Source organism: Heloderma suspectum, chromosome 4, assembly GCF_057233095.1.
Source record: "Heloderma suspectum isolate Gila_16-S chromosome 4, 16-S_ref, whole genome shotgun sequence".
In the NCBI taxonomy this organism is placed as follows: Eukaryota; Metazoa; Chordata; class Lepidosauria; order Squamata; family Helodermatidae; genus Heloderma; species Heloderma suspectum.
In genome coordinates, this window is record NC_139461.1 from 166259556 (window position 1) to 166514550 (window position 254995).

Consider the following 254995-nt stretch of genomic DNA (forward strand, 5'->3'; position numbering starts at 1 on the left):
CAGCAGTGTGCGGAGGCAAGCTGTTATCAGAAACAGATGGCACTGGATGCCGTTAAGGGCAGTAGAGTGGGATATAGAAAGATCTCACCCATGAGGTACAATCCATGGGAAGTTCTCCCGCACAAGCCACACTGAAATCAACAGGAATTGCACAAAAGCAATAGCAACTCCGTAGTAGTGATATTTGCATTACCCCCCTTCATTTCAATGGATTTTGCTCAGATGAACTTCTATGTGACTTGTGCCCCATGTTGCTAATTAGGAGGAGGAAGGTTGGCCATAGGGATGCTCTGCCCCAGGCCTTGGGTTAGCCCTGCTGGCAGGTAATATCTTCCTACTGCCAGCCTCTCCAAGCAAATCACAGCTTGGAAAGCTTGATATCATAGGCAACCATGTTGAAGTTGTCCCAAGCCAAGAGTTTTCTCTCTGTGGGGTTGTAGTCTACCATGCTGCTGTATCTGTAGCGATTCTCAAAGCGGATGTTCAGTGGCACACTGGTTCCTGTACTAGTGTGGTAGGTGAAATTCACAGTGGCCTCAGGGGACGAATAGCTGCTGATGGTGTACAAAGAGCCGCAGATCATGAAGGAGTTGGCCACCGACTGCTTGCGGATGTCGGTTTCCCATGTCTGCTCAACTTCTAGGGTTTCTGGATCCAGTTTGGAAATCACAATGGCCCCCTTGGCATTATCAGTGCTATAGGTCACCCACAGCCCCATCTCATCCACTGCGAAGTCAATGTCTGTATATCCACCCCATGAGTAGGGGAACTGCCCGTGGTAGCCAGCATTGGAGAGCTCCTTTTGGACGGTAATGACTTCAGCGTTCAGATCATATTTCAGCAGGATTCTGGACTTGTGCCTCTGAAAATAGAGTGAGCCCTGGTAAACGACAGCTCCAGTGCTCTCCATGGATCTGGGCAACACATGCACTTTGGAAGGGTAGCCTTTCATGAACTGCTCTGTATCATCATACTCAAAGATTTGGCGGATGTCTGTGCCGACGGTGTCCACTCTCCAAGTTGTCTCATGGGTGTATGGAGACACAGGCTGTGGGTCCCTCATCCACACACCATACTTGCCAGCGATGGTCTCTGCCCTGCGGAAGGTCACCGGTTCACCAACCCACACTAGCGATCCACAGCCTGTGTCAGGAAATAAGCAAGCCAGTTACTCTGTCCAGTTGCAGAATATGAACTTGGGAAAGGTGGTGGTTTTGGGGAGTGCCTGTCTTACAGCATTGCCAAAACTGGGCACAACCCTTTGAAATTTCTTTCTGATGAGAAATAGGTACAGGTTAATGATCCGGCTCAGATTTTCTATGTACTCCAATATTCTAAGTATACTCAAAATAACATATGTGACATGTTGCTTTCATACTGTTGGTTTAGTGGAATATCAGGGTTATTACTGAATTGGGACTCTACTAAATGAGAGAGAAGGAGACATGCAAACAGCCTATTCTAACTGGAGAGGGAGAGAATGGAAGGACCAGGCAGGGTCTGCTTGTAAGTAAAGCAAACCCTGAAGCAAGTCGACCAAAGGGAAAACCTTGGGTCCCTCCCTCACTGCCATTTCCCCACCATTTGCAAGGGCTAATCCGGCTTCTCTTTCCTTGACGTCTGATCTCAGCAGGTGACAAGGCATGGAAGCCTTCCATAGGCGGCTGGGCCTGCTTTGGAGGGGGCTCTGGGAATCCTCACAATGCCATCTCCCCTCTGGCTTTGGAGAGGCTGTGGGGCAGGCTGTGTTGCTGGTCTGATTTTAACAGAATTTCTGAAGGGAGACAATGTAATTTTTCAAATGAGTGGTCATTTCATTTAAGAGCTGAAATGCGCCCCTGCAGAGTCTGAGGTGGTGCAAAGGGTCCCTGTAGCGCCAACTGTTGCGTTTGGGCTCGTCTTCAGTACTGCGGCCTTAATCATGTGACAAGATGGCCCGCTAAGCTGACGAAAGAGACGGAAATATTCTGTCCCGCCGCTGTTCAATTAATCTAGCAGCGGGCCCTGTGTCACTCCCTTTTGAGGAGTTTGTTCGTTTATAGCCAGAATGCTGTGGGTTTGACTCCCCAGCGATCCTGCAGGAGGTGGGTTTCTGTTCTGACATACTGCCCCCTGCTTGGCAACTGGGGTGCTGGTGGTAATTCATCAGGACTGGCTGGCCCTTCTGAAAGGGCGGGCTCACAAATGCAAAGCAAAGGAGACTGTGCTTCCATCTTTGGACTGAAATGAAAACCAGGCTGAGATGGGAGGGAGATTATTCCAGACCCTGTTAACTAAGCAGGGTAAGTCAAGCGAAAGAATTCTGTCACTGGTGGGCTAGAAGGAAGCAGGAGCCCAGTCTCCCTTTGTACCTGACTTTTCTGCCTCTGCACGAGGGTGGCTGGGTGAGGGGCTTCCCAGGAAAAGAGGGGATGCAGGAACCTCCATCAGTTCTGATTTGAGCTCTTGGTAGCCCACATGCTCGATGTCCCACGTAGACACTGCAGATGGAAGAAGGAAGGGAAAGAAAGCATGTTGAAGGCCAGAAATAGGGTGCCCGAAAGGTCAGAAATGGTGGTGAGCATTTATGGAACACTTTAGAATGTTCAAAGTGCTTCACAAGTAGACCTGGTTCACATGATCAAAATAAGCCATGGTGGCTTATTTAAATCACGGCACGTGCCTGGCACGATTTGAATAACCACTGCCCAGGCGCAGCTTGTTGTATTGTCTGAACCCAGGCAACATGACTTGTTGGAGAGGGAGACAACCCTCCAATAACCCATGGGCTGTTGCAGGGTTGTTTCCCCCTCCAACAAGCCATGCTGCCCAGGTTCTGATGACAAGCCATGCCCAGGCAGTGATTATTCAAATTGTGTCCTGCCTGCGCTGCACTTTAAGCCACGGTGGCTTATTTTGACCATGCAAACTAGCCCAGTTCACATACCACCAGGATCCCTGCTTGTTGCTCTCTTAACAAACCAGAATCATAAGCCAGGCTTATGATTCTGGTTTGTTAAGAGAGAGGGACAAGCCAGAGATCTCAGTTGAGTCATAATGCTAAACAAACCATGGAAGAGGCTTCCTGGCTTGTTTAGCTGCTTCCATGGCCTGGAGGAGCTAAGTGGAAGCAAGTGAGCAGCGAGCATCCGCACACCCACCCGTCCTTGATAAGCTAGAATTCTCAGCAGCTTTGGCTTACTGTGATGTGAAGGCTGGCCGATTATCTCTGGAATCCTTACAAGAGTTCCTTAAAGGTCAGCCAGTATTATGATCTGCACATCACAGATGGGGAGAACTGAAACTCCCCCATGTAAAAAAACCCCACCACCACCCCCGATCCTCCCTGAAAAGAGAAAGCTGACACACCAGGGAGAATGTGATAGCTATGTTCTCTGCCTGTGTGCTGGTTTTCAAATTGCAGGGAGATTTTAAGATAGAAGGGTCTCAAAAAAGGAGACCGCCCCACCCTGTAATTTATTCTAACACTTCACACTGCTGCATGTGTAAAGATCCTTCCCTAGAAGGCTTTTATTGTGCAATTGCCCTGCCTCATTCACGGAATTTTACAGGGGGTCCAGATGTTGTCAGCTTCCATTTATCACCCTCCTGTGGTTTCCTGCTACTTCTTCCATCTTTTTTCTTACAGCGAAAAGCTGTTATGGAAAGATGTAATAGCTGCACAATCCCTTCTGACTGAGAGTGCCAGGAGACCTCCATCTGGAAGCACTCGGGTGACTTTAGAGGACTTTGGAAAGGCGGAGGAACATATTCTGAATACTGTTCAGCCTCATGGTTTGAATTTGAATTTGGATTTAACGTCTTTCCTGGTTGAATGAGCAGTATCTATATGTTATATTATTAAGTCAACAGTTAATTTCTGAGGGTAATACCCATGGCTAAATGAGCATTATGTATCCAGGTTCTGTTATCAAGTTTTGATAACATAATTTACACACTTTGTACTAAGAATATGGGTTTGTACTTTGTTTACTTGTACTCTGGGTTATTTAGGACAAATATGTATAATTTCAGTGATAATATTTGCATTTTTCATTTTCATTTTCATTTTTTCATCACTGTATTTTATGTGCTGGCATTGTGTTGTTGTTGAACAATTGAGTAGTTATGTCCTTAAGAGAATATAGCATCTCTCTAGTATATATGCCTTTAAGACAGCTGTATATATTGTAAGGGCTGGGCTACCACACCAGCCTAAACTCACTGCCATAGAAGCCTCTTTATCTTGGTTGCGTTAGGCAAGTGAGGTTTGAATACTCATTTATATTTCTCTAATTGTTATTTTTTTTGTCCAAATTCATATAGTGTTATTTTTGTTTTTTTAGTCAGCATTCTTTGGAAGAACTGAGTGATAATTGGATGTGAAGTCTTCTATTGGATAAACGTTTCAGTGGGGTACAGAGATTATTTTCACTCCCATGTCTTTGTCTCGGCCATGGCAGTGAGTCTATAATGACTATTAGGTCTATCCAGACTGCAACACCATTATGTATTGATGTGCAACCTTAAATGGGGATAATATTATTTACAGTGCACGTGGGTACTGGTATGTTTTTATCTGTATGATTTTAACTTCTGAGGAAGCCTGTTGCGAAACAGGAGTATCTCCGGATTCCTGTAAAAAGTGGAGGCCACAATTTCCATGGCACAGTTCTTCAAGCTGCAGTTAATCACTGTCCATCCTTGTAGCATTTAGTCAATTTCTTCTACATTTTGTAATTCTGTTCTTCCTATCCTGCTGTTTTTTTTGTGGTCCTTTCCCGATACAGTTTTTTGTCCCCTTATATTACAATATTATATAATTTATACTTGTGTGTTCCAGTTGCATGCAGTTTAATATTCTTGGGTTTGGTTTTGTTACAAGGGGTGCCCTTTGCACTAGTCTCTATGCCTTTAACAGCAGCCTGAAATATTTAAAAAATTGAGCAGATTAGGTTTTTCATGATAGGAACATCTGGGTGGAAAGCTTTATCTAGTCACTTTCTGCATGTCAAGAGATATAGGGGGGAAACCAGGGATCTATCCTGTGCCTTGACTAGTTGGGTAACAGAGGGACTTTTCCCAGGGGCACCTTGCAAGATTACCTCTTTAAAGCATCCACTCATGCTCCAGGAACTCCATCCTCATTTGCATCCGCTTACCCTCAGTCTGTCTCATTTTTAGCATTGTCAGCTCTTGAAATAAAAATGGTGGTATATGAGTGAGGCTTGGGAGTGGAACTCACTAGGTTTGGGGGCATAGCACAGAGCAGGTCTGGTGATGGCGTAAAAAAAAGCCATGGAAGAAAATAACTTGCCTTGTTTCCGGCTGCTTTTCTGGTAGCTGGACACAGCTCGAGCTGAGGGCCTCCCTTCCTTCAGTTACCAACTGCCACTGCATCGGAGGGGGAAGCAGATGCATCCCTCCCATTGTGCTTAGACCAGCTCCATGACCTGCTGAATTACTAGGTTCTGAACTTTGGTACAAAGAATCAAATGCCTGAATTTGCTTTGTTCCTCCTCTGTTCCAATCCCCTTTCCTTTTGTGTCATGTCTTTTAGACAGTAAACCTGCAGGAAATAAGGAACTGTCTTCTTTCTGATCAATGCAAGCCACTCTGGTAAGAATATACAAACACACAAACTGCCCTGAAAACAACAAACAGCTTAGCTAGGCCCTTCTCCCTTTTAGTCAGATGGGCTTGTTCTTCGACCAAAAAACTGATCAGGATACAGAAGCTGTTTGACCCGGCAACCCTGCATTGATTGTTACTCATTTTCCAGCTTGGCAACTGATGTGGCCCCAAAGACTAATGATGCTCTTGCACTGCTTTTTAGGCATCCCACTCCAAGAATATCCCCCAACGGACACCAGCTCCCAGCTCCAGTATTCCATCACCCCCTATTTTTGCCATCTGGTGAGAGGGTGATGATGCAGTGGCTTAGAAAGGGCCAACCCGGAGCCAGTGGGTCTGTGTTCAGCAAACATAGGAAGAGGCCTGTGAGGAACATTTAGCTTTGTTCAGATCGCTTCTTACATTCAGCCGTTGTTGCTGACCCTAATGCTGGGGAAACATGGCTTAATGGGACACAGGCTTTTCTAAAATTGCCACGGGCCAGGTTAGCAGCACAAGCTCTGCTTGCTGGCAGGTTTTTAAGGCCTTTGGCTGGGGCCGCTTCTGCTCTATTCATGAGATTCATTGACATCTGGCCTGCAGAATGAAATGCTGAGTGACAAGGGGTCAGGATCAATGCCAGAGTAGCACAGAAGTATCCCTTTCTCTTCTCCAACCACCCTCATTGTGTGCAACTGATATGGCCAGATGCCCATCATTGCCACAGCACAGCCTCCCACAGCCTGATGCCTCCCAGATGCGTTGGACCCTGTCATGCCCAGTGAGCCACTAGTGAAGCTGGAAAGGGGCAATTCACAGGGTCAAGAGCTTGAAGCAGCTTCCCCAGCAAGAAAGGAAGGCTAATGGATGTACTGCTTTTCAGTGTAGAAAAAAGGTCGAATAAAGGAGGGACATAATAGAGGATTATTAGATGATGTGGAGAGAAGGGATAGAGATAAAAATTCTTCTTCTCTCAAAATACATGAACTGAGTGGAATAACTGGAGGTATTGGTTTCACAGCAGAGAAACATAAGCACTTTTTCACATCTTACAGTAGTGAATTCCTTATTATGTGAAGATGTGCCATCAGAGCCCAAACAGGGACAAGGCATACATAAGTAAAAGGAAAGAAATTAGCTAAATTCTTGGAGGATAAATATCTAAGCAAGAATTTGCCATGGTGGCTAAACAACAAAACACCCTGAATACCAGATGCTGGCATTGCTTGCATAGTTTCAAGCCTGTCTTTATAGCTATAAGGGCTAGAAACATGCTTTCTCTTTCCTCTCTCTGTTGAACTTGAATCAGACTCAGGATGTGCACTTTACCCAACTACATGCTTGTCTGCCACTGCCATCACCTTGGGAGCCTCTTCTGCCCCCAAACAGAGGGCAGAACTGCATCCTGATTGTGGACACAGGGTATGCAAAAAAGGATGGCAAGGGAGTCCCTAAGGAAAGAGCTTCAGGTCCAGACAGCCCATCCACTAGCACATTTCCTATCTGGAGGCCTCCAGCATTACCTTCTGGAGAGCCTTGGTGGGCGTCCTTGCGGCGTGCCTCCCTGGCCTGGGGGAACTGGCTTGCCGTCAGCCGGGCCACCTCCTGAATGCTCTCCTCCAGCTGCCTCGACAGCTCATTCTTCTCCTCCTCCAGCCACTTCTTGTCCTCTTCCAAAGCAGACTTGTCTCGGAGCAGGTTGCTGATGGTGGATTCCAGACGGCTGACCTGAGTGTCCCTCTGGGCTTGTTCCCTCTTGAGGCTCTCCACTTCTCGCTGGAGCAGCCCCACCACAGAAAGAGAGGGGCTCCTTGCCGCTGGCCCTCTATGTGGCTGGCTGACCAGGTTCTCCAGGAGACTCAGCCTTGCTCTGGTGGTCTCCAGTTCCCGGCGCTGGGCATCGCTGTCCTGCTGGAGAGCCCGGATTGCGGTCATGGCCTCTCCTGGGTCAGCACAGCTGGCCTCACTCCCACTGGGGACTGTGAAGGAATAAATGCATCTGCCGTCCTGGTCGTTTGTCTGGTGGAGATGGACGGTGCTGCCTGAGGTTCCCCACACCACCCAGGCCGAGAGCAGCCAAGCCCCCAGCACTGGCATGACTTTGCTGCTGCCCCCTGGCCCCCGTCAGCCCACACAGGCTTCCAGAGGCGCGTGGTGCGTGCGTGGCAGCCACAGCTCTCTCTGAATCCCAGAGCTCAGAGACCTCTGCTTTATGCAGCTGGGAGTCAGTCAGGGAGGTGCAGAAGAGGGTTGCTTTGCCAGGAGCAGCAGCAGCAGCACAGAGCAACAGGAATCTTCCTGAGCTTTTTGGCCTCTCTTAAAGGGAGAGCATTCAATTGGTCTGGGTGGGAATATGAACTCCGGCTCCATTCTTGGGACCTGTACCCACAACACACAGAGGCAGCTCGTGGGTGCCTGTGGAGCACACAGCTTCCTTCACGGGGGTGGGGGGCGAGTCTGGCTGTGTGACAACATGGGCAGGCAGGGAGAGGAATGTGGGAGACCAGCGACTTGTGTGCAGTCTTTTGAAGAACTACCTATTTTAAAAGCTTGCTTTGTATAATATGTTTGTGTAATTTTCATCAGAAATAAGTAGCCGTTAAAACATTTCAGAAAACTATTTTATTATGAGGGTTGACAAATACAACAAAAGGCGATGGGTTGGATCCAGAGCATCGCTCGTGCTGGAGGAGAAATCATCAAAATCATAGGGGTGGAAGGGGCCTACAAGACCATTGAGTCCAACCCCCTGCTCAGTGCAGGAAGCCCATTTCCCAGGCGGTCTCCCATCCAAGTACGAACCAGAGCTGAAGAAAGGGAGGCAATCTTCATGCGACCTCTTTCCACCTGCAATGCCCTGAAAAGCTGCTCTGGGCGGCTTAGGGCCCTACTCAGTGGCTTGAGAGGTGATGCAGGGAGGTGCTGGGGGAATAGGGGCTCTGCAAAGATTGCCTCCCCACCCCACTTTCTCCAGTGCAGAGCCTCCACTGGATCCTGGGGCCTTCTGTGAATGGAAAACCAGATCCAACGCAGGCATAGGGTTGTTGCATCCACTAGAAAAAGACATGATTTGTCCACTCAGTTTTTTCAGGGAGTAGACATTTAATTGTTCCATTCCCATGTTTTCCAAGTTCTCCTCCCATCTTTTTCCATACCTAGTTTGTGGTGATGTTTTGTGGGGGGCAGGGGAGGAAGGGGCCTTAGAATGCAGTTGCAGTACTGGCCTGTCCAGTGTGAGCTGGCCAAGCTCTACTGAGGCTTTTCAGGGCTACGGGGCTCCTTGATTACTAGTTTCCTTCTTGCCCCTTTCTTTTAAAGCAGTTAATAAGTTGACCTGGACCTGGATGATGTTAACCACTATAGGCCAGTAGCCAACTTCCCCTTCCTGGGCAAGGTGCTTGAGCAGGTGGTTGCATGACAACTCCAGGCACTTTTGCATGAAATGGATTATCTAGACCCATTTCAATCAGGCTTCAGGGCTGGTTTTGGAACAGAAACTGCCTTGGTCACCATGTGGGAAGACCTCTGCCAGGAGAAGGACAAGGGGAGTGTGACCCTGTTGAGTCTCCTGGACCTCTCAGCAGCTTTCGATACCATCTAGACCATGGTTGTCTGGGCTGGAGGCACAGCACTGCACTGGCTCCAATCCTGCTTGGATGGCCAATTCCAGAAGGTGATGCTGGGAGTTTATTGGTCTATGCCTTAGCAACTATGCCATGGGGCTCCACAGGGCTCCATTTTATCCCCCATGCTGTTCAAGATCTACATGAAACTGCTGGGGGGGGGGGTATCTGGAGGTGTGGGCTGAGGTGCCATCAATATGTGGATGACACCCAGCTCTACCTCTCTTTCTCATCAAACGCAGGTGAGGCAGTGGCTGCTCTGAATCAGTGCCTGGGCACGGTAGTGGACTGGATGAGGCTCAATAAACTGAGACTCAATCCAGACAAGATGGTGGTACTGTTAGTGGGTGGTTCATTTGCCTGGCTAGGTGATATTCAACCTGTTCTGGACAGGGTTGCACTCCCCCTAAAGGATCAGGTTTATAGTTTGGGGTGCTCTTGGACCCGGAACTGTCACTTGAGGCACAGGTGAACTCAGTGGCATGGAGCACTTTTTATCAGCTAAGGCTGGTATACCAACTACACCCTTATCTGGACAGAGACAGCCTAGCTACAGTTATCCATGCTCTGAAAACCTCTTGTCTGGATTACTGCAATGCGTTATACATGGGGCTACCTTTGAAAAAAGTCTGGAAACTTTAGCTGGTCCAAAATAGGGCAGCAAGATTGTTAACGGGGACTGGCCAATGGGATCACATTATGCCAGTACTTTTCCAGCTGCACTGGCTGCCAGTCTATGTCCGGGCCAAATTCAAAGTGCTGGTATTAACATTCAAAGCCTTAAACAGCTTAGGGCCAGGTTACCTGAAGGAGTGTCTCTTCCCATATACACCTGGCCAGACCCTAAGATTGTCTTCATCAATCCTTCTTTGGGAGCCCCCACCAAAGGAAGTGAGGTGGGTGGGTACTAAGAAAAGGGCCTTTTCTGTTGTGGCACCCTGGTTGTGGTATGAGCTTCCTAGAAAGGCTCACCTGGCTGCATTGTGCTCTTTTCAGTGCCAGGTGAAGACCTTATTTTCCCAGACATTTTAGTCTTCCAGTTTCTGTTTTAAATTACTTACTGTATTTTCAGTCTTTGGACTGATGCTAGATTTTGTTTTTATTTTTTATTTTATACTGTACTTTTAAACGTTTAAATTGTATTTTATCATGTTGTATTTTATGGTTTTAATTGCTGTGAACCATCCAGAGAGCTTCAGCTATTAAGCAGTGTAGAAATGTAATAAATAAAAATAAGTTATTCCCTGGCTGCAGCATTCCAGAGTTGCCCTCAACTAACCAGTTCCTCATTGGGGGGCGGGGGGGGGGAGCTTTCATTTCAATAGCTTATTTGTAGCCAGAGCAATTGCTTATTTAATTAATCATTTTAAATATGGTGAAATCTTGCCCACAGGGATAGGCGTTATTACATTTTAGCGGAGGAAATAGTGCTATATTAAGGATGCAATCCTATCAAGATAGGTGGCCGCCTATCCTAAGCAAGGCAGAAGCACAGGGGGATCGTTCCCTCCGCGTCTCTCCTGCCCTATTTTTCACTAGACAGCCGTTTTCAGCTGTCTAGTGGCAGGGGGGCCAACCGGGAGAGGAAGCTGCTGTATGACAGATTGGATGTGTTGTACGCGCAGCTCCACTCCCCCCGCCCCGGAACACCGCCCCCCCCAGAACTCCCCTTTTCAGTCACTCTGCGCTTGTCTTCTGAGTGTGGAGGACGGGGCTTCTCCGCGCTGTCTCCAAAGGCGGTGCGGATGAGAGGGGAGGTTGGATTTCCAGGACCAACCTTGGAGCACAGGCGCTGAGGTTGGTTCCCGGAAAAGAGTATAACCTGTGGCCCTCTAGATAGTGTCTAGTGGCCACAGGATTGCTCCCTAAGCGCTATGTGGAACCAGTGCTGATTGTGGCCAAACAATGCGTGAGCAGTGCTAAAGGGCCCTGGTGTGTGGGAACAACCAAGGTGTCCAGTTGCACCTCAAACAGATGAGCAAACATAAAAGAAATCCAGAAAGGGATCTCATATTATCAGACTATCTACACAAATGTTCAGAGCAAATATGTTAAAGCCACTCCATTTTTTAATGTCTAAACCAACATAACAGAAATATAAAATGTCCTATAACCTAAGCAGAAAAGAAATGTAAATGAGGCCAGAAATCTGAGATATATCTTAAGAACCTGCCAAGGGCCTTGATGCATCAGTTCATCTCGGCAAGCAGCCTGTTTCCAGCTGTGGCCAGCCAACTGCTTCTGGGGAGACCATGAACAAGGCATACTCTTCCCCTCTTGTCTCTTCCCAGCACTTGGGTATAGGCTGAAGGTAAGAACATAAGAAGCGGCCTGCTGCATCAGGCCAAGGGTCCATCTAGTCCAGCATCCTGTTCACACTGTGGCCAACCAGCTGTCACCAGGAAACCACAAGCAGGGCATGAGCGCAACAGCACCCTCCCACCCATGTTCCCCAGCAACTGGTGTATATAGCCTCACTGCCTCTGGTACTGGAAGTAGCATAGCCATCAGGACTAGTAGCCATTGATAGCCTTCTCCTCCAGGAATTTGTCTAACCCCCTTTTAAAGCCACCCAAATTGGTGGCCATCACTACTTCCTGTGGTAGCGAGTTCCATAGTTTCACTCTGCGCTGTGTGAAGAAGTCCTTCCTTTTATCTGTCCTGGATCTCCCACCAATCAGCTCCCACCAAGCATTTCTACCATTCACAGATCTAACCTCCATGAATGTGTCTAATCCTTTTTCTGCTGGGCTTGAGGGAAGAAATCTTGCAATGAGGGCAATGCTCTTCTGCATATTTCAGTCCCTTTAACATTTTTATTATTACATTTCTACCCCACCATTTTTCCTCTCGCAAGGAACCCAGGGTGGCTTACATGGTCCTCCTCCTCCTCCTCCTCCTCCTCCTCCTCCTCCTATTTTATCCTCACAACAACCCTATGGCAGGTTAGGCTGAGGCTCAGTGACTGTCCTAAAGTCACCCACCCAGTGAGCTTCATGGCCAAGCAGGGACTAGAACCCAGAAATCCGGAGTCGCAGCCCAACACTCCAACCACTGCATCACACTGGCTCCTCCCTTGTGCATCCCTCCTCCCAGAAACAGGGGGTTGGGCCCAGGATTCGCCATCTGTGCTTGTCTGGGAATCCACCCCTCAGGGTCTCCTGTCTGTGTAGCATTTTCACGGGGCTGGAGGGGCTACTGTGGGAAGGAGGCAGGAAAGTCCACTTCTGCCACTGCAGTTTATCCAACGTAAATCTGGATCCTCTCCAAGAGATACTTGCCATTTGATTCGGCCCTGTTGAGCGTACAAGCTTGTGAGTTGCCTGTTGCGAAGGCAGAACGGACAGGTAGCTTAGTCTCAGCTATCAAGAACTGGGTCACCTAGCAACCGAAATGTCTTTAGCAGTTCAAACACATGGGATACAATGCAGAACAACGCAATCCGACAGGCACTGTTGGGTTCTTGCTGTGAGGCTCCAATCGCCAGCCTCACGTCACTGTGGGAGTTGCTCTACTTCCCTCCAAAAAGGGCTGCTGTCTCGCTCCAGCCACACACCGATCAGGTACCACCTACAATAGGGAGATGATGATACCGGCCTACTTTGTGGAGTAGGGAATACACTGAAGTGCTCATCATTGCAGTTGTTACTACTTTTATCTGCTGCTCCTGTTGCTTTTTTATTTGTTAGCAACTGTGAAGCATCTTTTTTACGTTTAAAGCTTATCCTTCCTCCAAGGAGTTCAGGGTGGCATACCTGGTTTCCCAATGCATTTTCTCTTCATAACAACCCTGTGAGGTAGGCTAGGCTGAGATACAGTGACAGTCCGAGGCCACCAATGATCTGCATGACTGAGTGGGGATTTAAACCTGGTTCTCCCTAGTCCTGGTCTGGCATTCATCTAATCACACCACCACACTGGCAGTTGCAAGGAGGGATATATACTACAAAGGTTAAGTATTATTATTTTCCTGCAAATGAGGGGAAAGGTGGGCACAGGATGTTGCTCGATCCCCACTTCAAAGCTCAGTTCCTGTGATCGTAAGGGACCCAATACTGCATATGGGTCAAACTGCTGAGGTGAAAATCAGCCCACAGCGTCACTACTATATGTGCCTAGTTTTGGGGCCTCATTGGCATCCTCTACTCAGTGGAAGCTATTCAAGACATTAAATGCACATTCTGACCCTCTTTCTCCAAAGCCACTTGAAATGCCAGGCATTTCCCTGGAAATCACATCCATCCAGAAGGCAGAGTCTGACCCACTAACCTATGGTGATGGTCTTGCCCTTGTCGAGAACCTCCACGCGATGCTTGCGGATGGCTCCCGAGCCAGTTATCGCTTATTACAAGATGCCATGTATAAAATTACATAAGACTCTCCCTATCTAACACACTGATGGTCTCAGAAGCTTATCCACAAGAATCCCAAGGCTTTGTCTTGCTCACACTACATCAGCAAATTGGGGCTTGCTGGTATGTTATTGTTCTAGCCGTACCACGAACCTCCCTTGTGCCTCCATCAGTGGCATGAGCAAAGTACTTCTGGGACTGACATCTCATGGATGCAAAGAATATACACATACACACACAGCTCCACATGCATTATGGCATGTTTATCATCAAGTCAATGTTATCTATCTTTTTGCTACCCATTCTTCTGATCATGAGAATCTCAAGTTCTACAAACCCCAGTGCACTGAAGAATCCTCGTTCAGTTGCACTCATTTCCATTGCAAAAATGGACAGCATTATGGCTGCATTCACACCAGTATTTTACTCAAGGGTATAAGGCAAGTGAGGATGAGGTGAGGCTATGAGCTGGTGGTAAAGCAGCTCCATATTGCACAGAGAAGGCCCCAGGTTCAATTCCCAACCCCTCCAGCTGAAAAAAGCCTCAGGTAGCTGTGCTGGGAAAGACCGTGACCTGGAAACCATGGAGAGCTTCTGCCAAATTGGATTGCAGCACTCACACTGCTCTTTCACTATGTAGGAAAGGGGAAGAATTGCGGGCTTGGGGGCAGACAACTAAAATGGTGCATGCAATTATGAATGGTGTGGGGAGAAAGTTGAATGACTCACATGTGTAGCCGCCTGGTTATACCAACCCTGAGTATAACTCTGTCGTATAGCTCTAGAACAGATGACTAATGCAGATGGAAACCCAGAATTAACCTAAAACAACATTTTAGACAATAACCATTTGAAATATCTGAGCAATTGTTTAGGGATACTTTATCCTAATTTCTCTAAATGTATAGACCTGTTAAAATACAGGAACAAGATTTTTTCTGAGATTATGTGTACAGAAAAAGATATCAACTCTGGAAACCCACAAAGGAGATCCTAGGGCTACTGCCTAATTCCAATACTTTTCATAACTTCTGGTTTGTCTGTGCTAGTAGAAACAGGCCCTCTTAAACCACACAGACCGATTGCGGTTTCCTCTGGATTCTCCACCATAAAAAAATTCAGAACTTTCCAATAATGTTTATTACTTCCTCTTAAGACTTAAGAGGCCCCTAGGGAAAAAGCACTTGCTTGCCTTCAGAATTTGCTTTGTTTTAAAAAGGAGGGAAGTGACCTGAAATAGCCATGCTCCAGTCGTATTTGGGAGTAAATCCCACTGAAACCAAAATTTTGTTCTGAGCAAACATAGTTAGGAATTGGTCACACTGCACTATTAGAGTCTGTACTAGTAGATGCCTAACAAATTGGTGGCTTCATTATTTCTCCTCCTCCTCTTAAACCTGCAATTAATTTCTAATTATCTCTCACCAACATGAAGCACTGCGGAACCCAGTGGAAAGAATGTCAGGGTGCAACCTTTTGTACTGTCCCTGCTACGGTTGCCAGGTTTCCTGAAGCTCTACCCCAAGGGGCAGGAGACAGAGCCTGGGAGCTGTGATGCAATGCCTGGCTGGCGGATCAGGGATGGAGTCAAATTGAATGGGGGCAACGCCTAATGATGCCTAAAGAGGACAGGGGGTGGCCTGGAAGTGCCTCGTGCCTTGGGGAGGAGTCCGATGATGGATGTGGTACAGCAAAAGCTCCCAAGCCAAGCAGAAAATAGTCTGCCTCCCACTACACCAGATTTTTCCATCTTCCCCTGTTCCCTGCCTCTTGGCTTTAACAGCAATTTAGCACAATTTATCTCTGTGTCAGATTACAATCCTGAAAGAGAAGCTTTTAACTGCTTTAAAAGGAAGCAGTTTGGAAAATGCTAGGGTGCAAGCCATGCTGCAAGCTGGGTGAACTGCTGTCAAATTAATCCCAGACAAACTAAATTGGTTTCACCGTTATGACTTCTTCCTCCCCTACCAAGGAAGTCTGGAAATGGGAGTTCTGCAAAAGAAGAAAAGGTTTGCTCCAGAGAATTCTCAGTCCCAAACAGCAGCTCCTAAGGGACTGTAGGAGGAGGGCCTTGTGATGATGGTTAAACCATTATTAAAGGTAAAAAAGGTAAAGGTGTCCCCAACCAGTCGTGTCCGACTCTAGGGTGCGGTGCTCATCCCCGTTTCTAAGCCGAAGAGCCAGCGCTGTCCGAAGATGCTTCCGTGGTCATGTGGCCGGCATGACTGAACACCGAGGTGCATGGAATGCTGTTACCTTTCCCGCCAAAGCGGTACCTATTTATCTACTTGCAATTTCTTGCTTTCGAACTGCTAGTTTGGCAGGAGCTGGGACTGAAGACGGGAGCTCACTCCATCACGCAGCACTCGGGTCTCGAACTGCTGACCTGCCGACCTTCCAGTCTGCAGTTCAGCATCTTAACCACTAAGCCACTGCGGTCCCCTAAAAAAAACCATTATTATACAGCAGCCCAAAAGATACAAACACCTTGATCGCTGGGCTAATTTAGATTGGTGAAGAACTATGAAAATAGAGCTGAAATGAATATTCACAAATATTCAACCTTCGTCAGAAGATCCACTTTCTGCAATTACATGTTGAATGTAAAATTCTGAATTAAAAATGTGAAATTGTAGTTGTAATACAGAACCTGAAATTTATTTATGGAAATACGTTTATCCCCATCTTTCAGTGCCCAAAGTTGGACTCCCAAGCTGGCTATTGTGTAAGATCTACAAAATAAATTCTTAAAAATATAAGCAGAGACTACAGAGTAACAGAACCAAGCCAATTCAAAGGAAAGGAGAGGAGTTTCAATTACTGAAGGAAGGGGGGCATTAAGCTATCAATCTCCCTGGAGGAGATGTGCCTAGTGACTTTGCCACTGACTATTAAAGAACATCTGCAGTCATTCTGGCCCCATTAACCCTCCCCTGACCAAACCCTAATCTTACAACAGTACCATTGAACATCTACCTGAATCAAATACTAAATGCCAGCTATCAAAATTGTCAAGTAACTGTTAAGTATCAACAATTAAAACAAAATATCATGCGATGCCATGCACTGATATGAAATCGTTGACAAATATGGTATTGAGCACAGAATTAAGCTTACTGAGCAGCCTATCTGCTGATTTAAAAACCAGCAAGTGCCATCTGAGTCGCTTTTGCTGCACCGAGAGAAAAAAAAGGATAGTGGGGCTGGGCTTGATGACATCATGAAAAGGGAGGGGCTTCAGGGAGGGGGTCTGACCTTTGCTCTGGCCTACTGGCTTGGGGCACAGTGGGGGCAGGGACTTCAGCCTTGGGACCGAAATCAGTTGCCTGATGCTGAGATGCAGAGCTGAAAAGGGTGCAGAAAAGGTCAACCAAAATGAGTTGGATCACTTTCCCTATGAGGAAAGACTAAAGTATTTGGGAGATTTTTGGTTTTAAAAAGGACAACAGGGGAGATATAATGGTTTATAAAATGATGTGTGGTTCGGAGAAAGTGGAGACACTAGAACTCAGGATTATCCAATGAAATTGATTGTCAGTAGATTCAGGACAGACAGAGGAAAGTACCTCTTCACATAGGTAGCCTCTGGAATTTCTGCAAGATATGGTGATGATCACTGACTTAGATGCCTTTAAAAGGGGATTGGACAAATTTAAAGCGAACAGGTCCAAACATCTATTGGTCATAAGCTGAACTTTCCATTTCAGAGGCAGTGTACTTCTCAAGACCAGGTACTGTGGCAGCCAAAGAGGAAGGATGAGCTGTCGCTTTCATTCCCTGCCTACTGGCATGTGGCTGGTCCTGTTGAAAACAGGTTGTACTAGGTGAACAAACACTCACATGATCTTTTTATTTTACTGATCTTAAAGAAATTCCACCCCATCTTCTAGGCACTTGCAGCTTTTCCTTAAAGAAGGTGCTGAACATTTAAGCTTTAAGGAATCTTAGGGAAAAGGGGGAGAAAGGTACCACCCGAGCAGATCGCCGCTTCAGCTCCACCTTAGCAGGGCCCACAGAGCTCTGTGGAGCTGGGGAGTATAGTGCACAGGCCCATGTAATATATGGACTACTGGAAACCAGAAAGAACTTGGGTCCACTCCCTGCTCAGCCTTTGCATCAGGCAGCCTTTTGTAAAGGATTAAAAAAGGAGGATAATCGTGGGAGCAAAAGAACCAAAGCCAAGCTATAGTAGCAGTAGCCCCCACTTCAGATTGCAGGTAAAGCACTGAACATCAGACTGTCGGCTAGCCTTCCTGACGTGTTAATTTTGTCTCCACAATGGATTGCACAGAAGTACTCTGGACTGAATGAAGCAGAGAAATGCCATGGAAGAAAAGCTATGAAGTGGGAGGTTATTTTGGGGGGGGGGGGTAAATGAGAGATGACCATCATACAGATCAAACTTTTAGTAGTAGACAAAGAGAAGGGCAGACCTTAGAGATGTTGAAGAAATGTCAGGATGTGGCACATATACGTAGTGAAGAAAAAGAGTTTATGTAACTTTAAGTTTGCAAGCCTTTAACGTTCTCTCCAATAGTGACCAAAATCTTTCCAAATGTGGAAAAATGAGAAATGGTTTCTTTGCTATGTACAACCTCAGCAGGAATACCAAGAATGAAAAATAGGACTATATGGAAGGCAAGAGGGCACTGACAGAAAAGAGAAAGATTTAGCAAGTTATCAAAATATAAGTAGCAGAAGTCAGTCAAGACAAGAGAGATCATCCACAGAGTATGGGTGTTTCCAGACGAGGCTTTTATTGTGTAATTGCACTGCCTCATTCACAGAACTGTATGGGGGATCAAAATGACAATCTTCACTTTGCAGCCCTCCTCTTTTTCCCCCACTGCCTTTTAACCAGAAAAATCAAAAATGCCTTTTGATTGTTAGTGCCCAGATGCCCCATCTAGAAGCACCCTAAGTTAAGAGAATAACCAGGATTGGAGAGACAAGTCACTAAAGGGTCACAGAAATGGAAGAACCGGGATAGGACAGCATTGTGGAAACAAATTTAGAAAGTTGGCAATGATAGTATGTAAGGCAGCAGAAGGGCCAAAGGAGGCCTGTCTGGCGAGAAGCCTGTTCAACTGGCTGGATGAACACCACTGGGAAGTCTGATGACAGCAATTTCAGTAGAATGGAATGAACGCGAACCAAGATTAGGAAGGGTCAAGAAGGGACTTTAAAAATAAAAAGAGGAAAACATGGAGAATGCCATTGACCTAAGGAATCAGAAGAAGAGTAGATGGAATGGCAGCTTGAATGAAAGGACAGGGTCAAGGGAAGATTATAATTTGTTGTTTTTGAAAGGATGGAAGAGACTGGGGCATGCCTGGGACCTGAAGAAAGATGGGTGAAAAAGATGACAGTGAACAAAATGGGATCATGGGAAACCAGTCAGTTCCCTAAGTAGTTCAGCCCAACATCTTGCTTTCTAAACAAATATCAAGGCAAAGGCCTGAGCTTTCTTCACTTAAAGCCATCCAGAGTTGGGGTGACTCTGAGTTGGGAATTTGCAGACTGAGAAGGATTATTCCAAACACTAGTAGGTAAACAATCCTTGCTGCATTGCCATGAGAATAATAGTACTCCACAGACAGAAGACAGGTTGTCTTCTGCAACCTGAAATACCATTTAGTGCCCTTAGACCCATACTAGTCCCACAGATTAAGAAATACAAGGCAATTTACAAACAGCTGTCTAGCTGCTGTATAAAATGCTACAATACCTTTGCTGGTGGTGGTGGACACAAGATTTCAAATTCCAGAACTGTTCAGGGCTGCGTCTCTGCCATATTTGCACATTAAGATGGACTAAACCTTTATCTTGCGAAGATGTTTTTATTCTTGCCCCTTGGTGTTATTTTGCTGCCTTGCACTGTGTGATTGATATATTGTATTTTACTGCACTTTCATTGTATCTTATTCTTATTGTACTTTGAATACACCGTTCACTGCTTTGGGGGGGCCTTTAAATGCATGATGCATGTTTCTATGGTGGGGTGGTGTTCATTAGTTTGTAACCTGTCTTTATTTGATTACTTTGGTATGGAAAGCTCATGGCTAACTCAAAGAGAAAAACCTAACGTCAATTCTCCTGTACACTGGCAATATATACAGGTTTGGGAAGGTCCCAGTAGATGGTGCAACAAGCAACTAGAAGCAGAGACTTGGATGTGGGGAAGCTCAGTTCTTGGTAATCTCAAGGTTGTTGCTGAGGGTTTTGGTGAGAACTCAGACCAGATGGAGGTTTTGCAACAAAGAAAGGAAGGCTATATGTAACCTCCACGTGTATTATTCTGAATATGCACTTATTACTATTTAAGATTTTAAACTAACGTTTATTACTAACATTTATATAGCTTAGTAGACCGAGCCTTTTAACAGAAGGGCTTTGAATTTCCTGTTTTCATGGTTGAAATGTGGACAGTCTGAACACTTGGCTTATTAACTTGTTTGTTCTTAATTATTTGGCAGCTGAAACCTATACTGCTTTGGTTACAGTTGCACAGGTCACAGGCCATCTTCTCTTCTTCCATATGGCCAAAGCTGGCAAATCTTGAATTATCTTCATTCAGAAAAGCATTTCCTTTACCTCAATAATTTACTAAGAACTATGTAGTTGCAGTCAAAAATAGGTTTTTACTGGAATGCTTTTATGTCAGATTCATAAGCAATAATACCGAGAATATGAAGCTTCTGGATCCCTTAACAAGTACAGAAAACCTGCCTGCAAAACCAGGTTTTTTTAAACATGAGAAAGTGACATTCTCACAGTTATTCAACTGAATAGTTAAGAGTTCTTAAAACAATGATATTGACTATACACTTCATCCCTCCCCTATTTTTCCTCCATTGACCTGTCAACAGTAGTAGGAGATTGTTTAAATTATAAATAACATTACCCATTTTTTTTATTTATATATATATATGTGTGTGTGTGTGTGTGTGTGTGTATGTATGTATATACACACACACCTTTTTTTTAAAAAAGGAAAGAAATACTGGCAAGTATCTGGCTCCGAAGTGTTATTCTTTCCTGACAGCAACAATGAAGTTTTGGATTCAATATTGACAACAGAATTGATTCTTGGCAGAAAGTGATTTGCCAGGTCCTCTGAATGTTTTGTCAGAACTGAGCACTTGCCTCCCAAGGAGTAAAAAACCCCACACATTTCAGAGCTATACACTCATTGTGTTCCACTGAAATTGATTTGCTGCCATCTTGAAGCCATGTCCACAGTGATCTCCATCAGCAAGTCAAGTGTGGTATTTGAGGATAATGGGAACTGAAAAAGAGGAAAAAAGGCATCTTTAAAATACACAAATCAATCAGCTAGTCTGGGCCCTACGTACATAAGAATCATCTCTCCTCCAGTCATCCAGCACCAAGATCAGCACCCCTTTAAGCACATCATTTGTGCATCACCATTAAGCAACATAAAGAACAGATCTACGTAATGTGGAGCACCATTGAAAAAATGTTTCGTGGACAAGGTAAGGGTATATTGTGGTGGTGGTAGTGTAATCTTTAAAGCAAAGCTGTGGAACTTGAAGCCCCCCAGATTCTGTTGAACTCTAACTCCCACCAGCCCCAGCCAACAGTCAACAGTCAGAAATTATGGGAGTAGTAGTCCAACAAGATCTGGAGGACAATAGGTTCCCCATTCCTGTTTTAAAGCGTTTACTATAGGGTGGATCTTCATTTTTTAAAAAGAATATCATCCATTCCCTTGAAGGGAAAAACACTAACCACCTCAGCCAATAATCTAGATCCTATGGGAATGAGTTTATTTCCCATCAAAACTACTTTAATGAACATCCTGTTGGCTTTCTTCTCCTTCCATTTCTCAACTCAAAGCAGATGGTATTTTCCACCAATATCATCTCTCCAATCATCCCAGTTTCAAGAATAGCTGGCTTGTCTTCCAGCTCACACCCTTAACATACATGTGAGCAGGAAACACAGACCTCTCTTGATGGGGAAGGGGAACAAGATAAATTGAGATCTTTTGGAAGAGTTATGCTTACAGCACACACCACTAATGGATCTGGCTACTGGAGTGTCATGAATAGGAAAGAGGCTTTCCTCCAAGAGCACACCTCAACCAGGATCTTTATTGTCTCCTGGCTAAGGGTGCAGGTATAAGCATGCCCAGTGAGTTTATAGAAGTAATCTAGCGGAATAAGATCAAGTGGGCTCAACCCTACCAAGAAAACAAACCCAGTTACTAATCCTCAAAATAATTTGTAATCTGGAATGGATATAATGCAATTATAAAAGGAAGCCTAGAGGATAAATAATCACAGCCCAAAATGAAGAACGGATATCTATGTTCTGCAATATTATTTTCCCCTCCCTCGCAGCATTCGCTGACATTACTTTCACACATGCGTACACTGACCCCAACTCTTACTTAACTATCCCTTTCAATCCTGTTGCCATAGTGAGAGGTAAACAGTGGCATATGGTGCAAAGTAGGAAGAGACCCAGGTAAAAGCCTCAGACAAAGCTAAGTACATAAGCATATCTCCAACACCGTTTTTTAAAAAGCAGAGTACACACAAACAATAGAAATTTGCACCAAGAAACACTGAATTGTATGGCTTGCTTATATTACATACATTAAGGCTTGCAATCTAATGCTGTCCAAGAATAAGCTTCCCTGCTTTCCTTGGGACTTGTTTACACAAACATATGTAGGATTATACTGAAAAATAGCTTTGCATATTTGGCCAGTTTTGCATAATTTAGGCTACAATCCTATATATACTTATCTGGGACTAACCACTGTTGAACACAGTGGGGCTTGCTTCTGAGTAAATGCCCTGCGGATTCTACTGTTGTTCATCATCTGTGCACCAAGGGGAGGGGCAAAGAGCTATGAAAGCCACTGAAGTCCTGTCTTCCTGACCCCTAGAAATATGTGTCCTATTGTATGTCTCCCCTGCTCTCTGACATGGGGCTCCCAATGGTCTCCCATCCCAATTGCTAATCAGGTCTACACCAACATAGCTTCAGTAATGCTAGAGCACCTGGCGCTCCCAGACTGTTCACTGGACCCGACCACTGGAAAGGACAGTCATCCCTCTGGCTTCTAACATTTTGCCACACATTGTCCACATTCTTTCAGGTCTACCTTTGCAGCCATAATGGACAGAAGCTTTTTTTAAAGCAGAGGTTCTCAAGAAACTCAGTTCTTCTACCAACAGCATGTTTGTTCCCTGCTGCTGCAGAACCCACATGGCCCTGCTTATCTGTATAGAGTCTAGCCTGGACTTCCATCCACTAAGCCAGCACACCATAGTTGAGATGACTTCCATCTGAAGATTATAAAACCACTTGAGCCTCAAACTGAGAGGACAGAGGGCCCCATGACGAGTGATATACCAAGTTCTCACAGGTTTTGGTTCACAAAGTACAGACATCCCACTCCTGTCCATCCAACCTATCCTCCTCCCATGGATAAGTATTTAGCTCTTAATGACCAGGTTTGCACAATCACGGAGGGTAAATTAGCATAATTACCTGGCAAGGGTGGGTGGCTGCAGTGGCTTATAAACCACCCTGAATAAACCACCTCAGCCACCACCTTCGCAGGGTTCAGATGCCACGTCCATGATTGTGCAAGCCCATCCAATGTCACACCAACTCCATTCTAAGATGTCCTACGGGTTGCATATAGCTGTTGCCCTCTAATGTGACAGAAGAATGGCCACCATGCTCTGAGCTGTAAAGAATTCTTGAGTTAAGTACATGCTCATTGAAATCAATGCATCTTAAAAGTATTTACCTTTGAACCCATTTGTCTTTAAAAGGGATCACAATTCATATCTAAAAGCTATTGCATATTGAGAGTCCTCCAGTATTTAGGGTTTATCATCAGCTAAAGGGGATTTGGGGCGGGGGGGAAATCCTAAGTTAAAAACGCAACAATCCAATCAGCCGTTAGCCAAAGCAGAAAGACCTGAAGGAGTGCATGGGTTCTCTTTTAAGACTGCAAATCAAGGTTGTTAACTAGGGCAGGCTGTGATTGTTCTACAACATGCCACTGCATAGGAGGATTTCCAACTCCAAACTTCAGGAAGTAGCACCCTTTGCAGGAGGTACTCACCGATAATCACTAGCAGGACAGCAACAGCAACCAGAGCTACAATTGCCTTCATCTGCAAGGGAATCACAAGGCAAAGCGGCTATTATGTCCCAGATGCACAGACTTTAATCCAAGTTCAACAGCGTGACTCCTAGTAATGGTGCATGCTTCCAGAATCAGTCAAATAATTCAAAATGGCTCCACTGTCTCATCAATCCACTTAAAAAACAAAAAACAAAACCAGGCGTAACACTGGATTCAATAGAGTGGGCAAGAAATTGAGAGTCCAGGGGTAGGATCCAACGGTGCCATACTGCTGGTAGCCAGCTCTGCTGGTCCCTGTGCATGTGCAGCCGACCCTGGTGGCAGCGATGTAGTGCTTCCAGAGAAAAGCCCCCAAACGGCCAGAAACACACGTTTCTGGAAGGCATGACCTATCCCTTCCAGAAACACGTGTTTCTGGTCATGTGGGGGCTTGCCCCCAGAAGCGCTACATTGCTGGTGCTAGGGGCTGTGCATGCGCTGGGAACCAGTGGTGCTGGCCGCCAGTGGTAGGGCACTGTTGGATCCTACCCCGGTCCCATGGATTCCCATTCAAATCCTCACTCAGCTCCTCCTGAAGCTCACTGGAAACCTCCTATACATAATACAACATGATGTTGCAGTGCTTAGCCACAGGCCCGGTCTTCAGGATGTGTATGCACATGCTCGTACATGCACACACAAGAACCTGCATGGATTTAATTACATTGCAAGAAGCAGAAACTGGCCTCCTGTGGCAAATTACAGACATATGAAGCCTACTCTTTCATCTGGTCGTCTGCCCAACTGCATTTTCCAAGGCTGCTATACTAGTTTCCCATTTGGGTCTGAAATGCTTGCTCGTTAATGCCACGTCAATGAAAGGAAATCTGCTGGAACAGCGTGTTGACCTGGCGGATATCAGTGAGACCTGGGCAGACGAGGGTGGTGGGGCTTATCCAACACACACATGTCTGCCAGGTCACTCAATGATACAACAGCACAGATCTGATGGGGCGGAAGGGGGACTGCCACTGCCTATCAAGATACCACTGCCTTTTCCAGTGCTGGCATCTGAGGTTGTGAAAACCAGAACAGGACAGAGCTTCTATTGCTGTGTCACCTTGGCCAAGCTGACAAAAGTGGCCTCTAGGGCAATACTGGCAGATTATTGTCCTTGCTGACTTCAGTGTCCATGCAGAGGCCGACTTGCCAGGTGGGGTTCAGGATTTCATGGCTGCCGTGACAACCATGGGCCTGACCCAATTGGCGACTGGACCCACTCATGTTGCAGGGCATATGCTTGACGTGGTGTTTTGTTCTGGACAAAGAAAGTGCTCTAAGGGTGGAGAGCGTAGAAGTATTTTTTTTGTCATGGACAGATCACGTCCTGGCTAGGGTCAGACTTCTTGACCATCTCTACACCGAGGACCTATTAAGGTGGCCTGCCCTCAAGAGGCTGATGGAGCCATACAGATTCCTCAGGGCTCTGGGGGACTTTCCAGCCAGGATGGCTGGTGACTCTTGCCAGTGCCCCAGTGAAGCTGTGGAATACCGAGGTGACCGACTGATGTGACTGCTCTTAAGCACCCTCTTCTCCCTGGCAAAGCTCCTAAGGCTTCCTGGTTCACTAGGATGCTGCACCTGATGAAGCAAATGGGAAGATGACTAGAGTGACAGTGGAAGAAGACTTGTAGCGCGTACAACTGAACACAGCTTCGGGCCTCTCTCAGCACAGAGAAAGGGACTCTGACAGCACGGGGAAGAGCAGCCACTCTTTCCTGTGCTGGCAGAATTCCAGGCTTTGTATGGCACCCAGCATCCCCTGTGGGTGCTCCACCAAGCAGCTCTGCTGGAGCGGGGAGGAGCACCAGGAGAGTTGCGGCTGCTGCACAAAGCAACTCTGTGGCCGCATCCCTGCTGTTACCTGCCATCTCAGATCAGAGATATCAGTGGGGATTCCCACCAGGGAATCCAGCCCTGCCCCTGGAGGAACCCAGAGGCTCCACAGGCTGGACTGGGGAGCCTGGCAGCCAGGATTAGGCCTGGTCTAGAGTCTTCTCTATGGTTGCACCCACCTTGCAGAAGGCTCAACCAGAGAAGCATCAGACACTGACACTGTACTGGTTTAGGCGGTATGTAAAAAACCTTGGCTATTTAAGAAAGCATTTGGTTAGAGGGCTTTAATAGCCCGTTGGTGGGTGGTTTTGTTTGTCTTTGCAGCCTCACCTTGCAGCCTCGCCACCACATTTGTCGTCTGAGCTGTTTCGATCGGCTGCTAAAAGCTGTTGCATTGTCCGATAAGCTTTCTGTACCAGATAAAAAGAGAGAGAACACAAACTGAACATGCTGCAATACAGGTGAGGGGATGAAGAAACTTTCTTCTCTATTCTGATGTATTTTTTTTTTAAAGAAAGAGCTAATCACCAAGTGTTAGTGAATTCCATGTATAGTGGAATTCCATGTGATTTGTTTTCTTAAGGAGGAACATAGCCAAATTGTATGGTTAACAAACTGAATAAAGACCACCCAATGAATTAGTTTTGTAACTATGTTTGGAAACTCTGAGGCAACGTATCATTTGTTCCACCCAGGCAATAAAGGGAGCAGTAAATATTAAGGTGGCAGAAACACTAAACATGGGTTCTCTAGGATACAGTACTCAACTACAAAGGGACAATCCACAAGCTACAGTTTGCAAACGGGATTTTCAGGCTGCGGCAGAGGGAGTGCAGGGGAGCTACTCCACCAGCTCTGCTAAGAGACTAGCCACTTTGGGCTCTCTCAGTTGTCACCTAGCAGTAGTCATTCCATCAGTCTACCTGAACTGTCTCCATCCCAGCTGATTGTTATAAAGAACTGGTGACTCAGTTTGCTCTTTTCTTCTGTCCTTTGCATCTTTTTCTATATTTGTTGTGTCTTTTAGACTGTAAGCCTGAGAGCAGGGACTATTTTTATTGATTTGATATGCTATTTGCGTTGCCCTTATTTTCGCCGTAGTCTACGTAAATCTTTACGTAGACTACAGGGACCAAATAAGGAACACAAATGGCGGCTCCCTATGGGGGCCGCCATTTGCGTACGTGTTTTTTTTTTCCCCCCAAAGTCACCCGTGATAGGCTACGTGACGATTAATGTAGCCTATCACGGCTGACTTTGGAGATCTAGCCGTGATAGGCTACGTTAATCGTTACGTAGCCTATCACGGGGGTGGTTTTTTTTTTTTTCACGGCCGGGTAGACGGGGCGCTTCTACCCGGCCTGAATTTCGCCGGCGAGGGATGGGGCGCCTCCCGCCCAGCCTGAATTTCGGCCGGGCGAGGCGGGACGCCTCCCCCCCTCGCATGAACTTCGGGGGGAGAAGCGAAGCGCCTCCCCCCCACCGCAAAGCAAGCTTCGAGGACAGGTAAGGGACTTTCGTCCATCCCTAGTTTAAACGCAGAAGCAAGTGTCTGATTTCCTTCTCATGGCTGTGGGGAGAGCATGAACCTTGGGGTTCATTCACATATGCTAAGCCATAGTTTAGCATCATGTCCAACAAGGCCCACTGCATTTATAGTCAAGAGGTATTATTGGAGCTATACGTAACCCGAATTTAATGGCAGGAATATAATTGTGCAGAGTAAGGAAAAGGGATATAATTGCCTATTTTGTACAATGTATTCTTCTTCTAGTATCTAAGGATCTAGAAATATTTTGGGAAGGACCGATTGTACATGCAAAGCTGGAAAAACATTTTAAATTCATAGGTGCCAGAACCAAATTTTAGGAGTCAGGTTTAAACTCCAGTCCAGTGAATATGGGGGGGAAAGGCCACCATTCATATGTGATCATATGACCAGGGTTTTCCCAGCTCTGCACATAGAACTCACAATATGCTGGATGTAGTTCTCCCTGGGACTCTGTTTCAAGGCTGCAAGAGAGAAAAGGGAAAGAAAAGCACCACTAGCCATTCCTACCTGACTTATCCTGCAAGTCATCCAGCCGCTCTCCCCTTTCTATCACCTTGGTGATGTTTTCTTGCATGACATCAATAACTTCATCAACCTGGTTTTGGACACTGCATGAAACAAACACAATCCTGAATCATATGACCTAAGAATGTATAATCAATGGTAGCAAATGCTATTGGCTATGGGCTCCAAATTTAAGGGAGTATATTTACATTAAACATTTTCAGTGTGCACTGGCTTCTAAATTCTCTGCAATATTGTTAAGAATGTCATATGAAGTAGGCAACTTCATTTAGTTTTTAAAATATGGAATTGGGTTACTTGCTCAAGGCCACTCAGTGAGTCATGGCTAAAGCAGGACTGAAATCGAAGGCTGTAGGTAGGCTACACTAACCAGAACTGTCACCCATTCCACCTGGTCATGATATAACTTAACTTTGTATCCATAAGAAAGAACATGGTAACTGAATATTCTTATTTTTCTCCCTGTTTCTTTTTCCTTTATGATATAATGGCCCAAATAGTAAATCATCATTATTATAAAGTGTAACACTCCTTGAGAGTTTTGGCAGAAAGGCTGTATATAAATGTAGCAAACCTACACTTAGCATTGACAGTTGTGTTCTTAGATGTTCAAGTAAACAGTGGCCTAGTTCTCTTGTCACTGATGGATCAAACTCGAAAAGGAAAACTTTTTTAAAAAACTGATGTGATATAGCTGAGTTCAACAACCAAGTGAGAACTAGGTCACTGTTATTTACGCCCACTTCAATACTAGCATCCCCAGTGACTTTATTTCAGTGGAAGCCTCCAGATAGAGCCACCACACTTCCTGCATACCAGTTTATTCCCTCAACCACAACAGTGCTTAGAAGAGACAAAGGAAGTGACTGCACGCCCTATTAATTAGCTGCATAATCAGGACTGTTAATTCATTCCTCGTGCCCCTAATTACATGAAGCTGCTGTGGCAGTCAGGGTGTCACATCTGCTCTTGGCAGTCTTGGGGACAGACTCAGGGATGGGGTGAGAATGGAAGCTGAACCAGAGGATAGGGCCTAGGCACGGCTGCCACATTTCAGTCCGGACAGAGCTCTGACAGGTGTGTATGTGGAAGTAAGCCTCTTCCTTAGCCTGCTGCCAGCACCACTGTGGGCAAGGGCATTCCCCTGGATGCAAGAGTTACTGTGCATTCTGGAATATATTGAGTATTACAGACAATCCTGATCCTGCCCGTCTTGTTACACTTGCATCCTCTGAAGCACTGACTTATGTGTGGTTCCTAGGTGATCTCCCATCCAGGCAGCTTCCAGGGTCAGATCATTTCAGCTTCAGCAGTAGAACTGCATCATGTGGTTTCAGACTGTTCTCTGAGCCTTCACCTCAGATGGCAGTAGTAGTAGTATGGGAACAATTCCTGAGGATAAGGGATAACCACCCTCCAGAGTTTGGGGAGCTGTTAGGCCTCCAGGAGTTGGGAAGAGCACTGGCCCTAGGGATCAACCTCTAGCTGGACATCCAGGTCTATGGAAAGTAGCAGCAGTAATAGGCAGAGGAGTACAAGAAAAGGGGGGAGATGGACAACCCCTTCCCCCAACCCCTCCTCCTCATACACCCCATCAGCACCTCATTTTGGAAGTTGCAACTGTATCTCAATTGGCACCTTTGCCTTGTAATAGCTGTGAAGAAAGGAGACTTTTGACAGGTTCCATTTCAGCCATTAGTGATGGGTGAAACGGCCCCTGTTAGAGTGCTCCCAGAGTACCCAGCTATTAAAGAACAAATACCACCATCCTGGCTGAAGTCTAGAAACTGTTATCACACTTTATCCAGCCTCTGCTTTAGCTTCCATCTTCCTCACTCTTCCTCTGTTCATTTCCAAACGCTGCAAATAGATTCTAGTCACTGCATGTATATTTACACACTTTTTCAGTGCTTTTTACCTCAGCTTGAGAACACATCACTTCAAAATAGCATTAAAATTACTTTTGCTTTCCAAAAAGAAGCATATTTACAGGGAGTCAGTAACTGGCTTTTGTTCCATTTTACTCCTGGCTCTGTCTGCTGCCAGTTTTCCAAGTAATTTCAAACAGGAATGGAATTGAAAACAAAAATAAAGGCCCAGATAATCTTGTGACTGTTCACCCTACCCCAACCTCTCTCCCCCTTTCAGATCCTTGTCTCCAACCTGCATGCTCTACTAAGGAGAATCATCTCAGACAAGCAAACACTAGCAGGGAGGTCACTGGCCACTTAAATTTAATAGCTGTTTTTGTGTACGCTAGCATGTTGTCCTAATAATACACCAGTTTCCGCCCACCTTACATTCCAACAGCTTTCAAGCATGGAACACTGCTTGCCTAGGCATATGTCACAAAGCTTGCCTCTGTGTGACAGAGGAGTACAACAAATATGATAATCAGGAGCTGCAAGACCCCAGATTATGGTTCAAAGAGACTACCCCCATCCCTAAAACCAGAGCCTCAGGAAGCTTGCAATTTCCTCACCCACTGCCCTGGCTTAGTAGACAATTCCAAGAACTAATGTACCTTTAAGGCATACCAAAAACACTAAAAGAAAACCCTGTACCTGCCTTCCTATTCTCCAAATATTGCAATGTCAGGTGTACAATGCAGTTATAGAATTTGCATTTTATTTTCAAATTCTGCTCTGTTGCTACTTTCTTTCCCACTTTCTATCACCTGACTTTCTACTGCGGTCTTTCATCCAGGGCAGATCATCCAATCTGCTATAACTGCAAGGAAGAAACACTCATACGCTGTTTCCCCCAGCCAATAACCAGCCTCTGCTAATTGGTTCTAGAGACTGCCAAAATAAGCACTATCCCTTCGCACAAACCACTACTAATTTTGAACTCTTTTAAAGATGATTTACAGTGCAAGAAATGTGCAACTATTACATGTTCATGGTATAGGATCCAGGGGTCTTCCCTCAAATAAATGCTTCAATTTGTGGGATATCACATTGTCCCAGTGCTCAAATTGCAACCATTGCTGGGAAAATGAGCTTCTTCCCAAAGTTTGTGGGGCCACTACCATTTGGTGGGCTGCCTAGAAAAGTGTTGTGAATTTTGCCTCTGGTCAGATTCTGTTCTACCCAAGTCCCCGCTTTGCATGCAGAACAAGCGCCTCCCCTGTTGCGCACAGCACTGAGCCAGGGAGAACAAAGAAGGACAGCTACTCCTCTATTTCTCCTGCAGCAAGGGTGCCTCCCCACACTCCTAATAGGGTCCTATTAGGTGCAGCCCACACCTAATAGGGACTTAATATGGCTTTGAACGGAAGACTATTTCACAAATGCTGGTGTGGGGTGGAGTTGTTCTTTGAACAGATTCTCCAAGAGGGACAGCTTGTAAACAGTAGAAGTTGTTGATATTTAATGCTCCAGAACAGATTCATATCAAGACATGCACATGGTTTTTATTTCAGTGAAAGAGCAAAAAAAGACATGCACATGGTACTTGACTATGGCAGCTAACAATAAGATTTCCGTGGGACTAACAGAGAACCAGCTTGGAAGTGAGTAGGCTTCCTCATCCCAATAAAATCACAGGACAAATGTTTCGACTCCACAAAGTCAATAGCTGTGACGATGGACCTCCAAAGTTCTACTTCCAAAAGATAACACAGATGGTTGATCTATTTCTTCAGGACCAATGATCCTGTAGGGTATATACATGGTGACCATTGGTTTTAAGTAAATAAACGGGTGCCTGAGTACAGAAGGAGGCTGACTTCCCCAGTCTTGGCTGAGAATCTCAGCAAAGCTCTTAGTACAAACTACTCCTGCAGAAAGCATCCAAGTTGTTTTGACTTCCTCCCTATTGTTTTGGTACAGTTGATGATTACTAGCCAAGCCTTAATTACTTCCAATTTGTTCCAGTGCTTTGAGCCTATTAAATTTTGCTCCCCAGAAGGTCCCATGAATCTGTAGGGTGCCAAGATCTTATGCGCAGCAATGGCAAAGGGAACATTTAGCCTACAGAAAAATGTTTAAATAGCACACATTTTTTACTAGTTTACAGTAAAGATCATCTTGTTGAGAATAGGAACAGCTCTTTCATGCCTTGGAAACCATGTACTTCTAGATTCAACACAGATGCTGCAAAAACCTTAATTGAAATTGTAGCGGTTTTATACATGCAGGAAATTAAGGCAAGAAAAACCCCAATTTCAAATGTAACAATGTACTTACTGCCTGATTTTGTCATTCTTGGGGCCAAACCTTGGGCCTGATGGCCCTCTCCTGGGAAATGAGAACAGAAACTATGAGAGAGATAATCAGATCAAACTTGGGGCAGTTGCTACTCATCTACTCGAGGGGATGAATGGCAAACCACATGGCTGATTAAAAGACAGACTTCTGGAGCCTGAAAGTATTACACAACACACATTGATGGCTCATGTGAGCCAGAAGGAACAATGCACTCTGAGACTGCAGAAAGGGGCCAACAGGGTGAGTCCTGAAACATACACTGAAATGTTCATAGCAGCTGCTGCTGGCAATGACCCTGGTGAATTGTGCAGCACTCCACCTAGTTTTAGAGATGAAGCCCTGATACAGAATCATGTGAAATGGGCAAGATGAATGCTAAACAACCCAAAAGAGATCTAGGACTCAACACCAGGGATTGAAAGATCAAGCATTAGTGAACCCCCCCCCCCCAGTTGTTCAGTCAGCTCTGCTCCAGTCTTGAAGAGACTTACAAAAAAAAGTCCTCCTCTTCATCTGAATCTTCCTCTAGGAGGTTTCTCTGCAAACACAGAAGATTGATACATCTCAACAACATATGAATGCCTCCCTTGCACATTTTTAAAGCCAGAAGGAGGAAGCTACAACTCTTTGAAATGCATATTGCAAATTGCAGCCAACACACTAGTACTGGTTTAAGTTCTCTGGAGTGGGGAATTTTCCTTAGACTTTGGAGAAGATAAGCACATCCCCACTACCGGGTACAACCTATACCCTATATCTAACCATTTTTCCCTTCTGTTTCTGCATACCATATACCATAAACCATTTTAGAAGCTCACCTTGAATGCTGCAACCCAGAAACCAAATTGAGATTCTGAACTCTAATCCTTGGAAAGACCAAACAGTGGTTCCTACTTTCCCAACCACTACCACGTAATACTCTGTGCGCTTTTTCTGTAAAGCATCATTACATCATTGGGGGACTACTGAAACAGTCATATTTTTTCCAGTTACTGGGTGCACAGAAATAAACAGTTATAATAACAGATTATGTAAAATGTAGGAAGCCCATTTCCCACTGCCTGTTTTGCTACAGACAGATATATATTACCAGGCTGATTTCTATTATCTGTTTCTGGCCTTAATCAAATCAATCCAACATAATCTGGATTTCAAAGTGTTTACCTAGGGAAATTGCTCCCAAACTTTCTTCCAGCTAGCTTCTGTAAATTGGGATGGAGAAGGCTGAACCTCCACAGGAGTAATTGAAGATTTGTTTAGACAAACAATTTTTACCATGCAATGCTGTCAAGACACAACATTTCGCTGTATTTGTTGTGGCTGGTATATAAAGTAAGCCTTACATACGCCCCCAAAGTAATAAGCTACACACTTACGCTACAAGAAATTAATTCACTAAAAATTAACTGGTACGAACATAAGAGTACCTTGGCCGGATCAGGCCAAAGTCCTATCTGGTCTAGCATTCTGTTTGCACAGTAGCCAACCAAGTGCTTTTGGGGAGCCCACAGCTCTTTAAGAAATTACACTGAAAAGTCAAGGAAATTAAGAGTGCCAATCCCAAGCACTCTTATACTACGGATTAAGGAGGTGTCTGACTAGTATTCCTACAACAACCCTTCCTTTGTTAAATGGAATTTAAAAGGGACACAAGATCCTGGCTTTGTCCTCTACTTTATTATCCTTTCTACTGTGCAAGATTCAGTATAAAATCTAAAAATGGTTTCATTGTTTATGCTCAGTTTTGATGATGTTTCAACTCAATTGCAGTTTTTAAAAAAGCAAAACTGTTCTGAAATTGTTATTTTCTTTATACCCACTGTCAACAGCCCCCTCAAGATATTCAATGAAGTATTCAAAATGTATCCAAGTAGAGACATCTATGGTTTGTGGTTTGATTTTTAGAACACATCACTTTGCCATTTCAGCGTCAATGGACAGTCATTGCTATGTAAAATGATGGCTAGACAAAATCTGGCTATATCTAGGATTGGCCTGCTGGTCAAATGATCAGTAAAGGATTGTCAGTTGACTGTCTTCCCTTTGATTGGCTGGTCAAATATTCCATGAAGCTGATGCTCAAAGAATTGGCCTGCTGCCTTTGTCACACAACTTCTAATTGTGCTACTGAAACTATGTGTACTACCTGTCCAGCTCCTCGTCCTCCAGCACCACCCCTGCCTACATATTTCCCTTCACTTCCAGCTTGCCCCGGGACTGAAGGAAACCGCACACTGACCCAATACCTCTGCAGGAGGACTAAGGGCTCCTGTCAGGCTGCACCCCCTGTCTTCCAAAAAGAACACCACAGCAAGGGGAAGGGGAGCCTGGCCCCAAGCACTGGCCAGAGAAGCAGCAGCTGCAGGGAGCTTCCTCTCCTTCCATCCCTGCCAGAAAGAACACTCTGCTCCAACTGCAGTTGCCTGTGATTGCAGAACTGGAGAGCAGCATACTCTGGCCCCATGTACCAGCCTGATGGGTGTTTTGTTTCCTCTACTATTGCAATCTATTGTAAACCACCCTATGGATTATTTAATCAAAACTCAGGATATACACCTTCAAAATAAATATTGTCAAGAAGCAAGAGGCCAAGCATGTATTCTCCTTGCTCGTTAACAGAGTTCACGTCCATTCTGTAATATGGAAATAAGACTAGCTTACCCTCACAGGGCTGTTATAAGAATACTGAGATATCATTTACATTAATTACTTTGAGAACTAAAGGAAACATTTTCGACTATTAATGATTGGTATATTCTGGAATATGTTTATGTTCTAAAGCTTCATAGTTGTGAGATGAAGCCTGCTTGGAAGCTTTTAAGAAAAAAAGGTGCAGGAAATTACCCGGCATACTTTAGACCAAAGTTAGACAAACCTGGATGTTTTGGATTTCAACTCTCATAATCTCTGACCACTGGCCGTGCTGGCAGGAACTTATGGGAGCTGTAGTCAAAACCATATGTGGGGGAACAAGGTTGCCTTTCCCTGCTTTAGATAGACTAGCCTGTCTATTTCACTAGATCCTGCTCTTCCCTTGAAAGCTGACAGCAATTTAAATCACAACTCCATGGAGCCTCTTGAGGTTCCAGGTATTAGCTAGGTCAAGACCTCATTTATTTAAACATCATATGATCTCATAGCATTCCCTGCAGCTTAAAGCAATTATTCTCTGAATGGGACTCATGGAGGTCCTTCTACTTCCATAGCTCTACAGCCAGGTCCATTTGCAAGATAGCAAATTTAAAACATGCAATGAAAGCTGTCACCCTTATGCACTCACCCTCTCACTTTTCACTGACCCAGTAACGTCGTCATCATTGAGGTGGCGTTTGAATTTTGGAGGCATGTTTTCATTCAAGTGTTGTTTTTACTTGTCCAATATGAGGAAGGGAGGAGAAACCCACTTCCTAGAAGGAGAGATATGGGGAAAATAAGTTCCTGACAATTTAGTTGGGGTTCAGTTCTCAGTCTAACTGTAACGACTTACAGATTGGCCACACAGAATTCCTCATGCAAACTGGTACATGGAAAAAATATGAACCCCAGGAATTTCCAGTATCTTATAAAATAGCATTTTATCATCCCTGCGTGCATTTTATACTAGCAAATATACCCAGCTTCGCACAGGTTGTGATCGTGTGATGCAGTGAAGGCTTCAAGCAAAATTATGCAGCTGTCAGAGTTGAACACATCTTGCCCGCCCCATCTGAGTGAAGCCATGGCTGCTGGCACCCCTAGGCACAGCCCCTGCCATGGGGTACCCCTATAACCCCCTGAGGGATCTGTATGCTCCATTCCCCTGCTGGGGGCTGTCTCACAATAGGGAGAGGGGGCAGTCATATAACTCTGCCCCTCAGACTCCTCCCCCTTGGCATCAAACCCTATCAACTCCCAAGCTATGCATTGGTTCGGGAAGTCTGTCACTTCGAAGATGGTAGTGCCGGCTTCAGACACAGAGACACATTAAAATTAAACAATGTGTTTTATAAACAAAACAAGCCAGAGGTGCACACCTACAGGGTCCCCTTAGTATGCATACCAAGTTTCACTGTCTAGGTTTCACAATCTGACAGACAAGCATCCTCTTATTATAGATGAGATTTAATTCCACTGCAGCAACAATGTTCAAGACAGGTAATTTATTTTAAGACTGAGCTTTTAAGTCCTCTTCTGGACAGATTATGAGTATCAATGAGCTTGGTGTTGCTGCTGTTTTAAATTCTCCCCACTCTTTAAAGCCTTCCATGTTTGCGCATGAAGCTTTAACAAAAGGCAAAGACTTTACTCGTTGTTATCCAGTATGGATAACAATATGGAAGAGGAAGGGTAAAAGGGCTTTTAAATAATCTTTCCTATCCCACAAGATAGATAATGGGCAGTAATTCTTTTTTTAATCAGTGAGGCTTTTGAAAGGGTAGCAAGAAAAAAAAGCCAAGACCCCACCCACTCTTTCAAAAACCATTTTGGTACAACTCTAGCTTCTTTTGTACTTCTGTACACCCCAAAATTCAAAACTCTAATGAATGCAATTACAGCAGTGGTGTTGGATCAGACCAAGGGGCCAACTAGCTCAGAATTCTGTTTCCAGCAACGGCAACTAAGATGCTTCCAGGAACCCCACATTAAAGCAACAGCCTTACTCACTGTCTTCCCCCCTCACTACTCCCAATAACTGATATTCAGAAGCACACTGTCTTTGAATGCAGGAATAACACTCTCTTAAGGGTCTTCCAACACATTGACCATGTAAATAAACTTTTTTAAAAAAGACTCCTAACAACAAAAGCTTCATAGACCATGACAATATTACTCTGTGCTGACACCCAAGTACTTTAAAGAATAGGATCAGTGAACTGGTTGTACTGGAATGTTTTTTTAAGCAACATTTTTAAAAGATCTCAGTATTCTGAAAATAAAAAGATACTGGGAAGATTTATAATTTGCAAATCTGTCTATGTTGAATTACAGATATCTGATTTTACTGAAAATGTATTACTACATGCACTGCTGACCTACATCAGCCAGGCACAGTGACTTGAGGCCAAATCCAATGGCCAAGCTTATGTCATAAATCTTCCACCCTCCTCTGCCTTCCATTCCCAACAGAAGGAATGCAGCCTACCTGGATTAATATGCATTTTAGAATCCTTGCACAAAGCCCCAGCATCCATCCAGGCAAAAGGGCATATATGACAGTCCAAAGACACCAGAATATTTCAGAAAAAGATTAATCTTGACAAAGGCAACTAAAGCCACACAGCAACATGTACAAGTCAGCGAAATCCAAAATCTGTGGGTGCTTCCAGACAGAGGGCTCCTAATGCTACCAATCAAAAGTAGGGATGGCAGAGAATTCTACCACGGATCTCGGGGAGGCCGAATGCCAGTGCATTCGGCCCCCCGAAATCTGTGGCGGAACGGCCTGCCACCCCCCCCCCCACGCATCCCTCTGGGACGAGACTTACCTGGGGCGGATCTTCCGGGCAGTGGCGGCTCCGGTGGCGGCTGGTCTTCCGACCGGTCTTCCAACCGGCTGCCACCACCGCCATTTGCAGGTTTTGTTTTGTTTTTTACACAGACGTGATAGGCTACGTACGTTTTTACGTAGCCTAAAACGTCTGGGTTAAAAAAAAAAGGCGTACGCAAATAGCAGCGGCTACGGCTGGCTGCTACCATTTGCGTACACCTTTTCTTTTCTTTTTTTACCCAGACATTTTAGGCTACGTAAAAACTTACGTAGCCTAAAACGACTGGGTAAAAAAAAAAAAAAGCGTACGCAAATGGCAGCGGCTATGGCCGCCGCCATTTGCGTTCCTTATTTTGGGCCGTCTTACTCTATGTAAATAATTACGTAGACTAAGACGGCGAAAATATGGGGAACGCAAATAGCATCTGCTACGCTATTTGCGTTCCCCTTATTTTCACTGTCATAGTCTACGTAAATATTTACGTAGATTAAGATGGCCAAAAAGAAGGAACACAAATGGCGGCGGCTGTAGCCGCCGCCATTTGCGTACGCGGGTTTTTTGTTTTGTTTTTTTACCCAGAGCCCTCCGCAGCCGGAAATCCGGCTGCAGACGGCTCTGGCCTGGCTGGCTGCTCCGCAGAGCTGCCGCGGAGCACAGACGGCCGCGGAGGATTCTGGGGGGGAGGAACGGAGCGCCTCCCCCCCCGGCCAGGATTCCGGGGGGAGGGACGGAACGCCTCCCCCCCCACCATCAGCATAATCCGCGAAAGGTAAGTGATTTTCGTACATCCCTAATCAAAAGACGTTGTACAGCTATTCTCTGTTTCCTGCCTTGATGGATTTTTTGTTGAAAGAATAAAGATGGAAGAAGCACTGTGAAAATTTGGGAGGGTTAGAATTCCATGTATAAGGCAGGGCAACTGCATCATAAAAGCATCGCCTGGAAACACCAAATATCAAAACTATTTAAACATGAAGATGTTTATTTTGCAAAACATGCTCATTTTTCATACTCCTTGCCTTGAAATTCTTCACTCCTCTACACCCCTACTTCATCCCATCTCACCCCTACCCCATAGTGCCTGCTAGAATCCACCTTCCCTACCCCACCCCCACTTTCCCAAATGGTTCCCACAAGAATCACTGCTCCTTCTCACGCCACCCACTTGGTTCCTCTGTAGTCCCTTCCATCCCCCCCTCACCACAACCCATTTTCTCCCAAGTTCCCAAAAAGTGCTCCTCCCGCAGGGGGACCTCCCCACATCCTTCCTCACAAGCCAGTCTCCCGTCCCCAGGGCGTCTATCTTCCCTGATCAGGCCTTCCTTACCTAAATGACTTCCAATCGGAGGGCGGTTTTTTGCTTTGCTTTTTTACACCTTAAAATTGGCTAAAACAATTGACCGAAAGAGCAGCCAGGGTTGGTAGGCGACAACCTACTCCATCAGCTGCCAGAGGGGAACCGCTCCTAAGCCAGTGTGGTGTAGTGGCTAGAGTGCTGGACTGAGAGCCGGGAGATCCGGGTTCTAGTCCCCACTCAGCCGTGGAAGCTCACTGGGTGACTTTGGGCCAGTCACAGACTCTCAGCCCAACCCACCTCACAGGGTTGTTGTTGTGAGGATAAAATGGATGAGGAGGATTATGTACGCCGCCTTGAGTTCCTTGGAGAAAAAAAGGCGGGATATAAATGTAATAAATAAATAAATAAATAAAACGACCCCGCCGGGCGCAGCCATCTCTTCCGGAGCGCCCCCCCCGCCTCCTTCTCCACAGGCCGCTGCCCCTTCCCCTCCATAAGGCGCCCGCCTCCTTTCGCCGCCCAGGAGGCTCCGTCCTCTTCCCTCAACGCTCCCGCTCCGACGAGCGTCTCGGCAGCGCCCACCCCGCCTGCGTCCTCCCCCACGAACGACCAGCCCCTGCCCCCAGCGCAGGCCTTCCGCACGCGCCCTCCCCTCACCTGCTTCCCCTTCAGGGCCGGCACGGAAATGGCCGGTGCGCGGAGGCGGAGCTGTTGCGCCATCGATCACTCGGCGCTCCTGGCAGGGGCGGAGCCAAGCGCCCAGCATATCGATGGAAGCGACCGCAACAGCCGCAGCAACCCGGGGCCCTCCCAGCTGCTGTACTTGCCGATCCAGCCCGTCTCCGCCAGGGGAAGGGGCGTGGCCTCCCAGGCCAAGGGGCGTGGCCTGGCGCGCCACTCAAACGCCCGCGTTGTTCGCGAGACGCCCGTGGTGCGGCGGGACACGGAGAGAGCTGCTGGCCTCAGCCGCCTGGGGCTCTGGCTCTGCCCGTCAACAGCTGCAGCCCCGGTCTGACGTCCTGTGGGCCCACCACCCTGCTTAGGAAAACGTTAATAAATGCTCTGCTCCCAATACTAAGAGCCGGACACATGCAGCATAATCCTACATATGTCTACTCTGAAGTAAGCCTCATGGAGCTCGTCCTAAATAGTTGTCGCTCAATCAAGGTTTCAGTACAGAGCAAGGAGGACTGGGTAGAAATGAGTTGGAAGTATGATCCACAGGAACATCGCACAAACCCTGCTGAAATAATTAGCACCCTAGTGAAATCAGAGGATCTCAAAGGGGCTTGTAACAGGGTAGGTCCCACTAACCATTTTCAGAATCAAGATGGTAGCTCTACACTGTAAAGAAAAACTGGGAAGTGTGGTTTTGTGAAAATTCTGAGAGTTCAGTGGTTTCCTTAACAAACTACACTTCCCACAGTTCCTTGAAATAGCAAACCAAAAGTTAAACAAGTTGACATTTGTACTGTATGCCTGCCAAAAGGGATTAACCGTCACATTTTAGATCATAGAATCATAGAATAGTAGGGTTGGAAGGAGCCTACAAGGCCATCGAGTCCAACCCCCTGCTCACTGAAGGAATCCAAGTCAGAGCATCCCTGACAGATGGCTGTCCAGCCTCGTCTTGAACGCCTCCAGTGGGAATTGGTTCCATTGTCGTATTGCTCTAACAGTCAGGAAGTTTTTCTTGATGTTCAGCCAGAATCTGGCTTCCTGTAACTTGAGCCCATTATTCCGTGTCCTGCACTCTGGGATGATCAAGAAGAGATCCTGGCCTTCTTTTCTGTGACAACCTTCCAAGTACTTGAAGAGCGATATCATATCTCCCCTCAGTCTTCTCTTCTCAAGGCTAAACATGCCCAGTTCTTTCAGTCTCTCTTCATAGGGCTTTGTTTCCAGTCCCCTGATCATCTTTGTTGCCCTTCTCTGAACCCTCTCCAGCTTGTCTGCACCCTTCTTAAAGTGTGGTGCCCAGAACTGGACACAGTACTCCAGATGAGGCCCAACCAGTGCTGAGTAGAGGGGAACTAGTACTTCCTGGGATTTGGAAGCTATGCTTCTATGAATGCAGCCCAAAAGAGCATTTGCCTTTTTTGCAGCCACATCACATTGTTGGCTCATATTCAGCTTGTGATCGACAACAATTCCAAGATCCTTCTCACTTGTAGTGTGGTTGAGCCACGTATCCCCCATCTTGTAACTGTGCATTTGGTTTCTTTTTCCTAGGTGCAGAACTTGGCATTTATACCTATTAAATGTCATTCTGTTGTTTTCTGCCCAGCGCTCCAGTCTATCCAGATCACTTTGAATTTTGTTTCTGTCTTCCAAAGTATTAGCTATCCCGCCCAATTTTGTGTCATCTGCAAATCTGATCAGCAGTCCCTGCACCTCCTCCTCCAAGTCATTAATAAAAATGTTGAAGAGCACTGGGCCCAGGACTGAGCCCTGCGGTACCCCACTCGTTACCTCTCCCCAGTTTGAGAAGGTCCCATTGATAAGCACTCTTTCAGTCCGATTCTGTAGCCAACTGTGGAGCCACCAGATCGTTGCTTCATCTAGCCCACTTTGAGCTAGTTTGCTCATCAGGATATCATGGAGCACTTTGTCGAAAGCTTTGCTGAAGTCGAGGTATATGATGTCTACAGCATTCCCATGGTCTACAAGGGAGGTTACTTGATCAAAAAATGAGATCAGATTTGTCTGGCAGGACTTGTTTTTGACAAATCCATGTTGGCTTCGAGTAATCACGGCATTGTTTTCAAGGTGCTTACAGATGGATTCCTTTATCATCTGCTCCAGAATTTTCCCAGGGATTGATGTCAGACTGACTGGTCTGTAGTTCCCAGGTTCCTCCTTTTTACCCTTTTTGAAGATAGGGACAACAGCCCTCCTCCAGTCATCTGGCACTTCCCCCATCCTCCATGATTTCTCAAAGAGAATAGACAGCGGTTCTGAGAGTTCTTCTGCCAGTTCCTTTATTACTCTAGGATGCAGTTCATCTGGCCCTGGAGATTTGAACTCATTCAAAGTAATTAGGTGTTCCTTGACCATATGCCTATCGATCTCAAGCTACAATCCTGCCCCTTCAGCCTGTACTTCACCTTTGCCAGGGGGCTCATAGACCCTGTTTTGGGAGAAGACTGAGACAAAGTAGGAATTGAGCACCGCTGCCTTTTCTTTGTCATCTGTTATCGTTTTGCCATCCTTATTTAATAGCTGAACCACCATTTCTTTCCTCTGCCTTTTACTATGCACGTAGCTGAAGAAAGCCTTTTTATTGTTTTTAACATCCCTTGCTAACCTCAGCTCATTCTCAGCTTTAGCCTTCCTGATGCCATCCCTGCAATTCTGTGCTATCTGCCTGTACTCTTCCTTTGTTACTTGGCCTTCTTTCCACTTCCTGTATGTGTCCTTTTTTGTTTTCAGGTCATCCCTAAGCTTTTTGTGAAGCCACATTGGCTTCTTTTGTTGTCTTCCACCTTTTCTTCTTGTTGGAATTGTTTGTGATTGTGCCTTGAGAATTTCCTTTTTTAAAAGCTCCCACCCATCTTAGACTCCTTTTCTCGTTAGCGTCACTTGCCATGGGACCTTAGTGATCATTGTTCTGAGTTTATTAAAATCAGCTTTCCTAAAATCCAGGGTACGCATTTGACTACACTCAGCTTTTGCTTCCCTTAGAACCAAGAACTCAAGTACAACATGGTCGCTTTCCCCCAGAGTTCCTGTAACTGCTACTTTACGAATTGATCACGAATTGCAAATGCCCTATTAGAGGATAACCATTTAATTTGCCAGTTTATATATTTAGACAGGAACAAGTCAAAGATACTCACAGGAATGAGTATAAAGCAAAGATACTCAGCGCTCAAAATGGAAATTGGAGGTGGGGGTAGGGGTAGGGGCAGAGAAAGAAGTTTGGATCCCCTGCAAAGACTGCACATCCCTGCACAATACAAATTCTTGATGTTTTTACTGTGTTTTAAAGTTTTGACAAACCAACTTGAGCACTCAGAAAGTGGGGGGTATAGCTGTTTTAAAATAAACAAATTAGCAGTGCAATCCTGCAACCTTTATTCAGAAGGGAGGAAGCAATCCTATGGGGAGAGTCAGCCACCTCTGAACTCAGAGGCGACTGGCTATCCAATGCATGGCAGGAGAGCAGAGGGGATTGTCTCCTCCGTGCTCCAGCCGCCCTACATTCGCAGCTAGATAGCTGATTTCAGCTGTCTAGCCGTGGGACATCGGAGTGTGGGGTGGAGAAACCGGACAACCCATACAAAGTGTCATACTGGCATTTACGAACTCCCCACCCCTGGGAACGCCCCCTTCTCCCCTGCTCTGCTCTTACGAGTGCAGAGCACAGGGACGATCCACACTGCCTATGAGGGAGCGGGGTGGGGAGGTGGTTCTCCGGGAACCAACCAATCCTATGGCCATCTAGCCGCTGTCTAGCAGCCATAAGATTGCACCCTAAGTCCCACTATGTCCAGTGGAATTTATCCCCAGGTCAGCATGCTTATGATAAATAAGTGAAATATATGAACAGGCTTGCAGAGTGATTAGGAGCATGGCCAATATATCTGAAGTAATACTTGTTCGAAGAATTTCTACTGACTTTTCTTACGAGCTCTTATTTTTACAAAGGTAGCACCCACAAACATCTTTGAAGTAAGCACACGAATGAACAGCATCAATCCAGTGTTTATTTTCCTGGAATTTGAACAGCTAGATATCTGTCCTCATGTCCTCATTCCTGTATACTAGTACATCTTGAATTCCTCTAGCGTATCTCTTCCAGTGAATTTCTCTAGTGTCAGTCTTGATCCTACACACATCTGACATGCTGCCTCTTTTAGGATCGGAAAAAAAGTCACATATGTCTTTAAAGAAATTAGCTTTATTGGACATGATCTGTGCAGACAGGCAAACATTGATCTGTTTCAATTATAGTTTTCTGTTCAAAAGCCATAATTTCCCATAGATCCAGGAATGCTAACTGGGACCAGATGTGACCTCTGTTGAGTTATTCTGTTGAATAAAATAGGTAGACAGCTCTTTCAAGGCTTTGTAACGATGAGAGATTGAGTTCTTCACAGATTTGGGCAATTCAGCATACCTAGGAAAGACAGGAAGATGTAACACCACCAAGAGAAGCTGGGACAGCCCACTACTTCTGTAAGAGCCATTATGCTATTATTAAACTTGCGCCCCATCTCTCAGCCTAAACAGTGAGCTAGGAAGAATTATTCTGGTCACCCTGTACTTCCCTTAGGTGGTGTTGGAATGGGGTACGTCTGCACTACAACTTCACTGCTATCAAAGTGTTGTAATTACCACTGGAGCTCCATGAAGAAACAAACATTTCCACAAACATTTAAGGGCAGAATTAGCATTTCCCTGGAACAGAAATTGCACCTTCTTTAGAACAGCAGTGTACAAACTGGCCTGGGTATCCTTACTATTGTGACCATTCAAAATAATGAGAAGGTGAGCAGCCACTTACGTCTGATCATGACCCTCTGGCTGGAAGCATGGATCCCATCCAAAGTCTCTAGGCCCTCTCGGATCAACTATGTGTCCCTATAAGTCAATACATAGGGCAAGAGAGATTTTGCTATGCTGGATCAAAATTAGCTATGTGGAAGCCAGGCTCTGACTGTTGAGAATGTGTTAACTATTCCAGAGAGAGGCAGAGAACGCTAGAGGAGACTGTAGGGAAGCAAGAGCTGCTGGCTGCCTTTTCTCATCGATCCACTGCTTGCTTACCTCCTTTAGTAGCACACTGTGCCTGCTCCTCCCCCTGAAAATTGCTGTTAAAAGATGACACGAGAAAGGCAACCAGTGGCTCTTGCCTCTCTCTACGTCTACCTCATATCCTCTCCAGCATCAGGATTCTCAACATTCAGAGCTCAACATTTGGTGTGATGAATGAAACATGTAGCCAGGCTGTCAGCAGAATACAAGGTTGGAAGGGACCAGAGGGCATTGCAGTCCAACTCCTGACCCAAGGCAAGGTCTTTTACTCATCACCTTTCAACAGATTAACCTACATAATTCAAAAGAGAGTATGCCAAAAAGAAGAGAGTAGACATGGAGAAGCAAGTAAGGTACCAGCAGAGCAGGTAGTGGTAAATAATTCAAGCAAATGAGCATAGTGACATGTAGCAGAAATGTGAGAGCCAGCGTGGTGTAGTGGTGAGAGTGCTGAGCTGGGAGATCCGGGTTCTAGTCCCCACTCGGCCACGGAAGCTCACTGGGTGACTTTGGGCCAGTCACAGACTCTCAGTCCAACCTACCTCACAGGGTTGTTGTTGTGAGGATAAAATGGAGAGGAGGAGGAGGATAATGTAAGCCACTTTGGGTCCTTGCAAGAGGAAAAAAGGCGGGATATAAATGAAATAAATAAATAATAAATAAATAATAGCAGAAAGGCATGGAACAGCCCTTAGAACGGTATTCCCCAACTGTGCGCCCTCCAGATGTGCCGGACTACAACTCCCATAATCACCCAGTGTGCATGCTAGCTAGGGATGAAGGGAATTGTAGCCTAGCACATCTGGAGGGTGCCAGGTTGGGGAAGGCTCCTCTAAGAAGAGTAGATTCCTCTAGAGTCTACTAAAAGCATTGCATGGCTTAGCAATATGTAGGAAGCACAAAGCTTCCTTTGAAAGGAAGTCACAGCCATGTCACTCTGTAGATCTGATGTGATTGATTTCAGTGGGACATATTTCCAAGCAAGTTCACTTAGGATTAATATATCTTCTTGGTCTGCTATGCCAGCAGCCTTGGGTGCATTGGACTAGGCTCCAATTCTGCCTCCCCCATTAGCTTTTTCCCTCCTCCCCCTCCCTTTCCCTTATTATTTGGACTTCTGCTGGTGCTACCACTCCAAGGGTGCAGCTGCTCTTTTCACTCCCAGCCCAACAGAGAGAGAGAGAAAAGCAAGCTTTGGTTACCGCGCAACTATGATAAACGCCACTCTCCCATCCTGACAGAGAGGTTCATCCAGAATGAAGAGGGCAAGCTACTAAGCCTCCGTTACCTCCATCTGCACCAGAGGTTAATAATACTGGCCCACCTTACAGCACTGCTGAAAGCATTACTGAGAGAACATCTGTGACGCACTTTGAACACTCTTAACATGCTACATCAGTGCTAAATATTACAGCTGTTATGCTGAAGACAAGGAGCAGCAGGAGCAGTGCAACTCACTGAACTGGCTGCTCAAGGCCTCCTGCAGGGCAAGAGAGGCCAGAGTCTGATTTGTCCAGCATGGCCCATCAACTGCTCCATCTTTTGCCCAATGCAGACACGCCAGAAGCTCTTATACCTACACAGGTCCGGCCTTTGAAGAGCTTCACTGGGTCCTCGGGATTTCCGGTGCTGAAGGCAAAGGTGCAGAGAGCATACGCAGACTTATCTTCAAATCCAGCTAATAGTTTGTACAGACCTAAGCCACAGGAAAAGGAATGTCATACGATTCTTCTGGGGAAAGTTTACTCAACAAGCCAATATTTATGTAGAAACCAAGAAGGAAATACAGACGATTTGAAACCTAAGCAAGTTTCCCACACATCCAAGCCACACTAATCAAACAACAACGCGTGACTATAGGGATCACTTCTGTGGGAACCCTGCACTTGGTGCTCTTTGATGTTCAATCCATTCCATCTCCATCCCAGCATGCACTGCTGCTTTGGGGACAGAGGAGCTGTTTTGGACTTCTAAAAAAATGGACTTAGTCTTAACAGAATGTATGTATGGCTTGAAAGTAATGGCTAAATCAGGACTAAGATACATGTCCAAACAGAAAACTAGGGCCATTTTTGCCAAACTGGTGCCTTAGCACTGAATCAGAAACACAGCTAAAGTCACAAACCTTTCTAGCACTCTACCGAAAACTACAATTCAAAGCAGAAATAGAGGGACAGATAAACAGCTCAGGCAATTCCCGCTAAGACAAACTGATACAGATTGATAGCCAATGGAGGGGAGGGGAAGCTAGTAGCATACAAGGTACTAGAACTCTACACCAGGGTAAAGTTGTCAGGGGGTGGGGGGAAGCCTGACAGCTTAAAAATGGGAATAAGGAGAAATGCAGAGTTGATAGCCAGGTATGGAATTCATGGCAGAACCAGAACTGCAGGGAAAGCGTGCTTGGTTGCTAGCAGGAACTGTAGGCAAAACAGAGCATCATTAACCTCTACAGAAGCAGGAGAGCACACCAAGAGGAGAGAGGCCTAATCACAACAGCAAGTAGTATGGAAAACCAATGACTGAATTACCTTCTGGTTTTAGTTTCTCCAGGAACCATTTTCTGAAACCAAAAGTCAAGTACAAATAATCTTCATTATCACAAACATAATAAAAACATTCAAATAGTATTCAATAAGCAGGAAAACCTAAATAATTTGTTAAATAAAGAAATAGTATTTGTCAATTATTTATTTAATCTGTGTATAAGTTACCTTTCAGTATAACACTTCTAGGGCATTGTATAGTTTAAAATAAGATGACACCTTAAACATCCACAGAAAGCAAAAGTACAGATACAGCAGCCCTAAAAATCAGTAAATCCATCAGAGGCGTTATAAAACATACTGGAAGGTCTGCGCAAACAAAAATAGTCTTCACCAGGCACCAAAAAGACACCAGAGTTGGTGCCCAGGGAGCTTCACTTGAAAGGGCATTCCAGATAAGAGGGGTTGTAACTGAGAAAGTCGCCTCCCTCTTCCACCTAGCCTCAGATGGCAGGGGGACCCTGGGGAGGGGCTCCAATGATTAATAAATGGTTCATGCAGGGAAGGGTGGTCTTCCCAGTAGTCAGGCTCCAAGCCATTCAGGGCTTTGTAGGTACTGACCAGCAAAATGAATTGTGCCCGGAAACAGTCTGTCTGCCAGTGCAACTCTTTAAGTCCTAGCATGTTTAAGCACCACATCCCTGTAGCCATCCCAGTTAGTAGCCTAGTAGCTGAATTTTGTACTAACTGATGTTTCTAGGAAAACTGAAAAGGCAGCCCCCCCATATACAATACAATTGAGAGGTGACTGGGCTTAAATAAGCTTAATTTGCCAAGGTCTCCTGCAACACTGAAATGAATGGTGGTTGGACAAGTACACCCTTGTCCTCTTCATTAATCTTGTTCACTTCTGAGAAGAGGCACAGAAAACCAACCCTGTGGATTATGCTAAACAGACCAGTGGCCTGCAGTATGAATAAGCACCAGCAAGTCAGAGGTCAGAAGCATACCTCTGCTATTCTCAGCTTGTTTTGATTTAATGTACCTTTCCCCTCCCCTTCATAGATCACTGCCTTGTTGTGGCGAAGGGGCTTGCGTAACTCAGTGAAGCCATAAGCTATGCCGTGCAGGGCCACCCAAGATGGACAGGTCATGGCGGAGAGTTCTGACAAAATGTGGTACGCTGGAGAAGGAAATGGCAACCCACTCCAGTATTCTTGCCAAGAAAACCCCATGGAACGTATCATAAGGCTAAAAGAGATGACGCCCAAGATGAGCCCCTCAGGTCCGAAGGTGTCCAATATACTACTGGGGAAGAGCAGAGGGAATTTCCTAGTAGCGCCAGAAAGAGTGAAGCGGCTGGGCCAAAGCCGAAAGGACACTCAGCTGTGGATGTGTCTGGTGGTGAAAAGAAAATCCGATGCTGTAAAGAACAATATTGTTTAGGAACCTGGAATGTAAGATCAAAGAATCAAGGTAAGCTGGAGGTGGTCAAACATGAGATGGCAAGATTGAACATCGACATCTTGGGAATCAGCGAACTAAAATGGACAGGCATGGGCGAATTTAATTCAGGTGACCATCATATCTACTATTGTGGGCAAGAATCCCTTAGAAGAAATGGAGTAGCACTCATAGTCAACAAAAGGGTGGGAAAAGCAGTACTGGGGTACAATCTCAAAAACAATAGAATGATTTCAGTACGAATCCAAGGCAAACCATTCAACATCACAGTAATTCAAGTCTATGACCCAACCACTGAGGCCAAAGAAGCTGAGGTTGATCGGTTCTATGAAGACCTACAACACCTTCTAGAACTAACACCGAAAAAAGATGTCCTCTTCATCATAGGGGATTGGAATGCTAAAGTAGGAAGTCAAGAAATAACCGAGATAACAGGCAAGCATGGCCTTGGTGTACAAAATGAAGCAGGACAAAGGCTAATAGAGTTTTGCCAAGAGAACATGCTGATCATAGCAAACACTCTTTTCCAACAGCACAAGAGGCGACTCTACACATGGACATCACCAGATGGTCAATATCAAAATGAGATTGATTATGTCCTTTGCAGCCAAAGATGGAGAAACTCTATACAGTCAGTCAAAACAAGACCTGGAGCTGACTGTGGCTCAGATCATGAGCTTCTTGTCGCAAAATTTCGGCTTAAATTGAAGAACATAGGGAAAACCACTAAACCATTCAGGTATGACCTAAATCATATCCTTGATGAATATACAGTGGAGGTGAGGAACAGATTTCAGGGATTAGACCTGATAGACAGAGTGCCTGAGGAACTATGGACGGAGGTCCGTAACATTGTTCAGGAGGCAGCAACGAAATCCATCCCAAAGAAAAAGAAATGCAAGAAAGCAAAGTGGCTGTCTGATGAGGGTTTACAAGTAGCTGAGGAAAGAAGGGAAGCGAAAAGCAAGGGAGAAAGGGGACGATATATCCAACTGAATGCAGAGTTCCAGAGAATAGAAGGAGAGACAAGAAGGCCTTCTTAAATGAACAATGCAAAGAAATCAAGGAAAACGACAGAAAGGGAAAGCCAAGAGATCTCTTCAAGAAAATCGGAGATCTCAAGGGAACGTTTTGTGCAAAGATGGGCATGATAAAGGACAAAGAAGGCAGGGACCTAACAGACGCAGATGAGATTAAGAAGAGGTGGCAAGAATACACAGAAGAACTATACAGGAAAGATCTGAATGTCCCTGATAGCCATGATAGTGCGGTCACTGAACTTGAGCCGGACATCCTAGAGAGTGAAGTCAAGTGGGCCTTAGGAAGCATTACTAACAACAAAGCTAGCGGAGATGACAGTATTCCAGCTGAGCTATTTAAAATCCTAAAAGATGATGCTGTTAAAGTGCTGCACTCAATATGCCAACAAATTTGGAACACTCTACAGTGGCCACAAGACTGGAAAAGGTCAGTTTACATTCCAATTCCAGAGAAGGGCAACGCCAAAGAGTGTTCAAACATTTCACATGCCAGCAAGGTTATGCTCAAAATCCTACAAGCTAGGCTTCAGCAGTATGCAAACCGAGAACTACCGGAAGTACATCCTGGGTTTCGAAGAGGCAGAGGAACTAGAGATCAAATCGCCAACATTCACTGCATCATGGAGAAAGCAAGAGAATTCCAGAAAAACGTCTATTTCTGCTTCATTGACTACGCTAAAGCCTTTGATTGTGTGGATCACAACAAACTCTGGCAAATTCTTAAAGAGATGGGAGTACCAGACCACCTTACCTGTCTCCTGAGAAACCTGTACGAGGGTCAAGAAGCAACAGTAAGAACCAGACATGGAACAACCGATTGGTTCAAAATTGGGAAAGGAGTACGACAAGGCTGCGTATTGTCACCCTGCTTATTTAACTTATATGCAGAGTACATCATGAGAAACACCGGGTTGGTTGAATCACAGGTCGGAATTAAGATTGCCGGGAGAATTATCAACAACCTCAGATACGCAGACGATACCACCCTAATGGCAGAAAGCGAAGAGGAGCTAAAGAGCCTCTTGTTGAGGGTGAAAGAGGAGAGTGCAAAAGCTGGTTTGAAACTCAACAGTAAAAAAACGAAGATCGTGGCATCTGGCCCCATCTCTTCCTGGCATATAGACAGGGAAGACATGGAAGCAGTGACAGATTTTACTTTCTTGGGCTCCAAGATCACCGCAGATGGTGACTGTAGCCATGAAATTAAAAGACACTTGCTCCTTGGGAGGAAAGCTATGGCAAACCTAGACAGCATAGTAAGAAGCAGAGACATCACCTTGCCGACAAAGGTCTGTCTAATCAAAACTATGATTTTCCCAGTAGTAATGTATGGCTGTGAGAGCTGGACTATAAGGAAGGCTGAGCGCCGAAGAATTGATGCTTTCGAACTGTGGTGCTGGAGAAGTCTCTTACGAGTCCCCTGGACTGCAAGGAGATCAAATCAGTCCATCCTAAAGGAAATCAACCCTGAGTGCTCATTGGAAGGACAGATCCTGAAGCTGAAATATTTTGGCCACCTAATGCGAAGAGAAAACTCTCTGGAAAAGACCCTGATACTGGGAAAGATTGAAGGCAAAAGGAGAAAGGGACAGCAGAGGATGAGATGGCTAGATAGCATATCCGATGCAATGAATATGGACTTGAGCACGCTCCGGGAGAGAGAGCAGGACAGGAAGGCCTGGCATGCTATGGTCCATGGGGTCATGAAGAGTGGGACACGACTGACCAACTGAACAACCTTTCCCCTCACTAAGTAGGAGGAAAAAAGAGCCAGCTGGGCGACTAATTTATCATCCAAGTTCTGTCTAAACCTGAAAGATGGCCCTTCTCACATCGCATGAACTGAACTGAATTTAAACTTAAGTAGTGAACTTTGCAAATTCTTCCCCAGCAAAACTAATAGCAATTGCACGTTTGGTTTTGCTTAAGCTGTTCTCTGCCTTACTAAACTTCCAGGCAACCCAAACAAATGCTGAGCCAGAGCTCTGTCTAACAGAAAAAGAGTTTATTTTGGATTCTTTCACTCTAACAGGATTAAAAATAAGCAGCATCTAAAGCTACTTCTGGACAGAGTGTTTATTGTCCCCTCAGAGCACTCAGGAAAAAATCAGCCATGCCTGGCAATCTTAGGTGCAAGTCCACTGACCTGGCAGCAGCCATTCTACCAGGCTGCAGCGAGGGAGAGAAGGAAAGCAGGGCCACTCCCATCGGATGAGAGACTAGGACATTTTGGCTCCTCCTCTCCTTGAACTGTTTCTGTTCCAGCTGGTGGTTACAAGAACTTTGTAACTAAGAACTAGTGCCTGCATTAGCTTTTTTCCTCCTCCCCCTGAATCCCTTCTGTGTGGTGCTGAGGGCAGGGACTGTCTTATTGTTGATGTTTGTAAGCCACTTTGGGAGCCTTTCCCAGCTGAATTGCAGGATAAACATTATTCAAGCTAATAAAATAAATCTAAGGACATTCTAGAGCTTCTCTACATTATGGAAAAATCCCGCAAACTTACCGGGCCTTTGTCTTCCAGAGTGTTTGCGGGTTTACAATGGGCATAGCAACACGCGCTTCCCCTCTCCCCTTGTTTTTCAGGTGCCTTTGTGGGCACATTCAATATGTTTCATTTATTCAGCCAGCAGATGGCGCTGCAAGATTTCTAAAATATTGCACAATTCTTGAATTACACCACCTCTTTGATATGTTTTTTGGCAGGTTTTTTTTGTTACTGCATTTTCAGCGGTTTTTAAAATGGTGGAACAAACCTAAAAAACAATGAGGGAAGCACTGGAGGTTGACAACGTCATGAAAAGGACCTGCGCACAATATAAAGCCTTATGTGAAAACACCCCTAAGAGTCAAGAAAAAGTTAACTAGAGGACACAAGAATTTAAACTCATGGTCTCCTAAGACAGCTTAATTTTTGGCACTGTAAATTCTCTGTGAGGTGATTCTCCAAGATAATCCTGTGTTAATAAGTTGTTTGAATGTGTCCTTGCCTAATAGAAGTTGATACTTGTCATGCCAGATCAAGTGACTTAAGACCGCTGGTTCTGGTGTAAACACTCTTTATACAGAGAAATCAACTTGTAACTATACCATGCCTAAAAGATGCAAAGGGGAGCAATCTAGGTCATGGCTAATGAGGACCCTGGTGAAGTTTGCCCTTCAGTGTACCATCAGTTTCTAAAGACATCTGGATTGTTTTGTTAAACTATTTTTAGAATCACGCAGGCACTTCTGATAAAGAAAGTATATGTTGCTGAGTTGTCTTAATATATTTACAAGTATTCCAATAAAATATCCCAATGCAAGATTTGAATATGACATTTAAGCCACATTACCAGTGCAATTCTGCACATCTTTACTCAAATGGAAGCTCTATTGGGGCTGTTTGCATGACACGACAGCCCATCTTTCGTTATTTAATGATGAGGCTGTGGTGCATGCGAGACTTGTGCAGCTGCCATTTTGAATATGCAATCCCACTCAGGGATTCTCATGTCATGTGAACCCAGTGAGTGTGTGTTATCCAAGGGTTAAACAACCCTCGCATAACCCATGCTCACTGGGTTTGCACAACACAACCCCCAAGCAGGTGTTGGATATTCAACTTGGTGCCCATGGGCACTGTGGCTCATCATGGGTTAAATAACCCAGGACAAACATGTCATCCAAACCAGGTTAATTAGTTCAATGGGACTTTCTCCCAAGTATAGGATTGCAGTCTAAATGTGCTGGGGGCTGGGAGGGGTTCCCAATCAAATATTCCATTTCAACTCCTTTTCACCGTTGGAAAAATTCCTGAGATATTTATACAGCACATAAAATTAGCATAGTGTATTTTTTTAGTTTTATTCACTAATCAAACATTCTAAATCATATCCCAATCAATTTAGGTCAGTGGAAAGCATTCCAATTCAATTTCCCCCAGAAAAATGAACATCTTTGCTAAGCATCAGGTGGTCAGAGGGCAGGGATGGATAAAAGACAGAAAAATGGGTGACTGGGGCTAAACTAAACTATTTAAAAACAAACAATCGCAGATCTCCCCATTTTTAACAAAATAATAACAGAGGCCTGGATCAAGAGCACAATGTCAGAGGTGGGTGAAGTTAGCCCTTTTCCTCCCATGTACTTTTCTCAACTAAAAAGTGTTCCTTATCCTCACACCTGCTATTTGCCCCATGGAAGGAACATTGCCCATTATAATAAATAAATATCATGCAGGTATCTGTACATTTTCTCCTGGGAACGGGTTTTTAAAAAGCCTCCCCCACAGATCCTATCCCAACCCCTTTGGCTGCTATTAATTTGGGGTGGGGGTATTGCAGCAGCTCCAGGTCTCTCATGTCACGCTGCCAAGCCACCAGTCTAGGAAGGAATTCCAACCCTGGCTGCGATGCTTAAATCTGTAGTTAGCCTAGAAGAGAGATGCCCATGCAGTAACTGGGCTCCTGTTCAAACCCTCTGCTGCATAGCTGCCAAGAAGGAGGTGAGGGTTTTACACTAGAGAAGATCTCTTGGGTAAGGGTGCTTAAGTATTTTTAGAATTTCAGCTATGCAGCCCCAATCCCAAGGATGGTCACCCTCCTGAGCTCAATGAGTCTTGCAGCACAATCATGTACATGCTTACTCAGAAGTAAGTGCCACTGTTTTCAATGGGACTTACTAAGACTGCAGCCTTATTTATGGGCAAGTGGCCTTATGCTGTAATCCTTAATACAGTAATCATGCGGGTAGCCTGATTGAACTCAGCAGGATTTACTTCTCAGTAAACATGCTTAGGATGCTGTTAATCTAATATAAAGCCTTACAGGTTTCAAAATGCAGACTCAAACTGGACAATCCAATAAAAGCGGCATTTTACCTACTCTCACTGAGGTGGCAAACCTGTATCTAGGCTATACTAGTTCAGACTTCAAGAGGTGGGTGGGGGTGGTTCACATGCAGTGGTACATTTTGAAGTACAGCCACTCATCATGACAGTCCCCATAGCCACACCCACAAGGAGAGTTCAAAAAATGCAGGCAACTGTGCTGATCCATATCAACAAACCAGTTCTCGCAGTTTTCATCTTCATCCAGAGCAGGTCTTTGTAAAGCTAATGGGTCTTCATTGCCCATTCAACATCAAGTCAACCCCAATGAGGGAACAAGAGAGAACAATAAATTGTTGCTGGGAAAACTCATTTCCCCCCAGCTACTGTGAGAATTGCAGCTAAGCTCAGAGGGAAGTCTGAGGGGGGTGGCAGATGACATCAATGATCCTGCTAATAAAAACTGCCGACATTGTGTCCCCGCGAGTCCTCACTCTGCTAAACCACTTTGCACATGACTGAATGTTCCTTCATACATCATCGATCCCTGCACACAGAAAACTAGCATGGCGGAGGGAGGGCTAGAATAGAACCCTTTCCCCCACTATCTAGTTTCTTATGCTGTGGAAACTTTTGTATGGAGGGACACTCAATTATGTGAACCTGCATTATGAAATGGAACAGTGCAAGAGCGGCCCCTGTCTCCCCATCTGCCTTTGTATAAAGACAAATTACACACGATGCAAAATAGCAACATACAATTCAGCCTGGACAATGTTCCATACTTAAGATCAGCACACACTTTCTTTGTACACTGCCTGTGAGCAGCAATCACATTTTTCTTTCCTTTTCCCCTCCTCATCCCCAGATCTTGAAGTAAGCATTAGAAGAATGTACTCACGGAGTTCAAAGAACTCTGTTAAATACATCTGATTATTTTCAGTTATCAGCTATACTCAGGACAAAGGCCTTGACTCGTACTTACATATATGGTCCTGGGAGTCCTCCAAGAGCCGTGAAACACAAACAGGTGTCTTCTACTATAACCGGTCCCTGGATCTGTTAAAGAGAATACAGTGAAGAAAACATCAGAGGCAAAACAGAGATGAAAATCTACTAAATTGGTTTAGGGTGCAATCCTATCGCCGCTAGTCAGTGGCTAGACGGCCATAGGATAGGCCAGTTCCTGGAGAACCGATCCTCTCCCCCTCCCGCCCGCCCCACCCCATAGGCAGTGTGGATTGGCCCTGCACTCGGCACACATAACAGCAGCGCAGAGCAGCAAAAACAAGGCATTCCTGGGGGCAGGCCGGGGCAGGCAGGTCAGAAATGCCAGAACAACACATCCTGTGTGTCATCTGGCCACTGTTTCCCGCGCTCTGAGGTCACACGGCTAGACAGCTGAAATCGGCCGTCTAGCTGCGAAAGCAGGGTGGGGAGCAAGGAGGAGATCTGCTCCTCACTACTCCTCCGCCCTGCACTGGATAGGCGGTCGCCCCCAGGGTCAGAGGCGACTGTCGATCCACATAGGATTGCTCCCTTACAGAATTTTTCCTAAGTACTGTAAAGAGGCTTTGCATCCAGCAAATTTAGAGTTTGTAAGAGCTACCACCTCATCCCGAAATAATAATGTCACATGTTTATTGCACAGGACAGTTGGGAATCTGTACAGCTGCTAAATGGAATTAAATAGAATATGCCCATGTACCACACAAAGCTCTTTGGAGGAAGGTTCCAATACAAAAATGATCAATAGTTTGACTTAAGACGCAATCCTATGCCTGTTCAGATAGCAAAAAAGTCCTACAACTCCCAGCATGGCTGGCTGGGGAATGCTGGAGTTGTAGGAGTTTCTTTCTGTCTAAACAGGCATAGGATTGTGTGCTTAAAGTCATCTTGAGCTGAAGAGAGGTCAACCATCCTGAGCATAGCAAAATGTACACAGATGGAAATTTCACATTAACCCTGGGATTTGGCCATAGTACTTTTTGTATGTGAATGGAATCTTTGTATTTTCTTTGGCAATTTTTCTGTCACCCTCATTCACTGTGAAGAACACATAAAGATCTCTCCAAAATGGGCTATTCAGTCTTGTCTGTTGCCCAGTGTTATGAGGTACATTTCTAATAACCCATTCTGCAAAATTCTAACTACGTGTGCACGCTGTTAGAAAATGAAGGACATCTTGGGGCTGTAACAAAAAAGCTAGCTGATGATTTCAACTCAGTGGCCCCAGTGCAGCAAGTCCAGTCTTCAAGGCATGCAGTGGAGATTTTGATTGACTTTACTAACCTGCCGTGGAGGAGTTTAAAAAGTCTCTTCCAATTTGGTGTGGGAAACCACAGTAAGGAAATTCAGTCAAAATCACTTTTCTGTGTACAGATATGTGATCCCAAAGCTAAGGATTATTAGAAAAGGAACAGAAAGTAAAACCTGAAGCATTGTGATTAAGGGCTCAATCCTATGCATTTTTAGACAGAAAAAAAGGCCTACAACTCCCAGAATGCCCCAGGCAGCCATGCTGGCTAGGGCATACTGGAAGTTGTAGGCCTTTTCTGTCTAAACATGTGTAGGATCGCCCCTTAAAACTTTTTTTTTTTTAAACACAAAGGAAGATTTAATTGTAGAATTCTTTGCCACAGGATGCTGTGAGGTCCACTAGCTTATTTTATCAACAAATGAAGAACAGGTCTGTTGGTTGATACTAACCATATCAGCCCAAAAGGAAACCTCCATGTTCCAAAATAATAACTTATTACTAAATGCTGAAGACAAACACCAAGGGATTGAAGATAGCTGGATCCTAGCCAGCTTGTATGCTTCCCATTCAGGTGGCCATGTTCAGTAGGCAGAACCTGAATTATGAAGACCACTAATCCTGGCGTGCTATGGTCCATGGGGTCACGAAGAGTCGGACACGACTGAACAAATCTGATAGGAAAACATTGGCGAACACAGATTTGCCGCTGCAAAATGTGTAAAATGGCTCCGCAAAAGCATGAAGTTTTAACTGATTTCTAAGTTTCTTCTGACCTTAAGTTCCCTAATATTCCCCAAGACTGTTTTAGAAGCCAAGAATAGAAAAGAGAACCTGCTTAGCGGCTTCTTGGCACTTCTGGATAGAAATGTCATCGGGTTCCCCTTGGTACTCAGGCACTGCAAAATGCAAAGGCCGAGGGTTAGCATGAAATGGTGGGATCCAAAAAGCACACATCATCAATGCACAGAAACAGGAACTCACAGTCTATTTTCTTTGCAACCAGTCTGTATGGAAAGGAGTCACCTAGGATCTGAATCACCTGCAAGGCAGAGAAAGAAGCAATTAGGCTCCAGCATGGACCAGGGTTCCACTGCCAAGCGGAGCAGATGTGAGGTTCACCCAGTGGCATCCCCCCTGAACGGAGCAGCAGCCAGCACGAATTACCCAGGCCTGGGCTGCGCAAGAACTGACGGTCCTTTATTTCTTGTCATTGGCAAACCAATGCTTTTCTGCATGCATTCTGTGGGGGGATCCAGGGAGTAAGAAGAAAGCCCAACCTTGCCCGCAGGAGGCCCCTACTACCTGCCAGGGGGCCACCAAGTTCGCCATTCGAAGTAATGAACCCATTGTTAGAAATCACGAACTAACTTGCTGGTGTGTTTAATTTATGTATTTATTTATTGCATTTATATCCCACCTTTTTTCCTCTTTAAGGAACCCAAGGCCGCTTACATTATCCTCCTCCTCTCCATTTTACCCTCATGACAACAACCCTATGAGGTGGGTTGGGCTGAGAGTCTGTGACTGGTCCAAAGTCACCCAGTGAGCTTCCATGGCCGAGTGGAGACTACAACCCGAATCTCCCAGCTCCCAGTCCAACGCTCTAGCCACTACACCACGCTGCCTCTCCTGTTCTGAACCGGAGGGCAACGGAGCCGCCCCGCCCCAGAGAACGGCCAGGGGCCACCACCGCCCCGCCTGTTCACCTCCTCCAGTTTCTTCGCATTGCCGGTGACAAACACCACACTCCTTCCAGCTGCGGAGGCCATCGCGGCCCTGGCGCCTGCCCAGTTCCTGAGCCAAGCGCACCTCCCGGAAGCGCTCTCCGTTACCCGGAGCAACTAGCCTCTACCTACTCCCAGTAAGCCAATGAGAGAGACCGCGGCCGACAGCGGGCGGGCAGGCGTCCCGTGACCTGCCACTCACGGCCAAGCTGTGCAGCCATTGGAGCTATGAGGTAGAGGCGGTAGGTATAAGCAGCCAATGCGAAGGGCGAGAAGTGTGGGCGTTGCTGGCGGCCGTCCCCGTTGCGCGCGCCTGGGCGTCTGGCCCTCGCGGCCGTCGCCATGGAGGGGCCCCGGCTGCTGCCGAGGCGCGCGCGGGACTTCGCCTCGGCCGACTACTGGGAGCGCTTCTTCCGGGAGCGAGGCGAGCGCGCCTTTGAGTGGTACGGGGAGTGGGAAGCGCTCCGGACGCCCCTGGAGCGGTATCTGCGCCCGCGGGACTCGGTGAGGCAGCGCAAGCTGGGCGGGAGCGGGCCGGGGGCTGTTGGCTGAAGGGGGCGACGCGCGTGTGGCCGGGGGCGGAGGGAGAAGCCGCCGCTCGTAATTGGCCGTACTTGCTAAGGAAGTTGTACTCTGGTCCTATTATGCCAGGCGAGAGGCGCGCCGTGCTCCCATTCGTTGTGCGAGGGGAAATGGAAGGGGGAAAGTCCGTAGGAAGAAGGCGGACGCCGTGGCTGAGGAATTTGCGGGGATGGTTCAGCTGTGCGGCCGTTCGGCGCTGCGGCGTCAGAACCAGAAATGGCTGTAACGGTAGCTCATCTCTGACGAGAGGTGGCACCTTAAGAAGAAGCCAACGCCCGTTAGCCCGGGAGCCTGCGCAATACTGGGCTGCTGTGGTGCTCTTTATGTGGAGCCGGCCTTGAGCTTGGTGGGGAAGCCGCAGCTTGGGCAGAATGCGGCTGCCGGATCGCTCTGCGGAGCTTCCCATTGCGTTCGTAGGACTCCGCTGCCGAAAGCTTTGCGCTGGCTGCCAGTGAGCCACCCAGCCATGTCCAAGGGGTCACTGCTGGCTTATAAAACCCTGAACAGCCCCGTTCCGGGTTATCGGAGACAGTGCCTTCTCCTGTACGGGCTGTTCCGGCCGTTACGTTGGGGGGTGGGGGGCGCCAACCGTAACGAAGACCATTTGGCCGTGGTGCGCAGAAGGGCCTTCTCAGTTGCGGAGAGCCACCACGCGAAATGATCTCTGCATTGAGATCAGGCAGGCTTCTAGTGTGGGGTGTTTCCACTGTCAACGGCAGACACGCTTGTTTGGCCAGGCATTCCCTGAATTGCTAGTACTGTCAGCTACCCGTAGTTATTTTAGTTGAGGTTTTGTTTTATTGATTGGTGTTCTTGTGTTTTATCATGATTTTGTATTGTAAAATGCTTTGGGATTCATTTACTTTTAATAAAAAGCAGTACAGAAATGTTTTTTGAAAGAAAATAAATTTAAAAGTAGGTATATAATATATACTCAGAAGTAACCTTCATTGAGGTCAATAGGACTTACAGCTAAGCATTGCCTAGGGCAGTTGTCTGTTTGTAGCTAGGCTTTTTACACCAGGAAGCTTTACAACTGTGATCCCTTGCCTGCAATCTGAAGTGGTACAATCTATTTTACCGTTTTATTCCCACTTCACCATACTGCATAGCTAGACCAGAGATGAGATGCCAGAGCCCTTGTCTCCACCCCACTTAGGGTGCAATCCTATGGGATGCGTTCTGGGTTCTTGTAAGCCTCTGAACTCGGACCATTTAAGCTAGATGGGTGTTTTCGTCTGTCTAGCAGAGGCAATGGGGAGGGAAGGAGGCTGGGGATGCCATAGGATATCTTGCATGGCTGCTGCCCTGGTCTCCTTCCCTCCCTGAGAACGCCCCCTTCTCACTATTTCTGTGCTCCATTTTCCGAGTACAGAGAGGTAGCCAGAGCAGAGGGAGTGGGGAGCACAATCTCCTGCCTCCAAGCTTGGAGCCCTGCCTCTTGAGCTCGCAGCCAGGAAACTGAAAAAAACTATGTCCTCCAGACACTGTCTAGAGGACATAGGATTGCTCCCTGAATAGCTTGTAGTTTAAAAACGTGGCTTTTGTTTGGGCCAGGTAAAGGGTTGACATGAAACATTTTGATACCTGAGGTGTAAATCCAAATCTCCCCCACCGTTCCCGCAAATTAAAATGAGGCATTCCCCTCCATGACTTTTATGCTCCTGGGTCACTCTTGTTTATTTCAATGGCCTTTGTGTAGAACAACTTCCTGGTGGGTTGTGTACAAGCTGCTTGAGATCTACCTAACAGCCACTTTGAGGGGCTTTTGATTAGGAGGGGAGATGATACATAGCAAGGGTAGTTCTGGTTGATACCCCTTCTCATGCTCTGTCCTCTGAGCAGATGCTGGAATATTATGCATGAGTCTTGTGGGAATGTCTGTATTAAGCAACCACTCTGGTTTGCTCAAAATGTATGTGACATTCTTTATGTGCTTTTCTGCTAGATCCTGGTTGTTGGCTGTGGCAACTCAGAACTGAGTGAGCAAATTTATGATGAGGGGTATCGAGATATCGTCAATGTGGACATTAGTGAGGTGGTTGTCAAGCAGATGCAAGAACGCAGTGCTCACCTGAGACCCAAGATGACTTACATGGTCATGGATGTGCTGCAGATGGATTTCCCTGATGGCCGCTTCCATGTGGTGCTGGACAAAGGCACTCTCGATGCCCTCCTGACTGATGGGGAAGAGACCACTTTGAACAGGGCAGAAAGAATGTTTGCTGAAATTGGCCGTGTCCTGCAATTCGGGGGCCGTTACCTGTGTGTCTCCTTGGCCCAAGCTCATGTATTGAAGGCAGCCGTGGAATATTTCTCCCGGGAAGGCTGGATGGTTCGAATACACCAAGTCTCTGGCAATGAAGCAGGCACTGCAGAGGGAGAATTTGCCCTGCCTGTCTTCATCTATGTTATGACAAAGATCAGGCAAGTCTCAGGCTCAGCTTTATGCATCCTGGAGTTGTGTGCTGAAGCACAGGACAAGCCTGTCCGGTTCAAGAGCATGGAGCATCTGATTGAGGCAGTGAAAGAGAGGCAACAGTACTCTCTGTTACGGAGCCAGCTTGATAAGAACCCCGGTTCAGGGAGCATCTCTCTGGATCTCTGCAGTAAGGACACTGGCCAAGCCCGCTACACTTTGCACGTAGTGCACAACCTGGCTGTGAAAGTGTCTCGTGACAACCAGTTCGCCATCTTCATCAGTGAGTTTACGTCCTCCTTGGCTGGCACAGGTTGCAAAGCTCAAGTTACATCCAAATAGCATGAAAGAATCTCTCAAACTCTCCCTCTCTTAGACATGGCTAATGTCTCAGAAGTTGAGACCTCTTGAAATATACTGAAAAGCAATGTCTTATAGTGCAGCGATAGCAAAGTTGTGATTACTGTTCAGACCATTGTTTTTGGTGAATTGACAAGTCCGGGTTAGTGAATTGTGCCTCTTTTCTTTCCTGTCCGTGGTATGCGTATACCTTCTTTCTTCCAAAAGAAAGCAGCAGCAACCCTGAATAGTTACTCATAAGCAGATTGAAAAAAGAGGGCATTGAAAATAATACACGAGAACATGCTTTTGCTTCTAAATATTCCAAATATCAGTTCCCCTTGCTCTCCTCAGCCACTGGGTGGAGGGGAGCTGTCAAAGAATTAATTATTGTCATTTGCTTTTACAAATTATGTTTCTAAATATTTTCATTTCTCTTGTTAAGATGAAGGGAAAATCTTCTGCCTAGTCATTTAAGTTGAGACATAACCCCCAAGGGGTAGTCTGAGGTAACGTGGTCTATTCTTTTAACATCCCAGATAGGAAATGGGTTGCTAGTCTATGGGTTGCTCCAGCATAGCCCAGATAAGGTGTTGGGGCTGGCTTATCTTGTTCAGATACAGGGGCCCTAGTTTCTACACTATCCATATTTGCGATGTTGCTTCTCCCCAGTCCCACAGGGCAGAGAAACTGAGTGGTTGTTTGGGACAGAGGAGGGGCGGAAGCAATTGGCTACAAGTGCTGGATTCTGGCGCTTGGTAACGGTGGCCTTGCACAGAGATCAACACTATGAAGGAATGGGAGCCATCCAGGCAGAACTATCAGAAAAGGTGATGGAACTGGCCCCACCTGGCCTCCCAGCTCAGCAGCAGGTAAATCGATCTTGCTATGTATCCTTGCTTTGCCCTACAGTATAGCTCTTCTATACAGTATAGCTCTTCAGTCCAAAATCTTATGTGGCATCTTCTAATTCATATTTTTCAGAACAGGGTAAGAGTTCAGATGTAGAGCTTGTGCTGTAAAAAGGATATATTTGCTTGTTGGGATAATTCTGTTTCCATGTCCTGACTGAGCTACTTAAAGAATTGGGATTTCCCCCCCCCCCCAAGGGCTGCAGAAAATAAAACAGCGTAACACGTAGTGCCTTGGGAAAGGCTTTCACTGAGTGTGCTTACAGGGAAAGAAATGGGGGCATGGGGGCTTCCTTGGCCACTGCTTCTGGATGGGAGAGGGGCAGCAACCATGTGATGACAGTTTTGGGCATGGCTGCCACAGCCAGCCAAAAATGGTAGAACCCTGCCAAAAGTCCTCTGAGTTTCAGCTCATGTTTGGCCACTAAATGCCATTTATGGGCCTTTTCAAGCAAAATGTAATAAATGTGCATTAGTAAGGTCAGCTGGGTCCAGAATGCATGGAGTAAAATTGGCATTGCCTCCTGTTTACAGAGGGCCCTTAGTTCAGTGGTAGTGATTTTTGCACGCAAAAGGCATCCGGTTCAGTCCCTGCCATCTAGCAGGGCTGGGAGAGTCATCCTAACCTAAAACCCTAGAGACTAGATTCTAGTTCAAGTAGTCAGAGTAGATGCTAGGAGAGATAGACCAGTGGCCCAACTCACTATAGGGTAACTTCATGCGTTGATGTGTCTGTTTCCATGCTTTCTGCTGGTGCTGTCTGTGGGGTGGTGGCAAGTTCAGATTGCCTTCTCCTGCAGGTGCCCTTTCTGTCAGTGGGTGGAGACATTGGGATCCGCACCATCCAGCATCGTGATACAAGCCCCCTTAGTGGGGAGTATGTTATTGAGGATGTGAAAGGAGATGATGCCCGCTATTTCCGCCGCCTCATCTTCCTCAGCAACAGGAACGTGGTGCAGTCGGAAGCAAGGCTTTCATCCAGGGCATCCCACAAAGGTGAAATGAGAGGCATGGCAAAGATGAAATGAGGGGATGGGTTAACGACAAGGAAAATTGAGGCTTCATCAAGCAACTACAGGCTACTGTCATGTAGAATGAGGGCTGCCGGCAGGAGCAAGGAACTGAAGTACAGGAAATGAGTGAGTGTGGAAACCTGCCCAGCTTGAAGTCATGGCAAAACAGGCACAATCATGTCTTTCCAGAATCTGGAGGGTCTTCCCAGAAACAGACAGGCTTCTACATGCACTGAGCCTCTGTTTGTCCCTCCAGTCTCCCGTACTTGATAGAGGGCTCAAAGTGGATAGGGTTGTTGTAACCAAAGCCATCAGAACTTGCTCTAGTGGGAAGAAGGGAAATAATTTGTTGAGAGAACTTGGAGTAGGACATTGATGCTGGTGCTGACCTTGACCCGGGGTGGGGGGGGGAGGCAAACTGTCTATTTAGAATAGTGGTCTCATTTCCCAAGTTATTTAATTTGTCATACTCCATCCCCCACTTCTTCTACATGGTAATATGTTTGCCCATCTAAGTAGTTCTTTACTTAACATTGGACAGGGAATAAGAAGCACAAGAAGAAGAAGAAAGCAGCCTCCAGTGACCATGTTGAACCCACTCCTATATTGGGCAGTCAGTCGATTGACAAAAGCTACTTATGTTGTGCTCACCACAGAGCCATGGTTGCGGGACTCTGCCTGCTGAAAAATCCTGAATGCCTCCCAGGTAGGTCGCAACATCAAATTCATTTCCATTCTAGCCCAGCATGTAGGTGAGGTGGTATTTGTAGAGGGCTCTCTTAGCCTATCCTGTTCCACAGCTAAAAAGCAGGGCGTGATTAAGAAGCCTGAGAGAATCCTAATGCTGCTCCACAGCTAGGCATATGCAGTGGCTAGTAACTCTAGTGATTTCCATTTTCCATCTTCAGTGTACGTTTGTGGGTACTAAAGCTCAAGTCCTGTGGAACCTTTAAAAGATTCCTAAAGTGTGGCATATATTTTCATTGGCTAGAGTCCACTTGGGCAGATCAGCAGATATACATGAGTGTGCTTTTTTAAATGATGGGGCAAAAGGCCATTAAATGCAATGGGCAGCAGTAAGTATTGCATTTCTGTGTAAAGTCCATGGTTGGTACACAAGAGGTGGCCTTGTTTGCTGGTACAAGTAGATGCTGCCCTTGGGGAGGCTGTTCAGAATCAAGGAGCTATGTGGGTTCAGTGGCAGGTCCATGCAGACACTACAGTTGTGCTTGCATTTCCCAGGAGACTGCCATATTCCTAGCATCCTCGAGGCCATGCTGCTAATCTTTTAAAATCCAATGCCATTTAAAATGTGCTGATACAACATCAATCTGTAGAGTGGCTTGGGTGGTGGGTCTGTGCCACAGCTGCCCTTGCAGTGAGAAGTAGGTTGCCTCTAAGGGTATTTTTCTCTGGGATTACGCAGGACAAAGGACTAGTGTATGTGCTGGCCATGGCAACTAAGAGGCAGGGGTTAGTCCTCTGCACCTTTCCCTGTCCAGCTGTGGCCTCCCTGTAGGGCAGGGATGGGAGACAGATGGGCTGCATGTGCCTTCTGCCACACTACCGAATTTAGCTCCAAGCTAAACTTGGCCATTTTAGCCTTAGAGGTCTGCTGCTTGGGTTTTTTTGCTGCTGCAAAATTCAGTGGTGCAGCAGCAGATGTGCAGCCCAGGGGGGGCTCTGGTGGGAAAATGGCCCCAAGAGCCTCCAGAGTTGCCCATCCCTGCTGTAGGGTGCCTTTTGTATGGGGCCAGAATGGACGAGTTACCACATTGGGTGGCATCTTGACCTGCATGCCTAGGATTCAGTTGGATTCCTTCCCACAGTTGCATTGGGTGGGTGAGGGGCGTGTTCTGGCATCCATACTTGGCAGTTGGTGTTCTCAAAATCTCTATACTGGGGTGTCTTTGCCAGGAGCACAGTCAGCTGATTGCATCCAACACTTCCTGGCCCTTGAGTGCTCCTGGCAATGGGCTTAACTGCAACTCCAGAATACCAGATTATAGAGCAGTGAACACTTAAGGATTTCTTTACAGGCTCAAAAGGTCTGTTGAAATGGGGCTCCAGTTGTCATAGAATCATAGAATAATAGGGTTGGAAGGGGCCTATAAAACCGTCGAGTCCAATCACCTGCTCAGTGCAGGAATCCAAGTCAGAGCATCCCTGACAGATGGCTGTCCAGCCTCGTCTTGAAGGCCTCCAGTGTGGGAGAGCCCACCATTTCCCTAGGTCATTGGTTCCACTGTCGTATTGCTCTAGTCAGGAAGTTTTTCCTGATGTTCAGCTGGAATCTGTCTTCCTGCAACTTGTCATTTAAACTGGAGGCAGCTGGGATTCATATCCTTCCCCTCACACCTCTGGAACACAACTCTCATTCAGCTGGCAGTTGTAATAGAGCCATAAAAGGTTTGGGGTGTGCATGTGTACTGAGGCTTGGGATGCATTGAGAAGGGTGACAGGAAAGCCTCATACGCCGTGCTTCCTGTTGGCAGGTATATCCTTCCACTTATGCCTGTTGATTCACAACTGCTCTGTGTGCTGATTGCAGAGGCCCTGATCCGTGTGCTGGTGATTGGCCTTGGTGGCGGCAGCCTGCCCCTCTTCATCCATGACTACTTCTTGCAGTGCTGCATTGATGTGGTGGAGGTTGACCCAGCCATGCTGGAAGTGGCTACAGGCTGGTTTGGCTTTTTGCCAGAAGACAGGCTCAAAGTTCACATCGCAGATGGCTTAGTTTATGTTGCTGACCTTGCAGCAGCAGAAGGTAATGACTTCTCAGGCTCATCCATGGTGACGCCAGGCCTTGGTGAACGGTGCACCCTTGGGTATCGCAAAAAGTGCTTTGGGGTGCCATACAAACACGTGTCCTCGGATTTTCTGGAGGCCAAGCACCTCAGAATTCTAGCGTGAATCTCTGCTGCTTTTTTTTTAATTGCTTAGAACAGTGGGAAGGAACAAGTGGGCTAGAAATTGATTCAAGTATGAAAATGGTGCAAGAGGAAAGGATTAAGAAGCTCCTCTTTCATGCAGCCTCAGCTGCAATAACTCTGTCAAAACAATTGCAGAATTACATGTTGTTCTGCCCTATGATGCCATGAAACCTATGGCAATGCAGAAACTGTTTGTTTGTTTGTTTGTTTTGCAACACCAAACACCAACATCCAGCTCTTGCTTTTTTCATATTGTAGATGTCAAAGGGCCCTATTTAAATGTGGGGCCTTGAGAACCACTCTTAGCACTAAGGAGATGGTAGTGATCCAAAGCATACTTTAATGGGAACAGTTTTTCCCCCACTAGCATGGCAATTATAAAAGGAAGCCCTGATGTTGGTTATATTATTCAAACTTAACAGTTCAACAACAACAAAAAACAGGTGGGTGTCTATCAGTGACCATGGTTTCTAAAAGATTGTCCTTGTCAGAGGGAGCTTACCTCTGAATACCGGGTGTTGAGAACAAGCAATGTGGGTGCGATGCTGCCTGCTTTGTGGGTGGAATGCTGGCCGTTGGGAGCAAGATGCTGGACTAGCTGGACCTTTGCTTTGATCCAGCAAGTTAATTCCGATATCCTTAAGATGTGGCCAGGCATGATGGCTGCAGGTAAGTTTTGGAATACACCGAACAGAGTGGGGTTGGGGAGTAAATTCATGTGGAGAAGAGGCAAGGTTGGGGTGCTGAATGCTTCCCCTGTCTATGATTTTCTCCAGCTCCCAGCCAGACTCCAAGGCCAGACAGAAAAATGGCTTGCAAAAGGGGCGGGGGTGGGGAGATGGAGAAAGCTTCATCAAAAGGGATGTATGGTAAGCACAAGAGAACCCTATCCCACCTTACCTCTCCTGGTTCATCACCCCAGATACTCTTCTTCCATCCTGGAACACCTCTGGCATTGGAAGTAGGTGGCAGGGAGATCTTGGGAACAGGCCATGGGGAGGTGAGAAGGAGGGTTGAATTCCTTTCTCCATCTTTTGATGTTAAGATCCCCCTGCTTTGCAAGTTAATGGGCCAGACATGTGAACAGCAAATTTGTCTCCCCCTGTCATATCTTCTTTGGCCCTTAGTCTCCCTATTAAGAACTTAATTACAGCTGCTTGCCACTGGAGGGTGTCTTCAGTCAGAAGAGCTATTTCCAGTGAGATGTGAATTGGAGACAGTAACCTCCCTTTAAAAAAATCTCACAGCCTGTGAAAACAGACCTAATTCCGTGTAGATTATTGTACTCTGTTTGATAGGGCAGCCTTTCTTGATGCAAATGTTAAGCAGCATGGTATGCCAATAATTGCAGCTGGCTATCAACAGGTCTGGTCTACTCATTGGAAAATTGGGACATTTGTTTTTGATAGTGAAGCTATATGCTAGACACATATACCAATCTAGACACAAGAAGGAAAGAGTAATAGCTATGCTTCTACAAGATCTGTTTCTCAGTTTCCTCAAGCTTCACCTAGTTTTGTCTGGAGGTGTATGCTGCAGAGGGTAGCTGGTGTAGTGGGGGATCAAATGGTAGTAATAGGGGAAGATCTTGAGGAGGATGAGTTTCTCTTGAGGATGTCCCAATATCTAGGGCCAGCCCTACTTGGCAGGAAGTGTATTATACTGGAAAGCAAAATGATTTTGTAGGCCCTTTTCAGAGGGGATGGTTCCTTCCAAATATCTGACTGTGATTTTCTACCTCTGTGTGAGACAGCATAATGTAGATATGCTGCTTGCAGAAACTTTTACTGGTAACACACAGGATGGTGTGGCCACACTGAGCTATCTTGGGTTGATATCAGAATATATATTTGTACTGCTTCATCCCATTTCTGTTGATCTCACAGGAACACGCTCCTGTTTTTTCCCTTTCCCACCCTCCCCCCTCCAGCTTCTTCCTCTTATGATGCCATTATGTTTGATGTGGACAGCAAGGACTCTGCCTTGGGAATGAGCTGCCCACCCCCAGCCTTTGTGGAGAAGTCCTTTCTTCAGAAAGTGAGGTCCCTTCTGAAAACTGAAGGTGAGGGCCTATCGGTCTTATGTGCCTGTACATTTTAGGACAAGGAGCTACCATCACTGAGGCTTCAGTTCTTTGCTTACTGGTGCTTTTGGTTAGGGTATATCTGATGTGAATGGTTCCAAGTATATAAAAACATTTGGAACTGCAAAGCAGCTTGGTTTTTTTTTTTTTTAGCCCTCAGGATTGCAGAAACAAGCAGAGAAAGGTGAGGGTAGTTCTTGTAAAAGGTTCTTGAGACTGCAGAGGGTCAGAGGGGGGCTTTCAGTGGAGTGGAATTGCCTGTTAACTAATCCCACTCACTTTGTGATTATTAGTAAACCAAGCTTCTTATCTTTCCTGTCTGCAGGCATTTTTATTCTCAATTTGGTGTGCCGAGACTCGCAGCTTCGAGATGCTGTCTTGGCTACCCTTAGAGAGGCTTTCCCTTTGCTTTATATCCGGAGGATTGAAGGTGAGGTGAACGAGATCCTTTTCTGCCAGCAGCAGACTAGATGCAAGCTACCTCCTATAGAGCTTCAGCAGACAGCTCAGATTCTGGAGAAGGCGCTGCGCCAACCTGGTCAAGCATGGGACAGCACTTACGTCCTGGCGGACGTGCTGGAAGCAGTGAGACTGGTATGAAGAAGTCCTGTTCCATGTAATATCTGGCCTTGTGGAGAGAAGCAGTCTTCTGTGGTCTGAGAATAATGCTCCCCATCAGTTGCACATTCACACCTCCTGCACTGTGGAGTGATTGGCCTTCTATTCAAAGTGTTGGATGGATAGGAAATTCCTAGACTCTCCTAAAACTGTACAAGAAGCCTTTCTCTAGGGAGCCTGAGATGCTGAGAGGAGGCTACCAGTAAAGGATGCTCAGAAGCAACTCCTAGCTCTGGGCTTGCCTGGAAATTGCAGTGATAATTCAGTCTCTGTCATTCAATGTAATCATTGACTCTCTAACACTAACGCAAGCAAAGAATGCCCCTCTGTTTAAAATAAAATAGTTTCCTCTGCTTTGTATCGTGTGATACCTGGCGATGTAGTGTGAAACAGTCATTAAGGATTTCTCATAACATTTAAAAATATGCGAGGTGGACCATGGTACTTATTTATAAAACAGAAGCAATGACCTATGAGCTAGGCCATTATGCTTTCCTATGAAATAGAAACAGTGATTGAGAGAGTCACTTCAGGATTGTATAAGGGGTTGGGTGCATACAAAGAGATTTGATTTTTTGTTCAAATAGCAGCCTCTTCCACCACACTGCGAATCCACTTTTAACACTCCTGGGTTAATGGCCCTTCAAGAAAGAGGAGAAAACTTAAGGCTGTACATTTTAGTTCTGCCTTAGCCTGAGTCATCACTATCTAGACAGACACTGTGTCTTGGCTGCTGCCAGGTCTCCTGTGACATGACCTGTTGTGTAATTCCCACAGCAAGGGTTGATGAGTTGTGAAACACACAGAAGGGGTGGGGGGAAGAACTCCTGAAAGTTGCCAAAGATGTAACAAAGATCAGTGTTGGTTAGCCTACCAGTTTTCTCATTTTTGTACTTTATTATGAAGACACAGATTTTATCAAGGCTTTTTATGTGCCATCTGAACTATGAAGCTACCTTCGAGTTAAACAATTCATCCTATGTGCCAGGTGAGGGAGTTGCCGCACCTGGATAGCACATCCTCTTAGTTACAGGCAGGGTCAAAGTGATAGGATAGCAATGGGAGGGGACTGTCCAGCTTCCAAGAACAGCTCTGGCTGGATATCAGGGAAGAGCTTTAAAGCTCGTAGTTGAGCTTGCTGGGAAAAATGAAAATGACCTGATTTTAGTTCTCTTGTCCTTCCCTTAGTTCTGAGGGTTTGAATAAGAAAGCATCTTCCCGTAAAAAAGCAGAACTTCCACGTGGCAGTACAGCTCTTTCCTCATGGGTAGGGAAAGGTGAGTTCTTGAAGCACAAGCGGATCAGCAAGATAGTGTCCTTTCTCTTCCTTCCCTCCTCCTAACCTGTGGCAGGGAATAAGCCAGTCTCTATTCAAATTGGCCTGGGAAGGAGCTGACTGGGAAGGCAAGTAGCTGGCCTTGCTTCCATGTTTCTTCTGCAGCCATCCAATAGCATCCAGCAGTCCTCTCATTAGGTACAGGGTTAGCGTATAGCAAAAGCCAGATGGTAGCACTGAAGCGTAACAGTTTACCATCCCTGAGAAGGATGAGCTCCAGTTCTCCCTCCTCTCCTGTGCAAGCCGTATACCCTCTGCCTTCGATGTGATGAGCACTAGCACTGCTGCCCAAAAGTGAAATGTCCAGCAGCTATAGGTTATGACTTGGAGAGCTGAAGTAAATTTCTACTGTGCAGATTGCTTGAAAAGGTAAGTTAAATGTACCGCCAACTTGACTATGACCTTGCTGGCTTACTGTTGGAGAAAAGCAGAAGCTGAACTTTAAAAAAAAAAAATGTGGGTATAAATCCCCCCCTTTTTTTTGTACATTCACTCTAGTTCTATTTTTTTTGTATATTTGATATTGGTGAAGATATATTTGCTAGGTAGCGGAATAGTCTAGAGAAATAGTAGAAATACAAATAATTACACGCAGGAACTAGATCTTCCTTTGTTGAAAATGCCTTTGAACAGCATTCTGCCTATTTCATATCTGATAGAAGTCACTTGGCTTGTCCCTTCCTCCAAGGAATGGGTGTTGTGCTGCCCCACCCAAGGCTGTGAGATCACTGCTTTAGGCCACGGAAGACCTTGCTCACCCACACGCTGTAAAGCAATGTGCTGTGTGTGTTTTCTTTCAGTGTGGTAATATTAGTAATGGGTGCAAGCTTAAAAGTTCACATGCATGCTGCAGTTTTGGAACTGCTACTTTGGGTAAGGAGAATCATAGCCAGCACTCTTGGTTTTCCATTCTTGCAGAATCTGGTATTGGCTAAAGACTTTATGTTCCTGAAATTTCCAGTTTTGCATTTAGATAGCTATGTTTTTAGACCTCCTTGGTGGTAGTTCAAAATCGTTCAAGTGGTGACTACAAAATGTTCCAAGCTTAAGGCTTGGGCCTTCCATGCCCTGGATATATACTTGTCATGGTTCTGTGGTCTTGTAACCTCCAAGTTAAAACCAATGTAACACAGGGGCCTGGTAAAAGCAACTTCTTTCTGGAGAGGTGGTCCATTAGGAGCGTTTCCATAAAGGGCTTTAAAGGAAAGTTATCAGCTCTTTGGATTATGCTTAGAAAGGGACTGGGACCAGTGGAGCTGTTCTCACTGCTGGCAAGATGTGACCCCAGTACTCGATCTAAGCAGTCTAGCAGCTTTATTTTGAACTAACTCTGATTTCCCAATAGTTCAAAGGCAGACCCATACAGTGACCCCATTCACGTGATCAAAACGGCGCACTGTAGCTTAAATAAGCCATGGTGAGCTGCAGCATGTGCCCAGAGCCATTTTGAATATTCAAGGCCCAGCTGCAGCTAGCTGTGTTGTGTGAACCTGGGCGGTGGGGATCGTGTGACCATGTTGTTCACTAAGATTCTTCAGGCTCACCCTGAAATCTCTTGAGATGCAAGTTGCTTCATTTGCACCAGCTGATAGTCAGCTTGGAGCCAGTCAGGACCCCTGGAAAAAGACATAGTGGTGGGATTTGAAGTGAAGGATCTTTCCGCTAGGGCTGTGTACTGCTTCGGCCCAAGGCCTGAAGCCCAAGTCAAAGGAGGCTGCTACGGGCCCCTTCCAAGGAGAAGTGGAGGGGGCACGAAGTGATCTGGAGCAACTTGCGGGCTCTCGGAAGTGCTTCAGTGCGCTTCGGCACCCTTGGCCCAGTTGTCCCGGCACCTCCAGGTCCTTACCTGAGCCGCCTATCATTGTTGCCACTGCTGCCTCCGTCGCTGCTGTAATCGCAGTCGCCAGCTCCTGACCCCTGGACATGCGCCAGCTCTTATTGCAGGGAGTTGCCATTTTTAACTTCCTGGAAGTTGCCATTTTAAAAATGGTAACTCCCTGCATTAAGAGCTGGTGGCGGCGGCAGCCCAGGTAAGGAGCTGGGGGTTTGCATGGGGGTTTCAGGAGAACCCGCTTTGGGGCCGAGTTGGGTTGCCCCCCCCCGAATTGGACCAAGCCGAATTGGACCTGCCTTGGAAGCCACAAAGCAGCTTCCGAGTCGGATCAGAGGGTCCCTGTACAGCCCTATTTTCCACCATCAGACCATAACTCACCACCTAGTATTGCAGTCCAGAAAGCTGCAGGGCTGGTGCTCCCATGAGTGTGTGAAGGACCCCAGAATACCCCCGACAGGCCCAGGAACGTGGTGGCGTGCTTCACAAAATACAGACTGAAGGAAGCCATCTTGAAGCAATTCAGGGAACAGCAGGCAATTTATTATGAGGCAAAGATCACAATTTTTCAAGACTATGCTGGTGGCAGTCATTTAAAGTATGCACAACCAAGCTACAAGAGGGCAAAATCAAATAGAGATGGGGCTTTCCGTTCTGCTTAATAGTACAGCATATAGGAGAAACTGACGGCTGCGTCACACAACAAAGCAAGAGACCTCATGGCACTACTAAACCTGATTGTGAATAATCCCAATGACAGAGAGCAAGGAGGACCTAGAGATGAGGACCTAGCTTGGAGTCAGGCAGAGAAGTTTGGATGGAGTATACCCATTGCCCCAATGTATGAAAAGAATTCCTTGAAAAAAGAAAGGGACCTCTGGCCTACCTAACAGCTCCACAGCAGCACTTACACCACATCCACCTTCATGAAACAACAACTTTAGTCAGGTTTGTAGCCCAACGCTTTGTTACAGGGACAATATGAAACTGACAAATCACACTCTTGACTGTATGCTACTGTTATACACCTGTCAACTCAGAAAGCATTACAAATGGCAGGAGGGAAGTGGGGAAGGGCTAGTTGTTTACTGCTACATCCCTTTAGTTTAGCCAGCGAACACCACAGGGATTTCTCTCTGGAGGAACTCCAAGGAAGCTGAATGTTTTCACCTCATTAATGTTTATTTCATTTCTATACTGCCCAATAGCTGAAGCTCTGGGCAGTTCACAAAAATTAAAACCAAAGGGCACACAATAAAACAATATAAAATATATAAAACATTAAAACCACAGTTTTAGTGGTTTGTACAGCCCTCCCGGCCTAGGGAACTTGTTAAAAGTGAACAAATTAAGGTCAAAGGCACTGAGCTTCACATGCTAACTGCAGAACCTCTAAAGCATAATGGGTGGCCTCATATGTGGCAGCTGGGCAATCTTGTCTCTCATGCCTTCAAAAAAGTCTGACTTGATATTGTTTTCCCACAAGAAACTCACCACAAGAGGCAGGAAAGATCGTTTGCTTAAAGACTGATGGTTTGGTTCACATTTCACCCTGCAGGATCAACTAGAAACATGGCCATTATATTAACAACCTCTTTGGATTCCATAAAGCAATATACTTTCAGAGATGCCAGTGAGAGGCTTATTGTTGTCAAAGGAACTCTGAATGGGAAAGCTGTAACACTAGCATCATTATATGCTCCTAACTCAGAGCAGCTACAATTTCTAAGGGAAATCTTAAATAGACAGAATCTATTTAAAAGTGGTAAAATATTGTTAGGTAATGGATCATCCTCCCTTCAGGATACCTTTAAAGAACCTGCCCCGGTGGATGCCTGGAGGCAAGCTAACCCAGGAACAAAGGATTTCACACACTCTTTACCTAGATACAGGGCAGATGTCTGTATTGATTATATTTTAATAACAGAACAGTAGGCACATAGAATCATAGAATAGTAGGGGTGGAAGGGGTCTACAAGGCCATCGAGTCCAACCCCCTGCTCAATGCAGGAATTCAAGTCAGAGCATCCCTGAAAGATGGCTGTCCAGCCTCGTCTTGAACGCCTCCAGTGTGGGAGAGCCCACCACCTCCCGAGGTCATTGGTTCCAGTGTCGCATTGCTCTAACAGGAAGTTTTTCCTGATGTTCAGCTGGAATCTGGCTTCCTGTAACTTGAGCCCATTATTCCGTGTCCTGCACTCTGGGATGATCAAGAAGAGATCCTGGACTTCCTCTCTGTGACAACCTTTCAAGTACTTGAAGAGCGCTATCATATCTCCCCTCAGTCTTCTCTTCCCAAGGCTAAATATGCCCAGTTCTTTCAGTCTCTCTTCATAGGGCTTTGTTTCCAGTCCTCTGATCATCTTTGTTGCCCTTCTCTGAACCCTCTCCAGTTTGTCTGCACCCTTCTTAAAGTGTGGTGCCCAGAACTGGACACAGTACTCCAGATGAGGCCCAACCAGTGCTGAGTAGAGGGGAACTAGTACTTCCTGGGATTTGGAAGCTATGCTTCTATGAATGCAGCCCAAAAGAGCATTTGCCTTTTTTGCAGCCACATCACACTGTTGGCTCATATTCAGCTTGTGATGGACAACAATTCCAAGATCCTTCTCGCTTGTAGTGTTGTTGAGCCACGTATCCCCCATCTTGTAACTGTGCATTTGTTTTCTTTTTCCTAGGTGCAGAACTTGGCATTTATCCCTATTAAATGTCATTCTGTTTTCTGCCCAGCGCTCGTCTATCCAGATCACTTTGAATTTTGTTTCTGTCTTCCAAAGCATTAGCTATCCTGCCCAATTTTGTGTCATCTGCAAATTTGATCAGCATTCCCTGCACCACCTCCTCCAAGTCATTAATAAAAATGTTGAAGAGCATTGGGCCCAGGACTGAGCCCTGCGGTACCCCACTCATTACCTGCTATACTGAGAGTAGACATAAAGATGACAGAGGTCTCAGGCCATGCAGCAGTACTAGCTTGCATACAAGCCTCAAATAATGAGCCCTGCGCTTCCACCTGAAGACTAAATCCCATGTCACTACTAAGAAAGTGCTCAGTAAACAAAATTGCAAAAGAGATACCCCAATACTGGGGTGAAGGGTTGGTACTGACGGCTCCCTTCATATCCATCTCTCACAAGAAGCCAAATCCAATACCCAGACCTAACAACTCTCCATGTGACAGCATGGAAGATCAGGTGACAGATGCTATGGCTCCAGCAGCGATTCAGAGGATCCTTGATGCCACCTGAAAGCTATCTATGCAGCGTTCCTACTCAAGGAAATTGACTGCTTTTCTGTTTTTGCTCATGAGCGGTGTTTTCACCCACATCGCTGCTCTTTGCACCAAATTCTCTGGTTTCTCTTATCCTTTTTTGAGAAAGGACTCAAACTATAGTCTCGTAGAGTTTACCTCTCTGCTGTTTCTGTGTTTCACCCTCCTGTTGAGGGATTTTCTATGTTCTCATATCCAATAGCGAAAAGATTCCTGAAAGGGATCAGGAATCTAGCACCGCCAGTCCATTCTATGGTACCAAGCTGGAGCCTTTCTATGGTGCTTCAGGCACTTTCATCAACGCCTTTTGAGCTCCTAGCAGCTACAGACTTATGCCTCCTCTCATGGAAGGTAGTGTTCCTGGTGGCCAATACATCTGCATGCCATGCCAGTGAGCTCTGCACTCGTGAGTACACCAACTTTATCTCACTTTTCACCAAGACAAAGTGGTGCTCAGACCTGATCCTACCTTTTTACCTGAAATTGTGTCCGAGTTTCATTTAAATCGGTATTGTTTTGCCTGCTTTCTTCACCTCTCTGTCTACACCTCTAGAGTCAATCTTACACACACACACTTGATGTTCATCATGCCCTGGCTTTTTATAAGTCAAGGACTGAACAATTTTGGTTGTCACCCTGCCTTTTTGTCTGCTACAGCAGCAAATGGAAAGCCAGCCTCTCTTGACTCAGCCTCAGCATTTTGCATCGTAGGTTGTTAAGACTGTTGAGCTGTCATATGAGCTTGCTGAGCTCGAACTGTCTGCCCCAGTCCAAGCTCACTCTACTCATGCGGTAGTGACTGGTCACATTCAACAGGGGCGTTGCCATCCCTGAACTGTGCCGCACTGCAACCTGGTAGACACCATCCACCTTTGTAAAACATTACGGACTGGACATTCGGGCTAGAGCTCACTGTACTTTTGGTCGTGCCATCCTCTCCTTTGTATTGTAGTAGGGCACTGACCCACTTCCGTTGTAAGTTGGCTTGTTACTCACCCATATGTGTGATGCATGGAGACCATGAAGAAGAAAGACAGGTTGCTTACCTGTGTAGTTTTTTGAGTGGTCATCTATGCATTCACACAACCCACTCACCATCCCCTCTTCAGTGTCATACCTGAGTTCGATCTTGGGTACCAAAGGTATTCTTTTGTAAATTTGTCTCAGTTGCAATGTTGGTCTCAAGGAATTGAGGGAATAAGCGGGAACCTGCTAGGGACATACACACTGGAACACTGGGAAGGGGTTCCCACCAAAACTTCCTCAGCTATAGAAGCTTCCCAAATCGAGGCATCACACAGGCGCAGAGCCCATATGTGTGAATGCACTAGAAGAACTATAGTTACAGGTAGCAACCTGTCTTTTTTGCAGATTTGGTCAGTCTAAATGGTCCAAATAACTGAGATGCTTGGGCGCAGGCCTGCCTGGACACCCCATATTGCTTACACAGGGTCTCTTCCCAGATGCTTTTGAGGCTTCAGATGGTTACTAAGTGGGTAGAAAGAGGTATTGTGCACATGTTCAGACTGAGCCTTTTTTATTAGCATAGCTTCACATATTCCAGGGCTGAGCCTTGGAATTCATAATGTTCTGGAAAATCAAGTATCTGTACCCACGTCCTTCCTTCAGAAAAGTCAGAATCTGATGCTGCAATCCCTTCTCTGAGTAAGTGGAGAAAGCCTCAATCTAAGCAATAAAGGACATGAATGCTTTTGTTTAGCAGCAAAGTTGACACAGACTATTCTGTGGTATCCATAACAAAAAGAACTCATGGCTTAAGAAATCATGGTGAAATCTTGAGACTAAGGTTTCTTTTCAACCATAAAAATGAATCACTGACCACAACCTTATGCTGCAGATCCTTGTTAACAAACATAAGGCAGTGGCTCTCCAGCTGGTTGGGGGTGGGGTGAGTGGGTCAGTGGAGAGGGCTCACAAATGTTTCTTTTTTCTAAAGCCCATGTTGATTTAGCTCTTTGTCTCATCCTATCATAGAAGCTAATAAAATAGTTACACAAAGCAATTGCAACAAATTAATACAAATATGCAATAAATACAAGAATCCTATACAAAATTATTCTGCATGGAAAATGAGAACACTGAATTTGGCCCTCCCTCTGCAGTCAGTTGATCCTTTATTGCAGGGAGCAGAAGTGATGGATGCTAAATGAAAATACTGGCAGAATACAACCTCCTACTTCAAATAAAGGGGACCTATAAATGGCGATATATCACTTTCAAGGTAAGGCACATAAAACCAGGGATCAACTCTGAAACATAAAGGAAAGAGTGCCTTTGCACATGCACTGAACACCTTTCCGCCACCAGTAAGTAGTTATCTGGATTTAAGGTTTCTGGTTTTAGGTTCGCTGTGTCTCAAAGATACCTGGGGTTGGTTTTGTTTTCTGTTTAAGCACTGGATACGCTGTTACTGAATGTGCTTCTCTAGACACATGAACAAACTTGCACAAATAGGATGTCTGGCAGGAGGAACCCAATGGCTCTCACACATACACTGGATGCTTCAAGAACAGAGAAATGTATTAAACACAAGCAAGAATTTAAAATGTACTCTCAGTAATCAGGGAAATTAACTTGGTATGTTCATGAATCAAAAAAGCAAAACATACACAAACATACAAGAAAACCTCAGCAGATGCAGTGAGAACCAGATTATGGGGAAATTAGCTTTTTCCTCCTGGCAGCTGAATCTAAGGGCTCTGGTGCTTAAATTTAGGCAGTAGACATGCATGAACAGTCCAGGCTGATCAGGGACGGGTTGTATGAAGAGGTCAGATGTGGGGATTAAGTAAATTGGAGTCCCTAAAACTGTTGGAAAGCTTTGGAATGAGCTTGTAGAAGTGGGGAGGAAAAAAAGAGTTGAGGTTTGTCCTAACCAGGAGCAGCGGGCTCAGGCTAATCCTGATCCATGATCACAGTAACAGAAGGGTCTGGGGGAAGAAGGCTACCTAGAGCTCACAACACATTCACTCCAATTTATAGTGCTTTGTGTACTTCCTCGTTTCCTCTTTCAGGAATGTACTGTGTAGCTGGGGCTCAAAATGCATTGTGTATCAGCACATCTTCTCCAGGAGAATTTGTCTTGATAGCAGTGGAGTGAAGTGGAAACAATAGGTGAGGTGCTCAAAGGAAGCAGGAGTCCTTTCCTCTAGTTGATCAGGGAAGGCTGCACTAAAGTAGCTGGGACTCTAACCAATTACAGTCCAAAATTCTTACATGCACACACACCATAGAAAAGGGGGTGCAGAGTAGGAGGCTACAATTAGTTCCTCCTGAAATTAGGCTAGAATTGCAAGGTTACCTCTTCCTGGGTCTGTGTGACCCATTCCTGTAGCTGAAGTTTGGGACATGCTGAAACTCCTGAGTCTCCAGTGTCATCTCTCTCTGGGTTTGCCCACAGGCTTCCAGGGTTTGTCCTATTCTGAAAAAGCAAGTGGTACTCCTTACAACAGTGGGGTGCCAAGGAGACCAGGGTGATTTTCAGTAGCATGGACCCAGCTGGTACCGATCTAATGAGCTGGCGCACTGAGCGCTCGGAGAATACCTAGATACTGATTAAGCATTAAGGAATCACTTCAGGTTGGTAAATGTATACACAAGTAGGTTTAGCAGCTACTGAATATTTTTTGCAGTTCTGATTAAATTGGTACCACTAGATTTGACCTTGGGAACATGACTGGCAGAGCCATTAGGCAAGACTATCTCACTGTCACTTTTCCTGCCCTGGCTTCGGCAAGGATTTCTAAAAGTGACCATCTATCTTTGTTTGCCAACTCTTTGGGAAGCCTACAGTGCTTGCCCTCCACTGAGCAGCCTGCGAACAAGGCTGCACCTTATTATCTTTGCAAGTGATTCTTGCTGTGTCTCTCTGTTTTTTCCGATTCGTCACCAAATGATTGCTAGAGACCACTATGGTGGCTGACAGATGCTGAGCAAATGGATGTGAGTTGGGGAAAGCAGCTGGGCAAATGGCGGGAGGAGGCAGTGCAGGGAGTTGTTGTTCAGTCATGTCTGATTCTTCGTGACCCCATGGACCATAGCACGCCAGGCCTTCCTGTCCTGTGCTCTATCCCGGAGCGTGCTCTAGTCCATATTCATTGCATCGGTGATGCTATCTAGCCATCTCATCCTCTGCCGTCCCCTTCTCCTTTTGCCTTCAGTCTTTCCCAGCATCAGGGTCTGTGCAGGGAGTAGTAGTAGTTTAAAATAACTGCTCCAGTGCCTTGGTACTGGTAAGAGGCAAAGGTCAGAACTGGGCCCTCCTTTATGTAACTATAAAGATGTACATCAATAAAGGATATAACATAGGGTTGCATCCAACGTAAGTCCTATTTATAGTGGACCCACTGAAATTAATGGGAGTTAGTCATGACTAACTTAAATTGCATTCATTCAAATGGGTCTACTTTAACTAGGATTAATATTACATACAACCCATAATACGCATCTCATAACTATATCTGGTTGACTGCCTGGTATCCTATGTAATTTTTCATTTGAATTTAAAAAAAAACAGGTAATACAACATCTTCATACAGCTACATCACTGGACATGGCACTTGACAAGTCAGGTTACTTAAGTAAAAAAAGAAAGATCCCTGAACAGGAGCTTGCAATAGAAATGTTTACAGTGGAAAAACATAACCAAACATTTTCTTATGACCATGTTTGCTATAAGATGAATGCCCAGAACTAGGCAAAAGCTTTATTAAGCTAGCCAAAACATGACAAAATAGTGTAAACTTTTGCATTCACCAGAACTTTTCATGGCTAGATGGTAAACAAACCAAGAATACGGAGGTAAAAAGATGTTTGATGATGAAGCCATGAAGTCTGCATTTAGTAACAGTCTTAAGCTAGCCTAACGTAGAGCTCTGGAGAACTAGAAAGCTTGCACGCTATGTTGTGACAGTTTGGCTGGCCTAATAAAGGTATCGGCTTACCCCAGATTTTAAAAATCAGGGGAAGGACAGATACTGAAGCTGAAGCTCAAATATTTTGGCCACCCAATGCGAAGAGAAAACTCCCTGGAAAAGACCCTGATGCTGGGAAGGATTGAAGGCAAAAGGAGAAGGGGACGGCAGAGGATGAGATGGCTAGATAGCATCACTGATGCAATGAATATGGACTTGAGCACGCTCCGGGAGAGAGCGCAGGACAGGAAGGCCTGGCGTGCTATGGTCCATGGGGTCACGAGGAGTCGGACACGACTGAACGACTGAACAACAACAGTGCAATTCTATATATGTCTACTTAGAATTAGATCCCACTGAGTTCAATGGGGTTTACTCCTACGGAAGCAAGTGTAAGATTGTAGCTTTAGGGCGCAATCCTATGCCTGTTTAGACAGAAAAAGTCCTACAACTCCCAGCATAGCTGGCTGGGGAATGGTGGGAGTTGTAGGACTGTTGTCTAAGCATGCATAAGATTGAGCCCTTAGTTGCATGGTTTTACAAAATGCAGCCAGCAGGGACGACACTGGAAGGGGAACCGACTTTCTTCATCCCCCCCCCCTTTTTTCCTTCGTGGTGGTAAAACCAATTGAAGGGGCTCGACTTTCTGCGGGGAAATGGGACTAGAGGAAAGGGCGAAGACGTCCCTGTTCCGCTGCTCCGGCTGTCCGCTTCAAATTACAGCCCCAGCTCCGTTGGGCAAGGGGGGCGGGGGACAGTCCGGAATAAGAATCACAGAACAGCACGTTCTGTGTCTGGAGAAAAAACGAGGCCCACCGGAAAGCGACTGGAAAAGAGCTGCCAGCCCCACCTGGGGTGACGCAGAAGCGGCGAGGCCCACCCTGCGGGCCTCTCCCTCCGGGGACCAGGCCGTGAGCAGTCCCGTTGCCGCGGCAACCGCGCCCATCCCCGTCTGCGGCGCGTCAGTTCCGTTCCCCCAAACGCCCCCTCCCGCCTGTGACCTTCCTCCTCCCTCCTTCCCGGGCGTCGAGCCGGCGGCGCTGCGTGGCGGCGCGCTCGGGCGTGACGTGGCAGCGCTCCCCGTGCCGCCCGCCCGCTCGGGAGGAAGCGGCTCCGGGCTCCGCCTCCCGCGTGGCTTATTGGATAGCGTGGGCGGAGGAGGGCAGGCCTGCGAAGGGGCTCCGGGTGGGCTGGCGGCCGGAGGGGGCGAGAGGCGAGAGCGGTCGGCCCGGACGAGCTGGCATCGCCGCCTGAGGTGAGCGAGTGGCCCGCGCAGCGAGCGGGGCTGGTGCCTTCGTTCAGCCAGCCCAGGGGCGAGGGGATGGGCGAAGGGGCGTGTGTCCGGGGGGGGGGGGGGGTTGAAGGATTGTACATTGGTGGAGGGAGAGACCGAAATCGCGTGCCGCAAGTGTTTGTGAAAGCTGCGCCGAGAGTATTAAATTCCAAGTAGTTATAACAATTGTGTTAAACTGAACAGCAGTACTGGCTGTGCTCTTTACAGTGTTTTTTTATTTCGTATTGGCTCCATTTGTGGTTAATAATATGGTGCTGCTTAATTTTTAAGTTAAGGTATTTCATGGCACTTTTCAGAGTAGGCAAGTTTCTGCCCTAAGCACATAATAATCCTGTCTTTTTTGTTACATCTGGGGTGCTCAGTTTAGGAGGACGTGTGGTACGGGTAGGTGACTAAGCTGCAGTCCTGTGTGCACTTACCTGTTAGCAAGTCTTATTTGCTAACAGGTAAATAGGGTGGGCTTTGCTTTGGAGTGAACATTCATGGTATCAGGCTGGGAGGTTGTCCCAGCACACGTGTACAAGTCTTGCCAGCCAGTCTGTTTGTAACCAGGGTGGCTCCTAAGGGTACACAAACAGGTAATATTGTCATTGTTCCACAGATTAGTGTAGAACAGTTGAGAATAATCGCAACGTCCTTCCCCGCCCTGGTTCTGTATTTGCTATTGCCCCTTGTAAATGTGTGCTGGAAGACCGAAAGGAAATGCTATGATTTGCCTGGCAAGTACTTCTATAACTAGCCTTGCAAAACTGTGCATAACTTAAGAGGGGGGAAACAGTCAAAGAGGGAGGGGAAGAACTAAATTGTGGGCACCCATGGAATTTTGCCATAAATGGATACACATGCCTTAAACCAGCTTTGCCTAGGGCAGAATGAACATGCACATGCTGGTGAGAGGTAAGTCCACCAGCCTGGGCTAGTGGCTGCTGTTGGTGGGTGTGGCTCTTACAGATGTTTCATTTGTGACTTTCCCTTGCTGAATTGGGATTAAATAGGTTTCTGCACACATCTAACCTTTTTGGGCGCAAATGATTGCCCAGGGTGAGGAGCAAAAAATCTTATCCTGCAGGCCCACTGAAAAGATGATCAGTGCTACCTGTTTGGACACTGCTTGTTTTTCAGCAGTGAAAAACGCTTATGAAACGTCTCTTCCCTCCACAGACTATGGATAGAGAGAAGGATGTCCGTGTGCTCCAGCACTGCTTGGCTGAGGCAGGGCAGAGCCACCTGCTTCAGTTCTGGGAGGAACTGAGTGTGCCGGAGCAACAGGAGCTGTATATGGAGTTGAAGGCCATGGACCTGGAGGAGTTGGGCCAGGCTTTCCAGAAGGCCATGATGGGCAGCAGCCATTCACCAGGGCAGGACAACATGGATGCCAAGATGGAACCTGTGCCACGTGAGGTCTTGGGGAGTGCAACCCGGGACCGAGCTCGGCTGCCAACTTGGGAGGAGGAAGGTACTAAGAGAGATCCCACTTTACGCATAGGGCAGTTCTCTGGAAATAAACCTGTTCCCTGAAGTGATACAGTCTATGCAAACGGAGAGACAGATCATTGGCTTACTTTTCTCCTTAGAAGCATGAAAAAGCTCTCCTTTGGGAGGTGTGAGCTGATGCTAGGGAGAATCTCAACTGCTATCCCTTCTAGCCTGGTTCTTGCATTTGTTTTGATGGACATGGGGTTTAGTAGTTTAAGGCGCAATCCTGTGCAGGTTTAGACAGAAAAAAAGTCCTGCAAGTCCTACAAAGCATAGCTGGCTGGGGAATGCTGGGAGTTGTAGGACTTTTTTCTGTGTAAACCTGTATAGGATTGTGCCCTTAAAATATCTTTACTAATTAGTATGATATAGAGATTCATGATACCCACTCCTAATTCACTTTCTCCAATTGAATCTGTTTTTCACTTTATGTAATGGCATGTTTATTTAATAGCTCTAGATACAGTAACTATTTTTATTTGTGGTACTGAATTCTCACCTATTGTTGGGACATCCCTATCATCTGTAAATAGCTGGCTGGCACAGCACTGTCGATGCTGAGAAATGGATCTCATGACTTTGTAAGGTTTTCATATATGCCACTGGTGTTAGTATTTGGCTCCTGAGACAATGTGTAACCACAAGAACACAACATGACCTACAGTATGAAAATATTTGATATGGGTGATAGGCAAATCTATGTGTCTGAGATTAATACTTCCAAAATAAAATTGCTTGCTAAAATAAAATGCCTCCCAGTTCTTATGGAAGTGGCCTGTTGAATGCAATATTGTGCATTATTTTAAGTGGCTTTTTAAGGGGGTGGGCATGCAGGGAGAGAGAGAAGCACACAAATGCCATAGTTTTCCTTCTGTTAGGAACAAAATTGAATGCCACACCCAAGTAAACTTTCTTTGCTTGGGGGCGTTGCTATGCTTCTTGCCTTGAGTTTAGAAAAGTTTGCTAGGAAACAGTTTGGGGGCCTATCCTACATGTGAGCCTGCCCTTAACTAAGGAGCATAGGAACTTAAATGCGTCACTTCATAATGTACCAGTTTCCCACAGAAATGACATGGTGTAACTGCGGGTGGAGTAGGAGCAGCAGCCCCTTCTGCTATAAGCTGCTTGAGTCCGATCAGTAAACCATCTCGGTACATGTGTCTCGTGGGGATCCAGCTCTTTGCAGTCACAACCAATGAGCCTTGCCAGACATTTCTCCTGAAGTTCCTTAGCTGTAGGTTTGTGTATGGTAAAGCTGCACTTCGAATATTCTAGTACCTCTCTCATTTGATTTTTTTTCCAGATTAGTGCCTTGCACACTGGTTGATTTGAATACTGCTTTTGAAACCCTATATTCCCTCCAAGGGAAGCCGGAGTCTGACCTCCACATACTGTCATCTGGGTACTAGTTATTGTGATATCCATGCTGGTATGATGAGCTCAGTGTGTTTTGTAATGAAAGCTAGATTGAAACAGTGACATTAAAGAAAGATTAAACCTAAAACAAAGCTAATATCAAGACCCAAGTGGGATTGATCTAGACTAACAGAAGCACTCAAATTTCCAAAAAACGGATGGGAGCCTTAGGGCGCAATCCTGTGGCAGCTAGTCAGCGGCTAGACGGCCATAGGATAGGTCGGTTCCCGGGAACCAACCTTGGAGCCCCCACTCCAAGGTTGGTTCCCAGAGAACTGACCTCCACCCCCTCCTGCTCTGCCTCATAGGCAGTGTGGGTTGGCTCTGTGCTCATAAGAGCAGCACAGAACAGCAAAAACAGGGCATTCCATGGGCTGGGGAGGGTGGAAGTGCCTTTCCGATGCTTCCTATGCATCGTCTGGCGCCCGCCAGGCCCCCCCACACGACTACCCGCAGCTAGACAGCCGATTTCGAGCGAATGCAAAGAGCGAATGCAGGGTGGCTGAAACGTGGAGAGGAAGATCCCCTCCACACTGCTCCCGCCCTGCATTGGATAGGCAGCCACCTTTCCCGATAGGAATGAGCCCTTAGTAGCTGTGTTGCTTGCAGGGAAAGAGCAGAACAACCAAGTTGCTGATTTGTATCAAGAAAAGTTTAAAATGCCAGAAAGCAAGCTTTTGAGTAATACAGTACTCTTCTTCAGGCCAATAAAACTTGGTATTACATCCAGGTCCTACCAAATAAATAATTTCTAAAAGTTAACCTTGTGCGTTCTTGAGGCTTTAAGTTGTTCTTTTGCCTGTATTCCTCATTCACCTGTAGGTCCACTTGAAACTAAATGCTTAAATAGTTTCAGGCATGTTTCCAAGCAGGAAGTCATCCAGGAAGTGTTTTACCCTGGAGAGGCCACAAAACACTCAGTTGCATGCTTATATAAATGTTATTTGGGGAAATGCCCATATTGAAACCCCTGTGATAAGAATGTTATAAGTTTTGGCTTTGGGATATGGATCTTCTGTCCAGTGTTGTCTTGGGGTTTTGCATGCTTGTCCAAAATGTAATCCTAAAGTTTGTGAAGAATACATGAGATTGCTTATTTGAATGTGAGGCTCATAAATATCTTTTCTTGGGCAAGGATACTAAAACTGGGCGTAGGCCTTATAAGTCATTTGACAAGTAAGAGTAAATCTCAAAAACAACTTTTTTGGAGGTTTCTTAAAATTTCTTGGAAGCTATTAAAACTGCTGCATTTGTTGTCAGTATTAAAACTGGGCAGACATTGTGCAATGCATCTTAGTTCAGTTTTGGTAAAGGGAAAACTTGGGGGAAAGTGGTTGGGGGCTGATTGCTGGTGGCAGGCAGGGCCAAAGCAAACTCTGGACAGGACAACCCTTCTCTCTTTCTCTCTCTCTCTCTCTCTCACTCACAAACACACACACACACACCCCCTAGTTCATCCATCATCTTGAGGAGGAAGCCTCAAATAATGACAAAAAAGGATACATCTCCTTCCCCCACCCCACCACATTCACACACTTTCCTTCCATCCAGATCCCCTTGGCTCGTCACCAATTTCCCTCATTCATAAATGTACCTTCTAAACAGCTTTCCTTCTGTGCTGGGTGGGGAAGAAGCAAACTGCTAGGGGAGGCTCAGAAGCAATCCATTTCTACACTGGCAGCTCATTGTTCCATGCTGGGTAGGGGGAAAGAGGCCTCTCTTTCTCCCAGCATAGCAGGGCAGGAAAGTGAACCATTAGGGCAGGAAAGAGCAACGATACAGAGATTCTGGCTTCACCATGTGTGGTGCACATTTGTGGGAGAGAGGCTTCTTTCTAGTAATACCTTGCATGCCTGAAAGAGTAGTGGGAAACTCAAAAGCTTGCTACCTTACCATTGAAATAAATGGGATCATCAGAACTGTTTGGAGACAGATAATTCACTTTTACTTTTCTTACTCGTTTTAGGTCTCCGAGAGATTTCTCAGAGCAAAGTAGCTGTTCTTCTCCTAGCTGGTGGACAGGGGACAAGGCTAGGTGTCTCATACCCCAAGGGAATGTATGATGTAGGCCTACCATCCCACAAAACCCTCTTCCAGATTCAAGCGGAGCGTATCTTGAAACTGCAGCAGCTAGCTGAAAAACAGCATGCTCTCAAGTGTGTTATTCCATGGTAAGCATCTTGGATAATTTTGTGATTGTCATTTAGTGTTCAAAGGTCAGTTTTGCTAGCTTTCTGCTCTGTGTGGCTACTGAGATCCCATAGGATTTCAGAAAATGTTACTGGCCCCTTCAGCTTCTTCAGAATCTCGGTGGTGTTTTGTTGTTGTTTAGAAATGTTTTTTAAAAAAACACTTACGTTTGCACAGATGTGCTCGAAAGCACATGGGAACTGCCTGCTGTAATCTTAGAAGTTGACAAGATGGATGAAGAAGATTCCCAGTTGTCAGAAGGGGTAGTGTTTCATTGCCCTGTCTTGCTCCCCGCTCCTCCCTAAGACCAGCAAAACCCAAATAACCGTGTAAAGTGATAATAAATTGCAGAACAAATACAAGAAATCATGTCAATTTGGTCAGCTTGCATGATTCGTACAGCTCACAGAATCTGGCTCAGAATTTGGATTGCCTGGAATTTCCTAGAATTGTTTCTAGCATGGAATATGCACAGCCCTGCTTATAAACCATTCAGCTTGCCTGACCAGAGGATTTAGTTATGAGCGGTGGAGACAAAGAGGGGACTTAATATTAGGTTCTTTGCTCATGAAGATGTAAACATAAAGAGGAACCTGTGGATATGATGGAAGTTAATTAAATGTCACCCTTGATCTATGGTGTAGGTCAGGGGTGGGAAACGTATGGCCCTCCAGATGTTGTTGGACTCCAACTCCTATTATCCCCAACCAGCATGGCCAGTGGTATTGCACTTAATGCTAGTGTTTCTGGTAGCAGAGGCAGTCTTTTTTTTCTAAATCAAAGTTGGAGACACTTAATTCTTACACCTAAAAACATAAGAGTAAGAAATGCAGGCCCTCAGAGGAGTCTTGTATTTATGCTTCTGCAAGATGCGCTGTTTTATGCCTAAGTTATTCAGAGACACAACAGGCATCCTCCTGGGGTTGAGGAGGTAAATTCTGCTGTGTCTCCATCTGGGGAGCAATTGGAGCATTCAGAATTACCCATCCTCTCCTCTGTGCATGGGTATCTTGGGCTCGTAGGTGCCTTTATTTTTTAAGTACTCCAGTAATTCTTTTGTGATGCATACTTTGGGAATGACCCCTTAGTGCCAATGCATGTCTTGGTGTTAAGTATCTGCTGCTGGCATGATTTTGAGGGTAAAGGCAGAGTAATTCTCTGACCCCTTTGTACCATGAACATATCAGAAGGGATCTCTTTCTCTTCTACAAAACACACATGCACCTACATCTGTAGCCTAAGAATCCCAGCTTGAAGGTATTGACTTGCATGATCAAATCTGACCACAGATACTATTTGCATTTGTTTGCTGGCTTGCTGTTTTCATTTTTCTAAACGGCTCCCTTTCTTGCTGCTAATGGGAGATGACATTCTGGCTCCTTTATTGCCTGGAGAGTCTGATTTGCCTTGGAAATATTTTGGAGTTTAAGACCTCCAGTTATTTGGTACCTACAGTTTCAGAGCATGGAATTCAGTGCAAAAAACTGTGAAATAAGGAGCCATGCATTCATAGAGGTTATGGCCCTTTGGGGAGCAGGGCTTTTGTCTAGGAGTGAGGGGTGGGGCCATGGGCTGCATGTCCCATGACATGTTTGCTTCCTGTCTTAGTGAACTATCATTCTTTTGTTGTGTTGTGCTGGGCAGGTACATTATGACAAGTGGCAGGACGATGGAGGTGACTAAGGAATTTTTCCTGAAGCACAAATACTTTGGCTTAAAGAAGGAGAATGTGATCTTCTTCCAGCAGGGGATGTTGCCTGCTATGGACTTCGATGGGAAAATTCTCCTGGAAGAAAAGGGCAAAGTTTGTATGGCACCAGGTACAATAATCCACAAAAGCACTTGCCAATGATACCACCGCAATTTCCCCTCTCCTCTGGCAACTGTCTCTTCCCTTCTCGCTGACTTGAGTGAATGAGCCAATAGTACAAGGCTCCAGCAGCCTTAAATCATTTGTTTGTGCTAATTATCAATTCCAAAGGTGTGGACATACAGGGAACTGAAGAAGTCACTCTGAAAGAATTTGTCGGACGTGGGGATCTTATCTTTGCAAATTGGAGTTAAGGACGCCAGACTAAAAACACAAGGAGGCAGGAGGAGGAGGGCATGCAAGCTAAGCTTGATATCCTCCTTTTTGATCTCTGTCCATACAACAGAAAAAATGGCTTTGTTTCCATTGCAGAGCAATTCATCCATTTTTATCATACCAAAGATAATACAAAAACTGAAGCCCTACAAAAGTATTAAAAAATATAAATATTATTCAGAAACTAGCAGGACATAACACAGACCTCCAAACTTTATACAGGCTTTTACCAATTAATAGCTAAACCTGGTTAACATTAGTCATTAATATAAATGAGGTCACTGTGAGAGTTTGTCTTTTGATTTTATATTTTTTATGATACATTTCATATCTAGTCTCTGTCTCTGATAAATTGTAGTTACAATTGGTATTAAAAAAAAGATTAATTTCACAACTGTTATTGTTTCCCAAATTTTGAGGAGCCATTGTTTTTTTGTAGATGGTTCCAAAAGGGCCTTCCAGTATTTCCCAAAGACAAGGCAAGCAGAAACAAATACAGATAGCAGTAACACATGGTATTCAACTGGGTAACACCTGTAACATACCTCAGTAAAAAACACTGTTGGGTCATAAGGTAGAGTGACATCCAACATTTATTGAGATGCTTTTATAACCATGCCTCCCAACAACCACTGAGCCCTTACGGAGCATTTGCTGCCATCTTGACAAAAACAGTATCTTCAATTTGCAGTGTTGTGGATTTTCCAAGGATGTAAATACCATTGTGCGTGCATCTTGAAGACACTTTATTTCAAATTTAAGGCTTACTTTTAATGTGACCCCTTATTAAAAAGGAAGCTCCATATCTTCCCGAAGAATTGATGAAGCATCTTTTCTCCATATCTCCATATACCCAGTGACTTGGTTCTCACATAATGACAAATCATGGTTTAATTAGTCATGGTTTGTTGAATCGTGGGTTGTTACATGCAAGCTTGGAACTATGGGTTAACTGTGGGGAGTTAACCACAAACAACCCATGAAGAGAACCCCTGGTTTGTTGTTGGCTTGTGAATTCTTGGTTGTTTAAACATGGGTTGTCGTTATGTGCGAACCCAGAATTGTGGGTTGTTCATGGGTTGTTTTGCCAGCCTATGGTGGCAGCGGGCAAGAGTGATTAAAAAAATCAGCCTCTTTTCATACCAGTACTGCAGTGCCATGAAGATAGCTGGGTTCATACCAGCACTGCAGTGCCATGAAGATAGCTGGGAAACAGGGAGGGGACAGGCAAAAGAGGAGGGAAACAACCCACAGACTGAGCAAACCAACCAAAGTTTATTTGGTCGTCTGTCATGGGTAAGGCAACAAACCATGGTTTTAATAAACCATGGGTTAATGTTATGTGTGGACCTTGTGACCTCCATTTAGATTTTACAGTAAACAAATGGGACCTGCAACAAAACGTCACTGTATGGAGTGCTCTTGTTGCAGTCAGCCATGCCCTCTACTATATTCCATTGAATTCCCCCTCTCAGCCAGTTTTCCATACCCAGTCAGTCAGCATTCTGTAGCCAGTGAACAAGCTTAGTCTTCATTGGAATATTTGGTGGTAGGGTGGGGAGTGTTACCCCCTTAGGGTTTTTTTTAATGTTGTACTTAGGCAGACTTCAGGGTTCCCCCAGACCTGCGTATACCTCCCTCTTGTGCATAAGTGCTACTGTTTTGTCTTCGTAAGGACCAGCATGGGGAATTGAGGTCACTATTAGTATATACAAGTGAACTTCTGCAACAAAATATTGCTTGTGTTTTGTGGGAGCCTTCAGTTGTTCCTCCTCAAGAAATGGCAAGGACAACCCTCCTGCCTGAGTAGGAGAAGCTTTGAAGTGTCGATTGAGCTGACTGCTGGCCAACCTGGTCTGCATCTTCAAAGGCAGGAGATGACCCAGTACCACAAGTCTTGATGCCAACTATTTGGGAGACAGACCTGGGTGAGGCAAACATGTGCTGCATGTGTGCCCAGTTGAGTTTTTAGTCTTTCTATTATTCTTTTTTTACTACTTTAGATTTTTTCTGCAGATTTTTTGTATTTCTGCAAACCTCAGGATTCCACCAAGTCTGCTGATACGTCCCTGTTGCATGTGGGTGGTGTGTCTGTGGTTTCATAAGCAATCGCACACTCCCCCTGAAGACTGGAAATAGAGGGGATTACGATGCAATCTAGAGAGATGCAGTGTTTTCATATCACTCATCCCATTTGTATGTTTATGGTGGGAGGGAGAATATAAAATGCAAATATACAAAACATAGTGGGGCTGTAGGCCAGCTGAAGTGGGTGTGTTGGGTGGCATTGGTCATCTTTCTGCAGCAGCCGTCACAACCACCTCATTGTGCCTTATCTCTGTTGACCAACAAGTCTAGTGACGAATGTATGCTCCACTTGGGATGCCCAACTGGCAGTTAGCTCATTATATATATCTAAAACGTTATTCTGAATGGAGCCCAATTCAAAGTGTTCTTGCCTTTTAAAGCCCTAAATGCCTTGACCTTTGCCGCCTTTTGTGAGAAACTCACAGGTACCTCAGGCCCCTGCTCCAGGTGCTAGCAGTGCTTGAGGTAGCAGTGGCTATAAGGAAAAGCGGTTGCCTTAGCTGTAGTACCACCATTATGGAACTCCCTCTCAAGAGCATGAGTAACTTTCTCCTTGGCTTGTTTAAGAAAATAATTTTTTGTTCTTATCTTGAAAAGCATTTGGAGCAGACTACATTAAAGTTTTCAGTACTGCTCCTGCTTTATTTTCTGTCTTATTGAAATTTCTGGATTTTTAGGATTTTTATTGACAAATGTTACGTATGAGAAAAAGGTAAGCAGAAATAGATGTAACTAAGTAAGAAATGCCTGATACACCACAGTGCTTCTTTCCTTCTCTCCCTCTCCTAAAGATGGCAATGGTGGTCTGTACCGAGCTTTGGGAGCACATCACATTGTGGAAGACATGGAGCAGCGAGGCATTGGCAGCATCCACGTCTACTGTGTCGACAATATTTTAGTAAAAGTGGCTGACCCTCGGTTCATTGGGTTCTGTGTGCAGAAGGGAGCAGATTGTGGAGCAAAGGTAATCAATCCTCACAAAGACTAGAGAACGGGTTGTCCCCATGCCTCCTGAGGTCTTCATTGTGTTTGGGAAAGTGACTGTGTATGACAATGGGGGATAGGCGTAGAAAGCTAGTGTGCTGTGGGTCCCAGACAATAAGGAGTACAAAATAGGGAGCTGGTGAACCAAAGTGGGTTAGAAGTGAGCTGGAAAGTCCCTGGTTCAGATCTCACTCTGGCCCCAAACTTGCCAGGCGGCCTTACCCACCCATTCTCTCAGTCTCAGCCCCTCCATCTTCAGGATGATAATACTGGCCTACCTATAAATACCTGGAACAGCTCAAAATCACTGTATACATGCTGCTGCTTCAAAAATAATAGATTAGGCACATAGATTAGTTACTGTCTCTTTATTGGATCAGCTTAACTGTTATTGGAATATGCAGGCTTTTGAATTGTATGTAACTCAATAGAACAGAATGAAAAATCAAGGGTGAATTCACAGATGTTTTTACAGAAAAAAATCATCAGACATTTGTAATTCTTCTGCAGTCGTCTGTTCTGTGAGGGCATAGTCAGAGGAAGGAATTAATGTCTTAATGATAACATCTGTTTAGTTTGATTCAGTAATAATTCACAAGTTATTTGACAACCACTGTGTTTGCCTCTTCTGTAAATATCTGGCTTAAATTTTTACAGTTCCTGTGCAGAGGCATGACACCATGTGATGAAACAGAGCTAAAGAAAGAGTTATAATGCAGCAGTACATTTATGAGAACAAGCAGCCAAACTACAAGGATTGTTTTAGTGGTGCTGTTTCCCAGTTTTAAGTGTTTTGGTTACGTAGTGAATTTTGGTTTCAGCTGGTGTTCTTAGTAACAAAATAACCTACATGCTCTTATACCACCCATTAGTACCTGTAATCCTGGGGTTTACAGAGATTACAGAGGAATGACAGAGTTGACTACGTAGTCAGTTGTCATGGGATCAAAGCTGAACAAAGGGCCTGAGATGCAGATACTAGGTTTGGACTGTGGGCACTTCTGAGTCCCTCTTAAAGCCAATACCTGCAGAATTTTCAAAGTGCCGCCTGCATTTACCTCACATTTTAAAAAAAGGATTGTGTCTTTTTTCCCCTTCTGTTTTTAATTTAAGTTGGCAAAACAACTAGATTTTTGTCTTCAAATCTGTTATTTGCTTTTATTTGGTATCTCAATCTCTCTCTGACCATAATAAATATATTAAAATATTATCCAGACTTTAGATAATATTTAATATTAAAATATTATCCAGACTGGCTTTGACTTTGCAGAGAAACAGATCTGTTGCTTTCTATGCGTTTTGACAATAAGTGTATACCTTACTGTGCAACTATCTTTTTGCCCTGTGAATGGTCACTTCATTGAATTGTCACAGACCATACTTTTTGCCATCCCACCGTTTACATTTTTCTCCCCCTACACCCGTTTGTAATTATACCAGCCAACTGAGGATAACACTGAATGAAGAGATTCTGGTCCACAAAACCTTATGCCACAATAAATGCGTTAGTCTTCGAGGTGCTATAAGACTCTTTGTTATCCTCTTTTAGGTAGTTGAAAAGACCAACCCCACGGAGCCAGTTGGTGTGGTGTGCCGAGTGGGTGGCGTTTATAAGGTGGTGGAATACAGCGAGATCTCTCTGGCCACAGCACAAAAAAGGAGTCATGATGGCCGGCTGCTTTTTAATGCTGGGAACATTGCCAACCACTACTTCACAATGGAGTTTCTGAAAGACATTGTCAAGTATGGGCATTTTTTAGTCGTGCTTGGTTCATGAAATGTAGTTCTAAGACATTTCTGATCCTTCTATTGCATGCCAAAATCTGTATTTATTTATTAACAATATGTATAGGCTGGCTTACAACAAGAAATAAAACTATTTACAATTCAATAGCAATAAAAACAACCATAAAATATAGCATAAAAACAGCTTTAAGCTAAGGCAAGTTCAAAAACCTGGGAAAATTAAAGCTCTTCCCTTTAAATGTTAATGGAGTGATCTTCCCTTGTTTTAGCATTTTTCAGTGAACCAAGTCAGTATTTATATATGGGGCAGAATTAAGTGGTAAATCTTTTTCTGAACTCCGGAGTGGGGATGTGTAGACGTCTGAATGCTCTCCTGGGAAACAACTGCTCTCCCCAAGTAGAAAACTAGCATGTTCAGCTTAGCTCAGTGCCTTCCAGAACATGCTGCTTTTCTATGTTCGGGGAGACTTTTCATGGCAAACATAAACATTCCCTGCAGCCTGGATACAGTCGAGAAAAATCTTTAGAGTTTGATTCTGCTGGCTGGATATAGTGGCTCTGTGCTGATTATATGTTCCCCTTCCTCCCTCAGGAGGAAGTCTGAAATGAATGAGGACTGGGGCACTTCTTAACCCTTCTGGGTCCCTCCATAAAGCTCTACATTTTAGCCTAGGGATTATTTCATAGCCATCATAACAGTAAATTTACATATAAACATTATTCTTTGGGTTCACAGCTGTGTCCTAGCTTAATAGGGGATTGATGAAAGAAGATAGTCTCTGCCATGTTGGATCAGAACTGTTTAGGATTCTAGGTCAAAAGCAGCAATTTGAATTCAATGAAAACCTAAGTACTGCCTTGTACCAAGGTCCATCTAGTTCAGTATCGGTTCCTGCCTGCCAGCCTGAAGGTTCACAAGCATGGCATGAAGGTGATGGCCTTCCTTTGTTCTTTGTCCCCAACATCAGGTATATGGAGGCTTCATTGGGCTAATGTCCCTTGATAGATCCTGGTATGCTTCATACTCTACTGACTCTTACCTTGACATTCCAGTGTTTATGAACCTCATCTGCAACACCACATAGCCCAAAAGAAGATTCCCTACATAGATGTGGCCACTGGGAAGCCTCTGAAGCCAGACAAACCAAATGGGATTAAGATGGAGAAGTTTGTATTTGACATCTTCCAGTTTGCGAAGTAGGTCCTTAGATCTGGCCAAATGCTTGTCTGCCTAGCTCTGAGAGTGTTTTGTGTTCTGTGTCACCATCTGCATTTGGGGGGGGGGGGTATATAAATAAATGGCTTTCTTTTCATTTTGAAAGTAATTTTTTGGTCCTCCTGGTTGTAGAATGTTGAAGGTTTTCAGCTGTAGGGGTTTCGTAGGAAGGGAAGCTGAGCTGTCTGGAAACTCTAGGTAAGGCCATCAGAGAGTAGAACAAGATGATCTCATTAGTCAGATCAGAAAGAAGTCTCTTGAAAATAGATTGGGGATTGTGTGACTTATAAGGTGTGATGTAAGGGTGAAGAGCATTCATTCACCCTGAGACTGTTTTGGGAGCCAGCAGCAGACAGGAAGATGCAGTGGGAACCAAGAAGAGGATATGGAGCTGGCATGGAGAGAGGAAATGGGTGGTGAGTGCCCCTCCCCTCTATACTGAGGCTCTGGTATGATACCCGGGTAAGCTCCACAAAAGACTCTGTTGCACTGATCCACCTTCAGCTACCCATCTGTGGGAAAGATTGGGACTAGCCCCAGTACTCACTATAAAGGTGTGTGCAGTCCATTTCTGAAGGCTTTGAAATCAATGGATGCCTTCACATGATTGGGGAAGGGATTTCTTTGCCTCATACAAGTCCTTTTCCTCTCTCCTTGGCATTTGAGCTTATTGCTGATGTCTAGCTACAGGCCTGCATAGCCAAATGGCTTGCTCTTCACAGTATAATTTAGATTTGAAGAATCTTAACTTCAAGAATCTTCTTGAGGGGTGGTTGGCTTCCTCCAGATTTATAAGAATTTTTGTAAAGCTTAAAGCCTTTCTGCCTGACTACATCTACTTTACTTTACATCCAGGAACTTTGTGGTTTATGAAGTGCTGCGAGAAGATGAGTTCTCCCCTTTGAAGAACGCAGACAGCCAAAACGGCAAGGACAACCCCACCACGGCACGGCACGCACTGATGTCGCTGCATCACTGCTGGGTTCTCAATGCTGGTGGTGATTTTGTGGATGAAAATGGAACACGCCTTCCAGCTATTCTGTGGTAAGGCGCTTTTGTTCTTCCTCAAGCTTTTACTTTCCATTCCTAAGTTGTAGTCTGAGTATACCCTCTGAGGCTGGATGCAATTGCTGCCCATCTGGGAGAACATGAAAAGATCCTGGATGTTCCAGTTGATAAGATTCCCAATTACATTCTGCAGCAGGCTGCCCAAGTGCATGAAATCCCCCCTCTGCATTTGCAAGCTGAGAAAATTGTAGAATTTTCATCATTATCAATGACCATCTTGAAGAGTACAGGGATGTTATGGGTAGATTTAGGGGAGAGTGAAGGGAGTGCCAGCATTTGGGAAACTACTCCCATAATTCAAATGAAGCCTTTGGGGAACAGGGCCTATAGGCTCCATCTCCCTTACATAGGCCAGCCATTCCTAGATGTGGGTAGGTACCAGTGGCACAGCCCTCTAGAACATGGGTCCCCAACCATTTTGGACCGTGGGCATGTTTGGGAATTTGAGAAACTCTTGTGGGCCCCGCCACAAAATGGCTCCCATGGAGGATGTGGCTAGTCACATAATGTCTGCTGTGGTTGCCTGGCTAGTCAAGAGTGGGGGGGCGGAGAGAAATAGCAAGGCTACAGGCTGGGAGGGAGGGGGAAATGGAAAGAGTTGCTTCCTGGCCTGACCAGTCTTCCATTTGCACAGACCTTTCCCTTTTGTGTGGGCGTGCACTCTCTTTCCCCACTCCCAACCTCTAACTTTGCTATTTCTCTCCCCAATCCCTTTCCTTGCTATTTCTCTCCATTCCCTGGCACTAGCCTTCTTCTTTCTCTCCCCTCCTAGCCCCTCACCTGGCTCTTTCTTTCCCACTCACACCTAGCAAACATGGCTCCATCTGCTTTTGGCTTCGGCCCCACCCACCTGTGGTATCCATCCCAACACCTCTTTCCTCCAAGGGAATGTGGTCCTTGACTTAAGATTCCTCACCCCTGAGTGAAATTATAGTTTGGAGAGCTGCTTCATAAGGGTAGAGACCGTGGTGAGCTGCTGACAATCAGAGTAGATGCTACTGGGCTAGGTGAACCACTTGGTACGAAGTAGCTTCATGAGTTTGTACTTGAGTGCCTCCAAACATCGGGAGTGGGGGATTAGCATTATTTTGTGCACGGGGGCGTGTGTCTCATTACTGCATTCGTATGATCGAGAAACTGTCTGAGACTGCATTTCTTTGATAGGAATCTCTCTGTTGCTCTGGAAAAGGGCCAAGATGTCTGTTATGCCTGGCACTGGAAGTGAGTGCAGAGGTCAAACAAGCTCATGATGTGTGCAGAAAGGTCTATTTATTTAAAATTAGAATCCTGAATAACATACAGCTGCCATTCAGTTCAGCATATGGTGCCTCCATGCTCCCCTCTGGGTATACTAATGGAACTTGTCCCACCAAATATCATACAGGACTCCCAGGAAAGTCTGCTGTTTAGATCTGGCATATCCCATAACTTCATTTCCCTTCTCATTCATCCTTTTTCTTCCCATGTGACAGCTGCATTAATGGAAGGTCAGATGCGATCCAAGCTGATGTCAATCACAAGTAAATATATTATCCTGGGCTGCTGGGGATGCATGGTGATGGGTCTCTGCTTGTGTCCTGACTAACTGATCTTTCTGCAGCATGCAGGGTCTTAGTGCTCCGCCTGGGGTGTGTGCGTGTGTGTGTGTTTTTAATGGGGAGAATGTTTGTTGTGATATACTTGTCTTTTGGGAACTATCAATGGAATGGTAGCCAAAGTGCATGCTGGGGAAGGGGCGCATGTCTGACTATAAAATCTTGTAGCTGCTTCTTGTCATAGTTGAAATAAAATAGGAGCTTAGCCACATTCCTCTGTGAATATCTGCAAGGCTTAACTGACAGCTGTTGGAGGTTAGGTTCATGAACCTATGGCAACTTTTCTGGTGCACAAAGGTAGAAAAATGTAATAAAGGTTTGCTAGTACCCAGTGTTGTGTTCAAATTAGTGCTGGCCTACATTTTTTTGCCAGGCTTGGATTCTGTGTTTAACTTGGCCAGAATGGTTGCGTATTTTCTAGAAGTTTTGAAGGTACAGCAGTTTATTTATTATTTTATTTATTAATGTTTATATACCGCCATATCTGCTAAAAAGCCATTAAGGTGATGTACAACAATTTAAAACAATAAAACCATGCAACGATAAAAACAAAAACAGTAAAAACATTTAAAACACCACATTTTAAAAAGCTTAATTGAAAGGATGCATCTTTCTAAAGGCTAAGAGAGTGGGGGCCAATAGTAATTGTTGAGGGGGCACATTTCACAGTGTGTGGGCGACTCGGGGAAAAAGCCCTTTCAAGTGTGTCTGACAAACAGGCCTCTGTGGGTAATGGTGTCCTCAAAAGGGCCTCTCCTGCAGATCTTAATACTCTGGCAATTCCCAGCAACACAGTTATGGTATTCTTTTTCTGTATTGGATCTTTGCTGTATTTCAGTATTCACTATAAGCTACAATTCCCATCAGGAATTATGTTTTCTTAAACTGGGATGAGTTTTATCCATCACTTCCTGTGCTAATGTATATGAACAGTAGGTATCTTTCTGGAATTAGTGATAATACACACAAGGCTCCTTGACAAGACAGGTGAGTTCCATCACTCTGGAAGCAGCCCCTGAAGTTCATGCAAGAGAGCCAATCATACACAACTCATATACCATAGGAGTATGTGTGTTTAAGCAGTGCATTTACAGAGGTAAATCCCAATGCTAAAAGGCAGATGTCCTCTATTGAAGAAACTGCCTAGGGCTACTTCACACAAAAACTATGTGTCATCACAACTCTCCTATGGATGTAGCCCACTGCAATTTTTGCTTTCACTCTTCTCAGTCAGTGGTGGCCTGCAGGCAGGCCACACTGATGCAGCTGCAGCACCATTTTTTGCCTCTGGGTTGGCAGTTTGTAGTGTTCAACTGAAAGTTTACACAAGTACAATCTGCTAGCATATTCTTTTGCACAGTATTCTTTACTGTGTGAGTTGCACACTTGTGTCAGATTCCAATTTTTTCTCAAGAGAGGAGGGCAACAAGCAAATTGCCTTCTGAATGGGGAAGCCTGAGTCACCTGGAGAATACAAGGGTCTGCAGACTAGAGGAGGAAAAATGGAGGGCATCAGGTGTGACCAAGTAATCCTGTAGTCACAGCCAGTGTAGCTGGGGCCTATGAGTGTTTTTAGGAAAGTCTGTGTAAAGAGAGGTCCATGAAGGTATTTGATGCTGATTGTTGCTGTATTGGTTGCCCTAAAGAATACTCCATTATGCTTTATGATGGCCAGGCATGCACAGAGGAATAATACGCACTGATATGTGTATTATTAAGGGAAGCTGGCTAGTAAACCAAGCCAATATATATACACCCTGCTTAGGCCCTGAAGAGTTACTGTCAGTTGGAGTAGGCAATATTGGGTTAGAAGGACCAACTCAGTTTTAGGCAACTTTATATGCTCTATTCTGCTTATTTTATTGCTGGCATTGCTGAATGTTGCTGGGAATTTCTTGTGACTCTTGACTTGAATGAAGTGGTTATGAGTTTCTCGATTGTGAAGGAATCTTGGTGACTTAAGGGCCTCTTCAAATTATTATTTTAGTGTCATTTCCTGCATGGAAAGCACTTCAGTAAGAAAAGCCACTTACAGTTGTTGATGGTGATTATACAAACAGGTTTTCACACTTTTTTCTATTTTGAAATGCTTTCTGAATAGAAAATCCATAGGCCTGTTCATCATGTGTGGCTTTTATAGATTCATTGATTGACTCATAGTAAATTAAATAGTTTGTACAGTTCTAAAACCTCAGTACAGCCATCTTTGAGATTTAGAATGAGGAAATAAGCCACTACTAATCATGGTGAGAAGGCAAGGCCACTTTTAACAAATATTTCCATTCTCTATCAGAACCAAAATAGCACTTTAGAATATAATAACATGCTCTTAACTCTCAGCCTTGCTGATTTATCTATTGGAAACTAAAACTTTAGTTGTTTAATCTACAGATTTTAAAGCTTGCCCTAGAATTTCTTACTGTTTGAAGTGGCCCTAAGGTGGGAAGTAGAGTCCCTTTTTAGCTACTTGTCTGTTTAGTTTGCTTTGCTACTCATGAGTAAGACACCATGTATGCAAAAAGGGCACTGGCAAGGGGAGGGGAGCAGGGTTTTAAATCTTGTAATTCCTCTTCTGCTAGTGTGTCGCTCTTAGCATTTTTTTTAACAAGCTCACGTTAAATGCTATTCTGGTTTCCGCACTGCTGTTTCCTTGGCAGGAGCTGAGCAAGATGCTAATCCCTTACAGGGGTTTTCCAGGTGCAAAGATGAAATTTCCGAATTGAGCCACGTCTCTCTTTCCTAACTTGTCTTTGACTAACTTTTCCCCCCTTTTTCTTTTCTTTTCTCCCTTAGTCTGAAGGATGCCAATGATCTGCCAATTCAGTGTGAGATTTCGCCTCTTGTCTCCTATGGGGGTGAAGTAAGTTGCTATGGGGTTCTCTGTCTCTCCCCCTGCCCTTTAAATGGCTAATCACACTGTCCTAATCTTTAGGCTAGTTTGCAAGGCATAAAGTAAATGCTGGCTAAAATCCACGAGGAAGCTCTATGGAAATGAACAGGTCTCAGTAGAAATAGGATGCTGAAGGTCCATCCTAGTCATTGTAACTGAGGGGAGTAAGCTGAGTCCAGAGACATGATGCAGTCATTCTACTTTATGGATGGATAAGTGGATTTGGAATGTATAGCCTACTTGAAAGCAAAGCAAAGCATTATCTGTTTATCTGGCCATGCCAAACAGTGGTGTAGCTGAAGCTCATGCCAAAGCCCATTAGCATGCCATTCATGTTTCAGATACTTGGATGGGGCAGGTGAAGGAGTATAAACCCATTCTGGGAATGCTATAAAGTGGATTGGCGGAACACTTGTGTGGCACAACTGCTAATGCACTAGATGAACACACGCCTGAGTGATTATTACCCACAGTACATTTGTGGGCTGTCAGTTTATACAGATGTATTTGCTACATAGCTTTCTGATATGTATTTGCTACATAGCTTTCTGGGTGACCAGCCAGATGGGCGATTAATAAATTTAATAATAAATAAAAATAAAATAAAGCTAGATTTTATTCTAGTGGGCATGTAAATTTCAATTTTAACCTAATTTTCTGACTGCTAGGAAGGTTTTCTGGCTGCTACTATTTTATTAGTGTTTGACACTGGGCTTTTAGATTGTGTTTATACTCACTGTGTTCTGTATTAGTAACCAACCTTGTAAATCAGTCCACAAAAATTTTATTATCCTGTTTCCAAAAGGCCCAAATAGCTAAAAGATATAGATAAGACACCACATTTGTAAAGCTTCTCTTCCTGATCGAAACTCTTGCCTTGCCACAGTCAACTGGGCAAGAGACTATTTACAACCATGTTGTAACCCACCTTGAGGGGCTTTGATCAAAACAGTAGTCTAGAACCTTAATAAGAAATACAGTGCAATTATTCAGGACATGTGCTACATAGGATACAGCAGGTGAATGATTTTTCCTGTGCTTGAAGCTTTGACATGTATAAATGATTATATACCAAGTGCTCCCGACACCTTTATTTCATTCAGCCCCATAATAACCCCTTTATGGAGGTCATTAATACTTTCAGTTTCTACATGGAAAACTGAAGTTCAGAATGGCTTCCTTAAGGCCATGCAGTATGTTCTTGACTGAACAGGAAACTGAACCTGGGTCTCCCAAGTTCAAGTCCAAAGCTGCACATTGGATTGCACTTAGTTTTCAACTAGCCTTTAATGCTCCTAAATCTCTTGTGGCCAGTTTCTGAATATCTACTGCTGTTTGTTGCTAGGGCCTGGAGGAGTTTGTGAAGAACAAAGAGTTCCGTGCCCCTTTGGTTATTGACAGAAGTGGGGTCCATGAGCTGGTGAAGAATGGCTCGTGAGATCCCCAGGAGGAGGTCATCTTTCTGCTCCAGAGTCGGTTGTGGTCCTTGCTTGTCATACTGCGAACGTTCATACAGAGATCTCCAATATCACCATGTGGGTTTTTCACTCAGAATGAGTTCCTTCAAAATCCAGGACTTGGCTGCAACAAAAAGGGATGCAGTATTTTGTCCTCTTGGCATCTTTGGGGTATCTGTATATATAACTTTTAATTTTAAAAAAGTTAACACACAAAATAGCAGAGACATTGCCTTTCATGCTGCAGTGCTTCAAAACACCGGCATTTTGTATCAAAACCTACGTTATACCTGCAAAAGGTCTTTATGGTACGGGGGTTGAGAGACTAATCTGAAATTTTATTTTTCTCAAATATACGTAACTTGATATTTTTTTTAAAGGTTCGGTTTTTGTTTTGCTGCCCATATTATTATATTAACAGCTGTATCTTGCAGAGGTTGCACAGTTGAAAGGGTAGGGAAGAAATGAAAGTGGATTAAATCATTTTTCTCCCAAACAGTGTTTCTTCAAACTTCTTGAACCTCTGGTTCTCTCTCCTGAATTTACTCACTTCTGGGGGCTCTGATCCAGTACCAATCATGTGTTCTGTGTGTGATTACACAAAGATTCTTGTATGCAGTTGTGTGTGTAAAACCCACTGCTGCTTGCAAGGCTGTACAGACTAGGGTACTCATCCCAACACCAGAGGGTTACAGGAGGATCTCCTCCTAAAACTGTGCTCAAGGAAATAACATAAGGAAGTAGCCACTCTCTCTGAACTCCTCTCTTCCCAGGTTGCTTTAGGATGATGGAGCAGGGTAGGTTCAGTCATCCCAATGTGGAACAGGAAGAGCCCTCCACCCGGAAGCATTCAGTCCACCCAGAGCTAGGCTGATTAGTGTAGCCAGGGGTGGGGGGTGGGGAGATGAGAGCCAGCCAAAGGATCTGCCTGCCTCAGGATCCTATCCCTCCCTGGAACTTTGCACCCCCCTAGGTGCTAGATACCCCACAGTTTGAGAACCAGAATGAAAGTTTGTTGTTTTTGGCATCCTTAACATTAGAAGCATGGCAGGGGTTGCTATTTGTTAAACGTTAATCTCTAGGGGTGGCAGGAGTTTGCATCAAAGAAATCTGGTTTTTGGGTTTGGGGTGAAATTTGGGTTTTACATGAAGAAATGCTAATCCTTTGTGGTCTGAATGACTCACGCAAATTTGTCATAAACACATTTAATTTGTGTCACAGTTGGTTGCAACACTTCGGAGTTCTGCAGATGTGAATTCTTTTGGCACGAGTGAGGCAGAGGGCCAAAGACAATGAATCATAGTGCCAGGGCAGCTCAAGATTGCCCCAACACCCCACCCTCCATTTTGATTCTGGGCTGACTCTAAGGGAAAGCTCTTTACAGCTGAAAAGAACTGACAAGACCATTTTCTCAAGCTTTGTAAGATGTCAGTCTCAAAAGACTGTCCAAATTCTGATAGCCTGCAATTAAAATATTGGCTTACATCCTGAACAATCTGACAGTCTAATAAGTGAAACCAGAGTTTTGCACATGGCACGTTGTAGTATTAGAAACATTTATTGGGAGTGATCCTGCAGCTTCAAATTGGAAAATTTTTTTGATGTGTCTTGAGTACTGGCAAAGTTTTGCTTCACAGCTTTTGCGGGTTTTTTGGTTTTTTTTCAGCCATGAGACTTGGAATCTCTGTTTTTGTAATGCAAAGCAAGGGCTCGTAGCCAGAAGATCTACATTATTATTTAATATAGGCTTATCAACGTACATGGCTGCTTTTGAGTGTCATAACACATGTTCCTGTTCTAGCGAGTTTTAAATTAAATTTTGATGGAATAGAAGGAGTGAGGAGGGAAGACACGGGGAGCAAGGGATGAATATGAGCAAGAACATTTTCATGTACATCACATAGGCTTCATTTTATTTCAGGGGAGGGATTAATCCAGGCTTCTCCAATTTGGTGCCCTCCAAATGTCTTGGACTACAACTCCCTATCATCCCCGGCCTGCATGGCCTGAATGCCAGACACATCCCACCCACTTGTGTTTCATAATCTACACTATGTGCCTAACATTACATGTAGTGAGCTACTCTGGTTGTAGTTTCACTCTGTCTGTTACAATCATGTCAGACAAGGGAAGGACTTGCCATTCAACGTAGCTGGAGCCACAGTGAATTTATGGCTGGTCTGTTAAACACCTCTGTCATAGTGAAACGGGGAAATTGCTCATTTAGACAAGAAGCAAAGAGTCTGACTTTTGTTTTCAGCATGTGATTTCCTGAGGATCTAGGTAAGCATATCAAACTTTGGCATTTCTTGCTGGATGGCTCCTCCTACTCTTTAATAAGCCTCTTTGAAATTTCTAATGGTCCCTCATGCTTTTATTTCAAAACATGTAACTAGTCAGGCATTGCTTCTTGGAGCCTTCATGATGGCTAGCAAGCTCATTCATTCATTCATTCATTCATTCATTCATTTCTATACCACCAAATAGCCAAAGCTCTCTGAGTGGTTCACAAAAATTAAAACCACAAAGCACAGCATAAAACGATATAAAATATAAAAGCTTAAAACCACAAAATAACAGTACAACCAGAATAAAACTTAGCAGCAATGCAGAGATTTAAAATACAGATTAAAACAGCAGTGCTAAAAGACTACAATGCTAAAATGCTGTGAGAATAAAAAGGTCTTCGCCTGGTGTCAAAAGAAGTACAATGTAAGTGCCAGGCAAACCTCTCTAGGGAGCTCATTCCACAGCTGGGGTGCCACAGCAGAAAAAACCTTCTTCCTGGTAGCCACCTGCCTCACTTCTTTTGTCAGGGGCTCATGGAGAAGGACCCCTGACGATGATTTTAGGGTCTGGGCAGGCACATATGGGAAGAGGCGATCCTTCAGATAACCTGGCCCCAAGCCATTAAGGGCTTTGAATGTTAACACCAGCACTTTGAATCCGGCCCAGAAATGGACTGGCAGCCAGTGCAGCTGGGAAAGTACTGGCATAATGTGATCTCGTTGGCCAGTCCCAGTTAACAATCTTGCTGCCCTATTTTGGACTAGCTGAAGTTTCCGTTCCATTTCAAAGGCAGCCCCACATATAATGCATTGCAGTAATCTAGACAAGAGGTTATCAGAGCATAGATAACTGTAGCTAGGCTATCTCTGTCCAGCTTATATTAAAAAAACTTGAATCCAAAAGCCACTTACATTTTGCATATAAATAACAATATGATAAAAACAGCATCACCCACAGAGCAAAGTAGAGCACAATTGAAAGTGCTGGTTTGGTATGCCCCTTTGGGATGGAGTCTCAAAATGAGGGTGCCACTACAGAAAAGGTCCTGCTCCTTATCAATCTTGGAACAACACTCCATCAAGTCAAATCAGTTTAGGGATTATACTTATACTGGAGGAGGCATTCTTGAAATGTGACGACATGGGCATTCTAAGTGTAGAAGTGCTTTTAATACACATCACTCCTGGGAGAAAAAGTGGTTTGGGATGCAGCATATGTGTGTTCAAAGCACTTCTGCCACTTAGAATGTAGGCCTGTCTGTTGACAACACTAAATGGCCTTGTTCCAGTTAAAGACCAACATTTTTGTCTTCATCCACTCTGAAATCAACTGGAAGGAAATACAAATCTCTTAGCACAGGTGTTAGGTGCTCCTGACAGCCTATAAGGAAAACAGCGGCCAACTGACCAAAGTCAGAGAGCATCTAAGTTCCTCTAAAACTACTAATACTTTGGTTCAGGCCTGGGGTCCTACACACACATGCTGTGAAGAAGAAATCGACTAGCCTTTTGGAATTATACAAGGAATACCATGTTAGAACTGAATATTCATAGTTTAGGAACAAGTTAGGTAAGAAGACAGCAATTAAAAATTAAAAAACAAGTAGCTTAGCTAAACCGAAATAAATTACCAAAATTACTGTGAAATGTCGTGGGATGTCACTGACCTTTATTGGAATTCCTAATGTTCTGCTCTTTTGATGTGATAGTGTTACTCGAAGAAAGGGTAGTGCCCCCAGGTGGACCATTCATTGAGCCTACACAGCACTGTTATCGATGGAAAGGGGAATAAAGCTACAAAGGGCAGTAGCAGTGCCCAAATGAAAATATGAGTTCTATGGGAGAGAATGAAAGTGGCTATCCAACACAACACTTGAGCATACTCTTTGATGTAACAGCAACTGTGGACAACACAACGTGGGATCATGATAGGGCATATTATGTGGAAAAGAAAGATTATATACACCAGGGAGTTTGGGAGCCAAACATAGATTGAGTGTATGCTGGAGCATGCTCTCCTTTTGTACAATGCATCAGGGAGGCCTAACCACTGTGGGATCCTGTATGAGCAGTGGCATTTTTTAAAAAATAGGCACACTCTCTTCTTACCCAGAGGGCCGGATCTCCTTTACCCTGCTGTTTGATCACCAGGGGGTTGACATCTACTTGAATGTATACTTTAAAATGTGACAGCCATATGAGGAAGCACACAAAGCTATAAAGCTGCCAATAACAGGCAGAATTATTGCAACCACTCGCTTCCACCCCCCACTCCCCCGATTCCTTGAAACCAGTCTGAAATCGGGTCAAAGAGGGACTCCCCTTCTAGGTGATGTATCTTCTCACTTTGCGCATACAGAGCCTTTACACTGATTTATCACACTCTGCTTGTCAGGAATGTATACACAGCTTTCCTGCTGCAACATAGGACAAACACCGGCTTGGGCCGCTGTAATCATGTCTAAGGCCAGGCGGTTCTGCAAAACAGCAGTTCTCATGCTTGTCATCTCTATCTCAATGGCTTTTAGTGCCTCGGCAGTGTTGTTCAATACTGTTTTCATTGCCCTTCCAAAAATATTCACCTTGTACATTATTGTGGCTACTTCACCTCCCAGGTAATAAGCCCCAGGCATAATCAGCTGAACTGAAGATGTCTCGTTGCCATCTCACCTTCCAAGCCCAGTAATTACCTACTGCAGGGCTCTTTGAGTTATTCACAAACCTATAGGGACCCCGCAGCAATCCCAGGGAGCATCTTCCAATCCACCCTGGGGGCAACCACGGCCACGCTTTTTCTCTACAGATCCAATAACTACCATTAGGGGCGGCCCCATTAATGCTAGGGTGCTCTTTCCAATTTGTTCACACCCACCGTTGGGCATTGCCACCGGGGCATGTATGTATGGTCTGGCACCCCCTCTTTTTCTTTCTCCTAGTCTTTCTCTTTGTCCTCTTCTTTTCCCTTCACTTGTTCTTTGTCATCCTTTTTCTTGCCTCCCTCCCTTTGCCTTCAAGATCCTCTGCCTTGTCTCTTTCTATGTCTGCCACTTTCTCCTCTCTGTCTCTCTCTCTTTGTCTATACCCCGTCTTTGTCTTTGTCCCTGTCTCGATCCTTCTCTTTTTTTCATGGATTTGTTTGCCTTCTGCGTGTTAACTCTGAAGGCTCTGTCCTGGGTGGCACTAACATCAAACCATTGCGAACCACACCCAGTGTCATTCGGGGTTACAACCAACAGTAAAGACGTTTGCAAATAGCGCGTAATATTTAAGAAATCATAAAATGCACACAACAAACTTTCATTGAAATCTAACACCATGACTGGAAAACCCCTCTTGCATGGTGAGGCATGATGGAGCAGATCTAGCAATCATACTGCTCCTCCAGGTTGCATGGTCAGGGCCCATCAAGATCAAGGGAAGGGCATACTTACACACACAAAGAGTTCTAGGCCAACTCTACGCTGCATGAGTTCTGGCAGAGGGAAGTCCAAAAGTCGTAGATCAAACTCAGCCTGCCGTACACTGAGCTGACTACAAACATACAGACGCACAATCAACAGCAATGAGAGTTCATGTCTATGAAAGGCCTCACAGTACTTTTCATGGCAAGTCTTTAACAATCCAAAGTTCCAGTCCATGTGCAGAGTGCCTCTCAAAAGCCCAGACAATGATGGATCCAAATAGAGAAGGCTTTGGGCAATGAAGACGCAGTTTCCAGACCCACTAGTGTGCAGTCCAGCTCAGCCTCTGGGCATGCTCCCGGTCCACTCAGGCCTGGCGATGGCATTGTGGCTGGACTCCACAGCCCCAACTGTGGCCAGCCTGGGAGTCAGTTTAACATGCTGACACCTGCATCCTCCTTCCCTTTGAATCTGAACATAGCAGTATTCTTGGCATCCTGCTCACAGCACCAATTGTACTGTCCCTGCAGTAGGCTTCGAACTCTTAATTTAGAGGTACCAAGACAGTGATACATCAGATCCAGGTTTACTTACAAGGAGATACTTTATTGAGTACAATCAGCACACGGGCATACCCAATGGTTGGATCAGACAGCTTCTCTGAACCCAGAGCCATGGGGTAAAATGGGTCTTATACCATACATGTTAGCAGTGAGGCAGCACGACCCTAGCAAGCGCCAACTAGCGTTCATTCTCAGCATAGACTAGCAGCGCTTGGTTCCCAACATAGCCACCTGCAGCTTTAAGACAAACAAACTTTGCTTCCCAGGCACGTCTTGATAAGACATTCCGCTCATTAGTATGGAATGTGCTTGACTATCACCCTTTGACTCATCCTGGTAAATCAAGAGGCTTGTTAGGGAAAACAGCAGCCAACTGACCAAAGTCAGAGAGCATCTAAGCTCCTCTAAAACTACTAATACCTTGGTTCAGGCCTGGGGCCCTAGACACATATGCTGTGAAGAAGAAATCGACTAGCCTTTTGGAATTATACAAGGAATACCATGTTAGAACTGAATATTCATAGTTTAGGAACAAGTTAGGTAAGAAGACAGCAATTAAAAATTAAAAAACAAGTAGCTTAGCTAAACCGAAATAAATTACCAAAATTACTGTGAAATGTCGTGGGATGTCACTGACCTTTATTGGAATTCCTAATGTTCTGCTCTTTTGATGTGATAGTGTTACTCGAAGAAAGGGTAGTGCCCCCAGGTGGACCATTCATTGAGCCTACACAGCACTGTTATCGATGGAAAGGGGAATAAAGCTACAAAGGGCAGTAGCAGTGCCCAAATGAAAATATGAGTTCTATGGGAGAGAATGAAAGTGGCTATCCAACACAACACTTGAGCATACTCTTTGATGTAACAGCAACTGTGGACAACACAACGTGGGATCATGATAGGGCATATTATGTGGAAAAGAAAGATTATATACACCAGGGAGTTTGGGAGCCAAACATAGATTGAGTGTATGCTGGAGCATGCTCTCCTTTTGTACAATGCATCAGGGAGGCCTAACCACTGTGGGATCCTGTATGAGCAGTGGTATATTTTTTTAAAATAGGCAAAATAAATAAAAGACAGATGAGAGTTTACACTAGAACGTGCCCCCAGAACCCTCTACAGTACATTTCTCTGGCTGCTGTTGGCTGAGCTTCTCTACTCTTTAAGAGAGTGGCAGAGCACAGACAGCAGCTTTAGAAAAAGAGAAGAATGGGGTCCTAAGGAAGTCTCAGGCCATTGAGGGGAAATAGCATAAAAGAGAGGGGGGCATTCTGAAGAATATGGGGAAGAAGAGAAGGCCAGAGAGAGGAATCTGAGAAAGGGAGGAAAACTGGAAGAGGGACTGGTCAGAGGGCAGATGTGCATAGGAGCTGCAGAAGTATGCAGGATGCTCACAGATGTGAAATAGTTGATGACAGACCTCTAGTCTTTTAAAAATAATGTTATTACAGAAGAACAGGAATAAAAAAAAAACAAGAATAAGCACAGCTTGGGATCATACAGCTAGGAGCAGCATGCACATAGGAAGTTACAGTCTTTGGTCTTTCAGATTACAGCATGACAGAGTAGAACAGAGCTATATGACATATTGTCAAGTCATTTAATTACCCCTCTCCAAAACTAACCATGGGATTGTGGCAGTCTAGTTCCAGTTCCTTTGGTTAGATATCCAATAAACTTATTTCAAATTTATTTCAAACATAAAATGGGTCTGCATTTGAATGACCTCTTACAGTGTGAACAAGGCAAGTTAATTTTTCATCCAGGGCTCTGCATCATATACGCTTTGCTGTTAGTCTAAGCCTAGTGGGGATAAGATGACAAGTACAAGCAGGGATTGATGTTCCTTTCTGAATTTTTTCCAAACTGCTGCTGTCATAATATGGTTAGAATTTTTAGATGTATTAGGGTTTTACATCTTGTGATTTTATGGACTATAATACTTTATAATGACATTTTATTTTTTAATAAGCTGTGAGCCGCTTTGGGAGCGGCTGAAATACTTAAATAAATACATAAATCACAAAATACATTTAAAAATACTCTTAATGGGTTATTTGGTAGAAATCTGTGGGTTTGATCCAGTGTTGTCGACCCACCAGTGCAATGGAAACTGCTGGCAGAATGGATTCCCCCTCCCCCCATGCACCCTCTAATTCTGCTCTAGAGGATTACAGGACCTTCCAGAGAAGATTTGGGGTATGCATAGGAAGTCTAGGGGGGAGGAGAGCTAATGGAAGTCTGCTTGTCTAACATTGGATGTAGTCCTGCCTTAGGTAGCACAATCTAGTGTGGGCATGGCTTTCTTTTGTTCTGGAGACAAGGCAAAAATAGACAGGGACAGATGTTTTTAGACCTAAGATTGGGACAGAAAACCTGGCTAATAGACTTTCATAGCCAGGGTTGCCAGGTCTTATGGGCTGACCCAGTTTCAAGGTTTCGCCCTTCTCCTTCTCATGGTCTCCAGGGCAAGAAGTAAAGTCTCAGGCTGAGGAGCAAGGGAGACAGGCTGTTCTCTTGAGAAAGATTCACTTTGCCCCCTAATCTGTCAGGGTCTTTTGTAACTTCACAAGGCGTACCTTGTATCAGGTGGGGGCGAGATGGAGGTACCACCACCCAAGTCTGGATGGCTCTCCTATTCAAACCATTGCCAACTATCTGCCACCCATCTCCTTAATATAACAACCAGCTCCCATCAGCAGACATCAAATGCCATTCTGAGCCATTGACAAGCAGTCATCTCCCAAAAAGAATGGCTGGCCAGCAGTTGCAATACCAGGTTAATTTTAGCAAGGACTTATTTCTGGCTGCCAGATCCAACATAAAGAAGTCCTGGACCATCACTGATGAAGGACAGTTGTTCAGAACTGAAGTCCACAAAAGTTTCTGCCAGAATAACTTTGTTAGTCTTTAAGGTGCCACAACTTCCAGAGGGTGGTCATTTGCAGCAGTATGTGGCTACCCTCTGGAAGTTGTTTGTTGGTGGGACTTTTTCTGCCACTGGATAGCGTTCATGGGGAAAGCTGCACTTGCTACATATCTTCATCTTCACAACAGTTAGGTTATAATCCTGTGCATCTTTCTATGTAAACATGCAAATGATTGCTCCCTGAATGGCACAAGAGCGCTGTCCTCTGAATCAAGTGACCCTATTCAGCTCCAAATGTGTGAGCAAGGCCAGCATTTGGTGTTGGCATTCTCAGCTAGGTACAGAGGGCACATCACCAAGCCCCTTGGCTACATAGTCACCACTGCTGATTGCCCCCCCCCACTCTCTGGGCAATGGGGGAGATTTGTCCCCCTCTGTCCTTCCTCAATGCCAGTCTCCCACAGGCTCCTCTTCCACACTCCTCATGGTAGGTGATGGCAGTGGTAGCAACAGTTGCTTGCAGCTGCTGTGCCATTCACTAGTCTGCTGAAGTGAGCAAGGGGCAGCTACTGTCCACCCAGAGAGAAAGGGCAGATATGGGCAGTGATGTCGGAGAGATCCATTTAGGGGGTGGAGTGTGACGGGTTTTCCTAGGCTCAGCCCCACAGACTTTGTTTCGGTTCCCACTGTGGCGCCTTACTCAATCTGCAGTGAGTTGGGCCAGTTTGTGGATTTTCTGGGCATTTTATGTATATATATTTTGGGAAAGTTCTGCACTGTGCACAGATTTCTGAGCAATTTGCACAAATTTTGGTCGAATTTGCACAAATTATGCAAATTACAGCCAAATTTGTGTAGTTTGTGCAAATTGGACTGGAATTTGCACAAATTGCAGCACTTTCCCAGCGTTCGGGGAACAGCCTGCCGCTCAGCTGACAGATGCGAAGTGAGTTGTACACACTGTGGAACTCTGTTGAACCAAAAAAGAACCGGATTTCCCAGCGATGGCCATCCCCGGATGTGGGCAGCTGCTGCGCCTTCCAGGCACTAATCACTCACTTGCCCAATGGCAATGGCAGCTAGGAACATTGCTTGCTTATCTTCCCCCTCCCTCTGGGGTGCTGCTCCTAGCTGCACACAGCCACAGCCGCTGCTGCCTGCCTTTTGTCCCACAGGTGAGGTAAAAGAGCTGCCATCACCTGCAGCAGCAGGCCTAGTGGGTGGCTGGCATCTTGACAAGAGCTCCCCAAAACCTGGAACTTGCCCTGTGTGTGAGCTCAGCTGTGGAATCTGTTTTCAAGACCAGCCCTGGAGCAGGAGTAGTCATAATACTCACCCTGGAGCACTTGTTGCTGAAGGCATATAAACAGAATAAATAAAAATAATGCAGCTGTTTCTGAGAAAACACAGAACACTTTTCCCTCGTGAAGGAGTAGCCACAGCCTGCAAACACACAGCATAGGCTACAAGGCCAAAGCATCTAAGCTGGAAAGTGTACATGCTGTTATGATTATTATTTTATTGTATTATTAAAACATACTAATGTTTTTTTTTAACAGATATTACAAAACAAAAGAAGAATCTAACAGCCTAGGATAAAACCTTGCATCAGTAAAAGCTCACAGCAGCTTAAAAGAATTAAAATCTTTAATCATTAGCACTGTTTAAAACCCTGGGAAAATAAAAAAGTCTTTGCCTGGTGCTGAAATTACAGCAAAGTATGTGCCAGGTGAGCCTCGTGGGGTGGGCACCACCAGTTAAAAGGCTCTCTCCCTGGTTGCCATCCACCTTACTTCCAATGATGGAAACCTCAGATGTAGATCTCAGCAGATGGGCAGAACCTCTTTCCACTTTTGCCAAATATTCAGTGACTATTTGACCATATTGTCTGGCATGCAATGTCATTGCAAAATATGTAGTTGGTACTGAACAGAATTTAGTATTTGACCATTTTTGTACTAGGAGCTGTCAGGGTTAGAACTTGGAACCCTCAGATCTGCACGTAGCTGCCCCATGTTGTGAACCACGAGAGCTTGGATCCCCTCACTATTTTTAAAAACTGTTAAGATTTGTTTTTATTAAAAATAAATAAATAACTGGGAGGCCAGCATACTGCATGTGGGCCTCAGAGACATTCTTACAAAATAAAAATGGTGGGTTTTCTTTCTGTGAAATGGGCATTGGAGCAGATAATTGTGGGTTCAAAAGCATGCTTTTGTATTTTAGAACTCAACCCGTCCTCTGCCTTGTACTTAGGTTCTTGGGTAACTTACTTTTCTCCTAGCTTCATCAGTTTGCCTTCTGGAAAATGAGTGTTTTGTGACTGACCACACCTACCATGGCAGCCATTTTGTGAATTGCTTAAAATCGCTCTCATCACAGTGATTTTGAGAGAGTGCCCACTACACACTATCAAAATTCCAAATGTGCCTATCTACCCAAAAAGTTCAGGAATTCCTCCACCAGAGCTATAGGTCAGAGGCCATGTCTCCTGGGCTCAGGCTGACTTTGCCTCCTCAAGCAGTCCTTTGGTTCCTTCCCTCTTGAAGGGAAGGCTGGGATTTTGCTTGGGCAAAAATTGTTTCACTTCAGACCTTACTTGGCAGCTGCCTGAGACCCAACACTGACACTTTGGTAGTCAGCAGAGATTTAGGATTCAATAGGTGGCATGCAAAGGTATTTAGTATTTTGACAGTTGCTGGTTTATGTGATTTCATATTTGATGCCTGCCAGTATCTCAGCAATGAAGAGATGCCAGCAAGTCCAGGCCCAGATTTAGAATTTGGAAGTAAAATTTAATGTTCAAAATTTGACAAACATGTAAACTTTGGATCATTTTGGATATTTGCAAATATCCATTTCAGCTCTACTGACAACACAATGGACCCCTAAGAGCCAGCTGAGATTTCAGATTGGGAACATCTTCTTAGGTGTAATCCTGCCTAATGCCCAGTCTTCTGCTACCTGAATCATTAACGTTAAACCACTACTAGTTGGCATCTCTAATCTTAAAGCAGATGGATCAGATTTCTCCCCCACCCCTCTAGAAATGATGGGGGGAAGTCACCCAGCTGGATGCTGCCAAAATCTGTGTTAGAAACAGTATGTAGCTTGTCAATAGCCCATTCAGATCTTTTCTCCTGTGCTGTTCATCAACACTCAAGACAGTAAAATCCAAACAAATCCTGGCATCTAAGTCAAATGAAAACTAAAGGACGGGGGCATATGTTTAATTTATAAAGAGGATACATAGATGTTTGGAGCCTTTTTGCTACAGTTTTTTCCCCCAAGCAATGAATGGGTTTTGCTGTAAATTATAGTTTAGCTCAAACTCCCTTGAGCGAAAGAAAAGAGCCGCCGAAGAGAAGCCAGTTCCAATTGGTGACTTTCTTCCCCCTTCTTGTTCCATAATTGAAACCAAATGTGAAATATGTTGGATTGTGGGATTTCTGGCCAGGCCCCAGGAATCCTCAGAATGCTAAATCGCTTGCAAAGGCATCTTGCATCAGCCTGCAGAAGTTTCTTTCCAGCCCGGCTTCTCCACCTTGGGCGAGAAAGTGGAATCTGTCGGCTTCCCCTGAACACTGTGGATTAAACTTCTGAAAACCTCCTGCCTTCCCTCCCTAAAAGTTCATCTTGGCATTCAGGTATGGACTTTATGATGTTTTTAAAAACAGATACTGCAGGCTCTCCCCATCTCATTTCATCTGATGGAAGGAGCGGAAGGAAGCGTTAACCTTCCTCCAAACAAAGACTAGCACAGTTTGGGATGGCTTTAACAGGAGAAAATAAGAGTAAAAAGGAAGGGAAGAAAATTATAAATTTTCCTGGCAGAACTGATGTAAGAACCATTAAGTATGGTTCTTAAAATAATTGTTTGCATGGCAGGCCAGGCTGGTTGATTACAGATTCCATTGATGGTTATGGGAGCTGGCAGGCACGTCCAGAGAGAAGGTTTTGAAGCTGGAGAAAAATGGAGAAAGAAGGCCTTTTTTGTTTCTGTAGTTAATTGGTCTTAAAAGGTATTGATTCAAAAGCTGAGGACTGCAATTTGTGTGAAGATGCTTCTGGGGGGGGATGATATTTGCAGCCCCCCTCTTTCATAGGCTGCGTGTGCGTGCCTCGTGACAACCCTGTGTTTCATTGCTGTTTTGCCTATTGTTGGTGGCGCCTGCAGCTTCTACTGGCAAAGGCATCTGGTCCAACCTCAGAAAGGCCCCAGTCCCAGATGTCTTGCAACAGAACCTCTGCTCTTTACCTACCCCAGTGAGTTCTAAGCCCGGTTTGAGAGAGCTAAGCCTAAGAGATTAAGAGCAAATGGAGAATGTTAATTCTGTTCGTTTCAAAGGTAGCTTTTCATATTAACTTTTAAGAAGACACTAGAACATCCATATATCCAGATAACGGCTACTTCACGTGTTGCTTTTTTTAGGTGTACATCTAGGATAATTTTATAATACACCTAAAAATTAAACATGTGAATGTGATCAATTTGTGTTTGCAAACACAACTCCTCCAGGAGCCATGACTGACTTTGATTCCCCGTCAATTGTACATTTGGTGGCAAATTTTGCTGCTGTATAACTAGTGAAAATGTCTTTGGATGTGTGAAAAGTAATATAAGAAGGGTGACATACCTTCCAAGAATATTTTATACCAGGTATAGAGAAGGTGGATGGGTAGAATTCTTTCTCCCTCATAACATTAGAACGGTGTCAGTCAATACAATTGATGGAGAGTAGGTTCAGGGCAGACTAAAGAAAGTACATCTACAGGCAACACATAACCAAGCTATAGAATTTGCTTCAACGAGACGTGATGATGGTCATTGGATTAGATGGTTTTAAAAGGGATTAGTGAACTTCATGGAAGATGGGTCTGTCAACAGCTGTTGTCCATGGGCAGTATCCAATGCTGCCCATGCGCCAGTGGAACCCTTTGTCAGCGCAATATGGAAACTAGAATTACAGAATAGTAGGTTTGGAAGGGGCCTATAAGACCATCGAGACCAACCCCTAGCACTTCCTAAAGCAACCAAAAATGAGCCAAAATGCTTGTTTCTGGAATCGAATAGCTCATTGGAGTTTGCAGAAGAGAGCTCTGCTGACCAGAACGGGAAACAAGCATTTCCAGGGTTGTTTTAAGAGGTGCCAGCTTGCTGTTGCGCCAAGGGTGGGTCCTGCTGGTGCAACACAATTGGTGGAGATGCAAGGACAGCATAGGATACTGTCCTATGAAATCTAAATGGAGCTGCCAGATTTAGACGCAGTGTACACTTAATGCCAGTTCACTGGCAATAAACAATTAGAGAGGGCTCATGCCATATTTGTGGGTTTCCCAGAAGCATCCGGAAGGACACTGTTGGAAGAAAACAGTATGCTGGACTAAATGGACCATTGGTCTCATCCAACAGGGCTGCTCTTATGTTCTTAAGAGAAGGTACATGAACAATAGAACTCTAGGAGTATGGCCAGAGCACTGTTATGTACATTATGAATGCTGGATTGTGTATAGCCAAACGAACAGTGAGGCTTGTGCAGTAGCTAGAGTGTTGGACTTGACCTGGCAAACTGGGGTTCAAATTCTTCCTCAGCCATGGATGCCTTGGGCAATTCACTCTTTGTCAGGATCAATTTTCACTTTACTGTTTGTTCTTGGGCACAACATTCCTTGCTACAAAATGCCCCTGTCAAATGTGAAGAGTGTGCAGGACTACCCAAGGAGAGCAGTAAAGTAAAAAATAAATTCTTGGCCTCAGGTTCCCATCTGTAAAATGGGAATGTTAGAGAACCTGCTTCACAGAAGAGTTGTAAAGATGAGCAACAAAAAATCCTATAAAGCAAATAGAACCCTAGAAGTGCTATAGAATATACATCTTTGGTAATTAAGCATACTGTAACAATTTTGAAAAACACCATTAACATGTGCAAATCAGTAAGTGCAGGGTCTCACCCCACCCCAAGAAGAAGCAGTTACATGCTGCTGCTGAGTTAATTTTTCTTCAGTATGTGTGTTCTAAAATGGTTCTCATGAGGTTGTAGCTCAGTTCTCTGCAATTATGAACTGAAGAGCCCCCAGGGCTTACTCAGCTACAACCTGAGGTCAGAATCAGTCTGTGGGATCTCATGTTCTTGCTGTTATATTTGCTTAAAACGGAGTAGTAATCTTTAATATCGAAATGCAGCCAAAGGACACTACAATTCCCAGCATGCTGTTTTCCTCAAGCTTCCAGGGAGGCCGGTTAGCATTCTGGCCAGGAGCCATCAACCAATCATGATTTTCCTATTTTAATTTAAACGCTAATGTATATCTTTGCAAAAGAAAGATGCACATGTTGTTGTGGGCTCTGAAAAGTGGAATAAACATGTTTTATAATTTCATGGGCTCAGTATATTTAATAATTAAAAATGGGAGAAATCTTTCAGAAAGTACAGAGAAGTGACAATGTATAGTAATCCAATCTTTAGTTAATGTTGTTGTATTCTCAGCCATGTGTCTGAGTACGTTACTCACTTTTTAATGATGCTGCTTTGGTCCTCAGGAGGGCTTGTGTCCCTTCACACTTGCTAAATAATCCCAAAATCCACATTAGTGCAATACCTTTATTAGGCCAACCAAAAACAAAACATGTGCAAGCTCTCTTCCATCTCCAGCTCTCTTGACCGTTCACACAACGGGTTGAGGGGGTGGTTGTGACGTCACCATGTCTGCATGTTCAGAGTCCCAAAATGAAGTGGGGAGGAGGAGTCTGCAGACATTCAAATTAGGCTCTGTAGATCATGCAATGGTTACAGGTTAGACCTGCGGCTGCCCCTAACATTGCTGGGAATCAGAAAAGAGAAAATGTTGGATTCCCCCATTTTGGAAATATAAAATCCCGCTGTTACTGAGCTGTGTTTCACTGGCCCCTTTTATCAGTGGATCAAAGAGAGAAAGTCTTCTTATTACCCAAACTGGTAGTAATTTTAGATGCTGTACTAGGTCAAAAGCTCAACAGATGCCAAATTGGGTAGTTTTACCTAGTAGTTGGAGGGGATGACCCTTCAGAAAATAAAGTCCCATCTTCAGGTGGTGTAAAATCCTGTTCCTCCAGTATAGCCTTCCTCATCCTCCACTACTAAGTAATGTAGCCTAAACTGCTCTAGAGTCTCCAAGCCACTTCCAGACCCAGAGCTGGTGCTTGTTTCTTTAAAAGCATCTGGACGGGAAGCTGTTCTCTACTCAGATTAAATTGACATTGACATGTTACTGAGGGTGCTTCCAGATGGGCCTCGTGCTATCAGTCAGATTACCTTGTGCAGCTTATTCCATCTCTCTGTCCTTAGCTGGTTTTCTGTGATAAGAAAAAGGATGGAAGCAGTGGGAAAACGTGGGAGGGTCACAAATGAAAGGCAGTGTTGGGACTCCCCATACAATTCCATGAATGAGGCTGTGCTATTTCACAATAAAAGCCTCATCTGGAACCACCTTAAATGAGCAGTGTGAGGCCCTAGGACAGTCTAGCAAAATATGAGACCCACCACGCTAAATACAGCCCTCATCATGTTTAGTAACCTACCAGAGGCTCAATAAACCCACAATACACGGCGAATGGGCTTTTAGCTTGGTGCGTTGTACGTTTCACAGACCTGCCCTAGCAACACTCCTCCTGACTCGTGCCACTTACCCAGCCCTTTTAAACAACAAAAAGTGCCCCCCTCCCCCTTCAGCAACCCCCCTTGCTCTTTCCCCTTCCTCATAGAGCCTGTCCACTTTATTGGCCAGTTTGGCTCAGCCACTTTCCCACCCACCAGGGTCTGGCCCTACCATTGGGCAGAGGAAGGCAGCCACCTCAGGTAACAGATGCTGGGCAGGCCAGGGGGGAGGGCAGAAGCAGCAGCGAGGTATGGGAGAGCAGAGCTGTGTGTGCCCTGGGGCCTTCCCTGTGCCCCCTAAGCTAGCCTGCGGCAGCCCTCAAATACAATAAAGGACACTATCCTGTCACCAGTGTTGAAGTAAGATTCAACACTGAACACAAAAAGATTATCAGCCTTTGCCTCAATTTCTGAGACTTCTAGTTCCCTTATAGAAGACTCATAACCATACAGGTTAGAAACTTGAAGGAAGGTACCGAGGTAAAACCAGATATTAGGTTGGTGTTAGTAAACTTATAAACAAGTGGAATGAATATACTCAGTTCTGGTGATCGCTAACCTTGAAAAAAGAAGGTAAAAGATATGTGAGGCTATGCAGAACATTTCATGTAGCTTTTGGCAGGAATACTGCACAGGGTACCTCTTATGTCCATTAAAAAGCCTAGAAAATAAGGGAAGTCTTTGATATTGTTTTGATGCCTTAGGCACGCCCTAGCACAAACAAAATGCAGGAAAAATGTGTGGAATACGAAATGTATTGTTGCTGGTGACTCATACTATAATTTACAGATTATACACGTTTTTAATCACAAAACTCAGCCTTCTCAATATATAAATCACAGCAAGTCATCAGGACCATATCTCCATTACAACAGAAGGAGAAGCAAATGGAGGAGTACCAGATTTTTAAAAACGAATCAGCTTTGCTGCGCTTTGGTCCTTGCAGGGCTCCACGAGGGAGTGCTCCACATGAGTAAAAATCGCTTCACAGAACATACTTCCTGGTGGAGGAGGGGGTTGGAGTGAACAACATCTGACTGGCAGGGGCTGCTCAACCAGTAAGAGAGGCTTCCCTGCCCCCCCCCGCTCCCCTCCTTTCTTCTTTCCCCTGAAGGTCCAGATACACCTGCATTTCAGGAGCAAGCCTCATTGACCACAGTGGGAGTTACTTCTGAGCAGGCACACACATGCTTGTGCTGGGAAAGACCAGGGGGGAGGGGGAGAACACAGGGATGGGAAACCAGCCCTCTTTCTAACCGAACTGATAATGCGCAGGATCTCTATAATTAAGCTGTGGAGTAGGTACTTCCTAAGGCAATAAAGCAAACCACGGAGAATCGGAGCCTCGAGATCGCGCTTTAGAGCATTTCGGGAATGTGCTTTAAACCGTGCCATTTCAATTGAGGGGGATCTCTGTAAATTCTCATGTGGGCATTCAGGGGACAAGCCTCATTGAGCACAATGGGAGTTACTTCTGAGTAGACACTAATGGGTTTGTGCAGGGGCGGGAAACACACAGGAAACACCCCCTGACTGGGGTCACGGTGAAAGGCACACCCCTGGGCAGGGCTAGCATACCTGAAGTCAGTGCAGGGGCTGGGGCACACAGCAACTATACCAGGGAGAACCTGAGTTGAGGAAAAGAATCGGAGTATAACTAGTCTCAGGAAATCTGGTTTTTCTGTGATAAGCTCCGGGGTGGCTGCAGGATGGCTATGACAGCATGTTTCCCTAATGACCTCAACATGCAGCCGGCTTGGAGTAAATCACTGGTGGAGACACTCCCCAACACTATGTAAGGGAGAATGGTCAACAGTGAAGTCAGAAGAAAATTAAATGCAGAAAGTACTGACAGTGACAATCACATTGTTAACAAAGTGGCCATTCACAAAATAGTTGGCTTACTTAGTGCCAGTATGTTTGTGTTACCAGCAGCAAAATACTTCCATTTTAAAAGCCCGTAAGCCAAAGACAGAATAAATCAAATGGAGATAAATTGACCCAAATTTCTCTAAACGAGACATATTTCAAGATGGTTGAAGAAGGCAGCCTTTTACCTGAAAATTGCTGTTCATTCCTTTCTTTGTTAAAGGATCTTTGGGGATGGAAGTGGAAGAGGCCTAGTTAGCTACCTCCACACACTTGGTTCCCTTCAATATGTCTCAGAAGGTTGTCAAAGGCCAAACAGTAAAAAGTAAAAGAGGGATAATAGAAGATCTCCCTCCTCCTATATACTTGTCTATTGACCCTGCCTTATATCTTCTGGAAAATTCCTTTACCACAGGGAGTCTATAAGTCATCCATTACTTACATGCACTCTGGAGGGCCTTGGAAAGGGAACACATTCGCATTTGAAGAGGTGTTTTGCCTCTGCTCTGGCAGAATGTGAACTTGGAATGTGGTTTCAGGTAAACCAGCTCCAGAGTGTAGGCAGAATGTGAGCAAAAATAAGAACAATAATTGTATTTTACCACAGCATGCCCTTGGCCTGTATATACACTCGTGCAAATTACAAGACCCTCCTTTTATTTATCCTTACAGCCAACCTGTGCAATAGCTCCCAAGTCCACAAACTCCAGTTGCATAATATGATCGACATGCAGGGCACCTGATAACTAGACGTCTCTTTTGAGAAGTATCCTGGTAGGTATTTGAGAGAAACAGAGGGCTTCAAATAGAGGACTTTACAGAGGATAGTCTTCTATTTGAAGGGGCATCCTGTCCTAGTTCAATTTAAAATTAAAAACCCTAAAGAAGGAGGACAGGGGTCTTGAAGTTAGCACCTGGACAGCAGACTGGGCAGACACACAACTCACAGCTCACCTGGGAGGTGTCTCCACGAGTGATTTACTACTAGGTTGCTGCGTTCGGAGGTCGTTTGGGGCACATGACGTTATGGCCATCTTGCAGTCACCCCAGAGTTTTGTGCCAAAAAACCAGTTCTTCTGAGACTACTTTTAGCCTGATTGTTTTCCTTAATTTGGTTTGTCTGCACTACTGTTGTAGTGTGCACCACCCTCCGCATTTACTCTGGCAGGATTTCCCTGCCCAGGCGTGTGTCTTTCACCTTGCTGTGATCTCACTGACCCTGGTCAAGGGGTGTTTCCCCAGTGTTTTCCCTGCCTGTGTTTCCCTGATGTTTCTGCCATTTCAGGGCTGGCTGTTAGAGTTCTGAGTTACCTCATGGCATTTACTTCACCTTGCCTACCACTGAATTCTGGTGGCCATCCCCGCAAAGTATAGATGTGCTCCTGGCATCCTCTAACTTTTTTTTTTTTAAGTAAAGTATTAAAGCGAAATAGCGCTTTTGTCCGGCAGAACCTACACCGCTTATCTCACTATCGCACATTTGCCAGCAAGTCCTATACCCCCTATCTCATTATCTCACTGTCTCATGATAGTGAGATAGGGGGTAGAGAACTTGCTGGCAAATGCACGATAGATAGTGAGATAGCAGTTTTAGAGGGAAAGAAATAAAAATAAAATTGGTGAAATCGGGAATAGGTTGGGGAAGTAGGTGTTTCCTCAGAAGTGACTCCCATTGTGGTCAATGAGGCTTGTTCCATAAATATTGATGCTGCATTTCTTTACTGTTTGTGTTGTTGCTGTAAGGAAGTAATGTGAGGCTTTGATCCCACACATAACAGGAGCTTCAGGGGAAGGAGAAGGCTGTCTTTGCTTCTCCGGGAAGTGTCTCTTAAATGTTTGCTTTGTTGCTGAAAGGAAGTAATTAATGGGAGGGGGGAGAATGATTTTTGTCAAGTCCATAGCACAGGAGGAAACCTCCCAGGATTTTATCAATTAACAAGGGATCTGCAGCTGTGTTTCTTTACTGTTTACTTTGTTGCTATAAGGAGCTTCAGAGGAAGGAGAAAGGGGGGTAGAACCTGGACTGCAGGGGAGCCTCTCTGATTGGTTGAGCGACCCCTGCCAATCTGATAACGTTCACTCCAAGCCCCCGACCCAGAAGTATGTTCCAGTGAAGCAACTTAGAATGGTGCGGTGCACTCGTGCATGGACCAAAGCTGGTTCCTCAAAAAATCCGGGTAAGCCACCATTCCCTTCTCCTGCCACTCTCATGGGGAGACACCCCTGGTCACAGTACTCCGTGCTAGAGTGGGATGTATTGTATTTCTATTTAAATGATACTACCCATGTTTAAATTTGTGTCTGTACATAAAAAATTACCATGTGCAGTTTTTATGCCAATCTGTGTCCTCTTGTGTCCTCTTTTTTGGTGTTGTGCTTCCTCATTTTTTGGCAAAGTGGCCACTGATACCTGGACAATATCTGCCAGGAAGAGACTACATTTCTTCCAAATTTGTATGAATTGGCCAGGGGATGGTGTGGGATTGTATTCTTAAATATTATACACACACACACACACACGCACGCACATGAGGTTTACTTGGCACTCACGTTGCTATCTTTTAAACTCCAGGTGAAAATATTGAATATATCTAATATATACTTGTTTTGTTTGTTTGTTTAAAACATTTCTATTCCTCCTGTCCTCAAAAGAGTCCAAAGGGGCTAATGGTGCAGTCCTATCGATTGAGCCCCCGGTGATCGTAAGCCCCCAAACTCGGAAGCTTCCAATCATCCAATGCAGGGTGGGAAGAGCAGCAGAGGCGATCTTCACCTACCTGTCCTCCTACCCTGCATTTTTTGCTAGACGGGCTTTTTGCCCATCAAGCTAAGGTGCTTTGGAGTGGAACGGAAGGAGGTTAACAGAGGCATCCGGATAACTCTATTCTGGCCTCTCCAGTCTCCTCCCCTTCCCCACCCACCAAAACACTCCATTCTCCGAGGTCAAGTTCCTGACCTTCGAGAGCAGCCAGCGCAGTTCTTTCTGTTCTGGCTGCAAAAGGGAGAGGGGTCAGAGCTCCAATTCCCCCCTCCGAGGTCAGAGCAGTGTCTCCAACTTTGGATTGGGGGATCCAAAATATCGTATGGCCTCTCAGATGCTGTGTAGGGGCTATAGGATTGCTCCCTAAAAGCTATCTACAGTAAAAACAACAATATAAATAATTAAAACTCTGAAAATATTTAGAACTACAAATCTAAAAACAGCAGAATAAAGCATTGCATTAAAAGCGCCCATTAAAGCAATAACATTTCCAAAAGGATTAAAAACCATCCAAAAAGCTTTCCTAAAAATGGAAGGTTTGCTGTACAGTGGAAAGCCATTAGCAAGGGGAGAAAGGGAAAATAAATAATTCCAACAAGAAGAAAAGGTGGAAGACAACAGAAGAAGCCAGTGTGGCTTCACAAAAAGCTTAGGGATGACATGAAAACAAAAAAGTACACATATAGGAAGTGGAAGGAAGGCCAAGTAACAAAGGAAGAGTACAGGCAGGTAGCACAGAATTGCAGGGATGGTGTCAGGAAGGCTAAAGCTGAGAATGAGCTGAAGTTAGCGAGGGATGCTAAAAACAACAAAAAGGCTTTCTTCAGCTACGTGCATAGTAAAAGGCAGAGGAAAGAAATGGTTGTTCAGCTATTAAATAAGGATGGCAAAATGATAACAGATGACAAAGAAAAGGCAGAGGTGCTCAATTCCTACTTTGGCTCAGTCTTCTCCCAAAAGAGGGTCTATGAGCCCCTGGCAAAGGCGAAGTACAGGCTGAAGGGGCAGGATTGTAGCTTGAGATTGATAGGCATATGGTCAAGGAACACCTAATTACTTTGAATGAGTTCAAATCTCCAGGGCCAGATGAACTGCATCCTAGAGTAATAAAGGAACTGGCAGAAGAACTCTCAGAACCACTGTCTATTATCTTGGAGCAATCATGGAGGATGGGGGAAGTGCCAGATGATTGGAGAAGGGCTAATGTTGTCCCTATCTTCAAAAAGGGTAAAAAGGAGAAACCTGGGAACTACAGACCAGTCAGTCTGACATCAATCCCTGGGAAAATTCTGGAGCAGATGATAAAGCAATCCATCTGTAAGCACCTTGAAAACAATGCCGTGATGACTCGAAGCCAACATGGATTTGTCAAAAACAAGTCCTGCCAGACGAATCTGATCTCATTTTTTGATCAAGTAACCTCCCTTGTGGACCGTGGGAATGCTGTAGACATCATATACCTCAACTTCAGCAAAGCTTTCGACAAAGTGCCCTATGATATCCTGATGAGCAAACTAGCTCAAAGTGGGCTAGATGAAGCAACGATCTGGTGGCTCCACAGTTGGCTACAGAATCGGACTCAAAGAGTGCTTATCAATGGGACCTTCTCAAACTGGGGAGAGGTAACGAGTGGGGTACCGCAGGGCTCAGTCCTGGGCCCAGTGCTCTTCAACATTTTTATTAATGACTTGGAGGAGGAGGTGCAGGGACTGCTGATCAAATTTGTAGATGACACCAAATTGGGCGGGATAGCTAATACTTTGGAAGACAGAAACAAAATTCAAAGTGATCTGGATAGACTGGAGCGCTGGGCAGAAAACAACAGAATGACATTTAATAGGGATAAATGCCAAGTTCTGCACCTAGGAAAAAGAAACCAAATGCACAGTTACAAGATGGGGGATACGTGGCTCAACCACACTACAAGCGAGAAGGATCTTGGAATTGTTGTCGATCACAAGCTGAATATGAGCCAACAATGTGATGTGGCTGCAAAAAAGGCAAATGCTATTGGGCTGCATTAAGAGAGGCATAGCTTCCAAATCCCGGGAAGTACTAGTTCCCCTCTACTCAGCACTGGTTAGGCCTCATCTGGAGTACTGTATCCAGTTCTGGGCACCACACTTTAAGAAGGATGCAGACAAACTGAAGAAGGTTCAGAGGAGGGCAAGAAAGATGATCAGGGGACTGGAAACAAAGCCCTATGAAGAGAGACTGAAAGAACTGGGCATGTTTAGCCTTGAGAAGACTGAGGGGAGATATGATAGCACTCTTCAAGTACTGGAACGGTTGTCATAGAGAGGAAGGCCAGGATCCCTTCTTGATCATCCCAGAGTGCAGGGCACGGAATAATGGGCTCAAGTTACAGGAAGCCAGATTCTGGCTGAACATCAAGAAAAACTTCCTGACTGTTAGAGCAATACGACAATGGAACCAATTCCCACTGGAGGCGTTCAAGACAAGGCTGGACAGCCATCTGTCAGGGATGCTCTGACTTGGATTCCTGCATTGAGCAGGGAGTTGGACTTGATGGCCTTGTAGGCCCCTTCCAACCCTACTATTCTATGATTCCCTCAGGTAGGAGTTCCAGAGTATAGGCACAGCCACTGAAAAGCCCATCTCTTAGTCCCAACCAAATGAATCTAAGGCAGCCCCCCTTCAGATATTCTGGTTCAAAACAGTAATGGGATTTAATGGTCATCACTAGCACTTTTAACTGATTTTCTAGATCCAATTCAATTGGGCTTTAGGCCTAGTTTGGAATGAAAACTGCCTTGGTTGCCTTATGGGATGACCTTTGCTGAGGGAGTGTTCAACCCTGTTAGCTCACTTGGACCTCTCTGCGGCTTTCAATAGCATTGACCATGGAATCTTTCTGGATAGGCTGTCTGGACTGGGGCTTGGAAGTTCTTCTTCTGCTTTAATGGTCAATTCCAGAAGGTGGTGCTGGGGCTTATTGCTCTGCCCCATAGCAGTTATGTTATAGGGTTTCACAGGAATCTATTTTATCCCTCATACTATTTAACATCTATGTGAAACTGCTGGGAGATGTCCTCCAGAGATGTGGATTGAAGTGTCACCAATATGTGGAGGAAACCCACATTTTTTCATCTAATGCAAGTGAGGCTGTGGATGTTCTGAACGAGTGCTTGAGTGCAATAATGGACTAGAAGAGGGCCAATAAACCGAGACTTGGAGTTTCTCTTAGTGAGTGGGTCATTTGCTTGGCTGGATGGTGTTCAACCTGTTCTGGAGGTGATTGGACTCCCCATAAAGCAACGTTCCTCAATGTGGTGGTCTTCAGATGTGTTGGACCACAACGCTCATAATTTCCAGCCAGCATGTGAACACATCTAGAGGTACCAGTTTGGCAAAGGCTACCCTAAAGGATCAGGCAAGCAGTTTGGGAGTGTACGGATTCAGCATTATCACTATTTATATTTCATGCTGCCTTTAGAGGTAAAACCCTCAGCATTGGAGGTATTGCAAGGCCTCCAACTGGGACTGGACGATACAATCGTATTACACCTGTACTTTGTAATCTTCCATTTCTGGGACCAATTTAAAGTGCATGCCTCCCCACCAAAGTAGTACCGCACGTTTAGGACACACTGAGTCCCAAAATGCATGAAAGTCACAGTAACCAGAAAATCTGTCACAAAAGGACTTTGCGAAAATGCAGTTTTTAATGGCAAGAAAACCCAGGATTGATACAGATTAGGGGTAACATCATGTGTCACACCCGTGTGAGGAGCAGTAGCACCACAGTAAATTACCCGTGTAGATTGGGCCACCCTTGAACATTCAATGTGCTATTCCAATCCTCCATATCTTTATTCAGAACTAAGTCGCACTGAGTTGTTTAATGAGGCTTACTCTTCAGGAATGGACGTAGGACTGAAGTCCTTATGTATTCTGTGTCTCTTCTTATTTCTTTTTTTGGCTGCCGTAGGTAAAAGGCTGTGAGAAGGTTTAAAGATGCTTAGTCCTCCCCAGACACTGATTGCTCTGCTGCTGCTGCTGGATATTCCAAGTGCTGTGAAAGCTCAGGTCAATCCAGGTAAGGGATAACGGTGCTACTTCTGGTGACAGGTCCACAGAATGGGTGAGAGGCCGGATAGTACTGCAGGTCATGGTTACAAGGAAAAGGAGATGAGGCACATGAACATTTTGAACCCCCAAAAGGTGTCTTGGCCAAAAAGGTCTGGAAGCCCTTGAAATACAGGATAACTTTAATTGGGCAAACAATAGTTTTAATTGTTTTTGTTGCAAACCTTTGTTTAATAGATTTGGTGTTCTAAGGTAGGGTTTATGTATGCTGCAATTCCATGGGTGTGCAGAAAAGCTACAGATGATCCACTCACCCACTCTGTAAGAGTGGATGTTTTTCTGTAGATATTCAACTGCTGCCTGCTATAATGCTGGCTCCAGTGAGAGTTAAACTACACATAACATTATTCACATATCACACAGCTGACCCCTCCTTGTTTTTATTCTAGAGTAAATGTGTGCAGCCCCAATCCAAATTCAGATCACTGCATACCAGGAGGGGAGATTTAAACTTCTCAGCCTCTTCCTGAAATTCCACCCTCCCAGACACCACCATGCAGGTGTTAAAAAATAAAATAAAAGCCTCAGTTGACACCAGTTGTGGGTTTTTTCTTTTTCAACCCACGGGCAGGGGTATGTGTGTGGAACTTTGGGAACCTTCCCCTCCTGGCATGTGGCGGTCCTGATCCAGACCAGGGACACACACACTTATCCTAAAACAAAGAGAGGGGCCAGCTGCATGTACATGATTAACATAACATTTAGGGTGTTTCTACATTAAGCAAAACAACCGCAAAAAACCACATCCTTTCCGAAGCTTCCTGCTTTCGGCTTCTTTGCGAGATTAAGAAGGGCTTCTTTACATGGCAGCCATGTGGTTTGAACGGAGGGAGTGCCTCCCTCCCCCCCTGGCATGTGTGCAAAGGAGGGGGGGAAGTCTTGTTTTCACAGCCCCCAGGAAACCCCTGACTTACTTCTAAGTAGACATAAAATGTAAGATTGTGCTGTAAGTCTGCAACCCTCAGCACACTTACTTGGAAGTAAGCCCCACTGAACTTAATAGGGTGCTCTGAAGCAACAGAGGACATTGCTTCTGAGCTTGGTGGGTTGGGGGATCAGGTGTGGCTCCCTTTGTTGCAGAGAGGCATTTTACCCTTTTCTCCCTCCAACTGAGAAATGCGGAGGCAGGAGGCGCAATTGGCAGGCAATTCTTGCCCCAGTGCCTGTCAAATCTCATCCTGACTGCTCCCCTAACAACTGAAAACAAATGCCCACAGCAGGCAGGTACAGCGGTTTCTTCCGCTATTGGAGAATTTCATGGGGAGGTCATGACAGTCCTGTTCTGTGGGCTAGAAAAAATACCACATTTTTTGCATTTGGGGAAAACAAGAGATAGGCTGGAGAAAATGGCAGGAGACACCCTGGAGAGTAACAGCATCATCTAAAGAGCCCACAAACTTCCAAGAGAGAGCCATCTCAATAGCAGGATAACAACTCCGTGTGATGAACCCCTTAGTTAACTCTAAGTGGCAAAGGAAGCAGTCATTTTTTATAATGGCAGCCATTTTGAATTTCCCAAAATTCAAAAAGCACCTCAGAACAGGACTTTCTGGGAAAAACAAAATGGCAGCTGCTCCACTTCTCTTATTCCCCAAAGAATTTTGCCTTATCCTGGAATAAAGCTAAAACAAAACTACTGGGGTTGGCTCGATGGTCTTATAGGTCCCTTCCAACCCTACTATTCTATGATTCTGTGATCCAGATTTAATCATAGTTAGAATAAATCCATTGAAATCACTGGGGCTTCAGTTTTGTTGTTGTTGTTCAGTCGTTCAGTCGTGTCTGACTCTTCGTGACCCCATGGACCATAGCACGCCAGGCCTTCCTGTCCTGCGCTCTCTCCCGGGGTGTGCTCAAGTTCATATTCATTGCATCGGTGATGCTATCTAGCCATCTCATCCTCTGTCGTCCCCTTCTTCTTTTGCCTTCAGTCTTTCCCAGCATCAGGGTCTTTTCCAGAGAGTTTTCTCTTCGCATTAGGTGGCCAAAATATTTGAGCTTCACATGACCAAATTGATTTCAGTGGGTCTGCTGTAAGTATGACTAAATCTGGATCCAATTGCTGATTTTTTAGGTGGATGAAACATCTAAGAAATTATCTTTATGAATTTCATACAGGCCTATAGCAAACTGGCCCAGCCTTACCACAGAGCAGTTGCTTCAGACCGCAGATTTGAGATTGGTACCTACTTTTCTGCTTCCTATCTTTAAAACTAGATGAAGATAGGATTTTCCACCAGATGTTCGGTGGAAACTTTGGGCAGCCTGGGAACTCAGATCTCCATTTAGCATCTACAACACAGTGGGTGGGGGGAGGATGGAATTTGGAAGGAAGAAGCAATGGATGGGGTGCTTAACCTTTCCTTCTCCTAAAGCCTCCCCCCTGCATTCTCCTCCCTTCCCCTCCTCATCTTTCCCAGCCATAGCAAACATATGTCTAGGAACCCCAGTTGGGAAAGGGGTGTGCAGAGGAGATGAAGTAGACAGGCAAAAGGTAAAGCCAGTGTGGTGTGGTGGCTAGAGTGTTGGACTGGGAGTCGGGAGATCCAGGTTCTGGTCCCCACTCAGCCATGAAAGCTCACTGGGTGACTTTGGGCCAGTCACAGACTCTCAGCCCAACCTACCTCACAGGGTTGTTGTTGTGAGGCTAGAATGGAGAAGAGGAGGAGGAGGAAAAAAGGTGGGATATAAATGTAATAAAGAAAAAATAATAATAAAGAAAGCATCCTTTCCCTGCCCCCACTTGCCTCTACATTATGCCCTTCACCTGCTTAATCTGTCATTAAGAAACAAAATAAAACATGAGTTGCCTGTCCAACTGTGCACTACTGTTCTGGCAACACATGGCAAATAGAATCCTGGTTTCTTTCAGTTGTAATTTTCCCTTGAGGAGAACTCATCAGCTCCAAGAAGAAAAAGACATTGGAGTGATCCTTATGCCATTCTTTTGTAGAGAGAAATTACTGAATCAACTGAGTTCCAGTTGCTCCAGTTTGAGTTTGAAATTAAAAGAAATGGGGATGGGGGGAGTGTTGGATTTTTAAAGTGTGTTGCCTGTTCTCTCCCAAAGATGGCTGGATACTTTATTTAACTGTTGAGAAATACAACAAAGCCTATTTTAGAAATGCTTTGGCTTCAGCAGAATCTCAGGTCTTTGCTTACATGGAATGTGTATTTTTCACAGTATTTTGTAAAGAGGCTTCACACTGTCTTGAATACCAAGGAACCCTGGGATTTGTAGTTCTTTGGTTGGTTAGAGATTCTTTCTGCACATTCCATATGTAAAGTCATTATGATAAAATGGCACTGAGTAGACTCAGGACTCTTCACACCTGGCATTTTATTCCACTACAAACTGTTCCTTTTGATTCCGGATCCTTTCTGGGATTTAGACTGGCCCTGTATACAGGCATCTCTCATAGCATGTCCCTCCACTGTATCCCTTTTCACTGCTGGGTGGAGCTGCATGGAAAAATCGGGACAGAAGGGGGCTGCTGGCCGCCCACCCCCCGCTGATCATTGGTACCTGTAACATGACTGATGCTCCGCCCGTCCTTCCTGCATCCCCTCCTTCCTTATCATCAGCAGCTGCTCTCCCCCCTTATTCTGCCTTCCCATCAACAGGCTTGCTTCCCCCACATGCACTGTTGTTGCTTCCCCCCTTATTGTGGCTTCCCAACAACCCTGCAAGGTGGGCTAGGAGAAGAGATAGTGGCTGTCTCCCCCTTGCGCTGTTGTTGCTCTCCCCCCTTGTTCTGGCTTCCCAACAATCCTGCAAGGTGGGCTAGGAGAAGAGATAGTGGTTGGCTAGGTGGGAGGGAGGACTATGGACAACTACCTCAGCATTACTATCTAATGCCTATCTAAAACAACTCCACACACAAAACAGAAATCATTAAAAATGACTGTTCCAAGCTCTGCATGATGAATTTATTCAGGGGAGGAGAAAAGGCACTTTTAATACCCACTGAAATCCTTACTGTCAAGCCTTTCCCCTGCGTGGCTGAGAAGGGAGACTCCCCCATCCACCCTGGGAGGAAAAAAGCCCATCAATCTGGTGAGCAAAAGGGAGAAGAAGCAGTCAGTGAAGTCAATGGGAGGGGGAGGGGGAGGTTCCAAGTACATGCACTGAAGGGGATGGGAGACCTTAAGACTGCTACTCTTACAGTGCACCCCTATGCATGCCTACTCAGAAGCAAGTCACACAGATTTCAATGGCACTTACTCCCAGGAAAGGAAAGCCTTACAGCCAATGAGTTTACTCAGAAGTAAGTATTACTGTGCTCAGGGGGATCTCAGAGAAGCATTTTGGATGGTTAAGCAATAGGGGAGAGGCAGAAATGGTCACTGGAAGTGTGGTGAACTGCCCCCAACCTCCCACCAATTTGTTGTCATGGTAATGTTATTCAACACTGCCCAGCAACACCCCCCCCCAGCACACGCCCAGACAAAGTGGGACAAAGCGCTAAAGTGGAAATGGCAATTTCAATCAGAAGTCCAGAAAATGCCACGTTTTCCCCATTCTCGGATAACACGGGAAGAGGGAGGGGAAGTTGTGAGATAGCAGCAGAAGAGCAGCGGCATCAACCTGGATTAACTAGATTTGGTGCATAACAAAGCTTATTATGGGATATGGGGGAAAGGATGGGCCTTTCATGCTGGGCCTCATGGATGGAAGTTAGTGTTGCCCTTTGAGATATAGGTCCATGGGGAGTTCTCGAGCACATAGGCTATGGTAGAATGTTTTTTTGAGTAGGAGTATTTAAGAAAAAAGTGAAACTGCCTCTCACGTGAAATATGGATGGAAAGCCACCAGATTTGCCAGGCTGGGAGAGGATGGGCTAACCAGCAGTAGGTTGAAATCCAGCAAGATTGGTCAAGAATTGAGAGAGGTTTGCGCTTCCCAGGCAAACCTATTTGTGTTTATTGAGGGAAGTTAGCTTCAGAAAGTTCGAACTGAGCTGTGGGATGGGGGGGGGGGTGTTAAAGGGACCTCTGGAGCCTCATGGCAGAGCAGCTTGGCCAGGTCAATCAATCAAGGCGGGGAGAGGGAATTACAGGGCTGTGCCCTGCCCCTACAGAAGGGTGGTTAATTCGCATCTTTTGTTTCCATGGGGTTGTGACTGAATAAATAGGGTTAGGGGAATACATTTACATCTGTGCTGCCATGTTGTGCAAACTGATAAATGCTTACGTGCGTGTGTTTGTATGTTGTGCTTGGTGTGGGTGGATTCTATCCTTAATATAAATCCTTTTTAATTTATGGTGCTGCAACTTAAAATGACATCATTATTATTATTATTATTATTATTATTATTATTGCGATGGCATACACAAGCAAATAATGCCAATATGTAATCTAAATGCTTTTACATGATAGGATATATACAGCAGTCCTATGTAGGTCTACTCAGAAGTACATCTCATTGAATTCAATGGGAATTACTCCCATGTAAGCATGTGTATATGTGTGAGAAATAGATTCCCGCCCCCGTTTTCTTTTAGTGTTGGAGAAGCCAGTTTTGCTAGAAATTGTTTTATCTGTACAGTAACTCTGTACATGTTTGTGGCAGAGAGGAGGGATTGGTGGGTTGAACTGTTTGTAAATCTGGGCCTGGAATCCATTTTGTTTTACTGTATAATGCATCTGAGTCACATTGTGAACATGTGGTTTTAAAAATCCTTTCTTTCCTTTTGGCGGTGCAAATTAATCAATTTTCCTGGCTAAATTCCTCCTGTTTAATGTTTGCTGGGCCACACTTAAAAATAACAAAACCCTGGGATTATGTAACCAACCTCTCTCACTTACAGTTATTGACTCTTAATTGCCTGCTACCTCAGTTTGCCTGTGTGTGAAATGGGTTTCCTGGTCTCTCATCCCCCTTTAATTTAAATCCTGCAGAAGTGGTCTTCTCCAGGATTTAAACTGGATAAACTGGGGTGTGTGTTTTTAAAGCTACTTAAAAAAAAAGAAGACGCCTGCTCTCTGTTGGTTCTGTGAACTTTCTATGCTGTGATTATGTAACCCAAACTCACTCACTCTTTTGCAGTCATTGACTTTCATTGCCTGCTGCCTTAGTTTGCATGTGTGTGAAATGGGCTTCTTCCTCTCCCCCCTCCCCGCCCCCCAGTTGCTTTTAATAAGTCGGCTTTGCCGCAAGCTGCTTTGTCTGTGTGGTTATTCCAGAGAAATGTCTGGGAGAGGGGTTGGTGGGTTGAACTGTGTAGCAAAAGGCTTGTGTATAGCAAAATAGGTGCCTTTGGGTCCCCCTCCAGTGACCCTCCTTTCTGCCCCACCAGTTTGATTTGCCACAAGCCTCCACTGCAGAGATCTAGGTACAGCCCCCCCATTGCTCCTCCACCCCCTGCACCTGGAGCCCCCAACCAAGCTCCCCCTAAGACCCCCCATCACAAACCCCACCCCAATACCCATCCCTGGCATGAGCCCTGACCCCAGACACCCATCCCTAGCACAAGCCCCCACCCAGCAGGCCCAGGCATGAGCTCCTCCCCAAATGGCTGTCCCCAGCCTGGAGCCCTCACCCCTAGGCACCCACCCCCAGCATGAACTATACCTTGGGGGGGGGGATCTGTTGTGATCACGGTATTCTTCTGAACAAACCCATTGTGTGTGGGGGTGGGGGGTGTATCCCCATGTTCTAAACGTGGGGAAAGCTTCTCTTACAACTCCCATGTCGATAAACACCAGAGTCTCCACCCCCTTCTTAACAAAACCTGTGATATCAGTGGCAAAGCCTACAGTGGTTTGTGAGTTATGGTTGAACAGAAAACGCAAAAGCTGGGAGATCATTTTTCCCACCATAACACCGCCCCCCCCCTTCAAACCACAACGTGCCTTGGGCAAGGGGACCAGCACATGTGTGGCGAGTGACGAAGGGCGGAAGCCCATTGGGATTCTCACGTGGTTGTTGAACCACAGGGCTCTGGGACCTACCAGTCAACAGCCTGAGATATTATGCATGCCAAGTCAGTTCCCCACTCAGGCCTGAGTGAAAACAGCTGAGGGAAAGCCAGCAGTACAGGGGTTAACAGCTCGGCACCCATAGCCTCCACCCCATATCCTACTTCCCATTTGTTCCACACAAACACACCCCACCTGTGCCACTGTCAGCAGCGAAGGGGACAACAGCTTGAGTGCTGGTTGGCAGAGAGGAAGCTGGGATGTCACACAGAGAGGGAGAGGAGAGCCAGTGCCCAGCACGGCAAATAGTCAACAGTTTGGCCCCCATTGGGCTGCAGCAGCACAGCAAGGGCAAACAGGTCACAGCCTCCACCCATTTCTGCATGACTGCAGGAGTTCATATCAGGCAGCTCCAGTCTCTGGCTACAAGTGGCATCAGCTCATTGTTGATGTTAATAGTCTATCAGTGGCTGAGGATACATTTGCAGTGGCTTGTAATTAGCTAGGGGCGCATTTTTGGCTTCAGTGTCTCAACCGATTGTTGAACCCTCTTAGCTGTTACGGTGAGTATTGCCCCTGCAGTACTATATGCTGCTCGCGGCTTCTGCTGATGGCACAAGGTTGGGACAGCTGGGAAAACAGTGAGAGGCACAAGCAGTGTGGGCTGTTAGGGCTGTTAGCCCCTGCAACAGTGGTGCAGCCCAACAGGGCCAGACTGTTAACCTGTCTACTGCTGGTCACTGGCTTTCTCTCTGTATCCTCATGTACTCTCTGCTAGCCAGCGGTCAGGCTGGTAACCCCTTCACTGCTACAGGACTATAGGCAGCTTGATCTTCAGGTACAGAGAAGGCTACAGAAGCAGACACCAGAGATGCTTAATCAACATTAAATGAGGGGGCAGCTCTGACTTGGCATGCATAATATCTGCTGGTATTATGGTTGGAAAAATGATTTCCCAGCTTTTGTGTGTTCAGTTCAACCATAACCCATGAACCACTGTAGGTTCTGCTACTGATACCTAATTTAATTTTTAAAGTGAAGCATGTCCTTCAAATCTAGCTATTTAACTAGGAGAAGATATCAAGGCAATGCTAGTGCTGTTGCCAACTTCTCTTGGGACTTTGGCAAATAATCTTTGTCAAGTTGGAACCACTGTGAGGTAGGGACAGGTGACAGACACAGACTGGTGAATGGAACAGGTCTGGAGAAAAGAACAAGTTAAAGATGGGAGTCTGAGGCAGGAAACTGGGAGTCTCAAGCGGGAAAGAGAAGCCCCTCAAATGTTGCCTGCAAATAGCGGAGAAGTCCTTGTTTGCCTGCAGAAGTCTCAAGTCTGGAAGTCACAGGTTGTCAGGTCTCCTGAGACCCAGATCCTTAGATAAAGAGGGTTGGGTCTGGAGCTAAGGGAAGGTACTTGGTAGATCAGGGTGAAGGCTGGTGAGATAAGAGGTGGGGGGGGGCCTGGTGGGTCAGTGTGAAGCCTAATGGCAATGGGGGGATGGCGGAATGAATAGCAGAAGTTTTCAATCAAAGCAGAAGATTGTCCCCTTGATTGTCTCCTCATCCTGAGATTTTACCCGTTTGCTGGGAGACTCTGAGAGGGAGGCCGAAATGTATACACTTCTAGTCAGACCCTGAGACCTGGCAACTGTAAGGCACAGTCACGCTTTTAAGATTTAAATTAGTTTAAACTTCAGCTTAAATTAGTTTCAGCTTCAACTGCTAAGACTCCCACCCAAGGAACCCTTGGGAACTGTGGTCCTCTAAGGCTACAGAAGACTCATGTAATATATAACAAGAACTCACTGTGCTGTGGACTTGGCAGAAGCTCTGTTTTTACACAATAGGGTAAAACATACTTATGTCCAACATACTAGTGAAATGAATGTTCATTTATCAGTCTTGCCCCTCTCTTGCCTCATGTTCATCTGTCCTGGTTATGAGGTGTTTTTTTTAAGGTATGGCAGATGCCGGGGGTGGTGGTTTGAGACCATGGTTGGGGGAGGGGGTCTGGCCCTTCCCCCGTACCATTTTCCTGCCCAAATCCCCCTAGATGCTCTTTTTCTCCAGAGGTACCATTGGGGGAATTTTGGGTAGAAAAACAGAGTGTGTGTGGGTGGCGGGGTGTGTGTGTCAGCCTTCCCTCTCCTTATATGCTGTGGTCCCAATCTGAATTAAACACTTTAAACTTTCTGTGTAAATATATATAGGCTCAACTAGCTTATTAGACTGGGTCTTGCTCTCAGCCCCTGAAGTATGAGATTGTGTGCTATTAATAAGCCTGTAAACAGCCATTCTCCAGATTATACCAAAAGTCCATGTGATCCAGTATTTTGCTTTCCACAGTGGTTGGCTCAATGTTTTCAGGAAGCCTACAGGCAGGGCATGAAGGCAATAGCCCACCCTGCTGTTTGCCCGTCACAGTATCTGGTACTGAAAGGTACATTTCCTCTGAATTTGGAAGTTTCATTTAGCTATCTTAGCCAATAGCGACTGATGGACCTCTCTTCCATGAATTGATATAGTCCCCCTTTTAGAGCCATTGAAGCCACTGGCCAGCATTACGTCTTGTGGCAGCATATTCCAGAAATAAATTATTCACGGAGTGGTGAAGTACTTTCTCTTTTCAGGTCTTGATTGAATCTCATGCCAATTAATTTCATTGGGTGACCCACGAGTTCTAGTGTTATACCACCGTTGAAGATGTGTGGGTTGTATTTAATGTGTTGGAGTATGTTTTGTCTGTGTAAGGCAGGGGTGAGCAACTTGTGCCCCCCAACATGTTTTGGCCTACAACTCTCATCATCCCTCACCACTGGCTATGTTGGCTAGAGCTGATGGGAGTTCTGGGTGAAAATATCTGGAGGGGCACAAATTGCCCACCCCTGGTGTAAGGGATTCAAATAAGCACCATCTTCCTCGCCACATGTAGCTCAGTTTGCAGCTCAGTTTGCTAGCTTATAGGCAGGTTATGGACAGAGTTCTGGGCTGGATCCAGCGGTCAGACAGTAAACACTCTGGAACAAGCAGCTCTTTGAGAAACTCTTTTGGCAGCTAAGCATGAAAAAATAATGCGCAGGTAGCTGTGCAGGGCCTGCTGAAGCTCCTTGGCTGGTCTCTTGCAAATCTAACGCAGTCACACATTGGAGGTACTGGTAGTTTTCCATTTCCAAACTGGGAAGAGGGTGCGGGGAGCTGAGTGTGCAGCAGTGCTCTGTTCTGTTGCCTCTCCAGCGCTCTCTCTCCTTGATCTTAGTGTTTTACCAGGCACCCAGCTACTCAGGTTTTGGAATAGTGGCCAAGAGACTGAGCTCCAAATCAGGAAGTTCCCTGGTCTGCATCTTGCCTCTGCCATAAACTTGTTATAAGTGGCATTAGGCAAGGCAGACTCAGCCTCCGCCCCAACACACCTACAGTATGGGATAATACTGACCTACCTTACAGAGCTGTTGTAAGGGTTACAAAAAAGTAATATATGTGAAATGCTTTGATCATCCTAAAGTGCAATATGAAGGCTAAATAATATTACTGCTACAGTGTAAATGTACTGCTAAAGGTGCTTCTAGTGGTATCTCCAGCAGTAAATCATTGAAAAAGTGCTTATGGGAATGCACTTCAAATAAAGTTTAGAGGGCTCTGTACTCTTACAATTTAGAGTTCCTTCTCTTTGCACTCAAAGGTGGGGCGGGAAGTGAGGAAACAAGATGTTATCTTCCTATCCTTCATATTGGAAAACCAGTGAGAAGCAGTAGGGAAAGAACTGGACTTGACTCTAGGGCACCCTTCTGCAACCTGGTGCCCTCAAGATGTTTTGGACTACAACTCCCAGCATTCCTGACCATTGGCCATGCTGGCTGGGGATGATGAGAGCTGAAGTCCAAAACATCTGGAAAATACAGACTGGGGAAGACTGCTCTAGGAGATCTGGATTCAAATGTCCTTTCCCGCAGATTCAGTGTGTGAACTTGGGCTTGGTACTTTGTAGCCTCAGTTCTTCATCTATAAGAGATGAATGAACAGTGAACAGAAACCTCACAGGTTCTCAGGAAGATAAAGATGTTAGTGTAAGCCTATACATGTCTATTCACAAGTAATCCCCATTGAGTCCAATGGGATGTACTCCCATGGTAAGTGGGTACAGGATTAGAGCATAACATTGCAATTCTATAAATGTCTATTTAGAAGTAAGCCCCACTGAGTTTAGCGGGACTTACTTGCGAATAACTGTATATAGGATTGTAGCCTAAAGCACTTTCACTTTAGAAACTGAAATAATAGTGTATATGACAAATGTGATGTAAATGTGAGTAACTAATATGATCTACAAATCAAGTCTCAACTTGGAAGTTTTCCCAATGGTAGAAGTATTTGCAGGTACAATATCCTTTTCAAAGTCCAAGGAGAGCCCTTACACTGGAAGGAACTGAGAATCAACAATGCATATATGATAAAGATGAGCTAAACAATGCACACATTGTAAAGATGTTGCTTCCCATGTCTACAAAAGTTTAGGATTTTGTTCACCCATATGTGAAAAATTGGGCCTAATATATAGGTTCCACCTTTGATTCTCATATATGGACTTATATCTGATCATTTATGCCATTCAGATCTTCCTCTCTCAGTATTATGGAACTCCCATTCAAAACTGTTGCCAGGTGGCGTTACCCCAGCTAAACTGCACTGCGTAAATAAACAGTATTCTAAATTATGCTGGAGTCACTTTATCGCTTGTTGGCTCACTTTATTATTTGTGGAGGATGTGTCCTAAAATCTGCAAGTACTAGAATTGCATCCTCCAATATATAAGGTCCTGAACTGGCTCTCTTGTTCCTCCCCATCCAGGGGCAGTTTTGTTAGTTTCTTTGTACAATCTTTGCCCCAGTCTTAGAATCATAAAATCACAAAGTTGGAAGAAACCTTGGAGACTATCCGGTCCAACACCCAATCCTACCACACTGTTATTTGTTAAATATCTGAGGCCCATTGTCTTGGCTCTCCAAGTACTTTTTGTTTACTAGTGACTGTGTGAAAAGTTTGTTAAAAAATCTAAAATGAAGGGTAAAAAAGAAGTTTTCTTATTGGTTGGACTTTTAAGTGTTGGGCTGCTATTAAAGGCACAAGAGCAGTGCCAGTTTAAATCAAATAAACAAAACAAAACCCACAAAGGAAACCCATTTCATGTGTGAATGCCACCTTAAATCTCTGGGTAGCTTTTAGTGACTGTCCTTCTGGGAATAGGTCACAGAAACTCTTCTTAATCAGACAGCAGGCAACCAGTTTACACACATTTCCATTCCTCACCACACACACAGGGTTAAAAAAAAAAAAGCATCCAGGAGGAAAGTTTCTCCAACAGTTTTATCCCTTGCCTTCTCCTGGTGTTTGCCAAGATGGAGTGCCAGTGGTGATGATCTGTTCCTCAGCTTAGGACACTCACTACACAGGAACTGGAGTAAGATGCCAAGCTTTTTCTATCCACTCTCTTGGAGTGAGAAGGGCTTGTGTCATAAGACTGGGCCTGGCTGTAGCCAGTGTTTTGGAAAGGGAAGCAATACAGCAGCCTTCCCCAATGTTGTGCCCTCTGGGTATGCTGACTACAACTCTCACAATCCCACAGCTAGCGGCTGTAGGGTTATGGGAGTTGTAGTCCAACCCAAGTGGAGGACAGCAGGTTGAGAAAGTCTGCAATACAAGAATTGTGAATACAGTGAGTCTGGAATTTGCTGGGGCCTCTAACGTTGCTGAGCCTGGACCAGACGGGAATCGCCACCATTTCAGTGGCAGCTGTTTCAGGTGGAGAACCCATCTGTGCAACAGTTTGCTTCATGTCTTCTATTAAACTTTTCAGGTTTCCCACTGATCTTCAGAAGGCTCTGCCCATGCTGATTTGAATTACGTACTAGCAGGACCATAGATTATAGTAAAATAAAAATCTGGATTTGGCAATCCAGAGAACCTAATTGTGGTGATTCACAGCAAATGGAATAAATTATACTCATTATGCTAAACTTAATTTTAAAATAAAAGTTGCTTATGGGATCCTCGTTGGATCTTCCAGATTTTAAATTAGTGGCTGTATTCCACAGTATGAAAAACAAGATAATGGTTATCTTATTATCCATAATCAATTGATCAGAGAGGGACCCATCACTTGATGGTAGAGCACATGCTTTGCATAATCAAAGTCATAGGTTCAGTCCCCATCATATCCCATTAATGATGCCTGGGTAGCAAGGCTGAGGCCCTGGAGAGCTGCCAGCCAGAGTAGACAATACTAAGCTAGACAGACCAATGGTCTTATCTAGTATATGGGAACTCCCTGTGTTCATAACATCTGATTGAATAGATCACTCACATTTGATTCATTAGACAAAGATCTCCACAGCAGATGCAGTTTAAAAACACACACAGTGTAGTAGTAGGGCAGCTTTCCCCAACCTAGCACCCTCCAGATGTGTTGGACTACATCTCCCATCATCCCTCAGCCAGCACGGCCAGGGAGCTATGACATTTTCCCTTGCTGTACTTCTGATTTTTGGATTCTGCGTCCACCTTACTTGCTACCTGCCATGCCTCCTGGATAAGAATCCATCCAGACCCTACTAGACATTACATTTTAGGTGTAGGTAATGTTTACCTAGGGGGCTGCGGTGGCTTAGTGGTTAAGATGCTGAACTGCAGACTGGAGTGCTGTGTGACGGAGTGAGCTCCCGTCTTCAGTCCCAGCTTCTGCCAACCTAGCAGTTCGAAAGCAAGAAATTGCAAGTAGATAAATAGGTACCGCCTCGGCGGGAAAGGTAACAGCGTTCCGTGCACCTTGGTGTTCAGTCATGCCGGCCACATGACCATGGAAGCGTATTCGGACAGCGCTGGCTCTTCAGCTTAGAAACAGGGATGAGCACCGCACCCTAGAGTCAGACACGACTGGTTGGGGACACCTTTACCTTTTTTTTTAATGTTTACCTAACTATTGTTTCTCTGCTCCAAAACATCCTCAAGAGAGAAATGCAGGCAAGGTTAGCCCAAGTTAACTTTCTCCTTCCTGCTATTTTTCACCTGAAACTGTCCCTTCCCTCTGCAACTGCTATTATCCATGCTGGGGATAAAACATGGATCTGGCAGCAAATGAATAGGTAAATGCTCATGCGGTACTTTTAAAAATAACAAAACAAGACAGCTCACATGAAGAATGGCAGGGAACAGCAAAAGTGATCGCTGAGCCAACTTTGGATTTGCTGGTATGTTGTTTCAATTGTGAAACCCTGTGTACCCTGCAGCTCAGGGACCCATTGTGAATGCTCTCTTTTTATATTATATAAAATATCTCTTTTCACTCCATGTGTGAGTGACGCTGTCCTGAGATCTTGCAGCATAATTCCCCAGGACTCTGGATAAAGGGATATATGATGTGGCTATTATGGATGTTCCCGGACAAGAGATTTTTATCATTCAGTCACGCTGCCTCATTCACAAAAATATGCAGGGGGTCCAGACAGCATCTTCCACATGTAACCTCATGTTTTTCCACCTCTGCTTCTGTCTATTTTTTCTGTCCACAAAAAATCTTTTAAGGAGGAAAATACAGAATAGCTGCTCAACAGAATAGCTGGGAGCTGTCTGTCTGGAAGCACCCTATGTCAGAATTAACTATGTACAAGTTTGAGACGGTAAACAACAATTGGACAGATGTATAGGGAAAAAGTGTTTTTATATCCCCCTTGTTGGTATGATCAGCCATGTGCTTGTTTCCTTGATTTACAATCTGTTGTAATAATTATTCTGACATCACCTTTTAATAGAATGTAAATAAAGACAATTTTCAAAAAGCCATCTCTGGATAAGAATGATGTGTGTGATAGGTCTTTCTCATCTCTCTCTCTCTCTCTCTCTCTCTCTAGCTGTCTGCCGCTACCCCCTGGGCATGTCAGGTGGGCATATCCCTGATGAGGACATTTCTGCTTCAAGCTATTGGTCTGAATCCACAGCAGCCAAGTATGGAAGGTAAGAGTGATCTGCATCTGGGGTCTCTCACCAAGCCCAGGCTGATGGAACAGGGGTTATCAGGAAGTGCAGATACTAATCCCCCCTCCCCTTTTCATCTTCTCCTAGAATAACAAGAGGCTATTCGTCGTCATGATCAATTACACTCCTCTCTGCCCTCTGTGGTTTAGGATTCTCTGGCTCTATTCATTTAGGAAAGCTTTACAATATACTGGCCAAAAAATCAATTGTCGCCTGCCTACATATAGCTGGTATTACAGTAGGGCAGTTGTCAGGGGTCAGACCCATTCAAGGGCCCATCAGCTCTCAGGTCCACTGGTGCTTCCTCTTGGCACAGAGTCCACTGAGGCTGGAAGCTGCACGTACTATCTCCACGCTCCATGCTCCTGACTGAAAAAGTATGAGTCCTTGAGTTCCCTCTGCTGCTGGAAGGGAGAAACAACAGTCAGTTTTGTCACTTAACTAACTCCTTTCCATCCCTTACCAGCTGTGCCTTCCTTCCACGCCTAGAAATTAATGGATCCTCCTAGGCCAAGTTCTGAGAGGCCCCCCAGTAGCTGGAGTTGGCCCTGTGTCTACCTTCAGGTAGGCTTAAGGGCAGCAGCTGGTACCAACATTGCGCCACAGCTCAGCCCCCAAATCTGATTTCAGGTGCCATGGTAGTATCAATAATAAAGCTGAATAAATAAGTGCCTTTGGGATTCGTCGTAATGTCCTTCCCTTACTACTGTTGGAACTAGCAGCAGCTCACAAGATGGTTTGCTGGAAGCTACTGGCATCCACAGGATGGAGGATGTAAGGTGGAGGAGAAGCCACAGGGGCTTTTCACTCAGCACTTTTTACTCAGGGCATGTCTACTGAGTGACTAGAAGCGCCAAGTTTGGGCATGGGTCATGATGCCAACAGCCCATGCTGGGCCCTGCTATCCTGTATAGTGCTGAATTAACAGCAACTTCTTTCCTCCTCCACTACCTCATGATGCCTTCTACTAAGGGCACCAGGTCCCCCTGCAGCGGTGCTCAGCAGCAGATGCTGGTAGCCTCCAGCAAACCACTTCATGGACCACTCCTGGTTGTAGTTATAACTGTCCTACACACCTCTGGGACTAGGAAGCAAGGTTTCCAGGCCAAAGGATTCTGCACCTCTTTCTCCAGAAATTTTGCTATAGGGCTTCCCCTGTCCCCTTCTATCAATTCTTGGCCAACAACATGTTGGGTGCTAAGAATGTAAGAAGAGCCCTTCTGGATCAGACTAATGGTCCATCTAGTCAAGCATCCTGTTTCCAACAGTGGCCAGCCAGATACCTCCTGGAAGCTCACAAGCATGTCACAAACGTGATGGCCCTCTCCTGTTTCTTGTTCCCAGCACCTGGTATTCGGAGGTATACTCAATCTCTGAACATGGAGGCTCCATTTAGCTATCGTGGTCCATAACGACTGATTGACCTCTCCTCCACGAATGTGTGCAATCCCTGTTTAAGCTCATGGCCATCACCACTTCTTGCGGCAGCAAATTCCATTAAGGGTTATGTGAAGAACATAATTTATTTTGCTTTTCCCAAATCTACTGCCCATCAGTTTTGTTGGGTGACCTGAGCCCTTAGTCTTGTGAGAGAAGGAGAAAAAAAATATCTCTATCCACTGTCTCCACACAATGCAGGATCTGCCTGCCTCCTGTCTATCATAGCCAGCTCCCAACCTATTGCTCTATCCCTTTCTCACTCTCTGAGCTGTCCTGCTCTTGGCCTCCATTCCCTCAGTGAGGCCATTGCCAAGGGGTGAGACCAGCCCTGCTTCTCTAGACCTGGTCCCACCCTGTGTTCACCAGGGTGGGAAAGCTGTGGTGGTGAAAACGTGGAGTGAAAGCTGGGAATTGGGGGTGCTGAACGGGCATGGAGAAACTGGGGTGGTGTTTGGTGCTTGGGAGGGCCATAGCCAGAGGAGGGTCACAGGAGGAAGGGGACGTGCTGGAGCTTTACTCCTCCAAAGAATGAGACAGACAACCTAGTGCAGCATTTGTGTTGGCCTAAATCTTTCATCATCCCCAGCCAGCATGGCCATGTTAGCTTAGGTGATGGGAATTGTAGTCCAACAAATCTGGACAACACGAGGCTGGGAGGCTGACCTGCTGCATAGAGCCTTAGGAAGCGGAGGGCCATGAAGGAAGTAAACTGCAGCAGTGGGTGGATGGGAACATCAGCCAAATTCACTCTTTGCATTTCTCTAGGCTAGGTTCAGAAGATGGGGATGGTGCATGGTGCCCTGTGAGCCCTGTGGAACCGGATGACCTCAAGGAGTTCCTGGAGATTGATTTACATGCCCTGCACTTTATCACCTTAGTAGGGACACAGGGCCGCCATGCAGGAGGCCATGGCAATGAATTTGCTCCCATGTACAAAATTAATTACAGCCGAGATGGCACCCGCTGGATCTCTTGGCGGAACAGGCATGGGAAGCAGGTAAGGCAGTGGTAGGGAGGAGATAATCATTATGACAGTGATATTGTTATTGTTCATTGCAGTTAACAATAAAGGGTCTTGTAGCAAATAACAGATCTATTGTGGCATAAATTTCTGTAGGCTGTGCTACTTTCTGACTTCCTCAGAGGCACATTGTGACAGCAGGGAGAGCTCTCCACCTGTTTCTGGGACCTGGCTCCAGAGAAGAGCAGGGGCTCTTGCCAGAGTTTTTTTTTTTTTTAAGTGCTCGCCAGTGTGGAGCAAAACGGTGGATTTGGGAACAATCATGGGCCATGAGCAATGAAGCTCCAGTTTTCACCCCAAAATTTCCATCTAAAAGATGTGGCTAATATGTTTCAGAAATACAGAATGGTTTTGAATTCGGGTAAAATGTTGTCCCAGCTGTGCTCTCTGTTGTGCAGTGTTTTCATTGGGATGTCTGCAGGAGAAACTCCTGGTTGATGTGTACATGCTATTAACTGTATGGGTATGGGGGGGGCTCAGTCTTGCTGAGTTAGAGCCCAATTGAAAGCTGGCTCAAACAGTGTGTTATAGTTGGACATCCATTATCAAGTTTCCAACATTGTTGTTTTTTAATTGAGCTGCAGGAGGGCACTCATTTGATGGGGGAAATGGTGCAGGGGAGGAATTTAACTTCCTGCCCATACTTCATTTTCCTTATCTACCCCCCTCCCCCGGCTGCTGTTTGGTCCTTGCGGGAAAATGCTACAGGCACGAGCAAATATTAGCTGGTTGGGGCATGGAGGGGTTAGATGGATAAAAAGCTGTAGGGTGACTGAATGAAGTGTCTGAGCTCCCATGCTACTTTCTTGGTCAAACTAGCAGCCACCCACCCCACCCCCACAGCTGCTTTTAGTAAAACAAAAACAAACTTAAGGAGGTTAATCACAGATCTCCTAGTATAAAGTATAGTTTGGCACTCAGTCAGAACTAGGCCAAGGAACAAAGAATTCTCAGAACCCTGACAAGATATAATTCCCAGTATTCAGTGGGAGAAGCCATGACAATGAAAGCAACTTGCAATCTGTCTGAAAGGTAGATTAAATGTACGGTGGAAGTGAGTTGACCTAAATGGAGAAGTCGCATGTGTGTATGTGGATGGATGGATGGATAGACAGAGATATAAAATATGCTCAGCAGCCAGAGGATGCCATTAGAATAACATGATGTAGCCACCACCCTCATTTAAGGAGAACCCTGGCACAATTACCATGGTTGTATCTCTTCTCTTGGCCTGCCTGCTGCCCAGCAGTCTTCTCCTTGTTCATGATATGCCTTCCCCCCCGCCTCAGGTGCTTGATGGAAACACCAACCCATATGACATTGTTCTCAAGGACTTGGAGCCCCCCATCATTGGTCGATTTATTCGCTTTATCCCTGTGACTGACCATTCCACAAATGTCTGCCTCAGAGTGGAGCTCTATGGTTGCGTCTGGCTGGGTAAGCACAGCAGCCCTTCAGGATAACCCATGCTGAAGGCAGACAGAACGTTTTGGAGTACAAATGTATGCTTCCTGTCCAAAGTTGGGATCTGTGGGTTTAAAGCAGAATCTGACTGCATGTAGTGCCAATTGGCTCGCAGCTACTGAGAGGGTTTATGGGACCTGGGGCAGGTGTGATGTTAGGGGCCCCACCGCTGCCCCATACACAGACCTGTGTGTGTTTGAGGCTCTCGTGAGCAACGTGGCAGGGCCAGGACAGGGTCCAGTGGTATGTACAGGAGCTGAAGCTAGTGGTGGTAGTTCAGGAATGGCCTTGCTTTGCGGGGGCCTGGAGCACAGAGCCCCAGTTGCCCCGTGGGCAACGCTGGATTGGCTGGCCTCCTGGGATGTCATCAAGATCCCCCCGCAGTCTCCAGGGGCCAAACTACACGGCCAATTTAATGCGGTGGTGGAGCGCATTGGGCTCATTTGCGACAGATGATGCTTTCACCAATCTGCCACCGTCCAGCAGCATCCATCCCGAAAATGTGCATTCGGAGAGCTTCAGCTATTGGGCGGTATAGAAATGAAATAAATAAAGTCCTTTTACTCCATTGTTTTTCTTAAATGCGGCTCCAGAGCGATTCTGCAGCGGTGTGCTCCGTCCCCCTGCATTAAATCCTGGGCGTGCCTCTGTGATCTGGCTGTCACCTGCCAGTGACGTGGTCAAGGGGTGGAGGTGCCCTTCCCCCCCATTCCCTCTTTCTCCCCATTTGCAGTAGGGCTGCTTTCACAATAAGTAGCCTCTTTTTCCCATTCATAATAGCAGTAGTGCTGTTTCACTCACAATAGTGGAGTAGCCCATTTATATGTAGTGCACAATAAAGAATACACAGAGAAAGGAGAAAGTGCAGCCAGTAGCAGGAGCCTGCAGCTATGCTATTTCGCAGTCATGTTACTGCGATACACCTACAACTTCCTAGTGGCTCAATACACCTACAACTAAGGAATACCCAGAAGCGAAGGTGAGAGGACAGCCAGCCTCAGTGTTTCGCAATAACGATATATCTTATTTGCAGTCACACGATACATCTACAACTTTGCAGTCGCACGATATACCTACAACTAAGGAATACCCAGAAGGGAAGGAGAAAGGGTGGCCCGTACAACAAGGGAGCATGGACAGAGCTGGGAACAAACCTCCCAGTCATGGAATCATGCTGGGTCTCGCCCCTTCAGAGTAACGGAACAGTTTGTTTTTTCCATTCACAGATAGAAGCTGCTGATTCATTAATGTCTCCCCTTCAGAACAGTCCCCTGTGTGTGTGGTTTTCTTGCGTGTTTGTGTGGAGGAGGAGGAAGCTTAATTCGGGTCAGGAAAGTGGTAGCAGCAGTAGCAGTAGCCACTGCTGCTGGCTCCAGAGCACTAGCAGGGGCAGGCAATTCCAGCCCTTTCCCTCCGTGCAGATCCTAGGCGCCTCCTGTCTGCCTGTCCATTGGTCTGTCCCCAGACTTCAGTATTGCTGGTTCACAGTCGGTGGATGTGAGTGGGAGAGGTGTAGGGTAAATTATCTGACATTATTTATCTCTTCCATTAAACGTCCCCGAGCAGTAGAGCATGGAGAGGGGTGGGAGCAAGCCTCTCTCATCGGCTGAGCAGCATCTATGGGGTTGATGACGTTCACTTGTACTAGTCGGACTCTGCCCATCCAACTACAAAGTGAGGCAGATTAAAGTGCAGTTTGACCTGTGAAAAACAGGTTTTAAGGTTGTGTTTACTCTGCATTTTTTGCTTCATGTGCCTGGGATGAACCAAAATCGATTTCATGAAAATCCGGATAATACCGGAAGCACTTCTCATTCCGTTTCCATGTAGACTCCCTCGCAGAGCAGTTTTGCATGTAAAGAAACTTATCTTAGAGGCCATCTACATTACAACAGGTATTATATCCTGTTATCCAAAGCATTTTCACGGAATTGGCTTTGATCCATCAGAGACACATGAAGCAAGAAAAGTAGAGTGTACCATACCTAAAACCCCACTTTTCATGGGTCACACAGCACTTGAAATCAAGATACTTCTGGGTTGGGTGGGTAGAGTAGAACTGAACCTCATCAACCCAGCAGGTGCTGTTCAACCAGTGAGAGAGGTTTGTGTCCTGTCCCTATCCAGGCTCCCCTATGCTACTACATTATTATGAATGGGAAAGTAACTACCTCACAATTCTGAAGTTTCATGTGCACTTTGCACTGAAGAAACTAAACTCCCCAATTATCCAGTACAGCATCTGATGGCTTTCCCTAAGAGCACCCCACCAGTGCAATTTTGACCCATTCCACCAAACTATCAGGGAGTTATAGCTCCCACCCCCTTTTCCCCTTTATGTATACTTTTCAAACTGCAAAGTTAAACAAGCATCAGAGAAGTGCATAATAATAGCTTTCAGTGGGGACTGGCTGGGAAATGGAGGCTAGTTACTCCCACTGGCAAAAAGGAAGAACAGCACAATTCTGAAGGCTTGAAAGAGTGATCTACCACTTTGATAAGTTGGAAAGGCAAGCCAGTTACTCTGGTTACTGTCTCCGGGGGCAGTAGCGCCCTTTTCTCCTTCCTTATTTGTAGGAGTATTGTGTGACAGCAAAGTTGTAGGTGTATCACAGTAATGCGACTGCAAAATGCTGAGCTGCAGGCTCCTGCTATTGGCTGCTCTTTATCTGTGTATTATTTAATGCGTACTATATATAAATGGGCTACTCCACTACTGTGAGTGAAACAGTGCTACTGCTATTATGAATGGGAAAAGGAGGCTACTTATTTTGAAAGCAGCCCTACTGCAAATGGGGAGAAAGAGGGAATGGGGGGGAAGGGCAGCTCCACCCCTTGACCACGTCGCTGGCAGGTGACAGCCAGGTCACAGAGGCACGCCCAGGATTTAATGCAGGGGGACGGAGCACACTGCTGCGGAACTGCTCTGGACTCTCATTTAAGAAAAACAATGTGTAAAAGGACTTTCTGAAAACGCCTGCTCAGTCCTTGTAAAACCATTTTTAGTTTCTGTTCATTTTATTTTGCAAACTAATATTTTTTCTCTGCATACCTGAGGAAACCCCCAAATATGCAGAGACCCGTGCCTTGTCTGTAGGTGATCCTATTTAACTGCCCTACCAATAGGCGTGGTATCACCAAGGTTGCTCTCAGTAAAGGGTGATATTGGCCTAAGGCTGCCAGAGGCAGCATGCGAATGCTTACAGCCAGCAGTATAGTGGCAATTCCAGAAGCGCAGGGTCCCTTGGCGACAGTCCTTCCCCAAAACTGGATGGCAACCGTGCAGGCACAGTCTCAGGCACAGCATTAACAGCAATACCAGCGAAGGAATCTGGCAGCTACATCACAGAGGAAGGGAGGGAGGGCTGCAAGAGAGGGTAAATTAACCCTTTGCCAGGCAAGGCTGCCTTGTCCAGTCCGGCTCTCAGGGCAGGGGAGAGGGAGAGAAAATTTGCTGCTCTTCCTGCTCCATGCCAGGTGCTTCAGGAGAGAGTAGCTGCTGCTGCAGCCTGCAATAGCAACAGCAGCGGCCACTCTAGGGCTTGCTACAGCCTCTCAGGCTCTTCCATCCGCCTTCCCCATAGCAGTAGGCTGGGAGTGGGACCTGGCTGGGATTCGGCTTCAGAAAAAGTGCTGGGTTTTCACCTGGTGAGACCCGCCATGACTACACGTCTGCTTGCAGCCAAACTAGACATCGCAGATCTCTGATGCAGACACCTTTTTCCTAATATCAAAACAAAGAGCCACTGGGGGTGGGAGGATCAGGGACACAGCACTGGGGAAAAGTTTTAAAACCCTTTCTCCCTTGCCATTTCTCCAATTTAACCCCGCCCCCGGGCTGCTATTTTCTCTGGAAAGGAGACAGGTACAAAATGGATGCCTGTCTTCCCAGCCACTGCCCCCCACCCATTGGAGGGCAATTTAATTTGGGGAAATGCCATGGGGGAAAAGGTTAACCCCCTTCCCTAGTGCTGCTGCTCTGACCGAAAGGGCGGGCTGGGTGGGGTGGGGGAGGTTCCGCAGCTGCTCTTAATGACAGAAAAAGACAGCAGGAGATCCATTTGTTGGCTCTGTGCCACAGTGCTGTGCCAGCTCTCCTCTGCAGATGGAAGTGATGCCTACACAGCCTCCCATCACTTCTGGTGTGACACGATTAGATCGCAGCCAGGCCTTCTGGCCATGGAGGTGGGTCTGTTCCCAAACTGCAAGCTCTGTGTCTGTGGACTTCTTTCTGAATCTGTGTTCTCACTAGCAGCAGCAGCGCACAAATAACCCCCTGTTCCACCCCTTTACAGATGGGCTGGTTTCATATAGCGCTCCAGCAGGGCAGCAGTTGGTTCTACCTGGTGGCACCGTGATTTACCTGAATGATTCAATCTATGATGGTTACAGGTGGGTTCTCCATTGTCATACGGCTAGGAAAGGTTTGCGTAGGGCGGGGAAGAGTTTTAAGCCCAGTTAATATTGCAAAGTGAAGAAACCAGGCAACCCAAGGAGGATTGCAATATTTTTACATTAAAACAATAAAAATAAATTATGAAGTGTGACTAAGTATTTTCCATAATCTTTTGGCCCTCCAGCAGCTTCTTCCAGGCTTCCATGTGGTATATTTTATGGTTAGAGACAGATCTGTGCATTCAGTGCAGCAACCTCACCCCCATGTTTTGTGTCCTGCCCAAATGTTACAAATTAAGCCAAAGGTTCTTCTTTTGTGAAAATCTGCTCTATTTGCCTGCTCTCTTGAGAATCTGATAATTGCAAGAATTGGGTTTGGGGAAGAGGGATGAGATGGCAGCAACAGTGATATAAGCAGGTACAGATATTTGGGGATTGTGATGGGGGCTCTATCCCCTGAAAACAGAACCCTTCTACAGGTACTACCTGAAAAAGTATAAATATATCTCCAGTACTTTGAGGGCTAGAAACTTGTTGTAGCAGGTTCTTCTGTTCAGAATAACAGAAAATAATCATCCCTAGCTAAATGGGTACTTAATTGCTGACAGAAGATAAAGAAAATTAATTTACCCCTATATCAATGTGATCAGTTCCATTGCTAACGAGCAACCTTGCCCAAGACTGAAAAGCCCTAGTCCTTCTCATAGGAAGCTCTCCTACTGAGCAAGACTACTAGTGTATTTAGCAGTATTGCCTACATGGACTGTTAGTGCCTTCCAGGGCTTTCCTCGCAAGTCATACCTGGAGATGCTATGGAAAGAACCTGGGACCTACCTTTAAGCTATTTGTTGTTGTTGTTCAGTCGTTAAGTCGTGTCCGACTCTTCGTGTCCCCATGGACCATAGCACGCCAGGCCTTCCTGCCCTGCGCTCTCTCCCGGAGCGTGCTCAAGTCCATATTCATTGCATTGGTGATGCTATCTAGCCATCTCATCCTCTGCTGTCCCCTTCTCCTTTTGCCTTCAATCTTTCCCAGCATCAGTGACTTTTCCAGTGACTTTTCTCTTCGCATTAGGTGGCCAAAATATTCGAGCTTCAGCTTCAGTATCTGTCCTTCCAATGAGCACTCAGGGTTGATTTCCTTTAGGATGGACTGATTTGACCTCCTTGCAGTCCAGGGGTCTCGTAAGAGTCTTCTCCAGCACTACAGTTCGAAAGCATCAATTCTTCGGCGCTCAGCCTTCCTTATAGTCCAGCTCTCACAGCCATACATTACTACTGGGAAAACCATAGCTTTGTTTATACGGACCTTTGTCAGCAAGGTGATGTCTCTGCTTCTTACTATGCTGTCTAGGTGTGCCATAGCTTTCCTCCCAAGGAGCAAGCGTCTTTTAATTTCATGGCTACAGTCACCGTCTGCGGTGATCTTGGAGCCCAAGAAAATAAAATCTGTCACTGCTTCCATTTCTTCCCCTTCCATATGCCAGGAAGTGATGGGGCCAGATGCCATGATCTTAGTTTTTTTAATGTTGAGTTTCAAACTAGCTTTTGCACTCTCCTCTTTCACCCTCAACAAGAGGCTCTTTAGATCCTCTTCTCCTTCTGCCATTAGGGTGGTATCGTCTACGTATCTGAGGTTGTTGATAATTCTCCCGGCAATCTTAATTTCGACCTGTGATTCATCCAACCCAGTGTTTCTCATGATGTACTCTGCATATACCATTAAGCTATAGCCCCTCAAATATCCCTTAGAAACTTGTAAATAATTAAATGAGATCAAATCTATAAAATGTCTGTCAGCCATCTCTTTCTATACCTTTCTACCTAATTCAAAGCCAGATCCAGCCATCCCCCAGTTCGATCAGAGACATGGGATTGATTCTCATTTTTCATGTGGTTAAGTCCTTATACAATGTCTATGCTACATTATTTTTGTGGGGCAAAGTAACCTCTTAAAAATGAACTGTTTTATTAACTTTTATTATGGTATTTGAGCAGACAAACAGCAAACCCCTCATAGCATATCCTGTGAAGGGACAACGTATATGATAGAGCTCCCATGTGGACAAATTTGCAAGTTATTGCATCAGAAACCATGTGAATTTTCTAGAAATATCTGTGATACTTTGGAATTTTTCCATGTGTCACAAAAGCAATTGTCACACAGAAATGACATAGCAAAGACACTGTGGCTGGTTTCTAGAGAATGACAAGGTTGTTTCCATGTGTGAACTGGGACTTCGGGGGCTGTCCCTCCCCATAACAGCCCCTCCAGTCCTACCAAAAAATTATCATGGGGGTTGGGGGAATCACCGGGAGCCACGCAAAACTTGGCAAAAATGAATGCATGCATTACAAAATAATATGAGAATTCACTGTCTCTCTCTGGCTAAACTGGCCCTTCACTAAGGTCCCCAGCCTCATGTTCTACATCCACTGAATCAGCCCCCCACCCCTAAGCAATGGTGAAGAAGGCCCATAATCAGTCTCCTTTAGTTGCCAATCTGGGCAGAGAGAATCTTATTGAAATTCAGGAGGAAAATGTTGGGACTCATCCTCTTGTTTCCTTCTCTTTTATCTGTCACCAGCATGAGTGAAGGACTTGGCCAGCTGACAGATGGGGTTTCAGGCCTGGATGATTTCAGTCAGACCCACGAATACCACATGTGGCCTGGTTATGACTATGTTGGCTGGCGCAATGAGAGCACCACCAATGGTCATGTGGAAATCATCTTTGAATTTGACCGGATCAGAAACTTCACCATCATGAAGGTTAGTTGCCAAAATCTAATGCTTGCTCCTGTGTTTCCCTTCGACTGGCCACAGAGTGCCTTTCGGAGAGGGCATGGGCAGGATTCCCTCCCTCTAGCCATGTTTCTGGCTAGCTCGCTGATTCTACACACTGAGTGACTATTGTTATATCTCAACCCCATGTAAAATTCCATGAATGAGGCAGAGTGATCGCAGAATAACAGTCTCATCTAGAAACACCCCATGAGTATACTGTTGTGTACATACTCACCCAGGATGAAATAGACTCAGGCCATTTCTACACGAGGCATTTATCATGTGCTTGTGGTTGGCCATTCACGGAGGTTTGCGGGTCCTTTACACGACATCATCAACCTCCAGGTCATTTCCTGTGGTTTTACCCGGCTATCTCGCCTTTAAAAAGATTGGAGATAAACTGGAATATTTTTTTAATGCCATTTCCATAGTATCGCAATAATTCTGCCACTAGATGGCGCCATTCCATTGACTAATATAGAAAACCCCAGGAGCAAGGCTGCAGAAAAAGGGCATTTTCAGTTCCATGTCACCTTCGTCATCTAAAGGAGCCAGACCTAATCACTCCACAGAAACAGAAGCAAAATGTTCTGGTAGGGCTGCAGGATTAACCCTTAATCCCTTGATTATGTAAGCAAATCAGAAACCAAAATGACTTGAAGGGCTATGTGTCTCAGGGCAGCTGATCATATAAATAGGTCCTGAAACTACTGCCAATCAATATCATTGTGTGACCCAAAGTTATAGTGTTATGAGACAGGGAGAAATATATCTGCCATCATGCTATTCCTACTGTTATAAACTTGTGTCATGTATCCCCTTAGTCATCCTTTTTCTGAACCCAAACATTTCTGAACCCAAAAGCCCCAAACATTTTAGTTTTTCTTCATAGGGAAGGTTTTCAGAGCTTACCTCAGGGTGAAAACAATGTGCTTATGTTGTGTGTAGCAAAGTTTCTATCAAATATACTCTGCCGCTCTGTCACATCTATCTTCACCCCAAATCCCCATGCCAGGAAAAGCTTCACCTGCTAAACTTCTGTGTCTCCGGCTAGTGTTTAATGTACTGCAGTAGCACTAGTAAAAGGTGGCAACCTTAGTTGGAGCACTTTAGGGTGACTCGATGGGAATGCGTCACCTCCTGCTTACTCATCTCCTGTCTCCACTGCACAGGTTCACTGCAACAACATGTTTGCCAACGGGGTGAAGATTTTCAAGGAGGTGCAATGCCACTTCCGCTCTGAAGCAAATGAATGGGAGCCTAACGCCATCTCCTCAGTGCTGGTATTAGATGATGTGAACCCCAGTGCCCGCTTTGTCACAGTGCCCCTACACCATCGCATGGCCAGTGCCATCAAATGCCAGTTCTACTTTGCTGACACCTGGATGATGTTCAGCGAGATCACCTTCCAGTCAGGTATGACACAGGGACAGATGCTGGAACTGTGGCGTGTGCATGCGTGTGTTTGCATTTGTGTGCCAATAGGTCAGGTATCTATTTTAGGAGGGAGCCAGGAATCCTTGCTCACCTTATAGAACTGTCAATCTGCAAACTTCTCTGGAATCCCTGCCAAAAGTGCTGATGTGCTAGGAAATGCAGTTACACCTTCTCCTACATCTGGACACAGCAACATAGGGAAACTACCTTGTAGCTCATCAGGACCTCAGAAAGGGGGAGATTGTTAACTCTGTGACTTGTGTGTGACCCATCAAACGAAATGCAGTCTACTAGGTGAACATAGGAAGCTGTCTTATACTGAGTCAGTCCTTTAAGCGGCAAAACAGGGGATTTAACAACTCCCTGGTGTGTTGCCATACATGCCTGATGTGTTATGTGGTTCAGTGCACTACAAATTGTACAGACCTATACGAGGCAGTGGGACTGTTCTATACATGCTGCAAAGTGGGTTCAGAGAACAGACTCATGCCCCACCCACCACTGCCTCACATGCCATATATGCATTTGCTGTAATGTCTGAAATGGTGAATATGTGTAAACGCTCCATTGAGCATAGACACGACTACAGCATGAATGACTATGGCCAGGACTGACTTCTCCAGGAAAGAACGTGATTAGTGGATCAGATAGTTAGCCAGAAATGCTTTTTTCCAACTCTTTCTGGTTGTCCAACTGTGTCCTTCCCTGGAGAAGCCCTCCTTAGACATTGTAATTCATGCAGCACTTACCCCCCAGGTTGGATTACTGTAATGCACCCTAGATGGAGCTGCCCTTGGAGACAGTTCAGAAACTTTGATTGGCCCAGAATACTGCTGCCAGATTGTTATCAGGAGCTAGGAGGATGTACCATATTATGCTAATTCTATGCCAGCTTCACTGGCTGCCAGTTTGTTTCTAGGAACAATTCAAGGTGCTGCCGTTGAGAACTCCTAACCGGCCTGGGACCATGATATCTCAGGAATGGCTTCCTCCCATATTCTGCTCAAGAACTTAGCCTCTGAGGCCTGTCTTTTTGTTCCTCCCCCGACTCTACTGACAGAAGATTAGGTGATGGGGGTGAAAGAAAGGCCTTTTCCATCATGGCACTCAGATTGGCAAGGACCTAACAAGATGGCAAGGACCTAACAGAAGCAGAAGAGATAAAAAAAAAGGTGGCAAGAATATATGGAAGATCTGTATAGGAAGGATAATAAAATCGGGGATAGATTTGACGGTGTGGTCAGTGAGTTAGAGCCAGACATCCTGAAGAGTGAGGTTGAATGGGCCTTAAGAAGCATTGCTAATAACAAGGCAGCAGGAGACGACGGTATCCCAGCTGAACTGTTTAAAATCTTGCAAGATGATGCTGTCAAGGTGACGCATGCCATATGCCAGCAAATTTGGAAAACACAAGAATGGCCACCAGATTGGAAAAAATCAACTTATATCCCCATACCAAAAAAGGGAAACACTAAAGAATGTTCAAACTATTGAACAGTGGCACTTATTTCACATGCCAGTAAGGTAATGCTCAAGATCTTGCAAGGTAGACTCCAGCAATTCATGGAACGAGAATTGCCAGATGTACAAGCTGGGTTTAGAAAAGGCAGAGGAACTAGAGACCAAATTGCCAATATCCGCTGGATAATGGGGAAAGCCAGGGAGTTTTGGAAAAACATCTATTTCTGTTTCATTGACTATTCTAAAGCCTTTGACTGTGTGGATCATAATGGGGATACCAAGTCATCTTGTCTGGCTCCTGAGGAATCTGTATAACAACCAAGTAGCAACGGTAAGAACAGAGCACGGAACAACGGACTGGTTTAAGATTGGGAAAGGAGTACGGCAGGGTTGTATACTCTCACCCTACCTATTCAACCTGTACACAGAACACATCACACGACGTGCTGGGCTTGATGAATCCAAGGCTGGAGTTAAAATCGCTGGAAGAAATATTAACAATCTCAGATATGCAGATGATACCACTTTGATGGCTGAAAGCGAGGAGGAGCTGAGGAACCTCATGACGAAGGTGAAAGAAGAAAGTGCAAAAGCTGGGTTGCAGTTAAACCTCAAAAAAACCAAGATTGTGGCAACCAGCTTGATTGATCACTGGCAAACAGAGGGAGAAAACGTGGAGGCAGTGACAGACTTTGTCTTTCTAGGCGCAAAGATTACTGCAGACGCTGACTGCAGCCAGGAAATCAGAACACGTTTACTTCTTGGGAGGAGAGGAATGACAAAACTTGATAAAAGAGTGAAGAGCAGAGACATCACACTGACAACAAAGGTTCGCATAGTTGAAGCAATGGTATTCCCCGTAGTAACCTATGGCTGTGAGAGCTGGACCATAAGGAAGGCTGAGCGAAGGAAGATAGATGCTTTTGAACTGTGGTGCTGGAGGAAAATTCTGAGAGTGCCTTGGACTGCCAGAAGATCAAACCAGTCCATCTTCCAGGAAATAAAGCCAGACTGCTCACTTGAGGGAAGGATATTAAAGGCAAAACTGAAGTACTTTGGCCACATAATGAGAAGACAGGACACCCTGGAGAAGATGCTGATGCTAGGGAAAGTGGAAGGCCAAAGGAAGAGGGGCCGACCAAGGGCAAGATGGATGGAGGATATTCTGGAGGTGACAGACTCGACCTTGGGGGAGCTGGGGGTGGCGACGGCCAACAGGAAGCTCTGGCGTGGGCTGGTCCATGAAGTCACGAAGAGTCGTGACAAACAACAAACTCAGATTGTGAATTATCTCCCCAGAGACTGATGTCTGGCCCACTCATGGTTTGCTTTTGAGTGTGCATTGAAAACAGGATTATGTCGGTGGACAATTTTTTGCTAGGGCCTTTACTGAAGCTAGGGCTTTACTGTTTATGTTCTTCCTTTGTTGTTTGATTGTATTTTTAAAAGTTTATTTAGATTAGTCTTTATTTTATTGCTCTAAGCTGCCTTGAATTGCCATGTGCTTAGAAAGTCTGGATATACATTTTGTTATAAATAATAACACACAATCCTTACTTGTCAATTAACAGAGCATTGGGCTTATGTGAACTGCAGGGTTAGTGCATACATGCCATAGAGAAATTACAGGAATCAAATGCATTGAGGTGAGGTGAGGTGGCCTTTGAGTTACTGTTCCATCATATATTGAGTTTACCCAAGTTATCTTGTGGTGTACTTTTGAAAATCAGATTAAAGTTTACAAATGAATGTTTGAAAAAGTCACTGCTTGTTACTGTTTATATGGATAATGCTTTTTTCTTCTTTGTCTGTTATTAGATGCAGCCATGTACAACAATTCTGGAGCCCTTCCTGAGTCTTCAGTGACTCCCACTACTTATGGTATGTGTGATACCTTCTAGTAGCTTGGAATATGGACCACAGCACAAGTGGTCTAGCTGGAATATTGTGGAAGAGCTAATTAGTTGTCCAGGCAGCTTTTCTGATGACAGTGATTAATGGATGTTCTCAGAAACAGTGCCAGTAGGATCCATGGGGGGGGGGGGCGTCTGTGTGTGTGTGTGTGTGTGTGTGTATATATATATATATATATAAATAAAAATGGAGTAATAGCACAATACACAGGATCAGAAAAAGGCAGCAAAAAGGAGGAATGACACAATGTCATTTTATAAAGAAGGTACAAAGTATGAGGTTAAATATGTACAAAACATAGCATTGCAGATGTGCAAAGAAAGTTGATCATATAATTGCATAGGTGTTGGTTCAAGTTCAGCATAATATTTCCTCTTCACAGTCTCTCCTTCTTTCCTGGCTGACAATACCTTAGATGGGAAGAGGAGCTACTCTCTGGTTCTTTTCCAGTTGTGGCAAGAAAGGATGATATCCTAAGCACAGTTACTAGGAACCAAATACTGCTCCATTCAAGGCACATCCACACACAACAGACTTACACCGGGCTCTCCTATGGGAAGCCTTGGCAGTTCGCAGATGCCCCTTCCCTCCTTACATGCCACACGCCGAGCACTTTGGGGAAGTGTCCAATTACCCCTGCTTGGCAAAAGTGTCCCAATACCCAGACATTGCCACCAGATGTTAGATTAGGGTGACACTGTGTGTTTTTCTTTAAAGAATTATCTTACCTTGCTGGGCTAAGCACTAGCACACAGCTAGACATTCTTGTTCCCATTTTAACACCTAGTCATAACAATTACTGTCCTCTATCCTTTCCAGCAAGTGGTAAGCAATTTCAAAACCTGGCACTGGCCTGCACTTTGGCCTGTTTTCTCGTGCTACATATTTTTTGCAAAGAAAGTAGTTTATAAGCAAATTACAATAAGTAGGGTTTCTGTTTACAAGAGCCATAAAGGTGATGCTTTTGGTTGGCCCAAGCTGATGTAAGAGTAGCCCCTGTGCCTGGTCAGTTCACAGCAGTACTAAAGAGGAGGAGGAGGAGGAAAAGTATCAAAAGAGAACAGGGAAACCTCATCTGTCCAGGGAATCGAACAGTTTATCAGGTCCAAACTTATTTCCACTCAACAGGATCTTTCTTGGGGGCAACTAAAAACACATCCATAAAACACTTAGCATATAAAGCAAATATAAATGCCCTCTTCTCTTTACAACACTAAGGAGGCAACCCTATGAGATCTGCCCTGGATACTCTTAAGCCTTTGGACTCAGAGGCTTACAAGTATCCAGTGCAGAGCGGGAGGTGCCTCACACCTCCTGCTCAGCATTTTAGCTAGAGGGGTGTTTTCACCTGTCTAGCAGAGGCTTCGGGAGCAGGAGAGGAGGAGGCTGGGGATACGATGTAAGCAGTCCTGTCCCCACCCACTGGCATGCTCCCTTCCCCTCCTTCCGAGCGTGTGTTCGCGAGCTCTTGGATGCTGCTGGCATGGTTCCCTCCACACTGATGGGGAGGGGGCAGGGAACTCTGATTCCCAGCTCTGAGGTCATAGGTGTCTACGACCTTGGCACTGGGAATCTGAAACATCCTGTGGCCCCCCAGATGCTGTCTAGGGGCCATAGGATTGCTCCCTAAGACAGCAATCCCATGTCCCCTAGACAGCATCTGGGGGGCCATAGGATACTTTGGATTCCCAGATCCAAGCCTGGAGAAAGCACTCTGATCTTGGAGGAGGGAATCCGCACTCCTCCCCATCCCCCTCGCAGCTGGCATGGAAAGAACTATGCCAGCTGCCTCTCTGAGGTCAGAAACTTGACCGCAGAGAGGGGGTAAAGGGGCCATTCTAAAGGGGTGGGGCGGGGAGGGGAGGGGACTGGAGAGGCCAGGATACAACCTGTCCTGAGTCCCCTTCAGTCTCCTTCCTTCCCCCTCCGAAATGACCCAGCTAGACAGGCAAAAAAGCCCGTCTAGCAGAAATGCAGAGTGGGAGGAGTGGGGAGGCGACAGTTGCCTCAGTCACTCCTGCTCTGCACTGGATGCTTGTAACCCTCTGAGTCTGGAGGCTTACAAGCACTGAGGGTGTAAACAGTGGGTGTGCCCAGGATCACCCATGGAAAGTCAACAGGTAGTAAGTATATCCCTTATTCAGAAGAGTAAAGTGAAGCATGTTGTGAAATGAGACTAATCAACCAGCATATGACCTATTTTAGAGCAAGAAAAGCAATCCTCTTTCATGTTAAAAACACCAGCTCTGCATCTAGTCTGAAGTAAAAAAAAAACATAATGCAGTACTTCTCTCCATTGTGATTCATATTTAAAAATACATCTTGGGGCATTGATTATAGACAATTGTAGGCATCCTAGTTTTATACTAAAGGGACCAGTAAATGATGTTCCCCATACCTTCAGAAAAGGTATTTCTTATCAGCTTTACTCTATATATTTTTCTCTCAGCCTTTTTAAGCCTTTTCCCTTTCCTCTTCCTCCTGCTCTGCCTCTGTTCTTAGCTTCTTCTCATGCCTTCCACAGTAACTGTCCACATCTTTGTAAGGAGACCTACCTTCCTCTTTAAGAACCATGCCTCTAGTGAAAGGCTTCTATTCACAGTTTAGAGATAGGATTTTCAGTACTTAGAGGTAAGTGCAACAGCCAGCTCTTGACAGATTAAAGGGCTAAAGACCCTAACTCTGGTTACCACCTGCCTCCAGTTACTGCCTCTCTCCAAAGGTGGGGGGGACAACTCTAAAAAGGGCATCCAAGGATGGTCTTAATGTCTGGGCCTGTTTATGCAGGAGAGCACAGTACTTGAGGTACCCTGTTTCTAGGCTGCTTATGTCTCTAAAAGTTAAATCCAGCACTCTGAATTGTGCCTGGAAATGGACTGAGAGCCAGAGCAGTACACTTTATGGCTTGTCACTTGCAATATCACAGGCACTATCTAACAGATTAATTGACAAGCATCCATATTAATAGTGGAAATGCTCTTTATTCTTGATGGGCAATTGTCCTATCCAATTGGTAACTATTTAACAGGTGGTGCAATATTCATGCAATGATGCAGTCACTTTCCAGAATTCATACAACAAAAACAACCACAGTTGTGGCACCAGTTAGGGGGGAAATTGCATCTTCCCAGCAACTGCAGTTTTAACTGGTACAAAATATGGCAGCCAGGTTGGTCTCTGGGACACCCCATGGAGACCATATTATACTGGTTTTAAAATCTTTACACTGGCTGCCTATTTGTTTCCAAGCAAAATATAAAGTGCTGGTTCTTATCTTTAAGGCCTTACATGGTCTAGGCCCAAGGTACCTTAGGGAGTGCCTCCTCCCCTATGTCCCAGTCTGCCACCTAAGGTCCTCTGAGGGCTATCTGCTGTGGCTGCCTAATGTGAGATTGGCAGCCACACGCAGGAGGACCTTTTCCTTTGCCACCCCTCAGTTGTGGGATGACCTGCTGGTTGAAATGCACCTGCTGACCTCTTTGAAGGTTTTTAAGCAGGCATTAAAGACTGTTATTCCAGCAGGCCTTCCCTTTTTAGAACTCTCATTCCTCTTTGTTGATTCTTGTAAATTATTTTTATGCTGTGTTGTTTTTATTGTTGGTTTTTTTGTTAAATTGTTTTAAATTTTATATGCTGCCTAGAATATTTGTATATAGGCAGGTTATAAATTGAAATAATAATAATAATAATAATTGGTTTTAATGCTCGGGAAAATGCAATATTTCCACAACAGGAAGGAAATTTGGATCCTGTGTACTAATACACGTTGATTGGACTATAAACTGTCCGGGAAGACACTGAGAATACTTTTGAGGGGGAGGGGGTGAAACCCAGGACAAGAGATGGCAGCTTGCATAGGCAATAATGGTTTGTCAGCAGAGAGCCTTGGTTTCATAAATTCACCTAAAGCTCACAGTACATGGCCATCATTCATCTCCCTCTTCTAACAGATCCAACCCTCAAATTGGATGACAGCAATACCCGCATCCTGATCGGCTGCCTAGTGGCCATTATCTTTATCCTGGTAGCTATCATTGTAATCATCCTCTGGAGGCAGTTTTGGCAGAAAATGCTGGAAAAGGTAAGACTGCAGACAGATGCATGGCATGTCTTCATTACGAACATAATTGTGAACTGGGTGAATTGCCAAAGCGAATGGCTCGCTCAATGGCTGGAACTCGGGATTAACGTATTTTTATTGAACGTGGCTAATGAAGTGGCCTCCCATAGAAGGTAGCGTTTGAGGGCACACATGAAATATGGATTTTTTTTCCCCAAGTGTGCGTAGAAATGTACAGAAAATATGAGCTTAGTATCAAGATTTGAAACAATCCATTTAGGACCCCTTCAGTAACTGGATTTCGTTATGGGCCGATTTGCATGTAAAGATAAGCCACCCTGAAAATAAGCTACAGTGGATTGGTTGTTCTCTCACTAACCAACATTATTCCTGACACACAATCAGTCTGCAGCTTGCCGTGGCTTGTTTCCCTGTTGGTCCTCCCACCCACTCCCATCGTGTATCCCGTGGGCTTTTGCAGCACAGCCTCAGCACCTTATTCCACTACTCTGCTGATAAGCACAAATGTTTTTGTGGCTTTTTTTTCACCTTTGCACATATGTAAGGTTTTTTTTCACCTTCAGGGATGTTTGCAAAAATTAAACTTAAACAAAACTGGAGAGGCATTTGCACAAATTCGCTAAAGCACAGTAGCTACTATGCTTTAGAAAATTTGTGTAAATCTCCCAAAAGTTTTTTTTAAAAAAATTGCACAAGTCTCCTCAAAGGTGGGGGAAAAAGGTTAAATATGTGCAAATCTCCCAAAGATGAAAAAAAGGTGTTGCTGTCTAGGGAGTAAATTGACTAGTGTCATTTCAGGATGTAATAGAGGGGATATCATTAGTGAGATTGTGAGGAGTGAACAGGATTTTTGCCGCTATCTTGCCAGGCAGCTCTGTAGCACTTTCCAACAAACCATGCATAAGCCATCATGACAAGCCACTTTGAAAACAAGCCACCTTGAAGAACCCATCAATATGCCATGGTTTCTCAGGGCAGCTTGTGCATGGTTAACGAACCATACTGAGAAAACCATGCTGGGTTCAGACATCCTGAAATGAACAAGACTGACAAGCCACTATGGGTTGTTGTGTTCTGAGATCCAGGTCTATATGAGTTCACGCATAAAGAGAAGCCATTGTGTGTGAATTTCCCTGTGGGGTTTATCACTCTGACGCTAGCTGCCATTTTGAAAATTCTACCTATGTCCGGGGCCTGCTGCAGCTTGTCATTACGTTCAAACCTGGCGAGGGTGGGTGGTTGGGGTGGTTAACAAGCTGCCCGCAACCCTAAAACAGGCCATGGATTCTGGGTGGCTTGTTAACAACCCCAACAACCCACCTTTGCTGGGTTTGCACATAACAACAGGCTGCAATGTGTCCCCCCACCCCACGGCTTGAGTTATTAAAATACAAAATGGCAAGCCCCGCAAGGAAATTCACTCACGGTGGTTTGCTATTTTTTGTGAACAAGGCCTCTGTCTGTTAAGAGGACCAGAGCCAACTAAACGTTATGTGGGAGATGTGTTTACAGTCTCAGGATTTTGTTTGGAGGGGGTTAGTCTGAGAAGGAGCCTTGGAAGTTGCAACTGGAAAAGTGTCAGGGGAGGACATACACAATTCCCACCAGCTGTATACTCAAAATCACACCCTCAAGCTGTTATCCTATGCACAAGGGAAAAGATACAAGGACCCCATATTGTTCTCCCTACAGGGAGAAAAGCCCCTTGTGTTTGTCAGTTTTGAGTGGACAATGGTGGGACGAGAGAAGAGTAAGCTGCTTCACCACTGACCATTCCTCCTCTCAAGCTAGCAGCCCTGCACAACTGCTTTTCAGTAAACAGAAATGCCTGGGAGATATTCACACATGTCTCATATAACATCTAATCTGAACCTCAGGAAATTGTCCTGTCACAGACTCAGAATAATATATAGATGCAAATGTTTTGTGATGCAAAGATTGACATTTAATATTGATTTGGCATTTAATATTGATGTATTAATGATCACCACCACTCAGGATGAAAGGATTTCTCCCATTCTGTCCCTTTAGGGCACAGTCCTATGGGACTGCTACCCATCAGAAGGGAGCCTCCAATCTCAGAGGTTTCTGAGTATTCAGTGCTGTGCCAGGCTGCTGCTGGCGGGGTGGGAGGAGCAAAACAGATGGTTTTCGCCTCTCCATTTGCCTTTAAAAAAAAACCATCCTCTCCCCCTGGGGCAGGGGAGGGGGCTGGAGAGGTCATGGGATTTTTTGTATCCTGGCCTCTCCCTTCTCTGTCCACAAGAATGCCCCCTTTTTGACCTCTACAAGATCATCCAAGGCGACTTTTGTGACCTCAGAAAGCAAGCGGCTTGCTGCAGCAGCTGCAAGAGGGCTGGGCTGGGGAAGGGATGAGGTCTTTAAGTCCCCCTCCCAAAGTTGTAGGGGTGTCTATGGCTTTTGGATGGAGAATCCAAAAAATTAGGGCTGTGCGGGGACACCCCCGACCCGCTCCAGGGGCTGATCCAGTGCTTCCAAATTGGCCCCAACCCACCTCAGGCTGATGCAGGGCTGGGCCAACCCGCTTTGGCCTACGGATTCGAAGCATGATCTAGACAGCTGAAGCGCTCCCCCCAGCTGCATAAGCCCCACCCCACCCCCTGCCCAGCTGCATGAGCTCCCTGCTCCTCCTTACCTGGGCCTGCAGGGAGCGCCCACAGCCGCTGCCTTCTTGGAGGGAGTCGCCATTTTCTTTTAAAGTGGCGACTCTTCTTCTGGTAAGTAAATGGTGCAACAACTGAAGCCATGAACGGGCCGCCTACACAACATTACAGGCACAGATGGGCCATTTACGCCTGCAGTCTTGCGCAGATGGCCCCTTGACAGCTGCAGTCTATGCACCATTTACTTACTGGAAGAAGAAGAGTCGCCATGGCGACTCCCTCCAAGTCTGCGACAACTGCAGTGCTCCCCACGGGTCTAGGTAAAGAGCAGGGGGCTCACACAGCTGGGTGGTGGCTGCCCAGATCAGGTCGAAGTGGCCTGAAGCGCTTCAGGAGCGGTCCAACCTGCTTTGGGCCGCTTCAGGCTGCTTCCAACACGCTCTGAAACCAGACTGCTTTGGCCTGAATCACCTCTATCCACTTTGGGATTTGGGCCAAAGCCATGCACAGCCCTGCTTAAAATCCTGTGGACCCTGGGATGCTCTACAGGGACCATAGGATTGCTCTCATCTTATTTATTTTAACTACTGATATACCACTTGACATCATAAGATCTCGACGCCGATTACATTAAAAATACATAAAATACAATATAAAAGCCAATATAAAATAATAAATACATTAAAAATATTGCAGAAACAGTAAAACAGAGCAATGCAATTACACATTACTTGATAGTTCCTCTCACTCTGTCCTGCCTTCCACTCATCCTGAATTCTAGTTGAACTAGGAGAAGTTCTAGAATTAATTTTGGAATGGGAACCTCTGCAGTTTGCTACAACTTTCTGTTCCTTCCATTTGTTTGCATTTCCTCTCCACCTCCCCCACTGGCCATTATCAATATATATATATTTGCACTGACATAGCACTGCAAAAAGTCAGATGTATAATTGCATCAGAATTCTTTTTGTATGGTGTGTTACTGAAGTACTCCTGCACACACAAAATACCACACAAAAGAATCTTGACGCAATTATATATACTGTGACATTGTTTGATTTTGTATGGTGTTTTATCAGTCAGCATAAGTATACATGAATGTCAGTAAAACATCGCCCAAAAAGAATCTTGATGCAATCCTGCATACAATCAGAGGAATATAGCTTTTTGCTTACATGATTTATCAACACGCAGATATATATTGGTAATACAGAGGGCCAGTTCACATGGTCAAAATAAGCCACTGTGGCTTATTTAAGCCACCATGGTTTATTTAAATTACTGTGTGTTCCGGGGCACATGCGGGGCATGATTTCCATAATCACTGCCCAGGTGCAGCTTGTCATGTTGTCTGAACCCAAGCGGCATGGCTTGTTGGAAGGGGAAACAACCCTCCAATAACCCATAGGTTGTTGTAGGGTTATTGGAGGGTTGTTTCCCCCTCCAACAAGCCATGCTACCCAGGTTTGTACAACACAACAAACTGCGTCCTGGCAGTGATTATGAAAATTTCACTTGGCTGTAGCTTATTTCGATCGTGTGAACCAGGTAAACTGAATCCTGCAGCAAACTACATATGTGCAGTGCTCTGTACAAAATTCTGGGTGGTAAAACAAAACAATGGAGAATTGCTAATGCATTAAATGCCTCACATTAGAAATCAGGCCAGGCAATCTGGAACTCAGAAATCTGGGTTGAAAGGAATCCAGAAGAGGAGAATATTGGAAGTATCTGTAGCCATTACCATTTCGTGCATTTTTGGCGTACTAGAGCATTATGCTATAGTTGAAAGATTCTATGAAACTAATTATATTCATTGGGGTAGACCAGGGTTGGGCAACCTTTTTGGGGTTAAGGGCCGTATCCTTTGGGGGGAAAATGGTCATGGGCCATATACTTGTTTTTGCTGGTTTTATTTTTGGCTTTTATTGTTGTTTTTATTGCTATTTTATTTTGTTTATGTTTTATCGCTTTTAATATTTTAACTGTTTTTATGAATTTTGTTCTGTAAGCCACCTTGGGAGGGCTTCTGCCCTGATAGGCAGCCAAGAAATATTCTAAATAAATATATATATTTAAAAATATTGGTGGTGTTCAGGACCAAATCCAAAAATGGCTAGGGACACCCCCTTTCTCTCCCCTTCATTCATCCATCATCCGATCATTTTATTTTTCATTCATTTCTGACATACTCTTATCTCTGAGTTTTTCTACACGAGGCTGTTAACCTGCTGTATCTACTTTCGGTTTCGTCACAGAATTGAGAGGTGACCACTACACGAAAAACATTTCCTTTCCTGCTTGTCCGCTATATAACCTCTAGCTAGCACTGTGGTATAGTGGAATAGTGGAAATACACAAGTGGAAATAGCATTTTCGTTCACCTTCTCTAAATAATACTGCATTTTCCTTGCTCTAAAAAATACTCGCTGGAAGTGCTGTTTAAAAACAGAAGCAAAAGTGGAGGGTCACAACATTGTCTAAAGAACCCATAAACAACTGTGAATAGGAAATGATGAATGCACAATCAATGCCTCATGTAGAAAAGCTCTCTCACTCATAGAAAAGCTCTCTCATACATACTTTTGTAGAATCTCTCTCTCTCTCTCTCTCTCTTTGTCTCTCTCTCTCTTTCTCATACACTCACACACACTGTTCATCATCTCAGGGAGGTAGAGCAAACCTCAAACACTACCACCACTCTCTCCCTCCCTTTCTGTCTCTTTCACACTCATTCACACCTGGTAGACCTTTCTAAGGTTATCCTGTCCCACTTCGCTTTTTGTGAGTTCTGTACCTTTTAGCATAGCAGCATGCAAACTTATAGACTGGCCCAATGAAGAGCTCTAGGTTTTTATATAACCTAAAAGCTTGCATGCTCTTGCACAACAAACATTAGGAACATAAGATGAGCTATGCTGGATCAGACCAAAGGTCCATAATGGTTTGAACAGAAATGCCACCTTACTTTATCTTTGTGTCTATTCAGAAAGCCTCTCCCTCTTTGCCCATTCTATGGTGAGGACAAAATCCTCCCTGATGTGTTTTCTCCTGCCTTCTAGGCTTCTCGTAGGATGCTGGATGATGAAATGACTGTCAGCCTCTCTCTGCCCAGTGAGTCCAGTATGTTCAACCACAACCGCTCCACTTCGTCCAGTGAGCAAGAATCCAACTCCACTTATGACCGCATTTTCCCCCTGGGTCCAGACTACCAGGAGCCATCCCGCTTGATCCGCAAGCTGCCTGAATTCACCCCAGGGGAGGATGAGGCAGGTCAGAACAGCCAATGTTTGGAAAAAGACTATATTGATCTCTCTCCCACATCTGCTGCATCAGTCACCCTGGGGTACCAAACCCTGTCCTAATTTCAGCCTTTGATTATTTTTTTACCAGACCAAAGGGTCAATCAGATAGAAATGAGTTGAGAGCCAATGACCTAGACCAATAGTTGGAGCACTTACCCTTTCATCCTGCTGAGATAAGTGGTCATGTAAACTGCCTATGTGGCTAGAATGTTGAACCAAGCTCATTAGATGACTTTGGGCAAATAACCACCTCTCAGTCTATCTTACCTCACAGGGTTGTGGGGAGGATAAAATGTGATAACGCTTTGTATGCTGCCTTGAGCTCAAATTGATCACAAATGTGATAAATAAAAGAATAGCTGCATTTCTTTACGGACGTCTGGTGTGGAATTCACAGCTGCTTAGAAAAACTCTGAGCTGGTTTGCATGTAACGAGAAACTACTGTGGGTACTGTGGGTACATGGTTTGCATGTAACGAGAATTTCCCTATGGGGCTTCTTGTTGTTGTGGCGGCCACCATTTTGAATATTTGCAGGGTGGCAGGGGTGCGCTGTAGATTCTTATTATGCAGCAAGGGTGGATTGTTGGGGTGGTTGACCGGTGGCTTGTCAACCACCTCAACAACCCACCCTTTCCGGGCTCACATGTAAAGAGAAGCTATGGCACACCCCTGCTGCACCCCAAATATTCAAAGTGGTGGTGGCTGCTGCAACAAAAAGCGCCACAAGGAAGCCACCCACAGTAGCTTCTCATTCCATGCGAACCAGGCCTCTGTGTTTTATGAATGACTCAAGGTACTCTGCAAGGATGAGTGGTTGAAACACCTTGAAGTTGCTTGTTTGTTTAGACTAGGTATGTGTGCCTCTTGGAGAAATAATTGTGAAAACAGACCTGAGAGAACAACCCAGGGTAAACCATAGAATGGGGGCAGCCACGTTTGTTATTCATAGATCTGCCCCATTCCATATTCAAAACAGGAAATGGGGGTCTACTTTTTATGACAAAAGTTGCACGTGCATAAGAGGAGCTGAACGCCCACCCACCCCGCTGCCTTACCTCCTCGTGCTCTGCTCTGTTGCGTTATGTAGTTTTCTCCCCATTAGAAATGTGAAGGCCTTGGAAAAATTCGGGGGGGGAAATGTTCTCCATTTTTTCCCCAAGGACCATTTTTGCTTTCTTTTGTGAAAAAATTGAACAGCTTTGGATTATGAAATATTTTCTTTTAGAATGTAAGACAATGTGTTTATATATTGTTACCCAGCCCTTACTCCCCCCTCATCATTTCTAAAAAAATCTATGTAATAAGAAAACATGTATAGAAAGACTAAAAATTAAAAATGAGCATCTCTACACCAGTCTAAGATCCCACATTTAAAACGGGGCTTTCTGCTTCCGTTTTAAATTCAGGATCACGATGGACTCCCTTTACACGCGCTTCCTTCCCCCTCCTTTTCCCCCTTATCTGAGTCTTCCATATGTTTCACTATACAGCTGTTACATGGCGCTGTGGTCTAGCCCCTCTTCTTGTGGGTTTTTCACTTTTTATGGAGGGAACTCAAGCAGAACTCAAGTGCTGTAATTTGATAGCTCATTATCTCTGATCTTTTAAAAAATGGAATAAAGGTCATTTAATACAGGACATGCCCTGGAGGTTGACAACATTGTCTAAAGGACCCGCCAATGTCCATGAGTAGCCAATCTCAATAGCAGGATAAAAACTCCGTGTGACAAAGCCCAGCGTCTGGAAATAATGAAGCCATGGAGGATTTTTTTTTAATCCTCTCTATAAGATTCCCAGCATAGTTATATCTTCCATTCCTTATACAATTATTGATCTAATGTATCTTTTACTGATAGATATTTAGGGATACTCCAAGCCATGCTCAGTTTTCCAGCATGTGAGTAGAGTCACCATATCATCATATGAAAGAAAATGAGCATTCTTGACAGTTTGGGTCTTGTTCTACAGAGTCCAATGTTTCTGGGTTTGTTCTGGTTAGATGGTATAGCAGTCAAGTACTGTAGTTCTAATCTAAAACTTACATGTGAAAAAAAACCTGTAGCTTATCCTGCCACTGTCACCAGATGCAATGGAACAGCATGTGAGTTATCCCACCTATGTTCCTTTTCTTAAAAAAAATAATAACTTTGAGGCTCGGGTCTACAGAACTGACTGTGAGTTTTAATAAAGTTCTCAATTAGACCTCACCAATAGGGAATGCTGCCTCAGCTATAAAATCATTTAACTGCTGCCACTAGAATAAACCCTCTCTACCTAAAAGAAGCCCAGTAGCCTGGTTCCTATGGTGTAGGCATGGGACTGACACTACCACTAGAGACAACCTTTCAAAATGAACAAAAAATAAGATGTTAATTAACAGAAATTATTTACAAAAGTGAATAAAATGTAACTCTTCAAATAATAGGTTGAGATTGCTTAAAGGTTCTTAAATTAAATATGGTTACTTACCTTTCCTAAGCTGAGTCTTTCCCAGCTAAATGAAACTCCAATAGCTTTTCCGTTAGATCAGATTCCCCTAAGCTCCACCCCACAAACAGGAGAAGGTTTAGGAATTTTCCTAAACTTCCTTACAAACAGGAACAGATGTTGTACACCAGTCTTCCTCTGCCTCCAGTTCTTCCTGCTTCTTCTGGCTTCTAGGATGATTCAGATGTTTTAGGGACTATTTGTTGAAGTTCCCTAAAGAAGATTCCAAAACTGACACTAGTCAGCACAGGTTGAATCCGTATTTCCTGATGCGCCCTGATGCGCCCAGGAGCACCTCTGTTTTGTCTGGATTCATCTTCAATTTTGTTGCCCTTATCCAGTCCATTATCAACATCAGACACCGAATCAGACCTAAAACAGCTTCCTTGGATTTGGATGGAAAGGAGAAGTAGAGGGCTTCTCCACACAGAGGCTTTTTGTCCCACAATTTTACAGGGGTTTCAGCTTTTGGCTTCTTTCCAGGATTAAGATCATGCATTACATGCACTTCCCTCCCCCCACTTTTCCCACTTTATCAGTAAGTTCTATCTGTTTCATTTATGCAGTCACTAGATGGCGCTGTGGTCTAGCACCTCTTATTGTGGAGACTCCTTTTTTCACAGAGAAATGGAAAATGGATCATTTTGTTACTACATTATTTCCATTTCAAATTAAGCTGTGGAAATGCTTGGAAGTATGAGAGAGGCGCTGGAGGTTGATGATGTCATGTAAAGGATCCGCAGACTTCTGTGAGTGACCAATCTCAATTGCAGGATAAAAGCCCCACGTGGAGAAGCGCAGAGTTAGGTGTCATCGGTATACTGGTTGGCACCCCCAACCCCCAAACTCCAGACAATCTCTCCCAGCAGTTGCATGTATATGTTAAATAGCAGGTAGGATAAGATGGAAGCCTGAGGGCTACCACAGGCCAGGCGCCATAGCACCGAACAGGAATCCCCCAGCACCATCTCCTGAGATTGCCCCTCCAAGAAGGACTGGAACCACCATTTAACAGTGCCTCCCAGTCCCATCTCAGACAGACACTTCAGAAGGATACTATGGTCGAAGGAATCAAAAGCCACTGAGAGGTCCAGCAAAACCAACAGAGACACACTCCCCCTGTCCAGTTCCTGGCGTAGATCATTCACCAAGCGGTCTCTGTCCCATAAGCAGGCTTAAAGCCAGACTGAAATAAATCTAGATAATCCACGTCATCCAGAAATCCCTGGAGTTGAGAAGCCACCACACACTCCAGCACCTTGCCCAAGAATGGAATATTAGAGACTGGCCAGAAATTATCCAATATAGTGGAGTTCAGGGAGATTTTTTTTTTAAACAAAGGTAAATCATAGCCTCTTTTAGGGAAGACAGGACCACACCTTGCTATAAAGAGGTGTTCACCATTATCCTTTCCCATTCAGCCAGTCCCCCTGGCTGCTTTTATAATGCATATAATGTTTCATATGTTCCTAAAGCAGCTGTTCCCAACCTGGTGCCCCCCGATGTTTTAGACTAAAATGCCCAGCATTCCTGACCATTGGCCATGCTGCCTGAGGCTGATGGGAGCTGAAGTCCAAAATATTTCTAGGGTACCAGGTTGGGGAAGGCTGTCCTAAGGCAACAAAGTAACTTTAGATCTGTAATGAGTGCTACAAAATAAGTATTGCTTATTGTCCATTTCCCCCCAAATTTTCATTTTTTTCAGAACCCTTATGGAAAAAAAACACTTTTTTCCCATGGCTTCAAAATTTCCAGAAATTTTACATCTCTGCTCCCCAGCTGGGCTCACCTCAGGTATCTGAGCTGGGCAGGGGAGAGAAGTGTCTCGCCGGGGTCGGGAAGGAGAAGAAGTAAGGGGAGGTAGGGTGGGAAGGATTCTGCTCCAGTTACCTGTGCACCTTTTTGCTATGAACGATGCTAAACACACACACCACTTTAGATATGAACAGGGCAGGCACATGAACGACATGTGTGGCTGCTGCCGCCACATCTAACTAGTCAGCCTTACAAGCCTAGTGTCTGTGTGGTGGAAGTGGGAACATAAGGAGAAGGATGTACACACCTGGACTGTAGCTTCTGCAAATACTTGTCCCTGACTCTAAAAGATTTAAACCTCGATATTTTTTGAGACAGTGCACTCCTTTTATATTGTCTATGGTTATAACAGACAACCAGATTCACTGGAAAAAGAAAAGAAAACCAAGGGCCAAAGCTGATCATCCCCAGTGGTGAGACAGTGGCCCCATCTACACAAGCCTTTTACTCCAGGGCAGCTGCGAGTCAAGGTCCTTCAGGACAGACGATATAGTCACCACTTCGCAGCCATCCGTGGTTTTCTCCCGGAAAATGCAGATTTCCAAGGAAGCGTTTTGCTGCGATGTTTTTGGTTTGCTGCAGATTTCCCGCGGTTGCGAGCTGTCTGTCCCTTCCCCAAACTGACTTCGCATTTTGCGGTGGGTGTGTTGTAGGCATGCATAGTGCTTGCATCACTCTGTGACTCCCCATTACTCCCCCTTTCCCTTTGCAGCTGCACAGTTACAGAGGCACAGAAGAGGCATTTTCATTTATTTAATCACACCTTTGCACATTTTTGCAGCTTTATATCTTCGCAATGCTTGCTTTCGGACTCAGGGCCCAAGGACCAGGGGAGTCTTGGGGGAGAACTAGCTTCGTTCCATCCTCCATTTCGGAGCGATGGGTAGGCATGTACCTCTCATGCCTTGTGAGTGCGAACCATCACGAGAGACTCAGGCTGGGGAACTAAAAACAGTTGGCATGGAAATGAAGGAGCACAGAACACCCACATTTTATCTAACGAGGGACAGACGGACACAACAGAACCCCTAAAATACAAAACAGCCACTGAAATGTCACCCCCCCATGCTCATAGGCCTGCACAGCAGTGCATTAAAATATAATCGCAAAAAAAAGGGCATGGCTGAGTCTGTTAGGGAAGCCCACAGTAAATTGTGAGTATATAGCATCAGAAGCTAATTCGAAGCTGAAATGCTGCACAGTTGCAATGGAGTGAAGGGTGAAAGTGGTGCCATGTAGATAGGGCCATGGTTCTTTAATGGACAGCAAAAGAGAGGGTGATTTGTCTAGAATCACCCAATAAGAAGACTAGGGTTAAGCAATAATTTGAAAAAGATGTTCTTAGAAAGGCCTTTTCATTGAAGGGCCAAAAAAAAGTGTTGAGAATCACAGATTTTAGTGTTACCTTTCTTTTCGTTTTTTTAAAGCAAGTTTCTAGCTCTTATGATTGCAAAGATACCTTTGTAAGTTTGAGCAATCTTTGCTGAATCTGTAAAGAAAAAGAATTGTTGTTGTTGTTATTGTTATTGTTATTATTAGCATTAGCATTTATATACCGTTTTCAGGTACAGAATTTCCCAAATGTATTTACAAAATTTTGAAACAATGCAATATCAGTACGGTTGAATGCAATACAACAGAAGCAGATCTTAACAGATGAACTTTTAAAAAGCCACACAAGCCCCCCAGTCAAACTAATGATCCTAAAAAGCTGGGCAGATAAAAAGATCTCCATCTCGTGACAAAGATCCATCTGATCTATGTGAGAGGCTTCCCCCCCTCATCATTATAACACATGGCTACCTGACATAGCACACAACACTCTTCCTAATCTGTTTTCTCACACTGGGCATCTCTACACCAGAATAAAATCCTGCATTTAAAACGGGGTCTTCTCCTTCCGTTTTAAATGCAGGATCACGACTCCCTCTTTCACCCGCTTCTTTCCCTGCCCCTTCCCCCCTCCTTCTCCCCGTATCTGAGTCTGCCATTATCTTTCATTGATCTCGCTCCTCTTCTCGCCGCTTTTACTCTTTTCACAGAGCAAACTGGAGTGGAATACAACGAGGTAATTTGATAGCTCATGATCTGTAATCTATTTAAAAATGGATCAAAGGGCATTTAGTGCAGGAGACGCCTTGAATGATCACGGCGTCATGTAAAGAGCCTGCAAACTTCCATGAAGGAGCAATCTCAATTGCAGGATAAAAGCTCAGTATGAAAGGAGCCCACTATTTCACCCCTTATATCCTGGAATTTCCAAGACCGCTGGCCGTCATGTGGTTTACTTGTGGACTTTGTGCTGTGTGGGTGCTATCACTGCGGTTTTGTTTACTTCTCCTGGTGGGACTGGCTTCACTTGCAGAACTTTGGCAATAGCTCCTCCCTTGGTGGGGGCAGGAAATGCATCTATCTGCAGTTTCCTGCTATCCTGCGGGGTGGATCAGATCCACCAATTAAAATAATATATATTGGGATTCACGTTCTTCCTGCCCACCTCTGGATCTGTGAGGATGGGAGTTGTAGGTAAGAAAAAAAAGCCCTACATCCTCTTCCTTTCTTGCTTGCTCTCGCACAGCTGCCTAGAAAAATGGTACCTCAGTGCTGCCCTCCCCAAGGAAAGAGCAGGGAATGAAAGGAGAGGAAGAGGAGGGAGACATAAGGGTGGTGGCAAAGCTGGGCGCTGCTATGCAAGAGCAGCACCCCCCTTCCTTTTCCTTCTTTTCCTCTGTCTTTTTGTTTGTTTGTTTTTCATGGTACTTTTGACTGCACACATATGGTGGAGCAGAGCTTTGAACTGTCATTTTTAAACCTCCGTTGCTTCACACCATTGCAGGAGTGCATTCTGTCAGCTGAGTCAAACAAGAAAAGAAAGAAACCAGAAGCAGCACCCCTCCCACTTCTAATGCAATCCAAGCTCCACAAAGCAACAAGTGGCACAAACCTGGCATTATGAACTTACACAACTACCCTCACGTGACCTTTCAATCTCCTCCTCCTCCTCCCACAGTCAAAACGCTATGCAATTTTTTGAGACCCATGATCGTGTTATAAAGACATTGGACACTGTGCAGTATTCATTGGCTGGGCTGCCCCTCCGTGTTCATTTCTCTAAAGCTAAAAGTATCCTTGACCAGGATGCTGGCATCCATAGCCGATGTGGAAAAACACTCATCTTTCCCTGGACTTCCCTATTCCTCCCAGGCAAGAAACCTGGGAGATATGAGAAATCTGGCAGCTATGGCCAAAGCCATCTCCCCTTGACATTAACACTTTTCTAAAGCTTCATCTCCCAGCCCAAAAGGTGAGAAGAAGGATATTCTTGTTTACATGCTGACTGCAGAAACTTGATGGGCAGCCAGCCTTGCCCCACCCCCTCTGGCCAAACATAATAAAATGGAATAGTGTTCTTTATTCCTTTCTCTCATGGGTGCTCCATCAACATGACTATCCAAAGGTGCTGTGTGTGCTGCAACTCTCCATGTGACTCCTGTGTGTGAGTATGATACTTCAAAGAGTTGAGTGTAGCTTAGCCACTTTTTACTTTGTTTATGTTAAGTACCTACTCTTCCTTCTTTTCTTATCTTGTATTATATTCCTTTAATAAATACCTGCTCTTAATTTGGACTGGAGATTTTGAAAAGAGTTTCCATCCACTGGATGAAATGCATGCGCAACTGGACTACCTCACAAGGCCGTTGTGGCATGGGATTTTCTTTACACTTGCCCATAGTGAGTTTGACATGCTCTGCAGCTTGCTGTAGGTAGTACTTTTTGCAGCTCCCTTTCCCTGCTGCATCACCAGCTGGCATCTCTCCAAAGTTACATTGACTAAGCCCTGGCCTGTTGGTCTCAGCTTTTCTTCTCCTTTGTCTTTTTTTCCCAGGCTGCAGTGGGATCACCAAGCCAGCCCAGCCCAGTGGGGCTGAAGGGGTCCCCCATTATGCAGAGGCAGACATTGTGAACCTGCAGGGGGTGACTGGCAGCAACACCTATTCTGTCCCTGAAATTACCATGGACTTGCTGTCTGGCAAAGATGTGGCTGTGGCTGAGTTTCCTAGGAAGCTGCTGACTTTCAAGGAGAAGCTGGGAGAAGGCCAGTTTGGAGAGGTGAGAACTCATTGCGCTTTTTCCTTACAGTACATATACCTTCTAGAAAGAGTTACAGAAAGTACTGCTGCAACTGGAGATGGATGATGAAAACTAGGGAGCTACATGGAAACAGTATGAGAAGTGCTTCCATGTTATATCTGGATTTTCATGACATTGCTTTTGGTCCATCAGGGGCACACGAAGCAAGACAAGCAGAGTACACACCACCTAAAAACCCGCTTTCACATGTCACACAGCACTTGAAACCGCCATACTTCAGGGTTGGGTGGGCTAAGTCCAGCCAGTAGAACTGAATGTCATCAATGCATAGGTGCTGCTCAGTGAATAAGAGAGGTTTGTTCTCTGCCCCTGTCTGTGCTCCCCTGCTCAAGGAAGTTTAATGGAAGCACTGAATTAAGCCCTTGTAATTTACCCCACACCTCTCCCCTCTCATCTACCATTGGGATATTGTGAAAGATTTAAAAGGCACTACTGTATTATTGTGAATGGGAAAAATAGCCCGCATAATGTGAATTGGTAAAGCAGCTACTGAGCTATTGTGAATGCTTCAAACAGCGCCTCTGCGCTATTGTGAATAGGAAAAACAGCCTACATAATGTGAACGGGTAAAGCAGCTACTGCAGCAGTGTGATATCGCGCTATAGTGTGATTCCGATATCACGAAGTTACAGTTCGTTTACCTTCTCATGTTTCCTTTTAATGTGAAATGATACTGTGAAACTGCACAATAGCAAAATAGCGCTACTGCAATATCGCACTAACTAAAAATACACAGAGGAGACATAAAGGGGAGGGCCAGTGGCATCAGCCTGCAATACTGCAATTTCACAGTAGCACTACTGCAGTACAGCGCTAACTAGAGATACACACGGGAGATGTAAATGGGAGGGCCAGCAGCAAGAACCTGCAGTAGCGCTTTAGTTGTACTAGGTTTAATTGCAGTAGGTTTTAATTGTGAACGGCCTAGAGAGTCTCAGCTATTGGGCAGTCTAAAAATGTAATAAATAATAAAAATAATAAAATACCGCTATTTTGCACTAGCACTACTATGATATAGTGCGTAATAAGGAATAAACAGCACTACTGCAATATAGTGTAAATAAATAAACAGAGGAGAAGGGGAGGTTGATGGCGAGAGCCTCAAACAGCGCTATCAAGAAATAGCGCTACTGTGGGAAGCCTAACCTGAGTCCAAAGCACGCTAGTGCAAATGGTGGGGGAAAAGGAATGGGGGGGGAGGGGGAAAGGGGTGGCCCTACCCCTTGACCAGGTCACAGCCAGATCACAGACACACCCCTAGGCATGCCTACCATGCTGGCTTTAATTTGGGGGTATGTGGCACACTACGGCGGAACCATGTGGGAAACTCATTTAAGGAAAAAACACGCACTAAAATGACTCTTCGAAAATGCACCTTTTTGAGAGGGAAGCTGCATGGTTGCTGTGGGGTGGTGATAATGTCATGTATCTTGAACAACCATGAAATTCTCTCACTCTGCACTAAATCACCTGTGTAGATTGGGCCCCAGGTCCTATGCGATACAGTGTTACCACAGAGACAGAAAAAGTCCATCGCCATTTTTACTGATACTGCAGGAACTAGTTTTCCACTGTAACTACCAATGCAAAGCACATGAGGCTTTTACCGTAGTAGCGACGAGGGATAGAGTGATGCCACTCTGTGCCAACAGAGAATCATTCACAATGGCAACTTTCAATTTTTACAGAAAGTTGAGATTTTATCTACTTTGTATTTTAAAAAATTGTATCATGCCCTTTAAGAACATAATTCTTTCCAAGGCAGCTACTAATAATACAACCCATTTAAATGGCAAGGCATAAGAATAACAATATACAAAGGGTTAAAAGTCAGATAAAACAAAAACTAGTAAAATACAAAGCAGGTAAAGTATCAGTCTTTAAAAGGCTTAGGAAAATAAAAAGCGTTGTGCTTTACTCTAGTCTTTTGTTTCTTGTGGTACATACATTATCCACTATCCCTGCTGGTAAATAAGTTTTGCCATTTATTATGGTGTTTCCAAAGCCTGTTTGAGCAGAGGTGAAAGGGGGACAAAAGAATTGTGTGTGTACATCAAGTTCCCCAATGCCCTCTGGCACGCCACTTTCAACTCTCTTAAAAACTAAGTGGTGTGACAGAGATGTTCTTGCCCTATGTATGTTGTTCAGTCGTTCAGTCGTGTCCGACTCTTCGTGACCCCATGGCCCATAGCACGCCAGGCCTTCCTGTCCTGCGCTGTCTCCCGGAGTGTGCTCAAGTTCATATTCATTGCATCCGTGATGCTATCTAGCCATCTCATCCTCTGCCGTCCCCTTCTCCTTTTGCCTTCAGTCTTTCCCAGCATCAGGGTCTTTTCCAGAGAGTTTTCTCTTCGCATTAGGTGGCCAAAATATTTGAGCTTCAGCTTCAGTATCTGTCCTTCCAATGAGCACTCAGGGTTGATTTCCTTTAGTATGGACTGATTTGACCTCCTTGCAGTCCAGGGGACTCGTAAGAGTCTTCTCCAGCACCACAGTTTGAAAGCATCAATTCTTCGGCGCTCAGCCTTCCTTATAGTCCAGCTCTCACAGCCATACATTACTACTGGGAAAACCATAGCTTTGATTAGACGGACCTTTGTCGGCAAGGTGATGTCTCTGCTTCTTACTATGCTGTCTAGGTGTGCCATAGCTTTCCTCCCAAGGAGCAAGCGTCTTTGAATTTCATGGCTACAGTCACCGTCTGCGGTGATCTTGGAGCCCAAGAAAGTAAAATCTGTCACTGCTTCCATTTCTTCCCCTTCTATATGCCAGGAAGTGATGGGGCCAGATGCCATGATCTTCGTTTTTTTAATGTTGAGTTTCAAACCAGCTTTTGCACTCTCCTCTTTCACCCTCAACAAGAGGCTCTTGAGATCCTCTTCGCTTTCTGCCATTAGGGTGGTATCATCTGCATATTGGAGGTTGTTGATAATTCTCCCAGCAATCTTAATTCCGACCTCTGATTCATCCAACCCGGCATTTCTCATGATGTACTCTGCATATAAGTTAAATAAGCAGGGTGACAATATGAAGCCTTGTCGTACTCCTTTCCCAATTTTGAACCAATCGGTTGTTCCATGTCTGGTTCTTACTGTTGCTTCTTGACCTTCGTACAGGTTTCTCAGGAGACAGGTAAGGTGGTCTGGTACTCCCATCACTTTAAGAATTTGCCACAGTTTGTTGTGATCCACACAATCAAAGGCTTTAGCGTAGTCAATGAAGCAGAAATAGACGCTTTTCTGGAATTCTGTTGCTTTCTCCATGATTCAGCGAATGTTGGCGATTTGATCTCTAGTTCCTCTGCCTCTTTGGAACCCAGCTTGTACTTCCGGTAGTTCTCGGTTCGCATACTGCTGAAGCCTAGCTTGTAGGATTTTGAGCATCACCTTGCTGGCATGTGAAATGAGCGCAATTGTGCGGTAGTTTGAACACTCTTTGGCGTTGCCCTTCTTTGGAATTGGAATGTAAACTGACCTTTTCCAGTCTTGCGGCCATTGTTGAGTGTTCCAAATTTGTTGGCATATTGAATGCAGCACTTTAACAGCATCATCTTTTAGGATTTTAAATAGCTCAGCTGGAATACTGTCATCTCCGCTAGCTTTGTTGTTAGTAATGCTTCCTAAGGCCCACTTGACTTCACTTTCTAGGATGTCCGGCTCAAGTTCAGTGACTGCACTATCATGGCTATCAGGGACATTCAGATCTTTCCTGTATAGTTCTTCTGTGTATTCTTGCCACCTCTTCTTAATCTCATCTGCTTCTGTTAGGTCCCTGCCTTCTTTGTCCTTTATCATGCCCATCTTTGCACAAAATGTTCCCTTGAGATCTCCGATTTTCTTGAAGAGATCTCTAGTCTTTCCCATTCTGTTGTTTTCCTCGATTTCTTTGCATTGTTCATTTAAGAAGGCCTTCTTGTCTCTCCTTGCAATTCTCTGGAACTCTGCATTCAGTTGGATATATCTTCCCCTTTCTCCCTTGCTTTTCGCTTCCCTTCTTTCCTCAGCTACTTGTAAACCCTCATCAGACAGCCACTTGGCTTTATTGCATTTCTTTTTCTTTGGGATGGATTGAGTTGCTGCCTCCTGAACAATGTTACGGACCTCCATCCATAGTTCCTCAGGCACTCTGTCTATCAGGTCTAATCCCTGAAATCTATTCCTCACCTCCACTGTGTATTCATAAGGGATATGATTTAGGTCATACCTGAATGGTTTAGTGGTTTTCCCTACATTCTTCAATTTAAGCCGAAATTTTGCTAGAAGCAGCTCATGATCTGAGCCCCAGTCAGCTCCAGGTCTTGTTTTGACTGACTGTATAGAGCTTCTCCATCTTTGGCTGCAAAGGACATAATCAATCTGATTTCGATATTGACCATCTGGTGATGTCCATGTGTAGAGTCGTCTCTTGTGCTGTTGGAAAAGAGTGTTTGCTATGATCAGCGTGTTCTCTTGGCAAAACTCTATTAGCCTTTGTCCTGCTTCATTTTGTACACCAAGGCCATGCTTGCCTGTTATCCCGGTGATTTCTTGACTTCCTACTTTAGCATTCCAATCCCCTATGATGAAGAGGACATCTTTTTTCGGTGTTAGTTCTAGAAGGTGTTGTAGGTCTTCATAGAACCGATCAACCTCAGCTTCTTCGGCCTCAGTGGTTGGGCCATAGACTTGAATTACTGTGATGTTGAATGGTTTGCCTTGGATTCGTACTGAAATCATTCTATCGTTTTTGAGATTGTACCCCAGTACTGCTTTTCCCACCCTTTTGTTGACTATGAGTGCTACTCCATTTCTTCTAAGGGATTCTTGCCCACAATAGTAGATATGATGGTCACCTGAATTAAATTCGCCCATGCCTGTCCATTTTAGTTCGCTGATTCCCAAGATGTCGATGTTCAATCTTGCCATCTCATGTTTGACCACCTCCAGCTTACCTTGCTTCATTGATCTTACATTCCAGGTTCCTAAACAAAATTGTTCTTTACAGCATCGGATTTTCTTTTCACCCCCAGACACATCCACAGCTGAGTGTCCTTTCGGCTTTGGCCCAGCCGCTTCACTCTTTCTGGCGCTACTAGGAAATACCCTCTGCTCTTCCCCAGTAGTATATTGGACACCTTCGGACCTGAGGGGCTCATCTTCCGGTGTCATCTCTTTTAGCCTTGTGTTACATTCCATGGGATTTTCTTGGCAGGAATACTGGAGTGGGTTGCCATTTCCTTCTCCAGTGGACCACATTTTGTCAGAACTCTCTGCCATGACCTGTCCGTCTTGGGTGGCCACGCACGGCATAGCTTTTGGCTTCCCTGAGTTACGCAAGCCCCTTCACCACAACAAGGCAGCGATCCATGAAGGGGGCCCTATGTATGTATATCCATAAACATTTCTTTTGTTGCACAGTCACCTCAGGTTAAATCAGTTTTGCAGATTTGTAAATTGCTCCAAAACCATGCAAATCCTGCTTACTAGAGGGGCTAGTGGGATGAGTGCAAATACCACAGGCGATCATGCTTCTATCATAGCACCTTCAAAATGCTATTCGCTTGTTAAATCCCTGACGCCCAACAGGAGACGCTTTGGACAAAACTATAATGATAGATCCCGTGGAGGCTGGTGGCTCCGATTTTGGTGGGGCTTTAAATCCAATCAGGGTTTCATCAGAACCACCCAGAACCCTAAAGGAACTACCCAAGATGCTCAACTGTATCCCCAAAATAGGTTCACCACCTTTAGAATTCTGGGTGGTTCTGACTGAAACCCAGAATGGATCTACAGCCCTACTAAATGAGAGCCACCAGTCTCCACTGAACAAATCCGTTCTCAGTAATCAGACAGCCAAACTCAACAACACCCAATCTTTAAAATATTTACGCAAAATATGAAGAAGCTTGTCCAGTAGTCTCTGGGCCTTCAGCTTGATATTGGTCGGGGTTCTTCTGGGTGGTCATGTTGCCTTTCTGTGTTTCGTAAAATTGGCTGTAATATTGTTGTGTCTGTGAAGCTTCCCATAACGGATAATGTGACTCTGGATCTTATCATCACTCCACCAGACATCTGTCTGCACAGGAAACTCACAAGCAGCCCTGACCCTGGATATGGGAGTACACTGGATGCATTCCTGCTCTGCGTACCGATTAGGAAATGGGGGTGGGAGGGAGAGGGGGTGGTCATCCTGATCTCGTTCCTTGAGCTTCGGCCTCTCCCTCCATGTGAGCACAAAAGACTTACCTGTCGTATCGCTGCTGCTGGTTGCCTCCCCTCTAGGTCCACCTGTGTGAAGTGGAGGGAATGGAGAAGTTTGTGGACAAGGATTCTGTTCTGGACAGCAACATGAGCGAGCCTGTCCTACTGGCTGTGAAAATGCTGCGCGCTGATGCCAACAAGAATGCCAGGTGCTTGCGCCATGTGGCACGGGAAGCGGGAGGCAGTGCGGCATCCTTAAGAAAGGCTGCTGCAGGTTCTTTACCCCCATGAGAACCCTCAGCTTGTCTTACACACGTATATGCAAGCACCTGAACGCTGAGCCAGCCCTCGTTCTTGCCCTTTCCCTCATGCTTTAAGCAGGCAGACTGCTTTTGTTTTTAAAAAGTGCTATTTTTTAAAGAGGCACATATGGAGGCTTGTATAGTTGGTCTTCTCCTTACTAAAGCCATTCACAAACATTTTAAAACAGACACGAAACATCTCCAGGAAGGAGGGAATGGGGGTGGATGTGGGAGTGACTTTGAAAGCGCGAGCCAGTTGGTAGCCACTTGGTAACCACTTGGTAGTTGGCAGCCACTTGGTAGCCAGTTGGTAGCCAGTTGGTAGTTGGTAGCCACTTCATAGCCACTTCTGTCTCCCTTTCTCTAGCTCAAGCTGAACGTGCAGAAACCCTTCCGAACCCTTCTATTTCCAGAGCTTGCTCCAGGACAGAAAAATGTACATGTGTTTGAGAGCAGTGGTGACACTTTCAGCCATCTCTCTAGCCTTCAAATGTTACACCTGTCTTCCCTACAACTTTTTGGTGCTTGCAGTGCGGCACCTTGGATGGGGAGCCCCTGTGAACCAAGCAGCTTACCATTAAGAGTGGTATAGGGATGATAAACAGCCATAGTTGGAGACACCGTATTGCGGTGGTTCCAGTCCTTCCTCTCCGGGTGTAGCACTGGGAGAGGAGGTTTCAGACCCATGGCCACTCACTTGTGGGGTGCCACAGGGTTCCATCCTCTCCCCGATGCTATTTAACATCTATGTGAAGCCGCTGGGGGCTATCATCAGGAGGTTTGGGGTGCGGTGTCATCAATATGCGGATGACATGCAGCTCTACCTCTTGTTCAAATCTTCACCAAGGTTGGCCGTAGAATCCCTGTCCAAATGTCTGGAGACGGTGAGTGGCTGGATAGGGAGTATCAAGCTGAAGCTGAACCCTGACAAGACTGAAGTACTTTTGGTGGGAGACAAGAGGAGGCTGGGGGATATTGACCTGGTGTTGAATGGGGTACAGCTACCCTTGAAAGACCAGGTCCGCAGCCTGGGGGTCATTTTGGACTCCCAGCTGTCCATGGAGGCTCCGGTGTCAGCTGTGAGCTGGACAGCGCTGTATCAACTCCATCTGATACGGCGGCTGCGCCCCTTCCTTCCTGACCATCTGCTCCCATCGGTAGTACATGCCCTGGTCTCCTCTCATTTAGACTACGGTAATGCGCTCTATGTGGGGTTACCCTTGAAGACGGTAAGCTGCAGCTATTACAGAATGCGGCGGCTCGCCTGATTAAAGGCAGCCGCCGGCAAGATCACATCACTCCAGTGCTGAAGCAGTTGCACTGGTTACCAGTTGTTTTCTGAGCCAAATTCAAGGTGTTGGTTTTGACCTTTAAAACCCTATATGGTTCCGGCCCAGCCTATCTTAAGGAGCGCCTCCAGCAACACCAGACAGGCCGCTTAACAAGATCAGCCTCGGATGGCCTTCTCTCTGTCCCATCAGCCAGGACAGCTGACTGGTGGGGATGAGGGAGAGGGCCTTTTCTGTGGTGGCCCCCACTCTGTGGAACTCCCTCCCTAGGGAACTCCATCATGCCCCCTCTTTAATGAGCTTCCGCCATGCATTAAAAACGTGGTTGTCCAGGAAGGCATTTGGAGTGGGTTAGGGTATTTTAGAAAATGTTTTTATTGTAGAATTCTATAATAACAGTTTTAAACTGTTTTATTATATGCTGTACATCGCCCAGAGTGGCTGGGTGACCAGCCAGATGGGCTGTTAATAAATAAATAAATAAATAAATAAATAAATAGTTGGGAACAGCTAGCTAATAAGCCTAGCAGGTCCCAAGGAAGGACTTATTTTGGCCTGTACCAGAGAGATGCAGTGCTGTTCACCCATCCATGTTTTATGTTTACTTGGCCCATTCAATACATTATTACAGCCATTGTTGACAGTTATAGCTTATTATGTCACAGTGCTGCAGGAGGAGTGAGAGAAGTTGCTCCTGTTACAATTCCCCCAACTATGCACACCTATGGGGAGCACCTGACGCTGTAGCAATTGTTGAAGCTAAGCACGGGGGGAGCTGATCAGTTCCTGGATAGCAGACCACTGGAGGCCCCACATAATTTTTTCCTGAGCTTTCTAAAGCAGGAGTCAGGTGAAGCTGCCCTGTATGAAGTCAGGCCACTCTGGCACACAGAGGCTCACCAAGTTCTCAAGCTGAGGCTTTTCCCATCCTGAGGCCCGTTTAGCTGGTGGACTGAACATACCACCTCCAAATAATTCAAATCTCATGGGCTCTGTTGCTGATCCATGCCACCACCACCACCACCCCACACGTTTCAGTGTCCTGCTGGCTCAAAACATGGAGGAAGATGGGATTTGAACCCACAGGCACAAGAGCACAAGCTGGGAACAATTGTAGCAACTTGAACCACTGTACTACACCCGTTCGTACTGCAATAGTACATAAATCACATTACAAATATTCTCTCCAGCATCTGAGAGCCAAGCTGCATCGTGACTGTTGTGATGTGCTGCAGGACTGGGCCACTGCAGGTGGGGAATCAAATGCTTGAATGCGCCCTCACATTTAAAAAATTGCCTGCATATACGAAACAGGCATGTCAGGGAAGAGACTGTAGCTGAGCCTTCACCACCCGGACATGCTACTAGTTTTGAATGTATAGCAGGTTGTGTGCATGTGTGTGATTGTTGAAACAAAGGAGCATTTAAAATTTGATCCCTCAAATTTTACTGAATCCAGCACTTTGCTCTGAATCCAGCAACTACCAAGTTCTTTGACCGCTTGCCTCCCATTCATTTCAATGGGGCTTGTGCTGAAAGACTTCTTGGTGCATTGTGCCCCTTGTTAATTAGTATACGTGTGGGGACAGGGCTTTCCATTTGTAGTTTTGGCCTCAGGCACCAAAATGTCCTGAGTGGGGGGCAAAGAAAACACAGCAATCCTTTGCCAAGGCTGCCTGCCCTCTTCAAGGTTTAAATAACCTTAACTAAAACAACCCAGAAGGTTCAAGCCATTTATAATACTAGTACTACTTGGCATTTACATAATGCTTTTGAATGTTCCAAGCACTTTGCATACATTATATTGTTGTAATCCTTAACAGAACTCAGTGAGGTAGGTTAGCATGCACATATTGCCGGGGGGGGGGGGGGATAGGGCCAAGAGTTTGCATGCTCACAACAGGGGAAATAAGCCACTGTGGATTATTTCCCCTGCTCCACATGCGATGGGGTGGGTGCATAATTACCCTTGATGGTGCAGCTTACCATGTCATGTGAACCCAGCGAGGGTGGCTCATTGCTGTGGTTAACAAGCCACCCGGAACCCATGGGCTGTTTTGGGGTTCTAGGGTAGCTTATTCACGATAGCAACCAGTGACTCTCACCGGGGTCACATGACATGGCAAGTTGCACCAGTGAGGGCAACTATGCATATCACCCTGGCATGTGACACGGCACACACGGTGGGGGGAATAAGCTACGGTGACTGATTTCCTCCACCATGATTGTGCAAACCGGACCAGGCTAGCCACTAAGTTGATGGCAAAGGTATAATTTGAGCCAGAGACTTACTGGGCCAGATTGCACAATTGCAAGGTGGTTAACAAGCCACTGTGGCTTGTTAACCACCCTGCATGTGCTAATTGTGTGTCAGCCAGATTTGCATAATTGTCCCTCGCCGGTGTAGCTTCTTGCGACATCCAAACCTGGTAAGGGTGGATGGTTGTGGTGGTTAACAAACCACCTAGAACCCATGAGCTGTTTTGGGGTTATTGGGTGGTTTCTTAACCTCCCCACCCACCCATGCCCGCTGGGTTCAAACATCACAACAAGCCATGCCAGCGAGGGCTAATTCTGCAAATGCGACCAGCACACACAGGGTGGTTAACAAGCCACCGTGGCTTATTAACTATGCTGCAATTGTGCCAACCAGGCCACTGATTTGCAGCTGTCTTTTGGGCACCTCGCCACACCAGTTCCCATGGCTGAGCATAGTAAGGCACCACTAATTCCACTCCTGTATGACTTCTTGTTTCTGGAAGGAATGACTTCCTCAAAGAGATAAAGATTATGTCCAGGCTGAAGGACCCCAACATCATCCGGCTGCTGGCTGTGTGCATCACCGATGACCCTCTCTGCATGATCACTGAGTACATGGAAAACGGTGACCTCAACCAATTCCTGTCTCGCCAAGGGCTCCAGAGCTTGCCAGAGAGTTCTGCCCCATCTATCAGGTAGCCAATAAGACAAAAGGCCAATCCAGACATTGCCTCCTCTGTTTGGAGGCCTCGTGTGCATGGCAACTGTTCCACATTCTAGTTGCATGAGGATCTGAGCTCAGGCTCTGTGTGTGTGTGTGTGTGTGTGTGTGCGTGTGCACACGCGTGTGCGTTTATATAGTGCTGTACAAAAGGGCTCAAAATGGCACCCCTTGGTTACTTTACCCTCAGCCTAAGACTAGAGAGGAGAGTGTTCTAATTACCCCTAGCTCTAACCAAGCATCCAGCTTGGGCTGTGGGAAGGGGAGAAGACCTTGGTTCTCACTCATTTAATCCCTCCATCTTCAGCAGTCTTAGCTGTTCCCAGACTTTTGCCTGCTGCCCAGGCTTCCATAAGCTCTCTGTATAATTAAGCTTAAAATCTAAATGTTGACAGTGGGGAGACAACAAATCAGAGGGCAAAGTGAAAAAGGTAAGGATCACAAGGAATCAAGAGCAGGCAAATGCATGTCTTTATTGGTTATTGCATTTATATCCTGCCTTTCTTAGATGATGGGACAGGGGTTCCCAGGCAGGCTTCCATCCAGACGCTGACCAGACCTGCTTAGCTTTATGTTGCTGCATGATGTACCTTCAGACTGTGCTGCTGGATGCATGTTTAAGCTTTGTTAATTGGGGATGAGGATTAAGGGGTTTCATAGAAAGGCATTTTTGGAAGGAAGAAAGAAAGGGGGCTTCACGTAGAATGTTGTGGGAGGATATTCGGTGCTTCAGCCAGAGTAATTTAGATTTGTCCCAGGCCCAACATCAGCACCTGGCATAGCTGGGCAAATGCCAGGTCCCATGGGCCCTGGAGAGCTCACTGGGGCTGATGCCAGAATTTTTTTGATTAAAAAAAATATTTAAATTAAAAAAAATAAAGCCAGCACTGAAAAAAGAAGTGCCAGCTTATGCAGCTGCCATTTTCTTGCTCTGGGGCATTTGAGAGAAAGGTGGTCGTGGCTGCTGCAGGGCTGCCCAGCCCAGTGTGTCTCCTTTCAGTGCCTGGTATTGAAAGGGAAAAACAGTTGGCCTGGTCCAGGCAGGATCCCATTTGGGCTGGATTAGCCCTTTCTTCCCATGCTGCTTTCCCACCAAAGATCTCCTTCTGAAGCAACTACTTGACCCAATTTTTTAAAATGATGTCATTAAAAAAAAAAACAAACCCAGGGCAAATGGCTGGGGTGGGGAGGATTTTGGCAGAGACCTGTCATGAGATAAAGGATGACTATTCCCTTCCCTAGCACCATGGTCCCAATCTGGATTGCCTCCCAGCCCCTCAGCTAGAAAGAGATGTGACCAATCTTAAGCATGTTATTTAAAAATATGTTATTTAAAAACATGTTTGAAGTCATGTCTGGTTTGACATAGAATCATAGAATAGTAGGGTTGGAAGGGGCCTATAAGACCATTGAGTCCAACCCCCTGCTCAAGCAGGAATCCATGTCAAAGCATCCCTGACAGATGGCTGTCCAGCCTCGTCTTGAATGCCTCCAGTATGGGAGAGCCCACCACCTGGAGAGGTTCGTCATATGAGGCTGAAATCCTGCATCCTTACTGGGGCTTTCTGCTTCCAGTTTTTTTGTGGGATTTCGATGGGCTCCTTTACAAGGGGGACACATGATTTGAATGGAAGACTTCCTTTCTCGGCAATGTTCTATACGTTTCATTATGCAGTGCCGTCTAGTGGCTGTATTATAGCACAACGCCATCATTACAGACTGTTGATATCTCGCATTAACATTTATTATCAGCTTATCGCCTAGCAGGATAAAGCTCAAAAAGCGCGGGAGATGCTCTGGAGGTTGACGACGTCATGTAAAGGACCTGCAAACCTCCGTGAGTGACCAATCACGAGCATGCAATAAAAGTCTCGTGTAGAAATGCTTGATATCTGTAAAGAATTGTGAACCCATCTCTTTTGCTCTGGGAGGCTGTTTATTGTGTGTTGTTCCCAGTCCTAGCTAAGCCATGGGCCTCATTCCTCCTCTTACTGCCTTCAGCTATGCCATCCTGAAATTAATAGCCACGCAGATTGCTTCTGGCATGAAATATCTGTCCTCCATGAATTTTGTTCACCGAGACCTGGCTACACGCAACTGCCTGGTGGGGAAGAATTACACCATCAAGATAGCTGACTTTGGCATGAGCCGGAACCTCTACAGTGGGGACTACTACCGCATCCAGGGCCGGGCTGTGCTCCCCATTCGTTGGATGTCCTGGGAAAGCATCCTCCTGGTAAGCCTCTTGCATTTTGCACTTTCTGTTGGGATTACTGGCACCGAGGCACACTTGTGCGTGTGGCCATGTATTGAACGCGCTCTTGTTGTAAATTACTTGAGTTGAGCAATAAGCGGCAGCTAGCATTAGTCATTAAATAGTCCAAGGTCAAGAAGCCAAGAGTATCAGTCCAAAGCCAAGGCAAACAACACCAAGTACAGGGACGCGCTGAGGAACAGTCGGAGTCGTTCTGGGTTCGAGAATAATCAGAGCTAGGTCCAGGAGCTGGCAGGAATGTTTTCTGCTATGGATGAGCATCCACCATTGCTTCCAGCACCTGAACTGGCTTTGAAGCTTGTCTTTGGCACAGAGGCTGATTGACAAGTGAGGCCAGCTGGCTCGAGCTGCAGACATCTTCCGCCTGCCCATGTGCTGGGCCCCTCCTCAAACACTCTCAGGCTCCCTCGTGGAGCCCTGCCTGGACCGAAAGCGGGTGAGCCACTCCTCCCTTCTCCTTCTGTTGTCGTGGAGACAGGGCCTCAGACTGCTCTAACTCCTCACCAAATCGCTCAGGAAGACAGCCCCTAGGAGGGGAGTGGTAGATCTGGTGAAGATCTGAAATCTAAACTGCAGTTTCTCTGAACAATTCCAGCTGTGCTTCTCCACCAGAGAGGGACTGAAAGATGAATAAAAGTATCTACCACAGCCTGAAAAATGTGTAGATTTGTGTGTCTGTTCATCTTCGGTCATAGTTTGTTTTTTTTTCTCCTGGAGGCCAGTCAAGTCTTTGGGAAACTGTGCATCTCTGGATGATTGCACATGCATTTTCTGAACTGTGCTCTCTGTCTCTTTCTCTCTCTCTCCCCCTTTCTCCCCCCCACCCCATTTTTCCATCCAGGGGAAATTCACCACGGCAAGCGATGTATGGGCATTCGGCGTGACACTGTGGGAGACTTTCACCTTTTGTCGTGAGCAGCCTTATTCTCAGCTGTCAGATGAACAAGTAATTGAAAACACCGGAGAGTTCTTTAGGGATCAGGGGCGGCAGGTATGGAAATATGTGAATGGAAGTGAGAGTCATATATTTACAGAATAATAGAAAAATGGAAAGGTGTCAGATTATCTGATCTGCTAGGGATCTTATACTTCAAGCACCTGTAACTGCTTTAGCTGCAATCCTATACCTGCTTAAGTGGGAATAAGTCCCATTGAGCTAAATGAGATTTATTTCTGAGTAGACATGCACAGAATTGTGCTGTTAATATAACAATACTGAGTTACTATATCACACTTTTTCTGGGACCTTTTCTACACGAGGCTGTTAATCAGCTGCATCTACTTTTGTTTTCGTCGCAGAATTGAGATCAGAGCAGTACATGAAGACCGTTTCCTTGCCTGCTTTTCTTCTACAAAACCTCTATGTGGCACTGTGGTATAGTGGAATAGTGTAAATACACAAGTGAAAAAAGCAGTTTCTTTAGCTTTTACAATACTGCATTTTTCCTGCTCTTAAAAAAACTAGCTGAAAGTGCTCTTTAGACACAGAAGTGAATCTGGGGGGCAGGGTCTACAACATCATCTAAAGAACTCAAAAAGAACAGGGAATGATGAGCACACCACACAGCCACCGCTGCCATCACCTTCAGGGGATTATTTGGCACTGCCTGGTTCGCCCCTCTTAGAAACGGCCCTGGGGAAACAGCAGGAAGAAATAGCCCCTTCCCCACTGCTTTCCTGCTCCCAAACGCAGCCTCTGATGCTGCCTTTCAGTTGGTTTGGTTTTTAAGGGGGGGGGGCTGTTCACATGCCTCTCATGTAACGTCTGCTTTGATCCTGAGATATCCACAAATGGATTTTTTTCCAGGCTGGCTGATGAATGGAAGAAATTCTTAAATTCAAAAGAGTCCCAATACTGGCTTATATCCATTAAAAATAAATTCATACAAAACAATAGCTAGGGTGCATCCAGCCCGGAACTCTTTCATGGGTCAGGTCAGTTTTTCCCTTCACTAACCAAGTACGAGTTACACACATCCTTCCTCCTCCTAGAACTGTGAGCTCTGTTTTTAAATACTGCTAAATTCCTAAATTCGAGAGTGAAGTCAAGTGGGCCTTAGGAAGCATTAGTAACAACAAAGCTAGCGGAGATGACAGTATTCCAGCCGAGCTATTTAAAATCCTAAAAGATGATGCTGTTAAAGTGCTGCATTCAATATGCCAACAAATCTGGAACACTCAACAGTGGCCACAAGACTGGAAAAGGTCAGTTTACATTCCAATTCCAAAGAAGGGCAACGCCAAAGAGTGTTCAAACTACCGCACAATTGCGCTCATTTCACATGCCAGCAAGGTGATGCTCAAAATCCTACAAGCTAGGCTTCAGCAGTATGCGAACCGAGAACTACCGGAAGTACAAGCTGGGTTTAGAAGAGGCAGAGGAACTAGAGATCAAATCGCCAACATTCGCTGCATCATGGAGAAAGCAAGAGAATTCCAGAAAAACGTCTATTTCTGCTTCATTGACTACGCTAAAGCCTTTGATTGTGTGGATCACAACAAACTGTGGCAAATTCTTAAAGTGATGGGAGTACCAGACCACCTTACCTGTCTCCTGAGAAACCTGTACGAGGGTCAAGAAGCAACAGTAAGAACCAGACATGGAACAACCGATTGGTTCAAAATTGGGAAAGGAGTACGACAAGGCTGCATATTGTCACCCTGCTTATTTAACTTATATGCAGAGTACATCATGAGAAATGCCGGGTTGGATGAATCACAGGTCGGAATTAAGATTGCCGGGAGAATTATCAACAACCTCCGATATGCAGACGATACCACCCTAATGGCAGAAAACGAAGAGGATCTCAAGAGCCTCTTGTTGAGGGTGAAAGAGGAGAGTGCAAAAGCTGGTTTGAAACTCAACATTAAAAAAACGAAGATCATGGCATCTGGCCCCATCACTTCCTGGCATATAGAAGGGGAAGAAATGGAAGCAGTGACAGATTTTACTTTCTTGGGCTCCAAGATCACCGCAGACGGTGACTGTAGCCATGAAATTCAAAGACGCTTGCTCCTTGGGAGGAAAGCTATGGCACACCTAGACAGCATAGTAAGAAGCAGAGACATCACCTTGCCGACAAAGGTCCGTCTAATCAAAGCTATGGTTTTCCCAGTAGTAATGTATGGCTGTGAGAGCTGGACTATAAGGAAGGCTGAGCGCCGAAGAATTGATGCTTTCAAACTGTGGTGCTGGAGAAGACTCTTACGAGTCCCCTGGACTGCAAGGAGGTCAAATCAGTCCATCCTAAAGGAAATCAACCCTGACTGCTCATTGGAAGGACAGATACTGAAGCTGAAGCTCCAATATTTTGGCCACCTAATGCGAAGAGAAAACTCCCTGGAAAAGACCCTGATGCTGGGAAAGACTGAAGGCAAAAGGAGAAGGGGACGGCAGAGGATGAGATGGCTAGATAGCATCACGGATGCAATGAATATGAACTTGAGCACGCTCCGGGAGAGAGCGCAGGACAGGAAGGCCTGGCGTGCCATGGTCCATGGGGTCACGAAGAGTCGGACACGACTGAACGACTGAACAACAACAACAACAACAAAATTCCTAAATATTGCAGTTGCACCCATCCTACCTTCATCCCCCCTTTATATTGTATTGCATTTATATTGTATTTTATGCTGTGTTTTGTGGTTTTAATTGTGAGCTGCCCAGAGAGCTATTGGGTGGTATAAAAATAAATACATAAGGATTCAGTGTTGCAGGGGGGGAAAGGGAGAGTTAGACATCGGAGGGAGCAATCACGAAGGAGGAGCAATCCTATGGCCACTAGACACTGTCTAGAGGGCCATAGGATTTTTCGGTTTCTGGGAACCCTGCCCCCTCCACTGCCCCCTCATAGCTGATGCAGTTCTCTCCATGCCGGGGGGTCCTGAGAGCAGGGAGGGGAGGAGCCTGCGGAAGCCGCGGCACGCGGTTTCCTAGGTGCTTCCCTCCCCCTTCCCAAAGCTGCACCTAGACAGCTGAAATCGGCTGTCTAACCAGAACATGGTGGCGAGGATCCTGCATTGGATACTTGGCAGCCTCTGACTTTGGAGGCTGTCAACTATCTCGATGGGACTGCACCCTTAGTTATGTTTACATTCTGGGAAAGATCAGTTATTTTTTAATGGGAGCATGGGTGAATGAGGGGAACGAGTACATGGATGCAATGAAGCATAACATTATTTTTTATGGCTCCAGTAATAAAGGAGGAGGATCAGAACAATGGCTGGGAGGGGAAGAATGAGAGTGTGAGACTTCTCCTAGGACCATGAACTCAGCCTCAGTTCTCCATCTCTAAATGGGGGGAAATTATCTTCTTCCATACAGTTGTGAGGATGAATACAATAAAGACAAAATGCACTTTATGAACTGAAGAACTATATAAATGATGAGTAGAACTATTAGCACCTTCTTAATTTTGTTATTATAACACAAAAGAGCAACTTTTTGTATTTTTTGCAGCATTGCATTCACATGGAACAATAAACCAGGATTCTGAAGAATATTGGCTTATAATGAAGGGGCTGCATGCTGGTCTATACAGCCCACTCACTCCTACTTTGCTCCTCCCTGCTAGTACAATGACTAAACAAACCAGGAATTGGAAGCGTAGCTTGTTGTCCAAATCAGGGATTTGTTGCTCTCTCTACAAGCCAGAATCATGAAGCAAGATTTGTTCTTGGTTTATGAATCCTGGCTTGTTTGGAAGCAATAAGCCAGGGGCCCAGTTTGAATGACACACTAAACTTCCTGGTCATTTAGGAACACAGCCCTTCAATTTGTAATCTTTTATGACCCCTCCAGTACCACAATGCTATTTCCACCACCACCATCCCCATTTTGTGTTTATATATCTTAGTTCTTTTCTTTCTAATGTATACTACTTGACATTTGTCTTTGCTTAAGTTAATGTTTTATTGCTTACACTTCAATGCACCAACTTCTCCAGGTCATTCTGAATGCTTAGAGAAGAAAAGGTGTTGATTGTTTTTAAAATGTACCCAAGGCTTGTATGATCATTGTAAATGTTTTCTACCTCGCTGCAGTTCAAACTTCCAGATGCCTGAGTTTGGGAGTAAAACACTCAGTTAAAGCTTGTTTAACAAGGACTCATTCTTTATAGTTGGCACAATCAAGCTGATAGGGCCACTTGGATGCCCCAAATAAACACAAACCATGGGGAAGAACTGCTTTAAGGCCTAGAATGCCGCTCTCTGTTCCCTTGTTTGTGCTTGAAACCCCTCTCAGGAAAGTAACCAGCAATCTAGGAAGACTCTTTCATGAAACATAGGTGCAGAATTGAATACCCTTAACGTTATTTGAGAGAAGAAGACAAAACTAGCATAAATAGTTGCATGATACAGAATGGCTAAAGGCCAACCTACACATGACATGGGAGATCTGTGATTGGATCTGTGGACATCTTTTTCTTTACGTAAAAGCAGTAAAAACGTGTGTGTGTGTGTGTGTGTGTGAGAGAGAGAGAGAGAGAGAGAGAGGGAGGGAGGGAGAGAGAGAGAGAGAGAGAGGGAGGGGTAGGGGGAGAGAATTGGATTGAGGGGCCACAGCACTGGAGTAGAGATTTTTAAAACCCATTTCCTCTGCAGCATTTCCCCGATTTAAATCTATCCCCTCTGAGAGGCTCCCCCACACACACGCACGCACACGCGTGCTCACATGCACGCGCACACAGGAATGGGAACCAGGCCCCAGCCAGTTTGGGCTGTCCCACTAGCAATGTCTCCCTTGCCTGGCAGATCATGTTACCACCACCACCTCTGCTGCTGTCGCCACCCCGATGGCAGATCTTGACTTCGAGCAAGGAAAGGAGAATGCTGGGCCTAGGGTCAAATTCTCCCACCAGCCATGAATCTCACTGCACAGCTTCGGATAAAGTCATTCTGTCTCTCATCCTAACCTAACGTCATTGGGTTGTTGCAAGGATACAGTGGGGTAGCACCTTGTAAAGCATCCTGAACTCTTTGGAGGAGAGATACAAATGTGATAAATAAAATGATAATTATTAAATGGACTAGATTGCCTTTAGCTACTTTCCAGGTTCTGCAATGACATGCCAGAAATGGAATCCCCATGAACACAATGTCTGCCTTCTGCTTCTAGTGCCTTTTGAGAAATAATGGGTCTGTCTTCAATATCTGCTGTTTTCTTTTTTCCTTTTAAGACCTACCTTCCACAGCCTACATTTTGCCCCGATTCTGTATATAAACTAATGCTCAGCTGCTGGAGACGAGACACCAAGGACCGCCCCTCCTTCCAGGAAATCCACTGCCTCCTCCAAGAAGCAGCCACTGTATAGTGATGCCTTTCCTTCATCCCCCAAATGCTTTGGACCATCCCACCCCACCTGCCCTCCAAAACCCACACTTAGAACTGAAGCCACTTCACCTGGACTCACCATTTCCTTCAATAGCAGAGCTGGGACTTGAATCAGCCACCAAAGGAAAGAAAAGAGAGAAGCTGGGATCTGACCAGGTCTGTCACATAACCTTATTCAAGGTGCTGTGTTTTGGACTGGCAAAGACTGAAAAAAAAAGTTATTTATCTTGTAAATGAATGGTTTATGCATGGATTTTGTCTGTGAAAGGGAAGAGGAAAAACATGAGGTATTCTTCTTTCCATGAGGAAGAACTTGAGATGTGTCCTGAGACTGAGGTGGGAATAGGTACAAGTACTTAGCACTTCAATACTTCATGGCCAAAGCTGACTGTATGCTGCAATTCTGTGGGAGTACAGAATGTGGCACTGGACATAGAATTTGGCTTCTTTAGAATCTCAGCTTTCACTACAACAGGTTTCTAGTCCTTATTGCTACATATATATGCTTGAAAGTGCGTGGACAATGTCTGCCAAACTCTCAGACGCCAGAAATGTTGCTGAAATAGATTTCCAGTGGTTTGGGACAAGGCTTCAGGGCCCTGCATAACTCTGCCTGACTAGCAAACCCAGAATTAAGCATATAAAGTTGTGCAAGTTGGTTCAATGTGCACACTTTACACAGGCTGCAGACCGTAGCTGTACTGGGTGCAGAATTCTGATTGCTTTGTGCAGCATTTAGTGTGGTGTAGATGAAGCCCTGTTTATGCCATTTGATATCCTGCATGAAATATCAGAATGTCCTCCCCTGTATGTGTGCTGGATCTGGAGCTCACAGGTCTTGTACCCTCCCCACCTGGTCCCACTTTGTCTCCTCCCAGTGTGCCTGGAGATTTGAAATACTGTGTGTAGTTGTGGTTGCCCTTGTCTCAGAAAGGATAACATTGGGGGGGGGGGCGCAGGGGGATAGTGCAGAAAAGAGTGACCAAAATGATGGAGTTGGAACTCTCCAGCTCCCTGGGGGGTATGATATTGATTCATAAAAATATGCATGGTGTGGAAATGTGGAAAGAGATATTATTCCCCATCTCTCATAATGCTAAGACTCATGTGATCATGCATGGGCAGTAGTTTAACCACTGACATCAATGGGCAGTAGTCTCAGATTACACAAAAGGAAGTATTACCCACAGTAGATAATGGTGGGCTGCCATTATGCTGTGATTATGGGCGGTGTCTTAGAGATGGCATTAAAAGGGTTTAGACAAATTCATGGAGGAGGAGGAGGAGGAGGAGGAGGAGGAGGAGGAGGAGGAGGAGGAGAGGTCTAAGGTAAAGGTAAAGGTGTCCCCAACCAGTCGTGTCCGACTCTAGGGTGTGGTGCTCATCTCCATTTCTAAGCCGAAGAGCCAGCGTTGTCCGAAGACGCTTCCGTGGTCATGTGGCCGGCATGACTGAACACCGAGGTGCACGGAACGCTGTTACCTTTCCCGCCGAAGCGGTACCTATTTATCTACTTGCAATTTCTTGCTTTCGAACTGCTAGGTTGGCAGGAGCTGGGACTGAAGACGGGAGCTCACTCGGTCACGCAGCACTCGGGTCTCAAACTGCTGTCCTGCCGACATTCCGATCTGCAGTTCAGCGTCTTAACCACTAAGCCACCAATAGTTATTAGCTGTGACAGCTAAAACAAATATCCAGCTTCAGGACTGGCATGCATATCTCCAAATGCCAGTTGCTGAGTGATGGCTGTTGCCTTCATAGCCTACCCATGGGCTTCTGGGAAGCCTCCGGCTGTCCCCCCCTTGGAAACAGGTCACTGGACTAGATGAGCTTCTGGCCTGATCCAGCAGGCTTTTCTTATGGGGGCACCTCACATATTACCCAGGCCTTCCTTGCCCTCCCTGTCACATCCTAGTCTTCTTTCATCTCTACTACTGCTGAGCACCAAAACCTCAGGCACCAAAGCAGGTTGAGGAAGCGGAGAAGGGTCACTCTTTTGCTTCTACAGAATAGCTGCCTGGGATCACCTTGTACAGCCTTCCCCGAGCTGGAGCCCTCCAGACGTTTTGGACCACAACTCCCAGCATTTCTGAGTATTCTGACCCCATGCTAGCTGGGGTTGATGGGATTTGAAGTCTAAAACATTGAGGAAAGCTGGTCTAGTAGCAAGCCCGTTGTCTACTGAAGAAGCAGATTAAAAGTTTTAGGAATTATTGGCCAAGCAGGGTGAACTTTGCTCTTGGACAGTGACAATGGAAGATGTGTAGACTGAACTGGGATGTCCAGTTAAGAAGGAGAAAAGGTGAATTGTGGAATGTTGGCTTGTTGGACAGCTGTTCAACTATCAAGGCAGCATGCAGTAGTTGTGTATGCGTTCTCCAGGTGTTTGGGGGAGTTTGATTGCATTTGGAACCTAGGAAACACACACTCTGAAATATGGGAGTCTGTCTCCAAAAAGGTACGGTGGGGATTTTCCTGTGAAGCTCACAGACAACTCTCCACCTTACCTGGCCATAGGGTCTCTGAGAGTGAGGCAGTGGAGGTGTGGGTAGCAGGAGGTGGGTTGCTTCTTGAAAAGTGCAGGCAGTAGGGAAGTTGTTGTGATGGCTGAAGTGCCCCTACCATGAAGGAAGGCAATGTTCAGGAGGTCCATTTTGGACACCACGAAGGCTGATTGGATGTTACCAATTTTGACAGCTACTGCTCTTGTGCAGTGCCTTGGCATTTCAGTAAGGCCTGAGCAAGAGATCAGGGTTACACACTGGAGGCAGTCAGGTACCAACCAGGCCCATCGTCTGAAATGGTGGAGGCTGATGGCTCCGATGTCAGTGGGATGGTGAATCTGCTCTGGGTTTCAGTCAGAACTCTAAAGGAGCTCTCCAAGGTGTGCCCCACTGACATCAGAGCCACCAGCCTCTAGTGGTCTGAAAGCAGCTGAGCACCAAGTGAGACATGATGGTGACAGCCAGACAGCCATGCTTGTATTTGCATGTGTCTGCCCCAGTCACATATAAAGCAAGATGAGGGAGAGGTCTGATTTTACACCGAAAAAGGGTGTGTGGGTGACAGGATCGGAACCCTTTCCCCTCCTTTACATTACCTCCATGTATTCTTCCACCCCAGACATTTTTCTCCCCAGCCTGGCTCACTTTTGGTATTAGAGCAAGGCTGGGAGAAAAGCACCTGCAGTCACAGAGTGCAGGCAGTTAACCTGGGAGAGAGTTCAGCTCCCTTTACCTGCATGTACCTTTTCTTATAAAATTAGCGTAGCACCACCACCACTTTATATACGAAAGGGGCAGATAAGCAAACAAATGTGACTGCTCCTGTCCTGCCAAATTTGGCTGTCAGCCTGTACCAACTTGCTCAGATTAACGAGCCAGGCCATATGAAGATGTTTTATAGGGCCAGGTGGAACCTTATTGGCCCCTTTTGTCATGTGACTCCTTGGCCATCTGCTATTGAAGCACAGTAGATAGCAGATCCCTCCTTTGGCAAGAATGGCACAGAGAACGTGTCCATCCTACTGCCAGATTCCCAGTGCCTTACAGGACTTCCCAGTGGGTTATGCCCCATATTAATTAACAGGAGAGGGCTGATCTTTGGAATGTTTGCTTCAGGTGCCAAAATGTCTTTGGCTAGTCCTGTGTTAATGGTGGGGTGCTTTTTCTTTTTCTTTTGCAAAGTTCACTGAGGCAAATCTGTGGTCCTCAGTAGTTTCAAATTTGGAAACCATTGGCTTCTCATTCTTCTGGTTGTGGCAAGAAATATGGAGTTGTGACTACAATGCTATTGCTCCGATGTGATGATTTGCAGGAATGGGTTGGGAGCCATCAGTGAATTGCAAGAAAAAGTGGAGCATAATAAGGGACTATTATGGGTGACTAGCTACAGCAGCAGAGTGTGGGACCAACCAATGGGTCAAACTATCTTGATGGTTCTGTGAAATCCATCTGGGAACCACAGCTCTAAAAGTACAGTTCTCAACAGGCGATTGTGGGCAGTAGATAAGAGAGAAAGACAGACTGCTCTCTGAAACCCCAAGGCCAATTTGGTATGTTTTGTCTGGGCTGAGAGATGGAATGACATCCATTCACTTCCCACCCAGATATGGGAGGCTTGTTGCCCAGTTTCACCAAATACTATGCTAATAGATTTTGCTAAAGCAGATGGACCATCTCTCTCTCGCTCCCTCTTGGCACTGCTCTTCACTTCCTTCAAATCTGTTGTGCAAGGAACCTTAAATCATGTTTTGTGGGTCTCCATGGCTAGTCTTCCTCCCTTCTCCTTTGATCATTGGCCAAAGATGAGAAGAGTGAGCCCCACTAGCCAGGCTGTTTGTCTTTATGCTTTGAGAGGCTCAAGCATTCCAAGTCATCTTTTCTGTTTGCTTACTAAGATGCCAGTGTCCTTAAAGATTTAGAGGCCAGCACAATTAGCTGGCTTGCTTCTATGTGGTTTGCTGTTTCTTGTTTAATAGCATTCAGCTTGTTTGTATCTTATTACTTGCTCCTTTACGATGCACTTACAGCAGTTTTTATTCAGCAGTACAATTTACTCATGTTGTACCAACAAACCACATGGGCGTAGCTCATTTCTGGAATCAAAACTAGGCAGGGGTGGGGTGGGGAGGGGAGGAATTTGGGCAATTCAACATGGGGAGAAAAAATGAGGGAAGATTCAGATCTCCTTACCTCTTTTGATAAAATAGACATCATCACCCCACTTTATACATCAATGTTGTTGTTGTTTATTCGGTCAGTCGCTTCCAACTCTTCATGACCTCATGGACCAGCCCACACCAGAGCTTCCTGTCGGCCGTCGCCACCCCCAGCTCCCCCAAGGTTGAGTCCGTCACCTCCAGAATATCCTCCATCCATCTTGCCCTTGGTCAGCCCCTCTTCCTTTTGCCTTCCACTTTCCCTAGCATCAGCATCTTCTCCAGGGTACCCTGTCTTCTCATTATGTGGCCAAAGTACTTCAGTTTTGCCTTTAATATCATTCCCTCAAGTGAGCAGTCTGGCTTTATTTCCTGGAGGATGGACTGGTTTGATCTTCTGGCAGTCCAAGGCACTCTCAGAATTTTCCTCCAGCACCACAGTTCAAAAGCATCTATCTTCCTTCGCTCAGCCTTCCTTATGGTCCAGCTCTCGCAGCCATACGTTACTACAGGGAATACCATTGCTTTAACTATGTGGACTTTTGTTGTCCATGTGATGTCTCTGCTCTTCACTCTTTTATCAAGATTTGTCATTGATCTCCTCCCAAGAAGTAAACGTCTTCTGATTTCCTGGCTGCAGTCAGCATCTGCAGTAATCTTTGCACCGAGAAATACAAAGTCTGTCACTGCCTCCACGTTTTCTCCCTCTGTTTGCCAGTTATCAATCCAGTTGGTTGCCATAATCTTGGTTTTTTTGAGGTTTAACTGCAACCCAGCTTTTGCACTTTCATCTTTCACCTTCGTCATGAGGTTCCTCAGCTCCTCCTCACTTTCAGCCATCAAAGTGGTATCATCTGCATATCTGAGATTGTTAATGTTTCTTCCAGCGATTTGAACTCCAGCCTTCGCTTCATCAAGCTCAGCACATCGCATGATGTGTTCTGTGTACAGGTTGAATAGGTAGGGTGAGAGTATACAACCCTGCCGTACTCCTTTCCCAATCTTAAACCAGTCCGTTGTTCCATGGTCTGTTCTTACCATTGCTACTTGGTCGTTATACAGATTCCTCAGGAGGCAGACAATAGATGTTTTTCTGAAACTCCCTGGCTTTCTCCATTATCCAGCGGATATTGGCAATTTGGTCTCTAGTTCCTCTGCCTTTTCTAAACCCAGCTTGTACATCTGGCAATTCTCATTCCATGAATTGCTGGAGTCTACCTTACAAGATCTTGAGCATTACCTTACTGGCATGTGAAATAAGTGCCACTGTTGGATAGTTTGAACATTCTTTGGTGCTTCCCTTTTTTGGTAAGGGGATATACGTTGATTTTTTCCAATCTGGTGGCCATTCTTGTGTTTCCAAATTTGCTGGCATATGGCATGCATCACCTTGACAGCATCATCTTGCAAGATTTTAAACAGTTCAGCTGGGATACCGTCATCTCCTGCTGCCTTGTTATTAGCAATGCTTCTTAAGGCCCATTCCACCTCACTCTTCAGGATGTCTGGCTGTAGCTCACTGACCACACCGTCAAATCTATCCCCGATATTATTATCCTTCCTATACAGATCTTCCGTATATTCTTGCCACCTTTTCTTGATCTCTTCTGCTTCTGTTAGGTCCTTGCCATCTTTGTTTTTGATCATACCCATTTTTGCCTGGAATGTACCTCCGATGTTCCTAATTTTCTGGAAGAGGTCTCTTGTCCTTCCTATTCTGTTATCTTCTTCCGCTTCCGCGTATTGCTTGTTTAAAAATAATTCCTTATCTCTTCTGGCTAAGCTCTGGAATTTTGCATTTAATTGGGCATATCTCCCCCGATCACTGTTGCCTTTTGCTTTCCTTCTTTCTTGGGCTGCTTCCAGTGTCTCAGCAGAGAGCTATGTTGCCTTCTTGGTTTTCTTTTTCTTTGGGTCGTTTTTTGTTCCCACCTCCTAAACAATGTTGCGAACTTCTGTCCATAGTTCTTCCTGGACCCTATCTACTAAATCTAGTCCCTTAAATCTATTCTTCACCTCCACTGCATATTCATGAGGAATATTAGTGAGCTCATATCTAACTGATCAGTGGGTCTTCCCTATTCTCTTTAGTCTGATTCTAAATGGTGCAATAAGAAGTTCGTGATCTGAAGTACAATCAGCTCCAGGTCTTGTTTTTACCGACTGCATAGATGACCGCCACCATTGGCTACAAAGGATGTAGTCAATCTGATTTTGGTGTCGACCGTCTAGTGAAGTCCATGTATAGAGTCGTCTCTTAGGTTGTTGGAAGAGAGTATTTGTTATGCACAGTGAGTTGTCTTGGCATTGATAAAAATTTGTATCAGCCTATGTCCTGCTTCATTTTGTTCTCCCAGACCATACTTGCCTGTAATTCCAGGTGTTGTTTGACTACCCACCTTAGCATTCCAGTCTCCTGTAATGAAAATAACATCTTTTTTTGGCGTACTAGCCAGTACGCCAAAAAAAAAAGCCAGTACGCCAAAACAACTAGCCAGTGGCTAGCGTACTAGCCACTACACCACCACCACCACTGGGGAAGAGGCGTGCTTGCTGCTGCTGGGCCTGCCGCCGCCGCTACCACCGCCACCAGGCCTTCCCTTTGGACTCCTGCCTGGCATTTTTAAGGGGATTTTAATTGTTTTGTTTGTTTGTTTTATTTTGTTGGGGGGGATTTAGTTGTGTTTTATGGGGTGGGTAGCCTGCCTGATAGGCGGGAGCGAGGGGGCATGTGTCCGCCTGATGGAGGCAGTGGGGGGAGTGTTGGGGGCCAGAACATACCGAGGCTGGGCGGCAGGCGCTGGCGGAGCGCTAGGGGCAGGCCATGCCAGGTAAGGGGAACAAGGGAGAGATGTGTAGTATCTGTCCCCTGCTCCGGGCCTGTCCAGAGCCAAAGGATGGCTGGGAGAGGTGTGACCCCATCTTCTGGCCTTCGTTTGCTGCTCTGCAATGCCAGGTCTGTTACCCAGAAAACCTCCCTCATCCATGACATGATCCTGGATGAGGGTGCAGACCTGGCATGTATTACGGAGACCTGGCTGGCCGAGGCTGCTGCTCCAACCCTTGCAGCCATGTGTCCAGCTGGATTTTCGTATGCACAGCAGCCGAGGGCTGGGGATCGGGGAGGGGGAGTGGCTGTTATCTACCGAGAGTCCTTGGTCTTCACCAGACCCCCTCTCCGGGAGACCAAGGTTGTTGAGTGCATGTACTGGAGGTTGGGCCCGAAGGGCAGTCTGGGGATTCTGCTCGTGTACCGTCCACCCCGCTGCACGACTGACTCCCTGGCCGAGGTGCTTGAGGTGGTCTCTGATGTGCATGTACAGTCCCCTAACTTACTGGTGTTGGGGGACTTCAACGTACATTCGGAGGCCATCCTCACAGGAGCACCTCGGGACTTCATGGAGACCATGGCCTCCTGGGAGCTGCACCATATTCTAACTGGGCCCACCCATGTAGCCGGTCATGCACTAGACCTTGTGTTTGTTTCTGGAGAAGCGGGGAGTGATCTAGAAGTCGGGGGTATATCCACCACCCCCTTGTCATGGTCAGATCACTATCTGGTGATGTTGGACTTCTCGGTTCCACAACCCCTCCGCAGGGGTGGAGGACCCATTAAAATGGTCCGCCCCAGGTGTCTTATGGATCCAAATGGATTCCTGAACGCGCTTGGGGATTCTCTGGGGCATGCCAACGGCCACTCAGTCGAGACCCTGGTGGGTGGCTGGAATGCCACAATCACCGGGGCATTAGATCGGGTGGCTCCGAAACGCCCTCTCCCCCTGAACAGGGCTCGGACTGCACCATGGTTCAATCCGCAGTTACGAGCTCTGAAACAGGAGGTGAGACGGCTAGAGCGCCGGTGGCGGAAGTCTCGCTCCAAAGACGATCAGACACGGGCTAGAGCTGTATCTTCAGCCTATCACGTGGCGGTGAAGGCAGCAAAAAAGGAATATTATGCTGCCTCCATCGCGTCTGCAGAGTGCTGCCCCAGGAGGCTGTTCCAAGTGGTCCGGAGCCTGGTCGGTCCTGTGGCTCCGGAACCACTGGAGCATTCTAAGGCCTCCTGTGAGGCTTTGGCAAGGCACTTTGCAGATAAAATTGATCAGATTAGGAGTGTTACTCCGCATGCTGTGGATACAGTTAGTGAGCAAGAGGCGGCCTGTGGCAAACCGGTTTTGTGGGATCGGTTCCAGCTTCTTCCTCCTGATGAAGTGGACAAGGTGCTTTCATCTGTAAGGCCAACCACCTGCTTACTTGATCCTTGCCCATCTTGGCTCATTATGAGCTGCAGAGAGAGACTGGGTGAAGGGATCAGGGCGGTGGTGAACGCCTCCCTTGAGGAGGGAGTGATGCCATCAGCCCTCAAGGAGGCAGTGATAAGACTGCTCTTAAAGAAGCCCTCCTTGGATCCTCAAGTTCTGAACAACTTTCGCCCAGTCTCAAATCTGCCATTTTTGGGCAAGGTGATTGAGCGGGTGGTGGCGGTGAAGTTGAAGGCACACTTGGAAGAAACTGATTATCTAGACCCATTTCAGTTGGGCTTCAGGCCTGGGCATGGGACAGAAACGGCCTTGGTCGCCTTGGTGGATGATATGAGGAGGGCTCTGGATAGGGCTCCTTCCTTGTTCTCCTCGACCTCTCAGCGGCTTTTGATACCGTTGACCACGGTATCCTCCTGGACCGCCTGGAGGGGTTGGGCATTGGAGACACTGTATTGCGGTGGTTCCGGTCCTTCCTCTCCGGCAGGTACCAGAGGGTAGCACTGGGAGAGGAGGTTTCGGACCCGTGGCCACTTACTTGTGGGGTGCCACAGGGTTCCATCCTCTCCCCGATGCTATTTAACATCTATGTGAAGCCACTGGGGGCTATCATCAGGAGGTTTGGGGTGCAGTGTCATCAATATGCGGATGACACGCAGCTCTGCCTCTCATTCAAATCTTCACCAAGGTTGGCCGTAGAATCCCTGTCCAAATGTCTGGAGACGGTGAGTGGCTGGATGGGGAGGAATAAGCTGAAGCTCAACCCTGACAAGACCGAGGTACTTTTGGTGGGAGACAAGAGGAGGCTGGGGGATGTTGACCTGGTGGTGAATGGGGTACGGCTACCCTTGAAAGACCAGGTCCGCAGCCTGGGGGTCATTTTGGACTCCCAGCTGTCCATGGAGGCTCAGGTGTCAGCTGTGAGCTGGACAGCGCTGTATCAACTCCATCTGATACGGCGGCTGCGCCCCTTCCTTCCCGACCATCTGCTCCCATCGGTAGTACATGCCCTGGTCTCCTCTCGTTTAGGCTACTGTAATGCGCTCTACGTGGGGTTACCCTTGAAGACGGTTCGGAAGCCGCAGCTGGTACAGAACGCGGCGGCTCGCCTGATTAAAGGCAGCCGCCGGCGAGATCACATCACTCCAGTGCTGAAGGAGTTGCACTGGTTACCAGTTGTTTTCCGGGCCAAATTCAAGGTGTTGGTTTTGACCTTTAAAACCCTATATGGTTCCAGCCCAGCCTATCTTAAGGAGCGCCTCCAGCAACACCAGACAGGCCGCTTAACAAGATCAGCCTCAGATGGCCTTCTCTCTGTCCCATCAGCCAGGACAGCTAGACTGGTGGGGACGAGGGAGAGGGCCTTTTCTGTGGTGGCCCCCACTCTGTGGAACTCCCTCCCTAGGGAACTCCGTCATGCCCCCTCTTTAATGAGCTTCCGTCGTGCATAAAAAACGTGGTTGTTCAGGCAGGCATTTGGGGTGGGTTAGGGTATTTAAAAAAAAAAAAATTATGGTAAAATTTTATTGTTTTAAATTGTTTTATGGGGGTTGTACATCGCCCAGAGTGGCTGGGTGACCAGTCAGATGGGCGATTAATAAATTTAATAAATAAATAAATACTATCCAGTAGATGCTGCAGATCCGCATAGAACTGATCTACTTCTGCTTCTTCAGCATCTGTGGTTGGGGCGTATATTTGGATCACTGTGATGTTAAATGGCTTACCCTGAATTCGACTTGAGATCATTCTGTCAATTTTTGGATTGTATCCAAGCACTGCTTTAGCCACGTTATTATTAATTATGAAGGCTACTCCATTTCTTCTGTGGTCCTTTTGTCCACAGTAGTAGATCTGGTGGTCATCTGATGTGAAGTGGCCCATTCCAGTCCATTTCAGTTCACTGACACCCAAAATGTCTATCTTTAATCTTGACATCTCCCCAGTAACCACACCCAATTTGCCCTGGCTCATAGATCCTACATTCCAGGTTCCTATGGTGTGTTGATCTTTAGAACATCGGATTCGTCGTTCACCACCAGCACCATCGGCTGCTAGCCATCCTTTCGGCTTTGAGCTAGCTGCGTCATCACATCTGGGGCTAGTTGAACTTATCCTCTGTTCCTCCCCAGTAGCATTTTGACCATCTTCCGACCTGGGAGTCCCATCTTCCGATGGAATACCGACATATCTCTGGTTGTACTGATCCATCTAGTTTTCATGGCAAGGATACTGGGGTGGGTTGCCGTCAGCATTCTGTGACCACTGAGCATGCTCCGTCCTCACTGGGCTGTTTTGGTGTGTGCATTTTTGCCCCCATATGTTTTGTCCCTAAATATTTTTTAGACTTCTGCAAACCTTGAGGTTCCTGCCCCCAAGCATGCTCATACTTCTCTCTTGTTTCTCAGACCCATGTTGTCTACATAGCTATCATAACTCAGAACCTGAGAGCACTACTGTATTTAGCACATAGGGAGCTGCCTTATACAAATCAGGCTATTGATCCACCTATCTCAGTGCTGTCTACGTTGACCGGCAGTGGCTCTCCAGGACTTCAGAGAGTGGTCTTTCCCACCACTACCTGGAAATACCAGGGGCTTAACTTGGCACCTTCTGCATGCAGGGCATGTGCTTTGCTACTGAGCTATGGCCCATCCAAGTGGGACCTGCAGCAAAACATTGCATGCAGAATGCTCCTGTTTAGGTTCCAGCCAGCCATGCCCTCTTCCAGGATACTCCATTGCATCCCTCCACCCCACCTCAGCCAGTATGCTGTGGCCACCGACCATGCTCTGTTTGGGTCTCTTCTCTCATTAGGATTTATTTTCTAAATATTTTGTGTATGTCTGCAAACTTTGGGGTTCTCCCAAGCCAGCTGTTACCTCCTCCTGCTTTGTGGATGGTGCCATTTTGGCTACATGAGGACTGAAACGCGGGAGAATGTGTATGCTGTAGGACAGGGATGGGGAATGTGTGGCCCTCCAGATGTTGTTGGACTCAAACTCCCATCATGCTTCACAATTGGCTATGTGGGCTAGAGCTGATGGGGGTTTCAGTCCAACAATTTCTGGAAGGCCACAGTTCCCCACCTCTGCTATTGGAGGAGGAGGAGAAGCCAGGCTCTGACTGTTGTGAATTCTGATGCTTATTTGGAGTCAGGCAGAGAAAGCTGGATGGGAGCATAAGCCAGTGCAGAGGGAAGAAAGAGCCACTGGACATCTTTCTCCATTAATCCATTGTTATCTCTGCCAATCTTCTCTCTCCCTTAGTGGCTCATTGTCCAGCCAGCGACTGTATGACCCCCTGCAGTTTTCTCAGCCTGCCTTTTGGTGTGTTAAAAATCCTTAACAGTCAGAGTCTGACTTCCACCTGGCAACTTTTGACATGAATGACATCTTGGCTGGCTGGGCTAGATGGGTCTTCACTCTGATCCAGTAAAGCATATTAATGTAAGAAGAGCTCTGCAGGATTGGTCCAGAGATCCTTTCGGAGCTCTGCAATCTGCTTTCATTTTCACTACTCTGAATAATTTGAATAACTGCAAACTTGGCCATCTCACTGCTCATCCCTAAGTCCAGAACATTTATGAAAAAGATTAAAAAGCACCAGTCCTTGGGAGATCCCACTGCTGTGAGAAATGTCTATTTATACTCTCTGATTTCTATTCTTTAACCAGTTATTGATCCATAAGACGATCTCTCCTCTTATCCCATGACTGCTATGTTTACTTGGGAGCCTTTGATGAGGGACTTTGTCAAAAGCTTTTTAAAAGTCCAAGTATACAGTGTCCAGTGGATCCCTGATATCTTCATACTTGTTGATACTCTGAAAGAACTCTAAAAGGTTAGTGAGGCAGGGCTTACCTTTGCAGAAGCCATGTTGACCCTTCTTCAGCAAGACATGTTCTTCTTTATGCTTGATAATTTTATCTTTAAGAATGTTTTCCACCAATTTGCCTGGAACAGACATTAAGCTAACTGGCCTATAATTTCCTAGAATCCACATGGATTCCTTTTTTAAAATTGGTGTTACGTTAGCTACTTTATAGCCCTCTGGTACAGAGACTAAGGGGATTTCTACATGAGGCTTTTATTGTGCACCTGTGGTTGGTCACTCATGGAACTTCACAGGTCTTTTACATGACATCATCAACCTCCAGAGCCTCTCCCATCCTTTTTAACTTTTATCCCAGCTTTTCTAAGATCGACAAAAACGTGGTAATAAATTTAAATCACGATCCAAGGGCTGGTGTATTTCTGGAATCCCACTATATCGCAGTGCTATCTAGTGGCTATATAATGAAACGTATGGAACTTGCAGCAAAAGGAAAAAGGGGGAAGCGCATGTAATGGAGAAGATCTTAATCCTGCAAAGAATTCAGAAGAGGCAGCCCTGGTAAAGGTCTGGAATTTTAACCTCATGTAGAAATCTTCTAAGAGTCTTTCTACATGAGGCTTTTATTGTGCGCTCATGATTGCTCACTCACAGTGGTTTACAGGTCCTTTATATGACACTGTCATCCTCCAGGGCCTCTCCCGTGCTTTGCAACCAATATTGTGGGTTTTCTTAGACTGAGGAAAGTGCAGTATTTTCCCAAATGCCACTATATTTATAGTCTGTAATTGTGCGATTCCGCTATACCACAGTGCCATCTAGTGGTCGTATAATGAAACATATAGTAAGGCAGAGAAAGAAAACCCCTAGGAGAAAGCACATGTAAAGGGCCAACCTTAATCCCGCAAAGAATCCAGAAGCAGAAGCCTCAGTAAAGGTGCAGGATAAATGCCTCATGTAGAAATGCTCTTAAGGACAGGTCACATTTGAGCTATTTCAAAATTCTGAAATAGAATTACTTTTTGGACCTGCTACCTTAGTTTTTAGTTTAGTTTGTTGGTAAGCCCTAGAACTTAAGATCTTGTCACCTATATTTGAATAGATTCTTTAGAAACTCACTCCATGAAAACGTCAGTACAGGCACAGGTAGGACACACAGAATTCATTTAGGTTCTCTGCAGTCTCTCTATCCTTCTTTAGCACAAGTTCTGTCTTCATACATATCCAGAGTTTGTTCTAATTCCAAACAAAAGACTGGTTTGGGGAGCAGACTTCAAGTTTGGGTGTGTGTGCTTGTGTGCGCGCACTCACATTTTGATTACATTCGTTTTGACCCTATTTTTAAAAAATCTCAGAGGAATTTCTCTCTTCTCACCTACAGTTTTCCAGGATATTATTGGAGGATATTTTCCTGAAGTGAATTACAAATGTGTCATGATGTCTGGTGTGATTTGTTACATCATATCCCAATTAGAGCTGTGTGGATTCCAATTTTGGGCAAACAAAATCCACCTCAAAATCTTTATTTTGAATATTTGAGTCAGATTCCAAACTTATGCAGTCTTGTTCTTTTTGTCACCTGTAGTGCATTTAAGCTTCCTAGAACCCATCCCATTTCACCAAAATAGCTTCTATTCTGGCACTGGGCAGAGCCAAGTCACACTGTTGTGATTCTGTTTTCATTTTGGGGGGGGGGTGAATTAAACAGTCTCCTGATTTTCCTCAATTGTACCTCTGGAAATATCCAGAAAAACAGGAGATTCATAGTTCACCATGTCTTTGTGTGTGTAGTTTCCTGCTGGCCACATGCATTTTGTGGATGCATTCTTCCACACGACTCTAACGCAGGCTGGTGATCTAGGTGGAAGCTGGTTTTCGTAAATGTAAATAACAATGTACAGTCATAGGGCTGCCAGGCTGCAAACTGGAGGGCTGCACTATTTCTTTTAAACTCACTTAGCAGGAGACAAGGCAGCTGTGGTTTCTCTTGCCAATCTTCATTTCCCATTTGCTTTAACAGTTTGTCACACAGTAGGGGGGCAGTGAGGACCAGGGGAGTAAGGAGGTGCAAGAAGGCATAGCAACTTCATCACCAACTGCTTCAGGGAATTTATAGGGACAGAATGGTTATCCAAATTGCAACGTGGCAACTCTAGTAATATGGCCATAGATTCAACCTGATTTAATGGTAATTCCCTCTCTCCAGGAAGTGCTGGGATGAATCTAAGGGCTTCTCCACATGGAGCCTTTATCCCGCGATTGAGTTTGGTTACTCACAGACATTTGCACGTCGTCAACCTCCAGGGCCTCTCCCATGCTTTCCAATAATTTCCAATCACTTTATTTGAAATGGATATAATGATGTAATAAAAAGCAGTTTTAAGTGGTTTGAATGTTTGTGTAGAGAAAGTGGCGCTATAACAACAGCACCACCTAGTGGCTGTATGATGAAACATATAGAACTTGCCGATAAAGCCAATCCTCCACCCCACCTCAGCCCAGCCCACCCCAGGAAGCGTGCGTGAAGGAGCCCATCTTAACTCTGCGAAGAATCTGGAAGAAGCTCTGGTAAAGTTGTGAGATTAAAAACCTGATGTGGAGAAGCCCAATGTCTGTGATGTGGTCTGGGGATCTCTTATAGAGAAGTGTCAGCAACTTTGTGAAGCACGAATTTCAAGGATCATTTGGGGGAAAGCCATGAAAGTTAAATCTTGCTGTTATTAAACTGATATAAATGTGTAGTTGTAGATATGCCCACTTTACAATTTCCCATTAACTCAGTTGTGGTGTACATGTTGCCTGTATATTCTTCCTTAAAACTCCAGCTTCTAGAGACATGAAAATATTATCAGTGGGGTGCATTTTGTTTTTAGCAAAAGATGAGTTTCTGGAACTCTGTGGAAAAGCTAAAGTATGTGCCTCAAACACAACCTAAGGAACTGAGAGTTCAAGTTCTCTACAACACACTTAACGGCTGATGTTGGGAATACTGGTGAAAAAATCTAACCAGTGGCAAAATGCCCCTGAACTAAACTACAAGATTCCCCCCCACCCCATATTTCTGACTGTGCTGTATTGATTAGGCCAAGATCCAAAGAGTTCCCTTAGGTGAGCCCAAGGGCTTCAGCCTCTCCAGCGGGGCATGGGGTTTGGCGGGCCATTTATCTTCTGAACCGCAGATCCTCTCCTCCCATGCCAAGTGTCCCAACCTGGTGCCCTCCAGATGAATTAGACTGCAACTCCCATCATTCCCAGCTGGCAATGGCCATTGGCTATACTGGCTGAGAATGATGGGAGTTGCAGTGCGATGCATCTGGAGGGCACCAGATTGGGAAAAGTTGTCCCATGCCACATTACAAACTACTTTTGGAAGTTCCCTCAGATTCATGGTTTGTTATGTGGACCAGGTCGTCGTGGGCTGTTAAAAAAAACACATAAGCTCAAATGTCCTAATTGTAAAGTTCTTCTGCTCCTGGCCCCACTTTATAATATGTTGCACGTTAGACTTCCTGCTTGTAACAATAGTATTTGTCTTCTGGTTGTACTCCAGTCCCCTGAATGCAGAGCACATTTATCTGAGATGTTCTAACAATGCAATCCTATGCCGGTCTACTTAGAAATAAGCCCCGTTAAATTCCATGGGACTTACTCCCAGGTATGTGAGTATAGGATTGCAGCCTCAGTTATCACTGCAAGTAATTGGTCCCTCTGCTATAAGAGGATGCTGGGTAGCTATGTTCCTTTCATCCTTAGAAAATATAAATTTCAGGCTGCTTAATATTAGTTTATCATTGCAGCACTCATTCAAAAACAGCTCTTTGAAATGGAGACTTAAAGACCATTGTATAGTTTTTCTTTATTTATTCTCTGTAAGGCACCATTGAACTGTATTCCTGTAAAATGACTGATTTGTAAATAAGAATCTTTAAAAAAAACAAAACCATCTTCCTGTTTCTTTACTGAAAGTGGAGGGTGGTCAGTTCTGTTAGTGGATACTTTGGACAGTCTGCGTAGCCCAATGGCCTGCAAGGGACCTCGGTTTGGCTTCTCCCCTGCACAGGAATAAGGGGAGGAGACACTACTTGTGTGCCATCCAGGGAAGTCAAGGAGACTATTGGAGTAACTAGAATGAAGAACTGGCAATCTGTTAGGACATTCAAGGAATGTAGGGGCACCTGAAGTGGCCGGAGACACCCTGGCTAATGCCTGCCAAACACAATGCAGAGTCAGCGATGTCTGAGCCAGAGGAAGGGTGAGTCATGATTCTATAGGGACACCATGAGCTCTGGAAGACCACCTCACTCACAGCACTAGGCACGATGCAGCAGATGTGGTGGGCCCTGCTGGGGTCCCGGCAACTGTTATTGGGCTGCTGGGGCTGGCACTGCAGCTGCTGCAGCCCAACTGGGTGATGACTGTGCCAAGCAAAGCTCGTGGCTGCTAATCTTCTTTCAGAAGGAAGGTGCATTTGGGGGAGAAATTAATCATTTGAGAGGAGAAAAGATGCATTTATTCCTACCGTTTTAAATCTGATTTCATTTATTTATTTATTTATTTTTCATTTCTAGCAGAAAATAGCAGAAGCTCTCTGGGCAGTTCACAAAAATTAAAACCAAAAAACACAGGATAAAACAGCATAACATTTAAAAGCATTAAAATCACAATATAACAATACAACCAGAATAAAACCTAGCAGCAATGCAGATTTAAAATACAGATTTAAAACACCAAAGCTAAAAGACTATGAAGCTAAAAAGCCTGAGAGAATAAAAAGGTCTTCACCTGGCACCAGAAGGAATACAACGTAGGTGCCAGGCAAACCTCTCTAGGGAGCTCATTCCACAGCTGGGGTGCCACAGCAGAAAAGGACCTCCTCCTGGTAGCCACCCACCTCACTTCCTTTGGCAGGGGCTCACAGAGAAGGGCCGCTGAGGGTGATCTTAGGGTCCAGGCAGGCACATGTGGGAGGAGGCGATCCTTCAGATAACCTGGACCCAAGCCATTAAGGGCTTTGAATGTTCATACCAGCACTTTGAATTGGGCCCAGAAATGGACTGGCAGCCAGTGCAGCTGGGAAAGTACTGGTGTAATGTGATCTCGTTGGCCAGTCCCTGTTAACAATCTTGCTGCCCTTTTTTGGACTAGCTGAAGTTTCCGGACCGTTTTCAAAGGCAACCCCATGTATAACGCATTGCAGGAATCCAGACAAGAGGTTATCAGAGCATGGATAACTGTAGCTAGGCTATCTCTGTCCAGATAAGGGCGTAGTTGGTATACCAGCCTAAGCTGATAAAAAGTGCTCCATGCCACTGAGTTCACCTGTGCCTCAAGTGACAGTTCTGGGTCCAAGAGCACCGCCAAACTACAAACTTGATCCTTTAGGGGGAGTGCAACCTCCTCCAGAACAGGCTGAACAGGAACAACTTTTCTATTAAAATACGCAAAGTGGTATAAAAATATATAAATCCCATATACAAATAGGATGAATGCATCTTGACTCTAGTGCACATACAAATATATACAAGCACATGAACCAAAAAGATGTCATGACCATTTACTTCTTTCCCTTTTCTGTCCCTGACCCCTATCATATCCAGATTGGAAATATTACTGAATACACTTATTACAGAATGTATGTGCAATCAGACAAATTCTGAGTTAATTCAACATTCTATTACATATTATTTGGAAATTGTGATGTTCAGTTTGCTACTGTAGTCAGAGTTGGGAGAGTTTTGCAGAGTAAATCAATACAGTGTATAGCAAGTGTAATGATAATTATTCATTAATTATTGAAGCTATTTGTATCTCACCTTTCCAATCAAAAGAATGGGCAAAGTGGCCAAAACAATAAAACACCAACACTTAAAACATAGTTCTTAAAATGTCTATAAAAACAGCAACAGGCCAAAAACTTCTTTCCTAAAGGCCTGACGGAAGAAAAAAAGGCTTTCAAACTGTTTTCTAAAAAGCTAAGAGTAAGTAAGTACCTCATAGGGGCAATCATTTTGCATATAACTGCTACTGCCAAGAAGGTTGTTCCTTGCAGATGCCATCCTTATCTCAGCCATGGAAGAATGTATCTGTTTTCAGCCAGCTTGCTCCAAGTTGCAATTAACCATCATACAAGCCAAAGCTCTGGCTCTTGAGGAAGGGGAAAAAATATTTTTTTAAAACTATGAAAAGGGGCCAAGAAAACGTTAGAATGATGCCACAGCTAACCACCATATACCACACAGCTTGAGAAGATTTAGAAGTCTCCTGGATGACCTCAGGGATGCTGGATTCTTCTTGATATGAGAACAGGTGCTACAGATACACAGCTGTCTCTGTTTTCATCTATATAAACATAAGAGGTTGTTCAGTCTTGTCCGACTCTTCGTGACCCCATGGACCATAGCACACCAGGCCTTCCTGTCCTGCGTTCTCTCCCAGAGTGTGCTTGAGAGGAGCCCTGCTGAATTAGACCAAGGGACCATTCACTCACTCAACAATACTGCCAAACAGCTGAAGCTCTCTGGGTGGTTCACAAAAATTAAAACCACAAAGTGCAGCATAAAACAATAAAAAATATGAACGCTTAAAACCAGTATATAACATTACAACCAGAATAAAACCTAGCAACAATGCAGAGATTTAAAAGACATTTAAAACATCAGAGCGAAAAGACTTAGGAAGCTAAAATGCTAAAGTACTGGTAGAAAAGTATTTTATTGTTGTAATCAGCCTTGGGAGGGCTTCTGCCCTGAAAAGCAGCCAAGAACTATTTTTTTTAAAATCACTCAATCAATCACCTGGCGCCAAAAGGAGTACAACGTAGGCACCAGGCAAACCTCTCTAGAGAGCTCCTTCCTCATTCCATAGCCTGGGTGCCACAGCATAAAAGGCCCTCTTCCACCATCTAGCCTAGCATCCTGGTTCCAGCAGTAGCCACTGCTGTCTATTTTTGTTTGCCCCTTCAGCTACTGGTGTTTGGATGGATACTGCTTCTGGATCTGGAGATTTCATTTAGCTATTGTGTCTACAGGGGCTCTGGAATCAACTAATCCCTTTTAGGGCGCAATCCTAAGCACGTTTAGACAGAAGAAAGTCCTACAACTCCCAGCATTCCTCAGCCAGCTATGCATAAAGTTGCCATCCTATACGTGGCCATAGACCCCATGGAACTCAATAGGGCTTACTTCTGCATAGACATGCACAGGAAGGCACTTGAGGCGATGAAAACCAGGGGCAGCTGCACTTCTGGTGAGGCACCGAAAGGCGCACTTTCCCACTCCCAAACATAGGTTTGGACTGAATATATCTTGCACCTCCTGCCAGCCCAAACCGTCAGGGAGCCGAGCAGCTCACGACACACGCTTCTTACGCCTGCGGGTGACCCCTAAGCTTGCGTCTGAGGAGCGCAGCAGCGACAGCCGCCCCGGCCAATGAGAAGCCCGGAACCACGGGCACTGAGGGACGCCTGTGGCTAACGTGATCGGCGGAGCGCCCCCCTCCCGCGCTTGCTGCCCGCCCGCCCATCGTCCGACTACGGTCACGCCACCTCTCCGCTTCTGCCATCAGAGCCCAGCCGAGATCTCTGACTGGGCAGGCCGCTCAAGGAAAGGGGGCGTGGTTTGTTGGGCGATGGAGGAGAAGGCCTGGCGTGGGCGGGGCCTCCTTTGTTGAGGCGGGCGGGGCGGGGCGGGGCTGCGCCGCCCGGGGGCGGGCTCGGGCTCCTGGGGGCGGGGCGCGGCCGCGCTTGGACTCTATCGGCGGTGCCGGCGTGCCCATCGCCTCGCCATGCAGCAGGTGGCCGTGATCACCGGCGCCAGCAGGTGAGGGCGGCGGCTGAGCGGGGTCCGGCCACGGGGCGCCTCCCTTGGGCAAGGGAGCCTCTTCCCAGGCGCCTTCCTTTCGGTGGAACGTTGGGGCGCTGCGGAAAGGAGGCCGTAGCGAGGGGCCGCGGGGGGCGGGGGCGGGGGCGACGCAGGCAAGCCTCCGCGTACAGGTAACGGAGTAACATGTTGAAGGTATATCGCCGTATGACACGGTATTACATTATTATATCACCGTATGACAGAGATGTTACATCGTGCTACGACGCAGTATTACATTATTATATCGAGGTATGATGCAGTTTTACATTATTATTATTATTATTTTAAAGTTCCTTAGGGTGCAATCCTATGGATGTTTAGACAGAAAAAAGCCCTACAACTCCCAGCATGCCCCAGCCACTTTTTTTCTGTCTAAACATGCATAGGATTGCATCCTTGGTGCTTGATAGTTGGCCCGCTGGCTTTGCATTCATTAACCCCAACCTGGAAAGTGGGCTTAGAGGCTTCGGTTTAAAACGCGAACACGAACGCTGAAAATGAAAGGAAGCCGGGCAGAGCCCGTGTGTGGCGGCACAGCCTGCGTCAGTTCAGTGTGCAGGGATAGAATGAAGGCGTATTTTATGGTAAGGCATATTAGGAAAGGGTCAAAACGTGTCTCACAATATTAGTTTGTGATCGTGTTTATATGGGATTATTTTTGTGTTTTGTTTCTATAGTATTGGCTGTATTATAGATTTGATCAGATTTCGGAGGTGAAAGTTGCAATATAATATGCTAAATGGAGTCAAAGTGAACAGTGGATTTTAATGATAATGGTAATAATGCATTGACGTGCTATGGTCCATGGGGTCACGAAGAGTCGGACACGACCGAACGACTGAACAACAATAACAACAAATAATGTATATTGAGAAAAGACAGTTATTTTGAAATCTTGCATCTAACTGTACATTATAGAAAATAAAATGGTGGATGTCGATAAAGCAGGTTTATAGCAATGCCTGGGGTGGAGAGAGAGGGAAACTTTTCATAATACTAGAACTTGGGATCAGGGTAGGGCCATCAGGCGCTCCGTACCTCCCCCCGAAATCCTAACCCAGCTGGCTCCACTCTGCGGAGCCGCCAGCCAGGTGCATTCGTAGACGTGCGGAGCCTGCAGACGCAAATGGTGGCGGCTACAGCAGCCGCCATTTGCATTCCCATTTTTTGCCGTGATAGGCTACGTAAATATTTACGTAGCCTATCACGGCCTCTGCAGGGACGCAAATGGCGTCCCTGCGTTAGCCGTGATAGGCTACGTAACTATTTACATAGCCTATCACAGCAAAAATGGGGAACGCAAATGGCCGCAGATGCGGCCGCCATTCGCAAAGCAGTGCAAACGGCACCAGGTAAGTGCTCTGTTTTGCGTGCCTTTCGTGGGGCGCGGGGGCTTCATTCCGCCACAGATTTCAAGGGGCCGAATGCACTGGCATTTGGCCTCACTGAGATCCGTGGCAGAATCCTTTGACATCCCTAGCTCTTATCATCCTAAACATTGAATTAATTATTTCATACAGTGCTTGGTATGAATGGAGTTGTCAGTATTAATTGTCTGACCTGTTCATCAATTTTAAAATCGACATATATTTCTCAGACTTCAGAGTTTTTAAAGAATTCTACAATTTGATTTTTTTAAGACCCCCATTACCATAAAACATAATTTACAGTGTAATCCTATGCATTACACACATTGTGCTGAGATCATTGTTTATTTTAGAGATGTACCAAAAATCTCATCCCACATTTAGGGGGACCATTCTTCCCCAGTGAAAGTGGGGTGAGGTGAGAGTTTTGGCTGCTTTTGAGTGGTGGATGAGAGAATTTCTGAGAACATGTCAAGGATGCTTGGCTTACCTAAATTCATGGATTAGCAATCTCCCATCAGCCACAGCCAGCATGGCCAGTTATCAGAGTTGCAGTCCTTTTTCCTAAGCTAAACAGTCCCACATGTTGTAACCTTTCCTCATAGGAAAGTTGCTCCAGCCCCTTGATCATTTTGGTTGCCCTTTTCTGAAGGGCCCTCTTCATGAAATGTTGATGTGTTATATTCCCTTCACTCCCCTGAACACATATTGTGTATGTGAAAGCACCATTGGTTGTAAAATTCAAATGGCAACAATGGTGGAGAGAGGAGCAAAGAAGTTGAGTGGCACTTTTTTCCCAATCTAAAGTAGGTTTGAACTGTGGTCTTACATTCTGCTGTTGCCCATTTGTGCCATTATATGAATGTGACAAGTCAAGGGAGCAGCCAGAGGTCCCTGTTCTGCAGAAAGAAGGTTTGAGCTAATCAGGCAGACCAGAGGTAGTTCAGGAGTGGGTATCTTAAGTTGTGCAGTGAGAAGACACAAGCGCCTACTGGGGAGGGCACATATGGAAAAGGGGTTTTCTGTGAGTCTTAAAATGTCCATTAGCTATTCTGCAATTCTTCTCCTGATTTCGAAGGAAGATGCTTGCAATACCCCTCTGCACCATTTTTGTCTGTTATTCCCCCAACTGGGTGGTGGGGTTCATTTGTATGGTGATTGTCTCTGGTACCTGACATTTAGCTACTGCCTAAAACAAAGTTGGTAAGTGATACCTCAGCCTCAGAGCTGGATGAAGCAAATGCAGGTTCAGGCTGGGTAATCAGTATAGCATCAGATGAGAATTGGTAGGGCTGGCAGGGGTTAGGGTTGGGCCCAGAGTTTCAGATGTTAGCCTCCTTCTCAGGGTCTCCAGGGAAAAGAGTTAAATCTCAGGGTGAGGGAGCAGAAGCAAGGTGGTAGGTTGTTTTCCCCAGGCCCATCCCTATCCTCATTCTAAAGTTTCTAATGCAGCCCATTCCTAGCAGGTTTTCCCAGTCTCAGTATCTTTCTCTTTCTGTGGGGGAGAGTTCCTAAGAGATGGACACCATAGAGGGATAATAACTCTGCGGTGTCCTTGGGAAACAGGGCAATAATAATGCACTTCAGATCAGTTAGGTGAGGCCTAGGATCTTTTATTTAAAAAACTTCACTAGCTCCAGGCTCTGTTTCTTGCTCCGTCAAGTGCCGCTCCTGAGGTCCCAGGCTCTGCTGTCTCAGTCTCAGGGTCTGAGCCACTGGAGACCTGGCAACTTTAAGGACCAGGCAAGTCAGGACAGTACCAAATTGCAAGCACTCTTTGGGCTGTAGAAGGTGTGTAGAGCCTAACTTTGACAAGTTCAACCCAAGGTGAGTCCAAAGTGTGAGGATGCCTCTCTGGAGCACATTACAGTATAAAGTCAGTCCCGCCCCTTTGCCTTGGAGCCTTCTTTCCTGTAGCTTATTGAACCAGGGAGCAGGCAGCAGCACAGCGCTAGAGAGGTCAGCAAGAGCATAGGCTTGACTCCATACCCTGACGCCAGGTCTTCCTGCTCCTGTCCAAAACTGCCACAAACCTCCTGTGTCACTCATGGCACCCATATTTAACTTACACAAAAGGTTACATGTATTCCTAGTGTTGGTCTGGATTGTTGATTCTACTGGTCAGCCTTCCAGCGCCAGTCTCTTTAGCGAAGCTCGCAGAGTTATTGAAAGAATTTTAGGGATGTTTAACATACATGCTGCAGATGTTTATTCTTATTTGTCGTTATTTAAAATTATTTTTAAGCTGCCTTTAAGGGTAGAACCCTCAAGGTGGCATATAAGATTTTTAAAAATACAAAACTATACAATTTTAAATAAACAAATAAACATAAAATAAAATACTGTAACATTTGGCTCCTTGACACTAGCTTGGAACATTTTGGTTTTTGTTAATACCATGTACCTAACCTACCTAGTTGCCTGTGGTGAGCAAAATATTGTTGCAGACTCCATGTTTCTTCCCTGCAGATCCACAGCTGCTTTTAAACTATCCTCTTTTGTTATGAAGTCCAGAATAAACAGGGTCCTGGTCCACCAAGTGTACAGTGTGCTAGACATGTCCTTGTTGTGCGCTGGGCAGGAACATGGTCTTCATCATCAAACTTCGTGAAGTGTTATGATCTATATATGCAAGCCAGTAAAGATGCGAGCTTTGGAAGAGCCATCCTTTTTATGTCATTTGTCTTCTAGTGCCCCATAAGTGAGCTTGCTAATCCCATTAAGAAGAAAACTAATTTACTTTCCTGCAGCAATTTTTCTTTGAGTGAATATACTTTGTAGTTGCATCCACTATCCCTTCTTACATTGGGAGGCTCTTCAGACGTAATGTAATGTGTGGACTGAGTGTGTGTGGTGGTAGTGGTGTGTGTGTGTGTGGGGCTTGGTGCCTAATGTCCTATGGCAGGCCTTGACAGTGTGTTGTTGCTGTTGCAGTGGAATTGGTTCTGCACTGTGCAAGCGCCTCCTACAGGAAGATGCCAGCCTCCACGTGTGTTTAGCCTGCAGGAACATGGAAAAAGCCAACGACACCCGTAACCAACTGTTGTCCTACTTCCCCCATGCGGACATCAGCATTATTCAAATAGACGTTGGCAAGCTGGAATCTGTCCTACACGCAGCCAAAGAGATCAAGGCGAGGTACGTGGTAGGGTGGGGCCAATCAGATGGGATCCAGATGACATCCCTGTTAGACGGTTAGATGGGCTGTCCATTTATAGAGTGGTCTTCACTCACCCTCATCAAACAGTTCTCCGGGTTGGCTTTCCAGGCGATACCTGCATTACAGGTTTTTGCGATATGATCTTAATCTTGGATAAATTCTGGGGAAAGTAGCCATGTTTGTAGCAAATAGATTGCTTAAAAGACCAACCTTCTAAGGCAGAACTACACATTCAGCAGCAGATGCAGGTCTGGAAACTCTAGTTGCTGTCAAACAGCCATAGATGGACAGGAGAGAGCATGACTAACTTTTACCATTCCCATCATTTCCCCTGCAAACACACAGATAGAGGAAAATGTGGCTGGAAAGGGATGATGCAGGGGAAGGGTTAAGCATTGCTTTGCAGCTGTTCAGTGAGTGACCCATGTTCCCAGACCATGTCTGCAGTCAAGTCTAATTCTGCCTTTATTGTGACCTGAGATGTGAAGGCCTGGAGGAAAAATGGGAAGAAACTAGGAAAAAAACCAATCCTCCCGCCACAGTTTCCTAAAAATATCTGGAAAAGAGTGGCTTTTTCTGGGTATGTTTCCCCCCTCCCCCTTCCCCATTTTTTCCAGGACATCACACATCTACCTCAGCTATTGTCAGCTCTAGGGTACGATGGCTTATTCCCTAGTGGCTTTGTTTGTATTTGATCCCACAGGAATCTTTGTGCAAGAAGTACAATCAAAGTAGTAAGAAACATCTTAACAGCTTCATGAAATGTAATTGTGGGGCTGGAAATGAAGGACTTTTCTTACCAGCATTGGACAAATGGCCAATACTGTTGTGAGAATTCACTATGTAATGCACGACGTTTGAGATCCAGTTGGTGCCATTAGCACTATCAAGTGATCAAACTTTTCCTGGCCGCTACCTCTTTATAATACAGGTTGGCTGGGGTAGGATGTTTAAATATTCTACCATGAGAAGAAAACTTTGCAAACAGAAAACTAGCATATCACTGACAATGATTCAGCCTAACCTGATAAGCGAGTTTTCTGTGTGTAAGGAGGGTTTTTTTTTCTCCCTGTGGGGATGGGAGTCCATTCCATCATGCAGCCCTCTGCCTGCAGCCTGAAACAGTACACTTCAGGGCAAATTTGATCCAGCAAATTGGCCCCAGACATTCTGCTCAAGGAAGTTGTGGGTTAGACCAGGCATTAGGCATAATGGGCATTAGGCACTAATGGGTTTATTTCCAGTTCTGTTTAATAGGTGTTCAAGGCTGTCTTTCTCTTCTTGCAATAATGAGCTGTTACTTTCATTGTGCAGATTTCACCATTTGGATTATCTCTTCTTGAATGCTGGGATCATGGTAAAGCCACGTATCAGTTTGTGGTCATTTTTACGTGGCCTCTTCTCCAGGTATAATATATCTTAACTGGTTAGTTGCTGTGAATTTTCAGCCTGACTGTGAATGGGAGGGAAGGAGTAAATGGATGTTCCAGTGGAGGAGAGTACATAGGTAGGGCATGTTAGAAACCTAAGCCCATGTAGCGGTCATGAACCTCCCTCCTCTGAGACAGAATCCCACAATTTGACACTTTCGATTCTGTAGAGGCCAAAATCTGACTCGAGGCTGCCCTCTTGCTTTTCCGCTTCCTTATTTGCATGCAACACAGCTAGAACATACAGCTTCCAGGCTCTTCTTAGAACAAGTCTGAGAATCTGAAGGTGTGTGTTTTAAAGTAACTTCCTAGCCTTCACTGTTGCAGAGCTGCATTTTGTGAGATGATGGTGGCAGCAAAAACAAGGAGGTAAATCAAATGAAGCCCAAATCTACGGTCTATTTTCCCCACCAGCTCTCTTCTACTCCCCCAACCCCCAGCTCTCTAATTTCCTCTTTTCAGGGTGGTTTCCCCCATGAAAAGCCTGGCTCAAATATTTCAAATTTGGTAAAAACCAGTTTGTGAACAAGAACGCTGCACAATGAGTACTCGTAGGATACTGTCTTATCTGGAACCAGCAACTGTGTTAGCACATGCTGCTCGATAGCTTGTTGTTCTCCTAACAAGTCAGAATCAAGACCCAAGAACAAACAGTGACTTATGATTCTGGCTGATTAGGAGAGGAACAAGCTATGGATCCCAGTTTGGACATAACTCTAAACAAACCACAGACAGAGGCTTCCTGGCTTATTTAGCCACTCCCACTGGCAGGAGGAGCCAAGCATGAGTGATTGAGCAGCAGACTTGCCTGTTCTGGATACTGTTACATCTGAGCTGGCCCTGTACTTAGATATCTGTGCTCATTTTATTTTCATTTTTTATTTTCACATGTATAATGTTCAGAGGGTTAGCCACGTTAATCTGTTCCAGGAAAAACAAGAGAATGTTGTGGAACTTTAAGGACCAACAAATGTATTATGGCATAAACTTTCATGGATTACAGTCTACTTCATCAGTTACGCAAAGTGGACTCTAATCCGTGAAAGCTTATGCAGTAATAAATTGGATAGTCTTTAAGGTTCTACAAGACTCTTTGTTATATATAAAAATCTGTTGCATAAAGGTAGAGACCATGTGAAAAACTCCCTTACTGATAAGACTTTGGCTTCTGGCATAGTTCCCATTATACCTCTTAAGAAACATGTTCACGACTGCCACTGAATGCATAGCTTCTACCATGGATGAGTCCTGTATGTATCTTCTTACAGATAAATATGCCTACTCTTTTTGCAGCTCAGCTGGCCATTAGCCTCAGCGCAAAATACTGCCTATATAATGTAGTCACTCATCATAGAAATATTTTCTTATCATATACAGATATTATAGCCTCTGAAGACCTGTATTAGATAGAAAAAAGTTTCTATGTTGGATGTTTGCAGTATTCCTGACCATTTAGCTGGTTTAGTAAAAAAAAACATGTACTTATTCTGAAACGTGTAACTTTTGCAGTGTACCTGCCTTTGACACTGTAGTTGGAGACCACAGGAAGACTCTCTAGGAAATACATTCACTGGCTGGTCATGTTGCAGTCTTGGTACAATATCCTTATCTGAAATAAGCTGAGAGTCATATTTCCTCTCTCCTTTTCACAGTCTCCCTTTTCCATATCCCTTTCACTGTAAACTTGCTCCTTGCTTTCAAGGTCCCGCATTAGCCTCTTTTCTCTTGCAATTTGTCCCTTCCTGCTCTTGCCATTCTCTTGGTATCTTTCTTGCCAAGCCTAAGATTTCTTCTTCTTCTATGTTGCCTTGTCTTCCATTGAATGTTCTACCTCCATAGGGATGGATATATTCAGTTGACTTTAAACAGCAACTGACACCTATTTTGGAGCGTTCCTTCTGCATTCTTTTCCTCCACTTCATTCCCCTATTCTTTTGTGTCATCCCCCTGCCCCCCCCAAGTCTGTCTCTAGAATGTGAGCCTACAAGGATTTGCCCTTCATTTAATCTTCTGTACGGCCCATTATTTTAATTTCTCCCCCAATGTACTGTGTAAATAAAACTTAATGTAAAAAATGTGAACCAGACCTTGAAATGTGTTTTGGTATAGGTATGTAAAAATATGACAGTTGAAAATGCTTTCATTTCGGCTTCATTACTTGCCTTCTTAAATGAGATCTCCATGCAGCTCTGTAACCATGTGGGCCAGTAAGTTTATTGTTGTTTTGGAGTCTCTGAGGTTCCTGTGGACTGCAGAGAGAGCCTTGGAGGCTCCATGGGAGAGAGAATCAAATGCAAGGGAAGAAGATACTCTCTGTCCCTTTTGATACCTGTGTAGGAGAGGGCAATTCTGCAGGTGCAACTCCTTTTCTCACCCCTCTGACATGACAAGCTGCATCTACTAAATTCCTCCTTGTACACAACTATCAATGGTACGAGCATTCCTAGCTTTGTGATAACTCTAGCCACATATCAGGTTGTGTGCCTTATCAGTTATTCAGGCTGCGAAGTCTTCATATTCTTGGCATTCCAAGAAGTCCATTCTGTAGCTGTACTCTTATTTTCTTTTTGAGTTCATCCTTTTAAAAACCGGGGACACGCACACTCTTTCAAAATGTGAGGACACCATTATGTTAGAGTGACAGTATTTTCTGGAATCTGCGTTCTGCCAAGCTTACCTTGTTAGACCACTGCAATGCATTGAGCTAGTGTTTCCAGGGAAGGATCCTAAAGTGGCTTAAAATCTAACCTGTGACATGACAACTGGTTATTTTATTTACTCTTGTATCCTGCTCTTCCTCTAAGGAGTTCAAAGCAACACACATGGGGTGCCCAGGTGGTCTCCCATCCAAATACTGACCAGGCCCAAACCTGTCTAGCTTCAGTGATGGAACATCCTCAAGTGGAACAAAATGAAGCAAAGTCCTCTTTTGCCCAGTATGTGGTACTTCATGTGTGACACAGGAACTACATTTTGCCTTGATTTTATATAGAAAACTTTATTTGCATAAAGTGGTTTACAGTCTCCATCTTGTTTGTCCTGACGACGAGTCTGCAAGGTAGGTTCCCCTCATTTTACCGCTGAGGAGCCAATGACCAGGTATAGTTACTTGCCCAAAAGAGCTGTAGCCCCTGGATCTCTCTGGCAGTGACATGGATCCCTGCTACCTCACCCTGCTGTGCACTCCGCCCACCCAAGCTAACATCCAGTCTGCCTTTCATTTTTAGGTCTACTGCTGCCTGCATAGAATTGCTGCTAGCTTTATGCCTGTTGTAGAAGTGGGCAACTCCACTTTCCTCTGGCCTGCTCCTGATTGCTTATGTACACACGTCAGCCTTTCCACCACAGTAACTCCAAAGTCTTGGGCACCTCATTGTTTTGGAAATCCTTGTTCTAGGACAGTAGCTCTTAAACGTTGTTGACCTGAAGGCTGCCCATCTGAGTGGCTTCGGCCATACTTTCACAGTGCACGAAGTCACTTGAAAGGCTTTCAAATTCAAACCCAATTGTGATCCAGAGGAGAGCTATGCACACAGCTAGGGGGTTTATAGGAATTTCCTCTGCACTTGTTTGCACTGCTGATGAGAATGTAAGAAGAGCCCTGCTGGATCAGACCAAGGGTCCATCTAGTCCAGCGTCCTGCTTCCAACAGCGGCCAGCCATATGCCTCCAGAAAGCCCACTAGCCTGAATGGCATACAGTCATGAACTTTTCCATTTAAAATTTTAAAAGCAAATGTCCTTTTCAGCATGTAATGGAAATGTCCACAGGCTTCTCGCTCTTTCAACTTTTTCCTCCGTCATTTTCACTTTTGAGGACCACCTGAAGGTCCACCCGGGATCAGTAAAGGTCACTAGATCACAGTCTAAGAAGCACTGCTTTAGAATGCTCCAAATAAAAAGCTAGTTAACGATTTTGACATTTCCCGTATAAAGAGGAGTGCCCCTTCTTGCCACCGAATAACTTTCACCCTTTTTGCCACCAAATAACTTTCTCCACCCACACAAATATTTAACAGCAAAGAATAGGGTGATAGTTTTTGTTAGTGATCTTCCTTAAGGGCACCAGTCCTGCAGAATGAGCTGTAATCTCTTGTCCTGTTTTCAGGCGAGCAATCCAGATGTTGACCACAGCAGAGGGGCTGATGAGCCAAGAGGACAGGGTCACTCCAGATGGCTTACAGGAAGTCTTTGTAACCAACTTCTTTGGACATTTCATGCTGGTAGGGAAGGTTTGATCTAGTATATGTGTCAGACATGTAGGTATTGTGCAAATATTATCTGGGTGTTTGTAATGGGAACCAATCTGCATATTGGAACACTAGCCCTATTCAAGAGTTCACCTTTTAGCAGGACTTAAAAGTGAGTCGGAGATGTACGCATAAGCCCTGCCCCAATGCATGGCCTCCTTTGCAGACCTTCATGCATTGAGTGAGAAGATATGAAGGAGATTTCTAAGTGCACTCAGCTGAAAGTGCTTATCTTCCCCATAATCAACATCCCCCAACTTCATGGGGACATTAGGGGTGGGGCTTGCATGCCCCCTCTCCCTACTCACTTTTAGCCTTCGTGTGTTCAGGTGAACTTCTGAATAGGGCTACTGTATTCTAGGTGCTGGCTTTATATATGGTTCTGAACAATCTGCTTCCCACACATATCTCACCTCTTTGGTTGATGAGAGTGGTGTGTATCAGATGAGGCGTCCCACAGGTATGAATGAGGATAAGCTTGTCTTATACTGACTGAATAACTCATTGACTGCTGGATAGTCTTTCACCATGTTTGTCAGTTAACTCAGGTTTTTAGTTCTATTCTTTGCTGGCCTCAGTATATTAAATAGAGCGCAATTTTCTCAAAACCTGAAGAAGTCCTCAACCTCAAAAGATTTATTCTCTTGTTTATTGGTATGTAGGACCAATTCTGCAGCAGCATTCAACATTACCTTCTGGATCTGCCTCTTTTTTCACAACCAGGTGTTAGCTAACCAATTTCAGTGCTGTGTGCAGGTTGGCTAACATTACTGCCTCAGTCCTACATCTTGCAGAACTCAGCCAGCATGGCTGACTAAGGAATGCTAGGAATTGCACAACTTCTTTCTGTCTAAACATGCATAGGATTGCGCCCTCATTGACTTCAGGATTTAACTTGTAAAATGACTTGGGTTTGCTGCCTTTCAGTTTGCTGGCTTCAACCAAACAACTCCCATGTTTAAGTGTAGTCTTACAATATTAATCTGGTGCTCAGGGCAAAAGGTGTTGGCATAGTAGTAGCCATCTTTCTGTGTATCAAACTGTATCCTGCTACCCCCTCCCTTATCAACTGCAGGGCACTAGTCTGTCAAACCCCTAATTTTTTTCAAAGAGGGAAACCGTGGACAATCTCCATCCCTCAAAATCAGGAGTGAACCAATCTCAAAATCGGGTATAGTGGTCTGGTGGATTGGCTTTACACACTGCGTAGGTCGTGTGTGTGCGTGCATGTCTGGGCAGGGCACCTATCCCAATGCATAGATGTCAGGTCAGGTGTGCAGATGGCAGGAGAAGCAGGGGAGTTAGGGACATGGCAACACTGATCCCCCACTGTGTATATAAGCTCTACACAAGCAGCACCAAGACCAGATCTACACCTTCATATCAGTACGATCCCGTCATGGTAACACTATATCCCTCTTGCGCATTTATACTTCGTAGGACACACAATGACATTTTTTGCGGTATATTGGATAATGTGGATTAAAAAGCAGGCAATAACACTACAAAAGCGGTATATTGAGTGTGTAATGTCCTCCAACAGTTATCAGTGCACTTCAATACCGCTACAAAGCAGTAGTGTAGATCTAGCCCAAGGGTGACTTGGGCTTTGGCAAGCCTTCTCTGAAATGAAGTGTAGTACTTCTGGCTGGCAAAGTAGGTCAGCCTTCAGCTGCCAAAGGTGTTCAGCTGCCAACAGTGGCTGACTTTTCTTCTGCAAAGACAACAGGGCTGCGGTGGTGTTTTCATGATATGTAGATTAACGGGAGAAGGCGCTGCCTTCTGTTTTCATGCTCACACCATGAGAAGACCCAGGAATATCCAAGGGAAGGGGGATAGTTATTGGATCTGTGCTAGACAAATAATTGATTTTGACTATAATGTGCATGTTCCTCTTGGAGGAAAATGCAGGTTACACTTCTTACAAGTGGGGTTTGTCAGCAGGATACTATATTTAATTTAGATTGGGTGCCTATTTAGGCAGGGACTCTTGTACCACAGAAACAGGTGAATAGTAATAGGCTTATGTCCGGTCAGCATCCTTCCCTGCAAAGTCCACATTATGCATGATTTGCATGATAAGTTTTATACCACACATTAGCAAAAGCTCTCTGGGCAGTTTAGAAGAAAAGCTTAGAACCATAAAATACAATAAGACTATATAACATAATATAATGCTATAAGTTTAAAACACAATAAAACCAACCTAGTAACCAATATAAAAGCCAGCAGCAGTGCAAAGATCTGAAATGCACTAACACAGTTTTTAAAAATGAAGGGCTAAAACTTGTGCTCTTTGGGTATATTCTTTTGTATTAAAAGATACATTGGAATGGTTCCTTGTGGCCAAAGAGTTCAGAGAACATTGCTGGTATCTTTTTTTAGATGGTGTTAGGTGGCCCTTTGGTCATCCTAGAACACGGGTGGCCCTTCATGCCAGACCCATCTATAGGCACGTAGAGTGGCCACTAGTGTATTAATAAACTTGAGTTTTGTTGCATGCCCAGGACTGTTAAAACCAGGGTTGTTGTCAATATCACAGACCATGATGTAGGGCTGATAGGGTCTGAAGTTCTACAAGCCTGGAAACTTCTGAAAGCCTGATTTCTTGGCTTCATAGATCCGGCAGCTGGAGCCTCTGCTTTGCTCTGTTGAAAAGCCTTCCAAACTGGTCTGGACGTCTTCAGTCAATGCCCATAAAAATAACTTCAGACTTGATGACTACCAGCACCGGCAAGGCACGGAGGCCTACAGCTCCTCTAAATATGCCACTGACCTCACAAGTGTGGCTTTGAACAACCACTTCAACAAGCAGGTGAGGGTGTGCTATTGCTGGGCTTTTGTCATGCTGCTCATCCTGTCTCTGCATTGGCCTGTTTCCAGAGGGAGATCCCTCTGTTGCAGCAGAAACAAGAGGGAGCAAGTTTTTAGTTAATACGCTTGTAAATATAGACTTTAAAATTCATGGACGATGCTTGGTCAGATTTCTGAAGTTTGGGAGTGGAGGAAGGGAAGACTTAGTAAATTTCAAGTGTCCTGTATTGCCCGTCCTCATGGTTAGTGGAACTAATGCAAACTAAGACACTGGAAGCAAATCTGCTTAATTTGCATAACTTATGTAGGACACACAATTTTAGCTTTTCTTGGTGCAAATTTTGGGTTCAGAATTTTCCGTTGCCTTGGCCCTCTTAGATTATTTAGCAGACTTTTTACATTCTTGCCTGTATAATGCTTTAAAAATAAGCAAGGTGCATCACAATCTTGCATAATTTATCTTTGCAACCCCCCCCCCCACCCTTATGTCTGCCCTCCTTCCTGCATGAGCAGACTCCCCATTTGCCCTGCTGCCTATGGGGGCACAGAGGAGATGGAAGGACTGGGGTGCAAGGTGGGTGTTTTGTCAAAGGTAGAGAGGTTCTTTTTTTTTGGATTCAGAGCAATGACTACACAAGGGAGTAAGAATCAAAAAGCTTTATTAACTATAGCAGGCAGAGTATTACAGTTAAGCATATGATGTTATAAAGCAAAACTAAGCAAATCTTACTCCTCCCTTCTGCTGTCGGGAGCCCCTGATAATGACAGCGGAGAGACTTCAGTCAGCCGACGCGCAGCACCTCCACAGTCCACAGTCAGTTGCGAAGCGCAACTGAGTGACGCTGGAGGGACTTATATACATGAAATCTCCTGTGTCTGTGTGCTGTCTTTCACAGCTCCCTAATCACACCTGATCTGATGGACTCATGGTGTTTAGGCATTTTTTCATCTTACCCAAAAGATAAGCTAAATTAGCAGGTGGACCACAGCCAAAGAGATCCTGCCTGCCTTCCAAGGCCATACCATCCTAACTTGTTTCAAGAACAAGGAGTCAGGCCAAGAAGCTAAAAGGTTTTTGAGGTCTCACAGGAGTTTCAGGCATAAAAGAAGCAGTTGTAGCATGTCACACTATCTCCTTGATATACAAAAGTCTTCCGGGGAATTTCCTCTACATCAGGGAACTATGGGTAAGCAAAGTCTGGGCTACTTCATCTCTTGCTGCTTTGGGGAGCAGAAGGGTAAATGCTCATTCTTCAGGTTGGGACCTGGTGACTGTAGGATGGGCTGAACTCTTTTGTGGAACACGAGCTCTAATTGTTGGTAGAGGCCAAAATCTTACAGATGACGCTCTTATTAAATGGAGCACCCTTTTCATTCTCCGTCAGGGCTGTTTGATCTGTGTTGCAGGTAAACGGTGGCCCCCTGCTTAATTGAGCAACAGATTTCTTAAAGCAAATTATTCCTTTATCACAAAGGAGAATAGTAACCCCTCTCACCAAAAGCTGATCCACATGTTGGAGTGGAGAGCAATTCTGCTCGGGTAGCTCTGGGTGCAGGGTTCCATGCTCCCAACTCTCTGATGACCTCCCCTTTCCCTCCAGCAGATCCACTCCCAAGAAAGGACTAGAGCCCTTCCTCACTAGTGGAAATATCTAGTGGGACACTTCCTCAGAAATAATTCCTGTGCTGGTTTCTCTCATTCACATGCCCAAAGTGCAGGATGGAAAGTTACTGGGATAAGGGAGGGAGGGCAATCTTGTAAAAGCTCCATCTCCTCCTGGTGTGAACTTGGCTGACAAACACAAGCTGCACTGACGTGTGAGCATGGGTGTCTCTGCATGTGGGGATGGGCCACAGTGGATTCCAGGGGGTTCACTTCTGTCCCTCTCTGCCCCCCTTCCTTCCTCTCTGTGAACAGGGCCTATATTCTAGTGTCATCTGTCCAGGTATTGTGATGACCAACATGACGTATGAAATCCTACACCCTCTTTTCTGGAAGTTATTTTTACCCATCCTCTGGCTGGTGAGTGTGATGGACTTCTGGAGTGGTAGGGTACCCAGAAAATAAGTTTTGGCGAGTGGAGGATTGAGTCAGATTCAAGCATAGGAAAAAGTTGAGTTTGCAGACCAAGGGCTCAACCTGTTGTCAGTAGATGTAAATGTCTAGTGTAGCAACCTTTTACCATATAATACCACAGAGGAAGTTCTGCTTGGCTACTTTCCATTTGGGGTATTACTGCTGTTAATATCTGGGCAGAGGGGGCAGTGTTCTCCCTTATCCTTTTGGGACTGTTTCTCTCTCCAGCCACAGTGCCAGAGAGCAGGGAGAGGAGAAAACTAACTTGTTGCATTTCTTCTTGCACCAGTTACGCCTTTTTACCACCACATATACGCTGACACCATTCAATGGCGCAGAAGCACAGGTAAGGTGCTTTTACATGTATGTAGCAATTGATGTCTTTTTAACCCATAGTGTTCTGCCCTATGATAGCCCTTATCCATGAGATTCCCAGTAGCTTTATTGTGGCGTAGGTATGAAAAAAATCTCCTGCAGATACTGTCGGTTTTGGTCTTGTAGTCACGCCTATACGGCTCCACTCCTTTTCTTTTAAAGACACAGACATAAAAGTTCAAGGTATGTCCAGAATACCGTTTCCTCAGGAGGAACTGCAGCTTGTGCCCACACAGTTAGAATGAAGAAGCAGAGTTCAAGAGTGTTCCAAGGCAGATGGCACACAGTTCTGAAATCCAGCACCTCTTTCTTTTTAAAAACAAAACTGAGCAATGCTTCCACCTCCCTTAACAATCTGAGATAAAAGCCAAATTAAGATGCTTATGTTTGACTCTAAAAAGATGGGATGGAACAGAATTGTCTCCGTTTTTGTATTTAGTTTGGTTTTGGGGTACTATAAGATTAAATTGTGCATGCGTGTGCGCTGGCCAGTTTCAGCCAAAATGGCAAACATTTAATTAGATTATAGGAGTCAGGATGTCTACTCAGGAAGCCAAAGGTTTTCAGGAGGCTCAGCTGAAGGTCAGGGAAAGAACCTAAGTAAAGGAATTTAGGGCAAAGGTGAACAAGAAACTATCTTCCTGATTTGGTTGAAGTTCAAAAGGGAAAATAATTAATTGTAGGATTAACAGTCTAAGGCAGAAGCACAGAGTGACAAAGAGAAATGCAGAGTCATAGAGGAAAGAAAGAGCCAGAGCTGCTCGACATGGATAACTGGTTGAGAGTGCTGGGCCTTCAACAGTAAAATATTGCTTGTATAAGGGACCTAGATAAAATGAGGACATAGCTTAGTTAGGTGGTTAGATGGATGTGTTTATCCCAGGTTGTTTTATTACCCTATTGCTCATATGATGTGTGCATCCATTCAGATTTTAAAACTACCCAATTAACATTTTTCTTCAGTAAACCTTTAAACTTTGTTGTCTGAAACGTTGTGGTCTCTTTTCTTTTGGGTTACCCACCTCACGTCTAATAGCCAACCCCCACACTATATAAAGTAGATACCTGAGACCCATAGAGTTTTAAAGCTGGCTTGGTGGAGACAGCCAGAGGAAAAAAATCCACCTGGTGACGGTGAAGAAAACCACAGGAAGCGAAGGGCAAAAAGGAGTGGGGGTATGCTATTTTGCTTGTTCTCCCTTCTGCTTGAGGAACAGGGTGTTTCTGGTCCCTGACAGGTAGCCTATAAATATTTTAAATACATTGCTATTTCTGAACTGCTGCAAAGTTTATGCCAGTCCTCCATACCCAACTGTACCTGCTCAATTCCTCTTCTTGGTGCCTCTCCCCTTCTCTTTCTCTCTCCCCCCCCCCCCTCCTCTTAGCTCACCCTGCTCATGGTTTTCATTGGATGGCTCTTCAGTGCTGACTCTCCTCCATCTTTAGTTTGAGGCTGTTCAACTCCAGATTAAACCTGGAGGAGGATTCTGTGCACTGGCAGGGTTTGTCTTGAATGTAGAGCACCTGGGGCATCTCTATACCAGCCTCAAATCTTGCATTTAAAATAGGGCTTTCTGCTTCCATTTTAAACGCAGGATCACAATGACTCCTTTTTGTGTGTGCTTCCTTTCCCCCCACCCCCTTCCCCCTCCTTCTCCCCGTATCTGAGTCTTCCATTATCTTTCATTGATCTCGCTCCTCTTCTTGCCTCTTTTCCTCTTTTCACAGTGGTAGTTTGATAGCTCATTATCTGCGATCTATTTAAAAATGGAACAAAGGGCATTTAGTGCAGGAGATGCCTTGGAGGATCATGGCGTCATGTAAAGAGCCCGCAAACTTCCATGGAGGAGCCATCTCAATCACAGGATAAAAGCTCAGTGTGAAGGAGCCCCTGGAATGAGAGCTGCTTGTATTTCCTTCTAGATTTGGCTGTTCAAGCAGAAGCCAGAGTTCCTGGACCCGCTGGTGAAATTTCACAGCTGTACTACATTCCTGGGCAAGAACTATGTTCAGACCCGCAAGGTAAATGTATATTTTAGAGTAAATTACATAGTAACCACTGCTTCTTTCACACGGTTGGTGCACACTGTATCATACAGTCGTAGAGAGGTCTGTCTTGATGAAGGCGAGACAAAGCAGCTACCTTAAATAGCAGATTTTGGATACCATTAAGGACAGCAGATTCTACTGGGACATCCCCCTGCACAAGTCTCGTAGAAATGAACATTCCTTAACTGGAGCCTTAAAGATTGGAAGGGCTAAAACTGACACTGTTAAAATTTACTTTCGGTACTCCCCCCCCCCCCCCCGCCCCACTTTGGGTATTGCTCTGTATTCTTGGAGAGCTGGGCACAAACATATGCTTATCAACAGAAACTGCCCATGTTAAGTATTCTAATGTGAGTTGATTCTGTATGGGGGGAAAAAGCTTTCATGAAAATAACATAAGGCTTAATGTATTACATTACACACACAAAACTCACTTCTAAAATGAAGCAACCCAGTCCAGCTGGGAGAGTTCTGTGTGGAAGCCAGGTTTTGCATGCATATCCCAAAGTGGATGAAGAAGTGAACCAGGCCTATAACAGCAAATCTGTTAGAAGAAACAAGGGGGGCTCTGTGGTACCAACAGGGGAGGGGGGAGGAATCCAATCTCCCCCATTTGGAATACGAGCATTCCACAGGATGTACCCCCTTGGCTGGCCTCTTCCTATATTAGGATGAACAATTAAAATAAACAGAAAAACAGCCCCACTGCCAGGAGCCTTCAGGTTAATATAGTAAATTTAAACCCATTAAAGGCACAATCCTATGTGTGCTTAGACAGAAAAAGGCCTGCGATTCCGAGCATGCCCCAGCCAGCTATGCTATGCTGGTTGGGGCATGCTGAGAGTTGTAGGCCCTTTTTTCTGTCTAAACTCACATAGAATTGTGTGCTAAGGCAGTTAATATAGCCACTTTTTACTCACTGCTGTCTGAGAGCCTCACACCTCCATCAGCAAGTGACCTAAATAGTTATATTGGGAGGGAGAGACCAAACACAAGCTCGGCTCCACAGGACTCCCAGTCAACCCTCTTCCACCCAGTTATATAGTTCTTCTCCACTAGTTGGACCTGCAGGCCTTGGTGGCTACAATCTCTGCCCTACAGGCAAAGAGCCACAGGACAAGAGCCCTTTGGCTTGCACCTTTGGCAAGCTTTGTTACTTGAGAATCAAAAAGAATGGAAAACTATCAGTTCATCATAACTAAGCAAGTATAAAAATATTTAGGTGCAGGGGCGTTGCTAGGTTCTTAAAAGATCAGGGCCACAGGCCCATAACACAAATTTGCATGCGCGCACACACACACACACACACACATATATATATACGCACGCACGCATACACGCACACACAGGAGTCTAAGCACGTCTAATATGTATGTGTGTGGTGCGTGCATGCGGTGTGCTTGCATGTGTGTATAGATTACATACATACATAAGAAGTGTGCACTGACCCCCCGCCCCACTTCAACTCAGACCCTGATTCAGCATTTTGGAAAACATCCTGCTTCTGCTGTGGCTAATTTGTAGTCGGACCACTTCAGCTCAGCACTAAACCTGAGTCAATATTTGGAAAAATGAATCTTTATGCTTCCAGTTGACTACTATGGGAAATTAGAAAAAAAAACTGTAACGTTTTTCTCTCGGATGATAATTTCAGGCATAGTAGCCCCCTAGAAGAGGATTACACCTGCCCAATGTCAGAAAAATAGGTGCAGCGTTTATATTTTGATTTTCTTTTAAAGGGAACTGCCAATAACATTTTAATTCCTTGGAAGAATTGGATAAAAATTTCAAGATTCATTGGTCTATCAGAGAAGATCATGTCTGTCAAATTTCAGAATGATAGCCACAAGGGTTTTTGTGCAAGGGTGGCCTTGACATTTTGAGGCCTTCAAAAGAGGACTTACTTATCTGCCTATGTTCCTTGTGAACCACTGTTCTGAAAATTACAGATAGCCTAGAGGTGTCCCTAAGTAAGAAAACAGCAAAGTTTCAGAAGGATAGGTGCAGCAGTTCACGTGGAAGGGGAGTTCTCCAATTTGGGGGAGGGAGTGATTTGCTTTCCCTTCCATTCACCTCTTCCCCAATAGTTTTTGGGTAAATTTGTATGAAAATGCACAGGTCATTAGAGGTGTCCCCCAGGTAAGAAACCTGCAAGGTTCCTGAAGGATATACATGTATGCAAATTTAGAATGACTAGAATTTATTTACATTTCACCAAAGTTAGCAACAGGGGGACATGGGCGGGAAGGTGCTATAGCACTCATGTCCTGCTTGAGAGTTTTCCCGTGGGCATCTGGTTGGCCGCTGTGTGAACAGAATGCTGGGCTAGATGGAGCTTGGTCTGATGCAGCATGGCTTTTCTTATGTTCTTAAATATAGAGTGCATCTGAGCATGTGCAGAATGTTTTTCTTTCACCCCTGGGCACTTAGATTCTCCCCCTACCAATTCTATTCCCCTCACGCAACCATCCCTCCTCATCCTACCACCCTCCAGCAACTCTTCATAAAAACAGATGTCTTGTTTTGTGCATCTCCTCTCTACCTCCTCCTTGTTGTACACAAGCTGTCATTGTATCTTCCTTCTCATAACTTCATTTGTACCAAGACTTCACCAGGATTCAGCCAATGAGTCTGTTTTCAAAACTAGGGCTAAGTTATGGAGAAACTCTGAGCTTGTACTAAGTGCCTTTCCCTCACCACTGAAGCTAGTGTTCATGCAAAAAAACCCCCAAAGCCACAAATGACAAAACATGCATAGGACTGAGCTGAAAGGGTAGTCAGTTGGTTAGATGGAATTGGGTAGGCACTGTGTTAAGCTTGCAGTACCATGCTCATAACTCAGGACTTATTTCTGAGTAAACATGCAGAACATCAAGGTGCAAACCTCCCTGCAAAAGTACCTTGTGCTGGAATCCTGTGCACACTTTCCTGAGGGTAAGCCTCATTAAACATAATGGGACTTCTCAGTAGGCATACATAGGATTGCATAAATTAGCAGTATTTATCTTCCCTTCACTTAAAAAACAAACCAAAACTCCTATTTTTTAATTAACGCTTTCTGTTCATAGGAACATAGGAAGCTGCCTTATAATGAATCAGGCCCTGGGCCCATCTAGCTCAGTATTGTCTACACTTGCAGATCACAGGGATATAATTTAAAAGTGCATGAATATCTGTGAATTTCAATGAGTTTTCTGAAACAAAATTAATGCATAAAGGAACTTCCAAGTAAAAGGGAGCTACCACAGGGCACGCTTTTATCATATGAACCCCTGAAACATTATCCTGCCGCCACTGCCCCAACTTTTAGCTGAACCTGCCAAGTTTTTCCAGAATACACCAAGGCATCCAGTAAACATGAAACTGTAATTTTAAATCTAAGGAGGCAGTAGAGATGGAAGCTAGGGCTAGATGGAAGCTAGGGCAGCTTTACAGATGGAAGCTAGGGCAGCTTTACAGATGGAAGCTAGGGTGGCTTTCCATTGGTGTGGATGTCTAGGACATTCCAGTTCCATGCTCTCCTAAAATCTTGAGCATCTAATTTACTGCAGTCCATTAATCATTTCTAAATAACTATTGTGGGGTTGGTTTGTGAGGAGCCAGTTAGTTCTTCCAATGGTAAGGGCAGGGGTGGGGGTGGGGGTGGGGGTACCAAAGCACTCAGTGCTGACTGTCCAGGTGGACATTCAAAGAAGCTTTGATTGGCTGGAGGTGCTGCCATTTGGTACAAATTGGTATGCAGTATTTAAGCTGCAGTTCTGAAAATGATAGAAATTCTCCTTCTGACACAATTGGTTGATTTAAGGCATGGATCCCATGTTCAGCCCAGTGTTTCCAAAGGAAGGACTGTCCTGCTATTTTTAAATCTGGATTGCTCCAGGAAGTTGGGCAGATGGATTGAACTGAAGCTGGTGAGCCACTACATGCCACGCCTCCCTGGTTGCTCATCTTATGTGTGGGAGCATTCCATTCTTAACATATGTGGGTGTATCCTGACATCGTCCATTTGGAAAGGGATGCCAGATTTGGCACCCATGAAAGGAGCACCCAAAAAAGGAGAAGCTTGTCATTCATCTGTACAAGAAAAGAGAGATGTCTTATACAACTTTAAATCTGGAAAATCAGAACCTCCTTCAAGGATTGGTAACTGCAACTTCTTCAGTGAAAATTCAATGGCAGGCAGGCAGTGGGGGGTGAGGGGATTCATTAAATAGTGGGAGGGTGCCCCCTACAGGAGGAATAGGTCTCATGTAAGGGGAAAAGGCCAAACTGATTCTGTAATTTTTTTCCTGATCACTGCTGGGCTCTCTGTCTTTCAGATGGATCTCACAGAAGACATGGCTGAGAAGTTTTACGAGGAGATGTTGGAGCTAGAGAAGCAAGTTTTAGTCAGGAGCAACAGCACACAGCATAAAAAATAGCAAGACCAGAACAGTTCGGGTTTCCTATCTTCGTAGCAAAAGGTTTCTTCCACTTGGACTGGTTGCTGGGTTTTTTCCTTGTTTGCCTTTGCAAAGTAGAACTCTCTGGAGATGTATTATCAGGTTATCATGGCCCTGGAGTGCTGAAAGAATCTAAAAATACATTACTATTTACCCTCTGTTCCCCCAAGTATGGAGTGCCCCCAAGTATGGTTTTGAGACAGACAGACAGAGTGTGTGTGTGTGTGTGTGTACGTACACATGCTCCAGTGAACTGTGATGTTTTTTAATTTAGTGTTTGTCCTTCCCTGTTGGGGACCACCTGTAGTCTGTCAACTCTTCAGAGCAGTAATAAATGGAGGGCAGATGTGTCCTTGTCTCAGCAAGTGGGCTTGTATGTACATGCAGTCCTGCTGTGAAGTTATGTAGTGCTGCCTACCCAGAACACATTGCTGGAACCTTCTAAAACTCCAGCAAAGAAACAAGTGCGCCTGCTTGCCCCCTCAAAGAACTATGCCTCTCTCCATATGCATCAAAACACAGAGTGAACACCTTTGCACCAAATTCTTAGCACCATGAAAGAAGCTCTGAGAACCTCCTGTGAGGCAATAGCTTCAATTAGCTGTTCTGTCCTATTAAGCTAGGTTCCTTTGTCTTTCAGTGCTCCTGTTTTCTCTTTGACTACTCCTAAGTCTCTTTCTTTTCTTTTTTGAGGAATACAGGGATTTTTTCTCACCCACGATACTACTGTTCTAATCCCTAAGCCGCCTGATCGGCAACCAGCGCATTCTAGACTCAGCCCTTACTCTTAGCAGGAGAATTGGAAGGATGCAGTTTCCCTGGCTGAGTGCTTCTTGATACTGACTACGTGTCAACAATAAGATGGCCCATTTCCTCTTCAAAGCTTGTTGTTAAGGGTAGCTTCTTTTTTAAGGCTGTGTTTCTTAATTTTTGCCCCTCAAGGTCCCCATACAATATTTTTTTATCCTCTCCATACATGCTTCCTCTTACCATTGGAGTCTTTCTGGTTTGCTTACGGTGCAATCTTATACATGTCTAATCAGAAGTAACCCCATGGAGTGAGTTCAGTGGGACTTACTCCCTGGTAATTGCATAAAAGTTGGTAGCTTTTTAAGGACTAAAGAAAGGTCTAAATGTGAACAGACAGTTGTGTATCCCATGGAGTCTAATAATTTTGCTATGGTTTTCAAAAATCTTATGAGGACAGATGATGGAAGAGAAAAATCTCCAAATTCTGAGCACTGGGAGACAGTACAAGGCTGAGAACAAAGTCTAAAGTGTCTCTTATGAATATTTAAGTACATTTATATATATTTTATTATTAGCATTTATATGCTACCTTATCTGCTAATAAGCCATCAAGGCCATCTACAGTAATTTAAAACAAAATCTTAATACAATAAAATAAAAATGGTACAAAAATTTAAAGATTAAACTATGCATTTTAAAAGGCTAAGTTGAAAAGATGTGCCCTTGCATCCTTTCTAAAAGCCAAGAGAGTGGGGGCCAATTTTAGTTCTTGAGGGAGTGCACTCCATAGTTTGGGAGCAATACAGGAGAAAGCCCTTAATGCATGCCCAACAAACAAGCCTGTGTGGGTAATAGCACTCTCAAAAGGCCCTCTTCTGCGGATTTTCTTTCCCCCCTTTCTTCCAACATGGAACTCAAGGCAACATAGAGAAGGTTTCTAGGCAGTCTCCCATCCAGGCACTGACCAGTTCTAGACATGTTTGGCTTCAAGCAAGGTGACGGCATCATACAGTGCTTTGCATAGTATTCACCCCCCTTTGACTTCTCCACATTTTGTTGTATTACGACCTGGAATTAAAATGAATTTAACTCTCATTGTTGCCATTTGATTTACCCAACATACTTAACACTTTGAAGGTGCAAAATATTTTTATTGTGGCACAGAAGTGAATTAAACAAAAACAAATTGTCATTTGTTGGTTGCATAAGTATCCCCCCCCCCCCCGAGTCAATACTTGGTAGAAGCACCTTTGGCCGCAATTACAGCTGTGAGTGTTTTGGGGTAACAGCTTTGCACATCTGGATCCTGCAGTTGTCATAGAATCATAGACTAGTAGGGTTGGAAGGGGCCTATAAGACCATCGAGTCCATCCCCCTGCTCAGTGCAGGAATCCAAGTCAGAGCATCCCTGACAGATGGCTGTCCAGCCTCGTCTTGAATGCCTCCAGTGTGGGAGAGCCCACCACCTCCCTAGGTCATTGGTTCCAGTGTCGCATTGCTCTTAACAGTCAGGATGTTTTTCCTGATGTTCAGCCGGAATCTGTAACTTGAGCCCATTATTCTGTGTCTTTCACTCTGGGATGATCGAGAAGATATCCTGGAAGTGACCTCTCTGTGACAAAGTACTTGAAGAGAGCTATCCTATCTCCCCTCAGTCTTCTCTTCTCTAGGCTAAACATGCCCAGTTCTTTCGGTCTCTCCTTGTAGGGCTTTGTTTCCAGTCCCCTGATCATCTTTGTTGCCTTCCTCTGAGCCCTCTCCAGTTTGTCTGCATCCTTAAAGTGTGGTGCCTAGAACTGGACACAGTACTCAAGATGAGGCCTAACCAGTGCTGAGTAGAGGGGAACTAGTACTTCCCGGGATTTGGAAGCTATACTTCTATTAATGCAGCCCAAAAGAGCATTTGTCTTTTTTGCAGCCACATCACATTCTTGGCTCAAATTCAGCTTGTGATCGACAACAATTCCAAGATCCTTCTCACTTACAGTGTTGTTGAGCCATGTATCGCCCATCTTGTAAGGGTGCACTTGGTTTCTTTTTCCTAGGTACAGAACTTGGCATTGATCCCTGTTAAATGTCATTCTGTTTTGTGCCCAGCACTCCAGCCTATCAAGATCATTTTGAATTCTGTTTCTGTCTTCCAAGGTATTAGCTATCCCGCTCAATTTGGTGTCATCTGCAAATTTGATCAGCATTCCCTGCACCTCCTCCTCCAAGTCATTAATACAAATGTTGAAGAGCACTGGCCCAGGACTGAGCCGTGCGGTACCCCGCTCATTACCTCTCCCCAGTTTGCGAAGGTCCCATTGATAAGCACTCTTTGAGTCCGATTCCGTAGCCAACTGTGGATCCACCAAATCGTTGTTTCATCTAGCCCACTTTGAGCTGGTTTGCTCATCAGGATACCATGGGGCACTTTGTCAAAAGCTTTGCTGAAGCTGAGGTATATGATGTCTACAGCATTCCCACAGTCCACAAGAGAGGTTACATAATCAAAAAATGAGATCAGATTCATCTTGCAGGATTTGTTCTTGACAAATCCATGTTGGCTTTGAGTAATTGCATTGTTTTCAAGGTGCTTACAGATGGATTGCTTTAGAATCTGCTCCAGAATTTTCCCGAGGATTGATGTCAGACTGGCTGGTCTGTATTTCCTCCTTTTTACCCTTTCTGAAGATAAGCACAACGTTAGCCCTCCTCCAGTCATTTGGCACTTCCCCCTTCCTCCATGATTTCTCAAAGAGAATAGACAGTGGTTCTGAGAGTTCTTCTGCCAGTTCCTTTATTACTCTAGGGTGCAGTTCATCTGGCCCTGGGGATTTGAACTCAAGCAAAGTAATTAGGTGTTCCTTGACCATATGCCTATCGATCTCAAGCTGCAATCCTGCCCCTTCAGCCTGTACTTCGTCATAGACCCTCTTTCGGGAGAAGACTGAGCCAAAGTAGCAATTGAGCACCTCTGCCTTTTCCTTGTCATCTGTTATCATTTTGCCATCCTTATTTAATATGAACCACCACTCCTTTCCTCTGTCTTTTACTATGCACATATCTGAAGAAAGCCTTTTTTACTTTGTCAGGTTGGGTGGGGACCATCAGTGAACAGCAATTTTCAAGTTTTGCCACAAATTCTTAATCAGATTGAGGTCTGGTCTTTGGGCCATTCTGAGACATTCAGGGTCTTAATCTGAGATGATGTGACACTTGAACTGCACACAGGTGGACTCCATTCAACCAATTTTGTGACTTCTGAAGGCAGTTGGTTGCTCCAGAGCTTATTTAGGGGTGTCACAGCAAAGGGGGTGAATACTTATGCAATCTAGACTTTTCGGTTTATTTGTAAATCATTTTGTAAAATATGTAGATTTCTTCCCCATTTCAACTTTATGGACTATTTTGTGTAGATCAATGACACGAAATCCTAATTAAATCCACTTTAATTCCAGGTTGAAACACAACAAAATGTGGAAAGGCTAAAAGGCAGTGAATACCTAGACAAGGCACTGTATGCCCTCAGACCATGGCCTGGGACCACACAGATAGAGAAATGCACAACTAGCCTCAGGGGAGAAAAAACATGCACTTGGAACTGATGTATCACGTACCTTAATAGTAAATTTTAATTACACTTGTCCCATTTCCCAAACCATGAACTTGAGTACATTAAATTGAGTATATACTAATAAATGTTGCCAGATGCCACTGAAAAACTAGGTATGGTGTTGTGCTAGCTGTATGAAAATGAAATGGCAACTATATCAATGGCATATACCCAAACTTATGACCTAACTTGTCTATCTCCAATTTTATCATTTCCAAAGTGACCCTTAGCCCTGAATAAATAGAGTTTCACAACCAGACCCCCCTCATGAAGGAGAATGGGAGCCTTGCTTTACTGGGGACACCTGGAGGAAGGTGCAGGAAGACTCTTTTACAATTTTAAAGGGTTTTAAGTACCAGATGATGTTAGCTTTGATGCTGGAGAAGGAGAACAGATGCTTTTCAGTGGGTAAAAGATTCTAACATGTTTACATGGCAGAGTATTACTGTTTGCATGGGAACAATTAGCATTGCGCTATTCTTTGTTCACTGTAGCTCTGTACTCTCTTCCTTGTTGCTGCTAATACAACACCAGTGGAGGCTGGTAGCCAATCTGACCAGGAGGTGGGGTGCGGGGAGGCAGGGCTGAGAACAGGTCAGCAGAAGGCAGAGCTGAGGGGTCACAGGAGGTAGAATGGTCTTTGAATCCCCAGCAGCCACCAATCCATACCACAGAAGGGAAGAGCTGAGGAACATGAACTTCAAGCTTGTACATGCGCAGGAGGCAGTGGGGAAGCCACACAAAAGCATCTGTTTGGACCTATGTTCACTTGTTCCAGAAACAACTCCCATTCCACAGAGAATCATGAGCGAACAGGGGCAGTGTCACACAACAAATCATGATGCTGCCACTGCCAGTGATGATATCAGAGCCACATAGCTAGGGCCAGGTCAAAGCCATGATGGACCCCAGAGTAGCTGTCCATAGTGAGTCTCCTACTCTGCCCCCAAGACTGAACTCACACAACATCGAGAGTCAGCAATGTACAATAACCATGCAAAAACATTTGCTACATATTTTAGTGGAAATAATCTTCCATGGTTTCCAGGAAACAAGACCTGTATCTCTTCCATGATAGAAAACTCAAATACAAACATAAGCTTCCCCTTTTACAGCATACAGACACAGAAAACATAAATGCACATTGATGTGCTTATATACATGCTCAAGAAAGACATAGACTGCCTCCTTCGTATGCAATAGCCAAACAAGACACACACTTTCTCTCCCTAATTTTACTTTAGCCATTTGGCAGGGTGGGAAGAGGGGCTTGCCCTTCTTTACCCCAGCAAGGAGAGCCTTTGAAAGTCAGAATTGCTTTTAAAGACTGGCATAATCCCAGCTTCAAAGGGCTTATTTCTCCCTCAGCTCAGCACACAGGGATCAGAGGTTTAAATCTGCATGCTGAGGCAGGGGTGGGTGGGGGGAAGAGTGTATATGCATAACCCCCTGGCCCACCACCCATTGCTTCATGCAGCCCTCAGCAGCAAAATGTTTGCCCACACCTGTAATAAAATCATTCTATTGCGGCTGCCAAAAAGGATGCAATGGTTTAACCTGAGCTCATTTCCAAACAGTTTAACCTGAATAAACTTGTGGAATAGGAAAAACTGTACATTTGGATTGCCTCCTGAATAATAATAATAATGAGGAGGAGGCCATTCTGAAAACAAGTACTCTTTCCTAGGTCCCCTTTGCCACGCCAACAGTTCTGTCAATCAATCCAAGAACTATGTCTAAAGAAATGCAAGATAGAAATGGGGTGATCATCATAAAATAAACTGTGAAACATTCCTATGTTGCATATCATTTGTGCTCAGTCTCAGAATTTATCTTCTGTGTCAGCGAACAAGGTGAAAACTAATCCAGACAAATTGGAGGTACTGTGGGCAGGGAAACCAACTGCTCTGAATGGAGATTTGCAACCGGTTGTAGACTAGGGCTGTGTTTCCACAACAATGGAAAGGTGAAGCAAATGGAGGAATACCAGATTTTTCATGGAATCAGCATGGCTCCGCGCAGGGCTCTATGAAGGAGTGCACCTCACCTTATAGGTCGCTGACAGAATTATACTTCTGGGTGGGGTGGGGGGATTGGAAGTGAACGTCATCAGACTGGCAGGGGCTGCTCAACCAATCAGAGAGGCTTCCCCCTCCAGGTTCTACTCCCCTTCTGCCCCCTGAAACTCCAGTTAGGTGATGATACAAAGGATTGAAGCTGGCATTAATTACTTCTGAAAGGTCTTGAACCAAACAGCAGAGACACCCAGCTTTGGAAACAGAGCTTCACAGCCATTAGGGGACTTACTATGCCTTCCACTTGATCAATACATGATGTATTCTGGGTCTACTTAGTGTTTTTGGCTTAATGGCAGTCTCAGGAAATTTGGAAACAAGCCTCATTCACCGCAGTGGGAGTTACATCTGAGTAGACTTCCCCGACCTGTGCCCGATTCTGCCCATTTTTTCCCTTTCACTCTAAAAAACCGGGCTTCTGCATTGGTAGGTACCCCTGAATAAATGTGTGATAGCACAAATGCATGATAGTGCAATTTTGGGAACAAGCCTCATTGACTACAATGGGAGTTAGCAGGAACCCCTGAACTAATGCACTATCGCACGATAGTGCAAATGCGTGATCGTGTTATTTTGAGATAGGGTACAGTGAAAGTGAGATACTGAGAAATGTGCAATAGTGTTATAGTGAGAGAGTGGGGGTAGAAATGTGCTGGAGACGGGCTTTATTCGCTATTGTGAAAAAATTGTGATAGTGATGTTTTCTAAATGCGCAACTGAGGATTCTGCGGTAACTATTTCTGGAACTGCAAGCTGGCCAGGAACTTAAAGATCCACATGCCACCCTGTGGCACTTTTAGTAGTGTAAGCATTAGTACCTTACAGAGTAACAACTTTTAAATGCACAGTTCACAGTTGGCTGCTGGTGAATGTGGAGTGCTTACTTCAGGTTCGTGATGTCACGCTAAAGCGCTGTTTCAGTTTAACCCTTTGCTTTAAAAAAAAAAGAACTCTGGTTGCCAGCCAGGAAATGGTGGAAACATCAGGGAAACAGGCGGGGAAAACATTGGGGAAACATCCCTTGACCGGGGTCATGGTGAAAAGTACACCTCTGGGCAGGGCTAACATACTGGAGTAAATGTGGAGGGTTGCTGTACACCACAACAGAAGCGCAGACGAGCTGAAAGAATCAGACCATACGCAGTCTCAAGAAATCCAGTTTTTCCACAATAAGCTGCTGGATGGCCACGACATCATGTATCCCTAACGACCGCCACACGCAGCCAGTTCGGAGTAAATCGCTTGTGGAAACAGGCCCAGGGTTGCACCTCCAAACCTAATACACTGTTCAGGAGTTTTCCTGGAACTGATGCCAACTGGGGAAGCTCAGGTAGCAGCAATGGCCAGGAGTGCTTTTTAGTGGGTTCCTTGCAAGGAGTGGGTTCCTTGCAAGAGGAAAAAAGGCGGGGTATAAATGCAATAAATAAAAAATAAATACTACATTAGGCTGATATACAAACTGTGACCCTTCCTGAAGGAGACGGACCTTCCTTCAGTTACCCATGCTGTATTACTGTAAGATGCTCTATGTGATGCTGCCTTTAAAGATGATTTGGAAACCAACTGGTACAAAATGTGGCCACTGGAGTACTGGTAGGTGCCAGGTGGGTGGAACATGAAACACCTAATTTATATCAGCTGGTTTCCAGTGCATTTCCAGGTCCAATTTAAAGTGCTGTATTGGCCTTTAAAACCCTGAAAAATAATTGGGTTCAGGTTACGCGAAGAGCTGCCTTCACACAACCTGCTTGCCCTCTGAGGCCCTGCTTGTGTGGCCGCCTATCAAAGCAACTAGGATGGCAAGCACAAGTGACAGGGTGTTCTTGGTAGTGCCCCCTCCCCACTTGTGGAACTCTTTTCCAGTTGATGTCTGCCAGGCGCTATCATTGCAGGCCTTCAAGAAGGCCCTAAAGACTTAGGGTGCAATCCTATCGAGATAGGCGGCCACCTCCGAACTTGGAGGTGACCGCCTATCCAAAGCAGAGCAGGAGAAGCATGGAGGGGATTGTTCCCTCCACGCTTCTCCTGACCTGCTTTTTCTGCTAGACAGCCAATTGCGGCTGTCTAGCCGCAGGAGCACAGAGCAGGGAAGGAGGCTGCTGTACGACACGTTGGATGTGTCATACAGGCAGTTACGATCTCTCTGCCCTGGAATGCCCCCAGCCACGCCCCTTTCTGGCCCCTCCGCACTCCTCTTGCGAGCGCAGAGGATGCGGGGAGGTTGGTTTTCCAGGAACCGACCTGGCAGCAGCATGAGCTGTGAGGTCGGTTCCTGGAAAACAGCGTATCCTATGGCTGTCTAGCTGCTGTCTAGCGGCCATAGGATTGCTCCCTTTACTTTGGCTTATAATTGAGTTAGGACTTTACTGGGTGTTGTTCTGTATTCAGCGTTATCTGGTTTTAATGGTGAATAGGTTATCGTTATTTTATTGTTTAAATCATTGTGTTTTGTGGTTTTAAACTTTGTACACTGCCTTTGTACACCCTAAAATGCAGCTTTTAAATCTTTAAAATAGAATAATAAAATAAAAAATTAGGCTAGGCTGCCATGTATCATGGCCACCAAGCCTGCACAGATATCAGGATTTTATTGGCCTGAAGTGTTTGGAATTACACTTTTTCATGAGCACTACAAATAACATTTAACATTTTATATAAGATAATTCTATTAAAATTATACAATATAATGATAAGGGTGAAATTGATATCATTAGCTTTCTCCAAACTGTTGCCTTCCAGATGTTTTGGACTACAATTCCCATCAGCTCCAGCCAGTATGGCCAGTGGCCAGAGATTATGGAGATTCTAATCCAAAACATCCATACAGCACCAAATTGAGGAAGGCTGCATTAAAAGATCAATAAAAAAGGACAAGTCTCATAAAAGCTTTTGTAACATTAGTATAAAAATATGCTAAAATATGTAAATATTCCACAGTGCAAATAAGAACTAAACAAAATAGATGTTTAAAATTGCCTGATGTCAGTACAGTGGCCTTTAAAAAAGCCCTTTAAAAAGCCCTTACTGGCCTTAAAAAAAGTACAGTGCTGGGTTCTGAAGTGTGCCTGTAACCAAATAATCCAGGGTCTGACTACCATGAGTTTATCCAAGTGTTCATTGTTCTTATTTGTAGTGCCCCTGGAGAAGTATATTTTGAAATGTGTTGGGCCAACTAAATATTTTTGTGCAGCTTGAGATTTCATCTCCCCGCCCCCGCCGCCCCATTACTGGTGTCTTCCCTCCTTTGGTTTCTCCTGTATGATGGCCCAATAGGGGCTTGATAAACCACCGTTTTTTGGCTGCCTGCTTGTGACCTCAAAAGGAGGTAGAGTGCCAGGCACCTGGCAAATTATAGCACACAGCTGTTAGGCTGTGTTTGGCTTAATATGTTGCAAGTTGTGCATACTTGCTTTAGGCTGATGGTCTTAGGTTCTTTGCTACGTTCTGTAGAAGTGTCTTGTGCTTTAATTTGCAAAGTCTGGCCTTCCTTGACTAGGCCCAAAGTGCTTCCATTTTGGGCAGGGGTGGGCAACTTGTGGCCCTCCAGATTTGTTGGCCTTCAACCCCCATGACTCCTCACCATTGGCTATGCTAGCTAAGGCTGATGGCATTTGTAGGCCAAAACATCTGAAGGGCCACAGATTGCCTATCCCTGATTTAGGGCTTTGGTTTCACCACAGCATGCTCATGAAGGGAATGCTCTCTGGTCTTTTTGTGCCCAAATATATCCTGGAGGCTGAGCTCCTTTTCCCAGGCTGGAATGTTCTTGTGCCGGATGTAGCGGGCTTTCCTAGCTTCAGCGTAGGACTTGAGGAAATCTGGCCGGCTGTACATGGTCCTGAGGCATCCATCTGCAGCATAGGCCTCTGGATCCATGATCAGCCTCTCATGACCAAGGGAAGGTCTTCGTTTTGGTGGGAGATTCACGGGCTTGGTGGTGGGGGTGCCTTTGCCTCCAACATCTCTAGGTGCTTCCTTTGTGGGCTCTTTCCTTCCATCTTCTGTGCTATCGATTTCCTCTTTCTCCACAGACTCTGCCGAGATGTTCAGCTGCTTGGTGATGGAGTGTTTAAGGGTGGCCATGTCTCTGTCATCAGTGGTGTTTTGGTCTTTGGCCTTCAAGGGTGGCAAGTGCTCCTTTCTGTCCTTGTCACATCCTGAGACTTCACTGTTGAGTGTTTGGAGATGCAAGGACAACTGGCTTGCCCCTGAAAGCCCTCCTGCCTTAGGCAAGGTTTTCCTCCTGGATCTAGAAAAGAAGAAGGAGTAATGCAGCCCTTGCCTAAGCAGAGTTCTTTTGCTCCAGTTCCACATACCACAAGTATACAGAAACTGCCATCATCAAATGACCTAGAAGGCCACATGCTGCTGAGTGTTGAGTAGTGCTGTGCTGAAAATATTTTCCACATCTTTTTAACCATTCCCATGGAATTAGAAAGAAAAGAAACTGCTTTCAAAAAAATGTTCCAGGAGGAATAACACCAAAATAATTCAAAAGTGTCCTAAGGATGAAGTAGAAAAACAACCCTCTTTTATAGGGGAAGAAAACATCTGGGAAATTGGAGGACGGATTTGGGCCCAGCAGTCGCTCCAGTCAGTCAGTCAAAAATTTCATTGTATATGACAAATAGCCATTACAACCAGCATAGCTTAAAATATCATGTAATAACAGAACATAAAACATGAGTCAAGTTAACATGCTGCCTGCAGAGTACTCCCTGGAGGTGGACAAAACATTGCCCCCCTTACACCCTACAGGGCTTGTGTGAAAGGAGCAGTATTTTATAAGCTTCAGCATTACAGGCAAGATCACCCCTCAGAAATGTAACACTTGGGAGACCTTGAGGAAGGTGCTCAACCCTGAAAAATGACAACTAGAGCCAAGCCAAAATTTATCAGGCGACATTTTTCTGACAACAATTCTGAAAGGTTTCTTTTTCTTTCCACCCCTAGAAATAGAAAGCCACTTTGCAGAATTTTCTCCATTTTTGTGTGTGGTGGCCACCTTCTCCCCACAACACACACACTGCCCTGGAATGATGCCAGGTCTGGGACATTGTGGAGGGTGGAAATGGTAACCAGGCTGCCAACACAGTTGTTGCTGCTGCCACTTGGAGTGGCAATGCAAAAAACCCTTAGAAAAAAAGGAAGAAGCTATGCTGCGAGACCTGCCAATGCTGAACCCCACCTCTGAGAATTTCTCCTCCCCATGGAAGAGAATAGGGTGGAGAATTATGAGAGGCCTTTTGTGCACAGTTATAGTGGAGTGCAACCTCTAATGCAAAATCTGAGGGTCTCTTCACATCTTTTTAAAAGTATGTATGTGTTTGCACAATCAAGAGAGTGCTAAGAGAGGCTGCTGCTCCCTGTTTTATGTACTCTTTGTGGGAAACCTGAGGTTGCTGCTACATGGGTGACCCAGTTCATGGTTTATTGCAAAGGACAAACAGGCATGAGTCTCAGGCTTGCACAGTCCCCCGTCCCTCCTCCTCAGTGTGTAAAAGGAGGAGGTTTAAGCTTCCAGTTGCAGTTTTGAATTCATCACAGTTTCCTGTTTTGTCCAAATATAAGAGGTTTGTTCTAACCACAGTTAACAAATCAGAATCTGAAACCACAGTTTGATTGTGCTTTGATTAAACTAACTGTGGTTAGAACAAAGAATAGTTTCCCATATTCAGATATAACAGGAAACTGCAGTTTGTTAAAAACTACAACCAGAAGCTTTAAATGCCCTCTTCTTGCATTTGAAGGAGGAGGGAAGGGGAAAGGAGAGTGTGCAAGCCCAAAGATTGTGCATGCACATTTTCATAATGCTAAACCATGGTTTAATGGTACATCTGAACTGCTCCATTCAATGCTGAGTCTGAGTGTGCCTGTTTCAAAAGTAGTAAGTTTCTAGCCTTCTTGTGATGGGATAAACATGAATTTATGTGGGCCAAGTCTTGAATTCAGTGATGAAAATGTGGATGATGGAGACAAAATTCAAAATCTTCCCCTAAAAGTTCTTGAATTTGTCATACATGTTTTTCTATCCAAATCTTGAATTTAGAAGTGCAGATTTTGTACGTGCGCACACACACAATTAAATTGGGATGAAAGGCAATGAAATGTACCAGAGCTGGTCAAAGCTCTCCTGTCCCATGAGGTGGGAGAGCACACTCACACCACCCACCCCCATGTGTCTCACAGCCCACCCCTGCTGTATCTGCCAGATCACCCACCCACCCTCCCATTGCTGCCGTTGGTGCTCTCCAAAGAACGCCATCAACTGTAAAAAGCAACCAGCGCAGCTCTTCAGAGAGCCAGCAAGGCCCAAATGCCTGGCTCTGAGGACTCTTTTATGCTCAAAGTGGCTTTTCTGATTGTCCACCTGCCCTCTGGATTGCCCTGAGAGGCAAATGCCACAGTGGGAGAGCAGCTGGCAGGGTTCTTTGGAGCTCCCACCCGCCCAGGCGCACACCCACGGGGGTCACTCCTGGAAGCATGCAATTTGCCGCTCCTCCCCCACCACTGTCTGAGGTGGGGGATTCACCCTGCTTTGTGGGAGTGCTGGCCCTGAAATGTACAGATCTGGATTCAAATTTTACACATGGTATTTACTTTTGTAAGCTGTATCCTCTACAGCTACCCTTCCTTCCCTGTCCTACCAGCTAGCTTGGAGAACCTCTGCTACCTCTGTAATAGACACAGTAGTCGACACACAGCAGCCCAGCCGGCAGGTGCATTAGAGGCTTCATTCTCACTGAGATGGTGTACCTGTGTTTGAAGTGTACCAGTTCAAAGTTCAGGTGGAGACTTGTACAACTGAATGCTCTTTCATACAAAATATTCCCTGCACCTAGAAAACTCTTATGTCAAGGAGAAGGCTAGGTCAGGACCCTTCTCGATGCCACACTGCCTTTTTTTGTGAAGAGAATATTTTGTATGGAGGAACAGTGTGTAGGACACCACCTGCATTTTGAAGTAGCACATTCCAGACACAGGCTTCCCACCTCAGGGACATTTGTTCTACTCTGCAACAAATGCTGTGAGTGGTCAGGGCTCACCAGTTAGAATACTACCTTGAAGCTTTCTTTCTCTGGTACCTATTACAGCTGGTTGGTATCCAGGGCTATAGGTGGTTGAGTGGGAAGGGAAGGTAGGTGCCTGGGAAGTGGGGGATTCCAATCTTCCCTGAATGTTCAGCTTAACCAAAATTAAAGGTCAGCTCTCACCCTTATATTTACAGAGTAAGACAAACTCTCCAGGTAGTATTTACCCAATTGCTAAATAAGGATACTGTTCCCACCTTCTAGTGTTCTAGGCACTGAATAAAAAGTCACTGGGATGTTTGGCAAATTATAGCCCCCATAAAAAAAAGATTAATCTATTGATTTGATTTAAATAATTCCTAAAATCACTTCAAGCACAATCCTATCCAAATTTACTCAGGTACAAGTCCCAGCAGGGCTTGTTCCCAGGTAAGTGTAGCCTTAGCCTACTTGTAATGTTGGCCCTTACTGTTCTTCACTGACAGGATGCCATCGCTGTATAACCTGGCCCCCTGCCACTACATTTCTGGCTATGGGCCTGGTGGTAGCCAACTAGCATGAAACCTGAGGTCATAAGTATACAGAATCTGAAAGATTTCCAGTTCTTAGAGGCCTGCATCCCATTTTTAGGGATCTGAAGTGAAACCCTTTGGGCATCCATCCTTACCGCAGTGCTGCATCATGGGAGCAACTGTAATCCTGCCCTGCCTGAGGGGACAGTAGAGGGAGAGCCAGTTTGATGCTAAGATGTCCAGTGTCCACTGAGAGTTTCTGCTTGGGGCGGCCTGGGGAAAAAAGGAGCATAATAATAGGTATACGAATACTGATGAATTAAACACCCCAGACAGGAACTTTGGAGCCAAACTAGACAATATGCAGTAGACACATAGCCAGTTATTTTTGATACTTTGAAGGAAAACTTCTGGATCTCCTGTGGCAAATGAGTAAACTGCATGCATGCACGCTTGCATGCGCACACACACAAGATATGGCGTGTCCTCAAAACTGCATGCAACTAGTTGTCCACAATTAGGGCTAGATTAGGACCATAATGTCAATCTTTATGGTCCTAATCTAGCCCTACTCATGGGCAACTGTTGTTGTTCATTCGTTAAGTCGTGTCCGACTCTTCGTGACCCCATGGACCATAGCACGCCAGGCCTTCCTGTCCTCAACTAGTTACATGCAATGAGTGCCCCCCTTCTGCATCCAAAAGATGTATCCAGTCAGTTTGGTGGACTTGGCTGAACACTGCAATGTAAACGTCCATCTAGATGAGTAACCAACCACATTGGCTCACATGGAAGCCTGCTTCTTCCCTTGATGGATCAGGACATCTGGGGCCACAGGGCTTTCCTGAAGGAATGATACTGGTCAAACTCTGCAAAACAAATTAATTCTAACTGTTGTATCCTTGCATTGTTTGTCATTGTGTTGGGTGAGAGACAAACTGATCCTCACTTTTCTGCAACTTCAGGAGTTCCTGCTTGAGGCGCCTCTGTTCCTTGGTCACTGAGTTCAAATAGGAAAGCCGGGCTTCTTCTAAGTTCCGCAGTCCATGGCTGAGCCTGGCCTCGGCCCTCTTGACATCCCGCCTCTCTGCCTCCCAGCGCCTTGGGGCCTCTCCCTCTGCCATGTCCATCCTTGGCTGCCCCAGGCGTCCTCTTGATGCTTGCCCCAGAGAGAGAAAAAGGCAAACTCCTGGTGACAGTCACTCACTCCCACCCCTCCAAGTCATGTTTCTGAAGATTGATGGCACCTTTAGAGGAAATGAAAGGAGATTTGGCAAGATCAGCACCCCATGCTCTTTCCTTTGGGACAGCATATCCCAACTGCCCTAATCCAAAAGAGGTAAATTTGACACTCCCCCCCAGCCCCCACGAAGGCTTTATCTAAGCTGGCATAAGGACTTGGCTCAACAGATTCAGAACCTTTCGAAGGCAGGGCTCAACCCCAGAACATACAGAGTGTATTAATGGTTTGACATGGTTATCTTCTACAGAAAGGTAATGTCCCAGCTCCCACTGTCACTTTTTTCAGACATTCTTCTGTCAGCAGTTTTAATACAACCCAGTATTTACATAACATTTTGGGGTGTTCAAAGCCCTTGCCATACATTGGGCTGAAGCCAGACTGGCAATTCCATGAACAGTGGGAGTCCTTCCATCCAATGGAGGAAGGGGGAGGGGAGGTAATCTTTGCCGATTCTCCCTCCCCCCTGCAGCCCCTTACAACACCGCTCCTGCTGCTCTGGAGAGTCCCCCAGCCCTCCAGAGCAGCTTTTCAGGAGGCACAGGGGTTGTGACGTTAACTTCCCTGTCCCCTTCCTCCAGCATGCTGGGAACTCTGCTAAGTGCTACACCCGGTGTAACTCACATTATCTCACTAATCTTTCAGTAATCCTGTAAGGAATGGTAATACTATTATTCCTGTATTGCAGATGGGAATTGGAAACCAAGGGAAAGGCATTTGTTTAAATCCACCTTGTGTGGTTATAGATTTGAATCAGGGATTTCATGGCTCACAGCTTACATTCCTAAGGTGCAATCCTATGGATTGTGCCCTCACAAGATAGAAGCCTCTGAACTTGGAGGGTTACATGTATCCAATGCCCTGCTGGGCTGAAGCCAACAGGGTGGGAGGAGTGGCAGAGGCAATCTTCACCACACTGTCCTCTGATCATAGAATCATAGAATAGTAGGGTTGGAAGGGGCTTACAAGGCCATCGAATCCAACCCCCTGATCATTGCGTTTTTCACTAGATGGGCTTTTTCACTAGCAATGGCACTTCAGAGAGGGAGGGATAGCTCAGGCTCATATCCTGGC

General features: G+C 45.3%; 8 protein-coding genes across 17 annotated transcripts in view; 4 read left to right on the top strand and 4 right to left on the bottom strand.

Annotated features, from left to right (window-relative positions):
* The window catches only part of MYOC (myocilin), a 9587-nt gene extending 1671 nt beyond the window's left edge, over nucleotides 1–7916 (bottom strand). The window contains exons 1-3 of the mRNA XM_084848178.1: nucleotides 7116–7916; nucleotides 2352–2480; nucleotides 1–1143 (exon numbers count right to left, since the gene is read on the bottom strand). The exon at nucleotides 1–1143 is cut by the window's left edge and continues 1671 nt beyond it. Of these exons, the coding sequence (XP_084704304.1) occupies nucleotides 359–1143; nucleotides 2352–2480; nucleotides 7116–7689 (1488 nt within the window). The 5' untranslated portion in view covers nucleotides 7690–7916 and the 3' untranslated portion in view covers nucleotides 1–358. The remainder of the gene's footprint in view (nucleotides 1144–2351; nucleotides 2481–7115) is intronic.
* A 12285-nt stretch (nucleotides 7917–20201) lies between these two features.
* VAMP4 (vesicle associated membrane protein 4) lies at nucleotides 20202–39371 on the bottom strand. Of its 3 annotated transcripts, none has more exons than XM_084851125.1 (8): nucleotides 39291–39371; nucleotides 35149–35275; nucleotides 32360–32406; nucleotides 31848–31898; nucleotides 27640–27740; nucleotides 25911–25990; nucleotides 23682–23733; nucleotides 20202–20855 (listed from the first exon to the last, which is right to left on the bottom strand). In XM_084851125.1, exons 2-8 carry the CDS (start codon nucleotides 35212–35214, stop codon nucleotides 20827–20829), a joined length of 426 nt encoding a protein of 141 aa, XP_084707251.1. In that variant the 5' UTR covers nucleotides 35215–35275; nucleotides 39291–39371; the 3' UTR covers nucleotides 20202–20826. The 3 variants fall into 3 exon arrangements, with proteins under 3 accessions (XP_084707251.1, XP_084707252.1, XP_084707253.1); XM_084851126.1 differs by having other exon boundaries at nucleotides 38664–39309; XM_084851127.1 differs by lacking the exon at nucleotides 31848–31898.
* A 3950-nt stretch (nucleotides 39372–43321) lies between these two features.
* On the bottom strand, nucleotides 43322–58252 carry ITPA (inosine triphosphatase). 2 transcript variants are annotated; one of them, XM_084851131.1, is made up of 8 exons: nucleotides 58158–58252; nucleotides 57433–57490; nucleotides 57283–57347; nucleotides 55177–55250; nucleotides 46925–46956; nucleotides 45974–46089; nucleotides 44143–44219; nucleotides 43322–43755 (listed from the first exon to the last, which is right to left on the bottom strand). In XM_084851131.1, exons 1-8 carry the CDS (start codon nucleotides 58218–58220, stop codon nucleotides 43632–43634), a joined length of 609 nt encoding a protein of 202 aa, XP_084707257.1. In that variant the 5' UTR covers nucleotides 58221–58252; the 3' UTR covers nucleotides 43322–43631. The 2 variants fall into 2 exon arrangements, with proteins under 2 accessions (XP_084707257.1, XP_084707258.1); XM_084851132.1 differs by lacking the exons at nucleotides 43322–43755; nucleotides 44143–44219 and adding an exon at nucleotides 44809–45003 and having other exon boundaries at nucleotides 45970–46089.
* Nucleotides 58253–58452: 200 nt separating this feature from the next.
* Nucleotides 58453–69427, top strand: METTL13 (methyltransferase 13, eEF1A N-terminus and K55). Of its 2 annotated transcripts, XM_084851129.1 has the most exons (8): nucleotides 58453–58679; nucleotides 60706–61459; nucleotides 62188–62387; nucleotides 63227–63422; nucleotides 63981–64145; nucleotides 65991–66206; nucleotides 68303–68434; nucleotides 68781–69427. In XM_084851129.1, the coding sequence occupies exons 1-8, from the start codon at nucleotides 58518–58520 to the stop codon at nucleotides 69053–69055; spliced, it is 2100 nt and encodes a 699-aa protein (XP_084707255.1). In that variant the 5' UTR covers nucleotides 58453–58517; the 3' UTR covers nucleotides 69056–69427. The 2 variants fall into 2 exon arrangements, with proteins under 2 accessions (XP_084707255.1, XP_084707256.1); XM_084851130.1 differs by lacking the exon at nucleotides 65991–66206.
* Nucleotides 69428–81637: 12210 nt separating this feature from the next.
* On the top strand, nucleotides 81638–102445 carry UAP1 (UDP-N-acetylglucosamine pyrophosphorylase 1). Of its 2 annotated transcripts, XM_084851133.1 has the most exons (11): nucleotides 81638–81700; nucleotides 82901–83195; nucleotides 86598–86802; nucleotides 88466–88641; nucleotides 91787–91959; nucleotides 93529–93722; nucleotides 94779–94922; nucleotides 95797–95985; nucleotides 97482–97529; nucleotides 100398–100464; nucleotides 101840–102445. In XM_084851133.1, exons 2-11 carry the CDS (start codon nucleotides 82904–82906, stop codon nucleotides 101930–101932), a joined length of 1581 nt encoding a protein of 526 aa, XP_084707259.1. In that variant the 5' UTR covers nucleotides 81638–81700; nucleotides 82901–82903; the 3' UTR covers nucleotides 101933–102445. The 2 variants fall into 2 exon arrangements, with proteins under 2 accessions (XP_084707259.1, XP_084707260.1); XM_084851134.1 differs by lacking the exon at nucleotides 97482–97529.
* Nucleotides 102446–114583: 12138 nt separating this feature from the next.
* DDR2 (discoidin domain receptor tyrosine kinase 2) lies at nucleotides 114584–196371 on the top strand. Its single transcript, XM_084851135.1, has 17 exons — nucleotides 114584–114723; nucleotides 127293–127400; nucleotides 142274–142376; nucleotides 144603–144834; nucleotides 146148–146295; nucleotides 150618–150714; nucleotides 153305–153488; nucleotides 154676–154919; nucleotides 158220–158282; nucleotides 162266–162396; nucleotides 168083–168293; nucleotides 176516–176739; nucleotides 183042–183169; nucleotides 187314–187505; nucleotides 189533–189767; nucleotides 190648–190797; nucleotides 195986–196371. Exons 2-17 carry the CDS (start codon nucleotides 127319–127321, stop codon nucleotides 196118–196120), a joined length of 2559 nt encoding a protein of 852 aa, XP_084707261.1. The 5' UTR covers nucleotides 114584–114723; nucleotides 127293–127318; the 3' UTR covers nucleotides 196121–196371.
* A 20242-nt stretch (nucleotides 196372–216613) lies between these two features.
* On the top strand, nucleotides 216614–240656 carry HSD17B7 (hydroxysteroid 17-beta dehydrogenase 7). 5 transcript variants are annotated; one of them, XM_084851137.1, is made up of 10 exons: nucleotides 216614–217001; nucleotides 221054–221257; nucleotides 222594–222686; nucleotides 225514–225645; nucleotides 226817–226931; nucleotides 229579–229773; nucleotides 231691–231795; nucleotides 232139–232195; nucleotides 234148–234246; nucleotides 238593–240656. In XM_084851137.1, exons 1-10 carry the CDS (start codon nucleotides 216949–216951, stop codon nucleotides 238692–238694), a joined length of 1155 nt encoding a protein of 384 aa, XP_084707263.1. In that variant the 5' UTR covers nucleotides 216614–216948; the 3' UTR covers nucleotides 238695–240656. The 5 variants fall into 5 exon arrangements, with proteins under 5 accessions (XP_084707263.1, XP_084707264.1, XP_084707267.1 ...); XM_084851138.1 differs by having other exon boundaries at nucleotides 216614–216710; XM_084851139.1 differs by lacking the exon at nucleotides 216614–217001 and adding an exon at nucleotides 217246–217336.
* Nucleotides 240657–248795: 8139 nt separating this feature from the next.
* CCDC190 (coiled-coil domain containing 190) lies at nucleotides 248796–253805 on the bottom strand. Its single transcript, XM_084851610.1, has 3 exons — nucleotides 253627–253805; nucleotides 252837–252956; nucleotides 248796–249387 (listed from the first exon to the last, which is right to left on the bottom strand). The coding sequence occupies exons 1-3, from the start codon at nucleotides 253803–253805 to the stop codon at nucleotides 248796–248798; spliced, it is 891 nt and encodes a 296-aa protein (XP_084707736.1).
* Between the last annotated feature and the right edge of the window lie 1190 nt (nucleotides 253806–254995).

What these genes read in the sequence shown, in the direction of transcription:
- VAMP4 (XM_084851125.1), bottom strand. Translation starts at nt 35,214, where the DNA reads ATGCCTCCAAAATTCAAACGCCACCTCAATGATGACGACGTTACTGGG. An exon ending in GGTCAGTGAAAAGTGAGAGG is followed by an intron (nt 32,407 to 35,148) that starts GTGAGTGCATAA and finishes CTGTGTTTGCAG; the next exon opens with AGAAACCTCCTAGAGGAAGA. An exon ending in GAAGAGGAGGACTTTTTTTT is followed by an intron (nt 31,899 to 32,359) that starts GTAAGTCTCTTC and finishes CTCATTTCCCAG; the next exon opens with GAGAGGGCCATCAGGCCCAA.
- ITPA (XM_084851131.1), bottom strand. Translation starts at nt 58,220, where the DNA reads ATGGCCTCCGCAGCTGGAAGGAGTGTGGTGTTTGTCACCGGCAATGCG. An exon ending in ATGCGAAGAAACTGGAGGAG is followed by an intron (nt 57,491 to 58,157) that starts GTGAACAGGCGG and finishes TCTGCCTTGCAG; the next exon opens with GTGATTCAGATCCTAGGTGA. An exon ending in GGAGAAACTAAAACCAGAAG is followed by an intron (nt 46,090 to 46,924) that starts GTAATTCAGTCA and finishes CCTGTGGCTTAG; the next exon opens with GTCTGTACAAACTATTAGCT.
- METTL13 (XM_084851129.1), top strand. Translation starts at nt 58,518, where the DNA reads ATGGAGGGGCCCCGGCTGCTGCCGAGGCGCGCGCGGGACTTCGCCTCG. An exon ending in ATCTGCGCCCGCGGGACTCG is followed by an intron (nt 58,680 to 60,705) that starts GTGAGGCAGCGC and finishes CTTTTCTGCTAG; the next exon opens with ATCCTGGTTGTTGGCTGTGG. An exon ending in GTCCCTTCTGAAAACTGAAG is followed by an intron (nt 68,435 to 68,780) that starts GTGAGGGCCTAT and finishes TCCTGTCTGCAG; the next exon opens with GCATTTTTATTCTCAATTTG.
- UAP1 (XM_084851133.1), top strand. Translation starts at nt 82,904, where the DNA reads ATGGATAGAGAGAAGGATGTCCGTGTGCTCCAGCACTGCTTGGCTGAG. An exon ending in CAAAGTTTGTATGGCACCAG is followed by an intron (nt 88,642 to 91,786) that starts GTACAATAATCC and finishes CCTCTCCTAAAG; the next exon opens with ATGGCAATGGTGGTCTGTAC. An exon ending in CGCCTTCCAGCTATTCTGTG is followed by an intron (nt 95,986 to 97,481) that starts GTAAGGCGCTTT and finishes CCCATGTGACAG; the next exon opens with CTGCATTAATGGAAGGTCAG.
- DDR2 (XM_084851135.1), top strand. Translation starts at nt 127,319, where the DNA reads ATGCTTAGTCCTCCCCAGACACTGATTGCTCTGCTGCTGCTGCTGGAT. An exon ending in GGAACAGGCATGGGAAGCAG is followed by an intron (nt 144,835 to 146,147) that starts GTAAGGCAGTGG and finishes CCCCCGCCTCAG; the next exon opens with GTGCTTGATGGAAACACCAA. An exon ending in GAAACTTCACCATCATGAAG is followed by an intron (nt 153,489 to 154,675) that starts GTTAGTTGCCAA and finishes TCCACTGCACAG; the next exon opens with GTTCACTGCAACAACATGTT.
- HSD17B7 (XM_084851137.1), top strand. Translation starts at nt 216,949, where the DNA reads ATGACAGAGATGTTACATCGTGCTACGACGCAGTATTACATTATTATA. An exon ending in TTTTACCCATCCTCTGGCTG is followed by an intron (nt 231,796 to 232,138) that starts GTGAGTGTGATG and finishes TTCTTGCACCAG; the next exon opens with TTACGCCTTTTTACCACCAC. An exon ending in ACTATGTTCAGACCCGCAAG is followed by an intron (nt 234,247 to 238,592) that starts GTAAATGTATAT and finishes TCTGTCTTTCAG; the next exon opens with ATGGATCTCACAGAAGACAT.
- CCDC190 (XM_084851610.1), bottom strand. Translation starts at nt 253,805, where the DNA reads ATGGCAGAGGGAGAGGCCCCAAGGCGCTGGGAGGCAGAGAGGCGGGAT. An exon ending in CTGAAGTTGCAGAAAAGTGA is followed by an intron (nt 252,957 to 253,626) that starts GGATCAGTTTGT and finishes CCTTTTTTCCCC; the next exon opens with AGGCCGCCCCAAGCAGAAAC. An exon ending in TCCCATGATGCAGCACTGCG is followed by an intron (nt 249,388 to 252,836) that starts GTAAGGATGGAT and finishes CTTCTTTTCTAG; the next exon opens with ATCCAGGAGGAAAACCTTGC.